This window comes from Saccoglossus kowalevskii, chromosome 6 (genome assembly GCF_978046115.1).
Source record: "Saccoglossus kowalevskii chromosome 6, keSacKowa6.1, whole genome shotgun sequence".
In the NCBI taxonomy this organism is placed as follows: Eukaryota; Metazoa; Hemichordata; class Enteropneusta; family Harrimaniidae; genus Saccoglossus; species Saccoglossus kowalevskii.
Window position 1 is genome coordinate 74,576 of NC_140646.1, and position 254,196 is coordinate 328,771.

At 39.1% G+C, this 254,196-nt stretch overlaps 6 protein-coding genes and 2 long non-coding RNA genes across 9 annotated transcripts in view; 3 read left to right on the forward strand and 5 right to left on the reverse strand.

Annotated features, from left to right (window-relative positions):
- Positions 1-6,459, forward strand: part of LOC100370264 (sodium-coupled neutral amino acid transporter 7-like) — a 20,135-nt gene extending 13,676 nt beyond the window's left edge. For both annotated transcript variants that reach the window (XM_085499919.1, XM_085499920.1), the window contains 3 exons: positions 30-292; positions 1,904-2,103; positions 2,377-6,459. In XM_085499919.1, the coding sequence (XP_085356045.1) occupies positions 30-292; positions 1,904-2,103; positions 2,377-2,534 (621 nt within the window). In that variant the 3' untranslated portion in view covers positions 2,535-6,459. The remainder of the gene's footprint in view (positions 1-29; positions 293-1,903; positions 2,104-2,376) is intronic.
- Positions 6,460-22,298: 15,839 nt separating this feature from the next.
- Positions 22,299-69,743, reverse strand: LOC100368327 (agmatinase, mitochondrial-like). The gene is made up of 7 exons (XM_085500720.1): positions 69,556-69,743; positions 51,647-51,772; positions 50,543-50,730; positions 50,022-50,216; positions 38,363-38,507; positions 23,593-23,687; positions 22,299-22,535 (listed from the first exon to the last, which is right to left on the reverse strand). Exons 1-7 carry the CDS (start codon positions 69,614-69,616, stop codon positions 22,431-22,433), a joined length of 915 nt encoding a protein of 304 aa, XP_085356846.1. The 5' UTR covers positions 69,617-69,743; the 3' UTR covers positions 22,299-22,430.
- A 21,229-nt stretch (positions 69,744-90,972) lies between these two features.
- LOC102802424 (BBSome complex member BBS4-like) lies at positions 90,973-161,743 on the reverse strand. The gene is made up of 13 exons (XM_085499924.1): positions 161,469-161,743; positions 134,128-134,215; positions 133,564-133,643; positions 133,211-133,386; positions 132,592-132,718; positions 132,111-132,238; positions 131,315-131,369; positions 125,162-125,230; positions 123,933-124,085; positions 122,901-123,072; positions 121,182-121,251; positions 120,668-120,812; positions 90,973-93,337 (listed from the first exon to the last, which is right to left on the reverse strand). Exons 1-13 carry the CDS (start codon positions 161,508-161,510, stop codon positions 93,095-93,097), a joined length of 1,548 nt encoding a protein of 515 aa, XP_085356050.1. The 5' UTR covers positions 161,511-161,743; the 3' UTR covers positions 90,973-93,094.
- A 41-nt stretch (positions 161,744-161,784) lies between these two features.
- Positions 161,785-226,320, forward strand: LOC102806684 (WD repeat-containing protein 36-like). Its single transcript, XM_085499925.1, has 21 exons — positions 161,785-161,965; positions 162,192-162,219; positions 162,631-162,731; positions 169,781-169,898; positions 172,023-172,155; positions 188,329-188,516; positions 189,406-189,581; positions 190,073-190,193; positions 192,187-192,336; positions 197,658-197,806; positions 198,476-198,590; positions 199,170-199,335; positions 202,277-202,385; positions 208,684-208,763; positions 209,226-209,333; positions 211,162-211,259; positions 211,691-211,839; positions 212,502-212,618; positions 213,301-213,388; positions 225,497-225,684; positions 225,976-226,320. The coding sequence occupies exons 1-21, from the start codon at positions 161,819-161,821 to the stop codon at positions 226,123-226,125; spliced, it is 2,679 nt and encodes an 892-aa protein (XP_085356051.1). The 5' UTR covers positions 161,785-161,818; the 3' UTR covers positions 226,126-226,320.
- On the reverse strand, positions 173,351-177,263 carry LOC144343438 (uncharacterized). The gene is made up of 2 exons (XM_085500718.1): positions 177,126-177,263; positions 173,351-174,016 (listed from the first exon to the last, which is right to left on the reverse strand). Exons 1-2 carry the CDS (start codon positions 177,261-177,263, stop codon positions 173,351-173,353), a joined length of 804 nt encoding a protein of 267 aa, XP_085356844.1.
- Positions 226,321-243,391: 17,071 nt separating the features above from the next.
- LOC144358555 (uncharacterized) lies at positions 243,392-245,514 on the reverse strand. Its single transcript, XM_078012205.2, has 3 exons — positions 245,126-245,514; positions 244,278-244,833; positions 243,392-243,994 (listed from the first exon to the last, which is right to left on the reverse strand). Exons 1-3 carry the CDS (start codon positions 245,464-245,466, stop codon positions 243,773-243,775), a joined length of 1,119 nt encoding a protein of 372 aa, XP_077868331.2. The 5' UTR covers positions 245,467-245,514; the 3' UTR covers positions 243,392-243,772.
- A 2,167-nt stretch (positions 245,515-247,681) lies between these two features.
- Positions 247,682-249,206, forward strand: LOC144352386 (uncharacterized). The gene is made up of 2 exons (XR_014929666.1): positions 247,682-247,763; positions 249,072-249,206. It is a non-coding gene; the product is annotated as an uncharacterized LOC144352386 (long non-coding RNA).
- A 461-nt stretch (positions 249,207-249,667) lies between these two features.
- On the reverse strand, positions 249,668-250,687 carry LOC146741305 (uncharacterized). Its single transcript, XR_014929665.1, has 2 exons — positions 250,345-250,687; positions 249,668-249,841 (listed from the first exon to the last, which is right to left on the reverse strand). It is a non-coding gene; the product is annotated as an uncharacterized LOC146741305 (long non-coding RNA).
- Positions 250,688-254,196: the final 3,509 nt, after the last annotated feature.

Consider the following 254,196-nt stretch of genomic DNA (forward strand, 5'->3'; position numbering starts at 1 on the left):
TTTATTGATTGATTTCTTCTATTCTTTAGTGTCATTTATGTGCAGTTCCGGTCTATGCAAGTTTACAACAGCGATCTGTCAAGCATTTCTCTAAAGTAGTTGCAGCAGCCATGATGATCAATTTTACAGTGTATTTATTAACTGGTATCTATGGTTACCTGACATTTGGTGATAATGTAGAGAGTGACATCTTGTTGTCATACAGTGCCACAGATATAGCAATCACTATAGCCAGAATAATGATCATGGCGTCGGTACTGACCTCATATCCAATACTGAGTTTTGTGGGAAGGTAAATCTAATATATTACTGTTGGAAAGAATTATGGGGGAAGTGCACATTGTATTTTTATACATATAATTATTCAATTGAAAAACTTATTCCGGTACAAGTGTGTGTAAATCCCATCATCTTTGTTTTGGGTCACATGTACCTGTATTGTAGATGGACTTTTATTAGACTAATAACAGTAATATTTTTACAACTATTCATAGTGCCATCCTGGGTCCAATTTGGTTAATGCTTATATCCTTAATGATTGGAGATCATATTTATGTGTTCATAAATTCTATATGCAACAGCCAAATCCTGTATTGATGGATTCCAAGATATGACAAATTATGAAAAATTCATACAAATAATGAGTAATAAGAACACTTCACTAATCAAAGAAACCATAAAGTACATTGAACAGTGTTACAACATAAGGAATACATTATAAACTACATATGCCATATTTTTACATATTGTAAATTGTCTTACCTTTACTATTCATGGATAGTTTTATGACCGCTCAACAATGTAAAAACTTTAAATTATTAACTTGTTAACCAAACAAGAAATGTCACATTATCTTTACAGTAATAATAAAGAATTCTATTCTATTCATTAATTATTAATTCTTTTACTGTTAATATACAGTTGATAGATGATCTCCAATGAATGGCTAAATTTATTGAAGTCTTGATCAATACAACACAAGTTTAATAAATCCAATATCCCACAATTGTAAATTGGAGATCATATTTATCACATTTCGCAGCTTTTTATCACCATAGAGCCATCAAAATGATAAAGCGTCTGGTGTCCCATGTCTCATTTTACAGTATTTGTAACATTTCTTTTTTACTTTAAATGTAATTGTATCAGTGGTATGGTAATTACACACCTCATGAGAATTTGACAATAGTTACATCAGAAAAATGAATCCCTGTGCACAGCTTAAGTTGTGTTTGTGAGAAATAGAAATGATGAATACCAAATTGCGACTGTAATAATACAAGAACTCACCTTGGTGAATATCTGAAGCTCTTAATATATAGCAGAAATATATTTCAAACAATTATTTATAAACCATTAAATGAATTGTTTTGGCAACTTTGGAGATCAAATTTGGTGTAGCAATAGCTCATTGAATATCGGGAATGAAATTTTGAGAATATCTAATGGGTTGTATTACATGAAACATGCACGATAAATGGAATAACTACATATAAGAGTCATCTCTACATTAATGTAGATGTTTTAATATTTAGTTGTGATGTAACCTGACAATTTATTACTGCCTCACACATGGCCATCTGAACAATGTAATATTTTACACACATTTTGTACATTGAAACAAGCTGCATCATGACAACTGCCAGTATTAAGTTTAATTATTAATAATCTTGATTCAGACAAGCACGAGAAAAAAACATATTAGAGTTTGTGCCGTAATGACCTGTATTTTGAAATATTTTACTTATATATAAATAAATGACTGAGTGAGTGAGTTTTGGGTGGTTAGTCATGACACATCAAAATACTGTAGTTAGATTTCAAAAAAATCAAGATCTGTTTTGAATAATGTACAAAGTAATAAATCTATGCAATCAACGGAATTATTTTTATTTCTATACAGGGCAGCAATAATGGGTACACTTTCATCCATCGGTGGAAATTGGTTATACATACTTCATTATAGGGAGAGACTATTTCGAATTGTGGAGACGCTGATTTGGTTTATTGCGTCATTATCAGCTGCGTTATTTATTCCCAACATCGGGATGGTGATCTCGGTGATTGGGTCGTTGGCTGGTACATTCATACTCCTCTACCCAGGTCAGTAGAATATTATTCTGGTCATAACTACGTATACACAGATATATAATGAATGATAGTCAAAACAAATTCTGCTAGTTAGGTTCTGATAAATATTCCAATCTTGGAAGAGAAACCAATTGGAAATGGTGGTTTTATTGAGTACTTTATTCTGGTAACTGCTGTGGAAAAATTGTCTAAGTTTGTTTCCCGAAATTGTCGACAAAATTCACCTAACCCACCTCCATAGAGTACAGATTATTATAATTTTTTATTTTCTGTTGTTTTTTTCAGGGCTATGTTTATTCCAGGCCGGGTTACTGAAAGTGACTAGCAGTAAACATACAAACAGGGCTCTCACTTTTACAGGGTTTATTTTTATAGTTTTAGGAACTTTTTTATTTGGTGAAAGTTTAACGATGTCACTAATGAACAACATTAAAGGCACCTAGTCTTCTATGTTCTGAAGCACTCCAGTCGTACAGTGAACAATCAAACAAACAACAATTAAACATTTTTATACAAATTGTATACATGACTTTAATAGGACTATATTGTGCATGACATGGTGCAGTGATTGGGACTATATTGTGCACGACATGGTGCAGTGATTGGGACTATATTGTGCACGACATGGTGCAGTGATTGGGACTATATTGTGCATGACATGGTGCAGTGATTGGGACTATATTGTGCACGACATGGTGCAGAGATTGGGACTATATTGTGCATGACATGGTGCAGTGATTGAGACTATATTGTGCACGACATGGTGCAGTGATTGAGACTATATTGTGCACGACATGGTGCAGCGATTGGGACAGTTTTAAATTATACTGCCCATGTTATGGAATTGCTTTTATGTAAGATGCAATGTACAGCCATTTCGAGCATTAGCAAACTTCTTACTGAGTGAAATGTTATGCAAATTAGCAATTATCTCAGCTTCTTTTTAGTGCACATCCCAGAACTTTAAAAAAAATAGCTCCTAGACGCTTTGACTTTTTGTTTTGAAATTTTCACAAATGATTGACAATGTGTTTATCTTCAACACGCCGTCAGGGCATTGGTTTTGGTTGAACAGTGTTACAACAATCGTACAGACAACTAGCCTGGGTGTTAATTTATGCATAAACTTGAAGTAGTAAAACTTGAGCTGCTGCCCTGCAAAGTTGACAACTGGTAGACAGTTTCAAGACGGCACTTTCTTCATAGTAAACAAGAAGCTGGGTTTTTTTAAATCACTTTTGACCAAAAAAGCACATTTTTGTGCATATTTCAAATTACAGTGTCCATAAAAAAAAATACTAACAAAATTTTAAAATTCATACAATAAGCTTTCCGAAAATATATAGTTTTGTGGACAAGGGAGGTGATCTTGGTTTCCTAATTAACTAATTAAAATACCTGTCAGGTAAACTGCATCTCTACCTTAAATCTGCAATTATTTTGGATATTACACACACAAAAAATTAAAGTGCAGTAGAGTTAGACCAAATAAAAAAAAAATAAACTTCCAGTGCAGGTTTTTGACTTCAGATGCATACCAAGCAGAAGGGGATCTAATTTTTGCCATTATACTAAATGCATACCAATTACCTGTATGTGAGACTGGGTATACAATAGTCACGATTTACCTGTAGAACTGTTATATTTTTAATGCATTGTGTTTCAGTCTTGTGATATGAAAAGCCGGCTTCAAATCTATATGACTAACATCAATGATTTAAGCTTATAAATTCTTACTAGTATACATGTTTTGTATTTTCCACATTAGTATATGAGATTGCACCAAAATGAAATTAACTGTCAACTATGTCTAGAAAGTTGTGCATTGTTTGGATTTACAAAACTTTCTCAGGTATCCATGGATCAATTTGTATGTCACTAAAGATGTGAATAATAATTCCTACATGTTACAGTCTAACATTGGTGGAATACAAAGCAGCTACTTTTATTGTCAAAACAATGGCAGTTGGAGGGAATTTTACATAGCTACTTAAATGCTTTCTGTGTATGAAGTTACTGCCTGCCCATGTGCCTGATCGTAATTCCAGTCAGCTGTTAAAAAAAAAATTACATGCCATGTTGGTCGAGTAACATTTTTCCATGGTCTGCTTCAATACAGATTTTGACAATGTAATTTTACTCAATAATATTATTGGATCATGTTGCAACAATTTAAAATGGGGAATTGTATTTTAAAATAATCTTCAGTGTATAGCTGGTAACTTTCTGGCAGGGCTGATAACTTTCTGACAAGGCTTGTTACATTCTGACAAGGCTGGTTACATTCTGACAAGGCTGATAACTTTCTGACAAGGCTTGTTACATTCTGACAAGGCTTGTTACATTCTGACAGGGCTGATAACTTTCTGACAAGGCTGGTTACATTCTGACGGATGGTAACTTTTTGACAAGGCTGGTTACATTCTGACAGGGATGGTAACTTTCTGACAAGGCTTGTTACATTCTGACAAGGCTTGTTACATTCTGACAAGGCTGGTTACATTCTGGCAGGGCTGATAACTTTCTGACAAGGCTGGTTACATTCTGGCAGGGCTGATAACTTTCTGACAAGGCTTGTTACATTCTGACAAGGCTTGTTACATTCTGACAAGGCTTGTTACATTCTGACAAGGCTGGTTACATTCTGACAAGGCTGATAACTTTCTGACAAGGCTTGTTACATTCTGACAAGGCTTGTTACATTCTGACAAGGCTTGTTACATTCTGACAAGGATGGTTACATACTGACAAGGCTGTTAACTTTCTGACAAGGCTTGTTACATTCTGACAAGGCTTGTTACATTCTGGCAAGGCTGGTTACATTCTGGCAGGGCTGATAACTTTCTGACAAGGCTGGTTACATTCTGGCAAGGCTGGTAACTTTCTGGCAGATTTGATAACTTTCTGACAGAGCTGATAATTTTTTGATAGGGCTGGTAACTTTCTGGCAGGGGTTATTACTTTCTGACAAGGCTGGTTACATTCTGGCAGGGCTGGTAACTTTCTGACAGATTTGATAACTTTCTGGCAGGGCTGATAACTTTCTGACAAGGCTGGTTACATTCTGGCAGGGCTGATAACTTTCTGACAAGGCTGGTTACATTCTGACAGGGCTGGTAACTTTCTGACAAGGCTGGTTACATTCTGGCAGGGATGGTAACTTTCTGACAAGGCTGGTTACATTCTGGCAGGGCTGGTAACTTTCTGACAGATTTGATAACTTTCTGACAGGGCTGGTAATTTCTGACAAGGCTGGTAGCAGGCCTGTTAACTAACCAACATTGCTCTCTGTCCATTTACATCACACCAGGGTTGTCACATTTCAGTTTGGGTTGAAGTATACTATTACCTTGATAAGGGTTACTGTGGTTTCATAGAAATAATACATTTGCAGATTTCTTTTTTTCTGAATAAATAATATGTAACTATTGTATTTATTTTTGTGATTTTTTTTTTTACATTGCAATTTGCTCAAGTTTCTACTGAAGTTAATGCAAGATTTGAATACTAGGGACCACAATCACCAACTACAACTTCCGGTGTATACATGCACCAAATAACAAATTGACCATTTGAAACCCAGAGCGAGGGGGAGGTATTATAACTATTATGCTATATTTTATTTTTACTGTAATCTGGCTTATTTTTTTTCTCTCTAATTTTTATAACTTTGGATTACTAGTTATTGGCCTTTCAATACTTATACAGAACTGTCTGGGTGGAATAATATTAACTAAAATAATAAAGTGTAATACAGAAAAAAAATAATCTACCTATATGTATTATTTTTGATATTTATGCATAAGATGTCCCTGTAATCTGTAGTATCTATTACAATTCCTGTATGACTCATTGTGGAAATGCTTCAACTGATAAGTGATGCATTGCTGTATACTTCAGGAAGAATACATTGTATGAAGGTCAGTTGACATGGCAACACTAATGGTCAGTTTAAAGGCAACATCAATCTGAGACAGGTCATGTGAATGAAAAAAATCAAATTTTCTAAAATCTGACGTTGATTCTCAGATTAATCTGATGACGACATAAAAGTTTATACTGAATCCAAACTCATCAAATATCTGATTTGTTATGGTAAGATTAATTTTAAAAAAAAAGGAAGATATTTCATAAAGTTGCCATGGCTACGCCAGTACCCAGTGTGGTCTGCTAAAATGCACAATGGAAATTGCAAGAGAGTCATGATTGGAAGGTGATAAAATGGGGGTAATGGTCACGCGATAACTAGGAAATGCTAATTCAATAAAGTTGTGTGACGGGCTAGGAAGAGTTGAAGCATTTAGAAAATGTTGATAATGTATTAAAAATAATGTTTTTATTCAGGAAACAAATATCTATAATACACAACTTGAGTGTTCTTTGTTTTATTCTGGTTGTACTGCCTGTCAGATCACGGAAATCATGGCTACTCCTATTACTGTACAACAGTAACACTTTTATTAGTTACTTGTATGAGAATTCCGACTAGTTTTTATTCATGTCAAGAATTCTATTTTTAGCCACTTATTCTCCTAAAATCCTTAGATCTGCTACAGTATTGTATTATACAAGAAAATAATTCAATAACATAATACTGTATCAGACAAACAGGTACATGCAGTGTCCTGAATCCTGGCTGTTCACTGGCTGTGAACTTTCTTTGCACCACTGCACACCAACTTTGGAAATATAGACCTGCAATTAATTGCCACTTATTGCGTGTGCACAGGGTTCCCATGTTCCACCTATTGTTTTACGACCTTTTCATATGCTACTGATGACCTGCAATTAATTGCCACTTATTGCGTGTTCACAGGGTTCCCATGTTCCACCTATTGTTTTACGACCTTTTCATATGCTACTGATGACCTGCAATTAATTGCCACTTATTGCGTGTTCACAGGGTTCCCATGTTCCACCTATTGTTTTACGACCTTTTCATATGCTACTGATGACCTGCAATTAATTGCCACTTATTGCGTGTTCACAGGGTTCCCATGTTCCACCTATTGTTTTACGACCTTTTCATATGCTACTGATGACCTGCAATTAATTGCCACTTATTACATGTGCACAGGATTCCCATGTTCCACCTATTGTTTTACGACCTTTTCATATGCTACTGATGACCTGCAATTAATTGCCACTTATTGCGTGTGCACAGGATTCCCATGTTCCACCTATTGTTTTACGACCTTTTCATATGCTACTGATGACCTGCAATTAATTGCCACTTATTGCGTGTGCACAGGGTTCCCATGTTCCACCTACTGTTTTACGACCTTTTCATATGCTACTGATGACCTGCAATTAATTGCCACTTATTGTATGTGCACAGGGTTCCCATGTTCCACCTATTGTTTTACGACCTTTTCATATGCTACTGATGACCTGCAATTAATTGCCACTTATTGCGTGTGCACAGGGTTCCCATGTTCCACCTATTGTTTTACGACCTTTTCATATGCTACTGATGACCTGCAATTAATTGCCACTTATTGCATGTGCACAGGGTTCCCATGTTCCACCTATTGTTTTACGACCTTTTCATATGCTACTGATGACCTGCAATTAATTGCCACTTATTGCATGTGCACAGGGTTCCCATGTTCCACCTATTGTTTTACGACCTTTTCATATGCTACTGATGACCTGCAATTAATTGCCACTTATTGCATGTGCACAGGGTTCCCATGTTCCACCTATTGTTTTACGACCTTTTCATATGCTACTGATGACCTGCAATTAATTGCCACTTATTACATGTGCACAGCGTTCCCATGTTCTACCTATTGTTTTACGATCTTTTCATATGCTACTGATGACCTGCACTTAATTGCCACTTATTGTATGTGCACAGGGTTCCCATGTTCCAGCTATTGTTTTACGACCTTTTCATATGCTACTGATGACCTGCAATTAATTGCCACTTATTGCGTGTGTACAGGGTTCCCATGTTCCAGCTATTGTTTTACGACCTTTTCATATGCTACTGATGACCTGCAATTAATTGCCACTTATTGCATGTGCACAGGGTTCCCATGTTCCACCTATTGTTTTACGACCTTTTCATATGCTACTGATGACCTGCAATTAATTGCCACTTATTGCATGTGCACAGGGTTCCCATGTTCCACCTACTGTTTTACGACCTTTTCATATGCCACTGATGACCTGCAATTAATTGCCACTTATTGCATGTGCACAGGGTTCCCATGTTCCACCTATTGTTTTACGACATTTCCATATGCTACTGATGACCTGCAATTAATTGCCACTTATTGCGTGTGCACAGGGTTCCCATGTTCCACCTATTCTTTTACGACCTTTTCATATGCTACTGATGACCTGCAATTAATTGCCACTTATTGCGTGTGCACAGGGTTCCCATGTTCCACCTATTGTTTTACGACCTTTTCATATGCTACTGATGACCTGCAATTAATTGCCACTTATTGCGTGTGCACAGGGTTCCCATGTTCCACCTATTGTTTTACGACCGTTTATAATGCTACTGATGACCTGCAATTAATTGCCACTTATTGCGTGTGCACAGGGTTCCCAAGTTTCACCTATTGTTTTACGACCTTTTCATATGCTACTGATGACCTGCAATTAATTGCCACTTATTGCATGTGCACAGGGTTCCCATGTTCCACCTATTGTTTTACGACCTTTTCGTATGCTACTGATGACCTGCAATCATATGCCTCTTATTGCGTGTGCACAGGGTTCCCATGTTCCACCTATTGTTTTACGACCTTTTCATATGCTACTGATGACCTGCAATTAATTGCCACTTATTGTATGTGCACAGGATTCCCATGTTCCACCTACTGTTTTACGACCTTTTCATATGCCACTGATGACCTGCAATTAATTGCCACTTATTGCATGTGCACAGGGTTCCCATGTTCCACCTATTGTTTTACGACATTTCCATATGCTACTGATGACCTGCAATTAATTGCCACTTATTGCGTGTGCACAGGGTTCCCATGTTCCACCTATTCTTTTACGACCTTTTCATATGCTACTGATGACCTGCAATTAATTGCCACTTATTGCGTGTGCACAGGGTTCCCATGTTCCACCTATTGTTTTACGACCTTTTCATATGCTACTGATGACCTGCAATTAATTGCCACTTATTGCGTGTGCACAGGGTTCCCATGTTCCACCTATTGTTTTACGACCGTTTATAATGCTACTGATGACCTGCAATTAATTGCCACTTATTGCGTGTGCACAGGGTTCCCAAGTTTCACCTATTGTTTTACGACCTTTTCATATGCTACTGATGACCTGCAATTAATTGCCACTTATTGCATGTGCACAGGGTTCCCATGTTCCACCTATTGTTTTACGACCTTTTCGTATGCTACTGATGACCTGCAATTAATTGCCACTTATTGCGTGTGCACAGGGTTCCCATGTTCCACCTACTGTTTTACGACCTTTTCATATGCTACTGATGACCTGCAATTAATTGCCACTTATTGCGTGTGCACAGGGTTCCCATGTTCCACCTATTGTTTTACGACCTTTTCATATGCTACTGATGACCTGCAATTAATTGCCACTTATTGCAAGTGTACAGGGTTCCCATGTTCCACCTATTATTTTACGACGTTTTCATATGCTACTGATGACCTGCAATTAATTGCCACTTATTGTATGTGCACAGGGTTCCCATGTTCCACCTATTGTTTTACGACCTTTTCATATGCTACTGATGACCTGCAATTAATTGCCACTTATTGCGTGTGCACAGGGTTCCCATGTTCCACCTATTGTTTTACGACCTTTTCATATGCTACTGATGACCTGCAATTAATTGCCACTTATTACGTGTGCACAGGGTTCCCATGTTCCACCTATTGTTTTACGACCTTTTCATATGCTACTGATGACCTGCAATTAATTGCCACTTATTGCGTGTTCACAGGGTTCCCATGTTCCACCTATTGTTTTACGACCTTTTCATATGCTACTGATGACCTGCAATTAATTGACACTTATTGCGTGTTCACAGGGTTCCCATGTTCCACCTATTGTTTTACGACCTTTTCATATGCTACTGATGACCTGCAATTAATTGCCACTTATTACATGTGCACAGGATTCCCATGTTCCACCTATTGTTTTACGACCTTTTCATATGCTACTGATAACCTGCAATTAATTGCCACTTATTGCGTGTGCACAGGATTCCCATGTTCCACCTATTGTTTTACGACCTTTTCATATGCTACTGATGACCTGCAATTAATTGCCACTTATTGCGTGTGCACAGGGTTCCCATGTTCCACCTACTGTTTTTCGACCTTTTCATATGCTACTGATGACCTGCAATTAATTGCCACTTATTGTATGTGCACAGGGTTCCCATGTTCCACCTATTGTTTTACGACCTTTTCATATGCTACTGATGACCTGCAATTAATTGCCACTTATTGCGTGTGCACAGGGTTCCCATGTTCCACCTATTGTTTTACGACCTTTTCATATGCTACTGATGACCTGCACTTAATTGCCACTTATTGCATGTGCACAGGGTTCCCATGTTCCACCTATTGTTTTACGACCTTTTCATATGCTACTGATGACCTGCAATTAATTGCCACTTATTGCATGTGCACAGGGTTCCCATGTTCCACCTATTGTTTTACGACCTTTTCATATGCTACTGATGACCTGCAATTAATTGCCACTTATTACATGTGCACAGGGTTCCCATGTTCTACCTATTGTTTTACGATCTTTTCATATGCTACTGATGACCTGCACTTAATTGCCACTTATTGTATGTGCACAGGGTTCCCATGTTCCACCTATTGTTTTACGACCTTTTCATATGCTACTGATGACCTGCAATTAATTGCCACTTATTGCGTGTGCACAGGGTTCCCATGTTCCAGCTATTGTTTTACGACCTTTTCATATGCTACTGATGACCTGCAATTAATTGCCACTTATTGCATGTGCACAGGGTTCCCATGTTCCACCTATTGTTTTACGACCTTTTCATATGCTACTGATGACCTGCAATTAATTGCCACTTATTGCATGTGCACAGGGTTCCCATGTTCCACCTACTGTTTTACGCCCTTTTCATATGCCACTGATGACCTGCAATTACTTGCCACTTATTGCATGTGCACAGGGTTCCCATGTTCCACCTATTGTTTAACGACATTTCCATATGCTACTGATGACCTGCAATTAATTGCCACTTATTGCGTGTGCACAGGGTTCCCATGTTCCACCTATTGTTTTACGACCTTTTCATATGCTACTGATGACCTGCAATTAATTGCCACTTATTGCGTGTGCACAGGGTTCCCATGTTCCACCTATTGTTTTACGACCTTTTCATATGCTACTGATGACCTGCAATTAATTGCCACTTATTGCGTGTGCACAGGGTTCCCATGTTCCACCTATTGTTTTACGACCGTTTATAATGCTACTGATGACCTGCAATTAATTGCCACGTATTGCGTGTGCACAGGGTTCCCATGTTTCACCTATTGTTTTACGACCTTTTCATATGCTACTGATGACCTGCAATTAATAGCCACTTATTGCATGTGCACAGGGTTCCCATGTTCCACCTATTGTTTTACGACCTTTTCGTATGCTACTGATGACCTGCAATCATATGCCTCTTATTGCGTGTGCACAGGGTTCCCATGTTCCACCTATTATTTTACGATCTTTTCATATGCTACTGATGACCTGCAATTAATTGCCACTTATTGCATGTGTACAGGGTTCCCATGTTCCACCTATTGTTTTACGACGTTTTCATATGCTACTGATGACCTGCAATTAATTGCCACTTATTGTATGTGCACAGGGTTCCCATGTTCCACCTATTGTTTTACGACCTTTTCATATGCTACTGATGACATGCAATTAATTGCCACTTATTGCGTGTGCACAGGGTTCCCATGTTCCACCTATTGTTTTACGACCTTTTCATATGCTACTGATGACCTGCAATTAATTGCCACTTATTACGTGTGCACAGGGTTCCCATGTTCCACCTATTGTTTTACGACCTTTTCATATGCTACTGATGACCTGCAATTAATTGCCACTTATTGCATGTGCACAGGGTTCCCATGTTCCACCTATTGTTTTACGACCGTTTCATATGCTACTGATGACCTGCAATTAATTGCCACTTATTGCGTGTGCACAGGGTTCCCATGTTCCACCTATTGTTTTACGACCGTTTCATATGCTACTGATGACCTGCAATTAATTGCCACTCATTGCATGTGCACAGGGTTCCCGTGTTCCACTTATTGTTTTACGACCTTTTCATATGCTACTGATGACCTGCAATTAATTGCCACTTATTGCGTGTTCACAGGGTTCCCATGTTCCACCTATTGTTTTACGACCTTTTCATATGCTACTGATGACCTGCAATTAATTGACACTTATTGCGTGTTCACAGGGTTCCCATGTTCCACCTATTGTTTTACGACCTTTTCATATGCTACTGATGACCTGCAATTAATTGCCACTTATTACATGTGCACAGGATTCCCATGTTCCACCTATTGTTTTACGACCTTTTCATATGCTACTGATAACCTGCAATTAATTGCCACTTATTGCGTGTGCACAGGATTCCCATGTTCCACCTATTGTTTTACGACCTTTTCATATGCTACTGATGACCTGCAATTAATTGCCACTTATTGCGTGTGCACAGGGTTCCCATGTTCCACCTACTGTTTTTCGACCTTTTCATATGCTACTGATGACCTGCAATTAATTGCCACTTATTGTATGTGCACAGGGTTCCCATGTTCCACCTATTGTTTTACGACCTTTTCATATGCTACTGATGACCTGCAATTAATTGCCACTTATTGCGTGTGCACAGGGTTCCCATGTTCCACCTATTGTTTTACGACCTTTTCATATGCTACTGATGACCTGCACTTAATTGCCACTTATTGCATGTGCACAGGGTTCCCATGTTCCACCTATTGTTTTACGACCTTTTCATATGCTACTGATGACCTGCAATTAATTGCCACTTATTGCATGTGCACAGGGTTCCCATGTTCCACCTATTGTTTTACGACCTTTTCATATGCTACTGATGACCTGCAATTAATTGCCACTTATTACATGTGCACAGGGTTCCCATGTTCTACCTATTGTTTTACGATCTTTTCATATGCTACTGATGACCTGCACTTAATTGCCACTTATTGTATGTGCACAGGGTTCCCATGTTCCACCTATTGTTTTACGACCTTTTCATATGCTACTGATGACCTGCAATTAATTGCCACTTATTGCGTGTGCACAGGGTTCCCATGTTCCAGCTATTGTTTTACGACCTTTTCATATGCTACTGATGACCTGCAATTAATTGCCACTTATTGCATGTGCACAGGGTTCCCATGTTCCACCTATTGTTTTACGACCTTTTCATATGCTACTGATGACCTGCAATTAATTGCCACTTATTGCATGTGCACAGGGTTCCCATGTTCCACCTACTGTTTTACGCCCTTTTCATATGCCACTGATGACCTGCAATTACTTGCCACTTATTGCATGTGCACAGGGTTCCCATGTTCCACCTATTGTTTAACGACATTTCCATATGCTACTGATGACCTGCAATTAATTGCCACTTATTGCGTGTGCACAGGGTTCCCATGTTCCACCTATTGTTTTACGACCTTTTCATATGCTACTGATGACCTGCAATTAATTGCCACTTATTGCGTGTGCACAGGGTTCCCATGTTCCACCTATTGTTTTACGACCTTTTCATATGCTACTGATGACCTGCAATTAATTGCCACTTATTGCGTGTGCACAGGGTTCCCATGTTCCACCTATTGTTTTACGACCGTTTATAATGCTACTGATGACCTGCAATTAATTGCCACGTATTGCGTGTGCACAGGGTTCCCATGTTTCACCTATTGTTTTACGACCTTTTCATATGCTACTGATGACCTGCAATTAATAGCCACTTATTGCATGTGCACAGGGTTCCCATGTTCCACCTATTGTTTTACGACCTTTTCGTATGCTACTGATGACCTGCAATCATATGCCTCTTATTGCGTGTGCACAGGGTTCCCATGTTCCACCTATTATTTTACGATCTTTTCATATGCTACTGATGACCTGCAATTAATTGCCACTTATTGCATGTGTACAGGGTTCCCATGTTCCACCTATTGTTTTACGACGTTTTCATATGCTACTGATGACCTGCAATTAATTGCCACTTATTGTATGTGCACAGGGTTCCCATGTTCCACCTATTGTTTTACGACCTTTTCATATGCTACTGATGACATGCAATTAATTGCCACTTATTGCGTGTGCACAGGGTTCCCATGTTCCACCTATTGTTTTACGACCTTTTCATATGCTACTGATGACCTGCAATTAATTGCCACTTATTACGTGTGCACAGGGTTCCCATGTTCCACCTATTGTTTTACGACCTTTTCATATGCTACTGATGACCTGCAATTAATTGCCACTTATTGCATGTGCACAGGGTTCCCATGTTCCACCTATTGTTTTACGACCGTTTCATATGCTACTGATGACCTGCAATTAATTGCCACTTATTGCGTGTGCACAGGGTTCCCATGTTCCACCTATTGTTTTACGACCGTTTCATATGCTACTGATGACCTGCAATTAATTGCCACTCATTGCATGTGCACAGGGTTCCCGTGTTCCACTTATTGTTTTACGACCTTTTCATATGCTACTGATGACCTGCAATTAATTGCCACTTATTGCGTGTGCACAGGGTTCCCATGTTCCACCTATTGTTTTACGACCTTTTCATATGCTACTGATGACCTGCAATTAATTGCCACTTATTGCGTGTGCACAGGGTTCCCATGTTCCACCTATTGTTTTACGACCTTTTCATATGCTACTGATGACCTGCAATTAATTGCCACTTATTGCATGTGCACAGGGTTCCCATGTTCCACCTATTGTTTTACGACCTTTTCATATGCTACTGATGACCTGCAATTAATTGCCACTTATTGTATGTGCACAGGGTTCCCATGTTCCACCTATTGTTTTACGACCTTTTCGTATGCTACTGATGACCTGCAATTAATTGCCACTTATTGCGTGTGCACAGGATTCCCATGTTCCACCTATTGTTTTACGTCCTTTTCATATGCCACTGATGACCTGCAATTAATTGCCACTTATTGTATGTGCACAGGGTTCCCATGTTCCACCTCTTGTTTTACGACCTTTTCATATGCCACTGATGACCTGCAATTACTTGCCACTTATTGCATGTGCACAGGGTTCCCATGTTCCACCTATTGTTTAACGACAATTCCATATGCTACTGATGACCTGCAATTAATTGCCACTTATTGCGTGTGCACAGGGTTCCCATGTTCCACCTATTGTTTTACGACCTTTTCATATGCTACTGATGACCTGCAATTAATTGCCACTTATTGCGTGTGCACAGGGTTCCCATGTTCCACCTATTGTTTTACGACCTTTTCATATGCTACTGATGACCTGCAATTAATTGCCACTTATTGCGTGTGCACAGGGTTCCCATGTTCCACCTATTGTTTTACGACCGTTTATAATGCTACTGATGACCTGCAATTAATTGCCACGTATTGCGTGTGCACAGGGTTCCCATGTTTCACCTATTGTTTTACGACCTTTTCATATGCTACTGATGACCTGCAATTAATAGCCACTTATTGCATGTGCACAGGGTTCCCATGTTCCACCTATTGTTTTACGACCTTTTCGTATGCTACTGATGACCTGCAATCATATGCCTCTTATTGCGTGTGCACAGGTTTCCCATGTTCCACCTATTGTTTTACGATCTTTTCATATGCTACTGATGACCTGCAATTAATTGCCACTTATTGCATGTGTACAGGGTTGCCATGTTCCACCTATTGTTTTACGACGTTTTCATATGCTACTGATGACCTGCAATTAATTGCCACTTAGTGTATGTGCACAGGGTTCCCATGTTCCACCTATTGTTTTACGACCTTTTCATATGCTACTGATGACATGCAATTAATTGCCACTTATTGCGTGTGCACTGGGTTCCCATGTTCCACCTATTGTTTTACGACCTTTTCATATGCTACTGATGACCTGCAATTAATTGCCACTTATTACGTGTGCACAGGGTTCCCATGTTCCACCTATTGTTTTACGACCTTTTCATATGCTACTGATGACCTGCAATTAATTGCCACTTATTGCATGTGCACAGGGTTCCCATGTTCCACCTATTGTTTTACGACCGTTTCATATGCTACTGATGACCTGCAATTAATTGCCACTTATTGCGTGTGCACAGGGTTCCCATGTTCCACCTATTGTTTTACGACCGTTTCATATGCTACTGATGACCTGCAATTAATTGCCACTCATTGCATGTGCACAGGGTTCCCGTGTTCCACTTATTGTTTTACGACCTTTTCATATGCTACTGATGACCTGCAATTAATTGCCACTTATTGCGTGTGCACAGGGTTCCCATGTTCCACCTATTGTTTTACGACCTTTTCATATGCTACTGATGACCTGCAATTAATTGCCACTTATTGCGTGTGCACAGGGTTCCCATGTTCCACCTATTGTTTTACGACCGTTTCATATGCTACTGATGACCTGCAATTAATTGCCACTTATTGCGTGTGCACAGGGTTCCCATGTTCCACCTATTGTTTTACGACCTTTTCATATGCTACTGATGACCTGCAATTAATTGCCACTTATTGCATGTGCACAGGGTTCCCATGTTCCACCTATTGTTTTACGACCTTTTCATATGCTACTGATGACCTGCAATTAATTGCCACTTATTGTATGTGCACAGGGTTCCCATGTTCCACCTATTGTTTTACGACCTTTTCGTATGCTACTGATGACCTGCAATTAATTGCCACTTATTGCGTGTGCACAGGATTCCCATGTTCCACCTATTGTTTTACGACCTTTTCATATGCCACTGATGACCTGCAATTAATTGCCACTTATTGTATGTGCACAGGGTTCCCATGTTCCACCTATTGTTTTACGACCTGTTCATATGCTACTGATGACCTGCAATTAATTGCCACTTATTGCGTGTGCACAGGGTTCACATGTTCCACCTATTGTTTTACGACCTTTTCATATGCTACTGATGACCTGCAATTAATTGCCACTTATTGTATGTGCACAGGGTTCACATGTTCCACCTATTGTTTTACGACCTTTTCATATGCTACTGATGACCTGCAATTAATTGCCACTTATTGCATGTGCACAGGGTTCCCATGTTCCACCTATTGTTTTACGACCTTTTCATATGCTACTGATGACCTGCAATTAATTGCCACTTATTGCGTGTGCACAGGGTTCCCATGTTCCACCTATTGTTTAACGACATTTCCATATGCTACTGATGACCTGCAATAAATTGCAACTTATTGCGTGTGCACAGGGTTCCCATGTTCCACCTATTGTTTTACGACCTTTTCATATGCTACTGATGACCTGCAATTAATTGCCACTTATTGCGTGTGCACAGGGTTCCCATGTTCCACCTATTGTTTTACGACCTTTTCATATGCTACTGATGACCTGCAATTAATTGCCACTTATTGCGTGTGCACAGGGTTCCAATGTTCCACCTATTGTTTTACGACCGTTTATAATGCTACTGATGACCTGCAATTAATTGCCACTTATTGCGTGTGCACAGGGTTCCCATGTTTCACCTATTGTTTTACGACCTTTTCATATGCTACTGATGACCTGCAATTAATTGCCACTTATTGCATGTGCACAGGGTTCCCATGTTCCACCTATTGTTTTACGACCTTTTCGTATGCTACTGATGACCTGCAATCATATGCCTCTTATTGCGTGTGCACAGGGTTCCCATGTTCCACCTATTGTTTTACGACCTTTTCATATGCTACTGATGACCTGCAATTAATTGCCACTTATTGCATGTGTTTAGGGTTCCCATGTTCCACCTATTGTTTTACGACGTTTTCATATGCTACTGATGACCTGCAATTAATTGCCACTTATTGTATGTGCACAGGGTTCCCATGTTCCACCTATTGTTTTACGACCTTTTCATATGCTACTGATGACCTGCAATTAATTGCCACTTATTGCGTGTGCACAGGGTTCCCATGTTCCACCTATTGTTTTACGACCTTTTCATATGCTACTGATGACCTGCAATTAATTGCCACTTATTACGTGTGCACAGGGTTCCCATGTTCCACCTGTTGTTTTACGACCTTTTCATATGCTACTGATGACCTGCAATTAATTGCCACTTATTGCATGTGCACAGGGTTCCCATGTTCCACCTATTGTTTTACGACCGTTTCATATGCTACTGATGACCTGCAATTAATTGCCACTTATTGCGTGTGCACAGGGTTCCCATGTTCCACCTATTGTTTTAGGACCGTTTCATATGCTATTGATGACCTGCAATTAATTGCCACTTATTGCATGTGCACAGGGTTTCCGTGTTCCACCTATTGTTTTACGACCTTTTCATATGCTACTGATGACCTGCAATTAATTGCCACTTATTGCGTGTGCACAGGGTTCCCATGTTCCACCTATTGTTTTACGACCTTTTCATATGCTACTGATGACCTGCAATTAATTGCCACTTATTGCGTGTGCACAGTGTTCCCATGTTCTACCTATTGTTTTACGACCTTTTCATATGCTACTGATGACCTGCAATTAATTGCCACTTATTACGTGTGCACAGGGTTCCCATGTTCCACCTATTGTTTTACGACCTTTTCATATGCTACTGATGACCTGCAATTAATTGCCACTTATTGCATGTGCACAGGGTTCCAATGTTCCACCTATTGTTTTACGACCGTTTCATATGCTACTGATGACCTGCAATTAATTGCCACTTATTGCGTGTGCACAGGGTTCCCATGTTCCACCTATTGTTTTACGACCGTTTCATATGCTACTGATGACCTGCAATTAATTGCCACTTATTGCGTGTGCACAGGGTTCCCATGTTCCACCTATTGTTTTACGACCGTTTCATATGCTACTGATGACCTGCAATTAATTGCCACTTATTGCGTGTGAACAGGGTTCCCATGTTCCACCTATTGTTTTACGACCGTTTCATATGCTACTGATGACCTGCAATTAATTGCCACTTATTGTATGTGCACAGGCTTCCCATGTTCCACCTATTGTTTTACGACCTTTTCGTATGCTACTGATGACCTGCAATTAATTGCCACTTATTGCGTGTGCACAGGGTTCACATGTTCCACCTATTGTTTTACGACCTTTTCATATGCTACTGATGACCTGCAATTAATTGCCACTTATTGTATGTGCACAGGGTTCACATGTTCCACCTATTGTTTTACGACCTTTTCATATGCTACTGATGACCTGCAATTAATTGCCACTTATTGCATGTGCACAGGGTTCCCATGTTCCACCTATTGTTTTACGACCTTTTCATATGCTACTGATGACCTGCAATTAATTGCCACTTATTGCGTGTGCACAGGGTTCCCATGTTCCACCTATTGTTTTACGACAGTTTCATATGCTACTGATGACCTGCAATCATATGCCACTTATTGCGTGTGCACAGGGTTCCCATGTTCCACCTATTGTTTTACGACCTTTTCATATGCTACTGATGACCTGCAATTAATTGCCACTTATTGCGTGTGCACAGGGTTTCCATGTTCCACCTATTGTTTTACGGCAGTTTCATATGCTACTGATGACCTGCAATTAATTGCCACTTATTGCCTGTGCACAGGGTTCCCATGTTCCACCTATTGTTTTACGACCGTTTCATATGGTACTGATGACCTGCAATTATATGCCACTTATTGCGTGTGCACAGGATTCCCATGTTCCACCTATTGTTTTACGACCTTTTCGTATGCTACTGATGACCTGCAATTAATTGCCACTTATTGCGTGTGCACAGGGTTCCCATGTTCCACCTACTGTTTTACAACTTGTTCATATGCTACTGATGACCTGCAATTAATTGCCACTTATTGCGTTTGCACAGGGTCCCCATGTTCCACCTATTGTTTTACGACCTTTTTATATGCTACTGATGACCTGCAATTAATTGCCACTTATTGCATGTGCACAGGGTTCCCATGTTCCACCTATTGTTTTACGACCTTTTCATATGCTACTGATGACCTGCAATTAATTGCCACTTATTGCATGTGCACAGGGTTCCCATGTTCCACCTATTGTTTTACAACTTGTTCATATGCTACTGATGACCTGCAATTAATTGCCACTTATTGCGCTTGCACAGGGTTCCCATGTTCCACCTATTGTTTTACGACCTTTTCATATGCTACTGATGACCTACAATCAATTGCCACTTATTGCATGTGCACAGGGTTCCCATGTTCCACCTATTGTTTTATGACCTTTTCATATGCTACTGATGACCTGCAATTAATTGCCACTTATTGCATGTGCACAGGGTTCCCATGTTCCACCTATTGTTTTACGACCTTTTCATATGCTACTGATGACCTGCAATTAATTGCCACTTATTGCGTGTGCACAGGGTTCCCATGTTCCACCTATTGTTTTACGACCTTTTCATATGCTACTGATGACCTGCAATTAATTGCCACTTATTGCGTGTGCACAGGGTTCCCATGTTCCACCTATTGTTTTACGACCTTTTCATATGCTACTGATGATCTGCAATTAATTGCCACTTATTGCATGTGCACAGGATTCCCATGTTCCACCTATTGTTTTACGACCTTTTCATATGCTACTGATGACCTGCAATTAATTGCCACTTATTGCGTATGCACAGGGTTCCCATGTTCCACCTATTGTTTTACGACCTTTTCATATGCTACTGATGACCTGCAATTAATTGCCACTTATTGTATGTGCACAGGATTCCCATGTTCCACCTATTGTTTTACGACCTTTTCGTATGCTACTGATGACCTGCAATTAATTGCCACTTATTGCGTGTGCACAGGATTCCCATGTTCCACCTATTGTTTTACGACCTTTTCATATGCCACTGATGACCTGCAATTAATTGCCACTGTGCACAAGATTCCCATGTTCCACCTATTGTTTTACGACCTATTCATATGCTACTGATGACCTGCAATTAATTGCCACTTATTGCGTGTGCACAGGGTTCCCATGTTCCACCTATTGTTTTACGACCGTTTCATATGCTACTGATGACCTGCAATCATATGCCACTTATTGCGTGTGCACAGGGTTCCCATGTTCCACCTATTGTTTTACGACCTTTTCATATGCTACTGATGACCTGCAATTAATTGCCACTGTGCACAAGATTCCCATGTTCCACCTATTGTTTTACGACCTTTTCATATGCTACTGATGACCTGCAATTAATTGCCACTTATTGTATGTGCACAGGATTCCCATGTTCCACCTATTGTTTTACGACCGTTTCATATGCTACTGATGACCTGCAATCATATGCCACTTATTGCGTGTGCACAGGGTTCCCATGTTCCACCTATTGTTTTACGACCTTTTCATATGCTACTGATGACCTGCAATTAATTGCCACTTATTGCGTGTGCACAGGGTTTCCATGTTCCACCTATTGTTTTACGACAGTTTCATATGCTACTGATGACCTGCAATTAATTGCCACTTATTGCGTGTGCACAGGGTTCCCATGTTCCACCTATTGTTTTACGACCGTTTCATATGCTACTGTTGACCTGCAATTATATGCCACTTATTGCGTATGCACAGGGTTCCCATGTTCCACCTATTGTTTTACGACCGTTTCTTATGCTACTGATGACCTGCAATTAATTGCCACTTATTACATGTGCACAGAATTCCCATGTTCCACCTATTGTTTTACGACCTTTTCGTATGCTACTGATGACCTGCAATTAATTGCCACTTATTGCGTGTGCGCAGGGTTCCCATGTTCCACCTATTGTTTTACGACCTTTTCATATGCTACTGATGATGGTACACTATCATCTATTTTTAAAAGTTAAAATGAATTCTAAATATTGATACCGGGTACTACTTAATGTACCTGTAATATATTATTATACCATACATGGCCATTATCCTATTGATAGTCAAATTCACTCTTAACTTGCACATCATAGTTCATATTTACTTTATCTTTTAAATTGAAATCATAGATTTATGATTTATTTCTATTTATCTGTCAGCAGGAGATCATCCTTTAAAATGTCAAGTAGTAAATTACACCCAGTATTCTAAATTGAATGATACTTCACACCCGGCAGAATGCCCAATATTTCAATGAGGAAGTTAGCTGCAATGAGAGCTGTCATTCCATTAATATCATAGGCAGGAGACACCTAAGAAAGGAGAAACAAATAATAATATACATTTGATTTCTTGGGTGTGGATTGAATAGTATGAATGGTACTTATAATAGCGCTGCACAGAGCGTTCTAACACCAAAGTGAGTTAGCAAGCAGATTTGCTACTTGGTTAGTACTGTTGATTTCAGACAAATGAACATTGATCACCCGCTTTTAAAATTGGGACACCACTACATTATTTCTTCCCATCAGAAAAGTTGGACATAAGATGCAGTATACCATTACTTTGAGACATAAACCACTACAGCTTTTTGAAAATCATTCATAATGAACAGTATGCCATGTTTGTAATACAATAAAAAAAACATGTCCTAGTAATTTGTTTGAAACGTATACAAAAAATGATTTTGAGGTGGTCACAAGACTTTCAAACTTTGTTTGTAGGTGTGTAGGTATGTTTGGTATTCAAAATAGGAAAGACAACTCTGGTTTTACTGGAAAAGGTTTACTAAAAAACAAAAGAAATCTGTCATTTTAGCTGATGGAATGTGGTACAATTTAGACTTTATAATTTGTTGATTTATTCTTGTCTCTGTCAACCTTTCTAATGCAATAAGAACATGTTTGAAACACTTAGGATTAAAACAAAATCATTTGACGGGTGATTATTTGCACTGTTCCATAAAATTGTTTACCAGTATTTATGTGGGTCAAATGTAAAATTCTAGTGTAATGCTGAGAAATGGTTACATATTTGTTATAAATTTTGAAGATTTGAAAAAACAAAAGATTTTGGTCAGTAAGATTATTATAATTTTAGTCATTTAAAAAGAAAATTATTATACAGTGAATTTCCTGAAAGCAAAAATGATTTTATAAAAAATCGTTTACCCTGGGAGATTTTCACCCTCTGTCATTATTAAAAATCCTGCTTTCACTAGCTATACAAAAGCCATTCAAGTTGTTGGTAAAGTACTTTTCAACTGTCACTTGTATATTTATAAAACGATTATAAATATTTTATATAAAAACAATCATAGATATAATTTGGAAATATTGCAGGAAATTTATTTTTATAATGACATCTCACCTCCACCAAGTCAGCACCAATCACATTAAGTCCTCTACATCCCCTGATTATCTCCAAAACTTGTACAGAGGTCAAACCACCTACTTCAGGGAAACCTTGACAAAAACCAATGAGTTAAGGATACAGATTAGCAGGTTATGTCTGCACCAATACTATGATGTGCATATAAATGTTAATTGTATACTGAAACTGTACTATGGCTGCATAAAAAATAACATTCTCTCTTTGCAGCTATTAACAGTGAATGACCTGTGCCAGGTGCGTGTATTCTCTCTTTGCAGTCATTGTGTTAAATTTGTTTTTAGTATAAATTTGGTTAATTGCTGCACATATATAGATTTGCCTGTTCAGTTTATCTCTGTTGCAGTGTAGCCACCGATATATAGCGCCACCTAGCGACAGCAGATTCTCAGTCTGCTTCAGTATTTTGTTTTCCAGGCTGTCTTGTATTTTTTTCTGTTCTAGAAGTTCATTTACGGCAGCCCGTCCTATGCATAGTTGTTCCAACAGTGAAAGTTCTTTTATCTTCGATTTTGAAACGACTGGCTGCTCAAAACTACCGTGAAACAACATTGCGGCGTCAGAATCTCATGATTCAACTCCACGAATGTCAGCCCTCAAAACCGACAAACACGCCTCCCGGTCCACAAGCAGAGAACAGAAGGTAATGCTTGATTCTATACGACATGAAAATGACAATCTAGAACTGGAAATCGAATTACAACGACAAATGCTCAAAAACAGCAATTTGAAATCAACGTTAACAGCAACCGCTGCTCCCGCCAAGTCCATCCAAGCTAAAACCGCCCGTTCTAAATATGACGACTCCATCTCCAAAACGATAAAGAAAACCAAAAAGAAGCTCAAATTAGATCATAACTCAGCATCAGACAGCAGCAGTGACTCTCCCAGCACAACCAATACATCCAGCCAAAATGAGACTGCCACCAAACAAACTTGAGGTAAGCTGTTAGATAAATTCCTTATGCTCAACTCAGCTTGGCAGCCTTTTCCTGAGGTGAATTATATATAATCAGCTACATTGAAAGTAAGAAACATAAACAAGCATGCACAGAGCACTTGATGAAACTTTTACACCTTTCTGAAACCTTTGCCTGGGATGAAATTCTTGAAAGTCTTGTGTGCCATTGAGCGAGGTCGAAGGTCATGGGATGATATATTTGAAAAACAAGGGGCAAGATGTTTACATAGCAAGCTCACAAAGAAACCCAAATTTGCCACAGTCCGATATGGCAAGTGTTCAATGGTCAAAGACCACAAGAATTACGTTGGTGAGCTGGGAAAGCACATCTGTCGTCCATGTTTAAAAATTTGCTCTATTCAATCATCTCACCAGGCTAAAGACTGCCCACACCATCCAAAGCATGACCGACTCCCCAGTCTAGACTATGCTGCCCACTTTATTTCACCATCCAATGACATTAACATTATTCTGCCACCATTGTTGCCCACTTATGTTTACCACCGCACAATGACATAGCAACTGTTGCTAGACAACCATTACGTCTTGCCACCGACGCTGCTCACATGCACTCATCCGATGATGTAGCCACTGAACAATCGCGGCCGATATTTAAATGCTGGATGCATCGGATTTAACACAAACAACAGATTCAACTAAGTTATGCAGCCATCTTTATTTATCGACTCACGTCGTCTTACAATATGCAAATGAGATGTGACCCAGAGGTCAAGATACGTTTAGTCAATACACTACAATCCCTCTTTTTCCCGGAACACTATATCACTCATTTAAACGAAAGTGTCCTGGAGGACGATATAGTTCCTAGCACCTAATGTCTCTTGATATAATTGCATGTTAACTCGTATAACAACAGTTTACAAACTCAAAATCTGGCATTGTTTCCAAATAACTACTAACTCTATTTTAAGAATAAACTTAAACTATTCTAGTAGGTCAGGGTGGACTACCAAAACCTACGTACAGCTGGGAGGATTATTCTGCCTCGTTTTCCATGCTGTTACCCTATCTATGTATCTCATTTAACAATTCAATAGTTCAATAACACAAATAGTCCTTTAAATACTTGGGTGCCTGAACTGTACGTTTTGCACTATCTGGTAGTTCAGGTAAGGTTGCATCACTTTGACATCCAGAAGTTACAGTCTCAGTTATCAGTCTCTTTATCGCTTTGTTGAGTTTCAGCTTTTTCACTATCAGTCGGCTCAACATACTTTTTCACATGTGAGTGTTACGTTTGTATTTTACACCTGTTGGAGACTGGATAGTCACTTGGCTACCAATTTTGTCTATCACTTTGTATGGCATTTCTTCATACGGTGTGGATAATTTGTTTCTTTGCCTCTGATGTAGTAATACTTTGTCTCCTGGCTGGATGCTGCTTTCTCTTACATTTCTATGCGCATCCAGATAATCTTTTGATTTCTGTTTTAGTTCAGTGTCTCTATCTCTTATCATTCTGTCATCTTCTCTCAACCTGTTTTCCCCTGTTTATGGAAGCTTTGTTCTTAACTTTCTTTTGAACATTGCTTCGGCTGGGGACATTCCTGTTGTCGTGTGCGGTGTAGACCGATATGCTAGAAGGAACTTATTTAACTCCTTGTGCAGATTGCGTTTCTGAAGCTGTGCTATCTTCAACACATTCAAGAGAGATCTATTCTGTCTTTCTACCTCTCCATTTGCCTGAGGCCATATGGGGGTTGTATGTTTATGTCTTATGCCACACTCTTCTAGGTAGTTTTCAAACTGCTCTGAAATGAACTGAGGACTGTTGTCCGATTTCAAACCAATTGGATACCCATGTGAAGAAAAGTGAGAATCGATACGTTCTATTATCTTCTCTGATGTTACAGTCTTCATGAAATCCACCTCAAAATATCTACTGTAATAATCAACGACAACAAGTATGTATTCACCATTTGGTAGTGGCCCCAATAAATCTAATGCCACTTCTTGCCAAGGACCTGTAGGTAGTTGGGTAGGTATAATCAGTTCACTAACAGATGACTGTGTCACCAACTGACATTCATGGCAAGACTTGCATCTTAGCTCTGCATCTTGATCAATGCGTGGCCACCAAACTTTTGTGCGCAAGCGTGGCTTCGTCTTTACGATTCCTTGGTGCCCCTCATGTCCCAAGTCTATAACTCGCTTCCTCAGACTCTTAGGAATGACTAATCGAGTGTCTCTGAGTACCAGTTTTCCTAACACAGTAAGCTCATTTCTAACTGACTTGTAAGCAGCAGGGCAATTATTCCAATTTCCCAATGCTATGCATTCTCTAAGCTCAGTAATTTCCTCATCCTGTTCAGACGCTCGTTCTATTAATCTTATTGGTATCGCATGTGGTGCCGCATATTCTGCTACATAACGAATGTATTCCTCCGTGTCATCACTATGTTCACTCTTATTATTGTCAACCAGTCTAGACAGTACATCTGTGATGTTCTTCGACCCAGGTATGTATTCCACAGTAAAGTTGTAGGGCTGTAAACGTAGAACCCAACGTTCAATTCGCGCAGATGGCTTTGACTTGTGTGAATATATCACCTTTAACGGCTGGTGGTCTGTTAACAGTTTAAATACAATACCACATAAGTATAAATTGAATCTCTCACAAGCCCAAACTATGGCAAGGGCCTCCCTTTCTGTTTGAGAGTACCTCCTTTCTACATCTGACAGACTTCTACTGGCATAACACACAACTCTATTTTCACCGTTCTGTTTCTGTATCAAGATTGCGCCTAGTCCTACTGGACTAGCATCTGTAATCACTGTAGTTTCAGCATTCTGATCAAAGTAGGCTAAAGTCTGTGCATTAGCTAACTCATCTTTCAAGTGGTCAAATGATTGTTGTTGTTCAGTTTGCCATTCAAATTTGGTTCCTTTGCGCGTTAATTTGCGGAGTGGCTCGGCTACTGTGGCTAAGTTAGGTATATATCGGGCAGAGAAATTTACTAATCCCAGAAAACTTCTCATTTCTGTTGAATTCTCTGGTGCTCGAGCAGTTAAGACTTCTTCTACTTTTTCTGTAGTAGGACGGATACCATGTCTAGTCAGCATACTTCCCATGAATTCTAACTGAGACATTCGAAATACGCATTTCTCCGCATTCAGTGTCAGACCCTTTTCTTCAAAGCATTTCAGAACTTCAATTAATCTTTGGTCATGGGTTTCATTGTCAGGAGCATGTATCACCACATCGTCAGATATATTTATGGCTCCATCACATCCAGTCAATACTTGTTGTATGATGTGTTGGTACAGTTCTGGGGCAGAACTGATGCCAAACATCAGCCGTTTATATCGGAACATTGCCAGAAATGAGTGGACAAGATGGCCGACTTCCGCCCTGGCCAGTGTTCCCCAGTCAAATAAACATCACAGGATGTGCCATAGAGATTGCATTGCATAAACATCTATTAAAACAAAATTTAATTTTGAGTTTATATTTTTCATTTTTTCACTTTTGTGTGCTTCGTAATAGACAGGTGACGTTCCAAGCTTTCGATATGTTATAGATGTTTCCATCAAAACTCCACCATTAAATGCCCAACTTGCCGTAAAACTTGATGATATATCCTACACTGGCCCAGTGTATTACCAATGGACGATATGTAATTGTGTGCCAAACTCTATTTTTAAAAATAGGTAAATGCAGTAACGCAGGTGACTGTTCAAGTTTGTTCGCTTCGTTCTGGATACTCTCTGGTTCAATGAACACGGCGACGCAGCCAACGCAGTTGTAGACGCAGTATTCGCTGCCCAAATTAGAGCTAAAATTCATGCATTTTTTACACAGATGTACGATCCAGTTGTTAGCAAATATAACTGTTTTAATCCAATTAACAACAGGAAGTAACCTGAATCAAGATTTAGTTTATGTCCGTTATTCCATGTTAAAAATTATCCCACTTTTCGAACGCGAAGCACTATCGCCATACTGCTTTTGATGCTGAAGGTCAGACCACAAGATCAATATATTGTATCGGCCGTTTTTCCTCTTTGTAAAAAAGGGGTTTCATCACACTGTCTGTCCGCGAGTTGTGTATTATTCTACGACAGTCTAGACTTTTGTTTTGTAATGCGTCAGACAAACGTAATTTGCATACCAATCGCCGTTGACTGCCACAATGATATTTACAAGATTAGTCTGTCCACATATTTTTGTATTAAGGATGCGGTAGAGTTATCATGCTCTAAAAAGTAAAAACTGTTTTCATGAGGAAAAGTGTTTTGATGCGTAGCAAATTATATATTTTCTTGAAGCCCTTGTTCCTGGCTTTTTGAAAAAATGATCTGTGACATGTACCACGAATTAGTCACGTGTATACTAAGTAAACATAGAGGTGTTATTTTGAATAAAAATTAGTTTTGTATGAAAACCGTAGGGGTTCTGTAAAAAAAGAAAGCTGAAAAATCAAGACAGCATCAGCCCCGTCAATGCCTCGAGAGTGTTAGAACATAGATTGCATATTTGTTTACAATGACACCAATTTACATTTTTCCTGTTATTTCACCCATAGACAAGGAATTTAAAAGCCTTTTATTTTTTATTGCGAGAAGTTCTCAAAAAATGCTTCAAGGGTTTTATTCTGCGCCAATACGTTATCAATGTGTGTGAATTTCATGAAAGTAGGTCAATTTCTGACGACGCACAACTCACTTGAATGACCTCCATGGCGTCAGATTTCTTCTGCCTGGAAACGCCAAAAAACAAAACATTTGTCACGTTGCGCTGCGCTAATTTTGGACATTTAAAGCATCAGATGGACTGATTTTTACAACAAAACACATAACATGGAGTCACTTAGTAGCCTTGCATTAATAAAATCCAAAACTATAAAGTTTTGGGTCCGTATTCGTCCTCCAAAAAGAAGCGTAGTTGTTACAGTACACGGCGGCCCTGCATAACTTGTCTGCCCGACTTTTTGGAAGATGGAAATTGATCATGTTTGCTGACGAAATTTTACCCTCTTGGTTTGAATACTCAAAGTGTGAACCCCATTGTACTGTCGGCAATGCATTTCTGTTTTGAGTTTTTTCTTGGGGCCTCTTTTTTGTGATTGATCAATAAGCAGGACCCGGAGTTGATATGACCGCGTCGTCTTCAGTGTGCACTGTTTCTGTCGTGAAGGGATTATGCAAATTACGCAATAAGTCAATGTTATTGTTTGCGTGCAGACTTTTATCTCAAAAACAAATTGTACAGTATCCCGTTATACAAGTAGTTTTTCTTATTTTTTTAAAAAAAAGGGTATTCTAGATGTGTTTCAGTTTTAATTTTGATAAAATTATTACAAAAGTAATAACAAAAAAAGCAAAATTCACGAAAATAACTCTACCGCATCCTTAAGTATATAATGGGTGGCTGTCTTCAATGCCATCTTAAGAGTGTACCTAAGGGTATCTCGTTCTCTGGTAACCACAACCATTTATTACATGGCTTCATATGATCAGCTGACAAATACAAGTGGACATAGAACAAAGGAAACAATAGATTACCTCACTTACTATTGTTTCCAACCCCAAGCTGTGAACTACTTAACATAACAATATACTCTCAATTAGGCTAAACAATAGACCTTAAAAGTCTATGACATCATCAGTTGTCTTGAATAATTTTGCATGTAATTATAGTCACTGCAATGGGATAGACAGGGAATCTCTACTTGACCAGATTCTATTGTCTATTTCCGGCAATGCAAACCGTTATGTGTAGCAAATGTTGTGATACTTCTAGATGATTCCTCCAACTCGATCTGTTGAAACCCCCACTTGAGGTCTAACTTTGTAAAGACCATGCTTTGGTTCATGCTTTCTAATATTTCATCTACGGTAGGTATCGGATGTCTCTCTCTGACTACTGCCTGATTTGCCTGACGCATATCTACACATAGTCTGACATCTCCAGATGGTTTTGGTACTACTACAACTGGGCTGACCCATGGTGTGGGCCCATTTACTTTCTCTATCACACCTAATTTAATCAATTCAGTCAGCTTGTCCTCTATTTTGCTTCTGAGGCTGAATGGTGTTCTCCGTGGTTTCTGTGCCACCGGTGGTATGTCTGACTCAATGTGGATCTTCGCCTGGTAATCTTTCAATTTTCCTAACCCATTAAAGCACTTAGGAAATTTATCACGCACATTTTGTGTGTCAATCATGTTTGCCTGCAGTCCAAGCTTCAACACTCCAAGCTCTTGTGCTGTTTTTCGTCCCAACAGTGAACGACCTTTGCCTTTAAACACGATAAATTCAGCATTTGTCATATTATTGGCAACTTGAGCAGTAGCTTGGAATTTCCCAAGGACTTCCAATGGCTTATCTGCTCCATAAGAATACAGCGACTGTGTTGACCTCTCAGCTTTACAGACAATTCCTTTTTGTTTCAAGGTAGACCATGTTGTTTCACAAATCACATTACATGTTGCTCCAGAATCAATGAGCATGTCTGAAATAACTACTCCACCCACCGTGACACTAATCACACCGGTGTCGTTTGAGTTATTTTCTGGATGAACAGCAAACACATAGTCACCATAAATTTTGTCTGTACACAATACAATTTCTCTTTGTCTGAGTTTCCCTGTGTACCAACTTTCTCTGCATTACCTTTGGTATGTTTCTTAGTCTTGCATAGTCCTGTTAGATGACATTTGTTACAGCTCGCAGATCTTGCTGGGCATTCCCTATCCCTGGCGAAATGTCCCTCTTTACCACAACGATAACATTTCTTTTTCTCTCTCTCTCTTCCTGGCTTCTTTTGTGACCTTTGGCCTTTATGGACTTGGTTGACTTCACGTTTAAATTCACCTTCCATAGTCTTTAATTGAACATCAACTACTTCTAAGGCCCGTGCTGTATCTTGCACCACTTTTAGGGTTAGGGATTTTCCCTTTTCTAGGAGCTTACGGCGTAACAATGACGACTTGCATTTATCTTTAACTTGATCTCTGATTTGTTCATCAGTATCTGTGAACTCACAATTTTGTGCTTGGCGTTGCAGTCTTGAAATGAACTGATCTATAGTTTCACCCTCCTCTTGTTTCATTTGACGAAACACATGTCTCTCATATATCGCATTTAGCTGAGGTATGAAATACGCGTTCAATGTTCGTAACGCTTTCTCGTAATTACCTGCATCGTCTCATTGTCCTTCAGGCAAGTTTCCAGGTCCGGGATCAACAAGTGTCTCAAATAAGTCCTGTACGTCCATGCCAGCACAGTGTAACAGCAAGGCTCTCTTTTGGTTGTCATCTTTGACACCCTTTCCAACGATATAGAACTCGAACGCTTTCTTCCACCTTTTCCATCTAGTCGATACGCTAGTGGGGTCACTTTTGCAATCAAACGGCGGAATGCTACCAATATCAATATTTGAAGCCATCTCAAATTAAACTTGTGACTTTGATCATGTCCTCGTCGCCAATTGAACGATCGCGGCCGATATTTAAATGCCGGATGCGTCGGATTTAACACAAACAACAGATTCAACTAAGTTATGCAGCCATCTTTATTTATCGACTCACGTCGTCTTACAATATGCAAATGAGATGTGACCCAGAGGTCAAGTTACGTTTAGTCAATACACTACAGCCACTGCTGCCGCCAACCTGTTTACCTCCTCCTAATAACTTAGCCGCCGATGCTGAACCACTGTTACGTCTTGCTACCGATGCTGCTCCCATGTACTCATCTGATAATGTAGCCACCACTGCTGCCAACCTACATTTACCTCCTCCCAATAACTTAGCCACCAATGCTGAACCATTGTTCCGTCTCACCACCGATGTTGCATGCTCCCGTGCACTCACCCGATAATGTAGCCACCGTTGCTGCCAACTTATGCTTACCTCCTTCCAATAACTTAGCCACCGATGCTGAACCACTGTTACTATCTTGCCACCGATGCTGCTCACATGCACTCACCCGATGATGTAGCCACCGCTGCTGCCAACCTATGTTTACCTCCTCCTAATAACTTAGCCACTGATGCTGAACCACTGTTATGTCTTGCTACTGATGCTGCTCCCATGTACTCATCTGATAATGTAGCCACCGCTGCTGCCAACCTATGTTTACCTCCTCCTAATAACTTAGCCACTGATGCTAAACCCCTGTTACATCTTGCTACCGATGCTGCTCCCATGCACTCATCTGATAATGTAACCACCGCTGCTGCCAACCTACGTTTACCTCCTCCCAATAACTTAGCCACCAATGCTGAACCATTGTTCCATCTCACCACCGATGTTGCTCCCGTGCACTCACCCGATAATGTAGCCACCGTTGCTGCCAACTTATGTTTACCTCCTCCCAATAACTTAGCCACCGATGCTGAACCACTGCTACGTCTTGCCACCAACGCTGCTCACATGCACTCACCCGATGATGTAGCCACCGCTGCTGCCAACCTATGTTTACCTCCTCCTAATAACTTAGCCACAGATGCTGAACCACTGTTATGTCTTGCCACCGACGCTGCTCACATGCACTCACCCGATGATGTAGCCACCGCTGCTGCCAACCTATGTTTACCTCCTCCTAATAACTTAGCCACTGATGCTGAACCACTGTTATGTCTTGCTACTGATGCTGCTCACATGCACTCACCCGATGATGTAGCCACCGCTGCTGCCAACCTATGTTTACCTCCTCCTAATAACTTAGCCACTGATGCTGAACCACTGTTATGTCTTGCTACTGATGCTGCTCACATGCACTCACCCGATGATGTAGCCACCGCTGCTGCCAACCTATGTTTACCTCCTCCTAATGAATTAGCATCCGATGCTGAAGCACTGTTTCGTCTCACCACCGATGCTGCCAAGCTACATGTTTACCTCCTCCCAATAACTTAGCCACTGATGCGGAACCACTGTTATGTCTTGCCACTGTAACCCGGGCTTACTTTAGGCATTTTTGACCCATAATACATGGCATTGTTGTCTATTGTTCGACTTAAATCGCTTAAATATGCACCATGCAGTTTTGTGATATAGCACCCTCTTATGGTACACTTGTGCTGCCTAGCATGGTTTTCGGTAGTTAGTATTTTGTGTGATTTATTATTTATTCTTATGCATTTTGACTTTGTAATTCAATAGTTTTGTAATTTTCTGCGTAGTATGTATTGTACGTGACAAGTTATGAAATTGTTATTCTGGAACATTCTGGAAGCGTTGTTCTGGAGGACAGAAACAATGAACGGATCTTTCTCTCCCTCTCTCTCTCTCTTCTTGGGGTTCGAGCTGGCAACGTCGTACTGTGTCGTCGGGGAAGACTGTGGCCGCTGAGTGATGATCGGAAGCGGATCGGGGATTCCGGGACAGAAGAGGTGCCTTAGAAGAACACTGTTGTTGCGGTGCACCGATGGACTTTTAGTTCAACCCGTGTGGAGTTCGTTATGACTGGTAGGTGAACTGTAACCGTAACTGTTCGGAAAGGGGCCCCGAAACGTTTTTGATTGCAATCGAATGTTGAACAATTATCACGTGAACTTTTATTGCATCAAAACTTTGTGATTTACATTATTGTAGCTTTTTGTGGGCAGTGAGAGCACTTTTTTCTGTTTGGTGTAGTTTTTTGTGCGTGGCCACCGAGGTTGCGTCATTCCCCCGTTGCACGCCTCGTGAATTTTCCTAATTTTTCCCGTGCGTTGCCTTGGCTGTTTTGACTGCGGCTTGTGGTCATTATCTTAGGGAATTTTCCTCTGCATGCGTATTTCGTGTTAGGCCTTTGCACTGTGTTGTTTCAGCTGTTTTTTTGGCGAGATTCGTTTTGGTCGCTCTTTTGAGAAACCAGGGCGAGTCTTCTTTTTTTTGCAACGTGTTTGGGGCAGCGACGCACTCTCTGGGTAGATTGTATGGACTGCTTAGTTAGTCGCACTTTGTGATAAGCACAGTGAGGTGATTTTATTGATTTTATTGTGCATTTTGATTATTGTGTTTACCCCGCCTTGTCTGTGTACGTGGTTGGGTGCATGCCTGTGCGTTTGTGCTGAGTTGGGAGCTAGTGTTTGCTGTGTGGACGTTGTTAACCTTTTTTTATCCGCACGTCCTACTTCTTGTTTAGCGTGGGGCTGCTGTGGGCGGTATTTACTGCTTTGTTCAGGCATTTTATTTGTACAGCAGTTAGTTGTTTCATTGTATTTGGCGTGAGTGTTAGGCACTGCCAGGTTAATTTAGTTTATTTATATGCAAGTTCCTGGCAGGTTAATTTTATGTGATTTTATTTTTCCAGTGACAAGGTGCCACTGGGTTAATTTGGTCAGTCTGTTGGATTGACTTAGTCTGTTCATTGACTTGGTTCAGCTGCCAGGTCCTGTCAGATTAATACTGTATACTTTTTTATAGTAGGCTTTACTTAATTGTGTTATGTGGCGAGGTTCATATTGACGTTATTGCATTAAATCGGCAGTATGCCTGTTTCTGTTTATAACTGAAATATATGTGTTGGCTGGTTTTTTGGGGTTGACTGATTCATTCCCTGACTGTATCTGCATACCAACTCCTCTACTCCGTACCATCAAGTCTGTCTTTGGTATGTGAGGCAGCCCCTGTGATCGTGAGGAGGAGGAAGACTATTGGTATCCTACGGAGTTTATTTAGATTGGTGAAAGGAAGTTTCATCATCTGCCTCGCCCCGTCGGAGTCCCATGAACGCCCAGTGTTCTCCCCAGGATGTAAACAGCGTGGCGGTCCCGCCACAGTGCTTCGATTTGCCGCCACACCGGTCTGACACCGCCACAGTGATTAGCAAGACCGCCACAGTGCTTTTTTCATTGGGGATCTCGTCACGCTGGTCGGCCCGACCGGCACTCAAAATCAGCGACCACCACGGAAACGCTTCCGACCAGGACTATTGCCATATTGTCATTATACTTACGTACAGACCGACACGCATCCTGCCAGTCCTAGATAATAATTTGTAAACAATAGACATAGTCCCGCGATTGAACAATACAAGTCAATTTTGTAAAATTAGCACCTCTTTGTTTGTAAGTAAATACTTTCTGACGATAGACGCAGTCTTTAGATTGAAAGCTAAAATTCTTTCAAAATCAATTCCACCCGATGTAACATGGGCAAAGCGGAGTTCACGATCAGTTTACGCTACTCAAGAAAAAACAACGTGTTTATTGCGTGATTGGGTAAAATACATTTGAACTGTTATCATCGTGAATCATGTAAAAACTCTTCTTTCAAGACTTCTTTTACCTTTTAAAAATTTCTAATCACCTCTCTCGAAAACCATCATGCAGTTTTCATCTGAAATTCATACCAACACATCGTGCTACGACATCGCTTTACTTCTGCAATGTAATTTTTATGATCACGATTATTCGGAAAACTTCCGAATCGGGTTCTACCGGCATTACCATGCGGTATTCTGATTGGTAAATGGCGTTTTTGACCCACCGGGTCAAAGGACACATGCGGTCAACTAACGCGTCACAGCTATCATGGCGGGTCTGTGTTTTTCACGAAGTGAACGAGTGATCAAAAATAATTTCTCCCGATAAAACTAGTTCAAATATTATGTTTTTCTCATATAAAAAAAGAAGTATTTAATTTTTGCATGGCATCATGACCGAGTAAGAGGAATTATTGGTATAACCAGTGTATAACATCGCGAAGTAAGTTATGTCACGTCGTAATTTTGATGATCGTTTGGAAGTGTTATTTGTTCGTTGGAGAAGCTGATCGTCGGAATAATAACCAGCAATCCGCCAAATAATTACGAATTTTGTAGTAAATAAGATCATGAAAGTCGTGAACATAATCCTGGCTCAAACGTTTCAAATTAGTTTCATTTAACCTTTTACAATTTATTTGTTTCTTTTTAGTCTGCAGCATTTGCATTTCGGGAATGTTAAATTTTTAAATTCAAACTCTTCTAAATTGTGAAACGTAATATTTTGACTCCAAAAAAAAATATATTTGCACTGTGACGGAGCTCATTAATATTACAAAAGTGCCCAAAATAAAAGTGTTTATAACACTGTGTGAAGCAAATAAATATATGCCACTTTGTTTTTTAAATATATGTTGTTTATTGTGTGGGTGTAAATGTGCTTTGGTCAATTTCTATTATTATGTAAATGATATGCAAATTATATGCAAATTAGGCTGCCACAGTGGTTTAAATTCCTGGGGAGAACACTGACGCCGGAGGGCCGGGGTGGCACCACCATGTACTCATCTGATAAAGTAGTCACCGATGCTGCCTACCAGCCTCCATCTGATAGCATGGCCTCCAGTGATAAACAACTAAAGACAGACCACCTTGCCACCGATGCTAATCACTTGTCTCCAACCAACAACATAGCTGCCGATACACCACAACCTGTCAGAATGTCACAGTATTCAGTCACTGCTGCTGCCCATTATCAGACACCACAAACTATACCAACGCCACTAAAGCTCAATCAACAGAAACAACCAATCATGCCAATGAATTGTTTTATTATCCACACTACAGCGCTGATTCTTGTCAACCCAATGCTACAACATCCGCAGTTACTTTTACTGACAATTGCCAGATCCATTATCAGACAGGCCACCTATTTTACTAAACAATGTAGCTGAACTTATTAACACACACAATATTGTTTATGCCTTGCACCAATCAAATTACTATTGCAGTTGTATACCGGTGCCATCCTCATTTGACATTACACAGTGGCGACAAGCATTAAACGGCTACCATTACAGTATCGTAGCAGACTTTTTAGAATATGGTTGGCCTATTATTTATGTGGCAGATTTGTTGCCAGTTACAATACCACATAATCACAATTCATCAGTAGCTTTCGCATCTCATGCTGCCAACTCTGTCTTGACAGAGTCAGTCATGGTGCACTCCTAGGACCCTACAAGACAAACCCATTTAACATTCAACTAGCCCACTCTCCTTTATCGACAGTCCCTAAGAAAACAACTTGCAAGAACGCAGAGTAATCATGGACTTTCCCACCAACACCTCATACCAAAAGATCTTTACTTGGGAGAACCATTCAAGCTTTGGTACCCATTCATTGATAACCTTGTTAATTTAATCAAAGCCAGTGGACGTGAATGCCGGTTATTTAAATGTTATATTCATCGATGCTATCGTTGGATCCCAGTAGACCCACAAGACTGTCATCTCCTAGGTAATATCTGGAGATGTTGTATTCTTATTGACACCAAGCTCCCATTTGGACTCCACTCATCGGCAATGGATTGTCAACATTGCACTAATGCTATGATGTACATTTACCACCAAGAAGGCTATGACGCTGTAAATTACATCGATGACTTCGAAGGGGCCAGTACAGTGCGCAATAAACACCATCGCATATATCTACAAGGAGTACATAATTGCTGCACATATATAGATTTGCCTGTTCAGTTTATCTCTGTTGCAGTGTAGCCACCAGTATATAGCGCCACCTAGTGGCAGAAGATTCCCAGTCTGCTTCAGTATTTTGTTTTCCAGGCTGTCTTGTATTTTTCACCCTCCCACCACTTCCCCATTTCTTTGTATTTTTATTTTCCCACACCCCTTTTCTGAATTGTAACACTTTTAACAGATTTGTGAATTTAGTCAGTTTCAGTAATTTTTTACTGCCCTGTTGTAGTCTGGGGTACTTTGAGGCCTATGTTCAGGCCTAGTTTTGTATTAAAATACCTCCTTTCTGCTAAACAATTTGTGTGTGTGTGTGATTCAGTTATCCATTTTTCTAGCATATTGTAGCAATTAACAGTGAATAATATATACCTGTGCCCGGTGCGTATGCTGGATCCAGTGCATCAATATCAAAACTGATATAAACTGGTGTATCACCCATTTGTTGGCGTACATCTTCCATTAATGGGGCCAGTGACTTGTACCAACAGTCTTGTGCATATACATAACGAAAACCCTAAAATATCAAGGTGAAAATCAGTGACACACATGTGTAGCTATGTTTGGTTTATAATTTTAGTTACTGGAAAGATAAGAATAAAAAATAGACTTTGTTAATCAAACTTGTCACTTGTCCAATTGTACTACAACAAAGGGCATATGGCCGTGGTTATATAAACATACATTTTCATAAATTAAAATGATGCTAGAATTCAAGTTGACCAATCCAGAAAGTGTATTATGTCATCATTGTTTTAATTCATATTAATGAGATACTAGTACTATCAACATTGTCCAATCAGTAAGCACCTCATTTTGAATATGTGGGTGGTCACAGTTGCTATGTCATGTGGGGTAACAGTTCATTTGTATTCCTGGGAGGCAGTAAGTGGGCGTTCCCCATTGTAACCAATCAGCGCTGGCCACTTCGAATAAGTAAACATAGCTTACATTTGCCATTACATTGGTAATACCTTTCATTGCTCAGCTAGCAAGGCATGCAGTTTTGCTGTCGGTTCGCAACACAGTTAGATATGTGGCGCCCTCTAGTGGCCATTTCGTTTTGTCCGAAGTTGACCTTTTAAAAATCACAAGTTTTCACGCTACCAAGTCATTTGATTTGACTCGTCACTAACGCTCAATTCATCATTCAGTTCACGCTATTCCATGGTCAAGACACAAACGTAAGTGTGATCTTATTTCCTGTTACTGTAATAACGACATCCTTCAGAATTATTAATTTTTTGATGAGTGAATAGGCCATTCCCGTGACCTTTGCTTGACCCCGGTGTATTTACATCCGGGTACTTTTGACGGTGTGGAGCGACCATTTTGAATTTAGTTGCTAATTGAGATAAACATGCCTTACAATTGCTGTGTCCTGTTATGCTTCAATAATTCATCAAAGAATAAGAATTTACATTTCTATCGACTACCAAAGCAGGAAACATTGTTAAAGTTGTATACAGTGCTTATTAGAAATGACACACTGAAGGTGGAGTCCAAACAAATGCGAATTTGTAGCGCCCATTTTGACGGAGGAGAAAAGCAGTGGGGAAGCCATTTACCTACCATTTTCCCGTGGACGAAGTTGAAGCCTCAAAGAAAGCCTTCAAAAGAACGTAAACCATTGAAAAATGAGTTATCTGAGTCAAAAGCAGCACTTCACCAAAGCAGTCGTAGTAATAATGTATTGGATAAAAAAAAAGAATCGCAAGAACTTGTGGAGCTACGAAACCAAGTAAGCAAAATGTTGGAAAAAAACAAAAGCGAGGTAGACCATCTAGAAAATGAAAATAAGCAGCTAAAAGGCGAACTAGACATGCATAGACAAAATGAACATAAACAGCACACTGAAAATATGCAACTCAACAATGTGGTCGACCAGCTAAGAAATGGAGCGTTTGGTATTGAGAAGTTCAAAAATAATCACGATGACATATCTTTTTATACTGGGTTTCCTGACTTCGAACGTTTTAAGATTTGTTTTGAATATTTTGGGGATTCAGTCAACCAGATCACCTCCCCCAGGGATAAATTGACACCCATGAATCAGTTCTTTCTAGTTATGTGTAGACTACGACTTGGACTGTTTGTAAAAGACCTAGCTGAACGTTTTAATGTTTCAAAGACTACTGTGTCTAGAATATTCAACAAGTGGGTAAATTTAATGTATCACGACCTCAAAGTGATTGATATATATATGGCCCGGCCCCCCCACTCAGGATCCATAGGGGGCCGCATGCGCGTTCCCATTTTCTCGGGAAAGGGGGTACTTTTTGACGATCTGTCGTAGAAAATCGTAGAAAAGGGAGTATTTTTTGCTTGTTTTCCCGAGATTCTCAAAATAGGGGGTGTACTTCAAAACACTTCCCGAGATATACAAAAAAGGGGGGTTTATTCCCAAAGCTCTTGAATCTGGTTCGGGGCGGGGTCGGGGTCAAGATTCTTAAAAGTCGCGGACAGCCCGAACTCCTTGTTAAACGTGCAGGACACCCCGATTCGCATCTGAGCATGATGGGAGGTTGGGAGTTGATCGTGATCCCGGACATATTGAAAGGCACTTTGGCTACCCGTGTCCCTGACGCTTCCCCAGACGAGTCTCATCCAGCAGAAGCAGAATCATGGCTCCCGATATTCGTGGAATCGATCGAGGCGATTGCTGAAACTGTGCCGATTGTCCGGAGTTTCTGACCGAAAAGGGTTCTGTGAAATGTGCATATTGTGGCTGTGTACCCAGATATCACGAAGAGCGTGGTAAGTACACGTTTTCGTTACTGTCTTTGACATTAAAACCGAAGTTTGACCCGGCATTTCCTCGCTTCGATTCGATGCACGCATCGCCTGTGTATTGACATGTATTTACCTACACAAGAGCATACTAGTTCCCATGGTTGAAAAGCGATGATAATGTGTGCACTCGGCACGTTCAAAAATCCTGTCAACCTCGGCTCCAGGTAAAATCGCTTGGAAAGTGGGGATTCCCCGGTGGCTACTAGCGTTGGCCTCCACACAGCACTCCATTCACTACGTAATTGTACTAGTATGCGTCTGTGTGGAGACTTGTTGTTGGTATTGATGATTCATTGTCAACAGCTGATGAGTGGGCCTGTTTGTTGTGTTGCCCCCCCCCCCTCCAACTTCTCTGCCTGCTTCAAAAGGACCGTACAGCAATACAATAGGGGCAAATGAGGGGAGCACAGTGGAATTGGGAAGCTGGAGGCCCTGGTTAGAGGTGTTCAGTTACTGGGCAACAACTGGCCCGATCCCCTGAAGAATGATGGTCCCTGACTTTCCCCTGGATTTTTCCATGTCTCATTCGATATCATTTCCCGTCTGAAATTCTTATCATTCTTATTTCAGTACTGGTAACATCAGAAAAATCAGTTGGAGTTGCAGCAAATGCCCAAGCACACCTCAGCTTGTCTACTGAAACGACAGAGATTAACATCGAGGCAGGGGATGAAGATGCTGGCTCGGATGGCTCTCGATAGCGGTGAAATCCGTTTTGTGAAGAAACAAACCAGTTCCAGTGCTTCAGTTAGAGTTCATGCCACTGCTAGTCATTCACAAGAGCATAACATTAGTGAAGGTATGTCTTGTTTCAATACGATATATTTTCCTCCAGAGACACTTTCAGAAAGTATTGTTTTATGTTTGAATACTGTAAACCCTAAAATCTTCTTAAATGAATATTTTTTTGTTTGTGAAAGGAAAATAGGACCACATAGAGAATTTTCAGTGTGAAATCAGTTATTCCAGTGGAGCATTTGGCTGCAAACCAGACAATAACCATTCAAGACATGCCAATTTTTGCAGATGATGGAGATTTGTGAGAAATGCTAATTTTAACTGAACTGGGAATCCGCTGTCAGTAAGGATCAACTCCTAATTCTCTAAAATGCCTTATCCTGATTAACTTCCAGGATAACTTGCAGGTAGTGTGCAATTGGGGCTACCATCACTGGTTTTGTGTCACTGAATAATAATACCTTTTCTGTTTTCAGGGAATGTTATCAATATTGAGGAAAAGAGTGCAAGTCAGTGCGAAGTGAATATTGATGCACAGTTCCAAGACAGTACAGGAACAATCTCCACTGGTATGTTTTCCTTTGGTATTGTTGATTTGGCTGAGGAAGTTGAAGTGGACTTGTATCTTGTGGTGCCATTTATTCAAATGAACTTTTTGTAGACCAGACATTAGGATTCCTGCACTGATGTCTTAAATCCAACTTTATAGTATATTCTTGGGTAAAACATTTTTGGTAGAAGTGGGATGGAAGTTCAACTGCTTCAAGGAAAACATCTGCATGGAATTACAAGGTATACACAGGGCTTGAAAATAAGAATTTTTAACTTTGAGCAGAAAACAGCTTCCAGGCTTGGAATTTGTTACATTGGGGAAGCTGCCTCAATTTTGGCTGGAGCTGTTCAATGGAAGTAAGTGACAGGTTCTCAAGTCTACTCTTACTGGCTCCAAAAACAGCTTCAAGAATCCAGGCTCTAGGGAAGCAACTACTGAATTGAGAGGGAGTTTTTCTCCAAGGTGCCAAGTTATTGTCAAGCCCTGTATACAATGTAAACCCAAGGTTGAGAATTACTTTTTTTGGGCTGCCTGACAAATTGTCAATGTCAGGCTGAAATTATTTATGTGACTGACACTGAGAGTTTTGAATCTGACAAGTGATCAGCCCTGGGAAATCAGTTTAGTTTTCTTGTGCCTGATCAAGTGCCTGGATGGTGCCTAACAAAGGCACTTTGTGGGCGGTTACCCAGTACATGTCCTTGTCTGAACTCCGGGGCTGAAATGTTATATTCAGGCTTATAAACCTGCTTATAAACCTTCTTAATGGAATGGTGAATTGACTCTCAAGGTGTATTTTGTGGTAATTAAATGTGCAATGAGCTTTATTTACAAATAGGTTGTTTGATTACATACTTCATTGCACTGCAAGTGCACAAAAACACACTTCCCTAAAAGGGGGTCTATGCTGAAATGTTCCCTAGATAGGGGGGGTCTAGAATGAAAAGTTCCCTAGAAAGGAGTTCTAGACTGAAAAGTTCCCTAGATAGGGGGTGAAATTCATCGGGAAAGCCCGTGAAAGGGGGGGGGGTTAAATTTTCTTCTTTTCCCTAGATAGGGGGGTCAAAAAAAATGAGGGAACAAGCATACCCCCCCCCCTAAATATAGGGAGTGGGGGGGTATATGGCCATCAAGGGAACTGGTTGATATGAATATGCCACAGTGTTTTAAGGATAAATATCCTGCTACTAGAGTGATAATAGATGCTACATCTTTCTACATGGATTTGAACGGATGCAATACTGAGGGTTTCAATAACATGTTCTATGGACATCTGCTGACCTGCAGTTCAATATGAATATCTGTACCAGTTGGGGTCTCTGTGTATACCATAAAGTTACACCATTTTGATTTAGTGACAGCCACCTGACATTGTACCTGGTGGAAATACTGGTGATTCTTGCTGAGGTACAGATAGCCTGCGGAGTGCTTTTTAAGATAGAATGCATTCCCACGTTCTTCACACAGATTTTCTATTGACAAAGCAGACATCGGGCACTTGATTTCCAAACACCCCACACTTGGTCGGCTTGATGTATCTATAACAGCCATCTGACTTTTTGACCTTACTACTATATTTCCACAATTTATGTACCATTTTCATTCGTATTTGGCACATACATCATACATATCAGTGTGTTTCATAATCAGATCAAAGATGGCCGAATAACGGTTGTTTTTTATTTTTGGCCATATTACTACTACACGGAACACATGTTCTGATGTAAATAAACAATCTGTTGTATACGCCACTTGGAACTCAAGTTTCAAGGACACGCTCGCGACAACCCCTCCGCTTTAATATGACGAGCAGAAAGAGACCTTTCAAAAATGTTACGGGGACTGTGTCATTTTTGACTCCCGTGTGCGAAGCACAAAAGGGAGTCTTTGCAGTTACCCTGTCTCTATGTCTGTATGTCTGTATGTATGTATGTATGTCACTTTTTTTGTTCCACCATTATCTCAAGAACCACTAATCAAATTTTAATGAAACTTGGTACATAGATGCTCTGGGATAATGCGCAGAGTTGATTAGGTTTTGGTAAAAATATTAATTACCTAATTTGCATGATAATTAGCTGATTTTTAGCTGTACCATGACTGTTCCACTGATATCTGAAGAACCACTCATTGGATTTTGATGAAACTTGGCACATGGATGCTCTAAATTAGTGCGCAGATTTGATAAGTTTTGGGTAAAAATTTATGAATAATAATTACCTAATTTGCATGATAATTAACTGATTTAAAGCTGTTCTATGACTTTTCCACTGATATTTGAAGAATCACTCATTGGATTTTGATGAAACTTGGCACATGGATGCTCTGAACTAATGCGCATATTTGATTAATTTGGGGTAAAAATCTGTTTATATTAATTACCTAATTTGCATAATGATTAATCAATTTTCGGCTTTTCTCGAGTACTAATCATAACATTTCAATAAAAACTTGGTACATAGATGTCATATGACACTGCACAGACCTGATAGTTTTTAGGGTAATATCGGTACATATTAATTACCTAATTTGCATAATTAATTAATTGTCAGCTTTTGATATTTTGAGTAGTAATGATCGATACATATTAATCACCTTATTAGCATAATTAGTTAATTTTCAGCTTTTCACCTGATATCTCAAGTACTAATCATCACATTTCAAAGAGACTTGCGACATAGATCTTCTAGGACTATGTAGAAACCTGATTAATTTTGGGATAAATAATTGTGCATATTAATTACCTAATTTGCACAATTAGTTATTTTTTTGTTGTTCTATGACTGTTGGCACTGATTTCTAAAGAACCACTCATTGGATTTTAATGACACTTTTAAAGAGTACCCATCACATTTCAATGAACCTAGGACTATACACCATATTAGTTTTTGGTAAATATTTATTTAACATAATTAATTAATAATCAAGTATTGATCATCACATTTGAATAAAACTTGGTACATAAATGCTCTAGGACAATAGACTGTCTTATTAAGGGACAACATGAAAAGTTCAATGTAGGTCAAAACCCCCCACCCCTAAACTAAAGCAAATAAGTTTCGATCTTTTGACGTCGTCCCTAATTTTGGGTTAAAATCTGTTCATATTAATTTTCTAATTAGCATAATAATTAATAATTTTTTGGTTCTAATCATATTTCAATGAAACTTGGTACATTGTGCAGACCTTATTAGTTTTACACTTAAATCTGTTCATATTAGTTACCTTATTTGCATAATTAGTTTTCTGCGTTTTCATCAATATCTCAAGTTCAAGTAATTTTGTGTCTCCAATACTCTCAGCACACGGAAGTTCTTTCTAAGCTTTCTTTGATTTATCATATGTTGTGTATATGCAGCTGCAGCCTTTGGCTCCATGTCTAGCCCATGTTGGCAAGCTTTTGGTACATATTTTGACCTGCTGTATCCCATGATTTTTTTTATGATATTATCAGGGGGTGTTGTCTGCTGCCAACTCATATTACCTATGACTGAAGCAGTAATTCTGGCACATCTATGTTCAAACCATTTTTCATTTTCGGACTGCCCCCTGTTTTTAAGTTCAATGTTCAACACTTTTTCATTGTCAAGCTTTTGTTTGTCAATGAATGATTTACAAGATATCTGGAATTGTTCGTTCGTCTTTCTCGTACAGCAGGTGAGGATGGTACTGCAGGTTGTAGTTTGTCTTGCACAGATGTAGAAAGTGTATCGGAATTACTACTACTACTACTATTACTTGGTGAATCTAGGTAAGTGTCAGTGTTTGCTGGTTTATCAATAGATTTTTAAAACAGATTCACTCGATGAGCACTCCATCAAGAATTCCATGCCGTACACCAGTTCAGAACAAAGGATCACTAGATAACAGTGATCTAGCTGCCACATTGACTCAAATGTTCAAGTCAATACAACAAATCGACAGAAACTATTGTGATATCATAAAATATAACCATATAACGCAAGAACTTACTGACAAACTGAAGAATGTAGAAGACAGTCTATCACACCAATCCAGAGAAATTCAAAAGATCAATCAACACTTAGAAAGCAGAAAGAAATCAAATAATGGATCAACTACTGTACACCAAATCAAATCTCCTGTGAAAACCAATAACAAAGAAGACATGACCATTCTAATGAAGAAAATAGAGAAGTTTGAGAACTGCATGATGGCTGTAGAAAAGTCTGTACAAAATAACACAAAGACATTAACAACTGTAGCTGTAGCACAAGAGTTAACCAAATCAAGTATCCAGAAACAGCAAAATCAATTCACCAAACTACTACAAGACAGTACATTCATACAACAACAGCTGAAAAACAAAGAAGAAGAGATAGAAGTGCTGGAAGAAAAAAATAGAAACTTGCAACAAATAATAACGGAGACACAACCAATTACACAACAAGATTTTCAATCCCACAATCCATTCAATATCCTGTCATCAGAGAACACTACAAACCTATTCTTAAACAAAGAATCTGAAGAGAATGGAGGAAACTTCGAAACCATAACATATCAAAATAAGTATAGAGAAAGAGACACCCAAACATTAATAATTGGGGACTCAGTATTGAAGAATGTAGACTGTAGACGTATTTACAAAAATACCTACATTAAAACTCTACGTGGACGCAAAATAAAAGACATCGATGAATTCATTCAGGAAAATACAGAAAATGGGATACAGAACATAGTCTTGCATGTAGGCACTAATAATATCTCAGATGGCTGCAGCATTGAATCTGTTATGTAAGATTACAACACTATGATTGAAAACATCAAACAAAAGTATCCCTCTATAAAAATATGCATTTCATCGATTATCTATAGAAAGAATGACCCAGCTGTCAATCACACTATTGCTAACATCAACAAGAAGCTGAGGAATATTGACAACACCACATACATTGATAACAGCAACATTGAAAGTGATGTACACCTAGTAGATACAGTACATCTAACTGATAAAGGCACAGCAACATTAGTGAAGAATATTAAAGATATTATTGGACCACTCATTGGGGTAAACAGATCATATAGAAAGGGTCGACACTTCAAAACCTACAACCAGAGGAATACAGGGAATCAGTATAAAAACAAAAACAACATGCCATACCCAACAAGAGGAAACCCATATCAGTCTCCAATGACTCACTTAGCAGGTATGCCATTCCATTTTGACTGGGCAAGTATATATGGTCAAAGACCAAACTGCAACTGATGATGGACATGACAACAAACAAGAAAACAAATCATTCTTCAGCTACAAGAAAAAGAAAAATTTACCAGAAAAATGCACTATCACTGTCATACTGGAACATACAAAATGTGAAAAGAAAACTTGACGATGGTGACTTTATAAAAAACATAACATGCCATGATATCATCGGTCTCGGTGAGACATGGTTGAATAACAATTCTCACAGTTCCCTTTCAATACCAGGATACTATACCTTTTCAGTTACTAGGAACAACCAACAGGGAGGAGGAATATCTATACTGGTAAAACAAGGAATAATAATTAAAAAGAACATTTTTTGATGATATACTATGGTGTAAACTTAAAAAAAAACATATATCTTTGTTTCATTTACAATCCTCCTTCAAATTCAAAACACTGCCGAACTGACTTTTTTGATTACTTGGAAGCAGATATTTGTAATTATTCTTAATGTGGAGATATTATAATACTTGGAGACTTTAATAGTAGGACAGGGAATATGACTGACTTTGTAAATACTGATGGCGATTCATTCATGCCTACCCCACACTGTTATACAAATGATGATACCATATTACAACGTAGTAACAGAGACACACTTATAAATACACACGGTAAATCACTATTGGAACTATGTAAGAGCACTGGCATTTGAATCCTAAATGGAAGAATTCCTGGTGACTCGTGTGGTAACTTCACATGTTATCATTACAATGGCAATAGCACAGTAGATTATGCCTTAGCTTCATCAAACTTGCTCTGTAATTTTAAATATTTCCAAGTTCATAATTTTACCATCCTGTCAGATCACTGCCAGATATCATGTTTATTTACATTAGAAAAATTCATCAATCAAGAAAATTAATTCAAAATATAACAAAAATAACCTCCCTAAGAGTTGGATCTGGGACAAACTGTCTATCTTTGATTATTATGAAAACTTATCATCTGAAAAAGCTCAAAATTTAATTAAAACTTTCTTAGACAACAAATATAACTTGGATAACGATGGAATACATGATGCAGTACTGAATTTCAACTCAATTATTGGTGATGTAGCTGATCAAACCTTTAAAAAGAACAAAATCAAACATCAAAACAAAACGAAAACAAAAACATAAGAAAGTGGTTTGACAAAGATTGTAGAACCCATAAGAAAGACTTGATTTATTGTGCTAAACTGATTAGCAAACAAATTAGCTTTCCCACTAAATTTGGAACGCACATAGGGTAGTAACAACATATAGAGTGACAAACCCCACCACCCCACAACCCCCCACCCCCCGGTGTTAACCCCACTGCTACACTTCAAAATACCAGTGCCAGGAGAACAGACACTGAGCACCTTCCCCACTGAATACTGGTGTAATAGGGGCAAATGCACTCATCCAATTGCACATGTGCTCATGTATTTTTAGAGCCTTCTTGTAGGAAACTCCATCCAAAAACTGTGGTTGTAGCATGAGTTAACAGAGAAAATATCGTAAATAGCTTTGATTAAACTTTGTTGTTTTCATGGCATGATTTTCTTCCTGGGTTGTAAGATGACAATGTTGGTTTAGCAGTGGCTGGACGCGATTTATTTCGTCTTGTATCAATACTATCATTTTGCAGGGGGTGAATTCCTTTCTCGGCTTGTCCCATATACATGCAACATCTGTGCCGACCTGTGTTGCACGATCTTTGTGGCATGACTCAAAATCCTGGATACTGAATAGTTGTAGCGCCACACAGTGTTTGCAAGAACCATGTTCTCTATTATATTTTCAATGGAAATTATTTTTAGTTACAATCATTAAAGCGATTATTAATAACATTTATTTCAAGTCACGTCGACGAGGAGCGGGAATGTAACATATGTCATGGTGACGCTTGTAGTTGCGTTTAGTTCTTAATAAAAAAAATGACTTGTGCAACGCAATTACAGCCACCGGAAATTATTTCTGAACTTGTTTTAACCAGAAACCAGCATTGGTAAGGTTTTTTTTTTTTGGGTGTTTCTCGAACACACTCAGCCATGATGTAAATAACTTCAGTTTCTTTAACATGGTGAAGCTTGACGGAAACAATATGTCCATCTTTGTACATAAGAAAACCATTGTCATATCGATATTCTTTTAACCTGGACGGTGTCCAGTCACATCGATGTATTAAGTAAGCAAATATATCTGCAGATGACATGTTCTAATGTCAGGGTAGATTCCATGTCCTGAACTGTACGGCGATGCTTGCTCGAGGTTTTGCGATCGTCAGGCTCTAAAGGGCGAACTTTTAACTCATTTGCAAGTTCCACGAGTTCGCCCCCACACGGCGGAACCTTGAAATGCATGTGTAAATTAGCTGCCATTGAGAACTCGAAAATTGGGAATTACCTACAGACTATGACTATTAGCCTTGCATTTGACAGCTAAATGAGTTTCTAAAATGTATAAATTTACAGCACATGCAGTAATAATATACTGATAGTACAAATTGTTTACCACTGAAAATAGTGTCATGATGAAAATGGCAATTAATTGTTATCCAAATATTTAGTACGAGAGAAGGTTTGCCTAAACCATGCTTCAAAACAAGTGAATTGGCTGCCCTGCCGATTGAATTCGTGTCCTGTATTTCATTGTCTTTTAGCAGTTTTATCTGTCCTGCACTTATTTTGTCCAGCTTGTGTGCAATATAGGAAATAAGACATGTTGATTAGTTTTCAAATAATTAACTACACTTACTGGTACTTTCCAATCACCACCCGGCAGCGCAGCATGGCCTCGTAAACCAATAGTTATAACTTTGTTGCAATCCAGTAAGCCTTCCTCAACAGATCTTAAAAACGGTGTACCATGTGCAACATCTTTACCCATCATAGTACCTAAAGTGTCTGGATGAGCATCAATATGAACCATACCAACTGCACCATGTTTCTCCTAAAGGTAAAAAAAGAAAGACATTTAAATTAGCAGTAGTTACCACTGAGGGCATTACATTAAAACTGAACTGAGGGCCAACAACCGATGCTGCAGCTGTTTTCATTTTTAGGTGTATATTTGCAGTATGCCAACTGTTATCATAATATATGACTTCATAATATTTTAACTTATTTCGATTGAAATCTGTAAATAAGATTTATGAGTGTTGTAATCTGTTCTCTGCATATTTTATACCTTGTACACCTTTTTTGTTACATTGTAGCTGTGTTAAAGTGACAAAATAAATAAATAAATCCTCTTTAACTGCCGACCTTTGACCTTACCTTGATGGCCTGTAACACTGGATAAGAAAGTGTATGATCTCCGCCCATAGTAAGAGGCACACAATTATATGGTAACACTTTGGTTCTATAAAATTCACGGATGTCGTTACAAGCTTGTTTCAAATCATACAAATTCAGATTAATGTCACCAATGTCTGCTATCTGTAATGATTCAAATGGAGCTGCACCTACAGAAGCGGATACAATACAAGATAATGCAAAATTTATATTATAGATTGGCTCAATCTGTTTGAAATAGAATCTTAGTTTGGTTTTTAAATATTGAAATTTAATTATGTATTTTTTTTATTTTAATTAATTTATTAGATATTTACTGGTAGTCTTTTTTAAATGTTGGGTACTCTCAGTGACGGTTAAAGTAATAGAGAATAAAATGTGGGTACCAGTAATAAAAAACAACAAAACATTACAATATAAAAATTAAATAACATCAGAATGATATCACTGTGCTATACCATAGGCAATGTCCCTTATCAGTTATTATTTTCATCTGTCACTGTAACGCCATCAGTTACAACATGCTGTAATTTTGTGGTATTGCAGAGGGTATTTTTATTCTACCATAGTAGGAAACGTGAATTCCAAATATGGAACGATTAAGCGTCCTCTAATAATAACAACAAAATTGGCTACCACCAGGGTTTGGCCGGACTCCACAGAAAGATGTTCGCTAAATCGTTTCTAAACGTTTTGGATTTCAGCATTCCCATGATGTATCCCTGGGAGGAAAAGATGTATAACAATAAGGTTGTTACGAGAATACTGCAAAGTATGCAGTCAGACAGTACGTGGTCGAATAGACCTCCGCTGTACTGTCTTTGTGCATAATTTGCAGTATCCTCGTAATAACCTCATATACTCAGTTTAAATTATTAATATTTGGTTCAGATAATCACAGACTGTTATCAGTAACAGGCTGTCAATTGAGCACAGATTAAAAAAGAAATCATGATATTCATTGAAATTGTTATCTATTATTATTATTATGCTGGATCATTATTATGAGTGCTTGATGGTCAGGTAGGTAAAGAAATTGAAAATTGTGTTTATAAGACGTACATACATACATACATACATACATACCTGTAGAACAATTAAAAGCTCCGATAATGGAGGACTCATTGCGAATTTGACGAGGACCATGGCGTGTACCAGACCGAAAAGATGTGCCTATATCCAAAGGAATTCCAACAAAACAAACGTCCAAACCTAGATATATAGGTAAATTGTAAAATTAAAATATAATGATAGCTTGATTGATCAATTATTTTCTTAATCAGCCACAGTTCAGGATATACAAATACAACAAAATGTTATATATTAAATTATTACAAAATAAATCAATAGAGTAATTAATAATTCAACATACGTTTGCCAAAGAACATATTAATTGAAACGTTTTGGATAAATCGAAGGGCTGCAGTTGTGCATTGCTTCCTGTCTGATATAGCACCCACAGTAATGTATCTATAGTAAAATATATTGTTTGTTTACAAAATATTCAAACATTCAATGGCCACTGTGTACTCTCTGTTTACCAGTATGACAGCTAAGTAATCCTTTTTTCCATATTCAAACACAAAATTATGTCCATTAGGTCCAGTATGAACAGAAATTATTGGAAAAAAAAATATGTTAACATTGAAGAGGTTAAGCTGGAGGATTGTGTGAAAAAAAAATGTGGGTAAGAGAAATAACTTACATGACAAAAAATTAAACGGCAGCAGTTGTCGTGCTGCGCACATGTGACATATGTTTGTTGATGAACATTCATTTTCCCACAATCCAATGCGCTCTTCTAATGGAAATCACAAGTATGAAGTTTGACCTGGGCGTGACTTGCACTAATTACCGCCGATGACTCTTTCAATACCTTCCAATCGCCTAAAAAATACCTAATTAAAGCTTGGTAACATCTCAGTTTGTAATCGTTGAACAGTCAAAGTCGCCATCTTGTTCATATGAGACCCATATATCTGATATATATTATGCGTGGCACAACCAAAGCCGCCATCTTGTTTATACAAGACCCATATATCTGATATATATTATGCCTGGCACAACCAAAGTCGCCATCTTGTTTATATGAGACCCATATATCTGATATATATATTATGCGTGGCACAACCAAAGCCACCATCTTGTTTATATGAGACCCATATATCTGATACATATATTATGCGTGGCACAACCAAAGCCACCATCTTGTTTATATGAGACCCATATATCTGATACATATATTATGCGTGACACAACCAAAGCCACCATCTTGTTTATATGAGACCCATATATCTGATATATATTATGCGTGACACAACCAAAGCCGCCATCTTGTTTATATGAGACCCATATATCTGATATATATTATGCGTGGCACAACCAAAGTCGCCATCTTGTTTATATGAGACCCATATATCTGATATATATATTATGCGTGGCACAACCAAAGTCACCATCTTGTTTATATGAGACCCATATATCTGATATATATTATGCGTGGCACAACCAAAGTCACCATCTTGTTTATATGAGACCCATATATCTGATATATATATTATGCGTGGCACAACCAAAGTCACCATCTTGTTTATATGAGACCCATATATCTGATACATATATTATGCGTGGCACAACCAAAGTCGCCATCTTGTTTATATGAGACCCATATATCTGATGTATATTATGCGTGACACAACCAAAGTCACCATCTTGTTTATATGAGACCCATATATCTGATATATATATTATGCGTGGCACAACCAAAGTCACCATCTTGTTTATATGAGACCCATATATCTGATATATATATTATGCGTGGCACAACCAAAGTCACCATCTTGTTTATATAAGACCCATATATCTGATACATATATTATGCGTGGCACAACCAAAGTCGCCATCTTGTTTATATGAGACCCATATATCTGATATATATTATGCGTGACACAACCAAAGTCACCATCTTGTTTATATGAGACCCATATATCTGATACATATATTATGCGTGGCACAACCAAAGTCGCCATCTTGTTTATATGAGACCCATATATCTGATATATATTATGCGTGGCACAACCAAAGTCGCCATCTTGTTTATACGAGTCCCATATATCTGATATATATATTATGCGTGGCACAACCAAAGCCACCATCTTGTTTATATGAGACCCATATATCTGATATATATTATGCATGACACAACCAAAGTCGCAATCTTGTTTATATGAGACCCATATATCTGATATATATTATGCGTGACACAACCAAAGTCACCATCTTGTTTATATGAGACCCATATATCTGATATATATTATGCGTGGCACAACCAAAGCCACCATCTTGTTTATATGAGACCCATATATCTGATATATATTATGCGTGGCACAACCAAAGCCACCATCTTGTTTATATGAGACCCATATATCTGATATATATATTATGCGTGACACAACCAAAGCCGCCATCTTGTTTATACAAGACCCATATATCTGATATATATTATGCCTGGCACAACCAAAGTCGCCATCTTGTTTATATGAGACCCATATATCTGATATATATTATGCGTGGCACAAGCAAAGTCGCCATCTTGTTTATACAAGACCCATATATCTGATATATATTATGCGTGGCACAACCAAAGTCGCCATCTTGTTTATATGAGACCCATATATCTGATATATATTATGCGTGGCACAACCAAAGTCGCCATCTTGTTTATATGAGACCCATATATCTGATATATATATTATGCGTGGCACAACCAAAGCCGCCATCTTGTTTATATGAGACCCATATATCTGATATATATTATGCGTGGCACAACCAAAGTCGCCATCTTGTTTATATGAGACCCATATATCTGATATATATATTATGCGTGACACAACCAAAGTAGCTATCTTGTTTATACGAGTCCCATATATCTGATATATATATTATGCGTGGCACAACCAAAGCCACCATCTTGTTTATATGAGACCCATATATCTGATATATATTATGCGTGGCACAACCAAAGCCACCATCTTGTTTATATGAGACCCATATATCTGATATATATTATGCCTGGCACAACCAAAGTCGCCATCTTGTTTATATGAGACCCATATATCTGATATATATTATGCGTGGCACAAGCAAAGTCGCCATCTTGTTTATATGAGACCCATATATCTGATATATATTATGCGTGGCACAACCAAAGTCGCCATCTTGTTTATATGAGACCCATATATCTGATATATATATTATGCGTGACACAACCAAAGTAGCTATCTTGTTTATACGAGTCCCATATATCTGATATATATATTATGCGTGGCACAACCAAAGCCACCATCTTGTTTATATGAGACCCATATATCTGATATATATTATGCGTGACACAACCAAAGCCGCCATCTTGTTTATATGAGACCCATATATCTGATATATATTATGCGTGGCACAACCAAAGTCGCCATCTTGTTTATATGAGACCCATATATCTGATATATATATTATGCGTGGCACAACCAAAGTCACCATCTTGTTTATATGAGACCCATATATCTGATATATATTATGCGTGGCACAACCAAAGTCACCATCTTGTTTATATGAGACCCATATATCTGATATATATATTATGCGTGGCACAACCAAAGTCACCATCTTGTTTATATGAGACCCATATATCTGATACATATATTATGCGTGGCACAACCAAAGTCGCCATCTTGTTTATATGAGACCCATATATCTGATATATATTATGCGTGACACAACCAAAGTCACCATCTTGTTTATATGAGACCCATATATCTGATACATATATTATGCGTGGCACAACCAAAGTCGCCATCTTGTTTATATGAGACCCATATATCTGATATATATTATGCGTGGCACAACCAAAGTCACCATCTTGATTACATGAGACCCATATATCTGATATATATATTATGCGTGACACAACCAAAGTCACCATCTTGTTTATATGAGACCCATATATCTGATATATATTATGCGTGGCACAACCAAAGTCGCAATCTTGTTTATATGAGACCCATATATCTGATACATATATTATGCGTGGCACAACCAAAGCCACCATCTTGTTTATATGAGACCCATATATCTGATATATATTATGCGTGACACAACCAAAGTCACCATCTTGTTTATATGAGACCCATATATCTGATATATATTATGCGTGACACAACCAAAGTCACCATCTTGTTTATATGAGACCCATATATCTGATATATATTATGCGTGGCACAACCAAAGCCACCATCTTGTTTATATGAGACCCATATATCTGATATATATATTATGCGTGGCACAACCAAAGCCACCATCTTGTTTATATGAGACCCATATATCTGATATATATTATGCGTGGCACAACCAAAGTCACCATCTTGTTTACATGAGACCCATATATCTGATATATATATTATGCGTGACACAACCAAAGTCACCATCTTGTTTATATGAGACCCATATATCTGATATATATTATGCGTGGCACAACCAAAGTCGCAATCTTGTTTATATGAGACCCATATATCTGATACATATATTATGCGTGGCACAACCAAAGCCACCATCTTGTTTATATGAGACCCATATATCTGATATATATTATGCGTGACACAACCAAAGTCACCATCTTGTTTATATGAGACCCATATATCTGATATATATTATGCGTGACACAACCAAAGTCGCCATCTTGTTCATATGAGACCCATATATCTGATACATATATTATGCGTGGCACAACCAAAGCCACCATCTTGTTTATATGAGACCCATATATCTGATATATATTATGCGTGACACAACCAAAGCCGCCATCTTGTTTATATGAGACCCATATATCTGATATATATTATGCGTGGCACAACCAAAGTCGCCATCTTGTTTATATGAGACCCATAAATCTGATATATATATATTATGCGTGACACAACCAAAGCCACCATCTTGTTTATATGAGACCCATATATCTGATACATATTATGCGTGACACAACCAAAGTCACCATCTTGTTTATATGAGACCCATATATCTGATATATATTATGCGTGACACAACCAAAGCCGCCATCTTGTTTATATGAGACCCATATATCTGATACATATTATGCGTGACACAACCAAAGCCACCATCTTGTTTATATGAGACCCATATATCTGATACATATATTATGCGTGGCACAACCAAAGTCACCATCTTGTTTATATGAGACCCATATATCTGATATATATTATGCGTGGCACAACCAAAGTCACCATCTTGTTTATATGAGACCCATATATCTGATATATATTATGCGTGACACAACCAAAGCCGCCATCTTGTTTATATGAGACCCATATATCTGATACATATATTATGCGTGGCACAACCAAAGCCACCATCTTGTTTATATGAGACCCATATATCTGATATATATTATGCGTGACACAACCAAAGTCACCATCTTGTTTATATGAGACCCATATATCTGATATATATTATGCGTGACACAACCAAAGCCGCCATCTTGTTTATATGAGACCCATATATCTGATACATATATTATGCGTGGCACAACCAAAGCCACCATCTTGTTTATATGAGACCCATATATCTGATACATATTATGCGTGACACAACCAAAGCCACCATCTTGTTTATATGAGACCCATATATCTGATATATATTATGCGTGACACAACCAAAGCCACCATCTTGTTTATATGAGACCCATATATCTGATATATATATTATGCGTGGCACAACCAAAGCCACCATCTTGTTTATATGAGACCCATATATCTGATATATATTATGCGTGGCACAACCAAAGTCACCATCTTGTTTACATGAGACCCATATATCTGATATATATTATGCGTGACACAACCAAAGTCACCATCTTGTTTATATGAGACCCATATATCTGATATATATTATGCGTGGCACAACCAAAGCCACCATCTTGTTTATATGAGACCCATATATCTGATATATATTATGCGTGACACAACCAAAGCCGCCATCTTGTTTATATGAGACCCATATATCTGATATATATATTATGCGTGACACAACCAAAGTCGCCATCTTGTTTATATGAGACCCATATATCTGATATATATTATGCGTGACACAACCAAAGCCGCCATCTTGTTTATATGAGACCCATATATCTGATATATATAATTCGTGACACAACCAAAGTCGCCATCTTGTTTATATGAGACCCATATATCTGATATATATTATGCGTGACACAACCAAAGCCGCCATCTTGTTTATATGAGACCCATATATCTGATATATATATTATGCGTGGCACAACCAAAGTCACCATCTTGTTTATATGAGACCCATATATCTGATATATATTATGCGTGACACAACCAAAGTCACCATCTTGTTTATATGAGACCCATATATCTGATATATATTATGCGTGGCACAACCAAAGTCGCAATCTTGTTTATATGAGACCCATATATCTGATACATATATTATGCGTGGCACAACCAAAGCCACCATCTTGTTTATATGAGACCCATATATCTGATATATATTATGCGTGACACAACCAAAGTCGCCATCTTGTTTATATGAGACCCATATATCTGATACATATTATGCGTGACACAACCAAAGTCGCAATCTTGTTTATATGAGACCCATATATCTGATATATATATTATGCGTGACACAACCAAAGCCACCATCTTGTTTATATGAGACCCATATATCTGATATATATTATGCGTGACACAACCAAAGCCACCATCTTGTTTATATGAGACCCATATATCTGATATATATTATGCGTGACACAACCAAAGCCGCCATCTTGTTTATATGAGACAAATATATCTGATACATATTATGCGTGACACAACCAAAGCCACCATCTTGTTTATATGAGACCCATATATCTGATATATATTATGCGTGACACAACCAAAGCCGCCATCTTGTTTATATGAGACCCATATATCTGATATATATTATGCGTGGCACAACCAAAGTCGCAATCTTGTTTATATGAGACCCATATATCTGATATATATATTATGCGTGGCACAACCAAAGTCACCATCTTGTTTATATGAGACCCATATATCTGATATATATTATGCGTGGCACAACCAAAGTCGCAATCTTGTTTATATGAGACCCATATATCTGATATATATATTATGCGTGGCACAACCAAAGTCACCATCTTGTTTATTCTTGTTTATATGAGACCCATATATCTGATACATATTATGCGTGACACAACCAAAGTCGCAATCTTGTTTATATGAGACCCATATATCTGATATATATATTATGCGTGGCACAACCAAAGTCACCATCTTGTTTATATGAGACCCATATATCTGATACATATTATGCGTGACACAACCAAAGTCACCATCTTGTTTATATGAGACCCATATATCTGATATATATATTATGCGTGACACAACCAAAGCCACCATCTTGTTTATATGAGACCCATATATCTGATATATATTATGCGTGGCACAACCAAAGTCACCATCTTGTTTATATGAGACCCATATATCTGATATATATTATGCGTGGCACAACCAAAGCCACCATCTTGTTTATATGAGACCCATATATCTGATATATATTATGCGTGGCACAACCAAAGCCACCATCTTGTTTATGAGACCCATATATCTGATACATATTATGCGTGACACAACCAAAGCCACCATCTTGTTTATATGAGACCCATATATCTGATATATATTATGCGTGGCACAACCAAAGTCACCATCTTGTTTATATGAGACCCATATATCTGATATATATTATGCGTGGCACAACCAAAGCCACCATCTTGTTTATATGAGACCCATATATCTGATATATATTATGCGTGACACAACCAAAGCCACCATCTTGTTAATATGAGACCCATATATATGATACATATATTATGCGTGGCACAACCAAAGTCGCCATCTTGTTTATATGAGACCCATATATCTGATATATATTATGCGTGACACAACCAAAGTCGCCATCTTGTTTATATGAGACCCATATATCTGATACATATTATGCGTGACACAACCAAAGCCACCATCTTGTTTATATGAGACCCATATATCTGATATATATTATGCATGACACAACCAAAGTCACCATCTTGTTTATATGAGACCCATATATCTGATATATATTATGCGTGACACAACCAAAGCCACCATCTTGTTTATATGAGACCCATATATCTGATATATATTATGCGTGACACAACCAAAGCCACCATCTTGTTTATATGAGACCCATATATCTGATATATATTATGCGTGACACAACCAAAGCCGCCATCTTGTTTATATGAGACCCATATATCTGATATATATTATGCGTGACACAACCAAAGTCACCATCTTGTTTATATGAGACCCATATATCTGATATATATTATGCGTGGCACAACCAAAGCCACCATCTTGTTTATATGAGACCCATATATCTGATACATATTATGCGTGACACAACCAAAGCCACCATCTTGTTTATATGAGACCCATATATCTGATATATATTATGCGTGGCACAACCAAAGCCACCATCTTGTTTATATGAGACCCATATATCTGATATATATTATGCGTGGCACAACCAAAGTCACCATCTTGTTTATATGAGACCCATATATCTGATATATATTATGCGTGGCACAACCAAAGTCACCATCTTGTTCATATGAGACCCATATATCTGATATATATTATGCGTGGCACAACCAAAGTCACCATCTTGTTTATATGAGACCCATATATCTGATACATATTATGCGTGACACAACCAAAGCCACCATCTTGTTTATATGAGACCCATATATCTGATATATATTATGCGTGGCACAACCAAAGCCACCATCTTGTTTATATGAGACCCATATATCTGATATATATATTATGCGTGACACAACCAAAGTCACCATCTTGTTTACATGAGACCCATATATCTGATATATATTATGCGTGACACAACCAAAGCCACCATCTTGTTTATATGAGACCCATATATCTGATATATATTATGCGTGGCACAACCAAAGTCACCATCTTGTTTACATGAGACCCATATATCTGATATATATTATGCGTGACACAACCAAAGCCACCATCTTGTTTATATGAGACCCATATATCTGATATATATTATGCGTGGCACAACCAAAGTCGCCATCTTGTTTATATGAGACCCATATATCTGATATATATTATGCGTGGCACAACCAAAGTCACCATCTTGTTTATATGAGACCCATATATCTGATATATATTATGCGTGGCACAACCAAAGCCACCATCTTGTTTATATGAGACCCATATATCTGATATATAGTATGCGTGGCACAACCAAAGCCACCATCTTGTTTATATGAGACCCATATATCTGATACATATATTATGCGTGGCACAACCAAAGCCACCATCTTGTTTATACAAGACCCATATATCTGATATATATTATGCGTGGCACAACCAAAGTCGCCATCTTGTTTATATGAGACCCATATATCTGATATATATTATGCGTGACACAACCAAAGCCACCATCTTGTTTATATGAGACCCATATATCTGATATATATTATGCGTGGCACAACCAAAGTCGCAATCTTGTTTATATGAGACCCATATATCTGATACATATATTATGCGTGGCACAACCAAAGCCACCATCTTGTTTATATGAGACCCATATATCTGATATATATTATGCGTGGCACAACCAAAGCCACCATCTTGTTTATATGAGACCCATATATCTGATATATATTATGCGTGGCACAACCAAAGTCACCATCTTGTTTATATGAGACCCATATATCTGATATATATTATGCGTGACACAACCAAAGCCACCATCTTGTTTATATGAGACCCATATATCTGATATATATTATGCGTGATACAACCAAAGCCACCATCTTGTTTATATGAGACCCATATATCTGATATATATTATGCGTGACACAACCAAAGCCACCATCTTGTTTATATGAGACCCATATATCTGATACATATATTATGCGTGGCACAACCAAAGCCACCATCTTGTTTATATGAGACCCATATATCTGATATATATTATGCGTGGCACAACCAAAGCCACCATCTTGTTTATATGAGACCCATATATCTGATATATATTATGCGTGGCACAACCAAAGTCACCATCTTGTTTATATGAGACCCATATATCTGATATATATTATGCGTGACACAACCAAAGTCACCATCTTGTTTATATGAGACCCATATATCTGATATATATTATGCGTGACACAACCAAAGCCACCATCTTGTTTATATGAGACCCATATATCTGATATATATTATGCGTGGCACAACCAAAGCCACCATCTTGTTCATATGAGACCCATATATCTGATATATATTATGCGTGGCACAACCAAAGTCACCATCTTGTTTATATGAGACCCATATATCTGATATATATTATACGTGACACAACCAAAGCCACCATCTTGTTTATATGAGACCCATATATCTGATATATATTATGCGTGACACAACCAAAGCCACCATCTTGTTTACATGAGACCCATATATCTGAATATATTATGCGTGACACAACCAAAGCCACCATCTTGTTTATATGAGACCCATATATCTGATATATATTATGCGTGACACAACCAAAGCCACCATCTTGTTTATATGAGACCCATATATCTGATATATATTATGCGTGACACAACCAAAGCCACCATCTTGTTTATATGAGACCCATATATCTGATACATATTATGCGTGGCACAACCAAAGCCACCATCTTGTTTATATGAGACCCATATATCTGATATATATTATGCGTGGCACAACCAAAGTCACCATCTTGTTTATATGAGACCCATATATCTGATACATATTATGCGTGGCACAACCAAAGTCACCATCTTGTTTATATGAGACCCATATATCTGATATATATTATGCGTGACACAACCAAAGCCACCATCTTGTTTATATGAGACCCATATATCTGATATATATTATGCGTGACACAACCAAAGCCACCATCTTGTTTATATGAGACCCATATATCTGATACATATTATGCGTGGCACAACCAAAGTCGCCATCTTGTTCATATGAGACCCATATATCTGATATATATTATGCGTGGCACAACCAAAGTCGCAATCTTGTTTATATGAGACCCATATATCTGATACATATTATGCGTGGCACAACCAAAGTCGCCATCTTGTTTATATGAGACCCATATATCTGATATATATTATGCGTGACACAACCAAAGTCACCATCTTGTTTATATGAAACCCATATATCTGATATATATTATGCGTGGCACAACCAAAGTCGCAATCTTGTTCATATGAGACCCATATATCTGATATATATTATGCGTGGCACAACCAAAGCCACCATCTTGTTTATATGAGACCCATATATCTGATATATATTATGCGTGACACAACCAAAGCCACCATCTTGTTTACATGAGACCCATATATCTGATATATATTATGCGTGGCACAACCAAAGCCACCATCTTGTTTATATGAGACCCATATATCTGATATATATTATGCGTGACACAACCAAAGTCACCATCTTGTTTATATGAGACCCATATATCTGATATATATTATGCGTGGCACAACCAAAGTCACCATCTTGTTTATATGAGACCCATATATCTGATATCAGAGGTACATTACTTGGGGTTTGCAACACGCATAGTACTGTATGGTGACATCACTTCAAGATCCCATTCAAGTCTCATCTCGTAGATAGCGAGACTGGTGCTACGACCTTCTGACATGAGATAGGCGGTTTGTAATAAAATAATAAAACATGTATTACCACATTCATAGTGAAAAAATGTAATACATTGAAAATGTACAGAAAATATAGTTATCGTAATCAGTTATATTGTGAGCAGCTATTTTGATCCACCTGGACATTCCAGTATCCTAGTTACCTCGGGCATGCGCATTCAAATTTTTCTGAGTTGGAACGCTTATGCGAGAACGAGATTGAAACGGGATCTTGGTATCATGTCACCATAGTTGCAAACCCCAAGTAATGTACCTCTGCTGATATAAATTATGTGTGGCACAACCAAAGTCGCCATCTTGTTTATACGAGACCCATATATCTGATATATATTATGCGTGGCACAACCAAAGCCACCATCTTGTTTATATGAGACCCATATATCTGATATATATATATTATGCGTGGCACAACCAAAGCCACCATCTTGTTTATATGAGACCCATATATCTGATATATATATATTATGCGTGGCACAACCAAAGCCACCATCTTGTTTATATGAGACCCATATATCTGATATATATTATGCGTGACACAACCAAAGCCACCATCTTGTTTATATGAGACCCATATATCTGATATATATTATGCGTGACACAACCAAAGCCACCATCTTGTTTACATGAGACCCATATATCTGATATATATTATGCGTGGCACAACCAAAGCCACCATCTTGTTTATATGAGACCCATATATCTGATATATATTATGCGTGACACAACCAAAGTCACCATCTTGTTTATATGAGACCCATATATCTGATATATATTATGCGTGGCACAACCAAAGTCACCATCTTGTTTATATGAGACCCATATATCTGATATCAGAGGTACATTACTTGGGGTTTGCAACACGCATAGTACTGTATGGTGACATCACTTCAAGATCCCATTCAAGTCTCATCTCGTAGATAGCGAGACTGGTGCTACGACCTTCTGACATGAGATAGGCGGTTTGTAATAAAATAATAAAACATGTATTACCACATTCATAGTGAAAAAATGTAATACATTGAAAATGTACAGAAAATATAGTTATCGTAATCAGTTATATTGTGAGCAGCTATTTTGATCCACCTGGACATTCCAGTATCCTAGTTACCTCGGGCATGCGCATTCAAATTTTTCTGAGTTGGAACGCTTATGCGAGAACGAGATTGAAACGGGATCTTGGTATCATGTCACCATAGTTGCAAACCCCAAGTAATGTACCTCTGCTGATATAAATTATGTGTGGCACAACCAAAGTCGCCATCTTGTTTATACGAGACCCATATATCTGATATATATTATGCGTGGCACAACCAAAGCCACCATCTTGTTTATATGAGACCCATATATCTGATATATATATATTATGCGTGGCACAACCAAAGCCACCATCTTGTTTATATGAGACCCATATATCTGATATATATATATTATGCGTGGCACAACCAAAGCCACCATCTTGTTTATATGAGACCCATATATCTGATATATATATATTATGCGTGGCACAACCAAAGCCACCATCTTGTTTATATGAGACCCATATATCTGATATATGTATATTATGCGTGGCACAACCAAAGCCACCATCTTGTTTATATGAGACCCATATATCTGATATATATTATGCGTGGCACAACCAAAGCCACCATCTTGTTTATATGAGACCCATATATCTGATATATATTATGCGTGGCACAACCAAAGTCGCCATCTTGTTTATATGAGACCCATATATCTGATATATATTATGCGTGACACAACCAAAGCCACCATCTTGTTTATATGAGACCCATATATCTGATATATATATATTATGCGTGGCACAACCAAAGCCACCATCTTGTTTATATGAGACCCATATATCTGATATATATTATGCGTGGCACAACCAAAGCCACCATCTTGTTTATATGAGACCCATATATCTGATATATATTATGCGTGACACAACCAAAGTCGCCATCTTGTTTATATGAGACCCATATATCTGATATATATTATGCGTGGCACAACCAAAGCCGCCATCTTGTTTATACAAGGCCCATATATCTGATATATATTATGCGTGGCACAACCAAAGCCGCCATCTTGTTTATACAAGACCCATATATCTGATATATATTATGCGTGGCACAACCAAAGTCGCCATCTTGTTTATATGAGATCCATATATCTGATATATATTATGCGTGGCACAACCAAAGTCGCCATCTTGTTCATATGAGACCCATATATCTGATATATACATTATGCGTGGCACGACAACTACCACCCTTTAACTGCATGATGTAAAACAAAGAATTGGAAAAAAATGGGAATGCAACAATTTTGTCGCTTGGTAATAAAAATAATCTTTATTGATAAACATATCCTTAATTGAGATTCTGTTCATGATACAGTAAAGTAAAATGCTGAAAGTTAAAATGAAATAAAAAAAAAAATAAGAGAAAAAAACAAACATAAAAAACATAAAACAAAAAATTATGATATATTCTTGATGTTATCTTTTTAAGTTCATGGTATATGTCAATACAATATTTACAAAAAAAAAATTTACTGGAGTCATCCAGTACCTCCCTTCCTCCCCTCCCTCCCCTACCACGTTTACTGTGGAATCTCTTTGAAATTTGAAATCATGGGGATTGGCTGGAAGATTTGTTGGAATGATAAAAAGAAAATTACAAGCTAGGTACCGATAGAAAAATAAATTGCATGCAAAGTGTTACAGGAACACAATGATGGTGAGATTCTTACCCCCCCCCCCATTTCTAATGGTTCACCCCTAAATGTCCATGAGGGGCGAAGGGTTTCAGCATGATTTGAGGGGGCGACCCCACCGGCAGGACACCAGAAGGAGTACCTACACTTTATGCAAATTTTTTTAAATTATGCTAATTTATTCATGACGTAGCAGTTTCTGTGCTCATGAATATTCATTAATTTGTGGATCAATACATTCTAAAAGAGGCGATATATTATTTTTGGGGGAAGAGTTAGAAAGGGGGATTAGCAATCATAGCAATCAATACAAAAGAAGGGACCCATTTGGAGAGCAACATTGATCCTCGTGTCTGTTGTTGCAGGTGACCTGCAGCTGTCAACTGTGTTCGTACTTCGACGACTTCGACTGGCTTCCATGTGAGGTAGTTTCTTGTGTTCTGTTTTTCTGACTTGAGTTCTTGATATACAGAAGTTGCTGTTTATGTTTTTTTTTCTTTCATATCTTGTCTTGTAGGAGTGTCCTGTCCGTGATTCGAACTTGCAATCTTTGAGTTCCCACCGCACTGTCTTGTCCACTGTACCACGAGTGTCTTCACACAAATGATAGGATTTAAGTCCTACTTATAGGATCAATTTTCACTGGCATTCAAAAATCGTACTAAACGTACTGGATTCGAACCAGCGATCTCTCACATTGCCCACATTGTACATATCCACTGAATCATATGGGTAGTCATGCAAATGAATAATTTGTTTTCATATTTAGCTTTATTGCAAATTAGTGTTTGCGAGAAAAGACTTGCAGGCATGAGAATTGAACCCGGGTCCTCCTGATCACTGTGTAGACAACTGAACCACAAGACCACAATGGATTGACTGGATGTGTTGGCATTTGATAAGACTATATAGTGTGTATATATATAGAAATACAACATATTTCTATTATTGAGTTACAATTGTCCAAAAAATTGCCAATTGGGTGTTTGCCATTTGCGTTGCCCATACCTGACCCGACCCTAACCCTAATGTCAAGACACGTTCCTGTTAATAATTCCGTTGCCCATATCTGACCCGACCCTAAACCTAATGCCAAGACACGTTCCTGTTTATAATTGCTCAATAATGATACTCTGTTGGGCACTGTCTGCGGGTAAGTTGCACCATTACAAGTTGTTAAATTGAGAGAATAAATGTATGGACAAATATTTTAGACTTATTTTGGTGTAGACAGCTCTCGCTTAATTATTTTACACCATTACAAGTTGTTAAATTGAGAGAATAAGTGTGCGGACAAATATTTTAGACTTATTTTGGTGTAGACAGCTCTCGTTTGATTAATTCCCACAATTACAAGTTGTTAAATTGAGAGAATAAGTGTGCAGACAAATATTTTAGACTTATTTTGGTGTAGACAGCTCTCGTTTGATTAATTCCCACAATTACAAGTTGTTAAATTGAGAGAATAAATGTGTGGACAAATATTTTAGACTTATTTTGGTGTAGACAGCTCTCGTTTAATTATTTTACACCATTACAAGTTGTTAAATTAAGAGAATAAATGTGTGGACAAATATTTTAGACTTATTTTGGTGTAGACAGGTCTCGTTTAATTATTTTACACCATTACAAGTTGTTAAATTGAGAGAATAAATGTGCGGACAAATATTTTAAACTTATTTTGGTGTAGACAGCTCTCGTTTAATTATCTAACACCATTATAAGTTGTTAAATTGAGAGAATAAATGTATGGACAAATATTTTAGACTTATTTTGGTGTAGACAGCTCTCGTTTAATTATTTTACAAGTTGTTAAATTGAGAGAATAAGTGTGCGGACAAATATTTAAGACTTATTTTGGTGTAGACGGCTCTCGTTTGATGAATTCCAACAATTACAAGTTCTTAAATTGACAGAATGAATGTATGGACAAATATTGACCATTATATTTGTGAGTAAATACCTGTTTAATTAATTTCCACCTCTACAAGATTGTTAAATTGAGAGAATAAATGTGTCGACAAATATTTGATACTTATTTAGGTGTAAGAACTCGTGTTTGACCAACTTCCACCATTGCAAGTTGTTAAAATAATGAAATAAATATACTGGTATCATTGGATATTTGATTTAATTGTGAAACTTCCTAACAAAATGTTAACTGCTGGTTTCGAATCCTCAATCAACAATTCCACAGACACAGTATAAATTCCACAACACCACAGAAGATATTCGTCTGTTGCCTGAATTGTTTTCGTAATATAGGGAACGCCATCGACACTTTAACAAAACTTACCTTGACTTGGGTCTTGTTTATCTCTTTTCACAATCTGGAAACTGTTGAACAAATTATGCGTCGTCCAGTTTAAGATGTAAGTTATTTTATTATTTATTCATTCAGTTTTGTATGGTGGAGTTTTGTGAGGTTTATTATTTTTTCGCGACGTTCTTTGTTTACTTGTTTACGATTTGAGAGATTTCAGTTTATTTACGTTTTTACGGTAGCTCTGAGCGGGACTCAAACCCACTGTCTTTTCAAGCTAATTTTGTTTTATTTTGATGGCACGCTTGTGTACCACGCCACGACGTTGGTCGTTAAGTGGTGTTCATTTTTCTAACTACTCCAGTGTTCCGATGAGTTGAACGGAAAAGCCAAAACGATTGCTGGTTTCTGATTGCTTTGGTTCTAGTGAGTGTGTATCTAGTGTGATTCGAACCCATGTCGTTTGTATTGGGCGTTTTTTTATTTCCCATGTTGGCTACGCCGTAATATGCAACCACTTCCCCGTTTTATTGTGATTTTGAGAGTGTTTAATGATGTCTGCCTCACCCGTCACGCCATGACCCAGTTTCAACCACACGGCCATTTTGCAACACAGTGCGCGACCCTCAGTGTCACCCGACTGATTATATGATCGTTCTGTTCAAATGTTAAGCTAGGATTTATTACCATTATTATCATTATATTGTCACATGATTTGTTTTACCTTATGTGTAATGTCATAAGTATCTTTATTGTAATTTGTATATACCAATTCGTATATACAGTGGAAATGACCCCGATTGAAGGTCATGTATTCTGTGACGTCACCAATTCGTGTGTAGGTACGGCTTCTAGATCCGTGCCCTAATTTTGAATGACCGAGAAAGAGTTGGCGATATTTTCATTTGGTAAACAAAGTAGGCAGCTATGCGCCACTCTTTTAGATTCATTTAGTGTACCCAGGGATCTGTAATGAGATTATCTCATTACAGCTCCCTGGTGTACCCAGGTACACCCATCATGGTGTACGTTTAGCCCTGCGTACAGTGCTGTGTGTAAGGGGACGCGTTTCAACCAAACGCGTCCCCGTACACACAGCACTATACGCAGGGCTAGGTATACGTTCCTCACCTTCTGCTGTGTTTTGAATAGGAAGTCTGCACATCGAGGCGATCCCACCAGCTCGCGGCATTTCATCTCCTGTCAAAGGCTTATTAAACTGTCTGCATCTTACCAAACTAAACGCGAAATACCGTGTCTGTTGTCGGAATATTTTATCAATTTTCCGAATTTGGCTCCATCGTCGAAATGTTGCACTCATCGACATCGTGCCTAATTTTGTATGTAACCTTTGACCTGAAATCAGGTGACTCGATTAAACTGTCAGCCGTGTGTTCACCAACATGGCTTCTCCTTGCGGGAAATTTTGTGCGAGAAAATATTTCTAAGATAAGACCCGATTGTTTAGGACAAATGCCATCAATGTTTTATTTTTATGATAATATTATTATACTAATAGCGGTTGAAAAGTCGGGAAACAATTAAGCGACCACCCTTTATGTGACGGTGGTCACCGGCCTCACAATACTGAAAAAAAAATCACGATGATAGTGTCAGTCGCCAGGGACTAAACTGTAACATACGGTTTTCTATACAGTTAGTCAGTGACGGTGACCAGCTGCGCCAAAAGGGATATATTTCGTATCTAACGAAGAGTCGCCGGCGGTCAAACGCATTGCTTAAATCTTTTTACTGAAAAAAACATCAGACCAGAGCGACTGTCGCTTAAATTATTGTCGACATAGGAAAAAGAAGTTCTTTCATGGTTGCAAAGACCAACATGACGACGTCTGACAACTACTGCAAAGCAGGTGTATATGTCAATTAACATTTAGAATAAAAAAACAACAAACAAGACATTAAGGTAGAGATCCAGTTTACCTGACAGGTATTTTAATTAGTTAATTAGGAAACCAAGATGACCTCCCTTGTCCACAAAACTATATATTTTCGGAAAGCTTATTGAATGAATTTTAAAATTTTGTAAGTATTTTTTTATGGACACTGTAGTTTGAAATATGCCCAAAAATGTGCTTTTTTGGTCAAAAGTGATTTTAAAAAATAGCTTCTAAACCATGTTTCTGTTTCCTGTCAAAATTGGTTCACGGGTACATATTTTTACTATGAAGAAAGTGCCGTCTTGAAAACTGTCTACCAGTTGCCAATTTTGCAGGGCAGCAGGTCAAATTTCACTACTTCAAGTTTATGCATAAATTAACACCCAGGCTAGTTGTCTGTATGATTGTTGTAACACTGTTCAACCAAAAACAATGCCCTGACGGCGTTTTGACGATAAACACGTTGCCAATCATTTGCGAAAATTTCAAAACAAAAGGTCAAAGCGTCTAGAAGCTATTTTTTTTAAAGTTCTGGGATGTGTACTAAAAAGAAGCTAAGATAATTGATAATTTGCATAACAATTCACTCAGTAAGAAGTTTGCTAATGTTCATAATTAAAATGGCTGTTCCAAATTTAAATGTACTATCGTTTTGTGAAAAGTTAAATATAGTGCATAATATGGAGATCCCGTCATTTCCTTTTCCCTGTTTTCTATATTTTAAAATCGTCTTTTGAGTATGTTCCACTATTCAAAATTCTACAAAATTTCAACAATCTATAGCCAAGACTGTCTGAATAATAAAAAAGCAAAAATAAAAAAATTCACTCCCAAGTGCCCACAAACCTGCATCCCTACCTTAAATGACTATTTCCCTGGTCGTGACTAATTTATATTCAAATTAGTACTGATCGTTTACAAATGTTACAAATTGCTTGATATTTCGATATAAAAAATATGTATTTTAGGTATGTTATAGGTCAATAAATATCCGAATAAATAATTCTTTTCTATTTATTTCATTAAAATAAAACGGCAATACTATGAATGACTATGGTGGTATGTGTTAATTTTACACTTGTCTTCACACTATTAGCAACAATTAATTTGAGAATTGATTTCCATTGCACGGCAGTCATCTTTACGTCATTTGCACGTATCAGTCTTTGCCTGTCACCACCTCTTTTGTTGTTGTTTTTTTTACTTCTACGGAGGCCTTTTTAACACATATTGTAATGACATTATGATAAAAACGTATTGACTGGCCATTATATGTGTCGCACATTTATAATTCATTCATTTGTGAACCGTGTCCAGCATAAAATATCGACAACAAAACTCGTTTGCAAAAACTAGTTTAAGCTAATACTAACTACTTAGACCGAAAAGTTCACTTATTTATTCACGAAAAGTTCACTTATTTAATAAAAAAATTAAGCAACTGTCCCTGTCATATATATATATATTGTTTGCTTAATTTTTTTATTAAATTGGTTATGCTTATTTTAAAATAGGGTTCCTTAGCTTTTCCTGCGTTTTGCTTGGGTGTTCACTAGTTTCATCGTAGTTACATACCTCAGTGAACGCTACTTCACTCTAGTACAGGTAATTAATACCTTATACTAAAATATATTTGGATATTTAGAGTACTAGGGAATTCCAACTTATGGTCCGGTTAAACTTAAAATACACCACGAATATTCACTTTTGAGATATCATTTTTGGTATGTGTTGGTTCTTGGATATCTAAGCTTCGTCGTCCTGTTTAGTAATTCGAACTTCCCAGTTTGCGTAAAAAGGGCGAGTTTTGCGATTTTGACATCGAAAATGCCTTTGCTTCATTATTTGCTGAGGGACGGCCGCTTAGGTATGTGCTTTGTAACTTAAAGCACATGAACCTAACAACGTTAGGTAACAAACAAAAATGACGTTGTACTAAAGTCCAAAAAATAAGTTCAAAATAAACGATTTACTCCCTCCCTTATTGTGACACTCTCAAATCAACTGATTTCTATTTCCCTCAAGAGTCAAAATGGTATTTGCCTCCATTTTACCTACGACTGGAAAAATGTTTTTTTGCTTGACGTGTTCATTTGCCTTCAATTACGTTTCAGTGGCTGTCACTGTCGCATTCTGAGTCTTGCCGATAACATTTTGCTTAAAATCCACGTAGCTATCGCCGAAAATTCAAGAAATCTGTCAAATCAAATTAGCATAACAATGCGTTCGAAGGTTGTTGCTATTTTATACAGCTTTCCACACTAGTGCCACACCACATAATAATGATAATAATAATGTTTATTCAACCTTTGTATCCGCAGTATGAAAACAGTAATACATATCTTTAAATTACATTCATCATTTCTTTTCTATATTGCCAAAAATCAGTTACATATTTCCTAATTAAAGCTGATGAGGTATTTCCCACATTTTCATTTATGTTCTATAGTGTATCACCAAAAAGAAAATTGAACCTATAATTCAACCCCCCTGAAAGAAAACTATTCATTAGTGTTGAAGATTCAACATTGTTTCTCAGTGAGGTTTCTAATGCTAAATAAAATTCCTTTCTAATATGATTAGATGACCTACAAAGATAAAGTAGTAAATGTATTTTTTGCCCTGATTGCAGACTCCACAAATTCCATTACTCCTGTAATTTTTCCATCCCATTTTGTTACCTTCAAGATCTAAAGAGTTTGGCCTAGTTTTAAAGACAAGGCAGATACCATGATGATCATAAGGATCCATTATGTAATTTTCTTTTTTAAAGTTTCTTTTAATTCAGCAGTAGTGTTTTAATGATTTCACCTTCTCTAAATTGTTTGTAAACATGTTTATTTCATTTTCTTTACTGATTTTGATAAAACGTCTTATCCATTTTGGAATTTGGGGTATTTCATTTCCATAGATATGATCCATGCTACCAGTCACTAGAATGTTTTCTACATATTCAGGCCAATTCCGAGGCAGTTTAACTTTGTTTTTATACTGATTATTCATTTCTTTAACAACTATTTTAGTATATCTATTGTTTTTCATTTTCTGAAGTCTATCCAGGTATTGAATCCGCACTCTATTTTGGATGTAATTCAAGTCTTCTCATCCTAAGTCCCCCAACACTGCAGGTCGTGCCACATTTCTGTTTACTTTGAATAAAAATTTCCCAAATTGGTACTGAATACTTTGTAATTTCTTTTCAACTTCTCTGCTATCCTGAAACCATATTCCACACCCATAATTCATTGATGGCATGATTATGCTATGCCATAACACATCACCGTACACAAATCGATTAAAACTGTTGGTTAATTATTGATTTGCCACATGCTAAGATTGTCATTGCTTTTTTATAAACTTCAGTAAATTGTGTATGATCATTCAGTGTTTTTGATATGGTTATGCCTAAATATTTGTACATTTTACTTTCTTTTAATGTTATATTTCCTAGTTTCCAAATTGTGTCCTTTTTGTGGAGTTTCTTGCCAAAAATACATTATCTGTGACTTGGATTGGTTATAACTAATTTTCCATTTACTAGCGATCTGAGCTGCTATATCAAGCATACTTTGAAGTTCACTTGCATCATTTGCTACTTAAGCTACATCATCTGCCCCAAAAAGCCCTGGAATTTGTTGTGTTCCTATCCTCACCCCTAGTTTTGATTAGGGGGCTTAAAACGCATCCTTGTTTTACACCTTCACTGGTTTAAAAGAATTCAGTCTCAATATCATTAAAATTGACCTTATTAAAAACATTCTCGTACATGTCATCTATAATATTCCATAATTGTCATTGTATTCCTGCTTTCCACAAGGATACTCGCAAACCATCCCTCCAAACTCTATCAAACGCTTTTGAGAAATCGAGAAATGCCACATAAGTAGATTTCTTACTCTATTTCCTTAAGGACGCTATACCTTTGAGTGTAAACACATGATCCTCACATCTCCTATCTTTCCTAAAACCTCCTTGAATTTCTCCCAGGATGTTATTTTCTACAACAAATTTTCTTAACTTTGCTTCAATGACCTTACTGTAATTTTTTGAAACACAGGAATTTAGAGTGATACCTCTGTAGTTGTTGAGGTCTTTTGTATCACCCTTTATGTGGATTGGTTTTACAACATTTTGCTTTCTTTTAGAAAGGACTTAAAAAGTAGCATTAATGTCTGGGTTATTGTATCGCCACCATTCCTAATAAATTCATTGACGATTTCATCAGGACCACAAGCTTTTCCAGATTTGGTCAATTGTATTGCTTTCAGAACATCGTCTTTTTTATATCTATAGTGTTAATTACTAGAGAGTTTGTATCAATTTCCTTTTTTAAAATATTATTTCTTATTAAATATAGTTCCTCACATATTTGATCATGAAAATTTGTTACATTATTAATTTCCCTATTCATCTTCCCTAAAGTATTCCAGTAATGTTTCAAGTTGTTCTTAATGACCTTTGGGTTTGTTGTTATGTTTTTACTTTTGGTTAAAATGTCATAAATGCATGTTTGGTTAGCATGATTTTTAAAGCCTTTCAAATTTTGACAAAACAGTTTCGATGACCTTCCTCCCCTTTTGGATAAGTCTATGTTGTGTTTCATTTTTGAATTAATTAATGTTTGTACTTTCTTTTTGTAGTCAATATAATTAGACCATAGTTTATCTCTATCCTCCATTTTCCCTTGTTTTCCAGATACATTTGCAAAACTTCTGTATTCTCTACATGCTTTCTTTCTTTTATTTATGACATCTCCTATCTCTTTGTCCCACCACTCTTTGCTTCTATTACTAACACGTTTCTTTCCGATACATTTGTTTGCAACTGTAATTAAACTAGTCTTCCAATCAAGCCATGCTATGTTTATATCTTTTCTACGGTTACATGTATCAATCTCCCAGTCCCCAAATATGTTTTCCTGGAAGGGTCCCCAGTCATGATTGTAAGTTATACTCCATTTTTCTTTCTTTCTTTCTATGATTTGTGTGATAATTAGAAACCTGATTGAGGTGTAAAGTCAGATTTATAATCCACTATAAATTTCTTTGAGTTTTCTTAATTTTTTTTTTTTAGATAAAAAAATAATCGATTATAGAATGCTAATTATTTCTAAACCATGTAAATTTTCCTTCAGCACACTGTAAATTATTTGCCATAACCAGATCTGAATCACAGCAAAACTGTATCAGTTTCTGGCCATTATAATTTTTTGTGATTTCACCATCTTTGAAAAAATCGCCTACTCTACAATTGAAATCACCCATAATTAGAATATTATCATTGCCTTGGTCTTCCAGTGTTATTATGTCTACTAGTAATTGGTGATAAAGTTCACCTACCTTTAACAGGAAAGTATACAATGCATATACACATTGTATCCTTATTCCCCTTAAACTTGATCTTGATCCATAAATCTTTGTCTGATTCCAGACATCCATCATCTAACATTATAACTGAACTGTGAGTTAAAATACCTATGCCCCCTCCTTTTGTTGCACGTGGCGTCTGAATAAAGTTATAATCTGGTATTTGTAGTGCATTATCCTTTTTTGTAAAAGTCTCACAAAGACCAAAAATTGAAATGTTGTTTACATGTAGGAGTTGTGCTACTTCTTGCTTCTTACTTTAATACCCCTGATGTTGTTGTATCCTATTTTTGTAATTGTACTCTTACTAACTTTTTTGTCCTCTTTTCTCAAGCAGGCACGATCTTCTTGGCCATATGATCATTTCATAGTGGGCTGGCAGAATTTCATCTTATGTCCTTTTTCTTCACAGGAGTGGCATGTAATCTTCATACCATGTCTACAAACACGTTTAATGTGCCCCTTTTCTCTGCAGTTGAAACATCCATGAGAGGGTTCATCAGTCATGTTATAATTCCGAATGTGTTTGACCTCCCGATATCCCTTGAAAATTGGTACATGAAAAGCAAAACTTTGAAGTAATCTAGCTGTGCCTCGAAAATTAAAATGGATATTATTATTGTATAAATATCGATCTCTAAACCCATTTTCAGCTTTTACAAAATGTTTATGTTCGATAAAAGTTGAAGCTGTCTCTTCTGCAATAGCTCTGAACTGTTGATTAATGAAGTCAACATACATGTGTATCTTGTCACCTCTTGGGCATATGCTAGATATGTATACCTTAATACCAGGGAATGCATTCTTCACTAACTATATGGTTTCTTTGTACTCAATTATCATTGATTGTGTTGGTATGCCTCTCTTCTTGTCATTGGTGCCAACGTGTATTATTATGTCATCAAAGTTCTTGATAGCATTCCTGTTTTTATACTTCAGTTTTTATATCTGGAATTACTGCTCCACTCATAGACCATACAGTTGTTGTATTTAAACGTTGTGTATCAATGTCACGTAACATAGAATCACCAACTATAATGATTTGTCGTGGTGCTGGGACTACATCTTTGTTATTCCCTGGGACACTTTGATTAGATTTTGGGTTGTCAAGTGATTTTCGGTTTATTGTTGGCATAGATGGCATAGGTTTGCCTGTTGCATCTGGTTGCTTTTCTGTTGTTGTAGGGTAGTTGTCACTAAAGGTACAAGAGCTGGTGATTGGTGTGTAATAGGAAGTGGTGGTTGAAACATGGGAGCTGGTGGCTGTTGCATTCTGGGAGGTAGTGCATGCGTTATGAGAGATGCTGGTTCTTTACTGATGGGTGGATCCTGCTGTACCACCGATGGCGAGAGTTGTTGTGGCAGTTCCTCCACGGGTAATACACTGTATATATTGCTAGTTTCAATAGGTGACACTGTGGGATGTTCATCTTTTACATATATTGTAGGATGATATGCTTGTTTTCTGCTTAGGGTTGTTTTTGCTCTTCTTTCACAGTAATTACATCTCTAGTAATTACATCAAATTTGGAATCCAGTAAGTCAAATTTGTACATAAACTCTCTCATGCATTTATTGATTTCAGCCATGTCAGAATTTTGCTTAGAGAGATTTTTCTTGTGTCTTCCATTTGAACTTGAACACTTGACTTGACATCAGTGCAGTTGTCATGTAAAGATTTTATTTTTGTAGATAATCCTATCAAGGTTATATTCATGTTCTCAACAGGAAGAATATTTGTATGATTGGAAACTGTCTGTTTTGTTGGCTGTGTTGGAGTTGTCGTGTATTTCCCGTCAAAAAAATCACAGGCTTCATGGCGTAAAACTTTACTTTCATTATTACCACCAAGTTCAGGTGGTTGATCATCATCAGTTTTGATTATTTCATCTATCTTATCAAGAGTTTCATCTCCATTTGTAGTAAATTTGTTGTCATAGATGAAGTTTCCATAATGTTTTGGGGGCTGTGTTGTTCTTTTAGGACGGGTGTAACTACTGGTAGTTTGAACATCAGTTGGTTGGTCTTCACATTTTTCTGGGGGTTCTAGAATTGGGTCAGTCTCCTTATCTTCATGAAGAATGTCAGGTGCACCATGTTGCTGTAAATAGTACTTGGTATCATCCAGTGAATTAAATCTTTTATGTAAGCAAGGCTATATCCGTCAACTTGACTGCCAGCTGCCAACCAGCTTTTAAAAACTCCACATTCCCCTCCTCTGGCAACTGCATAATAACTATAAGAGCTCTTATTGGTCTTGTCTTTGATTTTTTGGTTGTCACCATTTTGCTTGTTGTGTTCATTATTACATAGCTGACTAGGATTCACATGTCATTATTCATAACACATATATTAATGCTGATTGAACGGTCTTCTTCAGGTATGGGGGATGTCACTGTTGGTAGTGGAGAAAGTACATACATACTGGTATTCTGTATTCCCTCCGAATCATCTGGTATACAAGTACAGAGATTATCAACAACTTTGTTACATTGTTTATTTCTTTTGTCTTGGCCCTCTTTGTCTTTCGTTGAATTTTTTTATTTGGGTAGCCATCTTTGTTCCCTTGTCCCTGTCTTCTCCGACTTCTTTGTTTTTGGTAATGGACAGAAATATTACTCAGTTCACTTCATTCACACTTGAATAGTAACCAAAAGACAGACTGATGTATTGTGTAGCTAGATCACTATTTCTCTAACCAAGATCCTTATGTAAGACTGCAGTCTGAATTGTTGTAACTCCAATAGTGTAAAGTCACTTCAATGTACACAAAACTCAGGGTTTTATGTTTTTCAGCCTTTTAGGTCTTTTCCCTTCTACACCACTCAAGAGATCTTCACCAATGGTTCTTCACACATTCATGTTGATGTCAGCAGTTAGTATAGTATCATAATATGTCAAGAAAAGGTGGTAAATTTGATACAAGTCTAGAGCGATGTTGCTAGTCATATTAAGACCAAACGTCAACATCAAGAACTAAAACATTTAAACCTTTGTTGGGAAACTCACGTGTAAATTGCGTTTATAAGTCGTGTTCCATAAATTGCATTTTACAGTCCCTCAAGTTTGTTCCAAAGACTGTAGTCGCTCCAGAGATAACCAGAACATTGATTCGTTTCAAAAACGTTTGTCATTAAATTCACGTTTAAAAAGTTTTTGTCCTTTGTGAATTGATGATAAGCAAACAATCATGGTAGATTGGCCCCGACTTTCTGTTGATCGCAAACGCAAGGGAGATAAAACTCGATTTTCATAGACGCAGGTCGTTTAGATCGGACGGTTACTTTTGTTTCAGGTACGTTGTTGTTGAATATAGAACATGTTCAAGCCAAAAATTGTAGCAATAATGTTCACGTCGCTGTACGTTAAAACAAACTCGAGCTTGACAACATTCACTTACCGACCTCTAAGATTGGTGATTTGATTCCTGACCGGGATAGCTGCATTTAGTGTTCATTTCTATACAATATAAAATCATATCGATGCTGTGGGCGGCGAAGGCTGACAGATTGTTTTGCTTCTGTGGCCGGCTCTCATGGCACGGGCAACTGACATTAGCTGACTTTTTTTTACTATTCTGACGTTGTCTGGGCTGGATATAACAGTTAGACCAGGGCTAGACATTGACAAGTAAGTAGGTTGGTACTAGTAAACAGCCCAGGACATATATAGAAGTCTGAATCAGTTAGGCCCTGAAAATAGCATCATCGCACAGGATTCCATTAATGAACGAAGTTCACATAACAATCTTATGCCTACAAATCATCCCATAATTATTGACAAGTTGTTACTAGCTTATACTAAAACAAGCCGGTAGGCTAGTTGGCGATCGGCTCTGCTCAAAAAACAAGCAACATGTTTTCGGCTGTTGCCTCGGTAGGCACCGGCCATCGTATACGAAGTTCGCCAAAAAAACACTCAGTCTTTAGAAGTCACTATATTTTATTGCTAGGACGTGTTCTGCTGGTAAATTTATTATTTCCAACCGTTTTGCAATAGTTGAAGGCAGCATTTACAGTTCATTCAAAGTTCAAAGTTGCCTTGGGATTATGTTGTTACAGTGTAAAAATGTCGGCGCCGGTGATCTTTTACTGATGTGCAGGCATTGTAGCCAAAATAAAAAGCATGATCATTTGAACACGGCTATAATTACAAAACTGGTAGGAGGTAATAAATTTGGGGCGAAAGTATTCAAAAATCAGTTCTTGGCTGTTGCAATGACAGTGGTGGGCCATGATTTTTTCCAATTAGTGACGGTACGACCTACCCGTTAAGTATCACAGAGGAGTTAAAAGTCGTTTGAGGTAAATTTTCTCAGTAATGAAAATAGACATAAGAAAAAACAAACAGTATATTTTTGCCTACACCCAAACTAAGTATAATGACCGTTTTGGCTATTGCCATAAAAACGGTGGGCCATAATTTGTGTTCAGATTTTACAACCTAACTACAGTGAAGGTGTGATTTGCCTGCCAAGTTTGAACCAAATCGGCTCAGCCAAAAAACAGTGTTATGCAAATTAGCTTTAGTTGAAAATTCGAGCTTTCTCGACAATAAGTACGTGAATTTGAACAAAAATGATATCGGCAAGACTCAGAGTACGACAGCGACAGCACTGAAACGTTATTGAGACAAATGAACACGTCATGCAAAAAAGACTGTTTTGAGTCGTGGCGTAAAATGGAGGCACATAGCATTTTGATGCTTGACGATGGATGAAGGGCTGTTTGGCAACAACCGCAAACGTATCCGTGTCCAGCCATTGGACACGTAGAGGTCAAAATACGCGTTCTATTTTTACGTTCTAAATTCCGCTTCACCCCTTCCAGAATGTTCTACTTTGCAGCCTAATCGCAGGTTTTTTCGAAAAACGTCGAAAAAAACACAAGAATTAGTAGAAATGTTCCTGTTTTGGGCGGATTATTGATAGAGAATAATGTCTTTATTACAAAAATGCTGAAAAACCGTGGGTTTTTGCCTTAGTTATTTTTTTATTGGCGAAAAACTGCGAACTCGGCAAATTTGGTTTCACCCAGCGACACCGATGCCAGCTGACTGTGGACGAAGCATGCATCACATCGTTTCCACTACAAGATAAGTTAACTGAAACGCAAACTGATCCATAGTTGGAGTTTAACAACATCTCAGGACAGAAAAGATATGCTGGAGGCTCTTCGTCAAGAAAACGAACAACTGCAAATTGAATTACAAATCGAGGCAGAAATGGCCAAAAACGAAGCTCTCAAAAGCAAAGCCAAGAAAACATGCAGTTCTAAATCCAAAGTGAACATTGTTGACATAAAAAAGACAGTAGTGTAAAGAAAAAGTGCATAAAGCAAAGAAAAAGTTGCAAATGGTAGAAACCTATAGCTCAACCGATTTTGAATTTGGTCAGTCAACAACATCATCTTCAGATTCCAATGGAGATACCAGAACCACCGATACAAAAGGTAGGAAACTAGCTTATGATGTATTTCACCCCAAAATAAATAAAAAGAAGCCAAAATCAGGTGCTGCAAGAAAGTCTACTGATCAAGTGTTGTACATAGTTCCATGGCCCCATGAGTTTACAAGTAAACTGGCTACACATGGTTCAAATACGGATGAGTTGCCATACAACCAACTGACCCTCCCAGCATTGGCAAGGGGCGAAATTTACATCATCTTTCACCAAGAGCCTGAACAAAACAAACAGCTAAGAGCCCGCCACCTTACTGACTTACTGCACTTGTGTGAGTTGTATATTTGGAGCGAAGTCCGCAGTTACCATGCCGAAGTACTGAAGGAAATAGAGAGAGGTTTACAAGAATGAAACAGTGACTTTTCACATATTAAGGCAAGATGTCTCTTTACTAGGCAGACTAGCAGCATAAGAGATCAGACACGCTACTGTGGCAACTTCAAAAAGGGGCAGTGCAGGCATGGGAGTGATCATCAAAACCAGGCTGGTGAGACAGAGTACCATATTTTCCGCCCGTGTTTGTTCATATGCAAAGTCAAGGCCACACATTCAGCCAAGGACTGCCCACACAAAACAAAGGAATGACAACAACGTACCAATATACAAAATAGTAGTGATGGACATTAATCACGATCCCAGCAGTACCATCACCGATACCTCAATTGTATTACCCCCTCATAAACATTTTGTCTCCGCATTGGACTTGGTCTCCCAGGGCCACACAAATACATCACTTCACAATCGTGTTCCTGCGTTGGACTTGATCTCCCAGGACCACACAAATACATCACTTCACAATCGTATCCCCGCGTTGGACAGCGCCACCGAAGAGCAAACCATAGTTACCTCGTATGGAATGTGTATCCCCTCGATGGATACCAACACCATTGTCTCACATAACAGTAAAACACCAGACCAATCTATTGCGCACTACAGTCAAAATACCCACAAGGACACAGGAAATGATATTGTAGGGTCTAACGAGGTTACGCCAAATCGTTTTAACTATCCATTATACACTGTACAAAACATTACAAAAAAACACCTTTATTTAACCAACACCAGCATTATCGAGCCACCAACTATCAGCTAGCCACCAACATCCACATTGAATTTTGACTTCTTGTGCAAAGCATACACAGTTATCGTGCAATCCGGCAAGCCAAACTACCAGGATCAGCTTATCAGTTTACTTTTTAAGATTCCTCTTGCACCTCATCTTAATCTCCATTGTATTTTGTCTTTTCAGTCCATGGGGTTTATAAATTGAAGATGTGTGAAACTACACTCATAGACAAGAATGATGAGAAGCTGAGAAGAGACGAGTGAGCCATCTGAGGATAAATATTAAATACAAATCGAGTCCAAAGCGAAATAATTTTAATTGTATTTACTATTTTGAACAGATTTTAATAGCAAAAGTTTTCCTGACCATGTGCCTTACCATGTTCAAGAGATTAATTTTACTATTTTATAAACTTATATTCTAATATGTACTAATATGTTCATTATGCAAATAAAAATTATTAAAAAGACGTTTTTGTATGTTGATGTATGCATGAGCTCTTGGGTACCTATCATGTATAATAATAATAATAATAATACGCAAAAGGTACGCAGCAAAACTCTCCCCGACAGAGGGATAATGTCCATAAGGGTTAAAGGATGCCTCCATCATCCACCTCTACAAACGTAAAGAAAACCGCCAAGCCTGTGTCAATCATCACGGAATCTCGCTGTTGTCCATTGCAGCACGGTTCCTCTATCATATCTATCTATATAATGATAGAGGGACTGTGATTGCAGGCAAAATCCTGGCTAGAATTTTGCTCGACCGCCTCATCACACAGCTTGAGCAAGGCCTCCTACTTGAAAGCCGATGTGGCTTCCTGAAAGAATATTTGGGGGTCACCAGCTTAATTTTTCAAGAAAATGATGGTTGTATTTATAGTGGATAGCTGCCATTTTGGCTATATTATGCTGCTTTTACCATAGGTTCCTAGGCTTGTGTCCAAAATACCAAATTGTCAGATATTAATTTCGAACTACATCATGATTGCTAAGAGGAAACTCATTTCTTGTTAGCTCCACTGTCGACGAAGTCGAGCGGAGCTTATAGTATTACTGATTTTCCGTCGGCATCTGGCGCCCGCTGTCGCTGCTGCCGCCGTCAACTTTACATTTTCGACTTCTTCTTAAAAAACACAAACTGTGTAGCTGTTAAACTTTCTAGGAAGGTACCTTGGGTGGTTCTCTCTCGGAATTGTTCATTTCGTGTGGATATGTTCAATTGTCTTATTTATAGCGAATATTTTTGTCATTTTTGGTCAAAAATGCTATTTTTGACGTCTTCTTGAAAACCGCTAGTCCAAATGCTTTGATACTTGGTACGTAGGTACCTTGAGTGGACCTCTCTCAGATTTGTTCATTTTGTGATGATATCTTTAGTTCTCTAATTTTGATGAATATTTTTGTCATTTATCGTAAAAAGTGATATTTTCGACTTATTTTTATAAACCGAAAGTTCAATTGCTTTGATATTACATATCTAGGTACTACATGTGGACCTCTCTCAGATTTGTTCATTGTGACATTATTACCGCCTATGCCATTTTCACTGTAACATTAATTATTACTTATACCATATCATTTTAGCTGTGTCGTTTTCGCCTACCCACACACCAAAGCTGATTTGTATTTGATTTGCATCCAGCTACTGTAAAATTGCTCACACGTCTACCCAGTGTCATTCATATGGTGAGAAAGAAATGGTTTCACAAACAGTATACAATGAAAACAATAATTTACCCACATGCTTATATTGCTTTAAAGTCAGAAGAATCAGAAAGGAGACAATTATATGTTTTTGGGGGATGAATATAAATATTGTCCACAGTAGTGTATAGGAAAAGTGTAGAAAGAGTGAGCAAAAGCACATACCTAGTTAAATAATATAATATAGGAACATTAATTAGTTTTGAATTAGGCGAGGGTTCTCTGAACTATAGTTCATACCCACCATAGACTCCGGTCAGTCTAAATGACTGAACTGTAGGCAGTAATCAGCGATTCTATCGGTGACGGAGAGATAGAATCTAGGTCAGGGGAAGCCCCATGACCCCAAGTTTCCCTTCCCATTACGTCACAAACCACATGACTGAGGCCATATGGCAGCGCCGTAGATGGCAGTACAATCACTCTGGTTTCTTTCTCTTGACATCGAGGTCTTAGACCAATGCTACGGAAAGTGTGGGGTTGTTGGGGGGACCCGGAGTCTATGATGAACTATGTGAATAGGCGGGTTCGGAGAACCCTCGCCTAAATTCACTACGTTCAATTACCCACCATAGACTCTGGTTGGTCAAAATGACTATTTTGAACTGTAGGCACAGTCAGACGCCGATAGGTGGCGGGTTTTTTCCGAAAAAAAAAACAGAAAAAAAAATGATGAAAGTCTTTTCCCAGTCCGGGATGAAAACAAACTCAAAACCTTAGTTAAGACCCAAGAAGGGTGGTGTCTTGCCTTGCCTGTGCTGTACCAGAAGCAAGAAGCCAATGCTGCTATGGTGACAGGGTTCAGTGTGCCCGAGAAAGCTAGACCCAAGCCGAATTCTGGGGTGATAAGCTTGAAGTAGGACCGAAATGGTTCGCATGAGGGCATAGGTCGAAAAAAAGAAGCGAAACATGGGAGCTTCCCGGAAGTGTTAGTGGTACAGACAATCTGCCCGCAAGAATGCCGTGACTGACTTATCGCCTATGCGCAGGGGCCCCTGTGGTCGTTCGGGCTGGGTCGGTAATCAAAGCCTGACCTGCTGCGACGGGGCCTAACCTGAAGAGACCCTACTCAATAGATTGGGTGTCTCTTGGGTAGTAGTTGATGAAGACATTCTGCGTTCTTCAGAAGCCTGCCCTCAGAATGTGTTCGAGGGGGTGCCTGACGCTAGTGCTAGTGAGTTAGCAATCGCACGGACCTCATGTGCTCGTACTAGGTGTCTCTGCAAGGTCTGTGTTGAGGAAGATAGTGTATTATAGACCTTCAGTACAGTCACAGTAATCCACCTGGAGATGGAAGTCGGGGAAGCAGGCTTATCCTGTTTGCCAAGGCCGTAACACAAAAACATGTGTTTGGTTCCCCGTCTAGAAAACCTGGTATGGTTCTTGTAGCAACTCAGCACTCGGACCGGGCAGAGAAGCAATTCCTCCTGATCCTCCGGACCAACAATATTTGCCAGCCGGGGGATGACGATTGGGTGAGGATTGTGTCCTGGGATTTGGTTCTAGGCGAGAAACCCGATTTGTGTCTTTAGCACAACATGATTGTCCATAACGGCGGTACATCATCCGAGAAGGACAATGCCCTCAGCTCTGGCTGACGCCTACCTGAGGCGAGGGCCAGAAGGAAGACTATTTTCCACGTCAAAAATCTGAGTGTTGCTGATTGGAGAGGCTCAAAGGGTGGTCGGCTTAGAGCAGACAACACAGCCGAGGAGTCCCAGTTGGGCGGCTCCCTTGTATGGGGACTTGGCGTCCGGAAAGCAGTAAATAGTCTCCTAATAATAGAACAATCGGCTAGTCTTGTTCCCGTACGTTTTAAGTGGTGGGGGAAAAGACCGACCTGTAGCCAATGATCGCTGCGTAGGACAAACCCACTTTGTCAAACAGATGGACGAAGGAGCCTGCTACCTGGCCAAAAGAGGGATGGTATGGATCAATCTCCCTTCTGCTACACCAATCAGTGTATGCTCACAGCTTAGAAATGTAGGTTGCATTGGTGGAATCCCTGTTCGCCCTGGCCAGGACGTTGGCAGCCCGCTCAGATAAGGTTTTTGTATGTGCGGGTCTACTGAGAGCCTCTATGCATGTAAGTGATACCTGCTGGGCTCATTGGTAGTGCACCATCTGGTTGGGACGGCATGTCCAGTAAGTCTGGAAGCACTGCTGGTATTTCGACTAGCATTTCCAACAGAAGTGGGAACTAGGTCTTGCTTGGCCAATTGGGTGCAACCCATGATAATATGCAGGTGTGCACCTGTCGAAGTTTTCTCCAGTGAACTAGCGGGAAGGGAGGAAAGGCATACACAACTAAGTGGGTCCACGGGGTTAGCAAAGCGACCCTGGCCCAGGCTCCTGGAGTTAGCAGAAGTGTTATGTACGTCAGAAGCTTGGCGTTCTGCAGCCTGGAGGCTACCCACTGGGGTATCAGCCACGCCATGTTCTGGAGACGGAGCCGTCCTGAAAGGGCATCGCCAGACTGTTCCTTACCCCTGGAAGGTGGTGTGCAGTTAGCTCCACATTGTATTCCAGGCACCAAAGGAGGATTTGCTTTGCTAGGACTGGCAACGATGGGGAATGCGTTCTAGAAGGAGACCACCGATGTGTTGCCTGTGCGGAGCAGGGCTCTGTGGTCTCGAACCACGGGTAGAAATCGTGGTAGTGCTAAGTACACTGTTCTCAGTTCGAGCTGCTTTATATGGTAGTCCCGAAACTAATGCGGGGCCATATCCTTGGGCTTGTTGGCCCAATAGATGCACTCACCAACCCTGGGGGGAGGCATCTGTTACCAGAGTCACACCTGCAGCGAGCGGGTCCAACGGGCCTTCCTGTCCAAGGTTGGCCAGTGACGACCACCAGGGCAGAGCTTCCTTCACTTGGTTCGAGAACGAAACCCACCTATCTAGTTCCCATAGGAGAGGTTGGCGTTATAAAAAGCGTTATACCGAGCGGCTGCATAGTGCGGCCTGGGGAACGACCCTTTGAACTGAGGTCATCATTCCGATGATCTGCATTAGTTCTCGGAGGGACACTAAGGGCATTTGGCTAGGCTGTTTAGTGCCTTTTCCCAGCAAACTGCTACTTCCTGTCTGATTGAGTCCCCTGGCAGTGCCCAACAGGGGAGGCATTGACAGGGGGAAATGGAGATTTCAGCGGTATCCCATAACAGGATGTTACCACCTAGTCCAGGGATCAGTCACCCGCTGTCTCCAAACCGGACTACACCGGTGCAATCTGTGTACGACAGGGATATGTGGCCATGGGTTCGGCAGTTGCGAGGGGGGGGGGTGCTCCCTTCCCCCATGAGGTGAATTCCCCAAGGCCTGAAGTAGTCACTAAGTTGTGACCTGGCCACTCATCGAACACATGCCTGCCCCCCCCCCCATTTCAGAGGTGAGTGTCAAACACGCTTCCCCTGCTGCCGGGTAGATGTCCACCCAGGGAGGGTGAGGAGCCACTACTCTTTCTTCCCATGGAAGGCTATGAGCGCTTGCCTCCTGGCTGACTATGGCTAGCGAACGATGCCCTAGGGCATTGTGTTTTCTGTGCTCTGGGTGCCCTCCGCTTGCCCTTGGCAGGGCCAACTGGCTAGTCTGGCACTCTCAAGATGGTCATCTTGGATAGTCAGTTATGACATGATTATGGTAAATGTAGTTAGTGTTAAAAAGTTAGTATGTAGAAATAAATGATATGTTAACTCAGTATACAACTACATTTCACATACCTGAAAAATACTATAATTATTGTTATTTAGTTTAGCAGAGTTTTATTACATGCCAAGTTTATAGTTAATTAGTTATTTAAGTCTTATGTACAGATATGCAATGACAGGAAGTGGTAATTGATACCATCTGTTTTTAACTGAGTAAGTAATCAGGTGCTAGGCAGACTCCAGTGAACTAACATCCTGTAACAGTACTGTAACGTTTTCTTTGGAAAGTCCACGATTATTAAAGGAACCTGTTTTTTACTGAGTTGCTTCCGTGTTTTGACGCCTGATTGAGACCTACAACACTAGCGGATTCGATCTGAACCCTCTGATTCATTGCACTCCGAAGCTCTGCGACTTACCCACCATTCCCTGAACAAAGGGAGTGGAGGATGTCCAGTGTGCATCACTGAGGTGGGGACATACCCCACATCTAAGGCCGCATCTCGTAGCGCAGTAGTGGTCCCGGCCAAGAGAGCCAGGTCACACGTAAATGTGCGGTGGCCCATCAGTAAAAATGTTGCCTGGTCTAGGAGGCTGGTTCGTTCTGCCTCCAAGGTCTCCAGAGTCCTGGGCACGCACAATAATGCGCTTAAGCAACTCTGCCCTCAGGGCTGTCTAATGTTTTCCCCACCCGGGGGCCTTAAGCGTTACATCCTCCGCTGCTGACAAACGTCCGCCCATTAACACCGGTTGCGTGTTCCGCGCTCCACTCCGCACTCAGACGGACAGGGAGAGATGTGCCGACAGGGTTGCTTTGGATCCTGACGCCCGTGATCCCATAAGCGTTGAAGCAATCTTAGGTGGTCGCCTTAGGATCAACGGTGGGGGTATTTACATCGTATCACTGGGATCGATGATACTCCGCATCACCCCAAAAGCGTGGCTCACCGAGTCATATGGATGGAAGACTCTGAGGGGCCGCCCGGAGTACCGGCTGTATCCGACATGATCGAACTGCGTCTCCTTTCACTTTAAATATGTGAGAGGGAGCGTGTTCGACTGTGCGTCTCATGACAGGGTCGATTCCGTCTGGAGACGCCCTTGGGTCGGTAAGAAGGGAGTCAAAACCCACCGCGGAGACCGGACACAAGGATAAATTCTTTACCGTTGTACCGTTACCTCGTGACGAACCCTAGCTGGCTAAAGGTAGGGGGGTCAACGTGTGCCCTGGCCTGAAAGCCCTGCCGCGAAATCGGAGGCTTGGCTGCCAGCACCCCGTTGGCATTCAGTGCCTGAGGCTACAGAGGAGGCCTGGTGCAATTAGCCTGAGCCTCGGCCTCCCCGAAAAATAGTGGAAGAGCCGCGGCTGGAAACGGGGGTTCCCCAGAAGAGACGTGTTTGAATGCAAACAAGCTTTCATGTTTGCAGTGGGGACAGCTCGCTCCGACTGCATCTGATCTACCCGGCCTGCCAGGGACGCAATTGCCCCGACAGTCCGTCGACCAAAGCCCTCAACTCGGAGGCAAACCCTGTGCCGTGCAAGGAAGGGTCCACGAAGGGACCCGCAACGGACCCCACAAGAGGAAAGCCTCCAGGGGTTACTTGACGTCCCGGTACGCAAAGCACCAGTAGCCGAGTGTGAGGACTTTCCACTCATGCCAAACACGCAACTCACTTTAACCGATTTGTTTACTAGATGCGCGACCTTGCTGTGACGCAGTCAGTCTCAGCGATTTTGATGGTTCTGAAAGAAAATCTCAGGCTCAGAACTCCAGTGAAAAACACACAACTTCACGCAAAAACCCCGCACGCAGCTACGACAATGTATCTCGGATGCGGGTTCTATGCTGGTAAATTCTGAATATAACCACCGCACAGTCGACTCAAAACGCGAGGAAACCAACAGGAAAATGGCAGCCGTGCAGCAGCAACAACCCAAGCTAGAAACCCGGACAGGAAAAAAGACAAGCGATCCAGCAGAGCCGCTAAAACCTCATCCCCACAGATGCGGAGAAAAAAGAAGAGTGATTGTACGGTCGTCTACGGCGCTGCCATATGGTCACGGTCACGTGGTTCATGATGTAATGGGAAGAGAATCTTGGGGTCATGGGGATTCCCCTGACCTAGAATGTATCTCTCCGTCACCGGCAGAATCGCTGATTAATGCCTACAGTTTAAAATAGTCATTTTGACTGACTGGAGTCTATGGTGGGTAATTGAATGTAGCGAATTGTCATTCTACAACATAAATTATTTTTAAATTCACCCAAAAAGCACACTCATTGTTTGGAATTGTGAGCAAAATGTTTAAAAAGAAATTTTTAAATTTACACACTTTGTTGCCAGTTTTTGAGTGAAATAGGTTGCTTCCATTTTTATAATTATTCTGAAAGCATTTATATAATGTTGATAGATTAATGACAAATAGCGTGCACATGTAACTCAATGTGTTCTATCATTAAAATTTACAAAAATATCATTTGACAAAATGAACAAAAATTGTTCTATTTTTTTTTTCAGAAAAACTGTCACAACAACCTATATTTTTGATCTTCACAAAATTTCTATGAGCAAATCATTAATAATATTTGCCATCTGAAATTATAGCAATATGCAAAACTTTTCTGAAAATGTCACGGTGTATCACAATCTGATTAAAATAAGATCCTAGTTTGGGCTTTTTTTTTTTTTTTTTTTTGTCAAAATAATATAATTCATATTTTTTTCATATATTCTATTATTTTTTGTTTAAATTTGTTTGCTGATATTTTTTTAAAGTTTTGGCTTTCGCGATTACCAAAACTTAAAAAAAATACCAGCAAACAAACTAGGATCTTATTTTAATCAGATTGGGTGTATCAGTGGATTGCTAATGTTTGTTTTCAGTGTTGTGTGCTTGGCAAACGTACATGATGCATGTCACCATGATGAAGAAATCCATTAATACTCTAAGTCAATATGATAATATTTCTTTTGTGTTATTAGTTGTTATCAAATAAACATGTAACAAGTTGTAACTTAAACGCAATCTGGAGTTACTGCAGGAGCTGCAACTGACCACAAGAAATGTGCATGACAATAAAATGTCATTTGACAGTGGTTTCATTAAGAAATTTATTTTGTTTTATTTACTTAAAGCATAATTTTAAAGTATCTGTTATGGGAATAAAAACATGGTGCTACATTGTTTTTTAAAAAAATGGCACTTACTACATTATGAAGCATAGGCAGGAATGGACCTTTTGTTGGTCCCTGGAGCGCACATTTTGGTAAACTATGGTAGCACTCTATTTCAGGTCTATTTCAGGTCTCATACCACTAATAAGATTTTCATGTATTACTGCAGTACTACTGATAAGTTTGTTTAATTTTGAGGTTCAGTCATGGCAACAGAATATATTATTATTTACTTGAAATTATTTATTAAGATGAGCCTCAAAGAACAAGACATTCCAAATTTACAACTAAGTAATCTATGACAAACCATCGTAATAAAAAAGAAATATAACTTGAACGTTATTTTTTGTGTGGCCAGCATACAGTTCGAATATACATATTAAATCTCAAGAACACAAATAAAATAATTCAGGAAAAGCAATAATAACATAAATATATATACATATATGGTATAGCAGTATATTGTTGTCACATAAAATACATGGTTAAGCAATAATGATAAAGTTGAACAGAACTTTTAGTGACTGTGTTTTCCTGGATTGGAAGGTGCTATGTATGATGGACGGACTGATAATCTAAAGCTTTTCAGATGAATAAAAATGCACTGCAAGAAATGTTGAAATGAATGGAACTTCCAGAAAATAAACTGATTACTGTAAAATGACTAATTTTCATTGGGTTTAAATTTTGCTGATTTAGCATTTCAGGCATATTCAGTGGGTTTAAAATTCACGGTTTTATCATTTAGATAATGTGTTCTATGCTCAATTTTACATATTCATTGGGTTTTAATTTAGTACATTTTCAAGTCAGCAAAATAAGCCAAATTAAGGTAGAGATGCAGGTTCGTGGGCACTTTGTGGTGATTTTTTTTTTTTTGCTTTTTATTATCCAAAAAGTCTTGGCTATAGACTGTTGAAATTTGGTAGAATTGTGAATAGTGGAACATACTCAAAAAACGATTTTAAAATATAGATAACAGGTGCAAAATTGTCTCTTTTGAATGCTTAGCAAGATTTAGCATGGCTGTACATAAATAATAAAAAAAAAACATTGTGAAAAAAAGAAATGACGGGGTCTCCATATTATGCACAGTATTTAACTTTTTACAAAACGATAATACATTAAAATTTGAAACTGTAACAGCCATTTTAATTATGAGCATTAGCAAACTTCTTACTGAGTGAATCGTTATGCAAATTAGCAATTATCTCAGCTTCTTTTTAGTGCACATTCCAGAACTTTAAAAAAAATAGCTCCTAGACGCTTTGATCTTTTGTTTTGAAATTTTCACAAATGATTGGCAATGTGTTTATCTTCAAAACGCCGTCGGGGCATTGTTTTTAGTTGAATAGTGTTACAGAAATCGTACAGACAACTAGCCTGGGTGTTAATTTATGCATAAACTTGAAGTTGTGAAATTTGAGCTGCTGCCCTACAAAATTGACAACTGGTAGACAGTTTTCAAGACGGCACTTTCTTCATAGTAAACAGATGTACACATAAACCAATTTTCACGGGAAACAGAAGCATGGTTTAGAAGCTAATTTTTTTTAAATCACTTTTGACCAAAAAAGCACATTTTTGTGCATATTTCAAACTACAGTGTCCATAAAAATAAAATACTAACAAAACTTTAAAATTCATACAATAAGCTTTCCGAAAATAAATAGTTTTGTGGACAAGGGAGGTCATCTTGGTTTCCTAATTAACTAATTAAAATACCTGTCAGGTAAACTGCATATCTACCTTAAAACCCGGTGAATAATTAACCCTTTTACAGTATATTTTTCCATAATGTCTGAAAATCACACAAGTTTTGTAATATACTGCCCTCTATATATATTATAGAGTGAACAACATTTTACAGGGATTACCCAGCATTCCAAGCAAAAATTACAAATCATATACTGGTAGGGTTTCAGAGATACAACAAAGGCTTTAAAGGGCGGCGGTCGCCGCACAGCGCGTGATTGAATTTCGTGCAAACAAACAATGGATTTTACATGCGGTGTGTATGCCAGCCAAAATCTTGGTGTCACATTTTGCAATTTTTATATATTTGTTTATAATTTCATTTTTAATTTGAAACCAAATGCACATAATTTGCCATTTTTGCCAAAATTGCATACAATAGATTCAGTAAAGCTGTACCAGGTCATGTGACACATTTCTCCATATATGGAAGGGGTGACCATACAAAGAAAATCTATATACGGGAAGTAAAACAGAAATTTTAATAAACACATCACAGTATTCATAAATATTTTTAAACCATTTGCAGAAAAATAAAATGTTTTGCACATTTAGTTGGACCAAAAATCTAGAATACATGTATATACAACTATGCTAAAGCCATTGTTTCTTTTTCCTTTTCTTTCTCTTTTTCCTTTTCTTTCTCTTTTTCCTTCATTTGATCTTTATTGGGGTCATGACTTGGTGGAGTAGGCAGCTCAGCTAATGGTTTGGATGCAACTCGACTAGTTTCAACCTGCTGCGGCTTAGATGGCTGAGCCTGGGGCGGTTTCCAAACTAGGTTCTCTCCTACTTGCAATGCTGGTCCAAGTTTACTTGCAACATCTATCAACTACAAACACAAAGACAGGAGAAATATGAACAAGAAATGCTGAAAACTTGTACCATGTGAAGTGATTTCAATGTTCTTTGATGTTAACTGAACAAATAACATACATTTTCAGTTTTGTTCTTATTTTTGTGCCTAAGATGAAGTTAACATTACATTACAGTGTAATAAAGATAATTAATATTACACATGCAATGCACATTACAACAAGCAGCCTGTCGGCTGAGATAGCTCCGCTGTTAGCAATGCACATTACAACAAGCAGCCTGTCAGCTGAGATAGCTCCACTGTTAGCAATGCACATTACAACAAGCAGTCTGTCAGCTGAGATAGCTCCGCTGTTAGCAATGCACATTACAACAAGCAGCCTGTCAGCTGAGATAGCTCCGCTGTTAGCAATGCACATTACAACAAGCAGCCTGTCAGCAGAGATAGCTCCGCTGTTAGCAATGCACATTATAACAAGCAGCCTGTCGGCTGAGATAGCTCCGCTGTTAGCAATGCACATTTCAACAAGCAGCCTGTCAGCTGAGATAGCTCCGCTGTTAGCAATGCACATTACAACAAGCAGTCTGTCAGCTGAGATAGCTCCGCTGTTAGCAATGCACATTACAACAAGCAGCCTGTCAGCTGAGATAGCTCCGCTGTTAGCAATGCACATTACAACAAGCAGTCTGTCAGCTGAGATAGCTCCGCTGTTAGCAATGGACATTACAACAAGCAGCCTGTCGGCTGAGATAGCTCCGCTGTTAGCAATGCACATTACAACAAGCAGCCTGTCAGCTGAGATAGCTCCACTGTTAGCAATGCACATTACAACAAGCAGTCTGTCAGCTGAGATAGCTCCGCTGTTAGCAATGCACGTTACAACAAGCAGCCTGTCAGCTGAGATAGCTCCGCTGTTAGCAATGCACATTACAACAAGCAGCCTGTCAGCTGAGATAGCTCCGCTGTTAGCAATGCACATTACAACAAGCAGCCTGTCAGCTGAGATAGCTCCGCTGTTAGCAATGCACATTACAACAAGCAGCCTGTCAGCTGAGATAGCTCCACTGTTAGCAATGCACATTACAACAAGCAGTCTGTCAGCTGAGATAGCTCCGCTGTTAGCAATGCACATTACAACAAGCAGTCTGTCAGCTTAGATAGCTCCGCTGTTAGCAATGCACATTATAACAAGCAGCCTGTCAGCTGAGATAGCTTCGCTGTTAGCAATGCACATTACAACAAGCAGCCTGTCAGCTGAGATAGCTCCGCTGTTAGCAATGCACATTACAACAAGCAGTCTGTCAGCTGAGATAGCTCCGCTGTTAGCAATGCACATTTCAACAAGCAGCCTGTCAGCTGAGATAGCTCCGCTGTTAGCAATGCACATTTCAACAAGCAGCCTGTCGGCTGAGATAGCTCCGCTGTTAGCAATGCACATTACAACAAGCAGCCTGTCAGCTGAGATAGCTCCGCTGTTAGCAATGCACATTACAACAAGCAGCCTGTCAGCTGAGATAGCTCCGCTGTTAGCAATGCACATTTCAACAAGCAGCCTGTCAGCTGAGATAGCTCCGCTGTTAGCAATGCACATTACAACAAGCAGTCTGTCAGCTGAGATAGCTCCGCTGTTAGCAATGCACATTACAACAAGCAGTCTGTCAGCTGAGATAGCTCCGCTGTTAGCAATGCACATTACAACAAGCAGCCTGTCGGCTGAGATAGCTCCGCTGTTAGCAATGCACATTATAACAAGCAGCCTGTCGGCTGAGATAGCTCCGCTGTTAGCAATGCACATTTCAACAAGCAGCCTGTCAGCTGAGATAGCTCCGCTGTTAGCAATGCACATTACAACAAGCAGCCTGTCAGCTGAGATAGCTCTGCTGTTAGCAATGCACATTTCAACAAGCAGCCGGTCAGCTGAGATAGCTCCGCTGTTAGCAATGCACATTACAACAAGCAGCCTGTCGGCTGAGATAGCTCCGCTGTTAGCAATGCACATTACAACAAGCAGCCTGTCAGCTGAGATAGCTCCGCTGTTAGCAATGCATATTATAACAAGCAGCCTGTCAGCTGAGATAGCTCCGCTGTTAGCAATGCATATTATAACAAGCAGCCTGTCAGCTGAGATAGCTCCGCTGTTAGCAATGCACATTATAACAAGCAGCCTGTCAGCTGAGTTAGCTCCGCTGTTAGCAATGCACATTATAACAAGCAGCCTGTCAGCTGAGATAGCTCCGCTGTTAGCAATGCACATTACAACAAGCAGCCTGTCGGCTGACATAGCTCCACTGTTAGCAATGCACATTACAACAAGCAGCCTACCAGCTGAGATAGCTCCGCTGTTAGCAATGCACATTACAACAAGCAGTCTGTCAGCTGAGATAGCTCCGCTGTTAGCAATGCACATTACAACAAGCAGTCTGTCAGCTGAGATAGCTCCGCTGTTAGCAATGCACATTACAACAAGCAGCCTGTCAGCTGAGATAGCTCTGCTGTTAGCAATGCACATTACAACAAGCAGCCTGTCAGCTGAGATAGCTCCGCTGTTAGCAATGCACATTACAAGCAGCCTGTCAGCTGAGATAGCTCCGCTGTTAGCAATGCACATTACAAGCAGCCTGTCAGCTGAGATAGCTCCGCTGTTAGCAATGCACATTACAACAAGCAGCCTGTCAGCTGAGATAGCTCCGCTGTTAGCAATGCACATTACAACAAGCAGCATGTCAGCTGAGATAGCTCCGCTGTTAGCAATGCACATTACAACAAGCAGCCTGTCAGCTGAGATAGCTCCGCTGTTAGCAATGCACATTACAACAAGCAGCCTGTCGGCTGAGATAGCTCCACTGTTAGCAATGCACATTACAACAAGCAGCCTGTCAGCTGAGATAGCTCCACTGTTAGCAATGCACATTACAACAAGCAGCCTGTCAGCTGAGATAGCTCCGCTGTTAGCAATGCACATTACAACAAGCAGCCTGTCAGCTGAGATAGCTCCGCTGTTAGCAATGCACATTACAACAAGCAGCCTGTCAGCTGAGATAGCTCCGCTGTTAGCAATGCACATTACAACAAGCAGCATGTCAGCTGAGATAGCTCCGCTGTTAGCAATGCACATTACAACAAGCAGCCTGTCGGCTGAGATAGCTCCACTGTTAGCAATGCACATTACAACAAGCAGCCTGTCAGCTGAGATAGCTCCGCTGTTAGCAATGCACATTACAACAAGCAGCCTGTCAGCTGAGATAGCTCCGCTGTTAGCAATGCACATTATAACAAGCAGCCTGTCGGCTGAGATAGCTCCGCTGTTAGCAATGCACATTTCAACAAGCAGCCTGTCAGCTGAGATAGCTCCGCTGTTAGCAATGCACATTACAACAAGCAGCCTGTCAGCTGAGATAGCTCTGCTGTTAGCAATGCACATTACAACAAGCAGCCTGTCAGCTGAGATAGCTCCGCTGTTAGCAATGCACATTTCAACAAGCAGTCTGTTAGCTGAGATAGCTCCGCTGTTAGCAATGCACATTACAACAAGCAGCCTGTCGGCTGAGATAGCTCCGCTGTTAGCAATGCACATTTCAACAAGCAGTCTGTCAGCTGAGATAGCTCCGCTGTTAGCAATGCACCTTATAACAAGCAGCCTGTCGGCTGAGATAGCTCCGCTGTTAGCAATGCACATTTCAACAAGCAGCCTGTCAGCTGAGATAGCTCCGCAGTTAGCAATGCACATTACAACAAGCAGCCTGTCAGCTGAGATAACTCCGCTGTTAGCAATGCACATTACAACAAGCAGCCTGTCAGCTGAGATAGCTTCGCTGTTAGCAATGCACATTACAACAAGCAGCCTGTCAGCTGAGATAGCTCCGCTGTTAGCAATGCACATTACAACAAGCAGTCTGTCAGCTGAGATAGCTCCGCTGTTAGCAATGCACATTTCAACAAGCAGCCTGTCAGCTGAGATAGCTCCGCTGTTAGCAATGCACATTTCAACAAGCAGCCTGTCGGCTGAGATAGCTCCGCTGTTAGCAATGCACATTACAACAAGCAGCCTGTCAGCTGAGATAGCTCCGCTGTTAGCAATGCACATTACAACAAGCAGCCTGTCAGCTGAGATAGCTCCGCTGTTAGCAATGCACATTTCAACAAGCAGCCTGTCAGCTGAGATAGCTCCGCTGTTAGCAATGCACATTACAACAAGCAGTCTGTCAGCTGAGATAGCTCCGCTGTTAGCAATGCACATTACAACAAGCAGTCTGTCAGCTGAGATAGCTCCGCTGTTAGCAATGCACATTACAACAAGCAGCCTGTCGGCTGAGATAGCTCCGCTGTTAGCAATGCACATTACAACAAGCAGCCTGTCAGCTGAGATAGCTCCACTGTTAGCAATGCACATTACAACAAGCAGTCTGTCAGCTGAGATAGCTCCGCTGTTAGCAATGCACATTACAACAAGCAGCCTGTCAGCTGAGATAGCTCCGCTGTTAGCAATGCACATTACAACAAGCAGCCTGTCGGCTGAGATAGCTCCGCTGTTAGCAATGCACATTATAACAAGCAGCCTGTCGGCTGAGATAGCTCCGCTGTTAGCAATGCACATTTCAACAAGCAGCCTGTCAGCTGAGATAGCTCCGCTGTTAGCAATGCACATTACAACAAGCAGCCTGTCAGCTGAGATAGCTCTGCTGTTAGCAATGCACATTTCAACAAGCAGCCGGTCAGCTGAGATAGCTCCGCTGTTAGCAATGCACATTTCAACAAGCAGTCTGTCAGCTGAGATAGCTCCGCTGTTAGCAATGCACATTACAACAAGCAGCCTGTCGGCTGAGATAGCTCCGCTGTTAGCAATGCACATTACAACAAGCAGCCTGTCAGCTGAGATAGCTCCGCTGTTAGCAATGCATATTATAAGCAGCCTGTCAGCTGAGATAGCTCCGCTGTTAGCAATGCATATTATAACAAGCAGCCTGTCAGCTGAGATAGCTCCGCTGTTAGCAATGCACATTATAACAAGCAGCCTGTCAGCTGAGTTAGCTCCGCTGTTAGCAATGCACATTATAACAAGCAGCCTGTCAGCTGAGATAGCTCCGCTGTTAGAAATGCACATTACAACAAGCAGCCTGTCGGCTGACATAGCTCCACTGTTAGCAATGCACATTACAACAAGCAGCCTACCAGCTGAGATAGCTCCGCTGTTAGCAATGCACATTACAACAAGCAGTCTGTCAGCTGAGATAGCTCCGCTGTTAGCAATGCACATTACAACAAGCAGTCTGTCAGCTGAGATAGCTCCGCTGTTAGCAATGCACATTACAACAAGCAGCCTGTCAGCTGAGATAGCTCTGCTGTTAGCAATGCACATTACAACAAGCAGCCTGTCAGCTGAGATAGCTCCGCTGTTAGCAATGCACATTACAAGCAGCCTGTCAGCTGAGATAGCTCCGCTGTTAGCAATGCACATTACAACAAGCAGCCTGTCAGCTGAGATAGCTCCGCTGTTAGCAATGCACATTACAACAAGCAGCCTGTCAGCTGAGATAGCTCCGCTGTTAGCAATGCACATTACAACAAGCAGCATGTCAGCTGAGATAGCTCCGCTGTTAGCAATGCACATTACAACAAGCAGCCTGTCGGCTGAGATAGCTCCACTGTTAGCAATGCACATTACAACAAGCAGCCTGTCAGCTGAGATAGCTCCACTGTTAGCAATGCACATTACAACAAGCAGCCTGTCAGCTGAGATAGCTCCGCTGTTAGCAATGCACATTACAACAAGCAGCCTGTCAGCTGAGATAGCTCCGCTGTTAGCAATGCACATTACAACAAGCAGCCTGTCAGCTGAGATAGCTCCGCTGTTAGCAATGCACATTACAACAAGCAGCATGTCAGCTGAGATAGCTCCGCTGTTAGCAATGCACATTACAACAAGCAGCCTGTCGGCTGAGATAGCTCCACTGTTAGCAATGCACATTACAACAAGCAGCCTGTCAGCTGAGATAGCTCCGCTGTTAGCAATGCACATTACAACAAGCAGCCTGTCAGCTGAGACAGCTCCGCTGTTAGCAATGCACATTATAACAAGCAGCCTGTCGGCTGAGATAGCTCCGCTGTTAGCAATGCACATTTCAACAAGCAGCCTGTCAGCTGAGATAGCTCCGCTGTTAGCAATGCACATTACAACAAGCAGCCTGTCAGCTGAGATAGCTCTGCTGTTAGCAATGCACATTACAACAAGCAGCCTGTCAGCTGAGATAGCTCCGCTGTTAGCAATGCACATTTCAACAAGCAGTCTGTTAGCTGAGATAGCTCCGCTGTTAGCAATGCACATTACAACAAGCAGCCTGTCGGCTGAGATAGCTCCGCTGTTAGCAATGCACATTTCAACAAGCAGTCTGTCAGCTGAGATAGCTCCGCTGTTAGCAATGCACCTTATAACAAGCAGCCTGTCGACTGAGATAGCTCCGCTGTTAGCAATGCACATTTCAACAAGCAGCCTGTCAGCTGAGATAGCTCCGCAGTTAGCAATGCACATTACAACAAGCAGCCTGTCAGCTGAGATAACTCCGCTGTTAGCAATGCACATTACAACAAGCAGCCTGTCAGCTGAGATAGCTTCGCTGTTAGCAATGCACATTACAACAAGCAGCCTGTCAGCTGAGATAGCTCCGCTGTTAGCAATGCACATTACAACAAGCAGCCTGTCAGCTGAGATAGCTCCGCTGTTAGCAATGCACATTTCAACAAGCAGCCTGTCAGCTGAGATAGCTCCGCTGTTAGCAATGCACATTACAACAAGCAGTCTGTCAGCTGAGATAGCTCCGCTGTTAGCAATGCACATTACAACAAGCAGCCTGTCAGCTGAGATAGCTCCGCTGTTAGCAATGCACATTACAACAAGCAGTCTGTCAGCTGAGATAGCTCCGCTGTTAGCAATGCACATTACAACAAGCAGTCTGTCAGCTGAGATAGCTCCGCTGTTAGCAATGCACATTACAACAAGCAGCCTGTCAGCTGAGATAGCTCCGCTGTTAGCAATGCACATTACAACAAGCAGCCTGTCAGCTGAGATAGCTCCGCTGTTAGCAATGCACATTACAAGCAGCCTGTCAGCTGAGATAGCTCCGCTGTTAGCAATGCACATTACAACAAGCAGCCTGTCAGCTGAGATAGCTCCGCTGTTAGCAATGCACATTACAACAAGCAGCCTGTCAGCTGAGATAGCTCCGCTGTTAGCAATGCACATTACAACAAGCAGCCTGTCAGCTGAGATAGCTCCGCTGTTAGCAATGCACATTATAACAAGCAGCCTGTCAGCTGAGATAGCTCCGCTGTTAGCAATGCACATTTCAACAAGCAGCCTGTCAGCTGAGATAGCTCCGCTGTTAGCAATGCACATTACAACAAGCAGCCTGTCAGCTGAGATAGCTCTGCTGTTAGCAATGCACATTACAACAAGCAGCCTGTCAGCTGAGATAGCTCCACTGTTAGCAATGCACATTACAACAAGCAGCTTGTCAGCTGAGATAGCTCCGCTGTTAGCAATGCACATTACAACAAGCAGCCTGTCAGCTGAGATAGCTCCACTGTTAGCAATGCACATTACAACAAGCAGCTTGTCAGCTGAGATAGCTCCGCTGTTAGCAATGCACATTACAACAAGCAGCCTGTCAGCTGAGATAGCTCCGCTGTTAGCAATGCACATTACAACAAGCAGCCTGTCGGCTGAGATAGCTCCACTGTTAGCAATGCACATTACAACAAGCAGCCTGTCAGCTGAGATAGCTCCGCTGTTAGCAATGCACATTACAACAAGCAGCCTGTCGGCTGAGATAGCTCCGCTGTTAGCAATGCACATTACAACAAGCAGCCTGTCAGCTGAGATAGCTCCGCTGTTAGCAATGCACATTACAACAAGCAGCCTGTCAGCTGAAATAGCTCCGCTGTTAGCAATGCACATTACAACAAGCAGCCTGTCAGCTGAGATAGCTCCGCTGTTAGCAATGCACATTACAACAAGCAGCCTGTCGGCTGAGATAGCTCCACTGTTAGCAATGCACATTACAACAAGCAGCCTGTCAGCTGAGATAGCTCCGCTGTTAGCAATGCACATTACAACAAGAAGTCTGTCAGCTGAGATAGCTCCGCTGTTAGCAATGCACATTACAACAAGCAGCCTGTTGACTGAGATAGCTCCGCTGTTAGCAATGCACATTACAACAAGCAGCCTGTCGGCTGAGATAGCTCCACTGTTAGCAATGCACATTACAACAAGCAGCCTGTCAGCTGAGATAGCTCCGCTGTTAGCAATGCACATTACAACAAGCAGCCTGTCAGCTGAGATAGCTCCGCTGTTAGCAATGCACATTACAACAAGCAGCCTGTCAGCTGAGATAGCTCCGCTGTTAGCAATGCACATTACAACAAGCAGTCAGTCGGCTGAGATAGCTCCGCTGTTAGCAATGCACATTACAACAAGCAGCCTGTCAGCTGAGATAGCTCCGCTGTTAGCAATGCACATTACAACAAGCAGTCTGTCGGCTGAGATAGCTCCGCTGTTAGCAATGCACATTACAACAAGCAGCCTGTCAGCTGAGATAGCTCCGCTGTTAGCAATGCACATTACAACAAGCAGCCTGTCAGCTGAGATAGCTCCGCTGTTAGCAATGCACATTACAACAAGCAGCCTGTCAGCTGAGATAGCTCCGCTGTTAGCAATGCACATTACAAGCAGCCTGTCAGCTGAGATAGCTCCGCTGTTAGCAATGCACATTACAACAAGCAGCCTGTCAGCTGAGATAGCTCCGCTGTTAGCAATGCACATTACAACAAGCAGCCTGTCAGCTGAGATAGCTCCGCTGTTAGCAATGCACATTACAAGCAGCCTGTCAGCTGAGATAGCTCCGCTGTTAGCAATGCACATTACAACAAGCAGCCTGTCAGCTGAGATAGCTCCGCTGTTAGCAATGCACATTACAACAAGCAGCCTGTCAGCTGAGATAGCTCCGCTGTTAGCAATGCACATTACAACAAGCAGCCTGTCAGCTGAGATAGCTCCGCTATTAGCAATGCACATTATAACAAGCAGCCTGTCAGCTGAGATAGCTCCGCTGTTAGCAATGCACATTTCAACAAGCAGCCTGTCAGCTGAGATAGCTCCGCTGTTAGCAATGCACATTACAACAAGCAGCCTGTCAGCTGAGATAGCTCCGCTGTTAGCAATGCACATTACAACAAGCAGCCTGTCGGCTGAGATAGCTCCACTGTTAGCAATGCACATTACAACAAGCAGCCTGTCAGCTGAGATAGCTCCACTGTTAGCAATGCACATTACAACAAGCAGCCTGTCAGCTGAGATAGCTCTGCTGTTAGCAATGCACATTACAACAAGCAGCCTGTCAGCTGAGATAGCTCCGCTGTTAGCAATGCACATTACAACAAGCAGCCTGTCAGCTGAGATAGCTCCGCTGTTAGCAAAGCACATTACAACAAGCAGTCAGTCGGCTGAGATAGCTCCGCTGTTAGCAATGCACATTACAACAAGCAGCCTGTCAGCTGAGATAGCTCCGCTGTTAGCAATGCACATTACAACAAGCAGTCTGTCGGCTGAGATAGCTCCGCTGTTAGCAATGCACATTACAACAAGCAGCCTGTCAGCTGAGATAGCTCCGCTGTTAGCAATGCACATTACAACAAGCAGCCTGTCAGCTGAGATAGCTCCGCTGTTAGCAATGCACATTACAACAAGCAGCCTGTCAGCTGAGATAGCTCCGCTGTTAGCAATGCACATTACAAGCAGCCTGTCAGCTGAGATAGCTCCGCTGTTAGCAATGCACATTACAACAAGCAGCCTGTCAGCTGAGATAGCTCCGCTGTTAGCAATGCACATTACAACAAGCAGCCTGTCAGCTGAGATAGCTCCGCTGTTAGCAATGCACATTACAAGCAGCCTGTCAGCTGAGATAGCTCCGCTGCTAGCAATGCACATTACAACAAGCAGCCTGTCAGCTGAGATAGCTCCGCTGTTAGCAATGCACATTACAACAAGCAGCCTGTCAGCTGAGATAGCTCCGCTGTTAGCAATGCACATTATAACAAGCAGCCTGTCAGCTGAGATAGCTCCGCTGTTAGCAATGCACATTTCAACAAGCAGCCTGTCAGCTGAGATAGCTCCGCTGTTAGCAATGCACATTACAACAAGCAGCCTGTCAGCTGAGATAGCTCTGCTGTTAGCAATGCACATTACAACAAGCAGCCTGTCAGCTGAGATAGCTCCACTGTTAGCAATGCACATTACAACAAGCAGCTTGTCAGCTGAGATAGCTCCGCTGTTAGCAATGCACATTACAACAAGCAGCCTGTCAGCTGAGATAGCTCCGCTGTTAGCAATGCACATTACAACAAGCAGCCTGTCAGCTGAGATAGCTCCGCTGTTAGCAATGCACATTACAACAAGCAGCCTGTCAGCTGAGATAGCTCCGCTGTTAGCAATGCACATTACAACAAGCAGCCTGTCAGCTGAGATAGCTCCGCTGTTAGCAATGCACATTACAACAAGCAGCCTGTCGGCTGAGATAGCTCCACTGTTAGCAATGCACATTACAACAAGCAGCCTGTCAGCTGAGATAGCTCCGCTGTTAGCAATGCACATTACAACAAGCAGCCTGTCAGCTGAGATAGCTCCGCTGTTAGCAATGCACATTACAACAAGCAGCCTGTCAGCTGAGATAGCTCCGCTGTTAGCAATGCACATTACAACAAGCAGCCTGTCAGCTGAGATAGCTCCGCTGTTAGCAATGCACATTACAACAAGCAGCCTGTCAGCTGAGATAGCTCCGCTGTTAGCAATGCACATTACAACAAGCAGCCTGTCGGCTGAGATAGCTCCACTGTTAGCAATGCACATTACAACAAGCAGCCTGTCAGCTGAGATAGCTCCGCTGTTAGCAATGCACATTACAACAAGAAGTCTGTCAGCTGAGATAGCTCCGCTGTTAGCAATGCACATTACAACAAGCAGCCTGTTGACTGAGATAGCTCCGCTGTTAGCAATGCACATTACAACAAGCAGCCTGTCGGCTGAGATAGCTCCACTGTTAGCAATGCACATTACAACAAGCAGCCTGTCAGCTGAGATAGCTCCGCTGTTAGCAATGCACATTACAACAAGCAGCCTGTCAGCTGAGATAGCTCCGCTGTTAGCAATGCACATTACAACAAGCAGCCTGTCAGCTGAGATAGCTCCGCTGTTAGCAATGCACATTACAACAAGCAGCCTGTCAGCTGAGATAGCTCCGCTGTTAGCAATGCACATTACAACAAGCAGCCTGTCAGCTGAGATAGCTCCGCTGTTAGCAATGCACATTACAACAAGCAGCCTGTCAGCTGAGATAGCTCCGCTGTTAGCAATGCACATTACAACAAGCAGCCTGTCGGCTGAGATAGCTCCACTGTTAGCAATGCACATTACAACAAGCAGCCTGTCAGCTGAGATAGCTCCGCTGTTAGCAATGCACATTACAACAAGAAGTCTGTCAGCTGAGATAGCTCCGCTGTTAGCAATGCACATTACAACAAGCAGCCTGTTGACTGAGATAGCTCCGCTGTTAGCAATGCACATTACAACAAGCAGCCTGTCGGCTGAGATAGCTCCACTGTTAGCAATGCACATTACAACAAGCAGCCTGTCAGCTGAGATAGCTCCGCTGTTAGCAATGCACATTACAACAAGCAGCCTGTCAGCTGAGATAGCTCCGCTGTTAGCAATGCACATTACAACAAGCAGCCTGTCAGCTGAGATAGCTCCGCTGTTAGCAATGCACATTACAACAAGCAGTCAGTCGGCTGAGATAGCTCCGCTGTTAGCAATGCACATTACAACAAGCAGCCTGTCAGCTGAGATAGCTCCGCTGTTAGCAATGCACATTACAACAAGCAGTCTGTCGGCTGAGATAGCTCCGCTGTTAGCAATGCACATTACAACAAGCAGCCTGTCAGCTGAGATAGCTCCGCTGTTAGCAATGCACATTACAACAAGCAGCCTGTCAGCTGAGATAGCTCCGCTGTTAGCAATGCACATTACAACAAGCAGCCTGTCAGCTGAGATAGCTCCGCTGTTAGCAATGCACATTACAAGCAGCCTGTCAGCTGAGATAGCTCCGCTGTTAGCAATGCACATTACAACAAGCAGCCTGTCAGCTGAGATAGCTCCGCTGTTAGCAATGCACATTACAACAAGCAGCCTGTCAGCTGAGATAGCTCCGCTGTTAGCAATGTACATTACAACAAGCAGCCTGTCAGCTGAGATAGCTCCGCTGTTAGCAATGCACATTACAACAAGCAGCCTGTCGGCTGAAATAGCTCCACTGTTAGCAATGCACATTACAACAAGCAGCCTGTCAGCTGAGATAGCTCCGCTGTTAGCAATGCACATTACAACAAGCAGCCTGTCAGCTGAGATAGCTCCGCTGTTAGCAATGCACATTACAACAAGCAGCCTGTCAGCTGAGATAGCTCCGCTGTTAGCAATGCACATTACAACAAGCAGCCTGTCAGCTGAGATAGCTCCACTGTTAGCAATGCACATTACAACAAGCAGCCTGTCAGCTGAGATAGCTCCGCTGTTAGCAATGCACATTACAACAAGCAGCCTGTCGGCTGAGATAGCTCCACTGTTAGCAATGCACATTACAACAAGCAGCCTGTCAGCTGAGATAGCTCCGCTGTTAGCAATGCACATTACAACAAGAAGTCTGTCAGCAGAGATAGCTCCGCTGTTAGCAATGCACATTACAACTAGCAGCCTGTTGACTGAGATAGCTCCGCTGTTAGCAATGCACATTACAACAAGCAGCCTGTCAGCTGAGATAGCTCCGCTGTTAGCAATGCACATTTCAACAAGCAGCCTGTCAGCTGAGATAGCTCCGCTGTTAGCAATGCACATTACAACAAGCAGTCTGTCAGCTGAGATAGCTCCGCTGTTAGCAATGCACATTACAACAAGCAGTCTGTCAGCTGAGATAGCTCCGCTGTTAGCAATGCACATTACAACAAGCAGCCTGTCGGCTGAGATAGCTCCGCTGTTAGCAATGCACATTACAACAAGCAGCCTGTCAGCTGAGATAGCTCCACTGTTAGCAATGCACATTACAACAAGCAGTCTGTCAGCTGAGATAGCTCCGCTGTTAGCAATGCACATTACAACAAGCAGCCTGTCAGCTGAGATAGCTCCGCTGTTAGCAATGCACATTACAACAAGCAGCCTGTCGGCTGAGATAGCTCTGCTGTTAGCAATGCACATTATAACAAGCAGCCTGTCGGCTGAGATAGCTCCGCTGTTAGCAATGCACATTTCAACAAGCAGCCTGTCAGCTGAGATAGCTCCGCTGTTAGCAATGCACATTACAACAAGCAGCCTGTCAGCTGAGATAGCTCTGCTGTTAGCAATGCACATTTCAACAAGCAGCCGGTCAGCTGAGATAGCTCCGCTGTTAGCAATGCATATTATAACAAGCAGCCTGTCAGCTGAGATAGCTCCGCTGTTAGCAATGCACATTATAACAAGCAGCCTGTCAGCTGAGTTAGCTCCGCTGTTAGCAATGCACATTATAACAAGCAGCCTGTCAGCTGAGATAGCTCCGCTGTTAGCAATGCACATTACAACAAGCAGCCTGTCGGCTGAGATAGCTCCAATGTTAGCAATGCACATTACAACAAGCAGCCTACCAGCTGAGATAGCTCCGCTGTTAGCAATGCACATTACAACAAGCAGTCTGTCAGCTGAGATAGCTCCGCTGTTAGCAATGCACATTACAACAAGCAGTCTGTCAGCTGAGATAGCTCCGCTGTTAGCAATGCACATTACAACAAGCAGCCTGTCAGCTGAGATAGCTCTGCTGTTAGCAATGCACATTACAACAAGCAGCCTGTCAGCTGAGATAGCTCCGCTGTTAGCACTGCACATTACAAGCAGCCTGTCAGCTGAGATAGCTCCGCTGTTAGCAATGCACATTACAACAAGCAGCCTGTCAGCTGAGATAGCTCCGCTGTTAGCAATGCACATTACAACAAGCAGCCTGTCAGCTGAGATAGCTCCGCTGTTAGCAATGCACATTACAACAAGCAGCATGTCAGCTGAGATAGCTCCGCTGATAGCAATGCACATTACAACAAGCAGCCTGTCGGCTGAGATAGCTCCACTGTTAGCAATGCACATTACAACAAGCAGCCTGTCAGCTGAGATAGCTCCACTGTTAGCAATGCACATTACAACAAGCAGCCTGTCAGCAGAGATAGCTCCGCTGTTAGCAATGCACATTACAACAAGCAGCCTGTCAGCTGAGATAGCTCCGCTGTCAGCAATGCACATTACAACAAGCAGCCTGTCAGCTGAGATAGCTCCGCTGTTAGCAATGCACATTACAACAAGCAGCATGTCAGCTGAGATAGCTCCGCTGTTAGCAATGCACATTACAACAAGCAGCCTGTCGGCTGAGATAGCTCCACTGTTAGCAATGCACATTACAACAAGCAGCCTGTCAGCTGAGATAGCTCCGCTGTTAGCAATGCACATTACAACAAGCAGCCTGTCAGCTGAGATAGCTCCGCTGTTAGCAATGCACATTATAACAAACAGCCTGTCGGCTGAGATAGCTCCGCTGTTAGCAATGCACATTTCAACAAGCAGCCTGTCAGCTGAGATAGCTCCGCTGTTAGCAATGCACATTACAATAAGCAGCCTGTCGGCTGAGATAGCTCTGCTGTTAGCAATGCACATTACAACAAGCAGCCTGTCAGCTGAGATAGCTCCGCTGTTAGCAATGCACATTTCAACAAGCAGTCTGTCAGCTGAGATAGCTCCGCTGTTAGCAATGCACATTACAACAAGCAGCCTGTCGGCTGAGATAGCTCCGCTGTTAGCAATGCACATTTCAACAAGCAGTCTGTCAGCTGAGATAGCTCCGCTGTTAGCAATGCACCTTATAACAAGCAGCCTGTCGGCTGAGATAGCTCCGCTGTTAGCAATGCACATTTCAACAAGCAGCCTGTCAGCTGAGATAGCTCCGCAGTTAGCAATGCACATTACAACAAGCAGCCTGTCAGCTGAGATAGCTCCGCTGTTAGCAATGCACATTACAACAAGCAGCCTGTCAGCTGAGATAGCTTCGCTGTTAGCAATGCACATTACAACAAGCAGCCTGTCAGCTGAGATAGCTCCGCTGTTAGCAATGCACATTACAACAAGCAGCCTGTCAGCTGAGATAGCTCCGCTGTTAGCAATGCACATTTCAACAAGCAGCCTGTCAGCTGAGATAGCTCCGCTGTTAGCAATGCACATTACAACAAGCAGTCTGTCAGCTGAGATAGCTCCGCTGTTATCAATGCACATTACAACAAGCAGCCTGTCAGCTGAGATAGCTCCGCTGTTAGCAATGCACATTACAACAAGCAGTCTGTCAGCTGAGATAGCTCCGCTGTTAGCAATGCACATTACAACAAGCAGTCTGTCAGCTGAGATAGCTCCGCTGTTAGCAATGCACATTACAACAAGCAGCCTGTCAGCTGAGATAGCTCCGCTGTTAGCAATGCACATTACAACAAGCAGCCTGTCAGCTGAGATAGCTCCGCTGTTAGCAATGCACATTACAACAAGCAGCCTGTCAGCTGAGATAGCTCCGCTGTTAGCAATGCACATTACAAGCAGCCTGTCAGCTGAGATAGCTCCGCTGTTAGCAATGCACATTACAACAAGCAGCCTGTCAGCTGAGATAGCTCCGCTGTTAGCAATGCACATTACAACAAGCAGCCTGTCAGCTGAGATAGCTCCGCTGTTAGCAATGCACATTACAACAAGCAGCCTGTCAGCTGAGATAGCTCCGCTGTTAGCAATGCACATTATAACAAGCAGCCTGTCAGCTGAGATAGCTCCGCTGTTAGCAATGCACATTACAACAAGCAGCCTGTCAGCTGAGATAGCTCCGCTGTTAGCAATGCACATTACAACAAGCAGTCTGTCGGCTGAGATAGCTCCGCTGTTAGCAATGCACATTACAACAAGCAGCCTGTCAGCTGAGATAGCTCCGCTGTTAGCAATGCACATTACAACAAGCAGTCTGTCGGCTGAGATAGCTCCGCTGTTAGCAATGCACATTACAACAAGCAGTCTGTCGGCTGAGATAGCTCCGCTGTTAGCAATGCACATTACAACAAGCAGCCTGTCAGCTGAGATAGCTCCGCTGTTAGCAATGCACATTACAACAAGCAGCCTGTCAGCTGAGATAGCTCCGCTGTTAGCAATGCACATTACAACAAGCAGCCTGTCAGCTGAGATAGCTCCGCTGTTAGCAATGCACATTACAAGCAGCCTGTCAGCTGAGATAGCTCCGCTGTTAGCAATGCACATTACAACAAGCAGCCTGTCAGCTGAGATAGCTCCGCTGTTAGCAATGCACATTACAACAAGCAGCCTGTCAGCTGAGATAGCTCCGCTGTTAGCAATGCACATTACAAGCAGCCTGTCAGCTGAGATAGCTCCGCTGTTAGCAATGCACATTACAACAAGCAGCCTGTCAGCTGAGATAGCTCCGCTGTTAGCAATGCACATTACAACAAGCAGCCTGTCAGCTGAGATAGCTCCGCTGTTAGCAATGTACATTACAACAAGCAGCCTGTCAGCTGAGATAGCTCCGCTGTTAGCAATGCACATTACAACAAGCAGCCTGTCGGCTGAAATAGCTCCACTGTTAGCAATGCACATTACAACAAGCAGCCTGTCAGCTGAGATAGCTCCGCTGTTAGCAATGCACATTACAACAAGCAGCCTGTCAGCTGAGATAGCTCCGCTGTTAGCAATGCACATTACAACAAGCAGCCTGTCAGCTGAGATAGCTCCGCTGTTAGCAATGCACAATACAACAAGCAGCCTGTCAGCTGAGATAGCTCCACTGTTAGCAATGCACATTACAACAAGCAGCCTGTCAGCTGAGATAGCTCCGCTGTTAGCAATGCACATTACAACAAGCAGCCTGTCGGCTGAGATAGCTCCACTGTTAGCAATGCACATTACAACAAGCAGCCTGTCAGCTGAGATAGCTCCACTGTTAGCAATGCACATTACAACAAGCAGCCTGTCAGCTGAGATAGCTCCGCTGTTAGCAATGCACATTACAACAAGCAGCCTGTCGGCTGAGATAGCTCCACTGTTAGCAATGCACATTACAACAAGCAGCCTGTCAGCTGAGATAGCTCCGTTGTTAGCAATGCACATTACAACAAGAAGTCTGTCAGCAGAGATAGCTCCGCTGTTAGCAATGCACATTACAACAAGCAGCCTGTCAGCTGAGATAGCTCCGCTGTTAGCAATGCACATTTCAACAAGCAGCCTGTCAGCTGAGATAGCTCCGCTGTTAGCAATGCACATTACAACAAGCAGTCTGTCAGCTGAGATAGCTCCGCTGTTAGCAATGCACATTACAACAAGCAGTCTGTCAGCTGAGATAGCTCCGCTGTTAGCAATGCACATTACAACAAGCAGCCTGTCGGCTGAGATAGCTCCGCTGTTAGCAATGCACATTACAACAAGCAGCCTGTCAGCTGAGATAGCTCCACTGTTAGCAATGCACATTACAACAAGCAGTCTGTCAGCTGAGATAGCTCCGCTGTTAGCAATGCACATTACAACAAGCAGCCTGTCAGCTGAGATAGCTCCGCTGTTAGCAATGCACATTACAACAAGCAGCCTGTCGGCTGAGATAGCTCCGCTGTTAGCAATGCACATTATAACAAGCAGCCTGTCGGCTGAGATAGCTCCGCTGTTAGCAATGCACATTTCAACAAGCAGCCTGTCAGCTGAGATAGCTCCGCTGTTAGCAATGCACATTACAACAAGCAGCCTGTCAGCTGAGATAGCTCTGCTGTTAGCAATGCACATTTCAACAAGCAGCCGGTCAGCTGAGATAGCTCCGCTGTTAGCAATGCACATTTCAACAAGCAGTCTGTCAGCTGAGATAGCTCCGCTGTTAGCAATGCACATTACAACAAGCAGCCTGTCGGCTGAGATAGCTCCGCTGTTAGCAATGCACATTACAACAAGCAGCCTGTCAGCTGAGATAGCTCCGCTGTTAGCAATGCATATTATAACAAGCAGCCTGTCAGCTGAGATAGCTCCGCTGTTAGCAATGCATATTATAACAAGCAGCCTGACAGCTGAGATAGCTCCGCTGTTAGCAATGCACATTATAACAAGCAGCCTGTCAGCTGAGTTAGCTCCGCTGTTAGCAATGCACATTATAACAAGCAGCCTGTCAGCTGAGATAGCTCCGCTGTTAGCAATGCACATTACAACAAGCAGCCTGTCGGCTGAGATAGCTCCACTGTTAGCAATGCACATTACAACAAGCAGCCTACCAGCTGAGATAGCTCCGCTGTTAGCAATGCACATTACAACAAGCAGTCTGTCAGCTGAGATAGCTCCGCTGTTAGCAATGCACACTACAACAAGCAGTCTGTCAGCTGAGATAGCTCCGCTGTTAGCAATGCACATTACAACAAGCAGCCTGTCAGCTGAGATAGCTCTGCTGTTAGCAATGCACATTACAACAAGCAGCCTGTCAGCTGAGATAGCTCCGCTGTTAGCACTGCACATTACAAGCAGCCTGTCAGCTGAGATAGCTCCGCTGTTAGCAATGCACATTACAACAAGCAGCCTGTCAGCTGAGATAGCTCCGCTGTTAGCAATGCACATTACAACAAGCAGCCTGTCAGCTGAGATAGCTCCGCTGTTAGCAATGCACATTACAACAAGCAGCATGTCAGCTGAGATAGCTCCGCTGTTAGCAATGCACATTACAACAAGCAGCCTGTCGGCTGAGATAGCTCCACTGTTAGCAATGCACATTACAACAAGCAGCCTGTCAGCTGAGATAGCTCCACTGTTAGCAATGCACATTACAACAAGCAGCCTGTCAGCTGAGATAGCTCCGCTGTTAGCAATGCACATTACAACAAGCAGCCTGTCAGCTGAGATAGCTCCGCTGTCAGCAATGCACATTACAACAAGCAGCCTGTCAGCTGAGATAGCTCTGCTGTTAGCAATGCACATTACAACAAGCAGCATGTCAGCTGAGATAGCTCCGCTGTTAGCAATGCACATTACAACAAGCAGCCTGTCGGCTGAGATAGCTCCACTGTTAGCAATGCACATTACAACAAGCAGCCTGTCAGCTGAGATAGCTCCGCTGTTAGCAATGCACATTACAACAAGCAGCCTGTCAGCTGAGATAGCTCCGCTGTTAGCAATGCAGATTATAACAAACAGCCTGTCGGCTGAGATAGCTCCGCTGTTAGCAATGCACATTTCAACAAGCAGCCTGTCAGCTGAGATAGCTCCGCTGTTAGCAATGCACATTACAACAAGCAGCCTGTCGGCTGAGATAGCTCTGCTGTTAGCAATGCACATTACAACAAGCAGCCTGTCAGCTGAGATAGCTCCGCTGTTAGCAATGCACATTTCAACAAGCAGTCTGTCAGCTGAGATAGCTCCGCTGTTAGCAATGCACATTTCAACAAGCAGTCTGTCAGCTGAGATAGCTCCGCTGTTAGCAATGCACCTTATAACAAGCAGCCTGTCGGCTGAGATAGCTCCGCTGTTAGCAATGCACATTTCAACAAGCAGCCTGTCAGCTGAGATAGCTCCGCAGTTAGCAATGCACAATACAACAAGCAGCCTGTCAGCTGAGATAGCTCCGCTGTTAGCAATGCACATTACAACAAGCAGCCTGTCAGCTGAGATAGCTTCGCTGTTAGCAATGCACATTACAACAAGCAGCCTGTCAGCTGAGATAGCTCCGCTGTTAGCAATGCACATTACAACAAGCAGTCTGTCAGCTGAGATAGCTCCGCTGTTAGCAATGCACATTACAACAAGCAGCCTGTCAGCTGAGATAGCTCCGCTGTTAGCAATGCACATTAGAACAAGCAGTCTGTCAGCTGAGATAGCTCCGCTGTTAGCAATGCACATTACAACAAGCAGTCTGTCAGCTGAGATAGCTCCGCTGTTAGCAATGCACATTACAACAAGCAGCCTGTCAGCTGAGATAGCTCCGCTGTTAGCAATGCACATTACAACAAGCAGCCTGTCAGCTGAGATAGCTCCGCTGTTAGCAATGCACATTACAACAAGCAGCCTGTCAGCTGAGATAGCTCCGCTGTTAGCAATGCACATTACAAGCAGCCTGTCAGCTGAGATAGCTCCGCTGTTAGCAATGCACATTACAACAAGCAGCCTGTCAGCTGAGATAGCTCCGCTGTTAGCAATGCACATTACAACAAGCAGCCTGTCAGCTGAGATAGCTCCGCTGTTAGCAATGCACATTACAACAAGCAGCCTGTCAGCTGAGATAGCTCCGCTGTTAGCAATGCACATTATAACAAGCAGCCTGTCGGCTGAGATAGCTCCGCTGTTAGCAATGCACATTTCAACAAGCAGCCTGTCAGCTGAGATAGCTCCGCTGTTAGCAATGCACATTACAACAAGCAGCCTGTCAGCTGAGATAGCTCTGCTGTTAGCAATGCACATTACAACAAGCAGCCTGTCAGCTGAGATAGCTCCACTGTTAGCAATGCACATTACAACAAGCAGCTTGTCAGCTGAGATAGCTCCGCTGTTAGCAATGCACATTACAACAAGCAGCCTGTCAGCTGAGATAGCTCTGCTGTTAGCAATGCACATTACAACAAGCAGCCTGTCAGCTGAGATAGCTCCGCTGTTAGCAATGCACATTACAACAAGCAGCCTGTCAGCTGAGATAGCTCCGCTGTTAGCAATGCACATTACAACAAGCAGCCTGTCAGCTGAGATAGCTCCGCTGTTAGCAATGCACATTACAACAAGCAGCCTGTCGGCTGAGATAGCTCCACTGTTAGCAATGCACATTACAACAAGCAGCCTGTCAGCTGAGATAGCTCCGCTGTTAGCAATGCACATTACAACAAGCAGCCTGTCAGCTGAGATAGCTCCGCTGTTAGCAATGCACATTACAACAAGCAGCCTGTCAGCTGAGATAGCTCCGCTGTTAGCAATGCACATTACAACAAGCAGCCTGTCAGCTGAGATAGCTCCGCTGTTAGCAATGCACATTACAACAAGCAGCCTGTCAGCTGAGATAGCTCCGCTGTTAGCAATGCACATTACAACAAGCAGCCTGTCGGCTGAGATAGCTCCACTGTTAGCAATGCACATTACAACAAGCAGCCTGTCAGCTGAGATAGCTCCGCTGTTAGCAATGCACATTACAACAAGAAGTCTGTCAGCTGAGATAGCTCCGCTGTTAGCAATGCACATTACAACAAGCAGCCTGTTGACTGAGATAGCTCCGCTGTTAGCAATGCACATTACAACAAGCAGCCTGTCGGCTGAGATAGCTCCACTGTTAGCAATGCACATTACAACAAGCAGCCTGTCAGCTGAGATAGCTCCGCTGTTAGCAATGCACATTACAACAAGCAGCCTGTCAGCTGAGATAGCTCCGCTGTTAGCAATGCACATTACAACAAGCAGCCTGTCAGCTGAGATAGCTCCGCTGTTAGCAATGCACATTACAACAAGCAGTCAGTCGGCTGAGATAGCTCCGCTGTTAGCAATGCACATTACAACAAGCAGCCTGTCAGCTGAGATAGCTCCGCTGTTAGCAATGCACATTACAACAAGCAGTCTGTCGGCTGAGATAGCTCCGCTGTTAGCAATGCACATTACAACAAGCAGCCTGTCAGCTGAGATAGCTCCGCTGTTAGCAATGCACATTACAACAAGCAGCCTGTCAGCTGAGATAGCTCCGCTGTTAGCAATGCACATTACAACAAGCAGCCTGTCAGCTGAGATAGCTCCGCTGTTAGCAATGCACATTACAAGCAGCCTGTCAGCTGAGATAGCTCCGCTGTTAGCAATGCACATTACAACAAGCAGCCTGTCAGCTGAGATAGCTCCGCTGTTAGCAATGCACATTACAACAAGCAGCCTGTCAGCTGAGATAGCTCCGCTGTTAGCAATGTACATTACAACAAGCAGCTTGTCAGCTGAGATAGCTCCGCTGTTAGCAATGCACATTACAACAAGCAGCCTGTCGGCTGAAATAGCTCCACTGTTAGCAATGCACATTACAACAAGCAGCCTGTCAGCTGAGATAGCTCCGCTGTTAGCAATGCACATTACAACAAGCAGCCTGTCAGCTGAGATAGCTCCGCTGTTAGCAATGCACATTACAACAAGCAGCCTGTCAGCTGAGATAGCTCCGCTGTTAGCAATGCACATTACAACAAGCAGCCTGTCAGCTGAGATAGCTCCACTGTTAGCAATGCACATTACAACAAGCAGCCTGTCAGCTGAGATAGCTCCGCTGTTAGCAATGCACATTACAACAAGCAGCCTGTCGGCTGAGATAGCTCCACTGTTAGCAATGCACATTACAACAAGCAGCCTGTCAGCTGAGATAGCTCCGCTGTTAGCAATGCACATTACAACAAGAAGTCTGTCAGCAGAGATAGCTCCGCTGTTAGCAATGCACATTACAACTAGCAGCCTGTTGACTGCGATAGCTCCGCTGTTAGCAATGCACATTACAACAAGCAGCCTGTCGGCTGAGATAGCTCCACTGTTAGCAATGCACATTACAACAAGCAGCCTGTCAGCTGAGAGAGCTCCGCTGTTAGCAATGCACATTACAACAAGCAGCCTGTCAGCTGAGATAGCTCCGCTGTTAGCAATGCACATTACAACAAGCAGCCTGTCAGCTGAGATAGCTCCGCTGTTAGCAATGCACATTACAACAAGCAGTCTGTCGGCTGAGATAGCTCGCTGTTAGCAATGCACATTACAACAAGCAGCCTGTCAGCTGAGATAGCTCCGCTGTTAGCAATGCACATTACAACAAGCAGTCTGTCGGCTGAGATAGCTCCGCTGTTAGCAATGCACATTACAACAAGCAGCCTGTCAGCTGAGATAGCTCCGCTGTTAGCAATGCACATTACAACAAGCAGCCTGTCAGCTGAGATAGCTCCACTGTTAGCAATGCACATTACAACAAGCAGCCTGTCAGCTGAGATAGCTCCGCTGTTAGCAATGCAATTTACAACAAGCAGCCTGTCAGCTGAGATAGCTCTGCTGTTAGTAATGCACATTTCAACAAGCAGTCTGTCGGCTGAGATAGCTCCGCTGTTAGCAATGCACATTACAACAAGCAGCCTGTCAGCTGAGATAGCTCCACTGTTAGCAATGCACATTACAACAAGCAGCCTGTCAGCTGAGATAGCTCCGCTGTTAGCAATGCACATTACAACAAGCAGCCTGTCGGCTGAGATAGCTCCGCTGTTAGCAATGCACATTACAACAAGCAGCCTGTCGGCTGAGATAGCTCCGCTGTTAGCAATGCACATTACAACAAGCAGCCTGTCAGCTGAGATAGCTCCGCTGTTAGCAATGCACATTACAACAAGCAGCCTGTCAGCAGAGATAGCTCCGCTGTTAGCAATGCACATTACAACAAGCAGCCTGTCAGCTGAGATAGCTCCGCTGTTAGCAATGCACATTACAACAAGCAGCCTGTCAGCTGAGATAGCTCCGCTGTTAGCAATGCACATTACAACAAGCAGCCTGTCAGCTGAGATAGCTCCGCTGTTAGCAATGCACATTACAACAAGCAGCCTGTCAGCTGAGATAGCTCCGCTGTTAGCAATGCACATTACAACAAGCAGCCTGACAGCTGAGATAGCTCCGCTGTAAGCAATGCACATTACAACAAGCAGTCTGTCAGCTGAGATAGCTCCGCTGTTAGCAATGCACATTACAACAAGCAGCCTATCGGCTGAGATAGCTCCACTGTTAGCAATGCACATTACAACAAGCAGCCTGTCAGCTGAGATAGCTCCGCTGTTAGCAATGCACATTACAACAAGCAGCCTGTCAGCTGAGATAGCTCCGCTGTTAGCAATGCACATTACAACAAGCAGCCTGTCAGCTGAGATAGCTCCGCTGTTAGCAATGCACATTACAACAAGCAGCCTGACAGCTGAAATAGCTCCGCTGTTAGCAATGCACATTACAACAAGCAGTCTGTCAGCTGAGATAGCTCCGCTGTTAGCAATGCACATTACAACAAGCAGCCTATCGGCTGAGATAGCTCCACTGTTAGCAATGCACATTACAACAAGCAGCCTGTCAGCTGAGATAGCTCCGCTGTTAGCAATGCACATTACAACAAGCAGCCTGTCGGCTGAGATAGCTCCACTGTTAGCAATGCACATTACAACAAGCAGCCTGTCGGCTGAGATAGCTCCGCTGTTAGCAATGCACATTACAACAAGCAGCCTGTCAGCTGAGATAGCTCCTCTGTTAGCAATGCACATTACAACAAGCAGCCTGTCAGCTGAGATAGCTCCGCTGTTAGCAATGCACATTACAACAAGCAGCCTGTCAGCTGAGATAGCTCCGCTGTTAGCAATGCACATTACAACAAGCAGCCTGTCAGCTGAGATAGCACCGCTGTTAGCAATGCACATTACAACAAGCAGCCTGTCAGCTGAGATAGCTCCGCTGTTAGCAATGCACATTACAACAAGCAGCCTGTCAGCTGAGATAGCTCCGCTGTTAGCAATGCACATTACAACAAGCAGCCTGTCAGCTGAGATAGCTCCGCTGTTAGCAATGCACATTACAACAAGCAGCCTGTCGGCTGAGATAGCTCCACTGTTAGCAATGCACATTACAACAAGCAGCCTGTCAGCTGAGATAGCTCCACTGTTAGCAATGCACATTACAACAAGCAGCCTGTCAGCTGAGATAGCTCCGCTGTTAGCAATGCACATTACAACAAGCAGCCTGTCAGCTGAGATAGCTCCGCTGTTAGCAATGCACATTACAACAAGCAGCCTGTCGGCTGAGATAGCTCCGCTGTTAGCAATGCACATTTCAACAAGCAGTCTGTCGGCTGAGATAGCTCCGCTGTTAGCAATGCACATTAGAACAAGCAGCCTGTCAGCTGAGATAGCTCCGCTGTTAGCAATGCACATTACAACAAGCAGCCTGTCAGCTGAGATAGCTCCGCTGTTAGCAATGCACATTACAACAAGCAGTCTGTCGGCTGAGATAGCTCCGCTGTTAGCAATGCACATTACAACAAGCAGCCTGTCAGCTGAGATAGCTCCGCTGTTAGCAATGCACATTACAACAAGCAGTCTGTCGGCTGAGATAGCTCCGCTGTTAGCAATGCACATTACAACAAGCAGCCTGTCAGCTGAGATAGCTCCGCTGTTAGCAATGCACATTACAACAAGCAGTCTGTCGGCTGAGATAGCTCCGCTGTTAGCAATGCACATTACAACAAGCAGCCTGTCAGCTGAGATAGCTCCACTGTTAGCAATGCACATTACAACAAGCAGCCTGACAGCTGAGATAGCTCCGCTGTTAGCAATGCACATTACAACAAGCAGCCTGTCAGCTGAGATAGCTCCGCTGTTAGCAATGCACATTACAACAAGCAGTCTGTCGGCTGAGATAGCTCCACTGTTAGCAATGCACATTAGAACAAGCAGCCTGTCAGCTGAGATAGCTCCGCTGTTAGCAATGCACATTACAACAAGCAGCCTGTCGGCTGAGATAGCACCGCTGTTAGCAATGCACATTACAACAAGCAGCCTGTCAGCTGAGATAGCTCCGCTGTTAGCAATGCACATTACAACAAGCAGCCTGTCAGCTGAGATAGCTCCGCTGTTAGCAATGCACATTACAACAAGCAGCCTGTCAGCTGAGATAGCTCCGCTGTTAGCAATGCACATTACAACAAGCATCCTGTCAGCTGAGATAGCTCCGCTGTTAGCAATGCACATTACAACAAGCAGTCTGTCGGCTGAGATAGCTCCGCTGTTAGCAATGCACATTACAACAAGCAGCCTGTCAGCTGAGATAGCTCCGCTGTTAGCAATGCACATTACAACAAGCATCCTGTCAGCTGAGATAGCTCCGCTGTTAGCAATGCACATTACAACAAGCAGTCTGTCGGCTGAGATAGCTCCGCTGTTAGCAATGCACATTACAACAAGCAGCCTGTCAGCTGAGATAGCTCCGCTGTTAGCAATGCACATTACAACAAGCATCCTGTCAGCTGAGATAGCTCCGCTGTTAGCAATGCACATTACAACAAGCAGCCTGTCAGCTGAGATAGCTCCGCTGTTAGCAATGCACATTACAACAAGCAGCCTGTCAGCTGAGATAGCTCCGCTGTTAGCAATGCACATTACAACAAGCAGCCTGTCAGCTGAGATAGCTCCGCTGTTAGCAATGCACATTACAACAAGCATCCTGTCAGCTGAGATAGCTCCGCTGTTAGCAATGCACATTACAACAAGCAGTCTGTCGGCTGAGATAGCTCCGCTGTTAGCAATGCACATTACAACAAGCAGCCTGTCAGCTGAGATAGCTCCACTGTTAGCAATGCACATTACAACAAGCAGCCTGTCAGCTGAGATAGCTCCACTGTTAGCAATGTACATTACAACAAGCAGCCTGTCAGCTGAGATAGCTCCGCTGTTAGCAATGCACATTTCAACAAGCAGCCTGTCAGCTGAGATAGCTCCGCTGTTAGCAATGCACATTTCAATTAAGGCCAGACTTTTTTTTATTCCTTGTTTCTTGAGTTTATATAGGGCAATTTTTTTGAGGAGGGTGAGAAAAAATAAAAATAATTAGATTTGTGTGATTCTCAAAGAATTGTAAGTGAGATCATTGATCGGAGAGAAGAAATGAAATGAAGTTTTATTCCATGTGTAACCTTGTTTCTCATCTGCACGAGACTTCGGTACTTTGATCATGATACTCCCACGAAAATGCGACTTGGGTATGTTATGCGGCGGGCGGGAAAAAAAATGAAGAATTGACGCAAGAAATTACGCTGAAATAAAATGTTGTTTTTATTTCATTTTCGGCTCCTGTTCATTAGGCGGGTTCGCGAAACAAGGGATAATAAAAGTCTGGCCTAAAGAACAGAAGATACCATTAGAAATTGAACAATAAAATTACAAAAATATTCACCAAAAATAGAGAATTTGAGATTGTGACATGAAATGAACAAATCTGAGAAAGAACCATCCAAGGTACTTGCATATCAAATTTGAAAACATTCTGATTGCGGTTTTGAAGAAGAAGTTGAAATTGTAAAGTTGACTACGACAGACGACGACGGACAATCAGTAATATGAACGCTGTGTTGACTTTGTCGACAGCAGAGCTAAAAAATTAAATTCAATCATAAATGTTGGAATTTATTTATGAAATGACACATACAATACATGTAGTTAATATGTACTGACCTCTGTATCAATTTCCACATTGACGTTGTCTTTTCTCTGGGCTTGTAGTTTCTGTTCAAATTGAGAGAAGTGATGTGAGGCTGCTTTCCGATCCCCAATATTGTACAGATATATTGCAAAATTGAGATGGACGGATGGGTCACTTCTGGAGATGAAACAAGGAAACAATTATATGCATTACACTATCATCTTAAATCATAATATAAAACTTTAAATATATTAAATATAATGTCAATTTTGTTTTATTTTCTATTGTTTTATTGCAGAACACATTTTGCTTACATAGACTGAAATAAGGCAATAGGCAAATCACCTACTTAATATGCATATACTTTGCTCCAAAACTAATCTTTACTGCACATTACCCCATAGCACCTATTTACCAAATTTGATCAAAATCCGCACAGAAGTTTTTGACATTTTGCTTAAATAAATAAATTTTTAACAGAAATATGAAATGTATGGGAAAGCAATACATGTAGATATGTTCTATTTAAATCCAATTCTGACTTACTGTTCCAAGGAGACTGCCTGTTCATACGCTTGTCTAGCATTGTCAGGATCCTCTAGGTGAGTCAAAGCAACTAAACAATAAAAAACAAGAATATGTTAGCAGCTTGCTGTGGGACACTATAGTATTCTTCATAAAATATAAGAATTATTTGTTAAAAAAAAAAAAAATCCCTCACAGCCCTTCATAAAGTAGTATTGTCAGCAAAACTTAGTTGAAAGCCCTTTCAGTTTGGCCAAAATCAAATAAAGTAATGGTTTTTGTGAGTTATACTTATTTAGTTATACTAGGAGGCTATTACGAAGATACCTTAAAGTATGCATGAAGACAGTAGGGGGAGTATCAACCGACACGCAGCGGAGATCGTTACACGGAATACTGTCTGAGCGCATCATTTGAGGTATTTTTGTAATAACCTTATTATTATACATCTTTTCCTTCCAAGGATACACCATGGGAATGCGGAAATCCAAGAAGTTCAGAACAGAATCAGCAAACTTCTTTGTGTGGAGTCTGTCTGGTCAAACCCTGGTGGCAGCCATATTTGTTTTTATTATTAGAGGACACTTATGCTAGTAATCATTCCATATTTGGAATTGGCATTTTCTTAAATGAGAAGATGAAAATACTACAAAATTACGGCATGCTGTAAGCTATGGCGTTACGATGACAGATGTATAATACTGAAAGTTATTTTATTGTCTTTACTACAATAAATCATGTCATTATGAATTCTGTTTTGGGTGTGTACTAAAGTAAATAATTGTTGATTGGAATCATAATTGAAATAGTCATTCGATAAATTCAGGAGGGAGGTGCCTCATGAACATATAGGAAACATAAACAACTCAGGGAGCTGTCATGCATCTCAGACTAATCTTAATGAAAATGTTTTACACTGAAAACTGAGTTTGTACTAAACCTTTGATCATCAAACAGAGAATCCTGCGTCAGATTCTATGACTTGGTGACACCCTAATCTAAGAACTCAATCACAACAGAATCCACAAAATTGCCCAGCAATTGGCAAGAAAAATCTGATATCTTGCAATAATACACGTAACAATTCATAAAAATCTGATATCTTGCAATAATACACGTAACAATTCATAAAAATCTGATATCTTGCAATAATACACGTAACAATTCATAAAAATCTGATATCTTGCAATAATACACGTAACAATTCATAAAAATCTGATATCTTGCAATAATACACGTAACAATTCATAAAAATCTGATATCTTGCAATAATACACGTAACAATTCATAAAAATCTGATATCTTGCAATAATACACGTAACAATTCATAAAAATCTGATATCTTGCAATAATACACGTAGCAATTCATAAAAATCTGATATCTTGCAATAATACACGTAACAATTCATAAAAATCTGATATCTTGCAATAATACACGTAACAATTCATAAAAATCTGATATCTTGCAATAATACACGTAACAATTCATAAAAATCTGATATCTTGCAATAATACACGTAACAATTCATAAAAATCTGATATCTTGCAATAATACACGTAACAATTCATAAAAATCTGATATCTTGCAATAATACACGTAACAATTCATAAAAATCTGATATCTTGCAATAATACACGTAACAATTCATAAAAACTTCAAACAAAATTTGGCTGCCAATACAACTTTAAGGTTACTTGAAATTGTGTCACATGTATAATTAAATTATTTTCTATGCTTACCTGCAAGTAGCATGAATAACTGTCCCATCTTTGGTTTAAGATTGATAGCAGCACTCAGAAAATGAAACGCTGACGCATACTGCTGCATTGTTAGATGAACTAAACCGAGATTGTACAGTATTTTCCAGTCAAACGGAGCTAGATAATTGGCACGTTTCAAACAACTGATAGCCTGAAAAGATTTTGTATTTAAAAATAAATATCATTAAAATCATTTATTCATTCTTTTATGTACAGAATCAAATTAAATATATACAGTCAACAATAAAATAAAATTTAGCCTGTGTTCAGTTATTTCTCATATGCAATCAGAAGACAGATACATCAAATCAGTAAGTGTTTATATCACCTCAAGCATAGAACTGGTAGGTGATCAAGTCTAATCTTCAAGTGAATATAATATGTAACACTGAAATGGTGAAACCAAGTTTGAAACTATAGAGCAAATGACAATTCACAAACATTTTAGACTGTACTTATCAGCAACTGGTTTTACTCCTCCAAGACTAGCTCTGTTCAATTTAAAAGGTTTTTCAGCGACAACTTTAGATGATACTCAAAAGTAAACACTGTACACAGTGTAGGTTGATGTAATTCAGTACTGCCCGAGTGCATACATTGCGTATATCATAATACACTTTGCTTTCACCTGCGTGTTGTAATACTTGAGCGACAGAGAACAGCACAAAATGCCAGCGGGAGACGCTTCAGGAAATTTGTTCCTGTATGACTGTTTGGGATAGTATTTCATTTCTGACTTATGGTGTATTGCTGTTGTATCTGATGTTCATATGAGACGTAAATGATCTTCAATGCACTTAATATTGGTGATGTAGTTTACAGGTTTCAAAAACACAAAGATGTTTTTTTTACGAAACCATAAATTCTATTGTTTTCAGTGCTAGATGATTACGATCCTTGGAATGTGTCACCAGAGACAGCTACTTTAATAGGGTGTCGGTCGTGTAGATGCAGGTTCACTTTATCCCACACTGTCTTAGTACTCTAATATTCATGACTACATGTACTTACTGCCACATATTTCTTCTTTCCAAAAAAACACATGCCAATATTATTCCAGAGTGGAGGACTTTCCGGCACAGCAGCCGCAGCAATCCTGTATTTGGTTAAAGCAACTTCAAAGTCACCGTGTTGCTGCATCATGCATCCGGCTGCTAATATAGCCTATAACGAGAGTATAATCAAAATTGTACACTGTAAACTGTTTCAATTCCGCAGGAGACAAATTTCTATTGAATCCTTGAAAAATGATGAAACTTTATAGCAGTGAACATTTGAATTCAAGTTCCTTAAACTATAAGCCTACTTATGATTTCAAAAACCCAAAATTTATTCATTTTCAAATATAAGAATATTGGGGGTCACCAGCTTAATTTTTTAAGAAAATGATGGTTGTATTTATAGTGGATAGTGGCCATTTTGGCTATATTATACTGCTTTTATCATAGGTTCTTAGGCTGATGACATAGGCTGAAAAATTATATACTTTTTGTTGTTTAAAAAATCTTGGTTTTAAAAAGTGTCAAAAATTGCTATTTTCATTGTGCTCCAAAAAATAGTTCTAAAAATAGCACAAGGTTTTACAAAATACGTCACTATAGCACACAAAAGAATGCTAGATATTCCATGGTGCCATGAAACAATAGCCTCATGATTTTGCACAATTAACCAATGAACATTGTTATGATATTTATGACCAAAAATCTATGAGTAGCCTTCCGCAGTGAATTTGGAGGCAATTTGTCGACAGTCATCTCATGTTGCAAATTTAATACAGAATTTTCTCTATTATATGTGCTAGTGTGTAGATGTTAAATTGTCACCACAAGTCATGCAAGTAGTGAACCATGTATAATTAATAAGGTGCAGTTGATAGAACAAACTAATATGGTTTGGGACCTTACAACAATTGATCTAAAAGTTTACAAATCTCTGACATAGCAGCTTGAATATTGATGTCTCAAAGCAGACAAAAGTGAAACTCCAAAACAAATAAAAGAAGAACAAGTACTAGAAAAGTACACAAAGTTTAATATCCAGACTAGTTTGGTAAGTATGGGTAAATTATGAAAAAATATTAAAATATAAATAATTGCAGGTGATATCAGGTGTTGGTCATTGATATGTTAATTATTTTGATTGTAACATATGCAAATTATATAATATTATTATGCAAATTAGGCACCATGCTTTAGACATTTACCTGGTGACTACATTGATATAATAACAGAATTTCATACCTTTACATTGGAAGGATCATAGGTTAAGGCATTTCCAAGGTGTTCAAAAGCTTTCTGAGTTTGTCCAATCTGTATTAAAGGAACGAGATGAATTTCATGGTAAAATAATTTGCATTCAAACACTTTAAATCACTGATACTAGGTACCCCATAATACATGTAAGTAAATTGAAATAATTTTTTTTGAAGATAAAATTGACACACTGAATATAAAAGTATTGTATGTAGTATGTAGTACGGCAACATAATGTCTAAACCAACAATGCATAACCAAGCTGATCTCAATATAGAATCCCAAAAACATATGTCAACTTAATAAAAATAAAATTCTAGTTTTAGGCAAGGGTTCTCCGAACCCGCCTATTCACATAGTTCATACCCACCATAGACTCTGGTCAGCAAAATGACTATTTTGAACTGTAGGCAGAGTCAGACGCCGATAGGTGGCGGGATTTTCCGAGCCAACAGAAAAAATGATGAAAGTCTTTTCCCAAACAAACTCAACACCCTAGTTAAGACCCAAAAAAGGGTGGTGTCTTACCTTGCCTGTGCTGTCCCGAGAGCAAGAAGCCAAAATGCTGCTATGGTGACAGGGTTCGGTGTGCCCGAGAAAGCTAGACCCCAACCCAATTCTGGGGGGTAGTAAGCTTTCGAAGTAAAGACCGAAACAGTTCTGCATGAGGGCAAGCGGGACCTGGGAGCTCCCAGGGGAGTGCTGATGGTAGAGAAATCTGTCCGCATATAATGCCGGACTGACTTATTGCCTATGCGCAGGGACCCTAGCGGTCGTTCGGGCTGGGTCAGCAAACCAAGACTGACCCGCTACGACGGGACCCAACCTAGAGAGACCCTTTTCAATGGATTTGGAGTCTCTTAGGTGGTAGTTGATAAAGACGTTCTGCATTCTCCAGAAGCCTGCCCTCCATGTGTGCTCGGGGGGAGGGGGGGGCTGACGCTAGCACTAGCGAGTTAGCAATCGCACAGACCTCGTGTGCTCATACTTGGTGTCTCTGCAAGCTCTGTGTCGAGGAATTTAAAGTATTAACCTCTAATACAGTCACAGTAAACCACCTGGTTATGGATGTTGGAGAGGCCGGCCTATACTGCCTGGGCCATAACACAAACATATATGCCTGGCACCCCATTCCAAATCCTTAGTACTGTTTGGTGGCAACTCCGTGCTCGAACCGGGTAGAGAAGCAATTCCTCCTGACCCTCCGAGCAGACAAAATTTGACAGCCGGGGGATGACGATCGGGTGAGGATCGTGTCCTGGGATTTGGTTCTAGGCGAGAAACCCGATTTGTGTCTTTAGCACAACTTGATTGTCCATAACGGCGGTCCATCATCCGAGAAGGACAATGCCCCCCAGCTCTGGCCGACGCCTACCTGAGGCGAGGGCCAGTAGGAAGACTATTTTCCACGTCAAAAATTTGAGTGGTGCTGATTGGAGAGGCTCAAAGGGTGGTCTGATTAGAGCAGACAACACAGCTGATGAGTCCCAGTTGGGCGGCTCCCTTGTATGGGGTCTTGGCGTCCGGAAAGCAGTAAATAGTCTCCTAATAATAGGACAATCGGCTAGTCTTGTTCCAGTACGTTTTGAGTGGTGGGGGACAAGACCGACCTGTATCCAACGATCGCTGCATAGGACAAACCCACTTCATCAAACAGGTGGACGAAGGGGCCTGCTACCTGGCCAATAGAGGGATGGTATGGATCAATCTCCCTTCCGCTACACCAGTGTATGCTCGCAGACTAGAAATGTAGGCCGCGTTGATGGAATCCCTGTTCTCCCTGGCCAGGATGTTGGCAGCCCGCTCAGATAAGGCTTTCGTATGTGCGGGTCTACTGAGAGCCTCTATGTGTGTAAATGATACCTGCTGGGCTCGTTGGTAGTGCGTCGTCTGGTTGGGACGGCCATTCCGGTAAGTCCGGAAGCACTACTGGTGTTTCGACTAGCATTTCCAACAGAAGTGGAAACTAGGCCTTGCTTGGCCATTTGGGTGCAACCCATGATAATATGCGGGTGTGCACCTGTCGAAGATTTCTCTGGTGCCCGGTGAACTAGCGGGAAGGGAGGAAAGGCGTACACAACTAAATGGGTCCACGGGGTTAGCAAAGCGACTCTGGCCCAGGCTACTGGAGTCGGCAGGAGTGTTATGTACGTCGGGAGCTTGGCGTTCCGGGTGCAGCAAACCAGTCCAACCTTGGTCCGTCCCACAGTCGAAACAGCCTGGAGGCTACCCACTGGGGTATTAGCCACTCCGTGTTCTGGAGACGGGGCCGTTCTGAAAGGGCGTTGCCAGACTGTTCCTCACCCCTGGAAGGTGGTGTGCAGTTAGCTCCACATTGTATTCCAGGCACCAAAGGAGGATTTGCTCCACTAGGACGGACAACCACCCCCCCTCCTTGAAGGAGACCACCGCTGCGTTGCCTGTGCGAGCAGGACTCTGTGGTCTCGAACTACAGGTAGAAAGTGTGGTAGTGCTAAGTACACTACTCTCAGTTCGAGCCGGTTGATATGGTAGTCCTGAAACTAATGCGGAGCCATATCCTTGGGCTTGTTGGTCCAATAGATGTGCTCCCCAACCCTGGGGGGGGGGCATCTGTTACCAGAGTCATACCTGCGGCGAGTGGGTCCAAGGGGCCCCCCTGTCCGAGGTTGGCCAGTGTCGACCACCAGGGCAGGGCTTCCTTCATCTAGTTCCCATAGGAGAGCTCGGCGCTATAACAAGCGTTATACCGGGCGGCTGTGTAGTGCAGCCTGGGGAACAACCCTTTGAACTGAGGTCATCATTCCAATGATCCGCATTAGTTCTCGGAGGGACACTGAGGGAATGCTGACTAGGCATTCGGCTAGGCTGCTTAGCGCTAAGCAACACGCTTGATAAGCCAAGCTTACCTCTGTGTCAAAACTCCATGCCCAGGGACACCAACTGCCAGTTGGGTCAAGGGGGACTTGTCGATTTACTAACGAGCCCAACTGGTAAAGTAAATCTTGTGTTAGCCTCATGTGTTTGGCTATTAACCCCTTGGTTGTAACCAGTAGTCTGGGTACGGATTGAGGTGTACCGACATCTGGTGAAGCAGCAGCACTACCTGTTTTATCACTCGGGTGAACACGTAGGGCGCTGTGCCTAACCCAAACGGGAGGGCACCCACAATTCGAATACTTGGCTCAGCTGGGCAATTGGAAGAAGATGGCAACTCACTGGGTGCATCGGTATGTGTAGGTAGGCCCCACTTAAGTCTAGTGGGGCTAGCCAGTCCAAACGGTGGATGGAGAGGAGAACCCTGAATGGTGTCTCCATGTGGAACCGATCGAGGAGCACGTACTGATTCAATCTACCTTGGTCCAGAACTGGACGCCCGCCACTTGTAGATTTGGTACTACGAAAACATTTGGGTAAAGTCTGTACTTAGTTCCGGCTGATGTACCCTGTGTATGGCGCCTTTTCCCAGCAAACTGCTACTTCCTGTCTAATTGAGTCCCCTGGCAGTGCCCAACAGGGGAGACACTGACGGGGGGAAATGGAGATTTCTCCAAACCGGACTACACCGGCGCAATCTGTGTACGACAGGGATATGTGGCCATGTGTTCAGCAGTTGCAAGGGAGGGTGCTCCCTTTCCCCATGAGGTGAGTTCCCCAAGGCCTGAAGTAGTCACTAAGTTGTGACCTTGCCACTCGCCGAACACATGCCTGTTCCCCCCGGTTGCAGAGGTGAGCGTCAAACACGCTTCCCCCGCTGCCGGGTAGACATCCGCCCAGAGAGGGTGAGGAGCCACCACCTGGCTCTTTCCTCCCTGGGGGCGTGCCACTACTCTTCCCTCCCATGGAAGGGTATGAGCGCTTGCCTCCTGGCTGACTCTGGCTAGCGGACGGCGCCCTAGGGCGTTGTGTTTTCTGTGCTTGGGGCGCCCTCCGCTTACCCATGGCAGGGCCAACTGGCTAGCAGATTCGATCTGAACCCTCTGGTTCATTGCACTTCGAAGCTCCGAGACTGTACCCACCATTCCCTGAACAAAGAGGGTGGAGGATGTTCAGTCTGAGTCACTGAGGTGGGGACGTACCCCAGCTCAGCTTGTCGGCGAAAACACGTGCGTCTAAGGCCGCGTCTCGTAGCACAGTAGTGGCCCCGGCCAAGAGAGCCAGGCGACACTAGGGGGTGTCGCATGTAGATGTGCGGTGGCCTACCAGTAAAAATGTTGCCTGGTCTAGGAGGCTGGTGCGTTCTGCCTCCAAGGTCTCCAGAGTCCTGGGCACACACAGTAATGAGCTCAAGCAACTCTGCCCTCAGGGCTGGATGGGTCGTCTTTGATTGGCAAGGACACCCATGGAACGCAGCTAACCCCCCCCCCCTTTGCCCGGTTTGCCAAATTCGTGGTACCGGAGTCTGGGGAAGGAGCCTTGGGGGAGTTTTGGTCTCATCCCACGCTATGGGGTCTGATCCCGAAACAACACCGACCGGGTAGCGTTTGGTCCAGCGGGAAGAGTTGCCTAATGTTATCCTCACCCAGGGGCCTTAAGCATTACATCCTCCGCGGCTGACCAATGCCGCCCATCAACACCGTTTGTGTGCTCTGTGCCCCACTCCGCACTCAGACGGACAGGAATCGATGTGCCGACGGGGTGGCTTTGGATCCCGACGCTCGTGAAGCAACCTTAGGTGGTCGCCTTAGGATCAAGAGTGGGGGTATCTACATCGTATCACTGGGATCGATGATACTCTGCCTCACCCCAAAAGCGTGGCTCACCGAGTCATACAGATGGAAGACTCTGAGGGACCGCCCGGAGTACCGACTGTATCCGACACAAGTGAACTGCATCCTCTTTCACTTTAAATATGTGAGAGGGAGTGTGTTCGACTGTGCGTCTCAGGACAGGGTCGGTTCCCAATGGGGACGCCCCATGGGTCGGTACGAAGCGAGTCAAAACCCACAGCGGAAACCGGACACAAGGATAAATTCGTTACTGTTTTACCGTTACCGTGTGACGAACCCTAGCTGGCTGAAAGTAGGGGTGGTCAACGTGTGCCCTGCCCTGAAAGCCCTGCCCCGAGATCAGAGGCTTGGCTGCCAGCACCCTGTTGGCATTCAGTGCCCGAGGCTCCAGAGGAGGCCCGGTGCAATTAGCCTGAGCCTCTGCCTTCTCCCAAAATAGTGGGAGAGCCGCGGCTGGGAACAGGGGTTCCCCGGAAGAGACGTGATTGAATGCAAACATGCTTTCGTGTTTCTTCCTGCTTGCCCACAGCGGAGACAGGGCTAATCTGCACTGGCTCGGAAGGTTGCAAATGATTAGCTAGTTTGAATTTTGCATAACAATACTGACAATGAACGTGCATTCAACGCCACAAGTTTTTTTGTTTTTTTAGCCAATCAGAATTCATCTTCCGAGCCAGTGCAGATCAGCCGTGGAGACAGCTCGATTCGACTGCGTCTGATCTACCCAGCCTGCCAGGGATGCAATTGCCCCGACAGTCCTTCGACCAAAGCCTTCAACTCGAAGGCAAACCCGGCGCCGTGTGAGGAAGGGTCCACAAAGGGACCCGCAACAGGCCCCATAGGAGGAAAGCCTCCAGGGGCACAGCCTCCCTGCAGACTGTAAAATCGGGTAAATCATCGCCTGAAAAAACAGACTGTGAGGATGCCCTCCGATCAGCAGGGGAGATCGAGAAAAATATCGGTACCTCCACCGTCGGGCCTCTTGCTCGACGTCCCGGTACACGAAGCATCGTTAGCCGAGCGTGAGGACTTTCCACTCATGCAAAACACGCAACTCACTTTAACCGATTTGTTTACTGGACGCGCGACCTTGCTGTGACGCGGTCAGTATCAGTGACTTTGATGGCTCTGAAAAAAAATCTCAGGCCTCAGAACTCCAGTGAAAAAACACACACCTTCACGCAAAAAACTCTGAACCCCGCACGCAGCTACGACAAAGTACCATGCTAGAAACCCGGACAGGAAAAAGCAACAGAGCCAGGCAGAGCCGCTCAGAATCATTCCTCGACGAGGCGGAGAAAAATGAAGAGTGATTGACGGCTACCTATGGCGCTGCCATGTGGCCACGGTCACGTGGGTTCGTAATTGAACGCAGTGAATTTAATCTTTTTCTAAATATGTAGTTAATAATTTATTTTTCATATATACCAACCTGTAAATATAGTAATCCAAGCGTTGATAACAACTCTGGATTTTCGGGGTTGAATCTGAAAAGAAATATGAAATACCCGGTATGATCAGTCAGTTAATTGTGTTATTGAATGAGTAATGCATACAATGGATTGTAACTGATATATATCAATGAAGTTATCAATGTAGCAAAATGATTATCATAATTAAATCATTCAATCTCCTGTTCCTGTTTTGTTCTAAATTAGTTTGATTGACAAAAATACCAGTCAGATTAAGGAAACTATCTCTACATTTGCTTTGAGACAGGTCAAGTCAAATTCACTAAATTATAGTATGTTTTGAAGTGTTTTCACAATATTAAGGATTCAAAAAGCAAATTTTTGAAATAATGTCACTATAGAAACCAGTGTAAAAATGCCAATTTTGACCATTTTCCATGATTTTTTGGACTCAAACAACTGTCTGGTGACTCCAATTGATTTTCATTTTTGGTATCCTGATGGCATGAAGCCATAGTAATGAAGGTATGATGAACATGACATTTAATCTTTAATTCAACAAATCAACCCCATCAAATGACATAAGCTATAATAATAGTTTTTGGTAACTTTTTCCATATTTTTTTAATCCATTTAATATTGTACAGTTTTTGTCCTCTTAATATCAGTTGCAAAAAAGAATAAAGGTATTTTCACCCTGAAGCCAGAAAACAGTCCATGACAAAACAAGAAACACATCACTACAGGAATAGCCCATTTTCTTTTGTATAATCTGATAAAACCTATTTTTCAGAGGAGCCAGGACCTATGACTTACTCGACAGCTCTCTTATATACATCAATTGCCATCTCTAAATCTCCTTCCATTAAGAATATCTTGCCCAGCATGATAAATGACAAGTCATGGCGATTACATTGGATTGCATGTTTCAATGATTCCTTGGCCTGTCAATAAAAAACACACACACACTACATAATGAGACATCTAATGTATAGGCAGAATAAGATGATTATAAAAACAAAATCATTTCAAATGAGGGTGATCAAACAACTACTGGTAATGACATAAATTGAGAGAAGTAAATCACATAATATAACTGACACCTTTTTTCCCTTTTGATTTTGGTATGTCCATGGAGGATTTCAGTGAGTGATGTGTAAATATCACTGGAAAGTATTGCCCAAGTGTAATCTGTCTTATTCAAGTAGGAGGAATGTAGAAGACTAGAATTCATACAAGGATATCAAATATCAACTTTGAAATTATTAATTTAAAAAAAATAAAAACATTGTCTAACCTTGTCATACATTTTTAGATACATGTAACATATTCCCATATTATGTGACACTTCCCAGTCTCGCTGACTCAATTTGGCAGCTTCGTTGTACACATCTATTGCAGCTTTGTGTCTACCAAGTAAAAACCTGAAATGATTTGGATAACCGGTGATGAACGTACAATGAACCTAAATAACTACGAAGAGAAGTTAAAGAGAACTGTCACCAAGTGCATATTCTACTTGTTGATACGACTTTCTCCATTAAATAAATTTATTGAATAACAATGTGCTGTTCAGCCTAACAGCTCTCTGTAAGGTTTTAGGTATGCTGTTAATCCCTGATTATCTTTTACTACATAAATGTTGAAAAATGGCAAGTTTTCCACTGAAGATTTTCTAAAATCATTGATGTCTGAAAAGCTTTCTCTATTTGTCCCCCGACAAATACGACCATACAGGTCTTGAAGATCATGTATGTAGCCTGTAACATTTTCGTATGTACCTATCACAAAATGTATATACCAAAAATGAATTCTGGTGGTACAGTTGTATAATCTTGTTAATATAATTGAAAATTGACAAATAATAGTGCCATAGTATTAAATTATGAATAATATATAAGACTCAAGTTACTTACAGCGACCTTGCTACTTGTTTAAGATTATCAGTACTCTGTGAATTCAATAAACTACATGTCTGGAACAACTCTAACGATTCTTGTATTCTGCCTTCCATTCTCATTATCAGACCCTGTACATACACTGCATATTCACACATTCCTTGTGTTTCTTCCAACTGCTCCTTTATCAAAGACTTTAAAAACAAAAACATACAAGTTATTTCTGGTCTGCCAGCTAGTACGGACATAGATGATAATATCCCAAATCAGTTAAGATTCTCACATTTCAAAAATTATGAAGGTGACGATGGAATGGATTGACACTAAAATAATGAAAATATGGATAATATTAAAAATAGAATGTTTCCTACCTTACATGTGTTGAACTCTTTTCTAACATAGTGGAGGTGAATCAACCAGTTTCTTCTTTCAAATATAGGTAATTCTGGAGCTAAACAGCAGAAACACAAATCAAACAGAACTGAATGGGTCTGTGTATGAAATTTTGCTCAAGTTTGATACTGTACTGTGTAGGGTAAAACTAACTCATAATGGCCTTATAAAACTGGTTGCTTCATTAAGGTAGTGACATGGGAAAAACAGTTTTACTATTATTAGGGGATTATCCAAAAGTATCTATGACAATATTTTTATTTTCATGCATAATTTTCTAATTAATATTTTCTTTATGTGCCTAATATGACTAAAGATATAGACTGTCAAATTGATCAAAATTAATTCAATAGACGTGTTCATGATCTTGTAGCATGCTTCGAAAAGCCAAAATTTGATTACCGCAAAAACATATTCAAATGTTTCTTCCTATTTTTCTGCAGATAAACAGCTCATTCAGCATACCATTTTGATCATTCTTTATAAATATACAAGTGTCTGATTAATGAGGACTGGTATTCTATGAAAAATTGGACGCCAACCTTTTTTAGTTTTGGGTTTGAGTGTTGGTTCTGGTATTTTGGTGGGTAACGATAGTAGGGCTTCATCTGCTTTCTTCTCTTCTTTACTCTGCAATGGAAAAAAACGATAATTCATTGTTATATTATAGAAAATGCATAAAGAAGACTGTCGCATACGACTTATTTACCACTTCCGTGTCACTGAGAATGTTCTAGAACCGTACTGTGTCTGGGTGGAATATTCTAGATTTTTTTTAGAAAATGGTTGAATACTGTAAAATGACTAATTTTCACTGGGTTTAAATTTCACTGATTTACCATTTCAGGCATATTCAGTGGGTTTTAAATTCACGGTTTCGTCATTTAGATAATGTGTTCTATGCTAAATTTTACATATTCACTGTGTTTTAATTTAGCGCATTTTTCCAGTCAGCGAAATAAGCTAAATTAAAACCCATAGTTGCTGTCGACATAGGAAGTAAAGTAAGCAAATAACACCGAATAAACCTACTTTACAGTAGGTAATAAAACACTGTAGGAGGCAATAGAAGGTAATGGAACATTCTAGAAATTGGTAGTAAGTTCCAGACTCATTATGTATGCTGCTGTAATGATCTATTTATAGACAGTGGGGTATATATAGGGGAGTTGATCAGCACTGAGTTCAGATCGGAGATCTCGTTGAATTGTATTGGAGTTTAAGTATCTAGTTATTGGAGTAGTGGAGTTTTACCGCGTTATTGTACTTGATGTTTGCAGAGTATAATAATACCAATACCAGTTGAAACCTCATCTGTTGGCTCCGTGTTCGTATTTTATCATTGCCGCTCGGGAAGTCTTTCTGTTACTGTTGCCATTTGAACCATCACACCTGTACTATACCAATTACGGTAATATTACGTTGCATGTGACAAAGGCTTAAGAAATACACACCTACGGAATATATCTACAAACAATAATCCAATAAGTATTTAGTTATTTTTTTTTTCTGCAGCTATCTCAGTCAGGCAGAAAATGACAAAAAATGTGATTTTTCAATATGAATAGATGTAATGTGTCACATAGATCCAGGGGTCCTTACTTGCATATGTTAATGTTAATAAAGAAGCATTAAAGTATAGGCCAGACCCTTATGTCAATGCTGTAATTTATACCATAATAGATTTAACAGCGGACCTATCATAGGTATAATTTATAGTGACCTCAGGGAAAGTGAGCTGGCTCTATAGATAACATGTGAAAATAGAGGAAAGAGTTTGAAGAAATCAATATACCAAGAGTTTGGAAATAGTGCACTTCTGGTGAATAAGCAGTGACATTTCGTTTCTGGTTTCACAAATTAAGAGAATCAAGACAGATCATTCATAATGAGTGTCATTTTCAGAAATGTTGTGGAATAATAAGGCAATTGTTTTCTGGACTGAAAAACTTTAAATGGTGTTGAGTGATATTAATCAGTGAAGACTCACAAATAGTGCATGTCATCAACATGAATCCAGCTTAACTTGTGCATGAAATAATGGCTAGATACCCACAGTTTATTTATATGCTCTGCGTTCTATGATTATGTCAGTTCTATAGTTCTATTTTTATTAAATCAGTTCAACTGCACTCACTTGTCAGGAACTGCCTGCTAAGAAATTGATAGTAATTACTCATAGTTCTTGGTAATTATTGGCAGGACTCCAGAAGGAGTACCTACACTTTATGTAAATTTGTTTAAAATTATGCTAATTTATTCAAGACATAGCAGTTTCTGTGCTCATGAATATTCATTAATTTGTGGATCAATACATTCTAAAAGGGGCGATATATTATTTTTGGGGGAAGAGTTAGAAAGGGGGATTAGCAATCCTTAGGGGGTCAATACAAAAGAAGGGACCCATTTGGAGAGCAGCATTGTTCCTCGTGTCTGTTGTTGCACGTGACCTGCAGCTGTCAACTGTGTTCGTTCTTCGACGACTTCGACTGGCTTCTGTGTGAGGTAGTTTCTTGTGTTCTGTTTTTCTGACTTGAGTTTTTGATATACAGAAGTTGCTGTTTATGTTCTTTTTTTCTTTCATATCTTGTCTTGTAGGAGTGTCCTGTTCGTGATTCAAACTTGCAATCTTTGAGTTCCCAGCGCACTGTCTTGTCCACTGTACCACGAGTGTCTTCATGCAAATGATAGGATTTAAGTCCTACTTATAGGATCAATGTTTTCACTAGCATTCAAAAATCATACTAACCGTACTGGATTCGAACCAGCGATCTCTCACATTGCCTACATTGTACATATCCACTGAATCATATGGGTAGTCATGCAAATGAATAATTTGTTTTTATATTTAGCTTTATTGCAAATTAGTGTTTGCGAGAAAAGACGGGCAGACATGAGAATTGAACCCTGGTCCTCCTGATCACTGTGTAGACAACTGAACCACAAGACCACAATGGATTGACTGGATGTGTTGGCATTTGATAAGACTATATAGTGTGTATATATATATATAGAAATACAACATATTTCTATTATTGAGTTACAATTGTCCAAAAAATTGCCAATTTTGTGTTTTTACTTGTGTAAGCTATATGCATGCCATAACCCGTTAGTGTACATCTTGCCAATTGGGTGTTTGCCATTTGTGTTGCCCATACCTGACCCGACCCTAACCCTAATGCCAAGACACGTTCCTGTTAATAATTCCGTTGCCCTTACCTGACCCGACCCTAACCCTAATGCCAAGACACGTTCCTGTTAATAATTCCGTTGCCCATACCTGACCCGACCCTAACCCTAATGTCAAGACACGTTCCTGTTAATAATTCCGTTGCCCATACCTGACCCGACCCTAACCCTAATGTCAAGACACGTTCCTGTTAATAATTCCGTTGCCCATACCTGACCCGACCCTAACCCTAATGTCAAGACACGTTCCTGTTAATAATTCCGTTGCCCATACCTGACCCGACCCTAACCCTAATGTCAAGACACGTTCCTGTTAATAATTCCGTTGCCATACCTGACCCGACCCTAACCCTAATGTCAAGACACGTTCCTGTTAATAATTCCGTTGCCATACCTGACCCGACCCTAACCCTAATGTCAAGACACGTTCCTGTTAATAATTCCGTTGCCCATACCTGACCCGACCCTAACCCTAATGTCAAGACACGTTCCTGTTAATAATTCCGTTGCCCATACCTGACCCGACCCTAACCCTAATGTCAAGACACGTTCCTGTTAATAATTCCGTTGCCCATACCTGACCCGACCCTAACCCTAATGCCAAGACACGTTCCTGTTAATAATTCCGTTGCCATACCTGACCCGACCCTAACCCTAATGCCAAGACACGTTCCTGTTAATAATTACTCAATACTGATACTCTGTTGTGCACTGTCTGCGGGTAAGCTGCATTGATGTCAACTGATTAAACAAGTCGCGTTTAAGTAATTTCCACTATTAACAAGTGGTTAAATTGTGACAATAAATGTGTGGACAAATATTTGAGATTAATTTTGGTGTAGACAACTCTCGTTTAATTATTTTACACCATTACAAGTTGTTAAATTGAGAGAATAAGTGTGCGGACAAATATTTTAGACTTATTTTGGTGTAGACTGCTCTCGTTTGATTAATTCCCACAATTACAAGTTGTTAAATTGAGAGAATAAATGTGCGGAGAAATATTTTAGACTTATTTTGGTGTAGACAGCTCTCGTTTAATTATTTTACACCATTACAAGTTGTTAAATTGAGAGAATAAATGTGTGGACAAATATTTGAGATTAATTTTGGTGTAGACAACTCTCGTTTAATTATTTTACACCATTACAAGTTGTTAAATTGAGAGAATAAGTGTGCGGACAAATATTTTAGACTTATTTTGGTGTAGACTGCTCTCGTTTGATTAATTCCCACAATTACAAGTTGTTAAATTGAGAGAATAAATGTGCGGAGAAATATTTTAGACTTTCTTTGGTGTAGACAGCTCTCGTTTAATTATTTTACACCATTACAAGTTGTTAAATTGAGAGAATAAATGTATGGACAAATATTTTAGACTTATTTTGGTGTAGACAGCTCTCGTTAAATTATTTTACACCATTACAAGTTGTTAAATTGAGAGAATAAGTGTGCGGACAAATATTTTAGACTTATTTTGGTGTAGACAGCTCTCGTTTGATTAATTCTCACAATTACAAGTTGTTAAATTGAGAGAATAAGTGTGCGGACAAATATTTTAGACTTCTTTTGGTGTAGACTGCTCTCGTTTGATTAATTCCCACAATTACAAGTTGTTAAATTGAGAGAATAAATGTGCGGACAAATATTTTAGACTTATTTTGGTGTAGACAGCTCTCATTTAATTATTTTACACCATTACAAGTTGTTAAATTGAGAGAATAAATGTGCGGACAAATATTTTAGACTTATTTTGGTGTAGATAGCTCTCGTTTAATTATTTTACACCATTACAAGTTGTTAAATTGAGAGAATAAATGTATGGACAAATATTTTATACTTATTTTGGTGTAGACAGCTCTCGTTTAATTATTTTACACCATTACAAGTTGTTAAATTGAGAGAATAAGTGTGCGGACAAATATTTTAGACTTATTTTGGTGTAGACAGCTCTCGTTTGATTAATTCTCACAATTACAAGTTGTTAAATTGAGAGAATAAGTGTGCGGACAAATATTTTAGACTTATTTTGGTGTAGACTGCTCTCGTTTGATTAATTCCCACAATTACAAGTTGTTAAATTGAGAGAATAAATGTGCGGACAAATATTTTAGACTTATTTTCGTGTAGACAGCTCTCGTTTAATTATTTTACACCATTACAAGTTGTTAAATTGAGAGAATAAATGTGCGGACAAATATTTTAGACTTATTTTGGTGTAGATAGCTCTCGTTTAATTATTTTACACCATTACAAGTTGTTAAATTGAGAGAATAAATGTATGGACAAATATTTTAGACTTATTTTGGTGTAGACAGCTCTCGTTTAATTATTTTACACCATTACAAGTTGTTAAATTGAGAGAATAAATGTATGGACAAATATTTTAGACTTATTTTGGTGTAGACAGCTCTCGTTTAATTATTTTACACCATTACAAGTTGTTAAATTGAGAAAACAATGTGCGGACAAATATTTTAGACTTATTTTGGTGTAGACAGCTCTCGTTTAATTATTTTACACCATTACAAGTTGTTAAATTGAGAGAATAAATGTGTGGACAAATATTTGAGATTAATTTTGGTGTAGACAACTCTCGTTTAATTATTTTACACCATTACAAGTTGTTAAATTGAGAGAATAAGTGTGCGGACAAATATTTTAGACTTATTTTGGTGTAGACTGCTCTCGTTTGATTAATTCCCACAATTACAAGTTGTTAAATTGAGAGAATAAATGTGCGGAGAAATATTTTAGACTTATTTTGGTGTAGACAGCTCTCGTTTAATTATTTTACACCATTACAAGTTGTTAAATTGAGAGAATAAATGTGTGGACAAATATTTGAGATTAATTTTGGTGTAGACAACTCTCGTTTAATTATTTTACACCATTACAAGTTGTTAAATTGAGAGAATAAGTGTGCGGACAAATATTTTAGACTTATTTTGGTGTAGACTGCTCTCGTTTGATTAATTCCCACAATTACAAGTTGTTAAATTGAGAGAATAAATGTGCGGAGAAATATTTTAGACTTTCTTTGGTGTAGACAGCTCTCGTTTAATTATTTTACACCATTACAAGTTGTTAAATTGAGAGAATAAATGTATGGACAAATATTTTAGACTTATTTTGGTGTAGACAGCTCTCGTTAAATTATTTTACACCATTACAAGTTGTTAAATTGAGAGAATAAGTGTGCGGACAAATATTTTAGACTTATTTTGGTGTAGACAGCTCTCGTTTGATTAATTCTCACAATTACAAGTTGTTAAATTGAGAGAATAAGTGTGCGGACAAATATTTTAGACTTCTTTTGGTGTAGACTGCTCTCGTTTGATTAATTCCCACAATTACAAGTTGTTAAATTGAGAGAATAAATGTGCGGACAAATATTTTAGACTTATTTTGGTGTAGACAGCTCTCATTTAATTATTTTACACCATTACAAGTTGTTAAATTGAGAGAATAAATGTGCGGACAAATATTTTAGACTTATTTTGGTGTAGATAGCTCTCGTTTAATTATTTTACACCATTACAAGTTGTTAAATTGAGAGAATAAATGTATGGACAAATATTTTATACTTATTTTGGTGTAGACAGCTCTCGTTTAATTATTTTACACCATTACAAGTTGTTAAATTGAGAGAATAAGTGTGCGGACAAATATTTTAGACTTATTTTGGTGTAGACAGCTCTCGTTTGATTAATTCTCACAATTACAAGTTGTTAAATTGAGAGAATAAGTGTGCGGACAAATATTTTAGACTTATTTTGGTGTAGACTGCTCTCGTTTGATTAATTCCCACAATTACAAGTTGTTAAATTGAGAGAATAAATGTGCGGACAAATATTTTAGACTTATTTTCGTGTAGACAGCTCTCGTTTAATTATTTTACACCATTACAAGTTGTTAAATTGAGAGAATAAATGTGCGGACAAATATTTTAGACTTATTTTGGTGTAGATAGCTCTCGTTTAATTATTTTACACCATTACAAGTTGTTAAATTGAGAGAATAAATGTATGGACAAATATTTTAGACTTATTTTGGTGTAGACAGCTCTCGTTTAATTATTTTACACCATTACAAGTTGTTAAATTGAGAGAATAAATGTATGGACAAATATTTTAGACTTATTTTGGTGTAGACAGCTCTCGTTTAATTATTTTACACCATTACAAGTTGTTAAATTGAGAAAACAATGTGCGGACAAATATTTTAGACTTATTTTGGTGTAGACAGCTCTCGTTTAATTATTTTACACCATTACAAGTTGTTAAATTGAGAGAATAAATGTGTGGACAAATATTTGAGATTAATTTTGGTGTAGACAACTCTCGTTTAATTATTTTACACCATTACAAGTTGTTAAATTGAGAGAATAAGTGTGCGGACAAATATTTTAGACTTATTTTGGTGTAGACTGCTCTCGTTTGATTAATTCCCACAATTACAAGTTGTTAAATTGAGAGAATAAATGTGCGGAGAAATATTTTAGACTTTCTTTGGTGTAGACAGCTCTCGTTTAATTATTTTACACCATTACAAGTTGTTAAATTGAGAGAATAAATGTATGGACAAATATTTTAGACTTATTTTGGTGTAGACAGCTCTCGTTAAATTATTTTACACCATTACAAGTTGTTAAATTGAGAGAATAAGTGTGCGGACAAATATTTTAGACTTATTTTGGTGTAGACAGCTCTCGTTTGATTAATTCTCACAATTACAAGTTGTTAAATTGAGAGAATAAGTGTGCGGACAAATATTTTAGACTTCTTTTGGTGTAGACTGCTCTCGTTTGATTAATTCCCACAATTACAAGTTGTTAAATTGAGAGAATAAATGTGCGGACAAATATTTTAGACTTATTTTGGTGTAGACAGCTCTCGTTTAATTATTTTACACCATTACAAGTTGTTAAATTGAGAGAATAAATGTGCGGACAAATATTTTAGACTTATTTTGGTGTAGATAGCTCTCGTTTAATTATTTTACACCATTACAAGTTGTTAAATTGAGAGAATAAATGTATGGACAAATATTTTATACTTATTTTGGTGTAGACAGCTCTCGTTTAATTATTTTACACCATTACAAGTTGTTAAATTGAGAGAATAAGTGTGCGGACAAATATTTTAGACTTATTTTGGTGTAGACAGCTCTCGTTTGATTAATTCTCACAATTACAAGTTGTTAAATTGAGAGAATAAGTGTGCGGACAAATATTTTAGACTTATTTTGGTGTAGACTGCTCTCGTTTGATTAATTCCCACAATTACAAGTTGTTAAATTGAGAGAATAAATGTGCGGACAAATATTTTAGACTTATTTTCGTGTAGACAGCTCTCGTTTAATTATTTTACACCATTACAAGTTGTTAAATTGAGAGAATAAATGTGCGGACAAATATTTTAGACTTATTTTGGTGTAGATAGCTCTCGTTTAATTATTTTACACCAATACAAGTTGTTAAATTGAGAGAATAAATGTATGGACAAATATTTTAGACTTATTTTGGTGTAGACAGCTCTCGTTTAATTATTTTACACCATTACAAGTTGTTAAATTGAGAGAATAAATGTATGGACAAATATTTTAGACTTATTTTCGTGTAGACAGCTCTCGTTTAATTATTTTACACCATTACAAGTTGTTAAATTGAGAGAATAAATGTGCGGACAAATATTTTAGACTTATTTTGGTGTAGATAGCTCTCGTTTAATTATTTTACACCATTACAAGTTGTTAAATTGAGAGAATAAATGTGCGGACAAATATTTTAGACTTATTTTGGTGTAGATAGCTCTCGTTTAATTATTTTACACCATTACAAGTTGTTAAATTGAGAGAATAAATGTGCGGACAAATATTTTAGACTTATTTTGGTGTAGATAGCTCTCGTTTAATTATTTTACACCATTACAAGTTGTTAAATTGAGAGAATAAGTGTGCGGACAAATATTTTAGACTAATTTTGGTGTAGACAGCTCTCGTTTAATTATTTTACACCATTACAAGTTGTTAAATTGAGAGAATAAATGTGCGGAGAAATATTTTAGACTTATTTTGGTGTAGACAGCTCTCGTTTGATTAATTCCCACAATTACAAGTTGTTAAATTGAGAGAATAAGTGTGCGGACAAATATTTTAGACTTATTTTGGTGTAGACTGCTCTCGTTTAATTATTTTATACCATTACAAGTTGTTAAATTGAGAGAATAAATGTATGGACAAATATTTTAGACTTATTTTGGTGTAGACAGCTCTCGTTAAATTATTTTACACCATTACAAGTTGTTAAATTGAGAGAATAAGTGTGTGGACAAATATTTTAGACTTATTTTGGTGTAGACAGCTCTCGTTTAATTATTTTATACCATTACAAGTTGTTAAATTGAGAGAATAAATGTATGGACAAATATTTTAGACTTATTTTGGTGTAGACAGCTCTCGTTAAATTATTTTACACCATTACAAGTTGTTAAATTGAGAGAATAAGTGTGCGGACAAATATTTTAGACTTATTTTGGTGTAGACTGCTCTCGTTTGATTAATTCCCACAATTACAAGTTGTTAAATTGAGAGAATAAATGTGCGGAGAAATATTTTAGACTTTCTTTGGTGTAGACAGCTCTCGTTTAATTATTTTACACCATTACAAGTTGTTAAATTGAGAGAATAAATGTATGGACAAATATTTTAGACTTATTTTGGTGTAGACAGCTCTCGTTAAATTATTTTACACCATTACAAGTTGTTAAATTGAGAGAATAAGTGTGCGGACAAATATTTTAGACTTATTTTGGTGTAGACAGCTCTCGTTTGATTAATTCTCACAATTACAAGTTGTTAAATTGAGAGAATAAGTGTGCGGACAAATATTTTAGACTTCTTTTGGTGTAGACTGCTCTCGTTTGATTAATTCCCACAATTACAAGTTGTTAAATTGAGAGAATAAATGTGCGGACAAATATTTTAGACTTATTTTGGTGTAGACAGCTCTCGTTTAATTATTTTACACCATTACAAGTTGTTAAATTGAGAGAATAAATGTGCGGACAAATATTTTAGACTTATTTTGGTGTAGATAGCTCTCGTTTAATTATTTTACACCATTACAAGTTGTTAAATTGAGAGAATAAATGTATGGACAAATATTTTATACTTATTTTGGTGTAGACAGCTCTCGTTTAATTATTTTACACCATTACAAGTTGTTAAATTGAGAGAATAAGTGTGCGGACAAATATTTTAGACTTATTTTGGTGTAGACAGCTCTCGTTTGATTAATTCTCACAATTACAAGTTGTTAAATTGAGAGAATAAGTGTGCGGACAAATATTTTAGACTTATTTTGGTGTAGACTGCTCTCGTTTGATTAATTCCCACAATTACAAGTTGTTAAATTGAGAGAATAAATGTGCGGACAAATATTTTAGACTTATTTTCGTGTAGACAGCTCTCGTTTAATTATTTTACACCATTACAAGTTGTTAAATTGAGAGAATAAATGTGCGGACAAATATTTTAGACTTATTTTGGTGTAGATAGCTCTCGTTTAATTATTTTACACCATTACAAGTTGTTAAATTGAGAGAATAAATGTATGGACAAATATTTTAGACTTATTTTGGTGTAGACAGCTCTCGTTTAATTATTTTACACCATTACAAGTTGTTAAATTGAGAGAATAAATGTATGGACAAATATTTTAGACTTATTTTCGTGTAGACAGCTCTCGTTTAATTATTTTACACCATTACAAGTTGTTAAATTGAGAGAATAAATGTGCGGACAAATATTTTAGACTTATTTTGGTGTAGATAGCTCTCGTTTAATTATTTTACACCATTACAAGTTGTTAAATTGAGAGAATAAATGTGCGGACAAATATTTTAGACTTATTTTGGTGTAGATAGCTCTCGTTTAATTATTTTACACCATTACAAGTTGTTAAATTGAGAGAATAAGTGTGCGGACAAATATTTTAGACTTATTTTGGTGTAGACTGCTCTCGTTTGATTAATTCCCACAATTACAAGTTGTTAAATTGAGAGAATAAATGTGCGGACAAATATTTTAGACTTATTTTCGTGTAGACAGCTCTCGTTTAATTATTTTACACCATTACAAGTTGTTAAATTGAGAGAATAAATGTGCGGACAAATATTTTAGACTTATTTTGGTGTAGACAGCTCTCGTTTAATTATTTTACACCATTACAAGTTGTTAAATTGAGAGAATAAATGTATGGACAAATATTTTAGACTTATTTTGGTGTAGACAGCTCTCGTTTAATTATTTTACACCATTACAAGTTGTTAAATTGAGAGAATAAATGTATGGACAAATATTTTAGACTTATTTTGGTGTAGACAGCTCTCGTTTAATTATTTTATACCATTACAAGTTGTTAAATTGAGAGAATAAATGTATGGACAAATATTTTAGACTTATTTTGGTGTAGACAGCTCTCGTTAAATTATTTTACACCATTACAAGTTGTTAAATTGAGAGAATAAGTGTGCGGACAAATATTTTAGACTTATTTTGGTGTAGACTGCTCTCGTTTGATTAATTCCCACAATTACAAGTTGTTAAATTGAGAGAATAAATGTGCGGACAAATATTTTAGACTTATTTTCGTGTAGACAGCTCTCGTTTAATTATTTTACACCATTACAAGTTGTTAAATTGAGAGAATAAATGTGCGGACAAATATTTTAGACTTATTTTGGTGTAGATAGCTCTCGTTTAATTATTTTACACCATTACAAGTTGTTAAATTGAGAGAATAAATGTATGGACAAATATTTGAGATTAATTTTCGTGTAGACAGCTCTCGTTCGATTAATTCCCACAATTACAAGTTGTTAAATTGAGAGAATAAGTGTGCAGACAAATATTTTAGACTTATTTTGGTGTAGACAGCTCTCGTTTGATTAATTCCCACAATTACAAGTTGTTAAATTGAGAGAATAAATGTGCGGACAAATATTTTAGACTTATTTTGGTGTAGACAACTCTCGTTTAATTATTTTACACCATTACAAGTTGTTAAATTGAGAGAATAAATGTATGGACAAATATTTTAGACTTAGGCGAGGGTTCTTCGAACCCGCCTATTCACATAGTTCATACCCACCATAGACTCCGGTCAGTCAAAATGACTATTTTGAACTGTAGGCATTAATCAGCGATTCTGCCAGTGACGGAGAGATAGAATCCAGGTCAGGGGAAGCCCCATGACCTCAAGATTCTTTTACCCCTTACGTCACAAACCCACGTGACCGAGGCCACCTGGCAACGCCACAGGTAGCCGTCCATCACTCTGGTTCCTTTCTCTCCGCCTCGAGGACTTAGAGAATAAGTGTGCGAACAAATATTTCAGACTTATTTTGGTGTAGACTGCTCTCGTTTGATTAATTCCCACAATTACAAGTTGTTAAATTGAGAGAATAAATGTGCAGACAAATATTTTAGACTTATTTTCGTGTAGACAGCTCTCGTTTAATTATTTTACACCATTACAAGTTGTTAAATTGAGAGAATAAATGTGCGGACAAATATTTTAGACTTATTTTGGTGTAGACAGCTCTCGTTTAATTATTTTATACCATTACAAGTTGTTAAATTGAGAGAATAAATGTATGGACAAATATTTTAGACTTATTTTGGTGTAGACAGCTCTCGTTAAATTATTTTACACCATTACAAGTTGTTAAATTGAGAGAATAAGTGTGCGGACAAATATTTTAGACTTATTTTGGTGTAGACTGCTCTCGTTTGATTAATTCCCACAATTACAAGTTGTTAAATTGAGAGAATAAATGTGCGGACAAATATTTTAGACTTATTTTCGTGTAGACAGCTCTCGTTTAATTATTTTACACCATTACAAGTTGTTAAATTGAGAGAATAAATGTGCGGACAAATATTTTAGACTTATTTTGGTGTAGATAGCTCTCGTTTAATTATTTTACACCATTACAAGTTGTTAAATTGAGAGAATAAATGTATGGACAAATATTTTAGACTTATTTTGGTGTAGACAGCTCTCGTTTAATTATTTTACACCATTACAAGTTGTTAAATTGAGAGAATAAATGTATAGACAAATATTTTAGACTTATTTTCGTGTAGACAGCTCTCGTTTAATTATTTTACACCATTACAAGTTGTTAAATTGAGAGAATAAATGTGCGGACAAATATTTTAGACTTATTTTGGTGTAGATAGCTCTCGTTTAATTATTTTACACCATTACAAGTTGTTAAATTGAGAGAATAAATGTGCGGACAAATATTTTAGACTTATTTTGGTGTAGATAGCTCTCGTTTAATTATTTTACACCATTACAAGTTGTTAAATTGAGAGAATAAATGTGCGGACAAATATTTTAGACTTATTTTGGTGTAGATAGCTCTCGTTTAATTATTTTACACCATTACAAGTTGTTAAATTGAGAGAATAAGTGTGCGGACAAATATTTTAGACTTATTTTGGTGTAGACTGCTCTCGTTTGATTAATTCCCACAATTACAAGTTGTTAAATTGAGAGAATAAATGTGCGGACAAATATTTTAGACTTATTTTGGTGTAGACAGCTCTCGTTTAATTATTTTACACCATTACAAGTTGTTAAATTGAGAGAATAAATGTATGGACAAATATTTTAGACTTATTTTGGTGTAGACAGCTCTCGTTTAATTATTTTACACCATTACAAGTTGTTAAATTGAGAGAATAAATGTGCGGAGAAATATTTTAGACTTATTTTGGTGTAGACAGCTCTCGTTTGATTAATTCCCACAATTACAAGTTGTTAAATTGAGAGAATAAGTGTGCGGACAAATATTTTAGACTTATTTTGGTGTAGACTGCTCTCGTTTAATTATTTTATACCATTACAAGTTGTTAAATTGAGAGAATAAATGTATGGACAAATATTTTAGACTTATTTTGGTGTAGACAGCTCTCGTTAAATTATTTTACACCATTACAAGTTGTTAAATTGAGAGAATAAGTGTGTGGACAAATATTTTAGACTTATTTTGGTGTAGACAGCTCTCGTTTAATTATTTTATACCATTACAAGTTGTTAAATTGAGAGAATAAATGTATGGACAAATATTTTAGACTTATTTTGGTGTAGACAGCTCTCGTTAAATTATTTTACACCATTACAAGTTGTTAAATTGAGAGAATAAGTGTGCGGACAAATATTTTAGACTTATTTTGGTGTAGACAGCTCTCGTTTAATTATTTTATACCATTACAAGTTGTTAAATTGAGAGAATAAATGTATGGACAAATATTTTAGACTTATTTTGGTGTAGACAGCTCTCGTTAAATTATTTTACACCATTACAAGTTGTTAAATTGAGAGAATAAGTGTGCGGACAAATATTTTAGACTTATTTTGGTGTAGACAGCTCTCGTTTAATTATTTTATACCATTACAAGTTGTTAAATTGAGAGAATAAATGTGCGGACAAATATTTTAGACTTATTTTGGTGTAGACAGCTCTCGTTTAATTATTTTACACCATTACAAGTTGTTAAATTGAGAGAATAAATGTGCGGACAAATATTTTAGACTTATTTTGGTGTAGACAGCTCTCGTTTAATTATTTTACACCATTACAAGTTGTTAAATTGAGAGAATAAATGTGCGGACAAATATTTTAGACTTATTTTGGTGTAGACAGCTCTTGTTTAATTATTTTATACCATTACAAGTTGTTAAATTGAGAGAATAAATGTATGGACAAATATTTTAGACTTATTTTGGTGTAGACAGCTCTCGTTAAATTATTTTACACCATTACAAGTTGTTAAATTGAGAGAATAAGTGTGCGGACAAATATTTTAGACTTATTTTGGTGTAGACTGCTCTCGTTTGATTAATTCCCACAATTACAAGTTGTTAAATTGAGAGAATAAATGTGCGGACAAATATTTTAGACTTATTTTGGTGTAGACAGCTCTCGTTTAATTATTTTACACCATTACAAGTTGTTAAATTGAGAGAATAAATGTGCGGACAAATATTTTAGACTTATTTTGGTGTAGATAGCTCTCGTTTAATTATTTTACACCATTACAAGTTGTTAAATTGAGAGAATAAATGTATGGACAAATATTTGAGATTAATTTTCGTGTAGACAACTCTCGTTTAATTATTTTACACCATTACAAGTTGTTAAATTGAGAGAATAAATGTGTGGACAAATATTTTAGACTTTCTTTGGTGTAGACAGCTCTAGTTCGATTAATTCCCACAATTACAAGTTGTTAAATTGAGAGAATAAATGTGCGGACAAATATTTTAGACTTATTTTGGTGTAGACAACTCTCGTTTAATTATTTTACACCATTACAAGTTGTTAAATTGAGAGAATAAATGTATGGACAAATATTTTAGACTTAGGCGAGGGTTCTTCGAACCCGCCTATTCACATAGTTCATACCCACCATAGACTCCGGTCAGTCAAAATGACTATTTTGAACTGTAGGCATTAATCAGTGATTCTGCCAGTGACGGAGAGATAGAATCCAGGTCAGGGGAAGCCCCATGACCTCAAGATTCTTTTACCCCTTACGTCACAAACCCACGTGACCGAGGCCACCTGGCAACGCCACAGGTAGCCGTCCATCACTCTGGTTCCTTTCTCTCCGCCTCGAGGACTTAGAGAATAAGTGTGCGAACAAATATTTCAGACTTATTTTGGTGTAGACTGCTCTCGTTTGATTAATTCCCACAATTACAAGTTGTTAAATTGAGAGAATAAATGTGCAGACAAATATTTTAGACTTATTTTCGTGTAGACAGCTCTCCTTTAATTATTTTACACCATTACAAGTTGTTAAATTGAGAGAATAAATGTGCGGACAAATATTTTAGACTTATTTTGGTGTAGACAGCTCTCGTTTAATTATTTTATACCATTACAAGTTGTTAAATTGAGAGAATAAATGTATGGACAAATATTTTAGACTTATTTTGGTGTAGACAGCTCTCGTTAAATTATTTTACACCATTACAAGTTGTTAAATTGAGAGAATAAGTGTGCGGACAAATATTTTAGACTTATTTTGGTGTAGACTGCTCTCGTTTGATTAATTCCCACAATTACAAGTTGTTAAATTGAGAGAATAAATGTGCGGACAAATATTTTAGACTTATTTTCGTGTAGACAGCTCTCGTTTAATTATTTTACACCATTACAAGTTGTTAAATTGAGAGAATAAATGTGCGGACAAATATTTTAGACTTATTTTGGTGTAGATAGCTCTCGTTTAATTATTTTACACCATTACAAGTTGTTAAATTGAGAGAATAAATGTATGGACAAATATTTTAGACTTATTTTGGTGTAGACAGCTCTCGTTTAATTATTTTACATCATTACAAGTTGTTAAATTGAGAGAATAAATGTATAGACAAATATTTTAGACTTATTTTCGTGTAGACAGCTCTCGTTTAATTATTTTACACCATTACAAGTTGTTAAATTGAGAGAATAAATGTGCGGACAAATATTTTAGACTTATTTTGGTGTAGATAGCTCTCGTTTAATTATTTTACACCATTACAAGTTGTTAAATTGAGAGAATAAATGTGCGGACAAATATTTTAGACTTATTTTGGTGTAGATAGCTCTCGTTTAATTATTTTACACCATTACAAGTTGTTAAATTGAGAGAATAAATGTGCGGACAAATATTTTAGACTTATTTTGGTGTAGATAGCTCTCGTTTAATTATTTTACACCATTACAAGTTGTTAAATTGAGAGAATAAGTGTGCGGACAAATATTTTAGACTTATTTTGGTGTAGACTGCTCTCGTTTGATTAATTCCCACAATTACAAGTTGTTAAATTGAGAGAATAAATGTGCGGACAAATATTTTAGACTTATTTTGGTGTAGACTGCTCTCGTTTAATTATTTTATACCATTACAAGTTGTTAAATTGAGAGAATAAATGTATGGACAAATATTTTAGACTTATTTTGGTGTAGACAGCTCTCGTTAAATTATTTTACACCATTACAAGTTGTTAAATTGAGAGAATAAGTGTGTGGACAAATATTTTAGACTTATTTTGGTGTAGACAGCTCTCGTTTAATTATTTTATACCATTACAAGTTGTTAAATTGAGAGAATAAATGTATGGACAAATATTTTAGACTTATTTTGGTGTAGACAGCTCTCGTTAAATTATTTTACACCATTACAAGTTGTTAAATTGAGAGAATAAGTGTGCGGACAAATATTTTAGACTTATTTTGGTGTAGACAGCTCTCGTTTAATTATTTTATACCATTACAAGTTGTTAAATTGAGAGAATAAATGTATGGACAAATATTTTAGACTTATTTTGGTGTAGACAGCTCTCGTTAAATTATTTTACACCATTACAAGTTGTTAAATTGAGAGAATAAGTGTGCGGACAAATATTTTAGACTTATTTTGGTGTAGACAGCTCTCGTTTAATTATTTTATACCATTACAAGTTGTTAAATTGAGAGAATAAATGTGCGGACAAATATTTTAGACTTATTTTGGTGTAGACAGCTCTCGTTTAATTATTTTACACCATTACAAGTTGTTAAATTGAGAGAATAAATGTGCGGACAAATATTTTAGACTTATTTTGGTGTAGACAGCTCTCGTTTAATTATTTTACACCATTACAAGTTGTTAAATTGAGAGAATAAATGTGCGGACAAATATTTTAGACTTATTTTGGTGTAGACAGCTCTTGTTTAATTATTTTATACCATTACAAGTTGTTAAATTGAGAGAATAAATGTATGGACAAATATTTTAGACTTATTTTGGTGTAGACAGCTCTCGTTAAATTATTTTACACCATTACAAGTTGTTAAATTGAGAGAATAAGTGTGCGGACAAATATTTTAGACTTATTTTGGTGTAGACTGCTCTCGTTTGATTAATTCCCACAATTACAAGTTGTTAAATTGAGAGAATAAATGTGCGGACAAATATTTTAGACTTATTTTGGTGTAGACAGCTCTCGTTTAATTATTTTACACCATTACAAGTTGTTAAATTGAGAGAATAAATGTGCGGACAAATATTTTAGACTTATTTTGGTGTAGATAGCTCTCGTTTAATTATTTTACACCATTACAAGTTGTTAAATTGAGAGAATAAATGTATGGACAAATATTTGAGATTAATTTTCGTGTAGACAACTCTCGTTTAATTATTTTACACCATTACAAGTTGTTAAATTGAGAGAATAAATGTGTGGACAAATATTTTAGACTTTCTTTGGTGTAGACAGCTCTAGTTCGATTAATTCCCACAATTACAAGTTGTTAAATTGAGAGAATAAATGTGCGGACAAATATTTTAGACTTATTTTGGTGTAGACAACTCTCGTTTAATTATTTTACACCATTACAAGTTGTTAAATTGAGAGAATAAATGTATGGACAAATATTTTAGACTTAGGCGAGGGTTCTTCGAACCCGCCTATTCACATAGTTCATACCCACCATAGACTCCGGTCAGTCAAAATGACTATTTTGAACTGTAGGCATTAATCAGCGATTCTGCCAGTGACGGAGAGATAGAATCCAGGTCAGGGGAAGCCCCATGACCTCAAGATTCTTTTACCCCTTACGTCACAAACCCACGTGACCGAGGCCACCTGGCAACGCCACAGGTAGCCGTCCATCACTCTGGTTCCTTTCTCTCCGCCTCGAGGACTTAGAGAATAAGTGTGCGAACAAATATTTCAGACTTATTTTGGTGTAGACTGCTCTCGTTTGATTAATTCCCACAATTACAAGTTGTTAAATTGAGAGAATAAATGTGCGGACAAATATTTTAGACTTATTTTGGTGTAGACAGCTCTCGTTTAATTATTTTACACCATTACAAGTTGTTAAATTGAGAGAATAAATGTATGGACAAATATTTTAGACTTTCTTTGGTGTAGACAGCTCTAGTTCGATTAATTCCCACAATTACAAGTTGTTAAATTGAGAGAATAAATGTGCGGACAAATATTTTAGACTTATTTTGGTGTAGACAGCTCTCGTTTAATTATTTTACACCATTACAAGTTGTTAAATTGAGAGACTAAATGTGTGGACAAATATTTAGGGGCCCAAGCCTGTAGGGCGTGGCCCCTATTCTTATTGTTCGGTTTTTTCTTTCTTCTTTCTTCTTTCTTCTTTCTTCCGTAACTTTTTTCGTCAAGCCGTTTGAGAAAACCGCTGAACGGAATAGTCTGATAATGCTCTATACTGATAGTCCCTAATGTGAACTGGTGCAACATGCTTTCAGAATTTTGATTGGCCAATTAGTTTGGCAGCCATATTGAATTGAAATAAAACCGGAAGTGGCTGTTTGACCACTTTCTGAGGGTCTAGGCGTCTAGATTTTTTTATGGTATATAGTACAACTCATGTGTAATAAATATCAGAAATAAAAACTTTAGCGGTCATGTGACTTTTCCCGCCATTTTGTTTTTCCTAAAAACGGCAAAAAACACTTTAAAATCTTTTTCTTCAGAACCGCCAAGTAAAATGTTCTCATATTCAGTACTTAGCTTCTACATATGGAGCAGATTTAGATTTGAGAAATTCATTATGATTGGTCACGTGGTTTGGCTGCCATTTTGGGTTTGTTCTCAACAGGAAGTAGTTTTTTACTCATGCCGCACTTGAGCGATTATCTCAAATATTGCGTCATGGCATGTCTCTAACTAACCCTTTCAGAAACCTAAAAAAAATTTCAGATCAGTCACATGGTTTGGCCGCCATCTTGGATTTTAAGCAAAATTGATTAAAAGTTTGGGCATTTGTTTCTCAGAGGTGAGTCAACGAATCTACTAGATGTTTTTATATTTACCATGCCTGGCCTCAACTGCATATGAAAAAAATAATATATTTTCGATAAGTCACGTGGTTTGGCCGCCATCTTGCATTTTGTGAAAATTGAAATTATGCAACTACATGTTTTGTATTAGTCCGATTGGAATAAAATTTTGTATGTGTATTCTACTCTTTAGATACATTCTTTCCCCTGAATGGCATATGGCTAGGTCATATGGCTACACGCCCATGGGGTGGGGGCTTCTAACCTCATTAATATGCATAGCTGCTATATCTCAAGCACTGTTGCAGTTAGGAAGATGATTCCTGTGTTATCATGACAACAGTGAACAAGCAATTTCATTAAAATAACAGATTACCATATATGGTCATGTGAACTCATTAATATGCATAACTGTTATATCTCAAGCACTGTTGCAGGTAGGAAGATGATTCCTGTGTTATCATGACAACAGTGAACCTTAGATTTGATTAAAATAACATATGACCATATATGGTCATGTGAACTCATTAATATGCATAACTGTTATATCTCAAGCACTGTTGCAGGTAGAAAGATGAAACCTGTGTTATTATGATGATGTTAAACAAGAGATTTGAATAAAATAACAGATGACCATATATGGTCATGTAAGCTCATTAATATGCATAATCGTTGTATCTCAAACACTGTTGCAGTTAGGAAGATGAATCCTGTGTTATCATGACTATGTTGAACAAGAGATTTGATTAAAATAACAGAAGATGACCATATATTTATAACCTTTATATCTCTAATAAATATATGGAACCAACTGCATTTCGACCTCATGGTACTAATCATTCAAACTAATTGTGTATCATGTGTATCATTTGACATTATTTATGGCATGTATACTTGGGCCCCTGTGATGCTGCTTGCAGCTTTAATTGTTCAGTTTTTTCTTCTTTCTTTCTTTCTTCCGTAACTTTTTTCGTCAAGCCGTTTGAGAAAACCGCTGAAGAGAATGGTCTGATAATGCTGTATACTGATGGTCCCTAATGTGAACTGGTGCAACATGCTTTTAGAATTTTGATTGGTCAATTAGTTTGGCAGCCATATTGGATTGAAGTTAAACAGGAAGTGGCTGTTTGACCACTTTCTGAGGGTCTAGGTGTCTAGATTTTTTTATGGCATATAGTACAACTCATGTGCAATAGATATCAGCAATAAAAACTTTAGCGGTCATGTGACTTTTCCCGCCATTTTGTTTTTCCTAAAAACGGCAAAAAACACTTGAAAATCTTCTTCTTCAGAACCACTATGCAGAATGCTCTCATATGTAGTATTTGGCTTCTATATATGAAGCCCATTTACGCTTGAAAAAATTGTTATGATTGGTCACATGGTTTGGCCGCCATTTTGGGTTTCTTCTAAACAGGAAGTAGTTTTTTACTCATGCCACACTTGAGGGATTACGTTCAATATTGCTGCATGGCATCTGTATATCAAACTCTTTCAGAAACCTAAAACAGATTTCAGATCAGTCACATGGTTTGCCCGCCATCTTGGATTTTTGGCAAAATTGACCAAAAGTTTGGGCATTTGTTTCTCAGAGGTGATTCAACCAATTAACTGCTGGTTTTGAATATAACATGCCTGAACATTGCTACATGTGAGAAAAATAATATATTTTCGATAAGTCACGTGGTTTGGCCGCCATCTTGGATTTTGTGAAAATGAAACTTGTGCAATTACATGTGTTGTATTGGTCAGATTTGGCTAAAATTGTGTATGTCAATTCTACTCAAAAGTCGCATTCTTTTCCCTGAATGTCACATGGCTAGGTCGTGTGGCTACGTGCCCATGGGGTGGGGGCTTCTAACCTCATTAATATGCATAACCATTATATCTTAAACACTGTTGCAGTTAGGAAGATGAATCCTGTGTTATTATGACAACAGTGAACAAGAGATTTGATTAAAATAACAGATGACCATATATGGTCATGTGAACTCATTAACATGCATAACCATTATATCTTAAACACTGTTGGAGTTGGGAAGATGAATCCTGTGTTATTATGACAACAGTGAACAAGAGATTTGATTAAAATAACAGATGACCATATATGGTCATGTGAACTCATTAATATGCATAGCAGTCATATCTGAAACACTGTCGCAGAGCAGGACATGTAACTAGTGTCATTATGAAGACATTGAATGAAAGATGTAACTGACATTAGAAATGGCTATATATGATTATGTAATCTCATTATTGTGCATAAGAACATGGCTCATTATATATCCTGAAAACCCTATTTCGATAACCAAACCACGTAAATACATGGTACCAATTTCATTTCGACCTCATGTTACAGATAATACAAGCTACCTGATTGTCTAACATGTGACCTCATTAATTATGAAACAGAATCTTGTCAGCTTGGGCCCCGGTGACGCCGCTTGCGGCTTTAATTTAGACTTATTTTGGTGTAGAAAAATCACGTTTAATTTACTTTACTCTACAAATTACAAGTTGTTAAATTGAGAAAAAAAATGTATGGACAAGTATTTGAAACTTACTTTGGTGTAGACAACTCTCATTTGATTAATTCCAACAATTACAAGTTCTTAAGGTAGCGAGAAGGTTTTGTGACGTTTTTAAATAAAACATTCTCTGTCTGTTGACTCGTTCAGAACAGTAATTTAGGTTATATATATCAAAAGACTAAGTATAGAGGTGCAAGTTCGCACAAACTGGACAGACATTGTTTACATAATTATCACGTGACATCAAACATGGCGAACCTTGTAAAAATGACTAAGTCCGCGATTGTGAGAGCACACTGCGGAATTTCCTGGTGAAATTTACGTCATGCATTGTCCGTAATCAAGTCCATTGAAATGCGTCTCCGATAATCATAAGACCTATTATTCCGATTTCTATGCAGGTTTGTTTTTTTGTCCCCCAAATTATTTCATACTTGACACCTTTAACAGACTATAATTCTGTGACAAAGCATTTTCTTTAAAAACCCAGACATATTTCGCACCATCATTATCTTTTGAACGATAACTGCAAGTTTGAATGTCCTAGTCCGAACGCACTTGATTTGGCGGCGGTCCCAATGAGTCGTACTCGATCAAAACTTCAACTAGAGAAAAACGCGAAAAACAGTTTTGGTTAATAAAACACTGTAGATTTGCTTCATTACTATAAATATACACTAAAAATGGCCAAACATATTAACCACTGATATCATAGAACTCATGAAGGGTGTCAAATAATGAATAATTTCAAGCTCGAGCGTGAAAAATGAAGAAAACTGCTGGCATTTGAGTCCGTACTCCAGGAACGTTCGGGTTTTCCATTGTTATGCAAACGAACAACGAGGGATAATCCTCTGACAAACATTACTGTCCCACTGTACACGCTGACAGTTTACAAACAAGCTAATCCTTCAAGTTCAAGTGTCTCTGATAAGACATCTAATAAAACGGTTTTCATGGTGAAACAAAATGGCCGATATTTGAAAAACAATTGCTGTGTCAGAGTGCGACACTGAGTGGCAGATTTTTCTTTGCCTCGTCTGTCAACGCTTTCTTTCTTTTCTTCGCCATTGCGTTAGAAAAAAATGTATTAGTAAAATAGAATATTGACTTGGAAAATAAAACGATTTAAAAGAAAGTTGTGCAAAGTTACAGTACTCCTTTTGCACAACCTCCCGCCCGCTTCCGCTTTCCAATCACCTTTTTCTCTCGCTTTTGCGACCGCTTGTTGAATTCGACGGGACAATTTCCGCTTTATTTTTGAACGCGCAAACCCCAAAATATCACCGCCCACCTGCTCGCTCGCGCGCATTTAAAATTCGGACTAACAGAATAATTTCCGAGGTTCACATTGTCTTATAATTGTCTGTCTGTTTTTTATAGATGTTGAACAGCTGACAAAAGTTCAAATACTTTTTGTTTTAAATATATATAATTATATGCACGCAACCTGACCCTTTGACCTCGATTTGGCTTGGACTGAATATTTTATTTTAAACAATATTCTGACGTGAAATACAAAATGTATTTCAACACAAGTACGACATGGTTGTCTGGGGTTTCTTTCCTGATTGTTGAGTCTTCGCAATGTGTTTTGTATAATTATTGTTGTTTTCCCCCGATGCTGAAGGACTGTAAAACTAAATGGCAGTTACATGCATGGACTGAGTGAAAGAAAATATTTCTAAGCCTAAAATAAAACCTAATATTACACCTCTTTGTGTATTTGTTAATTTTACATATGTTTGTCATGACAGTATGTAAATATCTAGAAAAATCTCGTCTTTCGTTGATAATTTCGATTGTTTGTTTGGAATGTCGATCCCCGTTGGTTTCTCCATACTGAGTTTAGGAAGGGCGTCGATCAACACCGTGACAATCAGCCGAGAGAAGACAAACATTGACCGTAATTCATGGAGATCATGTCCGTAATTTGTGGGCTGAAACCCCAAATAATTAATCAAGTATTATTATTTTAATATATATTTTATTTTACATCGCAAAACTAAACCATGCTCAAAACAGAGCTAGAGTTGTTCGCGGTGAAACAACTGCATTGAAGACGATGCAACTTCAACTAGCCATTTCTTACCTTGAAATAAAAAAAAATAAAAATTCGAAGAGCATCGGGGAAAATATTAATAATCATCCTTATCAATCGCTTGCTTTATTTTATTCAAATCCATGAAATTCATGATTTTTTTTTTACATTTGTTGGCAACTTCCGCGCTAAAAAAGATTGAAAATGTGGGTGTGGTTATGCAAAGTCCTGTTGATAATACGGACAAATATGGTTCTGTGACTCAGGTCGTGCTCCGATCAGGTGACTCTCAGCCAATCAATGATGTTGTAACAAAGCATATTTGACGCTAATTGAAGGGTCGTCGCACAATCCAATCGCCGGCGTCGATTCACATAGTTTTTTGTGCTGTGACAGGCTTCAAAATTATTCGTTGAAAAACATATATTTTGACAAACTGATGGAATTTGACCTTAGTTCAAAAAGAAAATACTAGGCTAAGATACATTAGAGTTCACGTGAATCAGTTTTCTCTGCAAGTTGTGAAATAAAGTAAACCAGAGTAGGGTCGATGATTTTCAGCCTTGAAGGACTTCCATGTGAATCCTGAGTTTCGAATTGTTCATCAACTGGCCACCAAATAGTTATGGCTATAACTAAATTTGACACGTTTTTCTTTTAAGCCCAATAAATTATTCATACATGTCAAGCTCTGTTCGATTTTTTCAGGGCATGTGGCCATTTTTAGTATTTTTCGTGGGAACACTTTTGCGGTACGTATACGGTATAGACCGAGCTCATTCAATGATCGTGACTTAATTTTAAAAATTGAATGTCAAATTTTACCAGACGAGGACCGATGTGGATTCTGTATCATTATTTTTGGAATTAATCACTAACATTTCCTCGTTTTTCTGCTCTGTCAAAAGGAGTTACCTAGGCTTTTTTCACGTAACTGTCTCATTAAAATTAAAAAAAATATTACATCTAGAACAAGCACCAAAAACACGTAACAAGAGGTCCCAGTTCAGTTGCTTTCACGATACAAGTGTAATACAACTATTAGATTTGAAGTGTCGTTCAGAATGTAATAATAGTTAATACTAGTTGTATGTTCACACTTTACTATCAAAACCACCATTTCGACCACCCATGTGCCAATTTTCAGTGTTTGGGCGAGCAGTCAATGTTTTCAATGAGCGAGCGAGCGAAAAAAAAAAAACGCGATTAAAATGCGGTCGGTTTCCGGTCGGACAAGACCGCGTGGTCGGAAATTAAGCGATAAGCGGTCAATGTAAAAGCGGAAGGTTGGGCGAAATGAGTACTGTATGACCATGTTTCTCCGACGAAGTCTCGACTGACAATAATGCTGACAATGGATGCTAGATAAACACGCATTGTTTGCAACTGGAAGCTTATCACCCGTTATATCAGAATCGTTGACAGTATACAGATAAGATGTTATCATTTAATTCCTTCCAAAGATAAACACTATTCAAATATCCACAAAACGGCAGTTGTAGTCTTTTCTGCTAGTGTTTTAAGACACTAATTTGAGCAACGTTATTTCCCAATTTCGATCTTTTGTAAACCTGGGATGATGTATCAAGGTCTAAAGTAACCGTTTTATCAAATTTTGAAAAATCAAGAAAAAAGTGAAAATTTCCCTTCTCGCTACCTTAAATTGACTGAATGAATGTATGGACAAATATTGACCATTATATTTGTGAGTAAATACCTGTTGTTTAATTAAATTCCACCTCTACAAGGTTGAGAGAATAAATGTGTCAACAAATATTTGATACTTATTTAGGTGTAAGAACTCGTGTTTGACCAACTTCCACCATTGCAAGTTGTTAAAATAATGAAATAAATATACTGGTATCATTGGATATTTGATTTAATTGTGAAACTTTCTAACAAAATGTTAACTGCTGGCTTCGAACCCTCAATCAACAATTCCGCAGACACAGTATAAATTCCACAACACCACAGAAGATATTCGTCTGTTGCCTTAATTGTTTTCGTAATATAGGAAACGCCATCGACACTTTAACAAAACTTACCTTGACTTGGGTCTTGTTTATCTCTTGTCACAATCTGGAAACTGTTGAACAAATTGCGCATCATCCAATTTAAGACGTAAGTTATTTTATTATTTATTCATTCAGTTTTGCATGGTGGAGTTTTGTGAGGTTTATTATCTTTTTCCGACGTTCTTTGTTTACTTGTTTACGGTTTGAGAGATTTCAGTTTATTTGATTTACGTTTTTACAGTAGCTCCGAGCGGGACTCGAACCCACTGTCTTTTTTGTTTTATTTTGATGGCACGCTTGTGTACCACGCCACGACGTTGGTCGTTAAGTGGTGTTCATTTTTCTAACTACTCCAGTGTTCCGATGAGTTGAACGGAAAAGCCAAAACGATTGCTGGTTTTGGAACCCATGTCATTTGTATTTGTCGTTTTTTTATTTCCCATGTTGGCTACGCCGTAATATGCAACCACTTCCCCGTTTTATTGTGATTTTGAGAGTGTTAAATGATGTCTTCCTCACCCGTCACGCCATGACCCAGTTTCAACCACACGGCATTTTGCAACACAGTGCATAAACCTCGGCGTCACCCGACTGACTATATGAGCGTTCTGTTCAACTGTTAAGCTAGGATTTATTACCATTATTATCATTATATTGTCACGTGATTAGTTTTACCTTATGTGTAATGTCTTAAGTATCTTTATTGTAATTTGTATATACCAATTCGTATATACCGAGGAAACGCCGCCGATTGAAGGTCATGTATTTTGTGACGTCACCAATTCATGTGTAGGTACGGCTTCTAGATTTGTGTCGTAATTATTTAATATTACAAGACGTTTCAGACAAAGTATCCTTTCTTGATGATAGATGTAAAAACAGGATACTAGTATAGTGAATCATAGGTACATTGTATACTGTAAGTGAGAAGATAACTTCACTTATGTTTTTATTAATTGGTCTAAAGTCATATATGTATTACATACATCATGTGTAAATTAAACATATACTGTATATTTAGGTGCCTATAGATTATTGTGGCGTGATGCCTCGAAAATATCAATTACCAAGTAAAAACGTAAACAAATATACGGAACATTTTTTTTTTCAAAACACAGTGCACAAGAGTTAGGCAAATACCGAAAAATAATTCACAAATGCGCATGGTTGAGTCGTTTAAGTACTGCTTGATTCCTGTGAGATTCGGTTGCAAATGATGTAATAATATCGCCTACCTGTGACAGGGGAAATTTCTCCTTCGTCTTTTCGTCGGCCATCTTAACAAGAATTCAGACTCCTTAGCTAACTCGAATATGGATTATCACTAAAATACCACGTATTGTGTGAGTACTAAAACAGGCCACACATTTTTAGAAGTACATCCAATGAATCTGAACTCTTAGTAAAAAGACTGCAGCTGCTAAAAATAAGTGAAGCGTAATTATCGTACGTTATTTAGAAAAACATGGTTCTGTCGAAGAGGGCGTTTCAAGACATTCAACTTTGACCGCGATTTACCATTTACCTAGGGATTCTCTCTAATTGCACATGCGGTATTGACACGCTTGTTTTTGGCACGATTAAAATGCCTCAAGAAGGTAGTCGGATCTTCGTCGGATTCAGAGCATTAGGTTTTCATTGTAACCATGTTCCCTTAGCGTTACAGTATCACAAGAAGCATCGGGAAAACTATGTGATAACTGCTGTTGGCAAGGCTTTTCAAACCTACAACGTAAGTTCTAATAGGGTATTACAAGACTGTGGATAAAATTACTATAATTTCTCATGATATTGAAATAATATATATAATATGATGTGAATTATTGTTGTCAAATCAAATATTGATAGTTATTTAAATACTGATTGTTTATGAGCTTGAAGCAATTTTGTTTTCAATGCAACTATGTAGATATGATACTAATTGCTATAAATATATTTTATTTGTTTTTATTTTTCAGTGTTCCAGACTGGGAATCACAAGTATCAGTAAGTAATATTTTTCATGGATATAGTTTTTGCTCTGGAAGCGCCTTGGCTTGCGAGGGTGTGTTGGCTGTACAATAACTGCTGCAAAGCCATACTAATAAAGACTATGAAAGTTCCAGGGATCGAGGCGCAGCACCCTCATGCCATGCCATGGCCATGCGCCCACTTACACTGGAGAGCAGATCCTCTGGCAACCATAAAATTATAGGTGTTATAGATGCATGATATAGACAAAGTTTCTTAGTCACCTGTCGGTGTAATCAAACAATATACCATATTTTACATGTACATGTATACTTTTTATGTGACCGTTTTGAACACTAAGTGACAACAGTGAACCTTTAAGCATTTCACTGTAATTGAGCCGAGTGCTTTCTGTGTGTTAATGATTTATTTATTTCTGTGGTACAGGTGATGTCCATCCAGATAATATTAATTACCTGGTATCAGATGCTGCATATGTATTCACTGCATGTCAAAATATTATTAGAGCATTTCAACGAAATAAAACGGTAATGTTTTTGTATCTTGTTTTTAATAATACCTTGTATATAATTTGTATGTATGGGATGGCATTGTCTTTTTTATTTAAATGAATTTTCAAGAAGTTGTCTCATTCATATAATAAACTTTAGAAACTATAGTGTAAATTTCCTAAATGTGTTTGATTAGTAATCAGAATTATCTAAATTTGAAATTTGGATGTAGATTGGGTGTACAGATAACAAAAAAATCATACAGATATGGATTTGAAAATCAAATGATGAGTACAATGCCACCAATACTTAGAGGCTGCTACACAATAATGCCACCAATACTTAGAGGCTGCTACACAATAATGCCACTAATACTTGGAGGCTGCTACACAATAATGCCACCAATACTTAGAGGCTGCTACACAATAATGCCACTAATACTTGGAGGCTGCTACACAATAATGCCACCAATACTTAGAGGCTGCTACACAATAATGCCACCAATACTTGGAGGCTGCTACACAATAATGCCACCAATACTTGGAGGCTGCTACACAACAATGCCACTAATACTTAGAGGCTGCTGCACAATAATGCCACCAATACTTAGAGGCTGCTGCACAATAATGCCACCAATACTTAGAGGCTGCTACACAATAATGCCACTAATACTTGGAGGCTGCTACACAATAATGCCACTAATACTTAGAGGCTGCTGCACAATAATGCCACCAATACTTAGAGGCTGCTACACAATAATGCCACTAATACTTGGAGGCTGCTACACAATAATGCCACCAATACTTAGAGGCTGCTACACAATAATGCTACCAATACTTGGAGGCTGCTGCACAATAATGCCACCAATACTTAGAGGCTGCTGCACAATAATGCCACCAATACTTAGAGGCTGCTACACAATAATGCCACTAATACTTGGAGGCTGCTACACAATAATGCCACCATTACTTGGAGGCTGCTACACAATAATGCCACCAATACTTAGAGGCTGCTACACAATAATGCCACCAATACTTAGAGGCTGCTGCACAATAATGCCACCAATACTTAGAGGCTGCTGCACAATAATGCCACTAATACTTGGAGGCTGCTACACAATAATGCCACCAATACTTAGAGGCTGCTACACAATAATGCCACCAATACTTGGAGGCTGCTACACAATAATGCCACCAATACTTGGAGGCTGCTACACAACAATGCCACTAATACTTAGAGGCTGCTGCACAATAATGCCACCAATACTTAGAGGCTGCTGCACAATAATGCCACCAATACTTAGAGGCTGCTACACAATAATGCCACTAATACTTGGAGGCTGCTACACAATAATGCCACTAATACTTAGAGGCTGCTGCACAATAATGCCACCAATACTTAGAGGCTGCTACACAATAATGCCACTAATACTTGGAGGCTGCTACACAATAATGCCACCAATACTTAGAGGCTGCTACACAATAATGCTACCAATACTTGGAGGCTGCTGCACAATAATGCCACCAATACTTAGAGGCTGCTGCACAATAATGCCACCAATACTTAGAGGCTGCTGCACAATAATGCCACCAATACTTAGAGGCTGCTACACAATAATGCCACCATTACTTGGAGGCTGCTACACAATTATGCCACCAATACGTGGAGGCTGCTACACAATTATGCCACCAATACTTGGAGGCTGCTGCACAATAATGCCACCAATACTTAGAGGCTGCTACACAATAATGCCACCATTACTTGGAGGCTGCTACACAATTATGCCACCAATACGTGGAGGCTGCTACACAATTATGCCACCAATACTTGGAGGCTGCTACACAATAATGCCACCAATACTTAGAGGCTGCTACACAATAATGCCACTAATACTTGGAGGCTGCTATACAATAATGCCACCAATACTTAGAGGCTGCTGCACAATAATGCCACCAATACTTAGAGGCTGCTACACAATAATGCCACTAATACTTGGAGGCTGCTACACAATAATGCCACTAATACTTAGAGGCTGCTGCACAATAATGCCACCAATACTTAGAGGCTGCTACACAATAATGCCACTAATACTTGGAGGCTGCTACACAATAATGCCACCAATACTTAGAGGCTGCTGCACAATAATGCCACCAATACTTAGAGGCTGCTACACAATAATGCCACTAATACTTGGAGGCTGCTACACAATAATGCCACTAATACTTAGAGGCTGCTGCACAATAATGCCACCAATACTTAGAGGCTGCTGCACAATAATGCCACTAATACTTGGAGGCTGCTACACAATAATGCCACTAATACTTAGAGGCTGCTGCACAATAATGCCACCAATACTTAGAGGCTGCTACACAATAATGCCACTAATACTTGGAGGCTGCTACACAATAATGCCATTAATACTTAGAGGCAGCTATACAATAATGCCACCAATACTTGGAGGCTGCTACACAATAATGCCACCTATACTTGGAGGCTGCTACACAATAATGCCACCATTACTTGGAGGCTGCTACACAATAATGCCACCAATACTTGGAGGCTGCTACACAATAATGCCACTAATACGTGGAGGCTGCTACACAATAATGCCACTAATACTTGGAGGCTGCTACACAATAATGCCACCAATACTTGGAGGCTGCTACACAATAATGCCACTAATACTTAGAGGCTGCTACACAATAATGCCACTAATACTTAGAGGCTGCTACATAATAATGCCACTAATACTTAGAGGCTGCTACACAATAATGCCACCAATACTTGGAGGCTGCTACACAATAATGCCACCAATACTTAGAGGCTGCTACACAATAATGCCACTAATACTTGGAGGCTGCTACACAATAATGCCACCATTACTTGGAGGCTGCTACACAATAATGCCACCAATACTTAGAGGCTGCTGCACAATAATGCCACCAATACTTAGAGGCTGCTACACAATAATGCCACCAATACTTGGAGGCTGCTGCACAATAATGCCACCAATACTTAGAGGCTGCTGCACAATAATGCCACCAATACTTAGAGGCTGCTACACAATAATGCCACCAATACTTGGAGGTTGCTACACAATAATGCCACTAATACTTGGAGGCTGCTACACAATAATGTCACCAATACTCGGAGGCTGCTACACAATGATGCCACTAATACTTAGAGGCTGCTGCACAATAATGCCACCAATACTTGGAGGCTGCTGCACAATAATGCCACCAATACTTAGAGGCTGCTGCACAATAATGCCACCAATACTTAGAGGCTGCTGCACAATAATGCCACAGATACTTGGAGGCTGCTGCACAATAATGCCACCAATACTTAGAGGCTGCTACACAATAATGCCACCATTACTTGGAGGCTGCTGCACAATAATGCCACCAATACTTGGAGGCTGCTACACAATAATGCCACCATTACTTGGAGGCTGCTACACAATAATGCCACCAATACTTAGAGGCTGCTGCACAATAATGCCACCAATACTTGGAGGCTGCTACACAATAATGTCACCAATACTTGGAGGCTGCTACACAATAATGCCACTAATACTTAGAGGCTGCTGCACAATAATGCCACCAATACTTAGAGGCTGCTGCACAATAATGCCACCAATACTTAGAGGCTGCTACACAATAATGCCACCATTACTTGGAGGCTGCTACACAATAATGCCACTAATACTTAGAGGCTGCTGCACAATAATGCCACCGATACTTAGAGGCTGCTACACAATAATGCCACTAATACTTGGAGGCTGCTACACAATAATGCCACCAATACTTAGAGGCTGCTACACAATAATGCCACCAATACTTGGAGGCTGCTGCACAATAATGCCACCAATACTTAGAGGCTGCTGCACAATAATGCCACCAATACTTAGAGGCTGCTGCACAATAATGCCACCAATACTTAGAGGCTGCTGCACAATAATGCCACCAATACTTAGAGGCTGCTGCACAATAATGCCACCAATACTTAGAGGCTGCTGCACAATAATGCCACCAATACTTAGAGGCTGCTGCACAATAATGCCACCAATACTTAGAGGCTGCTGCACAATAATGCCACCATTACTTGGAGGCTGCTACACAATTATGCCACCAATACGTGGAGGCTGCTACACAATTATGCCACCAATACTTGGAGGCTGCTGCACAATAATGCCACCAATACTTAGAGGCTGCTATACAATAATGCCACTAATACTTGGAGGCTGCTACACAATAATGCCACCAATACTTGGAGGCTGCTACACAATAATGCCACCAATACTTGGAGGCTGCTACACAATAATGCCACTAATACTTAGAGGCTGCTACACAATAATGCCACTAATACTTAGAGGCTGCTGCACAATAATGCCACCGATACTTAGAGGCTGCTACACAATAATGCCACTAATACTTGGAGGCTGCTACACAATAATGCCACCAATACTTAGAGGCTGCTACACAATAATGCCACCAATACTTGGAGGCTGCTGCACAATAATGCCACCAATACTTAGAGGCTGCTACACAATAATGCCGCTAATACTTGGAGGCTGCTACACAATAATGCCACCAATACTTGGAGGCTGCTACACAATAATGCCACCAATACTTGGAGGCTGCTACACAATAATGCCACTAATACTTAGAGGCTGCTACACAATAATGCCACTAATACTTAGAGGCTGCTACACAATAATACCACTAATACTTAGAGGCTGCTGCACAATAATGCCACCGATACTTAGAGGCTGCTACACAATAATGCCACTAATACTTGGAGGCTGCTACACAATAATGCCACCAATACTTAGAGGCTGCTACACAATAATGCCACCAATACTTGGAGGCTGCTGCACAATAATGCCACCAATACTTAGAGGCTGCTGCACAATAATGCCACCAATACTTAGAGGCTGCTGCACAATAATGCCACCAATACTTAGAGGCTGCTGCACAATAATGCCACCAATACTTAGAGGCTGCTACACAATAATGCCACCATTACTTGGAGGCTGCTACACAATAATGCCACTAATACTTAGAGGCTGCTACACAATAATGCCACTAATACGTGGAGGCTGCTACACAATAATGCCACCAATACTTGGAGGCTGCTACACAATAATGCCACCAATACTTGGAGGCTGCTACACAATAATGCCACCAATACTTGGAGGCTGCTACACAATTATGCCACCAATACTTGGAGGCTGCTACACAATTATGCCACCAATACTTGGAGGCTGCTACACAATAATGCCACCAATACTTAGAGGCTGCTACACAATAATGCCACTAATACTTGGAGGCTGCTATACAATAATGCCACCAATACTTGGAGGCTGCTACACAATAATGCCATTAATACTTAGAGGCAGCTATACAATAATGCCACCATTACTTGGAGGCTGCTACACAATTATGCCACCAATACGTGGAGGCTGCTACACAATTATGCCACCAATACTTGGAGGCTGCTGCACAATAATGCCACCAATACTTGGAGGCTGCTACACAATAATGCCACTAATACTTGGAGGCTGCTACACAATAATGCCACCAATACTTGGAGGCTGCTACACAATAATGCCACCAATACTTGGAGGCTGCTACACAATAATGCCACTAATACTTAGAGGCTGCTACACAATAATGCCACTAATACTTAGAGGCTGCTACACAATAATACCACTAATACTTAGAGGCTGCTGCACAATAATGCCACTAATACTTAGAGGCTGCTACACAATAATGCCACTAATACTTGGAGGCTGCTACACAATAATGCCACCAATACTTAGAGGCTGCTACACAATAATGCCACCAATACTTGGAGGCTGCTGCACAATAATGCCACCAATACTTAGAGGCTGCTGCACAATAATGCCACCAATACTTAGAGGCTGCTGCACAATAATGCCACCAATACTTAGAGGCTGCTGCACAATAATGCCACCAATACTTAGAGGCTGCTGCACAATAATGCCACCAATACTTAGAGGCTGCTACACAATAATGCCACCATTACTTGGAGGCTGCTACACAATAATGCCACTAATACTTAGAGGCTGCTACACAATAATGCCACTAATACGTGGAGGCTGCTACACAATAATGCCACCAATACTTGGAGGCTGCTACACAATAATGCCACCAATACTTGGAGGCTGCTACACAATTATGCCACCAATACTTGGAGGCTGCTACACAATAATGCCACCAATACTTAGAGGCTGCTACACAATAATGCCACTAATACTTGGAGGCTGCTATACAATAATGCCACCAATACTTGGAGGCTGCTGCACAATAATGCCATTAATACTTAGAGGCAGCTATACAATAATGCCACCAATACTTGGAGGCTGCTACACAATAATGCCACCAATACTTGGAGGCTGCTACACAATAATGCCACAAATACTTGGAGGCTGCTACATAATAATGCCTGTGTTATTGAATCTCATTTACGAGTGAGCTTGATATTTTGCAAGTTGCAAAGAGATGAATCAAAAGACCAAGATAAAAGGTGTGATATCACAGGATTGTTGTGTAATAACCTCTTTATTGTATACATGGCTTCACTAATCTATATGTACTGTGGGGGCAAATACAAATACAGATAATTTTCTAGAATATTGTCATTTCTTCTGTACTGTGAAACGCTCAATTTTAAACAAGAAATGTAAATTTGTTAACATTCATAATAGAGTAACGAATAAGGGAAATGTAAAATGGATAATATAAATTAACCTGTCTTCACCTCTATGAAGTTTAGACATACCTGTACATTTAGTAGAAAGTATGTATGAATGAGGATACAAATAACATTACAAATCTGATGCGGTGCTGTTCAATTTTCTACCTTCGCTAACTGATATGTTTTGTTTGATTACTCTGCTCTCAGTCATCCCTGGAACGCCAGGTTAAAAATATAGACATAATTCATGTACATTTTTTGTTGTATATAGCAATAGATTGAGTGAATATGAACACCATATTGTATGATAACTTTTAATGACTGTTATTAATGTATTTATGCATTTACTCTGAATTATGAAGGTTAAATTTACATATGAAGGCCATGAAAAAGATGTTCACTTATTGTTACCATTTGGACAACATTTGGTATCCGTTGATGATGCTAACATATTGAAGATATGGAAAATACACACTCAAGGTACATATCAATAAACTAAAATGGGGACATATAATCTGTCAGTCATCTACATGCTTAAAATTCACATATAAATCATACATATTAGGATACACAAGTCTGTGTATTTGTAGCTATTTTTGTGCCAAAAATTTATTATCATTTCCACAATTCAGGAACTTGATTTTGTTTTGTTTTGTCAGGTTTGTTTGACTACTGTTTAAGACTTATCTCTGAAATTCCTTGTTTATAATGCACACTGACTGAAAATGAATGTGGTCTGTCCTGTGTAATACAAAAAAGTTTGACTAGCAAAGTACTTTAAAATTAGAATGCTAATTTAACCATTAATAATTCTTTCCTGCTTGGTTTCCATCAAACCTTATTTTGCCAATAGTTCATACTTTTTTTATTAAATCACAGTCTTAGGAGCTTACCAAAATAGGGGGGGGGGGGGCAGATGGTGTAAAAAATCAGTTTTGGGCAAGATGGTTTTTTTCACAATGTTGTTATTGTAAATTTATGCTTGCTTTCCACTATCATGTGTTTTTGACTCCCGTGTGCGAAGCACAAAAAGGGAGTGTGTGTGTGTGTATGTCTGTGTTTGTGTCTGTCCCATCTATATTTTAAGAACCACTGTTCAGATTTCAATGAAACTTGGTATATAGATTGTCTGGGGCAATGTGCAGAATTGATTAGTTTTTGGTTGACACCATGCATATTAATGAGCTCATCTGCATAATAATGTGTGAATTTTTAGCTATTTCAGTTATATCTCAAGAAGCATTAAAACGATTTTTATGTAACTTGGTAAAAATGTTACTCATGATTGGTTGTTGCAATTCATTGTTTTATTTCACATTTTAATTAAAATTTACCGGTAGCAGTTTTTATGTACTTTTTAATTATTTTTTTTTAAAAATGTTTCAGGAATAGGAATCAGTGAGTGGACTAATTTGCATAATGATGCGCATGCGTATTCTATTTTTTATGACCAGCAATTTATGATGGTGTCAGCCATTTTGTTATTTCCAGTGTGTTGTACAAAAACACAGTATCGTATAAATAAATAAATAAATAAATAAGTAATTGAACAAATATATAACCTCAATGACTGTGAAACGAATTACTGTGCAAGCTAGTTTACATTCACGTGTGGTGTAAAATTACATTCAAGCCACGGTACTTTGAACCCTTTGTGGGCCCAGTCAAGAAAATAATGAATGTGAGATTCATCATCTTCAAAAACATGGCAGTGTTGAAGATCTGAAGATGGTTGGTAGGTTCGATTTCATGGTAAAATGTTGTTTACCTTACTTTACTTAGTTGATGTTTTCAAAGCGAAAATTAGCCAATAGGTTTTGTTTCGAGCCCACTTAAAATGTCCTGTGTGTATTTTTGTTTGGTACTCATCACGTGCGACGTGCCCCAGATAGTGTCGTAATTTTACCATGTCGATTCGTGGGATATACAAACCAATCGAAGGGGCTCTAAAGATTGTGATACCTTCATTATACCTATAATATACGTTATAAAACTAAAAATAAATAAATATAATATTTATTGACACACATATTGATATTAAGATAGTGGTTTGAATTTTAGATATTTAGATTGTGATTGTTTGTCAGAAATTTACATAGTTGTTCTTGCTACTTTACGTTTTCCGTGTTAACTAAATTTCTAAAATATTTTTAAATGCCTATATAAACTTGATTAGTTTTCAGTTGATATCTATGTATATTAATTAATTATCTAATTTGCCCATTTTCAACTTGTTAACTTTCTCTCACAAATTATTTTATATATTCCACTGAAACTTTGTACCTAGTTGCTCTTGGATAAGATGGCTCCTTATTTAATAGATTATTCATAATTTGTTTATCATTTTCAAATATTCCCGAATATTACATCATGATCCCTATTCCCTCAGCACACTGGAGTTCTTTCTAAGCTTTATTTGATTTTCGTTTTTTGTAATTGTATGTTTGCATTAATTTTTTTGCGGGTTTTTTTTCTTTGTTTGTGTAATTTGCTTCTATGCCAGTACTGTGTATACATGTAGGTACCCAGAGTAAGTACTCTTCTTTCACTAGCCAATTCCATCTTCCAGTAAATGTTTTTTTTTTTGTTTTTTTTTCACAACAGAACTGTATCTTGAAGTGACATTCAATAAAATTACTTTTGAAATCTCATCTATCATTCATCCAAGTACATATCTAAATAAGATATTACTAGGAAGCAGTCAAGGAACAATGCAGTTATGGAACATAAAAACAAAGTAAGTAAGAAAAGTTACCACAGTGGGTGCTCTCATTTATACTACTGCATCAGTATGTGAAACTTCCTTTAAGGTATAGATGCAGGTTCGTGGGCACTCGGCATGAATTTTTATTTATTTTTATTTTGCTTTTCTTAGCCAGATAGTCTTGGCTAGATAGTGTTGAAATTTCAGAGCATTGTCAATGCTGGAACATGCCCAAAAATGGATTTTAAAATATAGGGAATCGAGGCATGCGTATGTAATTAAAAGTCCCGAAAGTTTGTTTACCTTAGTCTTTGATTGACAAATCACTGTTGATGTAATATGCAAATGAGTTGCTGGCCTCAGTTACGGTGCGGCGATGTGTAACTTCCTGTCCAAGACCCTGTTTAACTTACCTCAAGCACTATCAACTAGTCTTGCAAACTACAAGAAAAAGACAAGACGTAGACGCTTCCAGCATGCAAGCGGAATACAAAAACATACAGGTGTAAATGATAAGTAAACTTTTTCACCCTTATCTCTCAACATGTCGACAATTTCTAGCCTGGCAGCTTCCTGTGGTATACTGTTGAATATTTTTTTTTTTCACTCATTTTTTTCTCCGAAGGCATTATAAAACGAACTAATTATACATTTCGCTGTAACGATCACCGTGCTGATAGCATTGCGATGTAGTGGATGTTCCAGGGTCTAGGTGCTTTTTTACCCGTACTTGTGATCAACCACTTCGAAAAACAACCACCCACAAGTGCTTCAGGGGATAATCCGAACAACCACCCACAAGTGCTTCAGGGGATAATCATTTATTCCAAGCGGTGAATACTACAAACAGAAAATGACAGTTTGTCAACAACAAAAGTAGCGTACAATGTGCTATGACAAAATCATGTGTGAAACGATATTTCGAAAAATACATCAAAGATTCACAATTATCACTCAGAATCTCTTAAAACATAAACTCTAAAAGATAAAACAGTTACAATGAAATTAACCTACTTCGTTGGGTCTATAATGTTCTCTCACAGGCGTACTGAACGCTGAAAACCTGAAAAGTCAATTGCCGGTGTGGTCAACTTACTCAACAGCCCATAATAGTCTCCAAGACGTCAATAAAAACGAAAGTACCATAGAGGGCGTCAACACGTAGCTCTATCTACAGGGGGATACGAGCGGCACACTCCCCGCCTAAAAATATGTCATGAAATAATAACTACTCAAAATTGTCTCTGTTACACTTTTCATTGAGAATAAGCTCCACAACGGGCTTCTGATAGATTCGGGTTGTGTCATTCCTGTGAACCATCACATCCACTTTACGCACTTGGTTGTCTTCACTTTTGTATGCCTTGATGACACGTGCAAGAGGCCAGTCATTTCGGGACTGATCCTTCTCTCGAAGTAAGACAATATCTCCTTCATTGATATTGGGCTTGATCACATTCCCTTTTCGTCGAGCTTGACGATACTGGAGGAACTCTCTTTTCCATCGTACCCAGAACTGGTCGGCCAAGTACTGGACCCGACGCCATCGATTTCTGCTGTAAAGGTCTTTCTGGCTAAACTCACCTGGAGGTGGAGGCACTGGGCTTGTTTTCATAGTCACAATCATGTTTGGAGTCGACACCACTGGATCTTTACTGTCTGAGGGTACAGTTGTGATAGGTCTACTGTTGACAATGGCAGAAACTTCAGCCATCAGTGTAGTTAGCAGGTCATGACTGAATTGCGGCTTACCTAGCTGCACATACATAGCGTTCAGGATTCGTCTTACGGTGCCGATCTGTCGCTCCCAGATCCCGCCGAAGTGAGAAGCATGAGGCGGGTTGAAGATCCACTCGCATGCCTGTTCCGCCAAGAATTTTTGAATGTGACCATGCACGGTACGAGGTTTTACCCAGAATTCAACACGTTCTGTACCAACGCATATTGCTATGCGCAGAACTGAAATTCTGGCATCGTTCTGCGCAAAAATCGTTTTTAGCGCTTGAGTTGTTTCCGGGTTAGCCTTCCATGTGCTTATCGTGCGATTTATTGTACCAATATCACATTTTCTGGACGTATTCCTACACAATCATGCTAAGAGTATCCAAAAGAGTCAAGCAGGCAAGTTTAGCCGCAAAATTACGTGGGAAATTGGCTTCAACTGCTCACTCGATCGCCGATGTTGTCCGTCGGCACAGTCGGCACACAAGGTCGTTCGCTTTCTGATCTTTCTTCCGAGATTTTGACTCGAATATTCGGGTTTTGTTGCTTTTTTAATGACAGTGATGACTATAGTTCACAGTTCGAGAAAGTTAAAACGATGTGCTCACTTCGAATGGTTTGTAGGCGATTTTATGCTATCGCGTCGAATGATTTGTTCGTTATGGGAATGACGGCAAGCTCTATTGCCAGCCGTGCTTTTCACAGATTTAAGCTGATGAAGGCGAGATCGCTCGTTGCTAATGAAATAGGGCAACTTTCCGATTTGATCATTCAAAAAGGGCCATCTCAAGTAAGACAAGTGGTGAGAAATTTGCTGGAAAATTTAAAGGGTCACGAATGGGATGATTCAAAGAAATATTTGGAAGTCTCTCTTGCAGTTCTATTTAGCACGAAAAGATCAGCAATTTCTAAGAAAGCCACTGGGAGTCGAGCCTACATCAGTAAAATCTTAAATCAGCACCAGGCAGTAGGTGAAAAGTTGTCTGGATTTGATGAGAGTGCCCTTTGGCAATTACGATTAAATAAAGATAAAACATTTGCCAAATCAGTATTATCTGTATCATTTTTCAAGGAAGCCATTACATCAGATATTCTGCCTCCTTCTGTTAAATTGGCTTTATTAGCAGCACCATCTTCCCAGAAATTAGATCAGACTACAAATGACGCTAAATTATGGAATGATTCTGAAGCAGAACACATATTTATCCATCTAGGGGGTGGTCTATCTGAATCTGACAATGATGGTTTAGAGAAATCTCTGAGAACACAAGAAAATGTTTCAAGAATTTTCAAATAATTTGAAACGGTTCCACACTATGGTGTCAGAAACTGCCTCTCAAGATAAAAAGGGCTGGTTTGTTCATGATATTGAAGGCCTGGTTTGGAGAAGTGTCCTCAACATATTGACTGAAAAGAAATTGGATTATGACCTTGATGATGAAAATGAGAGACAGAAGTTAGAAATAGTTGTAGGTGAGGGTGGCCACACTTTCCAAGATTTCAAGGGAGTGTCCCAAAATTTCAAAGTATTTGCCATCAGTGGTGCTATACGTCTGATAAAATATAATGGTAATGAAGTATGGAGAAATCCAAATCCAGTCTTCTGATGCAAGCCGCATTCCATTTGCCATTATAAATGCCCCAGAGTGATGCACTGATAGAAGTTGATATTCTTCCTGTTCTGGCATGCACTGAAAAATTTGCCCAACATGGTATAAAGGGGATGAAATACTGTAGAAAACTGGAACGAGATGAAAAGTATAAAAGTTTGGTCTTGCAGGGAAAGAATACCAGTTTTTTCTGCAATTTATGTTTGGCTACATTTCATAAATGTCACAATCCAAATCATGAATGGGATATGTCTATCACTCTTGCGGATATGAATTCATGGGCAGAAGGAAAAAGTAATGGTCAGAGTAATCATCCTCTTATAAAGTATGACCCCATAAATGAATACACTATGGATCGATCACCTTCATGCTAAATTGAGAAACGTGGGTAAACTAATTGACAAGCTCTTCAACGAGGCTCAAAAGATCGACCAACAACTGGAATTTATACAAAAGTTTGCAAAGTTATCTGAAGATCAAAAACATGATGTGAAGCAATATGAAACAAAACTGGTCGACCAATTTGATACCAAGGTTGAAATTAATGAAGCAAATCATTCAGCAAAGTTACTTCAAGTTACTAAAAAGGATGATCTTAACAAACTTGATAAGAAACTTGAAGCAGCTTCACTAGCATTTGAAATTAAATACACTGAACACATTGAAGTGAATTTGTTGGATTCTGCTGAATCACATTTTGAAATTTTATTTGGCACACACAAGGAATACAAATGCACACTATGTGCATCACATCTCCATGTTGTATATAAAATCAAGCCAGGTATCACTCGTCACATGCAAACTGTCCATGGTAAGTTCAGCACAAAAGATCTGAAACAAAACACAAGATGCATTACTAATCTCAATATTTAATATCAAAAATCTGTCATAATAATAAATTATTATTTACACTTGGTAAAACTATTCCAAAGTCAGCCTAAATTGTCAAATTTGTAATGACACTATTTTCTATGAAGTCTTTGACTGTAAAAAATGGGGCATGTGGAGGGGGCCTGGCACATTTTCTTTGAAAATCATTTGTTATTAAACTAATCTCAATATTTAATATAAAAAATCTGTCATAATAATAAATTATTATTTACACTTGGTAAAACTATTCTAAAGTCAGCCTAAATTGTCAAATTTGTAATCTTCGAAATCCCCAACAAAATTACGTTTTTCATTTTCACGACCAGCATTTTTGCAACAAAAAAGGCGCCAACAATTGAAGAAATCGAACGTTATTTTCTAAAAATTGCTTTTTTCTTGTGTAAAACGTAAAAAAAAAGGACTTATCGAACGTAACTTTGTGAGCCGCCATGTTGACAATCCATAGGAGGCACTCTCGCGGTAATTCTAACATAACAGTGAGAGGAGTAGGCCAAAAACCACCAAAAATGCAGTAATTTCGCATAATCAATTATAGTCTATAACTATTTATTGAAATGGTTAGAACGATCCGGGTAAAAAACTTTAAATACATCAAAAAAATGAGAATTCCAGTATCAAGTTGGGAATGAGGCTGGTGGGTCAATTGAGGTCATAGAATGGTAATAGCGTGTATGCTAGTTTTTCTTTCAATTTGAAATTGCGCCCTCGTGCGGAGATAAAGTGTATATTGGATGGTACAAAACGCATTGAACTCTGGGATATCACATTTGCCGTGCCATGGTTAAGTTCTTTCATCGCAGTCTGGAGTTCATTTTTGGCACCCACGAAATTGGTACCGTTGTCGCACCTCAGTCTCTTCACAGCTCCCCTTATAGCAATAAATCTACGAAGCGCATTAATAAAGGCAGAGGTGTTCATAGAATCAATGACTTCTATATGAATAGCGGTGGTATATAAGCAAACAAATATGACTCCCCATCGCTTGGGTCCTACCACTCCACTCCTGGTTTTCCACACAGCCACGTTCCAGGGTCTAAAAACATCTATGCCGACATTGGTGAACGGTGGAGTTGCTTCTAGTCTGTCTGTTAGCAAGTCGGTCATTATTTGTGTCAGGGGTTTTGCCCTTAATCTCTTGCACACTGTACATTGATTTATGACATTTATTACCATGTTGTGTATACCAGGCACCCGATACCCTTTGGATCTGACGACACTATTGTAAACTGACGTCCTTGGTGCTGTACTTGTTGATGAACATGCTCTACTATGAGTCTGGATACATGACTGTCCTTGGGTGACAGTATGGGATGTCGTTCACCGAAATCGAAGTTTGCTTGGCCAATTCTGCCACCAACACGAATGAGTCCATCTCTGTCTATAAATGGACTTAGTTGGTAAAGTGAACTCTTTTTCGTCAAAGTTCTGTTATTTGAGGAAGATAATATGCTGTATTCTTCTGGAAAATGATCTTTCTGAAGGGTACGCAGAACAACGTTTTCAGCTTGAATCAAAATGTCTGAGGTTACCTAATGGGGTGTGTTCTTTTCTCCACGCATACCTCTCTTGTTAGCTATTGCTAAGTTTATAAGACTCGCTACGGCTCTCCTGAGTGAACTCCATTTGGAAAACCTACTAAATCTCTCTGAGCCCAAAGGATCCTGTTCGTTTTGCCTTATTAGTTTTGACTGGCTAACCAAAATTGAGAACGCTCCGGGTTGCTTGCGTACTTCAGGATCATCTTCTCGTAGTTCAAATTTGTATTTATCAGCATCGGATAGCTCTCTTTCTGGAGCATAGTCTGGTTGCCAGAGGAAACATAGTAGAAATGAGCTTGTGGGCAGGAACTGATCGGGACGCAAGGTCAGCGGGGTTCTGAGTTGAGGGTACATGACGCCACTGAACTGGAGAGGAGCAGCTATGTATTTTCTGGACACTGTTCGCCACATAAACTTGAAATCGCTTAGAATTGTTCCGGAGGTAACCTAATACTATAGTGCTATCTGTGTGATAAATCACTGTGTCGATTTCATCTTGCATTTCAGTTGTAATCACTTGCACTAGTTGTGTAGCCAATACGACTGCACAGAGTTCCAAACGGAGCACTGACACAGCATGGGTTGGATTTAATTTTCCTTTCCCGAGAAGAAATGCAACATCTACTTTGTTTTCGTGGTTCATCGAGCGTAAGTAGTCAACGGCACCTATCGCTATGTCACTGGCGTCAGAAAAGACGTGGCATTCGCGTTTTTTAACCAAACCAAAGTCTGCGGAGGTGTAACAGCGATTCAGGTGAACACGCTCGACGCTTGTCGGGCTACTGCACCACCGATCCCAACGGGGAAAGTATTTCTCTGATAAGGGGTTGTCCAAACCTACGTTTGTCTCGTCCTTCAGGAGTTCTCTGAGAATAAGTTTGCCCTCCAACGTAACTGGTGCCAGGATTCCCAAGGGATCGAATACTGAATTTACAGTCGTTAAGACTCCCCGCCGTGAAAACTGTTTCACTTTCAGGTGTACCTTATGTTATGTTATGATTTAAATATGAGAAACCATAAACCTGCTAAGGACTTCCGTTTGCGCCATCTTGCCATAAAAAAACGCCCTCATGAGGTATAAACAGGTAAGGTAACAAAGCATGATGACGAAATAGTATCTGATTAAATATAAGCAACTTAGGGAGCCATAGTTGGCTGGACTGGTGAATTGACTTCTAGTCTAGGTTGTTTCGACTTTTACGTTAATGTTATTTACAAGCATATCAACATACAAACATTATAGATGTGCGATTGATCGAGACAGGCATTTTGTTTTGTTTTTTGTCTAACTGTCTAATAAATGCTGTTTCCAGTACTGCACTGTGCGGCGTGCAAATTATTCAAAGTATGGATGCTGGAGTATGCAATCTTGAGTTCGTAGGGTGGTGGTGGAAACATTTTCGTCCATGTATTCACGGGGCTGCACTGGCAAATCATGAGACAAGTGTCACAGGAACACCAAGCAGATTGTTCACAGACTTCCGTGTAATTTGAAATAAAATTTTCATCCGAACAAGGGGCATCGTCGACGATATACTCTCATCACTCACACTGGACTGATCTGAATCGTCACAGTATACCGTACTTCCCTGATCATAAACCCGGAGGCATGAACACGTAAAGGAAAAGTAAGGGATGAGCTTGTACTCGAGGACCAACTCGAAAAAAATTATTTTGTTTTGGGGTTAAACACTGTAACCATCTTGCAAACAACGAAATATTATCCAAAAGAACTATTCGTTCACCACGCCGGGCTCGGGAAAATAATACTTATTTTTGAAAAAAAATGCGTCATTGATTTGAACATACTTACAATGAAGAAACAAACATGTTCATAAAAAACACACACATTTTATTACAATACGATTTACATACCGTCTGAATTTACGGTGAAATAATGGGTAGGGTCTGTGAGGAAACAGTGGACGAAGGCATTTATCATTATCTTCGTTTTGGTTCGTTTTCGATCGTACGCAAACTCTCGACGCAAAACAATTTTCCACCATGAGGTTTTTCAGCACGATTTGACCTGGAACAACTTCCTTTGACATAACAGGTCATGTCTTTCATTAACCAATCAAAATGATGTGTCGTAATGATGAAATTTTCCGATTATTGACGATGATTTTTTAGCGCAATGCGGAAGTGAATTACCGCAATGTTAAAATGCGATCTGTAGCACTGATTGCAACGAAAAAACGATGATTTTTTTCCCTAAAAACTGGCGATTCACAATTTCCGAAATATAAACGACGGTTAATAGTAACCGTGGGTAAACTGAGTGTGGAGGAAGAATTTAAACACCTTTCTCGGTCGCCAACATGTCTCATCGTTCAAACCCTAGGCCTTTCATGATAGTCTCAAAGTAAACCATGCCCGATAACCAGGTACACGTCTTGACGATCACATTTTTGGCTTTTTGAAGGCTACTACTCAAAGAAATATGAATTACTCCAGAATTGCAACATCGATGTTCATCCTGAGTAAATGACAGAATAGAAACGATGCGAATCACGTTGTGTACGTTCGCCATGCACTCTGAACTTGAAATTAATGCGAGTTTTCTCATAAAACTAAAAGCATGAACCAAACTAACATGCCAATCACGATTATTATGAAATGAAACACACCTTTTACACGCATATTTTAAAGAATATCGTCGACGCCCAGTAAAAACACTCTGGGCTTATAATCGTGAATGCCCTCAACTCGATAAATACCAAGTAAAAACATAGAGATGGGCTTCATACTCGAGAGGGGCTTGCGATCGGGGAAGTACGGTACTTTAACGCAATTGGGCTTTCACTCTCAGAATACTGTGGTTCAAACGCATAAGGCTCTAACCCAAGTTTTAAAAAGCACATTGTGCATATAAAAGTTGAGTTTATACTAATAGTACGCAATGCTTGGCAGCATGAACGGCTATGTACAATGGCGTATACGAATGCGATCAGATACTAAAACGTCATAGCTTTGAAAAGTACCCGGATGTTAAATATGTTCGTTCGTTAATTATTCCCCTCCATGAAAGACCTCCATGGCAAGCACTTCAAATGCCTATCCAAGCTACAGTTATAATTAAAACAAAATTAAACCACTGCAATATTATTTCGAATACAGTTTAAAATATACACAACTATAAATTAAGGCCACATTTAGGTTCGCTTTAAAGGTGAATGTGTCCCCCTGTAAGGACCACTGGATCCCCAGTGAATGCTGCGTAGGTAGCATGTCTCGGTTAAGATTGAAGAGCTGCAAGTCTTTGGCGCGAATGTCTGTCGTTTGATACGATTTTATGAAAGTTAACATTTCTCGTTGCTAGCATCTCTCGCGTGCGTTGGATAATGCTGATTGCTGTTGCGATGTCAGGCTGAGAGGTAAGGCCATCATCTACGTAAAAATCCTTGTGTATAAATTCACTCACGTCATCTCCGTAGGTCAATCTGTTTTCATGAGCGATCTTTCTTAGGCCATATGTGGCAATGGCCGGGGATGACACATTTCCAAAAATGTGCACGTTCATACGGTACTGGGTTACCGGTTTTGTCGGGTTATTATCCTGAAACCACAGGAAGCGCATGTAGTCTCTCTATGTACTTGGCAGACGTGGAAGTTATGGAACATCTGTTCCACGTCTCCCATTATGCCTATTGGGTTGCATCTGAATCTAAGTAGGACGCCAAGCAAACTGTTCATTTGATCTGGTCCCTGTAACAGGACATCGTTGAGTGATATACCATTAAACTTTGAACTCGAGTCAAAAACCACTCTGATATCTCTGAGGGTGTTGCACTGCGAAATGTGGTAAGTACCATGTATTCTTTGCATTCAATTCAGTTGTTGGAACTGGACTTGCGTGTTCGCGTTTGATTAATTTCTCCATGTACTGAACATATTGGTTCATCAAGTCCGGATTGCATCTGAACTGGTTCCGGAGGTTGTTAAAATGATTAAATACTGACTGATAGTTGTTTGGCAGTTGTTCTGGTTCCTGTTTAAAGGGTAGGGGAAGTTCTAAATTGCCTTGAGTATTGACATGGGAATGCTTATCCATGATATCCAAGAACTGTTTGTCCTCTACCGATCGCGATTTATTCTCATCCCTCGCTGTCTCCTCAAAGACGTCAGTATTCCTATCTGGTTTAGGTACAATTATATCTTTTGCATATATGTGATTGTGACACTGAAATCTTTCTCTGGTACACTGGTTCGTGTTGTATGATGTCACATCGCAGCTTGCTGTCGTGCGATGAACAGAAGCACGAATTGTGCCTCTAGTTGTTTCTAAACATAACTCACCCGATACAGTCCATCCTAAATCTGTGCGTTGAGCCCAAGGAGCACCAACAGGGCCATTTCTGTTCTCTCTCACCTTTAATATTTCAGGACAATTTCTGCCAACGAGGAGCTTTATACCTATGTCTTCTCTAATTTCTGGAATCTTATTAGTGATCGGTTTGAGGTGATCAAATGCCTTGCATACATCAGGTGTTGGTATTTCACCTTTGTCGCTGGGAAGGTCATTGTTTTCTAGTACTACAGGGAGTGGGTATTGTTTCTGTCCGTCACAGGATTCAATGATAATGTCAACACCACACCGTCCCTTCCTGTTCTCTCCTTTTGTGCTGCATGTGGAAAGTTCGTATTCTAGGTCAGGGCCGTGAATTCCCACTGAATTGAAGAGACTAGTAGTTTCCATACAAGCGTTAGACTGGTCGTCAAGGACCGCACATGTTTCTATGAAGTCGGTCGGCCGACCCTTTCTGTACACTTTTGCTAAGATTATCAAGAACGTCCTGCCGAACACTTAGATAACCTTGTACACCTAGTAGTAACTTCTTGATTTGTATCTGTTTTATTGGTCGTTTGTGGTTTTTCTGCAGGTGATGAATGGAGACAGGTTATGTGTCTCTTACTTTGGCAAGTTGTGCATATTATCTCAGCAGTATAGTCTTTGGCAAGATGTGTTTGTGTGCACCGGAAGCACAAACCCTTTTTTCTACATAGTTCTAGCCGTTCTCCTATTGGTTTTCTCATGAATGCTTTACACTCAGTCAGGTCATAGCCAGGAGTCTCGTGGTAGGCACCCTGTTTGGTATGATCCTTTGTGTTTGTGGAAAAAACCCGGGTTCTGTGCTGTTGACTTGCTTTACGTTTATTTGGTCTGATCTGTGTATTATTAAAGCGGGTAACATCAGGATCATTCTGTGTCTTTGCTACGGTTGTAAGAAATTCTGTGAAGTATTGAAATGTTGTGAATTTCTTGTTGATCTGCTTGTAAGTCGCCACTCTCTCCCTCCATCTGTTCAATACATATGATGGCAACTTCTCAACTACTGGATTCATTCCATGTGGAGTATCAAGTATAATCAGATGAGGTAGGTCCTTCATGTGTGCAACTGCGTCAACGCACAAGTCGAGAATTCGCTGGTTGTCGTCAGCTTTGATTTTGCTGAATGTACTTAACTGTTTTATGATGATTGAGGAAATGACGGCTGGGTTGCCAAATCTTGACTCCAGTTCTTCTTTGTATGCTCTTTCTACGTTTCTCAGTCGATATCTGTCTACCAGTATTTTTGTTGTACCTGTGGTGTACTTGCCCAGAAAGGACAAATTCTCTGCAGTTGACACGCAAGCCGACTGCACCAGGGTATCAAACGCTCTCTTCCAAGGCCAAAACATGACGGGGTCACCACCGTAAATCTCGGGCTCCTACACTGGCAGGCGTTGTCGAGCCAGTATTCGTATGTATTCTTCAGAAACTGAATGTGTGTTGCAGTCTGTCATTCCAAACTGTCTCTCCGGTGCTGTCATTTGTCGCTCAGAAGTTTGTTCAGCTCGTATTGTGAATGGGAGAATCGATATTCCATTCGACAACGGGTTAGTAGTACGAGTTTCTTGTAATTGTAAACTGCCATCACTGTTTGTTTTCGAATGTTTCTGTGAATTTTTAGCCAAAAATGTATTCACATGATCATTTGATGACTGTTCTGGGGTTGTAGGGAACAGTCCATTCTCTTCGTCTACAGCCTGTTGTAAAACGGTCGCTGTTACATGAGCAGCTTCAGCCTTTTTGTCGGCCTCAAGGACTCTAATTTTTGCCTTCGCCAAAGCATGTGTTTTCGCTACACTAAGTCTGGATGACGTCTTAGATATGTTTGAGCTTGAAACTGATTGTCCATATTTTGACGACTTTGTAGTGTGTATGCTATTTCTGGAAGATGAGCTCGAGACTGAGGGTTCGTATGGCTCTTTGTGATATGCAGTTTTTCTCATTTGTCTCATCTTCGCTTCATTAATCTCTGTGTCAATGATTCGCTTGTTTCGAAGAATCATTTGTTTCATGTATTCTGCATCATCGCGAGAATCACCCAATTTGTCTTTCTCATACAGAGCTTCTAACTCCTCCCATGTCAAGGCATACTGCTGACTGAGCCACTCAATTTCTGAAATTATTTCACTGGGGTCTGTGACTTCGATACATGATAACTTTTGCTTTGTTTGCTGCCATAGCCCATGTAAAATGTTCTCTGTTTCTATAATTTTGTTAGTAAGAGCTTTGGCTGAGAGAGTTCTCTGTCGTTGAGGGCGCCGTGTGATATCATGTTCAAATCTCTCATCTTCCTTATCTTCTAAAGGTTCAGATTTTGTATTACTTGCCATATTTTAGCGATTTTCTATTTCACTTACGTGTTGTAGTCTTGATAATCAGTGCGGATGTGTGCATTCAACAACACTGCTGATCACAGGTTTGGTTTCTCTCCGTAGTGTAGACTAATTTTCACTGCAGATACAGACTTCGAATATTCATTGTTCTGGGGTCTAGGTGTTTTTATACCCGTACTTGTGATCAACCACTTCGAAAAACAACCACCCACAAGTGCTTCAGGGGATAATCATTTATTCCAAGCGGTGAATACTACAAACAGAAAATGACAGTTTGTCAACAACAAAAGTAGCGTACAATGTGCTATGACAAAATCACGTGTGAAACGATATTTCGAAAAATACATCAAAGATTCACAATTATCACTCAGAATCTCTTAAAACATAAACTCTAAAAGATAAAACAGTTACAATGAAATTAACCTACTTCGTTGGGTCTATAATGTTCTCTCACAGGCGTACTGAACGCCAAAAACCCACAAAGTCAATCGCCGGTGTGGTCAACTTACTCGTAATAGTGTCCAAGACGTCAATAAAAACGAAAGTACCATAGAGGGCGTCAACACGTAGCTCTATCTACGGGGGGATACAAGCGGCCCAGTGGAAAAACACCATTCAGACCATTACTGTGCTGTCATCGATAATTAAATTTTCAGTGGCAAAATACTCAAACGTGAAATGCTTGGTTAATTAAAAATAAAAAATACCCCGAAAATTACAGAAACATCGGCAACGGGATGCTGTTTTTAAACACCGCAGAAAAATCGCGCACTCTGCGATGCCATCTTGGTTACCTTAATCAGAAACCCCCTTGTCAGCGAGCATGCATCTGTAGCGATGTCGCAAAGTACGTTGTACAGCCGTGCTCGGCGACCTCTGGTACTATGGCACTCTATGAATGAGGTATTTCCAGAGGTCCGGGTTCGTTTTAATTTTTATCTACCCGTCTCGTTTGCTCGTAGTTGAATGAAACCTGTTTTGATTTACAATAGTTGTCTTCCATTTCGACTTTTTCTCACCGGTGTTTGAGCGATTGAGTACAAAAACTGCGAATAGCTGTTGTGTAGCAAAATATTACGGCCCATTTCAACATGGCCGTCTAACTTCGCACGGTCCATTTCACCGGAGATTGTGAAAAACTCGATTTTTTTAAAGGTTTGAGGAAAGGTAAATTTAAACTCAACCCACCCAATCAATGGCGATCGCTATGTTTATATAACTGTATGAATATCGGCTTTACGTAATCCATTGTGCCCCTCCCTAAGTGGAAAAGATAACACAAGGCCATGACATTTTTTACCCAAGGTTTTGACTCCGCGGACGATTTTACGTCAGTTTCCCTGGTATTGTAAATATTTTTTATTTTATTTTTTTATCTTACGATTGAACATCAGCAAGCGTCGATGTATGATGGATTTTGGCATGTCGTCGTGATGCAATAGCCATTTTTGTTGACGATTAACGTCACTTTCATAAAACGGCCATTATCTCCGTTCGTATTTTCTTGTTGGTCAGCGAGATTGAAAATTAATTAGCTCCCACAGTTTTTGTCAGTTTGTCTTGACATTTTCACACTATTTTGACATCGTCTCTTCGAACAAAAGGACGTCTGGGCTTATTTTTAAAGCGTTGCATTCTCGGACAATGACATTCGAAGTGTGAAATACTGACCAGGATTGACTATACGGCACACATCCTGCTTGACAACTTTGTAAATAAACAACTGATTAACGTGGATTTATTGCACGTGTGCGTAGCATTGTCGCCCCCATGGATCGAATGGTATTGTCCTATTGTTAAACGCTAACCAACATTAGTAAACATCATGGCGGACTTGACTCGCCGGAATGCCCGGGCGTCGATCATAAAAAGTGTGGATATCTACTTGAATTCGCCACTCTGTTTCAAATTTGAGCATAAACAAATATTATACAGTACTAGGATTGCTGCCGCTGTTCCACGCGTTAGGTATTTCTCCCCATTTGCCCCCGCGCGTGCCGGGACAGTCCCACGCATCAATTAGTAGGGCCGTGGTAAACTGAAAAAGTGTTAATAATATTCTTTATGGACTAGATACGGCTTTTGCGGCCTGAGGTTGTGCGGCGGAAGTGCCCGAGCTTGCGAGGGTGCGTAAGCCGTACGATCGAGGGCAGCAAAAGCCGTATCCAGTCCATAAAGGTTTTATCATATACCTTATATGAAAAAAAAAGTCTTTAGTTATGTTATTTTTCGCTCGTCTTTCACCCGGGTTTCGATACGATTTATACGGAGGATTCTAAATGACGCAAACGCGTCAACATCTCTCACACAATAGACGTCAGTGACAGGGATCTATAGACAAACGAATGTCACCAAGTATATCCACTAATTACGTTTTAATGAAACAGCAAATGGACATAAATTTATAACAATATTTTAACGGTAATAAATAAAATAATAAAAACTCATTATAAACTTGCTTTCTTAAGAATGGACACTACAGTCCAGCTAAGTTGGTCATTTACTGACCGTCCGACAACGGACGATTTCTTGGAGCTGATGTTGTAGCCACAGGTAAAGACGGGTAAAGACACGTTAATTTCACAGTTGAAAACCGTAGTCGGTGAACGAGAAACAATTGCTTGACAAGAAGCAGTTTGGTTTACAGTTCCAGATCCTGGCGTAACCAACAATATCTGAAATGCGCCGACGATCTTCCGTTGAGAGACAGTATCGTCAGACGGTCAGCTGGCATCGGTGTCGCTGGGTGTATCCCGCGACACCGATGTCAGCTGAATGTGAGTATCGTAGTGCTGTAAACTTTACACATTTTTGTGACCAGTTATATTTATGATTGGTTGTGGTGGAATGTCGGCTTTCGTCAAGGTAATAATGAGTCCAACTGGTGTTTTCGGTATATTTTTCATCCACAGAATAATATCGTTAGCAATTATCGAAGCACAGACGCAAATTACGCGCGTTGTTTATGAACAGAAAGTAGTTCCTGGAATTAGACGCATTTACCAAATATGGTAAACGGGGCCCGGGCGTGATATGGAAAATTATTGCACGGCTCGCGCATCGGGATTCCCATAGCGTTACGAGGCCGGGCAATACGAGGTATATGATAATGGCTAATTTGCATAACCATTCACTCAGTAAGAAGTTTGCTAATGCTCGTAATTAAATGGCTGTAACAGTTCCAAATTTAAACCTATTATCGTTTTGTAAAAAGTTAAATATAGTGCATAATATGGAGATCCCGTCATTACTTTTTTTTTCACCTTGTTTCTTTTTGATTATTTATGTACAGCCTTGCTAAATCTTGCTAAGCATTCAAAAAAGGGAATGTTTGTACCAGTATTCTATATTTTAAAATCGTCTTAAGTATGTTCCACTATTCATAATGCTGTGAAATTTTAACAGTCTATAGCCAAGCCTGTTTGGATAATAAAAAGCAAAAAAAAGAAAATTCACTCCCAAGTGCCCACGAATCTGCATCTATACCTTAAATGCTGTCAGATGATACAATTTCTAATTGATGAAGATTGAATATGATTTTAACTTTTTGACTGCAGATTTTACTCTAATGAGCCACACATGGAAATTTGTATTTTTCTCAGCTAATAATTGTCCCAGGTGCAGAAATGAGAAACAAGACAATTTTCCCTGGCTTTCTGTCTTGAAATTTACTTGGCCGTTCCCTGAATTTCCTAATAAAATTAAAGCATTTTACATTAGCTTTTTTTTGCAACACGTCTTTATTTCAGCAATAATAAACAATAAATATTTATTTTCAGCAAACTAGTTTATAGCTTCGACAGTTTTCATTCCCGAATACACACATTGGAACAGGCACCGGCCGTTGATGTGATTGGTATTGGATTAGAGTCTGGAAAAGTCATTATCCATAATATCAAATACGATGAAAGTATAATGACATTCACACAGGAATGGGGACCTGTTACGACCATAGCATTTCGAACAGGTGAGAAAATAAGTATGCGTTGTTTGAATATCCCACTTTAAAATACTGTGTATTTCAGTTAGCATCATAAAAGAACTGTCCAGAAGAACGTCCTCGACGAGGGCAAAATTTATCACGGCAGACAACACATGCAGATGTTACACATGCAGATGTCAATGAAATTAAAGTGAAATGGCTTCAAGCTGCTGTTCTTCAATGTTTTTCATATCTAAAGCAAAAAATTCCAACTTATGAATCTTACCGGTAACTTAAAAGTGTTTGAAGGTTTACAAGGTACATCATGTCACAAATATGTATGTGCATTTGTTTCATGATCCCATTAACGATAGCCAAATGGCGGCCGCTTTAAGGCCGAAAATGCATTGAAATCGCACATTTTCACCATTCCGAACCCGGATCTCAGTTATGCATGGACGGATTTCGTTCAAATTTGGTACTTACATTAAACATAATAGGACCTTGATGCACGTCATTTTTTTTCCCCGGATCAAGTTCGAAATGGCCGACTGGCGGCCATTTTCTTAAAGAATTCAGTTCTGGATCCGTATCCAAGACAAGTCTGGATTGATCAAGTTCAAACTTCACACACACATGGTGCATCATGTCACAAATAGATATGTGCATTTGTTTCATGATCCGCTTAACAATAGCTGAATGATGGCCATTTTAAGACCGAAAATGCATTAAAATCACGTATTTTCACAATTCCGGAACCAGATCTCAGTCATGCATGGATGGATTTTGTTCAGATTTAGTACAATGTGTTGTACATATGCAGGTGCATTTCGGTCATGATCTGCTTTGAATGTATATGTCACTCAAATATGAACGGAACGGGGACGTGTCATTGACAATGACTTGTTTATAATGGGACTTGTCATGCCCACAGATGGCCATCCTGTTATGGCAACAGGAAGTACTGCTGGACATGTTGCATTGTGGGATTTAGAAGAGCGCAAGTTATTAAGTCAGATGCGTGATGTTCACCATGGTGCCGTGGCATCATTAAAGTACCTTCCATCAGAGCCATTGATGGTATCTACCTCAGCAGACAACTCCATTAAGGTATGATCAAAAATTTGTATATATCAGTACTAATTAAATAAACATTCTCTAGTCTAGTCATTACCATCTGAATCATCAAATGTGAGTCAATTTTCTTCAATTAACTAAATTAAGACAAGCACAATGTATACATTGCAAAATATCACTAACAAGAAAATACTTGAATAATTTGTAAATGTATTCTTTATTGACCATAGCTGGTTTCCATTCATATAAATGCCAATACAGGGTGTGAACTTCAGATTTGACAGTGCATCCATTGTCAAGGCCAAAGTTGCATTATGGGAATAATATTGAAAATATCTAGAAGAACTAATGTTACCACCTCTGACATCTAGGAAATTGCCTCTGATCCGTCTATGGATCCGTCTATGGATCAGTCCCAGCAATTACAGTGCAGCCTCTAAATAATGTCAACTGCTTTCTGAAATGATGTTCAAATTCTTATTAATATTACATATACTACATTCACATGTATTCATTATATGTAGATATGGATATTTGATATTGCTGATGGTGGTGGACGTCTTTTACGACAGAGAAGTGGGCATTATGCTCCCCCAAGTAAAATTCGATTCTATGGTCCAAACGGTACAGATATATTAAGTGCAGGTAATTATAAATTGTTGAAACAGGCTTGGGTTTTGTTTTTGGCTCAACAGACCATAGGTCCGCTGAGCCTATGGGATGGGTTTCTGTCTGTCTGTCAGTTTTGTTAATTTGGTAATGAAATTTTCAATTTCCTAATTTTGGCGAATATTTTAAAATGGTAATTTTTGGTCAAAAATGCAATTTTCGACTTCTTCTCTGAAACTGATGGTCTGATTGCACTCAAACTCGTGTTGTATATACCTTGGATGGACCTCTATCAGATTTGTTCATTTTATGTCCATATCTTCAATTCTCAAAAATGCTGTTTTCGACTTCTTCTTCGAAACTGGTAGTCCGATTGCTCTCAAACCAGCATCGTATATAAGATTTGTTCATTTTGTGTTGACATCTTCAATTCTCTATTTTTATCAAATATTTTGTCATTTTTCATTAAAAATAGTACTTTTGACTTGTTCTTCAAAACCAGTAGTCCAAATTCTTTGATACTTGGTTCACATGTAGCTTGGATGGCACTTCACCCAGTCACTAAAAGTGGCCAATTTTATCAAAAATTTCAGAAATTCATGATTTTTTTATTACCCTCTTTTTAATGCACTACAGTTGTTGGAAAATGGACAAAACTTGGAAAGATTATACAATGATGCCATATTGAAATTATATGCTCACAGGGAGATATGTTCTGTCAACTGTTTCTCATTCTCACATAGCACATGAGAGTTCTAAGTTTTCTTTGATTGGTCTATTGTGATTGTAATGAAAACATAACCACATATTTAAATGTGTATAGACATGATTGATTTTGGTGGAAAATTATGCAAATTGCCTAATTTACATTCTAATATTTTGGTGATATCTTGAGAACCATTTAATATGTTTTACTGTAAAATCTGTATTAGAAGCCGCGGCTTCTATTAAAATGGTACAATGCAGCAGAGGGGATGCGGCTTCTATTAGAGCATCTACACATATGAGAAATGAGGAATTTTTGGTTCTCAATTATTCAAATAGAATGGATGCGACTTCTATTAGGGATGCGGCTTTTAATACAGATTTTACGGTAATAAAACTTGGTGCAGATATATTTAGTTTTTGGTGGAAATTTATGCAAAATATCTAATTTGCATATCAGCTAGTGAAATTCAAGCTATTTGGGTGCTATTTCAAGAACCATTCAACATATTTCAACAAAACTAGGTATATACATGTATTACAAATTCAGATAATTGCAAATATTATGTAATGTTATTCTCTCAACACGCTAGAGTTCTTTTTAAGCTCTCTTTGATTCTAATATTATTGATTTTTTAGCATTATGTTGTATTGTCTCACTCACTGCCTTTTGGGGTATTTGTCATATACAGCACTAATCTTTTGTACAATAGCTGTTGGCCATTGGCCTATTTTTTTGTTCATGGTTTCAATAGATGTATACTGTTGCCCTCAATGACAGTCAATGTGTATACTGTTGCCCTCATTGCCAGTCAATATGTGTATACTGTTGCCTCATTGCCAGTCAATATGTGTATACTGTTGCCCTCATTGCCAGTCATTATGTGTATACTGTTGCCCTCATTGCCAGTCATTATGTGTATACTGTTGCCCTCATTGCCAGTCATTATGTGTATACTGATGCCCTCATTGCCAGTCAATATGTGTATACTGATGCCCTCATTGCCAGTCAATATGTGTATACTGTTGCCCTCATTGCCAGTCAGTATGTGTATGCTGTTGCCCTCATTGCCAGTCAGTATGTGTATGCTGTTGCCCTCATTGCCAGTCAGTATGTGTATGCTGTTGCCCTCATTGCCAGTCAGTATGTATATACTGTTGCTCTCATTGCCAGTTTATATGTATATACTGTTGCCCTCATTGACAGTCAATATGTGTATACTGTTGCCCTCATTGCCAGTCAATGGTGTCTAGGGGTAATAATTTAAACAGATGTGTGTACTGCAATCTTTCTGGCACTCTTAGATGTATTTTCTTTCCACAGGTCAGGACAGCACCCTAAAATCATTCTCAACTGAGCATGACAAGCATAATAAAAACCTCGGCCAGGCATCTATGAATCGAAAACTTGCCAAGAGAAAAGGAATCAAGTATGATGAATACAAATTACCACCCATCACAGTATTTGCGTCAGGTAGGCATTGCCATGGGTAGACATTGCCATGGGTAGGCATTGCCATGGGCAGACATTGCCATGGGTAGAAATTGCCATGGGCAGACATTGCCATGGGTAGACATTGCCATGGGTAGACATTGCCATGGGTAGACATTGCCATGGGTAGGCATTGCCATGGGTAGGCATTGCCATGGGTAGGCATTGCCATGGGTTTCTCATTGCCATGGGTAGGCATTGCCGTGGATAGGCATTGTCATGGGTAGACATTGCCATGGGTAGGCATGTATGTAAATGTGTCGAAATGGACATAGTGCGAGTGGCTAGTGCTAGTAGCACTAATCCGAAAAAGTACTAGATCTAGTGCAAAAATGGCACTAGATCTAGCGCTAAAATGGCACTAGATCTAGTGCTAAAATGGCACTAGATCTAGTGCTAAAATGTGCACAGTGCGAGTGGCATTGTTATCGCATTGTCAACGATGTCGAATAATAGGAGGGGCATCAACAACCACTTTCATATGTAAACTACAAACAGTATAAAACATCGGCAATATGCGCGAGATGTCCATAGTAATACTTTCTTTATATAATACCGGATTCTGCCATAAATTCGGCCATCCGAAAAATCGCCCTGGGGATTTCACGGGTGATGGGCGCTTATTTGGGGTTCAAAATTTCAAAAAATAATTATCAAATATTTTTGGGGGAAATTTTCATTGTATCCAACTACAGACTTTCTACGCCGTCAGTTGGGCCACCCAAGACGAAAAAAACTATTGCAGAATTAACAATAATTAATAATTCTTGCTGAATTAAAAAGTAGGCCACCTGGAATGTCATTACAGTGTTGCCCAGTGTCATTTTTCAAATACATTTGTTTTTATTTTATTGGTAACAAAAGTATATTTTTAAACGACGTTTCTAATAAAAACGAACACAACTGCATTGCGTAGCAGCAAGCGATCACAGATGCTCAATCCGGACATGCTACATTTCACAAACGTTGAATATTACTCAGTAGTGATTAAAATAACGCACAAAAAATAAATTCGTTGATTCAAATAAAATTCTACTTAGTTTCATCGTAAGCAAATGATTCCGATCACATATAAACGCTCGATGCGGTAGGGTATCCGCCATGTTTCTCTTGCGTGAGTTGAGCAAATAGGTCAAACAGCTAATTAACCAATCAAAATGCTGGATGATGCCAACGCGTTCAAATCACCATAGCTCATTTAAATATGTTAATGTTATTGAACGCAACGCGGAAGAGATTTGCCAATGTTGTAGTATGCACTTTTGGCTTGGATTTTGATGGGAAAATGGCATGATTTTTTTAAAATAAAAATATAGTTGTTTTCAAAGATGAACTTAGCATAAGAAGAATAATTTAACATTGTTTACAGTGATAACAGCTCTTTGTCCAAACGAAGCTTACGCTAGTCACAATAAACACGCTCTTGAATAAAAACTTAAATAGACAGATTTAGGCGTCAGGAACGATTGAAATGTCCGATAAATTACAACAAAATGTTTTAAAAAATAAATTTAAAAACTGCCGAAAAATCGCCCTGGACGATTTCTTGGTCCCATTTAGCTGTGAAGGGTTAAAATACGTATTTCACAACCGGAAGTTCGACCTGCAGTTTCACTGTTTCAGCTAGTTTCCCGGCCGATCGCGTTGTTCCAACGGTCTATTACGACAAACGTGGACAATGACATTCTCAATTTTCCCACTGTAGTACATTTCCAATGAATGAAAGATACAACAATTTTACGTAAATATTAATTTATTTTCAGAGAATTACGGGATGTCTTGACGTCATTGACAACGCAATATCAATGCTACTCGCACTATGTACATTTTAGCACTAGATCTAGTGCCATTTTTGCACTAGATCTAGTAGTTTTTAGACATTGCCATGGTTATGCATTGCCATGGGTTTCTCATTGCCATGGGTTTCTCATTGCCATGAGTTTCTCATTGCCATGGGTTTCTCATTGCCATGGGTTTCTCATTGCCATGGGTAGACATTGCCATGGGTAGGAATTGCCATGGGTTTCTCATTGCCATGGGTAGGAATTGCCTGCCATGGGTAGGAATTGCCTGCCATGGGTAGGAATTGCCTGCCATGGGTAGGCATTGCCATGGGTAGGCATTGCCATGGGTAGGCATTGCCATGGGTAGACATTGCCATGGGTAGACATTGCCATGGGTAGGCATTGCCATGGGCAGACATTGCCATGGGTAGGCATTGCCATGGGTTTCTCATTGCCATGGGTAGGAATTGCCTGCCATGGGTAGACATTGCCATGGGTAGACATTGCCATGGGTAGACATTGCCATGGGTAGGCATTGCCATGGGTATGCATTGCCATGGGTTTCTCATTGCCATGGGTAGGCATTGTCATGAGTATGCATTGCCATGGGTTTCTCATTGCCATGGGTAGGCATTGTCATGGGTATGCATTGCCATGGGTAGGCATTGTCATGGGTAGGCATTGCCATGGGTAGGCATTGCCATGGGTAGGCATTGCCATGGGCAGACATTGCCATGGGCAGACATTGCCATGGGCAGGCATTGCCATGGGCAGGCATTGCCATGGGTAGGCATTGCCATGGGTAGGCATTGCCATGGGTAGGCATTGCCATGGGTAGACATTGCCATGGGTAGGAATTGCCATGGGTAGGAATTGCCATGGGTAGGAATTGCCTGCCATGGGTAGGCATTGCCATGGGTAGGCATTGCCATGGGTAGACATTGCCATGGGTAGACATTGCCATGGGTAGACATTGCCATGGGTAGACATTGCCATGGGTAGGAATTGCCATGGGTAGGAATTGCCATGGGTAGGAATTGCCATGGGTAGGAATTGCCATGGGTATGCATTGCCATGGGTTTCTCATTGCCATGGGTAGACATTGTCATGGGTAGGCATTGCCATGGGTAGACATTGCCATGGGTTTCTCATTGCCATGGGTAGGCATTGCCATGGGTAGGCATTGCCATGGGTAGGCATTGCCATGGGTAGACATTGTCGTGGGTATGCATTGCCATGGGTTTCTCATTGCCATGGGTAGGCATTGTCATGGGTAGGCATTGCCATGGGTAGACATTGTCGTGGGTATGCATTGCCATGGGTAGGCATTGCCATGGGTTTCTCATTGCCATGGGTTTCTCATTGCCATGGGTTTCTCATTGCCATGGGTTTCTAATTGCCATGGGTAGGCATTGCCATGGGTAGACATTGCCATGGGTTTCTCATTGCCATGGGTTTCTCATTGCCATGGGTAGGCATTGCCATGGGTAGACATTGTCGTGGGTATGCATTGCCATGGGTTTCTCATTGCCATGGGTAGACATTGCCATGGGTAGACATTGCCATGGGTAGGCATTGCCATGGGTAGACATTGCCATGGGTAGGCATTGCCATGGGTTTCTCATTGCCATGGGTTTCTCATTGCCATGGGTTTCTCATTGCCATGGGTAGGCATTGCCATGGGTAGACATTGCCATGGGTAGACATTGCCATGGGTAGGCATTGCCATGGGTTTCTCATTGCCATGGGTTTCTCATTGCCATGGGTAGGCATTGCCATGGGTAGACATTGCCATGGGTATGCATTGCCATGGGTAGGCATTGCCATGGGTAGGCATTGCCATGGGTAGACATTGCCATGGGTAGGCATTGCCATGGGTTTCTCATTGCCATGGGTTTCTCATTGCCATGGGTAGGCATTGCCATGGGTAGGCATTGCCATGGGTAGACATTGCCATGGGTAGGCATTGCCATGGGTTTCTCATTGCCATGGGTTTCTCATTGCCATGGGTAGGCATTGCCATGGGTAGACATTGCCATGGGTAGGCATTGCCATGGGTAGGCATTGCCATGGGTAGACATTGCCATGGGTAGACATTGCCATGGGTTTCTCATTGCCATGGGTAGACATTGTCATGGGTATGCATTGCCATGGGTTTCTCATTGCCATGGGTAGACATTGCCATGGATAGACATTGCCATGGATGGGCATTGCCATGGGTTTCTCATTGCCATGGGTTTCTCATTGCCATGGGTTTCTCATTGCCATGGGTAGACATTGCCATGGGTAGACATTGCCATGGGTAGACATTGCCATGGGTAGACATTGCCATGGATGGGCATTGCCATGGGTTTCTCATTGCCATGGGTGGGCATTGCCATGGGTTTCTCATTGCCATGGGTAGACATTGTCATAGGTATGCATTGCCATGGGTTTCTCATTGTCATGGGTAGACATTGCCATGGGTAGACATTGCCATGGGTAGACATTGCCATGGGTGGGCATTGCCATGAATGGGCATTGCCATGGGTGGGCATTGCCACGGGTGGGATGAGCTCTGTATAAATCCCGCCTTTGAGTTGGTCAAGTCATGCATTGTTATACGATAGTTATAAGGTTACAGCAGAAATTTACCTAACAAATATTATTATTCATCTGCACTGTAACACTACGAGTTGCAGCGTGGTATTACATTGGGTATTTTCATCCTTCCATATTAGGAAACTAAAATTCCAAATATGGACTGAATTCGAACGTTCTAATAATAAAAACAAACGTGGCTGCCCCCATTGGTTTGACCGGACTCCTCACAAAAAAGTTCACTAAATCTGTTCTAATGTTTTTGGATTTCGTCATTCCCATGATGTATTCCTGGGTTGATACTCCTGCTGTACTGTCTTCATGCATACTTTGCAGTATCCTTGTAATAACCTCATATTAGCTTATATATTATACCAACATTTCAATTGCCTGAATACTTAATTCCGATTTATTCCATATTTTTAATTATGTATGACGTGGTAAAATACACCCTATACCAATATTTTTAGTGTTTAGAAGAAGGCCCTAAACATGAATAGTGCACAGTAGTGTTACATTATTCTGTCAACTGAAATCAGCAAAAATATTATTTTATGTTGTGGACATAGCATGTAATAAAAATCAGTATGACCATGGAGTATTTTTGGTTCAAAAGAGAAGCATGAGAACAATAATTTTTGGGGAATTATGCAAACAACGCTCGAAAAAGGATTGCTGTCTGTATTAGTTTGTTTGTGAACCCAGAAGTTTTGTTGATTTGTATAGCACTAATTTAAAATTACTATATAGATTGGACAAAATATATGTAACCACTTTTCAGGAAGTCAAATTTGATTGGTTAAACCCAATTATCATAAATATTTGCTCAATTGTTGGACAAATAATGTTGCATTTTGAAGATTAAATGCAAACCAGATCGGTGGGACATCTGGCGCTGCTTTGTATCATGTGACTGTTATATGTTTTCTTTCTTCATAGAGACAAGTCGGCAGAGTGAATGGGATGGTATAATCGCATGTCATCTTGGTAGTCCTGTTGTTACATCATGGAATTATCAAAAGTGCAGTATGGGTAAACATAAAATACAGCATGAGAGGTTTACAGAGGAAAAGCATATAGAAGCATTGGTGAGTGAGCACTATATTTATGGAAAAATGATACAGTAAATAATTTTCAAAACATCACAGAACAAAACATCTTCCAGAGAAGATAAATCATACTTTATGTGAACTCTGCTATGTACATTATAATGTCTTCACTGCTAATTAAAACATTCAAATTCACTGGTTTTATTTCCATCTAAAAATGATAATTTTTTCTGCTTTTTGCAAAAAAAAATAAGATTTAGATATAGTCTTGTTCGCTTTCACAAATGCTTATGCCATCTACGTGAACTTTTAACATGTGATACATTATTTAGAATCTGATATGATATAATGAAGAATTTTAAATGTTTTGGTCAAATAGAAATCTGTGATCATAATTTTGACCAAATAGATATAATTTTCGGCCTTGATGGAAATGTTGGAAAAAATATGCAAAAAAATTATACAGGTTTTATTTTGAAAAAGGTGATAAAATTTGACTTTTGGTGATGAAAGGGTTAAATGTAAATATTTTCCCCCAAGAAATACAGTGCAATTATAGAATCATTATTTCTGGTAACTTGGTTTAATTTCTCTGGTAAAATGTACTGATTCCCAGTATGTATAAATCACTAATACAGTTTATCATTACAAAGTTTTGGTGTATGAGCTGTAGGAATTACTGTTGATTCTTGGTATTTTTTGTTTCAGTGTACAGATATCAGTAGTTGTGGTAATTTCTTTATTGTTGGTTGGAATAAAGGTCATGTTGACCTTTATAACATTCAATCTGGTATCCATAGAGGCCAGTATGGCCAAACAGTTGGTGAGTGTTAGACACAATGTAGTTATAACTCTAATAATTTCAGTTCTGTATTTTCTTTAACCTTGTACAGATACAATAAAAGTAAGATACTAAGTATATTTTAGATTCATATTTCTCTTTGTCTACTGTGAATGGTTTGACATGTGCGAGACATCATCATTTTATCAAAATCATTTCATGAATAGAAATATTAATAATATTCAGTCACATGTTCAAATTCTATGTGGGGGTGAACACTGCTTTAACACTGAGTGTGTCACAGACACAATAGAAAGGCCAACGCCATACTTGACTGGAATTTGTATACAATTTATGAACACTTTTGTTCCCTGGCTTGGTTGATGCCAGATGGCAAGATGATCACTCAGTGTTACATACTCTTTAACATAGAATAAGTTTTCTATGGAAAATACTCTACATATACCGGTACCATCAGCATTTGTAATTTACACATAAAAAAAATTTAGGAAAAACAGTGACATTCAGTGCTGGGAAATGTCACCTGGCACTCAGACATTAAAAAATATATAGTTTTGATACATTTGATGATTTATTAATCACTTTAACTTTTCATTTCAGCTCATAGTGGTGCTGTTAGAGGTGTGGCCATTGACGGCTTGAACCAGATCGTTGTTACAGCATCTACAGATAAGACGCTTAAATTCTGGAGATTTAAAAAGAAGAATCTTTTGTTTACGTTGAAAACAGATTTGTCAATATCTCAAATATTGCTGCACAGAGAGAGGTGCGTTGATTATATTATGAAGCCATTGGGTAAAAGATATCAGGTTTAACTAGGACTTCTGCAAAATTAGGTTGTTTGCAGTATAACATATCCTCATCATTTTTTCCTTGTGGTGAATATTACCTCTTGGTTTAGTCTTATGAACAGGTTTATAGTTACTGTAGGTGCCAAATTAAACTGAACATGAAAACTACTATCTCCTGATCAATTTTCTTTGGAATATAGCAATGTCCCTTGGGACATTCTTAGTGGTGTTTGTTTTGACAGTCGGCACCCCAAAATCAATCATTGTCACCAGAGTGGAAGAACTGTCTGAAAGAACCCCTGCTGTTTTTAGCTCCCGTGAAACGGAGCTTATATGGTACCGGTGTCTGTGACTCAGTGATTCTGTGACTAAAATTTGTTCCACTCATAACTCAAGATCTACAATTTCAATTCAAATGAGATTTGGCACATAGCTAATATATGATGAGTAGATGTGCTGATTAGATATTCTGTCGCCAAAAAAAACTGGTAATATTTAATTGGAAGGTCTGCAAATTTGCGAATTTTAGTATATAATGATTTATTATATCATGATGGATGTTATTTGAGCAGATACAGTGACTAAAAACATCAAATGTATGCAAGTATGGGGAGTACGCATGCGCAGTTACAAGAGTGACGCGGCCATTTTTTCAGCAGTACCCTTTCCGATTTTCATGAACGCAAGTTCAATTTCACTTTGTGCGTCATATTCATCAATAGACAAAATCAAAGACAGATGCCGTACAACTTTCTGCCAATCTTGATTCGTAAATGTGCTGGTTACATGTACAGTGTTCTCCTCGGGCCTGCGTCGCTTAGACAATAGCAGCATAACTTTCGTTTCGCAGTGTTCTCATCAGGTCTTTTAAGGGTATTGGATCCGATACTGTTCTTTCTTTCAACGATACTGTTTCCCTCAAGCTGGGCCGTTTCCAGGCCATTGTTTTGCAATGATGAATCAGAACAGAACAATTCGTGTGAACTGATCGATCCTAACTTATTATCTGGATACTCGTATTTACCTGCGGGTCTGCGGATACTTCGGCCTATTTTCAAGCATGAATATAGAAGGAAATCAACGATATTTTTTCAGTATCGTTCCAGACTTTGCAAGAAATTTATATAATAATCACAGTGATCACTACTATTGGGTTCAAAAATTATTTATGATCATTCAAAATATAGTGGCCATGGCTGTCTGTTCAACCCAGTACTGACCTTCACCACTATTGCGACACCACGAGCAGAGAGATGGAAAGCTGAATCCCTGCATCTACACTTAATCCATGTACAAGGCAGACACTCGACAGCAACACCAAGGAAGTTTGTCAGTTTTATTCAAGATGTAAATTTTCTATTTTACGCATTGGAGTTACACAACGTGACTGAAAGCACTTCCAATGTGATCTAATTTGTAAACAATCTCTTTGCACACAACTCCCAGTGTCTTCTCCCAATAATGTTTGACATTAGTTTTCGCATGGTTTCCATTTTACTCAAATAAAACAAAGCAGTTGATTCCTATTTTACTTAGTGTTTATTCTTGTTTGTTATTTTTAAACAAAAATGCACTCATTAAACAAATAGTAAATATGCGATTTTTTTGTTTTTGACGAACGAGGACAAGGAAGACAAAATGGCGGTACTTTTGTGTAGGGTCGATCGCGATCTTCGGATTGTATCAAATCCATGTCTCACAAATTAAATTTTTTTTTTTCAAGCGATAATTTGATAGTAATTAAACAAATTTCAATCGTTGGCATATGTAAGGGCTGGATCACTTACTTTCAAGGGCTCAAAGTCCGGGCGAACATTAAACTACGATGTTTTTATTTATCTGTTCTAGGTATGTTGTACAGACTTTTTAGTTGTACTTTTTTGATGATTGAATTTCAAGAATCTGTCAAGGAAACAATCTGTTGTTACTTTACATGTTCACGTAGGTTTAATTTAGCAGATTTTACTTGTCAGCGAAAATAGCGAAATTTGCCCATTGCGTCAGGAAGATCTATCCAGATTTGCTGCACTGAGGTTAATTGCGGTTTTTACTACTCCGATGGCTAATGACACTAATTACCAAGAATTAAAAAAAACAAGTGAAATTAAGTCGCGTTGGGAAAAAAACCTTAAGAAAATCAAAGCAAAAATTATTCAACTGCAGACGAGACAAACCCCGACCTCTAGAAATACCTCATTCATAGAATGCCTCATTAGTGCCCTTTGTTTACAAGTATAGTGTCCTTGCATGTTTTTCAAAATGCCCATATTAAGATCATGTGTTTCCATATACAGTATGTCATAGATTCTCAGACATCTTGATCAATTTTATTGATGGATTGACCTACATGCAATTACATTCACTTATTAGGCAAAGCCTGTACCTTTATAATACATGCTCTGATCACACGGGAGCTATTTACAGTTTAACTATGATTTTTTTAATTTTTCAACTACTGTGTTATGTTAAGTGTGAAAATTCAAATTATTGTTAAAAATATTGCTGAATATAATGAGAAGTTGTTATCCATATTCAAAGTAAAGCTGTGGACTGTTGATTTTGTGAAAACCGGTTTCCATCAGAGCTCAGAGTGAAGTAACTGCATGAAATAATGAAATAATAATGAATATTTACATCGTAGGAGCATACTAAACTTGAATGCAATGAATTATCAAGTGATCACAAACATACAATTTAATTTTGAATTTGTACACTTCTATAATATTTTACTGGTATTTTTGATGTTTCTGACAAACACCGCTAAGAATCTTGCAAAAAAATGTTGCAGTGTTCCAAATAAAACTTATAGGGAGATAGACGTTTTCATTATTTTGCGAGCAACTGCAACCAGTAGAATTTAAAAATGCATGATCAACATGTAATTAAATATTTATTTATTGTTTTTATTTACTTTAGTTCCATGCTCGCTGTGGCAAATGATGATTTTTCTTTAATTATTGTCGATATTGATGTCAGAAGGATTGTGCGAAAATTTATTGGTCATAAAAACAGAATAACAGATATGGTAAGTATTTAACAATTAAACGTGCTATTCTGAATTGAGAGGAGATTGAACTTTTTAGTAATTACTGGAAGGGAGGCGGTCATCACGACTGTATGCATTCAAATATTATGCAAATAGACAACATATTATGTGTATATATTACTATGGACCACATCAAATGCACGTAGTCACATTGACCACCTCAATTTAATGTGTTAGTCGTCGTGCCATTTCAAGTTTGATATCGACACATAACTATGCTGTTGATGTGAAATTCGCCGACTGTAGCGTTATTGTGTTTGTGTTTAGTTTTCATCTGAAAAATAAAATTAGAGAAAGTTATTTATCTTCTTGCAGTTTCCGTAGTAGTTATATTTTTACAATTTATCTATTTTTTGATATTTATGTACAATAAGGCTTTGAAGAAGGGCTATATCTAGTGTAGTGTTATTATCCTGAGCAAAATGTTTCATCAAATAAGGCCAGACTTTTATTATCCCTTGATTCGCGAACCCGCTGAATGAGCAGGAGCCGGAAATGAAATAAAAATAAAATTTTATTTCAGCGTAATTTCTCGCGCCCGCCGATTTGCAAGTGCAAAAAATTGCTGAAAAAAAATTATTTTTATCTTCATTTTTTTTCTGCCTGCCACATAACAACCCAAGAAGCATTTTCGTGGGAGTATCATGATCAAAGTACCGAAGTCTCGCGCAGATGAGGAACAAGGTTATACATGGAACAAAATTTTATTTCATTTCTTCTCTGATCAATGATCTCACTTTCAATTCTTTGAGAATCGCACAAATCTAATGGAAAAATAGAATTAATTTTATTTTTTTTGCGCCCTACTAAAAACAATTGCCTTATAAAAACTTGAGAAACAAGGAATAAAAAAAAGTCTGGCCTAAATGAAAAAGAATCTGGTACCCAAACTTCTTTCCTTCAAAACTATGAATTTTTGGTTTTTCCATAGCATTGAGCTATTTCGAACTAAAAAAATATTCAGATATCTCATCTTTTAAAACTACAGGAAATTCCTGAGTGTTAGCTGTTTTCATGAATGTGCAGAATAATATGAAAATTTATCATAATAATAACTTTATTCATGTGTGAAATATAGCTATAGGCAATAGGTTATAGAAGATTGACGTCTTCTCAAGCCCATATGAATGAATGAATGAATGAATGAATGAATGAACTTTATTGTTCCCGTGTAAAAAAAGAGTAGGTTACATAGGGTGTTTGCAACAATAAAGAGGTTTTGTTAACAAGACAATATTTTGAAAATAACTTGAATGAATGTACTTAAAATTCACAAATAAATAAATATGTATAAAAATAAATGCACAAATAAATTATTAAAGAAATCTAATCTCTAATTTTGGTCGCAGCTAAAATAAAGTTTGATATCTCTTGTTGAACTAATTTATCTGGATGTGAAAGTAAATATGTGAAACAAGAAATGTTATTGTCAGCCAGGACTTTAATTTTATGTAACAGTTGAGATCTCTGCTGTTCATATTTTTCACAATCTAATTACAATGAAATAAGATCAAAACTTTACATTGTAGCTAATAAACGTATACCAAATTTTGACAAATTTAGTAATGAAAATAAATTCATATCATTACTAAGTGATGAGAAAATGTCAATTCCTTTAGCGCAATATTTAAAAAACTGTTTTAATACAAGACAGCAGCACCTACATAAACTAAGCCAGTAATACATTCCTTGTATTCAACTTATTATCTTTTTTTTTTTTTTATGCCTTTTTGTTCCCTTACTCTTTATGTGGTTATTTTTCTTTTACTAATATCTGATTTGTAACCCTTTTCATCCCCTCCGGGGGATGTTGTGTGTTAATAAATAAATAAATAAATAAAAGGAAATGGATCTCATCTTCAATGCAGTTATTAAAAAATTGACAAAGTCTGTTATTTATTGGTGATCGCTAACCCTGAATTTAGTGAACATTTTTCTATTTTCACCGTTCAAATTAAGTAAATAAGGCTCCAAATTATTCTTTGTTTTGAATATGTTCTGAGTTTAGAATTTTCATTTGATATAGCAGTTCTCCACTTGTTCACATACCTGCTTTGTAAATTTGATTGTAAAATTTTACAAATTGTTGCTGTTTGTGTTTTGAGGATTTTTCTTTTCAGAAGAAAATCTAATGATGCTTCCTGTAATATGGTTTTAAGATTAATGAACCAACTATTTGATATAGATGACTTTTTCTGTTCAGAGAATGCTTGTTTAATAGTTAGATTATCATCTGGTAATTCCACGATATGCAGCCAATATTTTATTATTTGTTTTTTGATGTCAAGTAAAAGAGGATATTGCCCCAATTCTGCTCTTGCTGCTAGATTACATGAGGTACTGTTAATCTGCAAGATTTGCTTACAAAACTTCAAATGGTTTTTTCTATCGTGTTTTTTTCCCATTTGTTGTTGTTGATGAAACTTTGTCCCCATACCTCTGATCCATATAGAAGGATGGGTTTTATAAAAACGTTAAATAAATGTAAAGAAAGTTTAATATTTTTATTATCCCATAGTATTTTGTTCATAGCAAAAAGTGCTTTTCCAGCTTTCTCTGCTATATTGGCTGTTGCCTCATTGAAATTACCATTTGAACTGAAAATAATCCCTAAATAAATATACTGTTTATTACATTTAATGCAGTGGTTGCCAATAGTAAAAAAGTATCTTTTTTGCAGTGGTGATTTATTGAAAATAACAATTTTGGTTTTAGATATGTTTATTTTAAGTTGCCAATTGGAGCAATATTGTTCAAGTTTATTCAAAGCTTGTTGAAGTCCATCTGATGTAGTGAAAATGAGAGCCATGTCATCTGCATATATTAATGAATTTACTGGTGTATTATTCAATGTTGGTGGTTCTGTGTTTGTTTTGTCAAGGCGGTCTTTAAAATCATTAATGAAAATATTAAATAATGTTGGACTAAATACACAGCCTTGTTTCATCCCTTTTGTAACATCAAAAAACTCTGGGTAATTAAATTTGATATTTTTATATGTGCTTTAGTATTAGAGTACATATTTTTAATGAGACGGTAAACCCTTCCATTGATATTATGTTTAAGAAGTTTGTAAAAAAGTCCCATTCTCCAAATTGAATCAAAAGCTTTTGCAAAATCAACAAAACATACAAAAAGTCTCTTTTTCTTACATAATTGTTTTGAAATTAGAGTTTTTAAGACAAAAATATGATCAATAGTACGATGGTTCTTTCTAAAACCAGCTTGGTTATTATAGATTAGTTTGTTCTCTTCAATATAGTTAAGACGAGAATTTATTATGCTACAAAACAGTTTACCAATACAACTAGATACAGATATTCCTCTGTAGTTTTGGGGATCATGTTTGTCACCTTTTTTATATAAATATGTAATTATACTGGTGTTCCAAATATTCGGAAATATCAAAGATTCATGAATTAAATTAAATAATTTAACTAGAGGTTCAATTAAGAAATTACAACTGTATTTCAAAAGTTCAATACATAAACCATCCAAGCCTGCTGCTTTTTTAGTTTTTTGTATTTTCAATGCATTAACAATGTCTTTTTGCGTAATTTCTGTATCTAATATATCATTGTGTGGTACACTGTTTTCAAATCTTAATAATTCATTTTTAACACTATCATGAAACGTATTTAAGTTCATGTTATCTGAATTCATATTATTATAGTAATTTTTCTTATCTTGATTAGACTCCTTCATAAGATTTAGAATATTCCACATCTCATTAGATTTATTCGCATAGAGATTGTTTAAAGTATTAATATCTTTTTGGATTAATATTTTTTTTTTAAGTTTAATTTGTTTTTTATATTGTTTCTTTTTTGCATAATAAGTTGCCCTAAGATTATTGTCAAAAGGAAATCTATTAATCAATTTTGCAGTAGCTACAAGATCGTTTTTTGTTAATTTACAATCATTATCAAACCATTTATGATTTTTATTTCTAGTTTTGTCTGTATTTCTAAATGTTTGCTTCTTAAAGATTCCAGTGGCAGCGTGGTTGATAATATCATTAAATGAAGAAGTGGCTTGGTTAATGTTCTCCTGTGTTTTACTGTAACTAGTCTTATTAAAGTTATTAATTGGAAATTGGGTATCAGTCGATTTAAGTTTCATGTGATAGTTGAAAACATAACTTATTCCGTTTCCATTTTGAAGGAGGCAGGTTTAAATTGTTATTTCTGTCACTCTTTTGCTCCAAATAACCAACTTTGAGTAATGTGGATATTTGACAATGATCAAGAGTATATAGTGAAATTATTAACATGAAAGTATTCAAATTCTGAAATAATATCATTGGAGCATAGCATAGTCTACTGTACTATTCCCATTCCAGTGATAACAAGAAAATTTTTCACATAAATCACCAGGTAATCTGCCATTTAAGATACGAATATTGCAACTTTTACAAATATCAATCAAATGTTTTCCAAAATTATTTTCCTTGTTATCCATATTACATCTATTTGTATCAGAATCTACAAAATAGTTTGAAGGAACTGGGATATGAATGGAAGTATCATGTTTGACATAATCAGGAAGAAGACCAGTTCGGGAATTAATATCACCCATAATTAGAACTGAACCATTAGAACTATATAGCCAGTTATCATTTTTTCCAATTGATCAAAAAAAGACTGACTGATTAATTGAATTTTCTGGTGGATTATATATAAAACAAATATACAAATCTTTGTCAATATTAAAGAACTGTTTTTCCAATTTACACCAAATCATATCAGCACTGTTAAAATTAATAATTTGTATGCCTTTTTCTATTGATTTTTTGATGAGGATGGAAACCCCGCCTCTCTTATTATTCTTTCGTACAACTGAGTAATCATAGTAACCAGATAAATTTAACATATTCTTGTTCCCAGTAGTAAGCCATGTTTCTCAGAGACCTATGATGTCATGATGATTGATATTTATGAGGAAATATGTATCCTGAAGTTTATTTATAATACCCTGGACATTCCAGTAGGAAATAGAAATGGATTTTTGTTTACATTTGCGTGGGATCATGAATTTGTTAATTTAGTTACTATTTATTCAAAACAAATTATTGTACTGGGTAGAGTGATGTGTTCCTGATATCTTTGCTCTTTCTTCACTGTAGTATTGAGGATATTTGTTATTTACAGAGCGGCGTATTCTATTTATTCCCAGTTTTGGACCAATAACATCTTTAATATTTCTGACTAATAGAGCAGTACCTCTATCATTAAGATGAACTTCATCAGATAGATGTCTGATAGAAATATTTCTATTGTGTATAAATACCAATTTAGTATTTCCATCACACATGGTTTGCAGTCTTGCGTTTATATTGTTAGCTATGATATTAAAGTTTACTTTATTTCTTCGCGGTAGTATAGATGATACATATATCGTAGCCTCAGGGAATTTCGTTGACACAGATTCAGTTAGACGATTGTACTCTCTCATTATGGCATCTGGAGAAATATTACTATCAATGTCATTTGTGCCAAAGACAACATTTGTTGTATTTGAAGATTTGACTGACATAATATAGTCTGTAACTTGTGGAACGTTGCTGCCTCTAAGGGTCCTCACATGCATATTTCTGTATACTCTAGATGGCTTTATATTTTGCAGAATCGAGTCACGGACAATAAGAGTTTCCATCTTCGAATGGGACTTTATCTTTGGTGATCTCCACTGATTTGTGTTACTTGCTTGAGTAGTTATGGTGTTATTGACTAGATTTGACTCCTCATTATTAGTTTCATTTATTAGTGGAGTGAAGGGATTTGTTGAAACTAGTGGTGGTGGATTATGGTTGTTCCAAGATTGTTGTTTATTGTCCTCTGCTTCTTTTATTTTAGCTTCAAGATTCTCATTTTCTTTAGTTAATTCGTTTATCTTCGTTTCTGCTAATAATAGTTCCTCTTGTACTCTTTCTTTGTCTTTTTCTGATTTCTTGAGATGTACTTTATATTCACTAGACAGTTTAATAACTTCATCAGTCTTGGCTTGGGTGTGTTGTATAATTTCTTTCATGTTTAGGATATTGGTGTCTCGTAGATTGATTTTATTCCCAAGTATTTTTATGTCTTCTTTTAATTCACTGGAGCTGTCGTGTGATTTCGACTGAGTAGATTTCTTGAACATATCTTGGGTTTTCTCTGACAATTGTATTAGTTTGTTCATTTGCTTGTTTTGTTGGTTAAGATTTGATTCAACTGATTTCATCCTATGAATACGTTGAGTACATGTTTGAGACTGTGAGGCAATTTTTTTCTTTTAGTGTTTTAGTCCTGATGGTCGTTGGTTACTAACAACGTCGATGGATTCTGCTGTTCGAACTTGGCATTTACCCTCTGGCAGGTTAGTATGGATGCGATCAATAAATGTAGAGGTATCATCACCTTCAATAATGTCTATGTCATCCACACATAGAAACTAGGAATCAAATGTATGTTTTGGAACATGTTTATACAGGTCAAAAATGAAAAAAAAAAAAAAATATTGAAATCCATTTTCTGACTTGGTGATTTTGTTGGTGGGTTATAACAGCCATATGGTAATGTAGGACATGATTTACCAGGATGACTATTGCAGATGTGTACTGACAGCAGAATTGTAACATCTGGGTTTGAATTCAGGTTTACAAATTGTTAATGTTTAATTGACTTCCATGTGAAAAAGGAGTTTTTGAGTTTACCATGTCTGTCTGACTCTACCCATTCATGTTTTGTTAATCTGTGTCTGTATTCAAGCAATAAAATAAGTGTGCTTAATCTGTGTCTGTATTCAAGCAATAAAATAAGTATGCTTGTGTTTACCTAGATTGATTGATGTCTTTCTGGTCGATCCGCCTCCTACCAGTGTAACCATGTCACCAACAGCTGATTTTATAGCAACAAGTCATGTCGATGATCTAGGTGTCTATCTTTGGTGAGTCTCACTCTTATGGCATCACTATGCACTAATACATGTCATTGTCTATCTTTGGTGAGTCTCACACTTTTGGCATCACTATGCACTAATACATGTCATTGTCTATCTTTGGTGAGTCTCACACTTATGGCATCACTATGCACTAATACATGTCATTGTCTATCTTTGGTGAGTCTCACACTTATGGCATCACTATGCACTAATACATGTCATTGTCTATCTTTGGTGAGTCTCACACTTATGGCATCACTATGCACTAATACATGTCATTGTCTATCTTTGGTGAGTCTTACACTTATGGCATCACTATGCACTAATACATGTCATTGTCTATCTTTGGTGAGTCTCACACTTATGGCATCACTATGCACTAATACATGTCATTGTCTATCTTTGGTGAGTCTCACACTTATGGCATCACTATGCACTAATACATGTCATTGTCTATCTTTGGTGAGTCTCACACTTATGGCATCACTATGCACTAATACATGTCATTGTCTATCTTTGGTGAGTCTTACACTTATGGCATCACTATGCACTAATACATGTCATTGTCTATCTTTGGTGAGTCTCACACTTATGGCATCACTATGCACTAATACATGTCATTGGCTTGATATATTTGTACATTTGTTTTCGACATGCACTTCAAAAATAGCTGATAACATTTATTCATCCTGTCTTGTGAATGTTTATTAACTGAATTTGAGTTCTCAAATATCATCAAACATTTATTGAAAGTTTTATATCATTATTGAGTTTAAATTTCCCTATTTTCATAATCAAGTGTTCGTATCGGTAGAAGAGTCAAGTCCTAGGCATGAACAAATTGCTTTAATTTGTACAAGTCTAATATATTCACTTTGTCTCAAGTCAATCCACACATAGCCATTGCCACATACCAAAATGAACTTTATGTATTTTTTATTAATTTTTAACCAAATTGATATAATTTAACTGACAAAGTTTGATGTTGGTACTCAGGTTTAACTTGTATCTTATTATGACCACTTAAATTAGGTTAAGTGTGGTTAATATTCTTTTTGTCTTTGATTTTCCACAGGGTTGGTGGTAACCCCATATTTGCTTCCTGTACCCCATACTAGTATATTAGACAGTAGGACCCCTGTTTTAAAACAAGAAATTGTTACAATTGTGATAGTTACACAGATTATCTGAATTTTCTCACCAGGACTTGCTACATCAAAATGCATAAGCAATTACTGATATCCCTTAATTGCCACATACCAGTATGAATGTAGTATTGTAGTAGCATTTACTGATATCCCTTAATTGCCACATACCAGTATGAATGTAGTATTGTAGTAGCAATTACTGATATCCCTTAATGCCACATACCAGTATGAATGTAGTATTGTAGTACCGTAGCATTTACTGATATCCCTTAATTGCCACATACCAGTATGAATGTAGTATTGTAGTAGCATTTACTGATATCCCTTAATTGCCACATACCAGTATGAATGTAGTATTGTAGTAGCATTTACTGATATCCCTTAATCGCCACATACCAGTATGAATGTAGTATTCTAGTAGCATTTACTGATATCCCTTAATTGCCACATACCAGTATGAATGTAGTATTGTAGTAGCATTTACTGATATCCCTTAATTGCCACATACCAGTATGAATGTAGTATTGTAGTAGCAATTACTGATATCCCTTAATTGCCACATACCAGTATGAATGTAGTATTGTAGTAGCATTATAGCCATGAAGACTAATACCATTTTGCTATTTAAAGGATGCTCAGTTACATCTTGATAATTTTCTGATTTTAATGCCACTTAATAAATTCAGGTCAAATCGCACTCTGTTTTCCCATGTATCACTCCACCCATTACCTGAGGACTACATTCCAACACAGCTGCTCTTGCCCGGCACCCATCATGGAGAAGGTAAAGTCGGTTTTTATTTGTCTCAAAATACCAATAAAAGAGATAATCTTCTGATCATTTCTGTTTCTGCCTCTCCAACTTCTTGCATTTGCCTCTGTAACATTGAACTTCTCTTTTTTTTGCTTGATTGCCATGGTAACATGTTACCCCGCTGCAATGAAAGTTTCAAGATTTTAGACCCCCTTCTAAAAAAAGGTTTGTCTATGATCAACGCAAGCAGCAGTTCAAAAGCTCACCACATTTTGGTGCTTCTGCCCAAACATTGTAAAAGGGAAACAACAAACAGGGAAAAATGGTGCTCACTGCACTTGCTGTTAACATCTCTTGCCCAGATATAAATTTATTGTTATCCTTATGTAAGATTACGCTTATTTGAGTTTGTAGATTATATGTTAATAACTAGAATGTATTATATGTTGTATATTTTTAAGATCACCATGACGATATCAGTGATAGTACAGTCAGTGTGAATGTGGATGAAGAATTCAAATCACCACAACAAATTTCAGCTGAGTTGATCACATTATCGTTGTTGCCGCATTCCAGGTGGAAAAATCTCACCAATTTGGAGTTGATTAAGGTCAGCAATAGTAGTTTCTTTGTCATTCATTTTTAAAATATTACAAAGACTATCTTTAAAAATGTGTGCCCGGGACTGCCACTCTGTGAAACATACACAATGCAAGCTAATCTGTATTGAGATGAAAACAATTGTGTAACTGTGCAAGTTGTCTTTCTTCATCCCCTTACCTTCACTTAATCATTGCATACATCTGAGTTTGGTGATACATCTTCCACAATTTGATTGTCTATTGTTCAAGTAAATTTTACTGCTGTTTTGTTGTTGTCTGCTCTACTAACCTGGCAAATTGCTTGTAAATGATGATTATTCCCTCTCATTTGATTTGATTCGTGATAGTCTCACCATAGGAAAGCCATTTCAATTACTTGAGGAATCATACTCGCAAGTTTTTTTACATGTGCGCATATTACAACTATTCGTTTTAGTATTAGTTAAACTACATACTATTCTACACAGATGCCACATAGCAACCAAGCATGTTGCAGTCTTTCAAAGCATACAGTAGTTAATATTTTGTTAATTTGAAAATAATGATTTATCATATTTAAAATTGTTTTCTACATCAAACTACATACTATTTCACACAAATACCACATAGCAACCCCCATTACTCAACAGTTGCATTCTTTTAACGCATAGTTAATATTTTGTTGTTATAGAAAAGAAATAAACCAAAAGAGCCACCAAAGGTTGCTAAATCAGCACCATTTTTTCTACCAACCATCCCAGGTCTGACCCCTCAGTTCAAACAACCTGATGTAGATGCTGAAAAAAAGGTACATTAATTTCACTACTTTATTTTTGTACATGTGGAGTATAATCTTGAAGAATTTGATGTGATTGGCTAATAAAGCTATGAGTTGGACTTCTATACAACTGAGTACCCATGGTCTATGGTGGTATCATGCCAATATATTTTATTTAGGGAACAGAGATTGATGAACTGACATTTAAGCCATCTTATTGTGCTGTAATTGAGAGACAATGCAGAGCCCTTGTTTTAATTATAATAATACCTGGTATCCACAATACTGGGAAAATTGAATGCACACACATAGGTATGCTTGAGAAGAAGGAAATGGGAAATTTTTCTTGATGCTTCCAAAATGATAGAATTTTACATATAACTTGTAATATACACAATCAAACTGCATTAAAGGTGCAGGTAATTTTCCATGTGTCAATTGTCTGAACTCCTTGAAAGAATCCTAGTTAGTGTTTTGTTTAGACGATGTTTCAAAATGTGGGAAAATATGGAATATTTTTGTTCAGATATCGTAGCAGTGTGCATCTAACCCAGTGTAATCTGGTGGAACAGTTTTATTAATTGAATTAATCGACAGTGCTTAACATTTGATATCGTATAATCACTGATGTAGATATAAACCACTAGCACATATTAGTTCTACCAGTGTAGATTTCCTTGTCATCTCATCACATTATTACAATTTATTTCAGGTGATGTCCCATGTTATTGATTTTGCTGGTCTGCAGGCAGAATCTGAGTTTATCCAACTTATAAAAGAGAATATTGAAATGAACAACTGTGAGTACACATATCATCCAACCAATAGCATTATTAATAATTATAATTGTGTTATTAAATTTGGTTTTAAAAATATCTTTTTGCTATGCTCTGACCATAAACCTGATTTAGGCAGAGGGTTCTGGGAACACGCCTATTCACATAGTTCATACTCACCATAGACTCCGGTCAGTCAAAATGACTACAGTCAAACCTGTCTATAGCGGCCACCCAAGGGACTTTGAAATTTTGGCCTTTACAGACAGGTGGCCTTTCTATACAGGTTCACTAATTTATTCATGAATATTAATTAGGCACTGAATGTATTAAAACGGATCTCGCAACCCCATTTGAAACACTATTACACTACTGTACACTGTATCCAAACACTTTATTACAAATAAAAATGTTGATTTTAAATTGTATTATGTAAACTAAAATCATTTCACAAAAAATCGATCATTGCACAATAATGAGTAGTATGAAAATTATTTGAAGATTTGTACAGTAAAGTTGATGTTCAGCAGCAGTTTGAGTCTCATTTCCTACTAAAGAAATCACTCAGCTTGCTTTGCTTAGCTATTCTGAATTTCTTTGTTTCTTTAAATATCTATTGTGTCTGGTAACTGTTCTAATAAATCGGAATGTTTCTGGGCTATAGCAAATTCTTTCAAGGAGAAGGAATAGGGACAGTTAGCAGTGCTTTATTGATCCCTACAACGTTACGTATACAGAAAGAACACTTATCTATTGTATCCTTCCAGTTACATGTACGTGACAACTTGAAAGTTTCCTCCCAAATCACAATTCCCTAAACATTTCGTTCATTTTTTTTCAAAAATTTTCTCGACCTACCTCACTTATGAAATGGTTGATCCCTAATCAAAACATTACTTTGCGCAATCGAAATCTGTGCGACTTCCATGTTATTGTACTGGTGCAACAATAGGAACATGTGAAATATGCCTGGCGGCTTTGGCCGGCCATGGAGGTAATAATGGGCCGGCGAACTGGGGGCAATTTAACATCATTGTTAAAAGCATCTATTGTTACATGTACCGAGGCAGTAGCGACCGGAAAAAAAATTGTTGAACGAATTTAGTTTAGACAACGAGACGATACTGCACACACATTCCCTCGCAGTGATCGATACACACTAACGCAGGGCTAACGGAAACGACTCTTCTTTTTGACCCGAGTTATCATAACCCCGGAAGAACAAGAACGCACATGCGGATGGATAAACAGGCATGGCCGTTGCGTTGATTTTTTTACTTTTTGCCACGGTTACTAAAAAAGAGTAACCGTGTTTTTGCTATCAGTTCCAGTTACATGCGTATTTATCGGTATTTATAGGAGTTCAAAGTGAATAAATATCGATACTAAATAACAAGTGAGCTGTTATGTTTTTTTTGTTGGTAATCAATTCGATCGGGGATTTACCGTCGGCATTCCGATTCACCCCAGCCACATGCATAGGGACCGTGACTGTGTCCTGGCGACTCACAACTTTTGCGGGTCGTCATCGTTGTGATTGCTAGATTCATTAATTGAACAAAATTGTAAGTTATTCCAATGGTATACATATTTCAACAAAACATTAATGACAGCATGTTTTTTTATCAAGACACTTTCAAATTCGTAATTATGTTTTTGGCGTTCCATAGCCATCGGTACGGTGTGCTTGCCGTGGTAAACTGAATTATAAACAAGAATAAAACATAATTGCCGAAGCCATCGGTTGAATGAAAGGTGTGAAAACGTGCTAACTTTGTCCTTTGTCCTTTGTGAGCTTATTAGTTGTCTGAGGTGGAAGGCAGTAGTCTGCAAGACATCCGGGAACTATGCCCGTTATATGCAGTTCAACTGTTCACTGCGGCCGCTGAAGCGTGGCCGTTGGCCGCGTTAGGCAGGTGGCCACTGTAAACAGGGTACTTTACATGTAAAATTCGTAGGGACTGTTCGGTTGTGACCGCTATAGGCAGGTGGCCGCTATATCCAGGTGGCCGTTAACACAGGTTTGACTGTATTTTGAACTGTAGGCATTAATCTGCGATTCAGCCAATGACGGAGAAATATATCTAGGTCAGAGGAGCCCCATGACATCAAGATTTGTCCTCGCGTCATGAACCACATGACCGAATTCACTTCCAGACTCCCTCAAAAACATCAACAACAGAAACAAATTTAAATATGAAATGAAACATTATTTGCTTTGTTAAATTCCTCTATTACCTCCAATTTCTCTGCATTTTTTTACTTTTCTTCTGCATATACATTCGTTGTACCAGTAGTTCGTTTATATTATTATTACACATAATATTTTGATCATTTTGATATCTAAACCATGTAGATTACCTTTCAATTTTCGTTATGTAAATAGTAATTTTCCTTTCCTTTACTAGTAAATTGTAATTCTACTTGATTGGACTAGTCCAAAAGGACTATTTCCATGGTCCACACCAGAATTACTACTATTGTATTTTGTTAATAAGTTCTGTAATAATGGTCATTCTGGTGAAATAAATAAATAAAAAAAAATTTAAAAATGCAGGAAATGGTGTTGTACCTTGCCTGTGCCGTCCCTGAAGCAAAAGCCAAAATGTTGCCATGGTGACAGGGTTTGGTGTGCCCAAGAATGCTAGACCCCAACCCCAATTCTGAGATAACTAGCTTGAAATAAAGACTGAAACAGTTCAAAACTTCTGCTTGAAAGTTCCAGGGAGTGCCGATGGTAGGAATCTGTCTGCAAAATTGCTGAAACTGACTTATCGCCTATGCCTATGCCCAGAGATCCCTGTGGTCGTTCAGGCTGGGTCAGCAACCAAAGTCTGACACACTACGATGGGACCCATCTTAAAGAGACCCTCCTCAATGGATTGAGTATCTCTTAGGTAGTAGTTGATAAAGACGTTCTGCATTCTCCAGACGCCTGCCCTCAGAATATGTTCGAGGAGGGCACCTGATGCTAGTGCTAGTGAGTTAGCAATTGCATGGACCTCATGTGCCCATACTTGGTGTCTCTGTAGAATCTGCGTTGAGGATGCCGAAAGATTAAAACCTTGAGCCTGGTTGCAGTGATCCACCTGTACATGGAAGTCGGGGAGGCTAGTCTGTCCTACTTACCCTGGCCATAACACATAAACTTGTGCTTGCCATGCTCCAACTCCTTAGTACGGCGTTCGTAGCAACTCTGTGCTCGAACCGGGCACAGCAGCAACTCCTCCTGATCCTCCGGATTGGCAATGTTGCCAGCCGGGGGATGACGATCAGTTATGGATCGTGTCCTGGGATTTGCTTCCTGGCGAAAGACCCGATTTGTGTCTTCATCACGACACGATTGTCCATAAAAGCAACACACCTGTCCGAGAAGGACAGGGACCCTAGTTCAGCCAGACGCCTACCTGAGGCAAGGGCGAGTAAGAAGACTGTTTCCACGTCAAAGGATTGAGTGGTGCTAATTAGAGAGGCTCAATGGGAAGTCTGCTTAAAGCGGCCAACACAACTGATAAGTTCCAATTGGCTGGTTCCCTCATTCGGGGTCTAGGCCTCTGATTCAACAGTGAACTGTCTCCTAATGGTAGGACAACCGGGTAGTCTCGTCCCCAGAGAATCCCAATGGTGCCTGGCCAACAGAGGAATGGCATAGATCTCCCTTCCACTACACCAATCAGTGTACGCACGTCATCTTGAGGCGTAGACTGTGTTGGTGGTATCCCTGTTCACCCTGGCCAGAACGTTGGCAGCTCACTCAGAATGAGTGAGTCAACTGATAGCTTTGAGGCGTGTAAGTGGTACATCGCTGGGCTCAAAGGCAGTGTGCCGTTCGGTTGGGACAGCAGATCCAGAAGTCCAGAAGCACCCCTTGTGTTTCGACTAACATTTCCAACAGTAGTGGAAACCAGACCTTGCTTGGCCTGTTGGGCGCCACCAGCGTCAAAGTGCAGATGCGCTCCTGTCGAAGTTTCTCCAGTACACAGTGAATAGCGGGAAGGGAGGGAAGGCGTACACATCCATGTGGGTCCATGGGGTCGACAAAGTGTCCCTGGCCCGACAAAGTGTCCGTGACCCAGGTTCCTGTAGTTGGCAGAAGTGTCATGTACGTCAGGAGCTTGGTGTTCCGGGGTGTGGTAAATAGGTCTAACCTTGGACCATCCAACCGCCGGAACAGTCTGGAGGCTACCCATTGGGGTATCCGCCACTCCACGCTCTGGGGCAGAGCTGCCACGAGATGGCGTTCGCTTGACTGTTTCTCGCCCCTGGAAGATGGTGTGCGGCTAGCTGCACATGTATTTCAGGTACCAAAGGAGAATTTGCTCCGCTACGACTGACAACAATGGGGATCTGCCCCCCCCCTCCTTGTCCATTGTGTTGACCGTGCGAAGCAAGAGTCTGTGGTCTCGAACTAAGGGTAGAATGTGAATCAGTGCTAAGCGCACTTGTTTCAGTTTGAGCCAGTTGATATGGCAGCCCTGAATCTAACGCAGGGGCCGTATTTTCCAATGGGCTTGTTCGTCCAATAGGTGCGCTCCCCATGTGAGGGAGGCATCTGTTTCCAGAGTCATAGCTGTGGTGAGTGGGTCTGCCTGAGGTTGGCAATTGCCGACCACCAAGGCAAGGCATCCCTCACATGGTCCGAGAGTGTTACTTGCCTCTCCAGTTTCTGTAAGAGAGCCCGGTGTTGCAACAAACGTGTGCCGTAATAGGCATCCACGAACGCGGTCTGGGGGAACTATCATGCGAACTGCAGATATCATTCTGACGATCTGCATCAGTTCTCGGAGGGACACTGACTTGGCGTTTGGCTAGGTTGTTTAGGCAACAGGCCTGCGGCGACCGTACCAAGCCCAACTCCATGTCGAACTCCCTGCCCAGGAACACCAACTGTTGTGTTGGCTGAGACTTGCTCGATTTACTAGGAAGCACAACTGGTCCAGAAAATCTGGTGTTAGCCATACTGTTTGACTAAGCACCCCTTGTTGGGTTGTGTAGCAACAAGCCATCGAGGTACACGTTGATGTGTACCGATGTGATGTGTACCGGCACGGCAGTAGCACCACCTGTTTCCACACTCTGGTGAATACGTATGGAGCCATGCAAAACCCGAAGGGGAGCACCCTGCACTTGACTACTTGGCCCAGCTGGGAGAAACGAGGGAGTCGCTGAGTCACTGGGTGTATCGGTATGTGCAGGTAAGTATTGCTCAAATCTAGCGAGGCTAACCAGTAGAAACAGAAGACTGAGAATAGTATGGTACTCGGCGTTTCCAGAACTGGGTGCAGCCACCTGTAGTCTTTGGAATCGTCATTACTTGCAAGTAGGAGCCCGGACTAAACACCATGTTCCCTATCCTGTGTATAGCGCCCTTTGTGAGTAAACTATCTACCTCCTGTTGGATTGCTCCTGATAACTATGGTTTACCCTTTCCCCCTGCGAACTTTATTTATGGGACGTCCTTTATTTTCGGAGCTTTCCGAAGACGTTCGGGTCGGACTTGGGTCGTTATGTTCTTGAGTGGCGCCATATTTGTTTTGGTGACTTATTAAATGGTAGCAGAGCATACGAATGGCAAATAATTACAAGAATCCACCCATGTTTGCTTCTGATGCGGTTTATGAAACATGGAAAAATGAAGTTAAAATATGGAGATGGATGATCGACATTGAGAAAAAGAAACAGGCGTTAGCGGTAACTCTGTCACTCACTGGCCAAGCCAAAGCGAAGGCGCTAGATTTAGAAGTAAGTGAGCTTAATAAGGAAGATGGTTTGAATATTTTGCTTAGAGAACTGGATTCTTTATTTATGAAAGAAACAGTCGATCTTGCGTATGATGCTTCTTCAAAATTTGAGTCTTACAGAAGAAAAGAAAATATGCCGATGGCGGAATTTATCATTGAGTACGAACGACTGTATACCCAATGTCAAAAGTACCAAATGACCCTCCCCGATGCTGTTCTTGCCTTCAAGCTGTTGGATAAAGCCCAATTAGATAAAACCTAGAGGCAAATGGTGTTAACAGCGGCGTCTGATTTAAAGTTTGCATTAATGAAATCGGCCTTGAAGAGAATTTTTTCCGGGATCGCGTGACTGGGGAAAGTGATTTGAGTGGGAATGGCGCCTCTGGCATCACGATAAAACAGGAATCGCCATATGTCACTGAAAGATTTAACAATTCCAAGTTCTCCGGTGGCAAAAAGGCCTTTCCATCGTATAAGCAAACCAAAAAGTACAGAAATTCGGATAGCTCGGAAACCCCTAGAGGTACAAATCCATTGGATAGATATTAGAAGAGAACCAGATGCATGGTCTGCCAGTCAGTATTCCACTGGGCTAAGAATTGCCCAGACAAAGATAAACAAAAGGCATGCATGATTCAAGAGAATGATCCGATTAATGAGACCTGTAATATAACTTTACTTACTAAAATACAGCCTGATAATGTGATTTTAATGACTGAATCATTTGGGTGTGCTATAATTGATACTGCATGTACACGCACTGTGTGTGGAAGGAAATGGCTGGAAAATTATGTGGATGAATTGACACCATACAGAAAAAGGTGGTTATCAGGAAATGCAGTAATAAAGCCTTCAAATTTGATGATGGTAAGAAGATAATTTCAAAGGAAAATGTCATACTACCGGCAAAGATAGGAAACAATATTTGCAAGATTGATACAGAAGTGGTAGATGTAGATATACCTCTGTTGCTGAGTAAAACATCATTAAAGAGAGCTGAGACAAAATTAGATATTTGCAACGACAAAGCAGAAATGTTCAAAGAGCCTGTCAAACTGGAATTCACATCTAGTGGACATTGTGTTGACATCAGGAAATTCAAAGAGAATAAAATTACTGATCAGCAAGCTATGGCCTGGATGGCTGAAAATACAGAGCCTGCGAGGTGACTGAAAGTGAAATGATACTGATTGGTGAGAATATAAACAGAGTGGATCAAAAGAAAATCCTGGTTAAACTTCACTGCCAATTTGGGCATGCCTCGCCAGAACGATTAAGAAAATTATTGGACAATGCTGGCACAAAGGATAAAAATGTCTTTCAGAGTCTGGTGGAAGTGATTGACAACTGTGAAGTGTGCTTCAAATATAAAAAAACAATCTCCCAAACCTGCAGTTGGTTTTCCATTAGCTTCTGAGACTGTAGCTGTCGATTTGCATGAGTTGGAAAGTAACCTATGGTATTTACACATCATAGATGAGTTTGCTAGATTTAGCGCTGGATCCATAATTACCAGTAAGAAACCGTCTGTTTTTGTACAGAACTTTATCCAGCATTGGATTAGCATACATGGGGCACCAAAGGGATTGTTCAGCGACAATGGTGGTGAGTTTAATAATAAGGAGGTAATAGAAATGTGTGAGAATTTTAACATTGAGTTCAAAACTACTGCAGCTTACAGTCCATGGAGCAATGGGCTTCTGGAGAGACACAACCAATCGTTAACAGAGATTCTGAGAAAAGTTAGGTCAGAAAAAAGTTTGGACTGGGAGACGGCGCTTAGCTGGGCTTTGTCAGCAAAGAATAGTTTGTGTAATGTACACGGATATAGTTCATATCAACTTGTTTATGGAAAAAACCCAAATCTACCCTCTACACTAGTTGATGAACCTCCTGCTCTAGAAGGGATTACAACAAGTGAAGTTGTGACTAAACACATTTCTGGTCTGTACAATGTGAGACGTATATTTACAGAATCTGAATGTTCAGAAAGAATTAGACGAGCACTAAGGAAGCAAGTAAGACCTGCTACAGAAACAGTTAAGATGGGGGACAAAGTCTATTACAAAAGGCCAGGTGCTGCTAAATGGAAACGACCAGCAGTAGTAATAGAATGTGATGGTGTTGTGATATTTGTAAGTCATGCTGGAATGATAGTTCATCAGTGCAGATTAAAAAAAAAGAAATTTGGTCAGAAGATAGTGGTAAACATGAAGGCATACAAACTGAAAGAAATGCATGTATTCCTGCTGTGACAAAGACTCAAGATATGGAACCTGATGATGATATGGAAACTAGGAATAAAGAACCTGATGAAAATCATAGTCCTACAATTGCTGACACGACCAATACCTATCAGGCAATTAAGCCTGGCAACACCAAGGTACTGCTAAGGTACTGAATCGTGGTGGCAAAGTCACTGGCAAATATTGTAAGTTGTATAATCTAGAATACTTCAAACCAACACAACTAGAAGGTGTCAAACAATCTGTAGATCTAACACAAGCTAATGACCTTCAAGTGATAAATCCTACCAGTAATGATGAGAGCAAAAATGATGAAGATGTGTTGGTTTGTGAGAACTTGTCATTTGAGAAGGCCAAATCAAAAGAATTGAACAACTGGAAGTTAAATGCCGTCTATGAGGAAATTCCTGATGATGGTCAAAAGTGCATATCGACCAGATGGGTGTGCACTTTGAAAACTACAGAACAAGGTGAAGAAGTAGAGGGTAATCAGATACTTAAAGGTTCGCCCACCTGCGGAAAGGAGTTGTTAAGACTGATTCTGGCCCTATTAGCACAGAATAAATGAAAGCCATATTCAATGGATATAAAATCAGCATTCCTGCATAGACAAGAAATCTGAAGAGAAGTATATATCCAGCCATCCAAAGAGGCAAATTGTACTAACGTAATATGTCATCTTAAGAAATGTGTGTATGGGTTGGGTGATGCATCTTTACACTGGTACCAGAAAGTAAGGTCAGTGATGAGAAGATTAGGTGCAACAGTGTCAAAGGTAGACCCTGCAGTTTTCTACTGGATGGATAAGGATGGATGTCTCGTTGGCATATAAGCAAGCCACGTTGATGATTTTATGTGGGTGGTACTAAACAATTTGAATCCTCAATTGTTGATTGTGTGAGAACTGAATTTTCTATAGGTAAAGAAGATAGTTGTGCATTCCAATACATAAGAATCAGGCTTATTAGTGAAGATTTTGGAATAGCTCTACATCAGACTGATTATGCAGATAACCTAAGACAGATTCATATTGACAAATCCATAGCTAAGCAAAAGGACCACCCTCTTACAAACAAAGAGATAGATTTAATGAGGTCAAAGATTGGACAGATTATGGATAGCGCACCAGAGTAGACCAGATGTGTTGTATGATGCATGTAGTTTAGCATCGCGAGTCAAGGATGGGACAGTAAGAGAACTTCTTGATGTTAACAAAGTGATCAGAAAAGTCAAATCAGAAACTGTGCCTCTGAAGTTTCAATATCTGGGAGAGGGTAAACTATCTCTCATTGTATTCAGCGATGCATCATTGGGAAACCTCCCAGATGGTGGCAGTCAAGAGGGGTATCTTATTTTCTTACGGGGACAATCAGGAAAGTTCTTACCAATATGTTGGAACTCTCATAAAATCCGTTGGGTTGTCCGAAGCACATTAGCAGGAGAGACGTTGGCAATGGCTGATGCCATTGATGCAGGCGTGTTCATTGCCACCCTGTATGCTGAACTGACCACAAGAATACCTGATCCAGACACTTTACCACTTACCTGCATAACAGATTGCAAATCTCTATATGAAGCAATTAGGTCTACCAAATTAGTCAGTGAGAAAAAACTAAGAATTGAGATAAGTGGTATAAAAGAATTGGTAGAAAGTAAACTGGTGAAAGAAGTGATCTGGTCAGACACGACTAAACAGTTGGCAGACTGTTTAACTAAGAAAGGAGCATCTCCTCTACAATTGATGAAGACGCTGGAAGAAGGAGTTTTGGACATTTAAGAAACTATAATTTTAACTGTGTTCCTGTATTGTATTGTGTTGTGTTACTGTTCAAGTTTCGGGTTAACGATTTTCTATTGAACATTTGAAGACTTTCTGTTATTCAATTTATAAACTGTTACCTCGCTTTATAAAAGAAACAGATAGAGTGGAATTTGATAACTATGGTTTACCTTTTCCTCCTGCAAACTTTATTTATGGGACGTCCCTTATTCCCGGAGCTTTCCAAAGACGGGGGTCGCCACTCCCCCCCCCCCCTTACCGCTTGTCCTTGGCAGAAGCCAAACTGGCTTGCGGGTCTTCACCTGTACCAACTGGTCAGTGGGATCCCGAAGCACCGAGACTGCTCCTTCCATCCTCAAAAAAGAAGAGGGTTGGGGAGGTCCAGTCTGCGTACTGAGGTGGTGATGCGCCCAGTGAAAACAGCCAAAACCGCAATCTGCTGTACAGAGGCAGCCCCTGCCACGAGAGCCAGATGACACTGCGGGATATCCCGTGTAGTCGTGTGGTCTCTCACCAATGGCTGTGTCTGCTGGTCTAGGAGGCTGGTGCGTTCTGCCTTTGAGACTTAGAGTGCTGATGGCGCAAAACAATGCGTTCCATTTGGCTGGCCACAACTTGAAGGTTGAGGGTCACCACTCTGCTCTCAGTGCGTGGATTGTTTCCGACTAAGCGGTTTAAAAAAAACCCTAGAACGCTGCCACCCCCTTTCGTGGTGCTGGGGTCAGAGAGGAACAAAAGGATCTGATCGGCTACAAAGATTTGACTCCAGACACTGCTGACTCCGGTCTCAAACACCGCTTGATTGGGTAGCACTTGGTCCAGCGGAAAAGATTGACATAAAATTGCCCAACCCTATAGATTTAGGCCAACACCACCTGTGCCCTTACGTCCAGCACTCGGCCAGACCAGGAGAGTCCTGCAGTTGGTTTTGCTTTGGATCCCGAAAAGAGAAGAGTCATTATGAAGAACAGACTCCACAGACTAATTTTTTTATGGCCAAGCAGGTCCCCTCTGGGAGCATCCGTGGGTCCTCAAAGGGGGAGTGACCTGTAGTGGAGGCAAGACTTGGGGAAAATAAAATTAATCCCTTGTCGCTTGGTCCATCAGACGATCCCTGGCTGGCAGAATGCGCGGGGGTGTGTGTGTGTAAAATGTCAATGTACAAATCTCTGTCCTGCTTGGTCCCCACCAAACTCAAAGGCCTGAACTGGCATGCTCAGGCAAACCACTGTCTGAAACAACAGATGGCGAGGATGCCCTTCCATCAGCACGGGGGGCTGGGAAATCTCGGGACCTCCATTGTCGGGCCTCTCACTCGACGTCTTGGCACATGAGGTACTGGTAGACAAGTGGGAGAACTTTCTTCTCATGCCAACACACCACTCACTTACACCAAGTTTACTGGACACACAACCTTTGCTGTGAAGACGAGTGACGCAGTCAGTCTCAGCGATTTGGACGTGGCTCTGGAAAGTATCCAAGGCCTCAGAACCCCAGATATTACAAAGCCCCGCAGGCAGTCTAAGCACACGTAGCATTTTGAAAATGGTAAATTCTGATCATAACCGCTACACAGTCTCCTCGTAAATTGAGGGGACAAAACCGGCGGCGATGAGCTTCTGGCGTGCCTGCCCTAACTTCTATCCATTTCTAAAAAACATGGGTAAAAATGAACAAGATATGCATGAGGGAGACAAATTACAGTTGAAAGCTGACACCAAGAAAAAGAACAAAAGGGTCAAATTTGCGTCGTCAAGTTTTTTCTTTGTTGTAAAAATATACACACAAAAGGGGGCGACACGGGGTGACTGGTTTGTTCTGCCACGCTCTCTATAGTTGTCACCATGTTTTTGTGGTGATAAATATGCTAATCAGTATCATGACTTGTAAGCTGCCAACCAATAAGCTCATGGTCTGATCTGTTATACGTAACCATAACACACATGTGTCCTGATGTATAAAATCTTTTGCGAAAGCACATGCCCTCTTCCCTCTTTTGGAAGTGTTCCATAACGTCACTGCTTATCATGAAAAAATAATAACAATGAATATGCCTCAGAATAGACCAGTTGTAGTAATTTAGCATTGGACCACGATTTAAGAATTTTTTTTTGTAAAATTGCGCTGGCTGGACCAGTATAGATCTACATGTACAAGTATATTGTAATAGTGGGATACTGATGTGCACAATGACCAGAAATTAAAATATTTTCCTATAGTACCTGCAACTGAATACTGATTTATATTTTATTTTGTGGAGGTTTTATCTAATATTGAGATTACACGAATCAATATGATTTAATGACAGCTTTGTAGGAAATTACATCATTGTTTTCATGTCAATTACTTTGCTTTGATATTCCAGTTGAGTCAATATTAGGTAAACTGAAAGAACTGTCACCGTCCAGTATTGATATAGAGATTAGAAGCCTATCACCCATTGGTGGAGGTTCCATTGAACACATGTTACAGTTCTTACAGTTCTTACAACACATGTTGGAAAGTAATCAGGATTTTGAACTAGCACAGGCGTATATTGCAATATTTTTGAAGGTGAGTGTTATTTATATGAATTGTATATTAGATTTGTGTTTATTTGGGTATGACATCATTGGACATAAAATTAAGTAAACATCCATGTTATTTTACTGGTTAGAAGGTGATTTAGATATGAATCCTCTACTACCAGCAAATAGTACTTGTAAAATGAGTTTTCATCCAAGATCATCCTCTCACAGCAGATTCCACAGAGCGAGAAATATTATACTGATTATCGTCTTGAGTCACAAATTCAAGTTGGTGTGTACAATTGTAATGCTTTTGACAATCGATTTTTGTTTTCAGCTCCACGGCGATATCATTTCTTCAGAGCCAAGTTTGCTGGATAGTGTGCAGAAGTTATCTTCAGTTCATCAATCATCATGGCAACGAATACATCAACAATTTAACCAAAGTCTCTGTCTGCTGAACTATTTAAGGAATGTTACGCTGTGATTGCATTAGTGCAGAAACTTTATAAAAAATAAAAAATACACAAGTATTCTCTGAAAAGGATAATAATACATCAGTGGTGTAAAACAAATATGTTCCTCATTAGTAGTACATGTATTAATTTTGTTTTTAAATATATAAATATGCTTACAATATACTGTAGTGTCATATCTTAAAATAAAATCTTTTAAACTGGTTGATCCTGACTGCTGAGTGTGTTGAAATTAAAAGCATTGGTGCTTTGTTCATTCATGAAATATTCCATCAAAGTTCTTTGATAGTGGGACTGTGATGCTACGCTATGTTGAGAAGGGGTAACAAAATAGTTGATAATATAATCTTTGTAGGTTATAACATGGGATGACATGAGATAACTGGCGTTTCCCACAAACTTTGACATTCAAGTTCATAGACACAGCAAACATTTCAACAATCTGTGAAGCTTAATTCAGTTTGAAACTTAAAACAATGTTCATTTCATTGTTACTTTTTTCTTTCTTTCTTATGATGGAATTTATCTTATGGTCATATCTCAAAACTTATTTTGGTGACAAAAAAAACATACATCCTCGGTTTGTTACAAATTTTAAAAGATTGGCAGTTGATAAACAATTTTAGTTTCAAACTCTGTATTTATATCCCACAATGCAGTGCAAAATAACCAGTACCGGTAACATCCTTGTCAGATACAACATGTACATTCCTTGTATACTTTCCTTAATGTCCATAATTGACATTAAGACGTCAATAACAAAGAATGTTCTCATAAATGTTTTATCTATTGCCATGGTGATATCGGCCACTGATGCCTTGATAACTAGGATAATTATTTTTGTAAGCCTAATGACAGTCCCTGTTGAGAGACTGGCCTAATGATTATAATATTGAGATTCTTTTAAATTGGGTCCATATATGGAAGAGTATCATGTGGAATTGCATTTATATCCCCATTCTTTAGTGCAAGTAAAAGTAAATATTTGCTTCTGGCTATGACAAGGTTTGTACAAAATGATTTTGTATCTTTGTGATCGAGTGAAGTTCGAAAATGGGGGCTTGTGATTTGACCCATGTGTATGCATCTGTGCGTCTCTACCTGTATCGTGTCATTGTCTGGATGATTTACATTTAACTGCATACAAACAACATACAATGTTTACATATGCACTCCCATTTGTTTCGTGATCCGATTCAAAATGGCTGAATAAACACTGTTTTTGTGCTAAAAATACATTTTTGTCATTCTGGAACCAAATCTTGGTCCTGTATGGACAAACTTAGTGCATACTTTGGAAATTATAGGTTTTTATGTACATCATTTCGTTTTTCAGATCGTATTCAATATGGACAACTGGCAGCCATTTTGCTCGACTGGAGCCATATCTATGACATGCCTTGACTGATCATATTCAAACTTTATATATTCATTTGATTCAATTTAAGTTAAAAATTCATCAAAATCATGCATTTCTGCCATTCTGGAACCAGATCTCAGTCATGTATGGATGGATTTTATTCACATTTGGTACATACATTAAACAATATGGGATCCTGATGATTGTCTGTTTTTTTCAGAACAGATTCAAAATGGCCGACTGACAGCTGTTTTGTTTAAATAAATGCTGTTATATCCAACATGACCAATCATGTTAAAGTAGCGAGAAAGGTTTTGTGAGGTTTTCGAATAAAACATTCTCTGTCTGTTGTCTCGCTCAGATCAGTAATTTAGCTTCTATATTTCAAAAGACTAAGTATAGAGGTACAAGTTGGCACAAACTGGACAGTCATTGTTCACATAATTATCACGTGACATCAAAAATGGCGAACCTAGTAAAAATTACTAAGTACGCGATTGCGAGAGCACACTGCGTAATTTCCTGGTGAAATTTACGTCATGCATTATCCGTAATCAAGTCCATTGAAATGTGTCTCCGGTAATCATAAGACCTATTCCGGTTTCTACGCAGGTTTGTTTTTTTTTGTCCTTAAATTATTTCATACGCACTCGATTTTGTGGCAGTCCCAATGAGTCGTACTGAATCAAAACTTCAACTCGAGAAAAACAGTTTTGGTTAATAATAATAACTTTATTACACAACTTAACCATCTGTGGGTTTAGTAAGGTAAAAAAAATGAATACAAAAGACAAATAAAATAAGACACACTAAAATTAAAATACACTGAAATTCAACATAGAAAGAAATGCAAATTGGAATATCTCTGAAAAAATTGATTAAACAGTAGCAAGGTTCTCCCAGACCACAGTTACATATTTATCTTTTAGAAAATTGTATTTTTTAAATAATATGACAAAGCCATATTATTTCCCATTATTTTCACAAAGCTTTCCATTCTGGACAAGTCATTAATTTTTATTTTAAAATACTCCAAGACATGTTTTCTCTCTACTTCATAGAAATTGCAATCTAAGATGAAATGCATTTCATCTTCAATTTGATCTGAATTGCATTTTTTACACGTTCTTTCATTTTCTGGGGTTTTTGGTTTACTCTTCCTTCCCAATTCAATTTCAAGGTTGTGGTCACTGAGCCTAAACTTTGCTAAAACTCTACGTTGGCTGAAGTTTTTCATTTCATTTAGATAGTTTTCTAGTTCAAATTTTTGTTTAAATACACTATATGTTCTAAGTTTGTTCCCCTCTTTTTTATTTAATTGTTTTCTCCATGATTGAATAAATTCATTTGATAGCTTTGTTTTTACAACATTGGTTAGTTGATTAATATTGTTGATCTTGTTAGTTTCTTTTATTTTAGACAAGTTTTTTTCTCCAAAAATTGTTTTTATTTGAGTAATCCAGGTAGAATTATTTTGTATTTCCTTTAATGCACATTTTAATATGTGATTTTCAGGAAGCAAATTTATTCTGTACCAGTATTTAACCTTTGAAGCCATTGCATTTATTCTTACTGGTAATCTACCTAGTTCACCCCTTATACCAACTGATGGTGTAAATTTACTAACACCAAGAATAAAACGATAATAATTATTACAAACTTGCTCTAGGTTATTTGTGTCATTTGTTAGTTCACCTGCCCAAATTTCTGACCCATACATTAGAATGGGTGTAACTAACTGATCAAATAATTTTAAACACAATGAAGTTGAAATCATTTTATGACTAAGTATAGTTTGTCTAATGGCAAATAATATCTTCATTGCTTTATTTTTTAGCAGACAATGGTTTGTTTTAAATTTTCCATTTGGAGTAAATATCGTACCCAAATAACAGAACTCCTTGACTGGTGTTATGTTTTTACCATCTATAATAAAAGTTTGGTTTTTCAGCATTCTGTTACTTGTGTTGAATATCATCACTTTGGTTTTCTTAACATTCACATCAAGATTCCAGGTTTTACAATTGTCTGCTAATTTATTCAGACAATTTTGTAAACCCTCTGCAGTCTGTGAAAACAAAACAAGATGGTCTGCATATAAAATAGAGTTTAAGGGTTTATCACCAATCATGATTGGTGTATCACCACTTTTACCAAAATGACCTGGAAGATCATTGATGAATATGTTAAAAAGGGTGGGTGAGACATTACAACCCTGTTTCACACCACATGTGGACTAAAAACCTTCGTTTTTCATGTGAGAGAGCCGCATTTTGTTCTCTTAGCACTCTTGTTTCCGCTTCAAATTCTATTTCTTTTTTCTTTGTTAAACCCATAAAGTTATTGTATTCTACTGCTTGCTTATTTAACTGTTCTTCTAGGAATGTATATTTACTTGCCAAGGATAAGCACAGGGAGCCCAGGAACTATAATCAAATCAAATGTAATACGCAGTCTCTATGAGTGGGGGCGGGGGGTATCGGCTGGTATCTAGTGTAAGAAATAGACAAGGGATGAAGGCTCCAGCCAGCTCACATTATTTAAACTCGAAAAAACAGACGAAAAGAATGAAAAATAAAATATAAAAAAAATACCAGGTTGAAGAATATTAGTTGCTTCTTCAAATTTCGCCAAAGCCCTACCTACATTTTACCGATATCTGCAGAATAAATCAAGAAAACTACACAAATTTATTCCAATTAGGAATTCCTAACGGTTTGCCCGAACGCACGGCCCAGTTGGAGGCGTGGCCTGTTCAGCATTTGTCAACAACCAATCACAAGACTGGTTACGAACCACATCGAGGTCACGACTCGGTTAGCCTTGTTCAATTGCATAATTATTTTTCAGCTTTTCTACTGATATCTTAAGTACTACTGTAAAATCTGTATTAGAAGCCGCGGCTTCTATTAAAATGGTACAGTGCAACAGAGGGGATGCGGCTTCTATTAGAGCACCTACACATATGAGAAATGATGAATTTTTAGTTCTCAATTATTCAAAAAGAATGGGTGCGACTTCTATTAGGGATGCGGCTTCTAATACAGATTTTACGGTAATCATCACATATCAATGAATGTTTATACATGGATGCTATAGGACAATAGACAGACCTGGATAATTGTGGGTTAAAATCTGTACATATTAATTACCCAATTTGCATAATTAACCAATTTTAAGCTTTCACACTGATATCTAAAGTACTAATTTCCATTTTAATGAGACTTAGTACAAAGATGCTCTAGGACGATGTACAAACCTAATTAGTTTGGGGTAAAACTCTGTTCATATTATTTCCCTAATTAGCATAATAATTCATAATTTTTTGGTTCTAATCACATTTCAATTAAACTTGGTACATAGAGTTTTTGTTACATTGCGCAGACCTCATTAGTTTTACAATCAAATCTGTTCATATTAATTTTCTGATTTGCATAATTAGTTTTCAGCTAAGTAATTTCAAATTATATTTAATGTGTCTCCAATACTCTCAGCACATGGGAGTTCTTTCTAAGCTTTCTTTGATTTTTCACTGCATGCAAATTATTTTCCTTGATGCACTCAACAAAGTCAAAGCAGACGTACAACATTCGTTGCAGAACGCGTGAAAAGTACTTCGCGTTCCAATCGCTTTGAAGCTGCCGCCTATGCTAATGAGCATAGTCGTCGGGATGAAGCCTTACAACTCCAAGTATTAAATAGGCAGTCGATTACATATCATGACACCGGATCGTTGTTTGATCCCCAGGGTTCCCAGGGGGATAAGTGGCGACTTTGAACCTCGGGTTGATCTGTATTTCTCTGACATGTTCCGAATACTATGAACTATGAAGTCTGAAGAGCAAACACGTCTTTTGCATTTCAGGCCATTTTGACATTTGCGATTCGAAGGATAGTTGGTGCACAATATTAAAAATATCGCCGTACCAAGTATTTTCTTAATTAAATAAAAACATTATTGACAAAAACAATACGTTTGTTGTAGTAAATATTATTTTTAATAAATGAAATGCACAAATTTTTAATTGAATTTACAAAACTTGACAATTTATATTAAAACTCTCACCCGTTTACATCACAAACAAAACGATGGCTTTTGCACGTTTTAGCGCTGTCAGTATTGCAGTAATGCCATCGTGTGTACGTACCAGTGGCGGATCTGGGGGGTCAGGGTTTACACCCCCACCCCCATCCCCCACACACACCCCCGGTTGACAAAATTAAGTTTAAAAAAAAATCCGATCGACCGACCCAATTTTTCAATTTTCCGACTTGAGGGCAACATAGGTTTTTTTGGGGGGCTAACGGGTGACGAGATATTTTAGTGTGTACAATGGATATTTCAGCGATATTTGGTGGAACTATGAACAGAATACCAGTCAATACTTGATTGTGCTCGTTTGCCTGGGAGCAATACTAAAACCAATTAATAACATACAGTATTGAACATGACCAACTCAGATCAGGTCAATCGATGACTATACTTCCAGGTTTTTGTCATTTACTTATTCTTGACAGACCTATTCTCGTGATGTTGAACTTGAAAATGCACTGTACATTTTGTGTCGTCGTCTACCAGAAAAACGGTCTGCGTCAACTTGAAAATGCAATGTGCGTCGTCGTCTACTAGAAAAAATGCGTCTGCGTCAACTTGAGAATGCTATATGCGTCGTCGTCTACTAGCAAAAAATGCGTCTGCGTCAACTTGAAATGAAAAAAGGAAAGTCACCTAGGGGGACTCGTTTTGAGTCGACAACTTGAAAAGTGCAAGTTGCGTCGTCTACTAGGGGGACTTGTTTGCTTTGACAACTTGGAAAATGAAATGTCGTCATCTATAAATTAAGGAACCGCGTCAGCGACATATACGCTGTAGTGTGTTAGTGACTTCTACAAATCATCACCCGTTAAATCGCAACTACTACAACTCGCTTTGCGATAACTGCTAATTCATTAGCGACGATAGTGAATAAGTTTTGCACTGATTGCTACTACTACAATTAGCTAGTAAACGTAGACATCGGAAATCGCACTTTTGTTGAAGAAGCAGCATAATTTTGAAGCTATATGTTTTACCATGCAATTTATATTGACGCAGCAGGGTCACGTACGGCTTTCCATAGAAATGTAATGCTCACTACTTATATCAAATGCTGAAAATTAATTAATTATGCAAATTAGGTAATTAATATGTACTGATATTACCATAAAAACTATCAGGTCTGTGCAGTGTCATATGACATCTATGTACCAAGTTTCATTGAAATGTGATGATTAGTACTTGAGATATCAGTGGAAAAACCGAAAATTGACTAATCATTATGCAAATTAGGTAATTAGTATCAATGGATTATTACCAAAAACTAATCAAAATCTAGCATTAGTTCAGAGCATCTATGTACCAAGTTTCATCAAAATCCAATGAGTGGTTGTTTAGATATCAGTGGAACAGTCATGGAACCACTAAAAAATAGCTAATTATCATGCAAATGAGGTAATTAATAAGCACGGATTTTTACCAAAAACTAATATAATCTGTGCATATGTTCAGAGCATCTATGTACCAAGTTTCATCAAAATCCAATGAGTGGTTCTTTAGATATCAGTGGAACAGTCATAGAACAGCTAAAAATTAGCTAATTATCATGCAAATTAGGTAATTAACGAGCATGGATTTTTACCAAAACCTAATCAAATCTGCGCATTGGCCCAGAGCATCTATGCACCAAGTTTCATCAAAAACCGATGTATGGTTCTTGAGATAGCAGTGGAACAGTCGGACGCACATACATACACACACACACCCATACAGACACACTAACTGCAAAGACTCCCATTTTGTGCTTCGCACATGGGAGTCAAAAATCATTCACGACGCGCAACGTTTGCCATGACAGCAGTTGTTTGCAATCGTCTGCCTTCGTTTAGATCATAAACGGACTCAAGACTTGTGGTCTGCGATCGATCAGCTGGTATTTTAACCACCAGAAATGAAATACTTTGCAACAGTTGTGAAAAGTAAACAAAAACGGCGTTGGTTTGTGGTATGAATGTAATTATTTTTGTATCATAATTTTTGAAGTCAGTATTGTGGTTTATTTCGCCAAATTTCGGTGGTCCATATTGATCTTAATGTAGCGGGAAGGGAAATTCTTCTTTTTTTTCTTGATTTTCCAATAATTGATAAAACGGTACCCCAGACCATTCGTCCCGGTGTTATCGCTATCGCCACACGAGACTCCAGCTTGTCTCCTATACAATTTGACTGCGCACATCCAGAAAGTAGATGTAGCTGTGATTGGTGGAATACTAATAAGTTGAGTGTCAATCAAACGCCCACGCTATCTTTAGTAAACAAAGTCACATGACACGCGCCATTTTAGTTTTGGCAGGCGATTTCAAGGCAGCACGCTTAACCCTTTCGTTCACAGGTTGGGAGATATTAGAATGACTGACAATTTCACGCCACTGTTTTACATTATTGGCGGATTTTTCTGCGCTATCAATCTTTCTCTTACAAACTAGACATAGATGAGACGACAGAGTCGCTCCTTTCACAACGTCGCACTGGATCAAATTGGAAAGACGATTTCCATAAGTTATCCCTCCTGCTTTTCCTGGCTTGAATAAATTCACACACGACTTTAACTGTCCACAAACTCGAAGACTACACGAACACAGTCTACAATAGTCGTCTGCAACAATATGTATGTATTTCTTCGGTGTACTGATGCACGAATGCACCGTGACACGGTGTTTCTCGGGTGTCGCCATCGCTGAGAATGCCGCCGGCGCAATTTTTCACCCAACTCGCGATTCTGTTTTGCAACATTTTATCAATAATCCCTTTGACAAAATCGCCGACAAAAGCACCGCTTTGCTGATCTTTTGTTCTATAATTCTTAATGCAAACACCGACCCTAGTAGTAATTAGTAACGTCGCCTAGTACATATGAACGGTCGTCATTGCAAATCGAACATCCTTTTGAAATTTGGACGTCGGGCAGGCGATTTCAAGGCACCGCACTTAAATATTAGCAACATATTTTTCTGAGCGGTTGTTTATTCTCTTTCAAACGAGACATAAATGTGACGACATAGTCGATCCCTTATCCACCGCTAAGAATGCCGCAATGTTTCGTTCGTTTTGCAACATGCCACAAATCGTCGAAAAAAACACCACTTCGACGGAAGCTTGCGTAATAAGGGGGTTAAAACAAGAAAACAAATGCCATGTTTAATACATATCGACCTGTTTTACTTGCGAAAGATAACGGAACATGAACTCGTTTCGTGCGACTTCGGAACCCGAAGGAACACACCAACAACGTTGAATTTACCCGCTATCTTCCAAATATGGTATATTAATTTATTCAGTTGTTTATTTAGAGTGACGTCCGCGGTCGAATGCGATTGGCTATCGATGTCAGTGCAAAGGTCATATGAATATTAAAATTAAGTGGGCGGAAGGAAAATTGTATAGGAGACAAGCTGGAGTCTCGTGTGGCGATAGCGATAACACCGGGACGAATGGTCTGGGGTAATAAAACGGTTACTTTGGACCTTGATTCATCATCCCAGCTTTTCGAAATTTCGGAAAGACCAGTGCTTAAATGCTAACACTACTACCGTTTCGTTTATATTTGCACAATGTTTATACCATGTATATGTATACTACCGGTTATACTCTGTTGTTGACGATTCTGATAGAACGGGTGACAAGCTTCCTGTCGCAAACAATGCATATTTATCTAACGTCCATTGTCAGCATTGTTACAGTCAAGACTTCGTCTAAGAAATCGTTTCATTTTCTAAGTCTATATGTCACACGCAACGTAATATTACCGTAATTGGTATAGTACAGGTGTGATGATAAAATACGAACACGGAGCCAACAGATGAGGTTTCAACTGGTACTGGTATTATTATACTCTGCAAACATCAAGTACAATAACGCGGTAAAACTCCACTACTCCAATAACTAGATACTTAAACTCCAATACAATTCAACGAGATCTCCGATCAACAACAACTCCCCTATATATACCCGCACTGTCTATAAATAGACCATTACATCAGCATACATAATGAGTCTTGAACTTACTACAAATTTCTAGAATGTTCCATTACCTTCCATTGCCTCCTACAGTGTTCTATTACCTATTCAACCAGTTTCTCAAAAAAAATCTAGAATATTCCACCCAGACACAGTACGGTTCTAGAACATTCTCAGTGACACGGAAGTGGTAAATAAGTCGTATGCGACACTATATTCTATTTTAATAACACCATCTTACTAATGCAATGGCGATAAAAAAAGAAAGCAAAGACGCCAATGACAGACGAGGCAAAGAAAAATCTGCAACTCAGGGTCATATTTCCTAATTTAGACTTGCATGCAGCCTGTTGTAATTCCGATGCAAAATTACAGGACTTTCGCGTTCACCCTTCGTTTATGCAATTTATATTTATTTTTTAAGAATTTTTCATCGGAATCGTAACAGATAGCAAGCACGTCTAGCTCATATTATGACCAACCTCGCGAGTGGTTCGAAAGGAACGATTAGGCTGAAATATTCGCATCAACACGAGAGTTTCTACTACTTAACCGATGACGACACCGATACGTGGGACCGTTGAGTGCCGGTGATCAGACGAGAAAGTGAGTACAGGAAATCTGTTGCTCGTCGACATCAGCCAAATAAACAAAGCCATCGTTTCCGTTTATGCAGAGCGTGCACTCATCTAATTTTCCGTTGACACTGCCGTTTTAGTTTTCCCATCTTCAGCAGTAGTTTCAATCCATTCACACAGCTTTACGTTTTATAAAACAATATTGATTGCCTAGAAACAGTTTGACCCGCTACACGCTTTCGTTCACAGGTTGGGAGATATTAGAATGACTGACAATTTCACGCCACTGTTTTACATTATTGGCGGATTTTTCTGCGCTATCAATCTTTCTCTTACAAACTAGACATAAATGAGACGACAGAGTCGCTCCTTTCACAACGTCGCACTGGATCAAATTGGAAAGACGATTTCCATAAGTTATCCCTCCTGCTTTTCCTGGCTTGAATAAATTCACACACGACTTTAACTGTCCACAAACTCGAAGACTACACGAACACAGTCTACAATAGTCGTCCGCAACAATATGTATGTATTTCTTCGGTGTACTGATGCACGAATGCACCGTGACACGGTGTTTCTCGGGTGTCGCCATCGCTGAGAATGCCGCCGGCGCAATTTTTCACCCAACTCGCGATTCTGTTTTGCAACATTTTATCAATAATCCCTTTGACAAAATCGCCGACAAAAGCACCGCTTTGCTGATCTTTTGTTCTATAATTCTTAATGCAAACACCGACCCTAGTAGTAATTAGTAACGTCGCCTAGTACATATGAACGGTCGTCATTGCAAATCGAACATCCTTTTGAAATTTGGACGTCGGGCAGGCGATTTCAAGGCACCGCACTTAAATATTAGCAACATATTTTTCTGAGCGGTTGTTTATTCTCTTTCAAACGAGACATAAATGTGACGACATAGTCGATCCCTTATCCACCGCTAAGAATGCCGCAATGTTTCGTTCGTTTTGCAACATGCCACAAATCGTCGAAAAAAACACCACTTCGACGGAAGCTTGCGTAATAAGGGGGTTAAAACAAGAAAACAAATGCCATGTTTAATACATATCGACCTGTTTTACTTGCGAAAGATAACGGAACATGAACTCGTTTCGTGCGACTTCGGAACCCGAAGGAACACACCAACAACGTTGAATTTACCCGCTATCTTCCAAATATGGTATATTAATTTATTCAGTTGTTTATTTAGAGTGACGTCCGCGGTCGAATGCGATTGGCTATCGATGTCAGTGCAAAGGTCATATGAATATTAAAATTAAGTGGGCGGAAGGAAAATTGTATAGGAGACAAGCTGGAGTCTCGTGTGGCGATAGCGATAACACCGGGACGAATGGTCTGGGGTAATAAAACGGTTACTTTGGACCTTGATTCATCATCCCAGCTTTTCGAAATTTCGGAAAGACCAGTGCTTAAATGCTAACACTACTACCGTTTCGTTTATATTTGCACAATGTTTATACCATGTATATGTATACTACCGGTTATACTCTGTTGTTGACGATTCTGATAGAACGGGTGACAAGCTTCCTGTCGCAAACAATGCATATTTATCTAACGTCCATTGTCAGCATTGTTACAGTCAAGACTTCGTCTAAGAAATCGTTTCATTTTCTAAGTCTATATGTCACACGCAACGTAATATTACCGTAATTGGTATAGTACAGGTGTGATGATAAAATACGAACACGGAGCCAACAGATGAGGTTTCAACTGGTACTGGTATTATTATACTCTGCAAACATCAAGTACAATAACGCGGTAAAACTCCACTACTCCAATAACTAGATACTTAAACTCCAATACAATTCAACGAGATCTCCGATCAACAACTCCCCTATATATACCCGCACTGTCTATAAATAGACCATTACATCAGCATACATAATGAGTCTTGAACTTACTACAAATTTCTAGAATGTTCCATTACCTTCCATTGCCTCCTACAGTGTTCTATTACCTATTCAACCAGTTTCTAAAAAAAAATCTAGAATATTCCACCCAGACACAGTACGGTTCTAGAACATTCTCAGTGACACGGAAGTGGTAAATAAGTCGTATGCGACACTATATTCTATTTTAATAACACCATCTTACTAATGCAATGGCGATAAAAAAAGAAAGCAAAGACGCCAATGACAGACGAGGCAAAGAAAAATCTGCAACTCAGGGTCATATTTCCTAATTTAGACTTGCATGCAGCCTGTTGTAATTCCGATGCAAAATTACAGGACTTTCGCGTTCACCCTTCGTTTATGCAATTTATATTTATTTTTTAAGAATTTTTCATCGGAATCGTAACAGATAGCAAGCACGTCTAGCTCATATTATGACCAACCTCGCGAGTGGTTCGAAAGGAACGATTAGGCTGAAATATTCGCATCAACACGAGAGTTTCTACTACTTAACCGATGACGACACCGATACGTGGGACCGTTGAGTGCCGGTGATCAGACGAGAAAGTGAGTACAGGAAATCTGTTGCTCGTCGACATCAGCCAAATAAACAAAGCCATCGTTTCCGTTTATGCAGAGAGCGTGCACTCATCTAATTTTCCGTTGACACTGCCGTTTTAGTTTTCCCATCTTCAGCAGTAGTTTCAATCCATTCACACAGCTTTACGTTTTATAAAACAATATTGATTGCCTAGAAACAGTTTGACCCGCTACACGCTTTATTTGGGAATTCAAAGTGATGAATATAGTCATAACAAATTATACTTGCTAATGACAAAAAAAAGAAAGTAACATCGTGTGCCCCGGATCGTGTGAAACGTACTTCGCGCTCTACTCGCTTTGAAGCTGCCGCCTATGCTAATGAGCATAGTTGCGGACGAAGCCTTACAATTTCAAGATGGCGTTAATGTTACCAGCTCCCTCATGTTACACCGTAATAAGGCACCCAACACCAACGTGCATGTGTTTTGTAACCCCTCTCATCCCTTCCGGGGGATGTTATACATGTTAATAAATCAATGTTAAATACTTGCTGATTACCAAACCGTGCGGCATGTCGTCGGTAAATACTTGTTTATCGTAGTTCGCGAGCAGTCGGGCAAATAACCATTTAAAACTGAACATTTCTATAAGACATCTGTGTACCCTTACATCGATCGACCATTGGGATTCACGCTTTTCGACCAACCAACCAATGGGAATCGTGCTCTTCGCAGAGTGACACTGCGATCCTGTCGCAGAGTGCAATAATCGACATTCGGCGAGTCGCACAATCGCGTTGCAGAGTTAGTTTTTAGACCCCCATACATACCTCCAACTGCATAACATTCAAGGTTGTGCTTTTTGCAGGTACATCTGAGACTGTGACAGTCTGTGGAGCAGTTGCATCTCACTATCCTCAATAGAAATTCAAGTGCTGGCGTCAAAGTGCAGATGCGCTTCTGTCAAAGTTTCTCTAGTACCCGGTGAATAGCTGGAAGGGAGGAAGGCGTAAACGTCCATGTGGGTCCACAGGGTTCGACAAAGTGTCCCTGGCCCTGGCCCAGGAGTGTCGTTACATTGCTCCCACTTTGTGGGGTCCCCTGGTAGTGCCCTGAATGGGGGCTGGTGCCAGGGGGTGGAGATTGAAGTGGGATCTTGTAACCTGGAGAGTCCAGGGATTGGTTACGCCCTGCCTCCGAACCGGCACAATCAGTGCAACAGAGATGTCTTGGTTTGGCGGTTCCACATCAGGGTGATCTCTCTCCCACTGACTGTCGGAGATAGACAGAGACCTGTAGAAATTGATAGATTCCAACTCTGCCTCCTCGCGAACATATGCCCCTCCCCCTTCTCGCAAGAGGAAGCATCAAACCTGCTTCCCCTGCGAGTTGGGTAGGCGACCACACAGGAAGAGGGGGAGACCACCACCTGGTCCCTTCTTCCTGGGGGCACGTAGCCATTCTTCCCTCCTTGTTACTGGCTACTTCTGGCCAGTGGATGCCGACTTTAGTCGTTACGTTTTCTCAGCTTGGGGCCTTACCGCTTACCCTTGGCAGAAGCCAAACTGGCGCGTGAGTCTCACCTGTACCAACTGGTTAGTGGGATCACGAAGCATCAAGACTGCTTCATCCATCCTCAAAAACGAAGAGGGTGGGGGAGGTTTAGCCTGCGTAACTGAGGTGGTGGTGCGCCCAGTGAAAACAGCCAAAACCGCATTCCACTGTACAGAGGCAGCCCCTGCCACCCACGAGAGCCAGATAACACTGCAGGATATTCTGTTTAGCCGCGTGGTGTCCCACCACTGGCTGTGTCTGCTGGTCTAGGAGGCTGGTGCGTTTTGCCATTGATGCTCCAGAGTGCTTGCAGCGTTCCAGTGGGCTGGCCACAACTCAAAGGTTTAGGGTCGCCACTCTGCTCTCAGTGTGTGGATTGTTTCAGACTAACTGATCGAAATATTCCATCGGGTCACTAGGATCGATGTTCCCCCCTCAACCCATGGAGGGGGGAATAGACTATGAGGGGCCGCTCAAGGTTGCACATTTAAATGATACAATTTTGACCGCCATATTGGATTTAGGCAAATGGATTGTTATTCAATCAAATGTTTCACAATCACATACATTCACACCAAACACACCAAAACATATCACAGCAACTTAAATATCTAAAAAATGTCGGCTAGAATTAAAGATTTGTCCTAATAGTTATATTTTGCATGTTGTAAACACGTACCAAACGGCCATTTTGAATATATGCAAATTAGGTATATTTCGAAAGCCTATATTTTCCTAGACTTTTAGTATGTCAATCTAGGCACCTCCCCGGAATGTATTGCGAAGAAATTATTTCTGTTGCAATTTATGATGGGTCAAACCATAAATTGACTGGACTATCACCCCCTTGGCTATTTTCGCCGACGGAGCAATTCACGTCCCAAATTTTGGTTCTTAGGGCGTCTCTAATAACTACCCTATCTAACTGCTGGACTGAATTAGCTAAATTATGAAAAATTCATAGAAGATTGGGCGAAAATGGGTCTTTTTTAGCCTAAACGTTTTTTTGCTCGGAAACGCAAGGGCGATAAGACTAGATTTTCAAGAACACAGGTCGCTCAGATCGGACAGTTTCTATTGTTTCGAGTCTGTTGTGTGTCTGGAAACATAACAACTTTGTTTTTTGGTGATTATAGAACATGCTCTGTTCCAATAAAGGATTTCTATATGCAAATCGAACAATATTAATAGTTCTTATTGTAACGTCTCCTATATAAATAGTCCTCTACTCCCCAGAATTTGACAATGGTACTAGCCCAGAATTGACTTTCTGTTCAGCGCGTCTTTGATTGTAGCAATGTTTTTGCCACTGTACGAAAATACGCACACTCGCGAATTTGTCAACATTCTATTCTGAGGTCCAAGTGCATTAGTACTCGTACTGGTGTCAACCACTTCCCAAATAACTCGTACACAGTTGCGTTAGGGTAACCAGTTTATTCAAGAAAGCGGTGAAAACTATAACAGGATAAAGAAATCACATTTCAAATGATGTCATCGCTGACTGAACGAACGAGCGTGAACGACTTACGGAAAAATTTATGGAAATTGCGAAAAATACACTTATCAAATTACGACACTCGGAGCTAAGGTGGCCTGATCAACTCATGAGTCAATAAATTCAGAAAAATAACTTACTTCGCTGAGTCTAGTGTTCTTTTAGAAGGACTTTATGTAGCGATCTTCAGTCATACAAAACGCAGTTGGCGTACGCGTTTGAGACTCTAGCCCATAATAGTTATTCTCGGGGGCGGACATCCGGGCATTTTCTACCGCCTGGCAACCCTCGCGGTGAAAACAAAGACCAAAAACTCACAGAAAATGGTACTTTGCGATGGTTGTTGAGAGTCCCCTGAACAGTGTAACAAGATTAGCCCTACGTGTGTAACATATATGAATTTGGTTGTTCAGGATTACTTCAAAGTTGAGTTTGTGTTGTTTTCTCGAGTTTTCACCGGCTCCGCCGGCGTTCCACAGCAGCGGGCACAGAGCCCATAGAAATACGTGGTACAGTGGTGCGCGTCTTAGCAACGTAGAACGTCCGTGACGTAGTTCCGCCCCCGAGGATAGCGAACTCTTTGGCTGGTTCCCGCCTCAAGTGTCATGGCGTACCAAGCCACAAGAGGCCGGTAACTAGTAAAGGTTCTGGCATTCTGATTGGTACATCACTTTCTCGTTGCTTGTTCCATTTCTCTTAGTTACCTGACGTCAGCGCTTACGCTCGTGGCCGTTCAGAGGTTTCCTTTTGCTTTCGAAAGTTGGGCGAATAAAAAGAATTGTTTCTTTTGTTATAAATTTGCACAGAACATATCAAATCTGTAAATCTAAGCAGGCAGTATGTATGAGCATGGCTTTATTGTAGCATTACAGACACGTTTACGCAAAACGGAACTTGGAATGTTTTCAAATTACGTCACCCAGTCGTGTTCCTTCCGGCCGGAAAACCGGCCCAAATGGAACAATACCTGCGTCTTACTTGCCATTCGCAAAGGACGCCGGGAACCAGCGAAATGACTTACGCTGAACGTAACACCCGCGCCTAAAGAGGGCAGTATACTGTTAAAAGTGAAAGGGCGGATCGAAAGGGCGTCCAGCACACAATCACTTTTACCGTTTTAGGATAGTGGGAATAGAAGCAAATAGATGGAAATACCAGTTACGTCACTCATGAAGATTGAATAAGAATGATAAAAATATTGATTAAAAATAGACAATTTAAGATATGATTCATCACAAAATGAATAAATCTGACAGATCCACCAAAGTTATCAAAGAAATTGGTATTCAAGAAGAAGTTGAAAGTTCCAATAGTTGACGAATGGCCGGACAATCACCTATCGTCATCATCAGCACAATCATATGAATCTTCAATGACAGCAGAGCTAAAATCTCTTCGCAGTTGCCAGTCCAAGAATTATGTATAGTTTATAATAAAATGTAATTAAAATCATAAAAAAAACCATACACCGTAGAACACACTCATATTTTTGTTTTGTTCCAGTAAGCTCAGAATTGCAATACTCAGAATCTACATAAATCAGTTTACTATTTACAAAATAAATAAATCTGCATTTACACAATAGAAGGTGTACATAAAAGACGATATGAAATCGATCATCAATAGGATTCAGGAGTTTTGATGTAATCATGATTCATTGCCGACGATTAACAAGCCAATACTTCAATGCACATTAACTAGTTATATAAGTCAGACGATAGCGCCAAACACCATTAGTCTGTTGTAGAAGGTAAACAAACAAATCTGAGGAATATTCATCTATCAAATCCACAATTTAGTTATGTAAAAATTTGAAATTATTCGTGGGCAGAAATCTCTGTTCTGATATTACTGTGATTGCAATAATGGCTGATTCACCGATTCAAAAACATTTACTAGCCCCGATTTGAATTGTGGAAAAGTTTTGGGTGACGCCAACCGCACGGTTTTGTTTTCAGGTGCTATTAAAATAATACATATACAGGCTTCTAATGTGCTGCTTATCATCACTCAATTAGGCGATTTTGTGTAACATCCAAAATTGCTATCACAGTAACAGTTCTGATAAACAGATTCAGTGTTATGAGAAATCCGGTGTGGTCAGATTTGATTATCTTGTGATGTGCTCTGTACTGGTTGTTACAAATGACTTACTAATAATATTCATTCTCTCCTGTCGAGCACTGTATTTACAAAGGCAATGACGTTTTGATACACTGATATACCATATGCATTATCGTCTCTTAAGGGGTCAATGGAACTATAAAGATCTTCCAATTCATTGTCTTGTAGGGGACAATGAATTTGTGGAATTTCAACCGTTGCATCTGTTGTATCTTCAGGAAGAGGTCCGTCCCAGTCAATTCCATACTCATCGAGTTCAACCTTTTAAGCGGAAGAACAATTAGTGTAAGATACTCAGAAGACACATACGTATTTAATATGTTCTTCTATATTGCACAGTAGATTAGGTATATTTATTTTGTTACTAATACAAGGTTGGGTCATATATTTGACATTTAGATCATTATCGCATACTGCCCAAATACTATTCTCAATATTTACAGGGTGCATCCACTGTAAGCAAATTAAAGGAATATGCATGGCAAACTATTAATGTATAATTTTTTTGTGAAAATATAATTGGCAAAGATGATGTAATACAAACCTCAGTTCGTGGTTCAAATAGTTCTCTTATTGGGATATTACTTGAGTCGGCCGTCTGCATAGAACCTTGAATCCATAGCTGTCTTGGTGATCTGCTATTAGCTGAGCTAAGTTTGTGGTGGTTCCACCCTTCTTGCCAGTGATTAAGATCTTGATTTATTCTTTGCAAGTATGTAAAATGTAGACAAAAGATATCAACATCATTGTCTATATCGAGTAGTAATTTCTCTTCCAGGTAGTAAAATAGTTGGTAATATTTAAATAAAACACCACAAAAAACATCCCGCCATAAACGTTCAATCCTCTGATTGTGTACACTCCCGCCAGATATAAAACTACCCCTTCCTGTTCCTCTGTCCGGATGACTAAGCATAAATAAAGAAACATCTACGTTTTCACCACCCTTGTCACCTCTAACTCGAGAGGGAACTCCAAGCCGTTCAGTTGCATCTTCAAAGCTTTCAAGGACTGTAGTCGATCTGTTGTTGTCACTACATAACAAATAGACCACCAATCGCGAAAAACCATCAACTCCGCCATGTACTACAAACTTCCATCTATGGACAATATAGAAGAAACAACTTGTTAAGAAACGTTGGTGTATCTGAGAACAGAGACCCTAAAAGGCCAAGGTATGCGTGTTATAACGATGTGTTTAACGAGCAATGATTAAACGAAATTCGAAAATTAAATGCGGTCAAATAACAAAATGTTATTAAATATGCTTGGCTTCAATAGTGCATAACATTTTTACGAATAATTTGAACATTCCATTACTACTTGTCACATATTTGTATGGATATAGACAATGCCACGTTTTTTTACAAACACCAGCAACACTGTACAAACCTTATAAGTTTGTGATTTCCATCAATGTGCCACAATGCGTTCGGGCATGGGACGTTGTATTGTCGTCTACGTATTGCAGTTCTTCTTCTACTAACAACTCCATTCGGGTCAACACGTCTGAGACTTTCTCGGACACGAAAAATTGTCACACGTTTGCCTTCGGCACGTAACAACCCATGTAACCTTTTCATGCCCGTATTTGGAAGACGAGTAATTATGTCAGTTACAATTCCATCAAGTTCTCGATCAGACAACTCTGCATATGATTCAGCAATTGAAATGCCGTACACAACCATACGTCTTTGTATGGTTCGGATTGAAACCCCGAGCATTTTTGCCATTGCTGGCACACTAAATCCTTCTACTGTAAAGTACTGCAACTGCTCTTTCGAAATGTCGAACTGCGGCCTACCTGGTTCTCCGGAAAATAATTTGTCTGAACAATACGGCCAATTTGTACTAGGATCAGAAATGTTATTCTGATTGTCAATAAAATCTTTCAAAATTCTTATGGCAAGATTCAGTTGGGAAAAAGCATAGTCCGGGACATCGGCATTGGTGCTGAATTCAACAAGTTCCTCTTCTAGAAAAACTACATCGTCAAATATAGGTTCTAATTCACTCGGCCTAGTAACTGCATCAAGTGATTCAGCAATATCAAACAACTGTTCTGAAATCGTCGCCATGTTGGGCAAAGATTTCTGGGTGCTAGTACATATATATATGTAATTATCAAGAAAATGCCAAAACAGGTGGATGTCGAGAGAATTTCAAGACAATGAAATGTCAGGAGAATATAACGACAATAAATTGTGAGGATAAATGTTGAGAAGATTTATGGAGCGAATATCAAAGAAATAGTGTGAGAATGTCAAGACAAAGTTGAGAGAATGTCAAGACAAAGTTGAGAGAATGTCAAGACAAAGTTGAGAGAATGTCAAGACAATGTTGAGATAATGTCAAGACAAAGTTGAGAGAATGTCAAGACAATGTTGAAAGAATGTCAAGACAATGTTGAGAGAATGTCAAGACAAAGTTGAGAGAATGTCAAGACAATGTTGAGAGAATGTCAAGACAAAGTTGAGAGAATGTCAAGACAATGTTGAGAGAATGTCAAGACAAATTTGAGAGAATGGGGAGACAATATTGAGAGAATGTCAAGACAAAGTTGAGAGAATGTCAAGACAATGTTGAGAGAATGTCAAGACAATGTTGAGAGAATGTCAAGACAAAGTTGAGAGAATGTCAAGACAAAGTTGAGAGAATGTCAAGACAATGTTGAGAGAATGTCAAGACAATGTTGAGAGAATGTCAAGACAATCACATATCGGGGGAATATCAAAACAATTAAATGTCGAGACAACCAATTAAATGCATATTTGGACAATAACGACCAAATAACCATACAATAGCATTATAATAACCAAATATTTGAATAACAAAACAATAACAATGAAATAATGACATAATAATAATAATAACATAATGCCCAAATAACAACCAAACAACCCAATAATGACATAATAATGATGACATAATGACCACAATGATGACATAATGTCCACATAAAGACACCAAGATAATTTTGGCGGTGTTCTCACCCCATAGTACTTAGCATTCCTTAGCCCCTGCTAAGCGTTCACGCACGTTTTCTTAGCACGGGCTAGGGAATTTGACCTCTTAGCCCGTGCTAAGGAGCTGTGCGTGAACGCAACTAATGACACATCAACTCACTGGGTAAGTGACTGCTATAATGTAACACTGATACAATGTGAAACATGTATATTTCGCCATACTATTTTTTTAATATTCTGGAACAATGAACGTTGAAAGTACATGAAATATTTGTAAAGCACAAAATTTTAAACGAGAACTTGAATATTATTGTCTACTCCACGGAAACACAATGTTTAATTATATCTGTTCATTATTTCGAATCAGCTCAAATAATGTTACTAGTAACACCTGATACGAATTATAACGATGAACACAATATAAAATTGCAGAAAATAATTTAAATGTTATATTACATGTAACACGAGAAGAGGTAACAACTGGACCCAAGTATAGGGTGTTGTTTATAGTGGCGGTACCGTTGGTGGTGGTGGTGGTGGTGGTGGTTTCTCTGGAGGTGGTTCCAGTGGCAATGGCGGAGCTTGGTCATCGGTAGAAAGTGGTAGTACGGCTGTACTAGTAAGAGCTTGCATTCTCGGTTAATGTGATGGTGCAGGCGAGTTCCATCCATATTGATAGGGGTAGTATGGGTACAGGATCGATTGTGGATAATATTGCATGTCTGGTGGCGACAACAAGGAAACATCGACGCACTTTGCTGATCAATCTGATTAAAATCTGATGTAGTGTACGGGCTTTAATTATTTTGGCTATAAACTTATTTTAATTTTATTTTATATTACTTTTGTTATTAATGCCCTTTTATTTCATTATTTTACTTTGATTTTGATTTTGTGATTTTTATTAATTCCGCCCTACCTACATCTGATTTTAGTCAACAAATCACAGACTTCCTTCTATAGCGCACATGATGACGTCACCGGGCAGAGTCAGGTGGCAAATACACTCAAATAAAATGGCGGATCATACCGACGTTAGCGACCGTGAATAACACGGCTTTTCGGTATTAAGTTTATCATTGTCAAATGCAACGAAAGTCATTTTATGTTAATATTGTGGCTAGAATGGTTCGACTTTAGATCGTTATTTCGCATAGTTATTCTGGGAGTGACGATTTTGTTTCCACCGGTTCGACCGAACACCAGTGTCTTTTTCCAGTCGCCTGCCCTGGAGACGGGTGATGTTTGTTGACGATCGGGCCAAAATCGTCCATGGTATTGAAGCTGTAAATATTCATCAAATTGTACCAACATTTTGTACATTATACAATAACTCTTTATTAAAGTAATTGGGCTGATTTAGACTGGAATAAAATATTTTTTATTTGGAACACATCGCAATTGATCCACAGGCGCTCGGAACGTTTCCTGGATAATATAAAATGACCTAAAGTGGGATCGGCATAGTTAGTCAGTCGCCGGTAAATTTCCCTACTACTCATATAATAACACAAGGTAGGAAAGCGTTGACACCATGACATCGAAACTTCCCGAAAATAACACGATTTTCCAAATTATATTTCGATCCGCTTCACACAACTCAAGCATGATATCGGTAGAAACTATCGATCGACTTACATTTCCTTTATTCGAACTAAAATGGGTTAAATCCTGTGAAAATCGAAACACCAGAGCAATATGAATCAACCCGTCTACGCGGATATTTTGAAGCAGAGGCTCGTGCATGCGTAAATGTTTGGAACTGCGCATGGGTGGAGCTGCGCATGCACGAGCCTCTGATACGTCTACGCTGTATATTTGAAGCAGAGGCTCGTGCATGCGCAGCTCCACCCATGCGCAGTTCCAAACATTTACGCATGCTCGGGCCTCTGCTTCAAAATATCCGCGTAAACGGGTTGATTCATATTGCTCTGGTGTTTCGATTTTCACAGGATTTAACCCAGTTTAGTTCGAATAAAGGAAATGTAAGTCGATCGATAGTTTCTACCGATATCATGCTTGAGTTGTGTGAAGCGGATCGAAATATAATTTGGAAAATCGTGTTATTTTCGGGAAGTTTCGATGTCATGGTGTCAACGCTTTCCTACCTTGTGTTATTATATGAGTAGTAGGGGAATTTACCGGCGACTGACTAACTTTGCCGATCCCACTTCAGGTTGTTTTTTATTAGCCAAGAAACGTTCCGAGCGCCTGTGAATTGATCAGGAAATATTTGTTTGCTCCAATTGTCTGCGTCGATGCCGTGGGCCGGTGACCGTTATACAATTTAAAATCAGTTTGCATTATTTACTATAGCTGTTTACAGTGTTCTAATCATTACAATTTACTTATTTTTTTTGCTTCCATTCTAGATATTTATGCTCAGTGATGTAAAATTGAAGCGATGACTGAATGAACGAACCTTGGCTGGCGAAGATGTATCTGGAAGTGTACACATTTGTTGGAAGTGAAAAAAATATTCAATGTAATGACAAAAATTGTAAAAATGCTGTGGAATTTCTTTTGCAAATAAAAATATACTAGCAATTTTCTATTAATGGTTTATTCAAGTGGGCAAAATATAATGTACAGAAAGATTGCCCGTATACACTGAAAAGTAAGCAATCGACAGCCTGTGTTACTTACGCGAGATTTCTGATTAAAATCTGATGTAGTGTACGGGCTTTAATTATTTTGGCTATAAACTTATTTTAATTTTATTTTTTATTACTTTTGTTATTAATGCCTTTTTATTTTACTTTGATTTTGATTTTTTTTTAATTCTGCCCTACCTACATCTGATCCGACGCCTATGTAAGTCCCGTTCAAATCTCGCGTAAGTAACATCCAATCACAGCCCCCCTTTTATACAGGCTGTCGGTTGCTTACTTTTTAGTGTAGCGATACTCTACGGGCAATCTTTCTGTACATTATATTTTGCCCACTTGAATAAACCATTAATAGAAAATTGCTAGTATATTTTTATTTGCAAAAGAAATTCCTCAGCATTTTACAATTTTTGTCATTACATTGAATATTTTTTTCACTTCCAACAAATGTGTACACTTCCAGATACATCTTCGCCAGCCAAGGTTCGTTCCTTCAGTCATCGCTTCAATTTTACATCACTGAGCATAATTATCTAGAATGGAAGCAAAAAAATAAGTAAATCGTAATGATTAGAACACTGTAAACAGCTATAGTAAACTGTTAACAATGCAAACTGATTTTAAATTGTATAACGGTCACCGGCCCACGGCATCGACGCAGACAATTGGAGCAAACAAATATTTCCTGATCAATTGCGATGTGTTCCAAATAAAAAAATATTTTATTCCAGTCCAAATCAGCTCAATTACTTTAATAAAGAGTTATTGTATAATGTACAAAATGTTGATACAATTTGATGAATATTTACAGCTACGGCTTCAATACCGTAGACGATGTTGGCCCGATCTTCAACAAAACATCACCCGTCTCCAGGGCAGGCGACTGGAAAAAGACACTGGTGTTCGGTCGAAACGGTGGAAACAAAATCGTCACTCCCAGAATAACTATGCAAAATAATGATCTAAAGTCGAACCATTCGAGCCACAATATTAACATAAAAATTACTTTAGTTGCATTTGACAATAATAAACTTACCGTAAAGCCGTGTTATTCTCAATCGCTAACGTCGGTATAATCCGCCATTTTATTTGAGTGTTTGCCACCCGACTCCGCCCGGTGACGTCATCATGTGAGCTATAGAAGGAGGTCTGTGATTCGTTGACTAAAATCGTCGATAGTGGGTCTCGTTGAAATCTCGTTACATAGGCATCGGCTCAGATGTAGGTAGGGCGGAATTAAAAAACTCACAAAATCAAAATCAAAGTAAAATAATAAAATAAAATAAAATAAAATAAAAGGGCATTAATAACAAAAGTAATAAAAAATAAAATTAAAATAAGTTTATAGCCAAAATAATTAAAGCCCGTACACTACATCAGATTTTAATCAGATTGGTGCAGGCAATGAGAAAGTTTTTCTTATCAAAGTTCTTTTCCGGTCCTTATTTGCATATTTCCATTATATCACAGGGGTGTTCGCATTATTCTGTTTCCCACATAAACTATCGATATGTCATGATTCCCCATTTTTATATTGGTTGGTACGTGTGTGATCTTTTCCAAGTTTACATCGATAATTAGATGGGTTTTATAAATGTAATGATGTGTATGATGTATACATCAAACTTGCATCACTTTAATTTTGCAGAATGGTTTGGTCTCAATGCTCGTGTCCGGCCGAAATATAAAAAAAAACAAATCACGTCACACTGATTATTCTGATTTGCAATACTAGACAATGAACCGTGAATCGATCAGAGGAAGATCATATGTTTTGGGAACTTCTATCAGTGCAGACTACAGAAAATTAGTCGTACGATCTTTGGAGGATGCCGGTGCGAACTCTACGACTGGAGAAATACCTCTCGGAAAACTTACTGAAGTTGCCAACAAGACCAAATATTCAAGAAAAACCGTGATGAAATTGTGGGTACAGTTTTGCAATGATGGTAAATTAGTCCCACAGAGTGGTATGCCTCGGAAGCTTACTGAGCAAAATGTTAGGTTCATAGAAATGATGAAACGGGAAACTCCCTCTATCACATTGCGAGAAATACAACGTCGTCTTTTAGAAAATGCCAACGTCCACATTTCAATATCACAGATATCGTATTATGTGAAACACAGACTAGGGGATAAAGACTGGTCGCGTAAGAAGTTGACAAAATTGGCAATAGAGCGGTTTACGGATAGAAACATGATGTACACCCAGGCGTATTTAGATATTTTGTCAGAATGTGATCCCTATACTGTAAAATTTATGGACGAATCTGGAATCCAAATGTCGGCAGTAGGACACAAAACATATGGTCACTCGAAGGTGAGAGATGTCTGGAAATCCAACGTTACGCAAAGTCACCAAACAATTTTAAATGTATTAGTTGGTATAAATGGCGTATGTTATGCCAACACAATCCACGGTGCATCAAATACCACTACATTTTTACAGTTTTTCGACGAAGCCGTACATGCAACTGATGCAAACGGGCTACCCGCTATTAAACCTGGTGATATTATCATCGTAGACAATTGTCCCATTCTTCATCATGAAAGAGGACGCGCATTGTCAGTGTTTTTAGATAATATGGGAGCCGAACATCTGTTTACTCCGACATATTCTCCAGATTTAAACCCAGTAGAGTACCTGTTCAATGATTTGAAAACTCGACTAAAGGCCCCACATTACAGAGACATGCTCCGACGCAATTTAGAAGTTGCTGTAATCCATGCACTGATGACCATTGGCACAGCCGAATGCCACGGTTTTTCAATCACGTTGGACTTTTTCAGATGTGAAGTTAAAACGATACCACTATGTTATGTCACACAAAACAATGATTGTACCAACGTTTACATCGCATTGGAAGTCTGTGCTACGTAGACTGGTGAATTGAAATTTTGTCTATAAATTATAAATTTAGGTAAATCTATAATACAGATATGTGATTATACTTCACTATATGCCTTCGCTATTGAGATAGTATCTGCATTCACTGAGCATGCAATTACAAGTAAAAAGTAAAAATTGAAATGATTAAATCGTAGTGTAGCGTGTTGTGTTTCCAGTCCCCGTATGGCGTATTTCAATGTCTTGTCGCGTTTACAGTGAGTATAAATGTTTTTTGTTTTGACGCGCGCCTTTCACAATATTGATACTTTTAATGACATATACAAAACACGCTGGTTGTCCGGCATCGTTTATCACTAATTGCTTACTTGCGGTAAACGGGACACTCAACCCGGAATAGGAGTAAAGTAAACAAAATTAACGAGTGATTTTGGATTTGTAGGAAAAGTAGCCGAAATGCTGTGACATGATCTAATTGGTGGTGGGAATTGCCAAGCCAGTTTATAAAACAAGCCAGTAGGCTGGTTGGCGATCATGTTTTTGACTGTTGCCATAGTAGGACATGAACGTGAAGCTAAGGGATTGGTCAGTTACTTCGGCCTGGGGGGGGGGGGGTCGGCAGATTCCATTTTGCCAGCTGTAAATCTATGTTGACCCACTCCCTATCAAATAAAAAATAGTGGGTGACCCACCCCATCATTATACATTTGTATTTTAAAACATGCTGACCCCCCTGAAAAAATTATTACAAATGTATATCGTATAGACCTCATCAGGAATGCTTTCCACCCGAAGCAGCCTGTGCTTATGAAAACTAAGGAAACTTTGATTTTTGCTTAAATTTGTGTTGGATTTTCAGCATTTATTTTAATTTATATATCAGCATTTTCACAAATTTAACTTTTTGATTTGCTGAACAAAAACTGTCACAGCTCTTTGTACTAATTGCTGTGTTGTCTTTTCGTCTCCGAGTCCTGTTATAATTGGATAGAAGACTTTAAATAAAATAATCTGATATCAGCAGCACATGGACTTGGGATGTGTTTAAAACTTAACAGTATAATTGGGGTTCAAGCCGCATTGCATAATCTGTTAGTTATTTGACAACTTCAATCAACCCCAAAATATTTAGCCTATAACTTTTTTTCATCAAAAAATGTATAGGCAATATAGGTAATATTTTTTATTGAGAACACATTTGTACGATTAACTTTTTCAAACCCTAATCACCTATTCGTGATATCAAAAACAGGGTGACCCCCCTACTAATTGACCGACCCCCCCAGGCCGAAGTAACCGACCAATCCCTAACGTCGGTTTATAACTAAAACCGGGCCCCGTATACGAAGTTCGCAAAAAAACGTTCAGTCTTTAGAAGTCACTTTATTTTATTTTATTGCTAGGACGTATTCTGCTGTTAAATTTATTATTTCCAACCGTTTTTCGATAATATTTTCTAGATTGAAGGCAGCATTTACAGTTCATTTATAGTTCAAAGTTGTGTTGGGATTACGTTGATACAGTGTAACATTGTTGGCGCCGGTGATCAGTGTGCAACGTAGCCAACATAAAAAAACCATGATCGTATTACTAGTAACACTGCTATTACAAGACTGGTGGAAGGTAATAATTTTGGGGCGAAAGTATTAACAAATCAGTTGTTGGCTGTTGCCATGGCAGTGGTGAGCGAGAATTTTTTTTTTCAATTAGTGACAGTACGACCTGACTGTCAAGTATGAACAAAATCAGCAAAGCCAAAAAAAAAACAAAACAAAACAAAACACAGAGCAGTTAAAAGCCGCTGGTGAAAAGTTACCCCAACTTTGAGGTCAAGTTTCTCGGTAATGAAAATAGACAACAACCAACCAGTAAATGTATGCCCACAATCAGGCTTAGTAATCCTAGAATTGTAGGATGAGATATATTTGGCGCAAAGGTATTAAAAAAAAAATCATTTTTTGTTGTTGCCATGGAAACGGTGGGCCAGAATTTGTTTACAGATTTTACAACCTATTAACTGGAGTGAAGGTGTGACTTGCC

Coding starts and splice junctions, on each gene's coding strand:
- LOC100368327 (XM_085500720.1), bottom strand. CDS start 69,616: ATGCCGCGAGCTGGTGGGATCGCCTCGATGTGCAGACTTCCTATTCAA. Junction 51,773..69,555: donor TATTCAAAACACAGCAGAAG/GTGAGGAACGTA, acceptor CTATATATCTAG/GTTTGGACGTTTGTTTTGTT. Junction 50,731..51,646: donor AGCTTTTAATTGTTCTACAG/GTATGTATGTAT, acceptor CCGCTTCTGTAG/GTGCAGCTCCATTTGAATCA.
- LOC102802424 (XM_085499924.1), bottom strand. CDS start 161,510: ATGGCCGACGAAAAGACGAAGGAGAAATTTCCCCTGTCACAG. Junction 131,370..132,110: donor GTATATAAGAGAGCTGTCGA/GTAAGTCATAGG, acceptor ATTTCTTTTCAG/ATTCAACCCCGAAAATCCAG. Junction 93,338..120,667: donor ATGTGGAAATTGATACAGAG/GTCAGTACATAT, acceptor TTGTGTTTGTAG/TTGATAGATGTTGCAAGTAA.
- LOC102806684 (XM_085499925.1), top strand. CDS start 161,819: ATGCCTCAAGAAGGTAGTCGGATCTTCGTCGGATTCAGAGCATTAGGT. Junction 162,732..169,780: donor CATTTCAACGAAATAAAACG/GTAATGTTTTTG, acceptor TGAATTATGAAG/GTTAAATTTACATATGAAGG. Junction 209,334..211,161: donor GATCTAGGTGTCTATCTTTG/GTGAGTCTCACT, acceptor TAATAAATTCAG/GTCAAATCGCACTCTGTTTT.
- LOC144343438 (XM_085500718.1), bottom strand. CDS start 177,263: ATGAACACCTCTGCCTTTATTAATGCGCTTCGTAGATTTATTGCTATA. Junction 174,017..177,125: donor CTGCGATGAAAGAACTTAAC/CATGGCACGGCA, acceptor CCTCGTACCGTG/CATGGTCACATTCAAAAATT.
- LOC144358555 (XM_078012205.2), bottom strand. CDS start 245,466: ATGGCAAAAATGCTCGGGGTTTCAATCCGAACCATACAAAGACGTATG. Junction 244,834..245,125: donor GGAAATCACAAACTTATAAG/GTTTGTACAGTG, acceptor TATTGTCCATAG/ATGGAAGTTTGTAGTACATG. Junction 243,995..244,277: donor TATTTGAACCACGAACTGAG/GTTTGTATTACA, acceptor TCCGCTTAAAAG/GTTGAACTCGATGAGTATGG.